General features: G+C 40.6%; 2 protein-coding genes and 1 long non-coding RNA gene across 9 annotated transcripts; 1 reads left to right on the top strand and 2 right to left on the bottom strand.

The window, feature by feature from the left end:
* Positions 1-23,631: 23,631 nt before the first annotated feature.
* On the top strand, positions 23,632-68,457 carry LOC122551254 (signal transducer and activator of transcription 1-alpha/beta-like). Of its 4 annotated transcripts, none has more exons than XM_043692866.2 (24): positions 23,632-23,787; positions 33,781-33,909; positions 34,238-34,382; positions 35,592-35,690; positions 41,317-41,406; positions 43,964-44,042; positions 44,198-44,289; positions 44,750-44,901; positions 46,423-46,581; positions 47,291-47,383; positions 51,136-51,195; positions 51,578-51,607; positions 51,707-51,800; positions 51,947-51,988; positions 52,242-52,325; positions 52,730-52,828; positions 53,847-53,982; positions 54,870-54,922; positions 55,012-55,106; positions 55,227-55,366; positions 56,135-56,323; positions 58,261-58,336; positions 67,176-67,278; positions 68,234-68,457. In XM_043692866.2, exons 2-24 carry the CDS (start codon positions 33,782-33,784, stop codon positions 68,255-68,257), a joined length of 2,262 nt encoding a protein of 753 aa, XP_043548801.1. In that variant the 5' UTR covers positions 23,632-23,787; position 33,781; the 3' UTR covers positions 68,258-68,457. The 4 variants fall into 4 exon arrangements, with proteins under 4 accessions (XP_043548801.1, XP_087844798.1, XP_087844799.1 ...); XM_087988672.1 differs by having other exon boundaries at positions 55,003-55,106; XM_087988673.1 differs by lacking the exon at positions 58,261-58,336 and having other exon boundaries at positions 55,003-55,106.
* Positions 58,839-77,447, bottom strand: LOC148149542 (uncharacterized). The gene is made up of 2 exons (XR_015757576.1): positions 74,407-77,447; positions 58,839-60,566 (listed from the first exon to the last, which is right to left on the bottom strand). It is a non-coding gene; the product is annotated as an uncharacterized LOC148149542 (long non-coding RNA).
* A 13-nt stretch (positions 77,448-77,460) lies between these two features.
* Positions 77,461-196,887, bottom strand: LOC122551255 (glutaminase kidney isoform, mitochondrial). Of its 4 annotated transcripts, none has more exons than XM_087988676.1 (19): positions 196,339-196,887; positions 185,921-186,020; positions 168,402-168,523; positions 164,345-164,474; positions 163,939-164,018; positions 141,974-142,137; positions 140,323-140,381; positions 137,835-137,864; positions 137,696-137,754; positions 134,857-134,923; positions 134,520-134,570; positions 132,927-133,103; positions 131,411-131,542; positions 126,334-126,426; positions 86,561-86,622; positions 82,239-82,315; positions 82,093-82,156; positions 78,902-79,049; positions 77,461-78,057 (listed from the first exon to the last, which is right to left on the bottom strand). In XM_087988676.1, the coding sequence occupies exons 1-19, from the start codon at positions 196,626-196,628 to the stop codon at positions 78,049-78,051; spliced, it is 1,914 nt and encodes a 637-aa protein (XP_087844802.1). In that variant the 5' UTR covers positions 196,629-196,887; the 3' UTR covers positions 77,461-78,048. The 4 variants fall into 4 exon arrangements, with proteins under 4 accessions (XP_087844802.1, XP_087844801.1, XP_043548805.2 ...); XM_087988675.1 differs by having other exon boundaries at positions 77,462-78,057; positions 137,835-137,867; positions 196,339-196,886; XM_043692870.2 differs by lacking the exon at positions 77,461-78,057 and having other exon boundaries at positions 78,827-79,049; positions 137,835-137,867; positions 196,339-196,886.
* Between the last annotated feature and the right edge of the window lie 62,272 nt (positions 196,888-259,159).

The raw sequence follows: 259,159 nt of genomic DNA, 5'->3' as shown, positions 1-259,159 counted from the left end.
TTGGAAAGGGTGCAGAGGAGATTTACTCGGATGTTGCCTGGTATGGAGGGAAGGTCTTACGTGGAAAGGCTGAGGGACTTGAGGCAGTTTTCATTGGAGAGAAGAAGATTGAGAGGCGACTTAATAGAAACATATAAGATAATCAGAGGGTTAGATAGGGTGGACGGGAAGACACCTTTTTCCAAGTATGGTGACGGCGAGGCCGAGGGGGCATAGCTTTAAATTGAGGGGTGATAGATATAGGACAGATGTCAGAGGTAGTTTCTTTACTCAGAGAGTAGTAAGGGTGTGGAATGCTTTGCCTGCAACTGTAGTAGATTCACCAACTTTAAGTGCATTTAAGTCGTCATTGGACAAGCATATTGACATACATGGAATAGTGTAGGTTAGATGGGTTTCAGATTGGTATGACTGGTCAGCGCAACATCAAGGGCCGATGAGCCTGTACTGTGCTGAAATGTTCTGTGTTATAAATCCACTAGGGAAGCAAATGTACCAAAACCTTGACTAGGCCAACATCCCCAGCATCAATGCACTGACCACCCTCGATTGGTGGCAATGGGCTGGGCACATTGTCTGCATGACAAGTTACAGTTGAGGTTCGTATTAGCTCTACATTCCTTAAACTGGACATGTTTGCTTGGTAGCCTCTCTTCTGGTTAACTTTCGCAGACCACGACAGATTTGGATACAAATAGTGCTACTGAATTTTTATATACAGGAAAAGTAAAAGCAGGAATGGGTTTAATGAGTCTGGTCTGTCATTCAATAAGGCCATATCTAAAGTGCTACATTCATCTTCTTTTACAATCCCCTTATCCTTTGATTCCCATAGCAACCAAAATGTATAGAACTCTGTCTTCTAATGACTAAATATTCGCTATCTTCTGTACAGAATTCCAATGACTCAACCTTTTAAGTGGAGAAGATTCTCCTTATTTTAGCCTTATATGGTCAATCTAAACAGTGAAAACCTTCTGCCAGCATCTATCATACCCAACCCATTTTATTTGTGAGATCACTGTTCATTTTCTGAACTATAGGGAAAGTAGGTCTGGTCCACTGAATTTTCTTGTATGATAATCTCATTTCAGATTAAAAGGATATTTCAACTAGAATATTCTAGGTTTTAGTTTTGTTAAGTATCTATCAAATGTAAGTTTCAAATCTATAATTTTAATTTCAGTTTTCTTAAACTCATTACATACCTCAAGTTGAACCTTTTAAACAATACTTATAAAAAGCTAAACAAAAAAAAAGTACTACAAATGCTGGAAATCAGAAGCAAACCAGAAACTGAAGTTCTGAAGAATGGTTTGTGGACCCAAAACATTAACTCTGCATTCTCTCCACAGATTCTGCCAGACCTGCTGAGTTTTCCAGCAATTTCTGTGGTTGTATGTAAACAGCTAACTTGAAATAAGAAGGTAGCTTTCGCTGTCAGATCAGATCCACTGAGATTCTAAAATAACACACTGTAAAATGTCTATGTGACTTTACTCAAAATAGCATCATTATTTCATATATACTGTTGTTAAATACTGTTTGAATGAATTATGTATAAGTGCATTTTATTATAAAACCATTTTTCACTAAATACCTGAAATCTTATGGCTAAGAAATTACGGAATATAATATAAGATGCACCAACATTAAAAACTTTACACACCTCCTCATTAACTCTGTTTGTATCTAGGTGTATGTACATAATGTCTTTTCTAAATACAAATAATGCAATTTAATTAAATTTGCACTTTTTAAAGTTTATTTTAAAATGCTTATAATTGAGTGATTACTCTATTCAGCAATGTCCTTTTATTTAATACTAAACAGACATGAATGGAGAACATAGGAAACAAACCTGCTTTAAATTTTACTGTAACATTTATGTTAAATTGTTGATGAATTGTGACCATTATAATCAGAAGTATTTGTTATTGTAAAATTAGAATCACTTTGTACTGCTTATTTGAATGTTACACTTAATAGTGTTATGCACTTCATAAATAAACTGATTACAGTAATTTAAATGATTGAAGTAAAGTTTCCCCTATTTACCGACTTTGGGCTCGACTTTAATTTCCGAGTGATTTTTCAATATTAGAAACATCGAGGACAAACGGGACTGAATAATCCCCTGTTGCACTTAGGGTAATCAAATCATCTGTTCAACATGTCTCAGTTGTATTGTACCTTTATTCAGCTGTTGTAAAATGGATACCTGCTGAAAGTGCCTCATGATAGGAGTCACATCTCTACAACAAGGCAGGAGGCACATTAGTGCAGTTATTTTATCAAACATGAAAAGTTTGTGTGCATTATCATTTATTCTGTGAGTTACCCAAGATTGTTGTGCATGCATCAGCAGTTTTGTTTTGAAAAATTCATTCATGGGATGAGGGTGTTGCTGGTTAGGCAGCATTTATTGCCCATCCCTAATTGCCCAGAGGGCAGTTAAGAGTCAACCACATTGCTATGGGGTCGGGAGTCACATGTAGGCCAGACCCGGTAAGGATGGCAGCAATTCATTATCTCACCAGTCCCTGCATATCCATCTTATTCTTTAAAGGCTGAAGTTGCTGAAACCAGCACATGTGCACCATGCACACTTTACTGTGCAAGTGGATTTGTGTAGTTTTGGAGGTTACAGCCAGGCACCCAGGAGAGGGTGGGAGAATGGGATGTGGGTGGGGAGACTCAACCCGGGGAAGGGGAGGAAGTTGTGGCCCAGGTGGGGAGGGTCACAGCCTTTGTGCAAAGGGGTGAAAAAACCTGGGATGTGGGGAAGGTATGCGACCCAGGATGAGGAGATGCAGCCTGGGAATGAGAAAGGATCCAGTCCCAGCCTAGGAGGGGGAGGGAGACAGGTCCTTCCTATCCAATGTCCCCTAGCCCCATTAACAGGAACAGGAGTGGGCCCCGGGTAGTCCCTTGAGCCTGCTCCATCATTCAATAATATCATGGCTGATCTGTCGCCTAACACCTTATGCCTGCCTTGGGTCCATACCCCTTGACACCCTTGCTTCATAAAATTTTGCCTATTTCTGATTTAAATTTAATATTGAATTAGCATTGACCACAGTTTGAGGAAGAGAATTCCAATCCTCCACTACTCTTTGTGCGTTGAAGTACTTTCTAACATGTCTCCAGAATATCCTGGCCCTAACATTCAGACTCGGCACCCTGATTCTAGAATCTTCAACCTGTGGAAATAGTTTATCTTTATCTACCTTCTCTTTCCCTGTTAATATCCTAAAAATGTTGATTAGATCAGACCATAACCTTCTAAATTCTAGAGAATAAAAGTCTAATTTGTTTAATCTCTTTTCATAAGTTAACCCTGAAGTCCATGTATCATCCTTGTACACCTGTGTTGAACTCCCTCCAGGGCCAAGACTTCCTTCCTAAAGTGTAGTGCCCAGATCTGCTCACAGAACTCAGTGGGCTCTAACTAGGGTTTTGCATAACTGCAGCATGATGGCTGTATCCCTATACCCTTTAGATGTGAAGGCCAGCATTTCATTAGCCTTCTTGACTATTTTCTGCACCTGTTCATTGCATTTTAAAGGGCTATACACCTGACCACCCAAAACTTGTTTTTAAACTTTGTGCCTTCTAAAAGAAAATGCCCCGGTCTATCCCTTTGCAGTCTGAAATGGATAACCTCACACTTGCTTATATTAAAATCCATCTGTCACAGCTTTGCCCAGTCACCTAATCTATCAACATCCTGTTGTTATGCTGTTGTCGACACTGTCTACAATGCTGCCCAATTTTGTGTCATCAGCAAATTTAGATATATAATTTTATATAATTTTCCATGTCATTAATGAATATTGTGAATAGTTGAGGCCCCAATACACATACCAATGGGACACCACTCATCACATCCTGCCTATTTGAGTACTTTCCCATTAACTCAATACTTTGTTTCCTACCATTCAACAAATTTCTTACCTATGTCAGTAATTCGTCCTCAATTCCATGGGCTTCGGCCGTACTTAACAGTGTCTTGTGTGGGATTTTATGAAGAGCCTTCTGGAAGTCCATATAAACAGTATCCATTGATTTACCTCTGATTACCACCTTTGTCACCTCTTCAAAAAAACTATGCGGTTTGTCAGGCATAACCCATCCTTTATGAATCCACGCTGACTCTCCCTGATTAACTGAATTTTTCAAAGTGATCAGTTACCTAATCCTTGATTATAGACTCCAACAATTTCTTCACCACAGATTTGGAGGTGCTGGTGTTGGACTGAGGTGTACAAAGTTAAAAATTACACAACACCAGGTTATAGTTCAACAGGTTTATTTGGAAGCATTAGCTTGTGGACCTTATACTCCATAACCACCTGATGAAAGAGCAATGCTCCAAAAGCTAGTGCTTCCAAATAAACCTGTTGAACTATAACCTGGTGCGGTGTGATTTTTAACTTTGTTCACCACAGATGTTAGTCTAGCTTGTCTGTAATTCTTTGGTTTCCCTCTGTCACAACAGAGTGAAATAAGCAAATAGGTACAATTCCTGATAGAGGGAGCTCTGAAAGATTAAGGTTAGGACATCGGCAAAGTGCTCCTTTACCTATTTTAACACGTGTAGATGGAACCCATCAGGTCCTGGAGATGTGTGACTCTTCACTTCTGTTAATTTCCCCCTTACTGATGATTTATTTAAGCTAATTTTATTAGATTGTGCCTCTGATCCTTTGTTAATTTCTTTGGGACTTGCAGCAAGCTATTCTTTTTTGTTGTGAATACTGGAGCAAAATAAATTTGCATGCCTGCCATTTCCTCATGGTCACTGACAATATCCCCTCTCTCAGCCTTCAGTGGACCAATAGTATTCTTAACCAGCTGCTTTGCCTTTATATAATGATCAAATCTCTTCATATTGTCTTATATGTCCATTGCAAATTTACTTTCGTAATCCCTTTTAGCAGCTCTTACAAGCTGTTTTGTGGCATTCTGTTGCTCTTTGTATTTATCCCATTCTCTGTTCTGTACTGTTCTTTGCATTTTTATAAGGCCTTTTAATTTTGATGTCCTTTTTTTGTGTTGGGGTTGAACTTTTTGTTCTTATAGGTACAAACTGCTTCTGAATACTCTTTTCCTACTACTGCCCCATCCCGACTCCCTTGTCCTGTGCTGGATTTTCCCTTCACTTCTTTGAGGTGGCAGTGAAAATTGTCCAAAAAAGTCGGTCTTGTCATTTGACTGCAATAGTGTGATGACATGTTGTGTTGAATTTTCCAATCCTTTTATGAAGGAGCTGAATTCTTCATTCATGAACCCATCACAATGTCTGGAATGCTGTAAAAACTAAACTGTGTGTAAAGCATTTTACAATGTCACTAAGTCATTGCAGTTAGCTAGTCTAATTCAGAGTAGTCAGAATAGTGGTCTATGAGAACAAGATATGTTCTCCTATGAGAGTAGAGAGGTCTACTCCCAACTTCACCCATGGTCCATCTGGACACCATATGTCATTTGACCCCAAGCCATAGGAGCAGAAGTAGGGCCTTCAAGCCAGCTCTGCCATTCAGTAAAATCAAGACTGATCTGATCATCCTTAACTCTGTTCGGGCCTTTTCGCCAAAACTTTTAATTCCTTTACTGTGTAAAAATCTGTCTGTCTCAGCCTTGAATATGTTAAGTGACAGCCTTTATAGCCTTCTCTGGATAATAATTCCACGATCCATCACCCTTAGAGAAAAGAAATTTCTCTTCATCACTGTTGTAAATGAGCAACTCCTTACTCTGAGAGAATCCCATACTCTCCCACAAACAGAAACAGCTGTCAGCATCTACTCTGTCAAGAGAATCTTGCTTGTCTCAATAATGTCCTCTCATTCTTCTACACTCTAATGAATACAGATGTAGCTACTCAACCTGCGGTAAGAATATCCCTCTGTACCCAGCAATAAAAACAGAAAGAGTTAGATAAGCTCAGCACATCTGGCAGCATCTATGGAGAGAAATGAGTTAACATTTTGGTCTAGTGACTCTCAGAACTCTTACCCAGGATTGACTGATTGAACATTCTCCAATGGGACAGTCTCCAATGCAAGATAAAGGTCCAAACGTTTTCTCAGTGCTCAAGGTGAGAGTTGGCAAGAATTAGCAAGATTTCCCTGTTTTTAACTCCATTCCATTTGAAGTCTGATTATTTTCCTAACAGAAGTAATCCATTACAAAATCATCTATTATCTTGTGCCATTTGCGAATATGACTCAAATAGTCTGCTAAGATATTTAATTATGAAATTCATTTCCCTTATGAAGTTTATGTCCTCTGCTGACTTATCTAGTGTTAGATTAAGTATCTCATTAATTTATAAGAATATGTATAAAGAAGATGTAACTAAAATTAAAATGCATACAATCAAAGGCAAATTGTTCACCTGGGTAGGAGTCTGCATGTGTGGTCAAAGACAGCAAATAGGAAATATAGACAAGCATAGCATTTGTTCATAGCAAACTCTCAGAATTAACAGATAAATGACAGATTTTGTCTTGGTGTTGCTGGTTGACAGATAAATATAACTCAGGGAAACTAGCTGTTCATATTCAGCCACAGAAATTTCGTGGGCATATGAGCAGCTATGTAGAGTTAGTCCCAGCCAATCACATCATTTGAAAAGCAGCTCCTTGAGTCATATCACACTCCTGTGGCATTACATTTATCTCATTCATTTGGCTGAATATTCCCATCTTTTTGACTTTTTGTACTTTTGATTGATATTCATGATGTCTGTTCTGCCATGGCACATAGAGTCATAGAGATGTACAGCACAGAAACAGACCCTTCGGTCCAACCCCAGGCTTCAATCCTGATGAAGGGCTTTTGCCCGAAACATCAAGTTTCCTGCTCCTCGGATGCTGCTTGAGTTGCTGTGCTTTTCCAGCACCACTCTAATCTGGTTTCCAGCATCTGCAGTCCTCACTTTTGCCTTCGGTCCAACCCATCCATGCCGACCAGATATCCCAACCCAATCTAGTCCCACCTGTCAACACTTGGTCCATATCCCTCCAAACCCTTCCTATTCATATACCCATCCAAATGCCTCTTAAATGTTGCAATTGTACCAGCCTCCACCACATCCTCTGGCAGCTCATTCCATACACGTACCACCCTCTGCATACAAAAGTTGCCCCTTAGGTCTCTTTTATATCTTTCCCCTTTCACCCTAAACCTATGCTCTCTAGTTCTGGACTCCCCCATCCAGGGAAAAGACTTTTTCTATTTAGCCTATCCATGCCCCTCATAATTTTGTAAACCTCTAAGGTCACCGCTCAGCCTCCGATGCTCCAGGGAAAACAGCCCCAGCCTGTTCAGCCTCTCCCTATACCTCAAATCCTCCAACCCCGGCAATGTCCTTGTAAATCTTCCACTCCATCTCATGAGTTATTCTACTGGCCTGTATGGCACCCATCCTATGGAAGGCAGCAGAGGCTCACTGTAGTGCTTGCTGCTGCTGAGGCTTTACAACGTTAATGCTTCTGATGTCATATTTTAAAACCAGCTTCATAGCAGGCCACAAAATGCCTTTCTGGTATCTAATAATGATTACCAAAGACGTGGCTCAGAAAGAGACGTGGACATCCTGCCGAGCCACCAAGAATTTTGAGGTACTGCAAAGTAGAGAAGAAGGCCAGCTTCCTGCTGACTGGTAAAGTATGCAATGGCACCAGACTCAGCCAGCCTGGGCTATGATAGCAGGTCTGTGAAGTGTCTCAGGTGAAATGGAATACCCAACAGTGCAGGACGAAGGTCCATGATCAAGTGCGTTCCACAAGGATAAGCACCACCATTCTTTCTCTGCTACCTCACACTCGAATGGTCACCCTTCACTCTAATTATACACTGTACATGCCACTCATCAAGGCTCGTGGACTATAAGTCTCACTATTCCATGCATCATGTCCACGTAGGCTCTCACCCAACTCATCCTCCCAAACTACTAATCCTTTCTGCTCTCAGTCCTTTGTATTCACTGACTGGAGATATCTCACCAGCTGTCCCGCTCCCGCATCACGATCAACAGCAATTCCATTCACTTCCATGAAACTTAGCCCTCCTTTATCTCTTTTCAGTAAAGAATTCACACAATAAGGACTAAATAGCTTGACCAGCAGTAGGGTGGAAGACATAAGTCTCCATATACCATGGAGTAATAGAGTCACCATAGAGTTATAGATTCACCACTGAGTCATACAGTATGGAAACAGACCCTTCGGTCCAACTCATCCATGCCAGCTATCCTAATCTGACCTAATGTCTTTTGCCAGCATTTGGCCCATGTCCCTCTAAATCCTTCCTTTTCGTATACCCATCCAGATGCCACCATCTCATCCGGCAGCTCATTTCATATGTGCACCACCCTCTGCATGAAAACTTATCCCTCAGGTCCTTTTTAAATATTTTCCCTCTCTCCTTAAACCTATGCCATCTACTTTTGGACTCCTCCACCCCAGGAAAAAAACCCTTGCCCTATGCATTTGAGGAGAAAATGCTTCATTTGCTTGGAGAAAACTATGACTATTCATGCCGGGACATGGAGACGTTCATGACATAAGACATAAGAGTCATACAGCATGGAAACAGGCCTTTCTGTCCAACAGGTCCACGCTGAACACAATCCCAGACTAAATAGTCCCACCTGTCTGCTCCTGGCCTATATGCCTCGAAACCTTTCCCAAACATGTACTTATCTAAGTGTCTGTTAAATGTTCTAACTGAGTCCACATCTGCCACTTCCTCAGGAAGTTCATTCTACACACAAACCACTCTCTGTGTAAAACATTAGTCACTCACATCTCTTTAAAATCCCTCTAATCTCACCTTACAAGTATTAAAAATTAAAAATAAGTTAGCCTCATTGCGCTGTACTTCACTGTTTTCCCATTAATGCCAATGCTATCTCAATCTTAACCTGCACAAGTTTTTATCCCTTTTAAACTTCCTGTCCTTGTGCAACACTCAGCAAACCTCTGCCAAGAAGAGGGCAGCAGCGGCGATCTTCAGCTCCATCTTCACCACTGAGGATAAAGTCACTCAATTCGCAGTCACAAAAACAACAGGGCAGAGACGGTCAGTAAACTGGATTGGAAAGTGTAAGAGTCAACCAACATCATGCTGGCGTGTTGTCTTGGCCTCTGGCAAGTGTGCACCTGGCAGTTTCCATGAACAGGCAAGTACTGCCCTGGAGACCCAGGTCCAGCATGCTTAGTGCCTGGCAGATATGCACACAAACGTACACTCCATCATTGTAGCCATCATTGTAGGTGCTTGGCCTCTAAGTCAAGACGAGGTGAGTCAGGGAACTCAACCTTACTTCAGGCACCCTTTCCTCTCAGGGAGACAGAATGGTGCCAGCAGGTACCCACAACTGGGCGGCACGGTGGCACAGAGTGGGCAGCATGGTGGCACAGTGGTTACCACTGCTGCCTCACAGCGCCAGAGACCCGGGTTCAATTCCCGCCTCAGGTGACTGTGAGGAGTTTGCACATTCTCCCTGTGTCTGCGTGGGTTTCCTCCGGGTGCTCCGGTTTCTTCCCACAGTCCAAAGATGTGCAGGTCAGGTGAATTGGCCATGCTAAATTGCCCGTAGTGTTAGGTGAAGGGGTAAATGTAGGGGTATGGGTGGGTTGCGCTTCGACGGGTCGGTATGGACTTGTTGGGCCAAAGGGCCTGTTTCCACACTGTAAGTAATCTAAGTATAAGTAGAAGGAAACACAGACATTACCATCTGAAGCTTCCTCCCAAAACGCTCCAGAGTCAACTGGCCCATCCACCACCAAACCGCCTGGGATACCGAAGCCTGCAGAAGACCAAGCCAATCAATGTTAGTCTTCATCTGGGCAGAATACTGGGCTTGTTTCTCTAGGCCTGAATGTATCTGGAGATCATCAGCCAACACCTCCAGGCAAACAGGACCAAACACAGAGGAGGATCCCTGCATTGTGGAATTTGGGACCACACTTCGACAAAATTGGAGGGAAAAGAAGAAAAAACTTACTGAGGGCACACATGTTGGATGGGTGACTCCTCATTGGCAATAATCCTGTACTTTTCTGAAGTTACATTCCTCTGCTGGTATATTTGCACTGTCAGCCCTGCTGAAGTCTAACCCATTTGAGAGATGAGCATCCTCTTCAGATTTCCCAAGGACGAAAGAAGTTAGTAATGGCTAGATATTGCTCACCTGTAACAAACAACTCCTTAAGTGCAAATAGCATCAGGTGTTGAACTGTAACGTCAACAACTGCACCCAAGTCCTTGCACATTACCGTGGACAACACTAGGATTAAAAACCAAATGCAGGGATTGTGATAGGGCCTGTCTTGTACAGAACATTCACACACCTTGTGAATGACAGTTCATAAATCCACTCTTATGTTCATTGGCCTGCCAAGAGAAGTTGATTCATGTTAAATGCTGTCATCTAGAATGTTCAGGCGATTCAGAGTTAAAAAACACACAACACCAGGTTATAGTCCAATAAGTTTATTTGGAAGCACTAACTTTCAGAGGGGCAGCCTGGTGTTGTGTGATTTTTAACTTTGTACAGCCCAGTCCTACACCGGCATCTCCAAATCAGGAAATTCAGGGCAGTTTAGCAGTTTATGTGAACTCTGAAGCATTGAAGGCTAATTGATGATAGAAGGCTGATTAGTGATTGCTCCCACCCCAGTGCATATTGTGTGCTGACTGAAGCTTAAGACATCTAATTTCAGTGTTGTACAATGTTAATCTCTTGTTTCACTGAATGCTGCTTTCTCCTTCAGCGCAAGGTGATCCTGACAAAAGAATGGAAGTTATAACTGAACTCTGAAGTTCTGAAGGGCTGAAGTGAGTTGGCCCAAAAGCAGCCATACTGATATAGTTAGGCTGGTGGTTTTGTAATGTCCTCTTGCGTAGGTCAATGATGGAAGAGGGTGATGTTAATGGAGCCTGCAAGGGATTGTGGTGAAGGTGGAACTGTCTGAAGACCTGGAGAAGTAAATGATGAGCTTTTGCTGCCAGCTAACTGGTCTGACATTTGTTTTGGGAATTGATGTTAATTTGTTTCTCGGGGAAGGTGGGGGCAATTGGGAGCTGCATAGAAATAAGGGGAGCTGAGCCAATAATAAGTTTTGTATACATGGAAATAATGTAGTCATTGCTCATTAGCAAGTTTCAGTACTTACCATTTAAACCCTGAGTTAAAACAGAACTTAACAACATTGAGAATGTGTTTTTTTTTCTTTTTTTTCCCACCTTTCTTACATTGTCCAAAATGCTTAAGGAGGTGGAAAAATCTGCCCATCATTCAAGCAGTAACATAATGACAAAAAAATGGGACTTGAACCTCTAAATTTTTAACATGAGTAGAAGCACTTGCTAAATAGTACCACAGAATAATGAAAACATTATAAGAAAAAGTGATAACTTGAAAACCACAGGAAATTGCTTTAACAGTTCATTTTAAGTACTGATTTGAGCTGCTAAATGAGTAACAGCATCATTAACTTTGTTTTGCCAATTGGTTTTAACAAAGAAAGTGAAACTATTGCTTTAAGTAAATAGCAGATAACAATTGAAACATAGATTCTAGCAGCAGAGGAAATGAAAGATAGAGGCATGAAAGAGAAGAAACAATACAAAAGGGAACTAATACCGTAGGAGCAAAGTAAATTCAGAGAAAAATGCAAAACAGAAAGGAATACATAAAAAATTAGGAGAAGCAAAAATTGAAATAGTCAGGGGGTGACAAAAACTAAACAGTTGAAAATAAAGAAGAAAATGCTTCCATAAAAATGAATAAAATATTACAGTCATAAATGGGGAAATTTGTATGGGGAACAAAGAAATAGCTGATAAACCAAATTCATACTTTGCTTTTGTCTTCTCAGAAGGATGACACAAATCACATACCAGAAATGATGGGGAATGCAATGTTTAGTGAGAGAGAGGAACTGAATGGAGAAATAGTACTACAGAAATTGATGGGATTGAAAGCAGATAAATCCCCAGGGCCTGATATTCTACAACCCACAGTATTTAAGGAAGTGGCCCCAGAAATAGTGGATGCATTGATGGTCACCTTCCAAGATTCTTTAGACTCTGGAATAGCTCCTACAGATTGAATGTTAGCTAATGTTACCCCAGAATTTAAAAAGGGAGGTAGAGAGAAAACAAATTCTTATGACAGCAGTGGGGAAATTGCTAGAGTCCAATATCAATGATTTTATATTAGAACACTCAGAAAACAGTGGTAGATTCATACCCACTCAGCGTGGATTTACAAAAGGGAAATCATGCTTGACAAATATACTGGAAATCTTTGAGGATGTAACGGTTAGAGTTGATCAGGTACTGCCAATGGATGTGGTTTATTTGGACTTTCAGTAGACTTCTGACAAAGTCTCCTATGAGATCAATATATAAAATTAAAGCACATGAGATTGGAGGTGGTGTATTGGAATGCATAGAAAATTGCTAAGCAGACAGGAAACAAAACATTAGAATAAATGAGTCTCATTCCAAGGACATTTCTGAGGCCACACCTGGAACACTGCGTGCAGGTTTGGTCTCCTTTGCTGAGGAAGGATGTTCTTGCTATAGAGGGAGTGCAGCAAAGATTTACCAAATTGATTTTTGGGATGGCAGGACTGACATATGAGGGCAGATTGAGTCAGTTAGGATTGTATTCAATTGGGGGTAATACCCAGTGGTATTACTGTAGACTATTAATCCAGAGACCCAGAGAATGTTCTGGGGACACAGGTTCGAATCTAGCCACAGCAGATGATGGAATTTGAATACAATAGAAAAGAATCTGGAATTAAGAGTGTAGCGATGACCATGAAACCATTGTCGATGTTGGGAAAAACCGGTCTGGTTCACTAATGTCCTTCAGGGAAGGAAACCTGCTGTCCTCACCTGGTCTGGCTTACATGTGACTCCAGACCCACAGCAATGCAGCTGACTCTCACTTTTGAAATGGCCTAGCAAACCATTCAGTTATACCAATCACTACAAAGTCTCAAAGGAAATGAAACTGGACAGGCATCGGAAAAGACAATGGCAGAAACAGCCCTGTCGCCCCTGCAAAGTCTGCCTCAATAACATCTGGGAATTCATGCCAAAACTGGGAGAGCTGTCTCACAGACTAGTCAAGCAAAAGCCTGACATAGTCATTCCCACGGATCATACCTTACAGACAATGTCCCAGACACTACCCGTCACTATCCCTAGATATGTCCTGTCTCCACCATCAGGACGGACCTAGCAGAGGTGATGGCACAGTTGTATACAACTGGGAGGGAGTTGGTCTCGGAGTCATCAACATTGTCTCCTGACATGATGTGGTCTTGTGGCTTCAGGATAAACATGGGCAAAGGAAACCTCCTGCTGATCACCACATACCGTCTTCCCTCAGCTGATGAATAGGTACTCCTCCATGTTGAAAAAACTTGGAGGAAGCACTGAATATGGCAATGGCACAAAATATACTCTGGTTGGGGGATTTCAATGTCCACCACCAAGAGTGGCTCTGTAGCAATGCTACTGATCGAGCTGGTCGGGTCTGAAAGAATGTAGCTGTTGGACTGGGTCAGCAGCAGGTGGTGAGGGAAACAACAAGAGGGAAAAACAAATCTGATCTCATTTTTACCAATCTGCCAGCTGCAAATGCATCTGTCCAAGACAGTATTAGCAGGAGCGGCCATCGCACAGTCCTTGTGGAGACAAAGTCTTGTCTTCACATTGAGAATACCTTCCACTGTGCTGTGTGGCACTATCACTGTGCTACATGGGGCAGACTTTGAACAGATCTAACAATTTAAGACTGGACATCCATAAGGCACTGTGGGCCAACAACAGCAACAGTATTGTTCTTCAACACAATCTTTAACCTCGTGGCCTGGCATATTCCCCAATCAGCCTGGTTCAATGGAGAGTTCAGGAGACCATGCCAGGAGCAGCACCAGGCATACCTGAAGATAAGGTGTCAACCTGGTGAAGCTACCAAACAGAACTACTTGCATGCCAAACAATATTAGCAGCAAGTGATAGACAGAGCTAAGTGATCCCACAACCAACAGATCAGATATAAGCTCTGCAGGCCTGCCTATCCAGTTTTGAATGGTGGTGGATGATTAAACAACTCAATGTAGGAGGAGGCTCCACAAATATCCCTATCCTCAATGATGGAAGAGCCCAGCACATCAGTGCAAGAGATAAGGCTGAAGCTTTCACAACAATCTTCAACAAGAAGATCCATCTCAGCTTCTCCAATGGTCCCCAGCATCACAGATACCAGTCTTCGGCCAATTTGATTCACTTCACAAGATATCAAGAAATGGTTGGAGCACCGAATACTGCAAAGGCTATGGGGCCTGACAACATTCCAGCAATAGTACAGGAGACTTATGCTTAGAACATGCCACTTCCCTAGCCAAGCTCTTCCAATACAGCAACAACACTGGCAGCTACCTGACAATGTTGAAAATTGCACAAGTATGTCCTGCACACAAAAAGCAGGACAAATCCAACCCAGCCAATTAGCACCCCATGAGTCCACTATCGATCGTCAGTAAAGTAATGGAAGGTGTTATCAGCAGTGCTATCAAGCAGCACCTGCTCAGCGACAAGCAGTTTGGGTTCCGCCAGGGCCACTCAGCTCCTGACCTCAATACAGCCTTGGTTCAAACATGGACAAAAGAGCTGAATTCCTGAGGGAAGGTGAGAGTGACAGCCCTTGACATCAAGGCTGCATTTGACCAAGTGTTGCCTCAAGGAGCCCTAGCAAAACTGGAATCAATGGATATCAGGGGAAAAGTCTCTGGTGGTTAGAGTCATACCTGACACATAGGAAGATGGTTTTGGTTATTGGAGGTCAGTCATCTCAGCTCCATGACATGTCTGCAGGTGTTCCTCAGGGTAGTGTCCTAGGCCCAACCATCTTCAGCTGCTTTATCAATGACCTTCCCTCCATCATAAGGTCAGAAGTTGGGATGTTCACTTACGATTCCACAATGTTCAGCACAATTCATGACTCCTCAGACACTGAAGCAGTCTGTGTCCAAATGCAGCGAGATCTGGACGATATCCATGCTTGAGCTGACAAGTCACAAATAATATTCACGCTACACAAATGTCAGGCTATGACCATCACTAACAAGAGAAAATCTAACCACTGCCCCTTGACATTCAATGATGATACCATCACCAAAACCCCCACTATTAACATCCCAAGAGTTATCAGAAACTCAACTGGACTCACCACATAAATGCAGCATCTACGAGTGCAGGTCAGAGGCTAGGAATACTGCGGTGAGTAACTCACGTCCTGACTCCCCAAAGCCTGTCCACTGTCTCAAAGGCACAAGTCAGGAATGTGAAGCAATATTCCCCACTGGATGAGTGCAGCCCAAATAATACTTAAAAAGCTTGATACAACCCAGGACAAAGCAGCCCACTTGATTGGCACTGTATTCATAAGCATCCACTCCCTCCACCATTCCTTCACTATCCTTCAAATCCTGGAATTCCCTCCCTAGTGGCATTGTGGGTCAACCCATAGCAAGTGGATTGTAGGGGTTCAAGAAGGCAGCTCACGATCACCTTCTTGAGGACAACTAGGTAGGCTGGCCAGCAAGTGACACCTACATCTCACAAAATGAAATTTTTTTAAATAAAAATTCACTGTAGTTCAGAAGAATAAGAGGAATCTCACAGGAACCTATAGAATTCTAACTGGACCAGACAGGGTAGATACAGGAAGGATGTTCCCGATGGTGATATTGTCAAGAACCATGTGTCATGGTTTAAACTGGGCAATAGGTAAGCCTGAAATAAAGAGGACTTTCTTCACCCAGGTGAGCCTGGATTCAGTGCCAAAGAAAGTGGTTGAGGCCAAAATATGTGTTTTCAAGAAAGATGTAGATATAGCACTTCTGGTTAAAGTAGGTTGGTGTGATTATACTGAATCATACTGTGATCATACTGAATGATGGAGTATGCTCGAGAAGTCGAATGCTGCTCCAATATCCAGTGTTAAAGACAAAATATCAGTAGTTCACTATCTACAGTCCCATTGCAGACTTCTGTTTTCAAGGAAAAATGAACTGGCAATGAAGGTCTACAATTGGACTCAGTTGCTTTAAGCTAAGAACAGGAAAAATTATAAGGGTTTCTGCTCCTCACTATTATCTAATTATTACTCTTGGAACATGTGTATATTTGATTGACATGACTGCACTGCACTGTTATGCCTGTTACTCATTTTATCTGATCCTTCATTCTAAATTTAATGTTATATTTTCAAGGGCAATTAGGAATGGACAAGTGACATTCCCACCACATGAACAATTAGAGGAAGTGTAATAATCTTCTGGACACTTTTATATAGAGTTCTGGAAAGTAATGTAACTGCGTATCTCTGCTTTGCTAAGCACTAAAAACAATATAATACTTACAATACAGCTCCGTCCTCCCAGCTCTAGACTCTAAATTTGTTCTAAAACAGAGAACTATTTTCAAATCTGAGCTTTTGAATTCTTACCTCCAGTGGGATTCATGAGTGCTGACATTATCAAATCCAAAACCCCACATCCTGGCTGGCACACTGTAGATTCTGTTTTCACAGAAGGCATAGGACATGACTACTGCTATTCTTGAATCCATTTAAATCAAGGTGATAGTAAAGACAAACAATAAAATGTTTTAGAAGTAAAGCGAAACAAAAAGTTGTGTAATTACTCAGCTGATGAGTCAATATTTTGTCTGATTGTTTCTAAGATTAAAACAGCATTAGTACAATTATAATTATGCATCAAAATGTTGAGCTGATATTAGAAAGTGTAATGGTATAAAACCACAAGTAACTGCTTTTATAGTTTGCTTTAACGCTTGATCCAATCTGCTCGATAGTGCAGGTTCGGCAGAATCTGTGGTGATTGAAACAAAGTTTATGTTATAAGTCCGGTATGACTGTTGTACAGAAGAATGTGAAACTCTGAAATCTCCCAGCAGAGGGATTGGAGTGTAAAAGGGATTACGAACAATACAAGAAGATGTTGAAACTTTGGACTAAAAGATAGAATAAGGGATAAGATACTGGAAGAGAACAATAAGTACAAGTAAGAATAGTGGAACCATAGTGGTTGGGATATTATTAAAAATTGAACCCCAAGTTTCAACTTTAAAATGAAGAATTCTGTCTGATTTTTATGGATACACATGAATACATGATGCCAAATGTAGATGACAAACAGCATGTACATCAAACAGCATATTTTGCTGTCACTAACAGGAGAAAGTGCAGATTGCAGATGCTAGAGATCAGAGTCGAAAAGTGTGACACTGGGAAAGCACTGCAGGTCAAACAGCATCCGAGGAGCAGGAGAGTCGATGTTTCAGGCATAAGCCCTTCATCAGGAATGTCACGAAGGGCTTATGTCACTAACAGTACCAATGCATTACACAAAATACTTGAGCTTAATCTTTGCAGTGTTATGCTGAAGTAACAAGCTGCAGGAATACTTGTTAAAAATAACGGTACAAATGAGTTGGAATTTTAAAATAAACTACAATGGCAGGTGTTTGAAAGAACTTAAAATATGTATGCTAATACCAGAAAACTTTTATCTTCTTTATGAAAAGAAGTATACTAATTTGTACTATACCAAGGGACACAAGGCCATCACAGTAGGTATTTTACTATGAAATTAATGCAGGTCAAATGTGATTCACCATTGTTTAATCCATCATGTTTGTGTTCTCTCTTTATTTCAAAATATAAAACGTAGTGTCTACATTGACAACTTACTTTAAATGGCCAAGTTATACATGGAAACAGTTTAAATTAGGTTTGGACTATTTTGCATTTTATACTTTGTATTCTACAACAAGTGTTTGTCAGAAAGTCCTCAATTATTATAATTTAGTTTTGAATTGAAGTTTAAGGCTGAAGCAGGATGATCTTCAAGCTACTAAATTGCTTCAGCAAAACCAAAATCATTTTTAAAATATCATTCATACTAGTCAATTCCCAAAGATTTTTCAGTGTTCAATAACTGAGCAAGTATTTCAGGGCTGTGCTTTATCTGTACCTTTATTTAGTCTTACACTTTTTTTTTTGTTGGGATGTTAAAATAATGAAATAAAGCTGCTTACTAAATTTCTTTGAAGATACCACATTGTTTGAGTTCTAATTCTTTTTCAGAGGCATTATTGGTATTAAGACTAAAGAAAAATGGAAATGTTACATTAGAATTAAAACTGTTTTGAATAATCCTGATACAAAGGGAGTGTTGTTTCATATCATGTCACGTCAATGCGAACATATAATACATTTATTTTTCATATTGTTTAACTTAGTTTGTATAAATCAAATTTTCAATTACTGAGGGAAAATAACCTGTAAAAATCTGACAATTGCTTTTGAACAATTATTTCTGTTTTTCATTGTTAACTTAAAAAGTTCATTTTGTGTACAATTAAGATTTACCAAAGAAGGAAACGCTGAAATCTTAACAATGCATACATCAGATTGTTTTTTGACCAAACATTATGCCTGATATTTTTTGCCTTTCTTGACCTTACCACAAAAACTGAAATGACAGACTACTTTAAGTTCTTCTACTTTAAGTTATTATTGAATAATATCTAAGAACATAAGAAGATAAGAAATAGAAGCAAGAGTGGACAATATGACGTGGCAATAAGAGTGGCAATAGTGGAACTTTTCAGGGAACACCTCTGGGATACCCGCACCAACCAACCCAACCGTCCCGTGGCTGAACACTTTAACTCCCCCTCCCACTCCACCAAGGGCATGCAGGTCCTTGGGCTCCTCCATCGCCAGACCCTGACCACATGATGCCTGGAGGAAGAGTGCCTCATCTTCCACCTAGGAACCCTCCAACCACACGGGATGAATGTAGATTTCTCCAGCTTCCTCATTTCCCCTCCCCCCACCTTACCTCAGTCCCAACCCCCAGATTCAGCACCACCCTCTTGACCTGCAATCTTCCTCCTGACCTCTCCGCCCCACCCCCTCTCCGGCCTATCACCCTCACCCTCACCTCCTTCCACCTATCGTATTCCCAGCACCCCTCCCCCAAATTCCCTCCCCCCTACCTTTTATCTCAGCCCGCTTGGCACACCAGCCTCATTCCTGAAGAAGGGCTTATGCCCGAAACGCCGATTCTCCTGCTCGTAGGATGCTGCCTGGCCTGCCAGCACCACATTTTTCAACTCTGGTCTCCAGCATCTGCAGTCCTCACTTTCTACTGGACAATATGACCTGTCAGGCCCACTCTGCCATTCAATAAACTCATGATAAATCATTGGTTTCAACTCCACTTTCCTTTGATTCCCAGATACACATTCAATCTATTCAATGATGGTGTGTCAACACCCTACAGGGCTTGGGATTTCCAAAGATTCACACCTGTTTAAATTAAGGAATTTCTCCTCATATCATTCATAAATGATCAGTGGGAATCAGTTAGCTCAGTTGGCTGGTTTATTAATTTACAGAGCAGCATGACGCCAAGAGCTTGGGTTGAATTCCCCTCACCAGTTTCTGGTTATTATGAAGGACTCTGTCTCAACCTCTTCTCTTGCCTGAGGTCTTGTGGCCCTCAGGTTAAATCACCACCAGTTGCTTCTCACAAAATGAGAGCAGCCCCTATGGTATGGTAAGACTAAGGCGACAAAACAAGTGATTAGTCCCTTATAAGATAGTGTCCCTTGCTCTAAATTCCTCACCCCAATCACTCAGAGTCTATAATGTCAAGCTCCTTCAGAATCTTCTATGTTTCAATTAGATCACCTCTCATTTTTTTTGGGACTGAGAAAACACATTGCAAAACAGAGACAAATACAAAGACAAATTGCTGTAAGTTCTTCACTTGTCATTAAATAAATCAGTAGCATATAGTTTAATAGGACTTGTTCTAGTTCAATAAATACAACTTGTCTTCAGGCAGCAATTCAAAATAATGAGCCAGCTATATCTCCCCATATTAGTGCATTGTCTTTCCTGATTTAAATAAATTTTTTCTGCAATCCAACAGCTTTAGAAAATAATACCTTGCAACCTTCCATTAAAAACATGTTTGTGGGTACTTTACTGTATTCTTTTAGCTTCTTATGCTGACAGCTGGAAAGAAGGATAAACACAAGAAATTGACCGCTAAGACCCTGTGACTGAATATCCCAAACATATTAAGCATAAAATATTTAATGATTATTGAGACAGTCAAAAAATTGTTTATTACCTGCTGTTTTGGAGGAGAGATAACTTCAATAACAGGCATTAACATTTTGACATTTTAACCAATCTTTCTCTCAGTGGCTTATCAGATTGTTATGCAATGCAGTATTTAAAACAATGTTTATTTTTATTCATTCGGGGGACATGGGCATTATTTGCTGGCCAGCATTTATTGCCTGTCCCTCGTTGTCCTTGAGAAGGGGTTAGTGAGCTGCATTCTTGAACTGCTGCAGTCCACATGATGTAGGTTGACCCATAATGCCCTGAGGGAGGGAATTCCTAGATTTTGACCCAGCAACAGTGAAGGAATGGCAATATATTTCCAAGTCAGGATGCTGAGTGGCTTAGAGAGGAACTTGCAGGTAGTGGTGTTCCCATGTATTTGCTGTCCTTTGCCTTCTAGATGGAAGTGGTCATGGTTTTGTGTGGGATATAGGTAAAGTAGTGTTACTTCTGCAATCATAATTACTTATGCAAGGTAAATGCACTCACACCAGTGTAAAATTGTTTCAACCAAGAGCTGAGTCAACAAGAATGAAAACTATGTGAAGGAAATATATAATTGTTTTTGTATTAGCTAAAATGTGCATACAAGAATGAAACATACCTGCAAACAATGGTAGATGTTACAGACAAATAGATAAGATGCTGTGAGGATGTAGGTTAAGCCAGATATGCTTGTACAAGCAGTAGTTATAAGCATCTGTTTCCCACTTCTGCAAAAACAAAAAAAAACAAACCCCAATTAAAAGGTCATAAGGATCAATATGGTTGGGGAAAGAGAGGAAATGTCACAAATGGGGGAAATAGATAGCAGTGAAGGAGAATATACCTAATAATGGACCACAGCAGGATTTGGTGAAATGGCCAAGTAAAACTTGTACTTTGTTATGCACAAGGCCAGATAAGACAAGAGATAAACACTAGTAATGGGCACCGGGTTTGGAGTAGTGAATCCTATATAAGATATGTACTTGCTAAACTCTGCATGTCTATTTCAGGCACCACGCTTGCAAGCGTTTAATAAACATACTGATTGCTTCAGATCTTGTCTCAGACTGAAATTATTGAAGTGAGTGAGTTTTGTTTCTCACATTTTGAAAGCTGCTGTCTAAAGCTCTTGAATGAATTTCTGCAGTGCAAATTGTAGATAGTGCTACTGAACATCGATGGTGGAGAGGTTGGATGATTGTGGATGTGGTGCTAATCCAGGAGGCTGTTTTGTTCTGGATGGTGTCAAGCTTCTTCACTGTTGTTGGAGCTGCACCCATCCAGGCAAGTGGGGAGCAGGGGTCTACTTTACCACGTGTTTTTTACAGACCAAAACCAAACATGGCAGTTACTCTCTACCAATATTTTCTACTGATAACGTAAATATGAAATCTACTGACTACCATGTATTCCTTCCTCCAATACTAAATCTACCACAATAAGCTAAGTGCTGCAGTTACTGGAAGAAACTCGGTTGATCTGGCAAAACATACAAACAAGAAAGTTAGTGTTTCGTTCCATCTGTCATACCTGATTGTGCTACCAGACTTGCTGAGTATCTTCAGCATTCTCTTGAGTTTATTTATACAATCTAACATACTAAGTTCAAATAATTTAAACTTACGCCATTATTTTGAAGACGATGTAATGGGAAATATCAATTGTTCTTTCTGGCAAATTATATCAACATAGTTTCAGGAATTGTTGTGTTGTTTTGGAATCTGAACAGATTCTAGGACATGGTTACTTCCAGCAGAAATTCTCCTCATCAGAGATGATGGACAATCTGAGGGAATAGCTGCTTCAGAACTCACATTTCCAGTTTTGGGGGTTTGGCATCAGGAAGGTTGCAGAGAGGAGGATTCAGTAATGTTAGTGGATAGCATATGTTCAATAGATTGAATATTATGAGTAGCATTAGATGCTTTTGGCATCTAGACTAAATGTGCACAAATACGTGGTCTTAAAAATACCTTTAATCCTAACTCTCTTCCATGAGGAACCTCGTGTGTAGAACAGTCTTATCTTCTCAGATGGATTTTTTCCATTAGTGAATGTCTCTGACAGCTCTGCTGGGAACATATAGGGCACAACTTAAGCACTCACTGCCATCTCATCCTATCTCATCTCCAATCCCTTAACTTCCATACAGCCACCTCTACATATTCTGCATTTGAGTTCTTTCATTCTACATCCGGATCTTTGCTCACACAGTAAGCGAGGATGTGTGTGAGTGCAGAGAACAAAGGTTGTGAGATTTTCTTCTGCATCTAGCTTTAGCCCTGTGAAAGATGATTATTGACATACTCAGGATGGGCAGAACCAAGGCAGAGAGTCACCTTAGCTGCCTGACTCTCTTCGCGATTGGATCCACCCCCAGGTGGATCTGGAAAGGGTGCACACAGTATCATTTGTACCTTAAGACGTCCATAATGCAGGGCAACTCAAGGAATATATTGAATCATTAACTTTTAAAGTTAAAAATCACACACCAGGTTATAGTCCAAAGGTTTAATTGGAAGCACTAGCTTTCGGAGCGCAGCCCACTTGATGAAGGAGCAGCGCACCAAAAGCTACTGCTTCCAATTAAACCTTTGGATGATGTACACCCCAGTCCAGCACAGTTGTACACCACACAGATGCTGCCCGCACCAACTGAGTCTTTTATGCTTTCTTGTTACATTAGTTGTACATTTGTTTTGCTGTTGCCAGACCCCGTGTCAACCTTATAGGTCAAATGAAAATATGCAGCACGTCGTTGTAATAGCACCATCCTAATTAGCCCTCCCTTCTCGCCTTATTACACCCTCCAGAGAGCAGACAGGTTAAATAAATAAAACCGGCCCAAGGGGAAGAAAAGTTCTATGGTAGGTAAGGGGCAATTTATTTTTAATGGCTTTTAACTCTCCGTGCTCCAGATCGCTGTGTAATGTGCAGCATGTGATTTGGTGCAGTGGCCACCTTCGCCTCCAGCAGCTTTGCCTTCCCTGCAGAGGCCCGTCAGTAACATGAGTTTCGATTCTCGCTTTCCTGCCACCGCTGCAGCGCTTCTCGCTCAGTCACTTCTTGGAAACCACGTGTCGCTCTTCCGTGCACCCTCCCTCCCCAAACACACACCGCCTGTCTCCGGAGGGAGGACAGCGCACCAGCCGGGCGGCCGGCCGGCCGGCCCCGCCCACCACAAAGCCCATTGGCCAGCCCCGCCCACCTGCCCACCCCCTATTAACCGACCCCACAACGGAGCGGCCTGCGGTTGGCGAATCGTCATGTCAATCGAGGAAATCGTCGCCCGGGGGGGGGGCGAGGGCGGCCTCCGTGCTCGTCCCACCCCACCGGCCCCCGCCCACTCGTTGTCGGTCCGCCTTCCCGGGTCTGCAGAGCCGTACGGCCCCGATGGGGAAGTGAGTAGTTAGTTTGGTGCCGGAGTCTGATCTGGTGTGTCGCAGGCGGACGGGCTGTTGGGGCCTCGCTGTTCGGATTCCCGTTTGCTGGTTTCGTGGCGTCGCCTCCCCGTTGTCGTGCAGGTGAGTGCAGGCCTCGGATGAGTTACCTGCGCGGCTCGCGCCACAGCCACGAGCCCCTTTTAAAAGATTCTCTCGAGCGGTTTCGGTTTCCGCTGCGGCGGCGGCGGCGGGCTGCTCGCGACAGTAAGTAAACCGCCTGTTTTGGGTTTGGAGATGCCGCCTGTTTTGGGTTTGGAGATGCCGCCTGTTTTGGGAGCTGCTTTTGCAAACCCACTTGCGGGGCGGCGGGGGGCGGAATCAAGCGACGGAGGTGGTCACAACTCCAAACGGCAGCAGGTTTATTTAGGATTTCGGAGCTCAGCTCCTCCCTCAGGCGTGCAATCCCAACTAAGCACTGCCCGATATATATATTATATATTGACCTTTAGTCCGCCCCAGTCCAACTCCGGCATTCTCCAAATCAACAGGTGGGTTCTGTCGAATCCGAGATCGAAGCGGAAAGGTTCGGGAATCCAAGTTGGGAGCTCTGCGTCCGCACAGCCTTGGGAAGCCAACACCGAGACTGTCCAATAAGCCCACCCGGTCAGGCGGCGTCTGCGGAAAGTGAAACCGAGTTAAGGTTTTCGTCTCCATTATCATTCTTCTCCAGAGCGGCTCTTTAAAGAGTCATGCTGGACTCGAAAGGTCGACTCTGTTTCTCTTTCCGCAGACGCTGCCAGACCTGCAGAGTTTCCCCGGCGCTTTTTGTATTTGTTTCAGATTTGCAGCATCGCCCATTTAGTCAGCCAAGTGGTTCAGCCGCTTGACTCGAACTGTTTGAGGAGACCATAAAAATAAAGGTACGTACGCCCCACACTGCACACGCGTTAAGTGGAGTACCGAGTTGCCTCTAGTGTGATGGGGTTCGTGGGCGTGAATTCAGCCAGTCAAGTATGTGCAGACTATCTGATTCCCAATTCCTGGATCTCAACCTTCTTCCGAAAGCTACAAATATGCCACCACCATCCTTTTGGGCAGTAGTATCCGGATCAGAGCTATTTGCCTTTATTTCTTTCTGTGATCTCTTTAAATGTATAACGTTTGCTGTTGGACTCTTCTGAAAATGTGATTCCTGAAGAAGGGCTTATGCCCGAAACGTCGATTCTCCTGCTCCTTGGATGCTGCCTGACGTGCTGCACTTTTCCAGCAACACATTTTTCAGCTCTGATCTCCAGCATCTGCAGTCCTTACTTTCTCCTGAAAATGTGAATAGTTCTTTTGTATTGAATATGTCCAGACACCATTGTTTTGAAGTTGAAAAATGTGGCGCTGACAGCAGGTCCGGCAGCATCCGAGGAGCAGGAGAATCGACTTCTCAGGGTATAAGCCCTTCATCAAGAATGTACTGTTGAAAGGCTTATGCCTGAAACATAGACTCTCCTGCTCCTTGGATGCTGCCTGACCTGCTGCATTTTTCCAACGCCACACTTTTTGACTCTGATCTCCAGGATATGCAGTCCTCACTTCCACCATTGTTTTGAGCACCTCTGACTTTCTCAAACTAGGTTGTATTTTAGAAAATTCTTGGACTGTAGGGACTTGGTTTTTTTAAACTTTTGTGGGATGTGGGCTTCATTGGTTGGGTCAACAATTATTGCTCATTCCTAATTGTCCAAGTGAAGATGGTGATGAACTGCCTTCTTGAGCCGCTGTAGCCCTTGGAATGCAGAGGTGCCAAGAGTTCTAATGTCAGGTTCTCTTCTCGAGATTCTTACATGCTTGATGCAAATTGCAATACATCAATGCCAAGTCACGATTTATTTCAGCAAGTACAAGCTTTTGGAGGATCACTTAACACTCTTCGCAATGCTTGCAGAGCATGTCAAGCAAGGCTTTCTCAACAAAGGAACCATCTTTTTATACAGGGTTTTACATCACAGTCAGTCATGCATACAAGGCACAACCCCCTGCCACTCACCCGTTGTTACATGCCACGCAAAAAGAATGTAAAGTGATTAAATTATTTCCAGAAAGTGAGAGACTAGGTTATTCCTAGAAATACAGCATTTACAGAGTATGATTAGATTGTCACATCCTATCTGCAAAACAGAAAAACACACACCCTGGGGCATCCAATTTCTTATGTCAGCAGAACAAATTAACCCTTAAACATCTCATTCCCTCCTTTATCATTCCATGATAAATTGGGCTGAAAAATGTGCTACCAGGTTATTCATGAGAATCTGACAACCAGTATTTAAGCAAGTTATTGACACACACCATGCAATGATTATAACGACAAGAATTACTAGTCTATGCAGTAGATAGAATCCCCAGGATTCTCCCACGTGGAAAAAGGTTTTCACCTATGAAGTTCTTAAATCCACAGTCCTTAGTGACCACTCCACCCCCTCCAAATTGAGTGGAAATGAGCCAGTTATCCAAAATCTCCTAAAGTAAGAGTTCAACCTGAAAACAAAATCCAGTCTGGAAGGGGTCATTTCTGTTGTGTACACTGGATCGTGAGCCCGGGCCTCTGGAGATGCGCAGATCAGTGCTGCTCCTGAAAGGTTGTAGGGGTCCTGTGCAATAAAATGTCCTACTAAGGCAGGGTGCATATTCGTGGAGTCAGGTGTAGCCATCAGTTTGCTTTTGGCCATCTTCATGTTCACCTTTGTAAATTCCAGCTGGACAGTGTGCGTTTAATTGAATCGAATGCCGTTTAATGCATTGTTTGCTGCTTCTGTTCCCGTTCTGCTGTCAAATGTAACAAAGCCAACTGGCTGTTGTGCTGTTAGCTTGATCAGTGAACCTCCATATCCCTTAAGTGGTCAGAAGAGAAGGTAAAGCTCTCGTGACTTAATATCCATAGGCAGGCCACTGACAAAAAGCATACAGACCTCCTCTTCATGGTTGTTAGCTTCATCACTTTGCATGCTAATACTGGGGAGCTGATTGAATTCGTCATGTCCCCCTACTCTGGGTAGGCGGTGCTGGTGCTGGGAGAGCAGGAGAGGTTGCCAGAATGGGTGTCGGACATTTCAGGGTCAATTGTAGAGTAGAAACCCTGAGCTGTTAAAGTATCTGTTCGAGACTGCTTAGGGAATCCCTGATGGATTCGACCTGTAGCCTCTCTTGGTTCGTCCCGGAGATCGTGCTCTGTGGTAGTCTGGAATATAAAACTCTTACAGACAGTTTAGTTTAAATTATTATCTTTGTTTACTAATGGCATCAGTGTTACACTATTACATAGCTCAAGCCTGGCTTGTAGGTATCTAAGGTTCTAAAACCATTAGTAGCGGTGCCAGCTCTTACCCCTAAAAGCTCTTTCAGGCTACTCCCCTTATTGCTGCAAACAAGCTGTCCTTGTACAGAATTTGGTATTAAATTTACAAAAAGCCACATGTCCTTAATCAGATGAGCAGCAATAACATGGCAAAAGTTTGCAGAGGAAGAGAAACTCACTGACCGGTCTGTTTACACTTGACTAATTAAGCTATATGCACATCAAAGTGGGAAACCTTGATTCAGCCAGGCCAAATGGTCAATTGCTTTAGCTAGCACATCATAAGAAGAGACTAGTGTAAACTGTGAAAATGGTCATTGGGGTCACCTCGCTCAGCTAACACATCTAGTATCATTGTCCTACAAAATGAGCATTTCTTTTAAAATAATCATCATAAATGCCCTCTGTCTCCCTCTGTCTCCCTCTGTCTCCCTCTGTCTCCCTCTGTCTCCCTCTGTCTCCCTCTGTCTCCCTCTGTCTCCCTCTGTCTCCCTCTGTCTCCCTCTGTCTCCCTCTGTCTCCCTCTGTCTCCCTCTGTCTCCCTCTGTCTCCCTCTGTCTCCCTCTGTCTCCCTCGTTCGATGTAATTTTTTTTCTCACATGAACATCTTCCAACTTTCATCCTTTTGTGTTTTTGTAATTTCCAAATGTGCTCAGTTCAGTGTGCTATACATGAAAATGTATCAGGATTGTTCTATTACATGTATATTCCACTCAACTTATTAACTCACAAGTTCTTTTCCTATTGAGTATGAGTTTTGTTAAGCATCTTTGATATAAACCAGCAGTTTAGTTATTTAACTATGCTTTAAGTGTGAATGGAGAAACTTTAGAGACTGTTAGCTACTGCCAGTATCTTTCCCTGCTTGCCAAGGTGGGTATCAGTATGAAGATAGTCAATAAGCATAGGTAACAAAGCATCAGGTATACACACTTGGCCAACTGGAATGATCCAGAGACCTTTTGATGCAGAATGCAAACACCCATGTGTGTTCTATACTGCTTTTTCTGTGTCGGGGCATGTATGCTGCATGTATGTTTTCAAGGCAGGTGGTCAATTTAGTGCCTGCCGGTTCATGGACACAATAGAATTGTGAGCTGTTGCTGCGTCTTTGGTTGCTCAATCGGCTCTGGCTTGCCATTGCTGATGTCTGTATTGTCTATTACATGTGCAGCATGTTTGATTATGGCCAATTGCTTGGGGAGGAGGTGGCTTTGAGGAGATTTTGGACATATAGTGAATTCTGAATAGATGTCCCTGAGGAGGTCCAAAATCCGCGTTGTGACCATAGCTGGTCATCTGGGTCATTATTTTGAAATATTATTGGCAGACCAGACATTTCAGGGAGTACCTGCATCATCTTCCCACTTGATGCTCTAGCTTGGCATTTCAACCCTGATTCCTTATTTTGCCTCTTGTTTCTCAATTTTTCCTGTTTTTCCTCTACTTATATCATAATCCTCACACTGACTCTTCAGCACCTCCCAAGACTTAGAGTTTCCCTCATGATCTCACAGACTCTGATCCCTCTGTGGTGTGCGTTATTCTCTCAGCTGGCCTGTTTCGATTTATTCATTATTTCTTCAGCAGTCTTTCTCCACACGGATATGAAAGTTTTCCATTTAGACCCCATATTGCGTTTCCAAATTACCGCCTCTGCTTTTAAACATTTATCTGTGTCCCCAAGTTCCTCTCTTTGGCCAAATTTCATGTCCCAATTTTTTATTTAAACATCCTGACAGGCACCTGAACCGTTCCTCATTTTGGGGGTCATCCCGGCATAACCGATACAAAGGGGTTCCAACACCTGACTTATCCAACGTCTGTTCCATTTTTAAAGTCTCAACTTCCTAACTTATTTCTATCTCCAGGGTCCTGACTTTTGCGTGTGGGATTTCCCCTCTTGACAACCGGTCTAAGGCAGGGTGATTGAGACAGACAGAGTCATCCTTTTATCTTATGTACTATGTTCTGGGCACTCAAATCCCACTATTGGAGGACTCTGACCTCTGAATTCCAGGGGACTGTAACCTTCCATCTGGTGATTTATAGTTCTGAGGACTCTAACCTCCCAATTCCAATGGGATTCTAATCTCCCTAGGACAAACTCATTGGCGTACAAGTGCGTAAGTTATCTTAGAGATTCCGTCACTATAGCGTCCTAGGGGACGAGGGGTTGACTGAGGTTAGTGAGAGAGATCAAGGTAAATCTTATCTAGTGGGCCTGTCCGTCTCATGTTACCATCACGCAGGCAATCACTTACTCCGTCGGCCTAGAAGCTCCACATAAGTCCAGAAGTGCCTAACCTGAAGATGAGATGATGTTCCTCCAGTTTGTACTGTTTCACTGGAACACTGCAGCATGCTGAGGATAGACAAATGAGCATGCGAACAGGATATTGTGTTGAAATGACCTATTAGAGGAAGGTCAGGGTCCTGCTTGTGCACAGATCGGAGGTGTTCTGCAAAGTGGTCACCCAGTCTGCATTTGGTTTCTCCAATACAGAGTAGACCATACTGGGTGCAGCAAATACAATGTACACGACTGCAGAGAGTGCAAGTGAAATACTACTTCACCTGGGAAGACTGTTTAGCCCCTTAGATGCTGAGCAGGGATGAGGTGAAGGAGTAGATGTTGCAGCTTCTGTAATTATTTGGGAAGGTGCCGTGTTGGTGTCGGTCCCAGATGGAACGATTCCTGTGAAATGTAAATGGGGAAAGTGAGGGGAAGATGTGTTTGGTGGTGGCGTTCTGCTGGAATTCTCTGAAATGGGAGAGAATGATCCTTTTGAATGTGGAGGCTGGTGGGATGAGAAGTGTGGACAAGTGGTTCACGTCTTGCTGCATATTGACATGGACTGCTTCAGTATTTGATAAGACAGAAATGGTGCTGAACATTTTGCATTTGTCAGTAAACACCCCCAAACCATCCTAAGATGAAAGGAAGGTCAGTGGTGAAGCAACTGAAGACGAATGGCTTGGGACACAACCATGAACATCTCTGTGCGTTTAGAGACTTGGGCACTGAACGGGTTTACAGTGCTTTATTTCTCCCTCTGATCCATTTTGATTTAGCCCCTTCCTGCTCTCCTTACCCCACTGCCCTTTCACGTTTGATGGTTTGCATTGCCATTAATTGACTTTGGTTATAAATCACCCATGTTGCCAATTGAATATTTACTGGTAGTGGCTGGTAGTTTAATTTTTTTAAAAATGAGCATCTCTGCAGTAACTTCTAACAAGCTCAAATATCTTCCTTTGTGCAAGTGTGACTCTAACTGGAGAGCGATCTCCCCCTCCGCCTTAGATTCCCATTGACTCCAGTTTTGTTAGCGCACTTGGTGCAACACTCAATTGAATGCCGGCTTGATGTCAAGGCTGGTCACATTACCTTTCAATTTTTGAGTTAATTTCTTGTCCATGTTTAGATATAGGTCGTAATTAGGCCTATTGCATTGCGTTGGCAGAATGCAAACGAAGTGTCACTGAGAAAAGTTATTGTCAAATGAGTGCAAATTGATAGCACTGCCAATGATACCTTCCATCACTTTGATTGGAAGTAGAGAGAGCTGGTAATTTGCTGGGTTGGATTTGTTCTGCTTTTTGTGAGCAGAATGTACCTGAGCAATTTTCCACATTGCTGGGTCGATGCCAGTGACATAACTATACAGGAATGCCAGTTTGGCCAGGGCTTTACTAATTCTGAAATGCCGGTCATCAGTTGAACATTTGTAAGGGCTGATTGCCTTTGTAGTATCCAGTGCTTTTAGGTATTCCTTGATATCACAATGGAATGACTTTAACTGATTGGAGTCAATAACATATTGCTGGAACTTGGTGGTCAAAAGTTGGTATCTGAGTTCCCTTTGCTACACAGGGACTACACTTCAAAAGTGCTTTATTGGCTGTGAAGCATTTGCATAATTCCAGTAATTGAAATGAAAAGCACTAATAAATACAAGTATTGCTTTCTATCACGCTAAGTCCAGTCTATGAACCATTACATCTGATGAAATAAGTGAATTTTTGCTGCCAATACAGTATAATCACATGAATCAGATCCCAGGGATTTACTCTTAAATTTTTCTAACATAGATTTTTGAGTTAGTTGAGTAGACCTGATTTCCACATGAACTGATCTCCTTATAACCTGAGCTGCCAACAAGTTTGGTCTGTCAAAACAACAGGCTGAAATGCCAGTTCAAAACACAATAAAACAGTAATTGTATGAAAGCTTTTATTCTATTTGTTCATGTTTTACAGTGTTTTTGCCTTGTGAAAGGATCGGAGTTTTGTTTAAAAATTCAGGCATTAGTTCTAGAAAAGCTCAGGAAAGCTTTTCTGCTTAGAGTGCTGTCTCTGGGCAGGCACAAAACAGTCTATCATGTGATCAGTGCAGTGAAAACTGTTTTTGTGCCACAGTGCAAAATTCCAGAGCACCTCTTAAGACCTTTTGCAGCATTGCCTTGAGAAATGGGTAGGAGAGCATTCATTGAGTGTTTGTCATTGTGCGTCTTTTGTTGAAGAATCAATTACATCTGTTTGCAACATCTGTCAGAAGAGGCATACAGCACCATTCAGCCATGTAAGTTTCTGCTGGCTCACCTGCAAGCAAATGAGAAGTGCCTCTTCATCAGGTTGGTTGGCCACCCCGTTCCTCCTCATTTTTGGCATTTTGTGCAATTTTAGCCTGTTTGAACATAGAATAGCAGGAGGAGTTGCTGCAACTGTGGCTTCCATCAATAACTCATACGCTTCTCCTTCATTATCAACATTGTCTCTAGAGCACAACAACAGTGAGACAACCCCTGCTGTGACTGGATCCATTGGTCATATCTCCAATGAGTTTGTGTGAGGAATTTAAGACATAGAATAGGTCCTTACTAATGTGAGACAGTTGGCATTTGCATTGCATAGAAATTACAGTTGGCATAATCCTTCATGGATATGGAGGATTCAACAAGGAAGAACATGGAATGTCTCAACATAGACCTTTCATATGGGAACCTTATTCTGATGAATGCAACAAATGTTATGCTGTGCAAATAAAGTAGGAGATTTTTAAGCTGTCTCTCTACCTCAGACTGTGTCTTGTTGCTGTCTATCTTGTGCTGGTTCCTGCACTACAGCAGTTCCCTTGTCTCCATGGACTACATGACGCACCAAGTAGACTTCCTGTACTTAAACCTTCTTACAATGAGGGCCAACATATCATTTGCCTTCCATATTACCTGCATACTTGCTTTTAGTGACCAATGTACATCCGGATCCCTTTGTAATTTCTAATAACTTCTAAATAGATTTGGAAAATATTGTCAAGGTTTTAAAAATTTTTTAAAGATTAAAGCAACAGACAACGAAACAAATGCACGAGTTTGAACCATAATTCTGTGAACATTGATGGAAATAAAACTGAATGAAAAGGCTGCTGGTGTAAACCAACAAATGGGTTGTTCTACTAAAAACCAAAAGAACAGTGGATATTGTCAGTTACAAACAAAAACAGAGGTTGCTAGAAAAGCTCAGCAGGGTTAGCAGCATCTATGAAGAGTATTCAGAGTTAACGTTTTGGGTGCAGTGACCCTTCCTCAGAAGAAAGAGTACCTTGAACAGGAGATAGGCAGAAGTGCCACATTTCTCTAATTAGTAGACAGTGATTTGTTGTTGAGCTGTCTGCTAGCTATGTAGATAGTGATATCCGAATTTCTTTCCAGTGCATTAATTTATTGTGGAGCAACTTCTGAGGTAAATTACTTTCCACTAATATGCCACAGGGTGGCACAGTAGTTAGCATTGTTGCCTTAGCACCAGGTACCCAGGTTTGATGCCAGCTTTGGGCAACTGTGGGGAGTTGGCATGTTCTCCCTTTAAAGGTTTCCTCTGGGTGCTCCAATTTCCTCCCACATTTAGAGATGAATGATTAAACGTTTAGGCCAAGAGAGGTTGTAGGAGCATTGTAAAGTGGGTGAGAGAAATAGAGAATTTAAGAGTATTTTAGAGCTTGGAACTAAGGGCACTAATTAGTAGACCTATAAGTGGTGAGTGGTTAAAGAGGGTGTTTAAGAAAGGCTAGAATTGGAGTAGCACAGAAATCTTCACAGCAGGGCTGTCAATGGTATAGGAAGTGTTGACATCACGCAAGGATATTTCTGCTAATGTTTTGCACTTTGCATTTCAAGTGTGGTTATTGTTACAAAATGTTTCAAATCTATATTGCATGTACATATTTTTAAGTACATAAGAGAAAGGAGCAGAATTAGGCCATTTAGCCCATTGAGTCTGCTCCACCATTGCATCATGACTGATGTACTCCTCATCTCCATATACTTTCAACCCATTATCAATTAAAAATCTGTCTAACTCCTCTTCAAATTTACTCACTGTCCCAGCATCCACTGCACTTTGGGGTAGCGAATTCAACCCATTCGCAACTGTTTGGGAGCAGTAGTTTCTCCTCAACTCTGTTTTAAATTTGCTACTCCTTAACCTAAGACTATGACCTTTTTGTCCTAGAATACCTGACAAGAGAAAGCATCTGCTCTGCATCTATTTTATCCATACCTTTTTATCATCTTGAATACCTTAATTTGATCCCCACTCATTCTTCTAAATTCCAGAGAGTAATAGCCCTAAACTGTTCAATCTCTCTTCATACGACAAACCCCTCATCTTTGGGATCCATCTAGTGATCCTCCTCTGAACTGACTCCAATGCCACTATATTTCTTGAATTTAATATAAATGTAAGTAACTTTGTTTGATTTAAAGATTTATGAAATTTATTTGCAGAATGTCACTGTGGTACGAGCTACAACAGTTAGATTCCAAGTTTCTGGAGCAAGTGGATCAGCTCTACGATGATAACTTTCCGATGGAAATCAGGCAGTATCTTGGACAATGGCTGGAGACTAAAGACTGGTAACAATTCCTTTAATTGCAATTCAGAAAGCTAATTAAAGATTATAACTAAGATTGGAGTTGGTGAATGAAGGTTATCTTTGATAACAGCTCAAAACCGAGGATTGCAAATTGACCCAATTTGTAATACTCACATTTTCTTTTGCAATGGATAATGGGCTACAGAGATCTTGTGTGACATTGTCTGTTTTGAGCTATTACTGAAAAGTAATTTCATTCACTCTGTTCTCCATTCCCCGACTCTGCAAATCTTTGTTGGCTGCACAAGTTGAGATGTTCGATTTTTCACTTATTGTTTGTGTTTTAACTTACTGTTTGTGTTGGTTAGGGACCATGCTGCCAGCAATGATTCACTGGCCATAATCTTGTTCCATGAACTGCTGGTGCAATTAGATGACCAATACAGTCGATTTTCTCTGGAAAACAACTTTCTGCTTCAGCATAACATCAGAAAAATCAAACGAAATCTTCAGGTATGGATAGGAGATTCCACATATGAGTGCATGTGGGATAGAATCAGACTCCTAACCCAGATGCTTAAGTACACTTCTTATCAGGGCTGAAGTAAAAGGCAGACTATCCAACTTAGTCAATCTGTTTGATTATAGTTTTCAACATTTGTGAATTATCCTCTACATCTTCAAGAATTGTATTTATATTGTAGTAAAAATAACAGTTAATGGAGGATATCAGTTGTATGGAGTAAGCTTTTTTAATACTAACCTCCACACTAACATTTACTGAAGAATAAATGGAATGTTCACCTGAGCAAATTCAGTAAATCCAGATGTAATGCAGTTTAGTAATTCAATTTGTTTCTATCACTTAAATGATAAGTTTGACATTTTAAAAATCTGCAACTTATTTTGAGTCTATAAGCCAATTCTAATATTTCACAAAGACTAATTTACATAGTAGAATGTACTCTAAGTTTAGGGTATTTTTATAAGTGAATATTTTATTGAAGTGATTGCCAAGCAACTTCAACATGTTAGATAATGCTTCCTTAATTCATGGGTGAAAGTACAGTTAGAGGGCTATTTTAGCAATAAGCGGAAATTATTATGGGAGACATTTCAAACCTGTAGATTTTAATGTGATAAGCTTTGATTTTATTAGATACACTGACTTAAAGCCAAACTGTACATGCAGATATTTGGGTTTCCATAATGAGTATACATTTCCATTTGTAAAGCATATAGTAACTGATTGTTCTGAAAACTTATCACATATACTTGTGTAAGAGTCAAATCTCTAAGACTACATTTTTTTTGGTTTGAAAAGTAAGATATTGACTTTTACATGAGTAACATTTTGGAGTGGTTTGAAATCCACCCTCTTCTATCATCACACCATCACAAAATTACTAGGATTGGGACTGTTCCCACCCCAGAAGTAGTTAAGTGGGCAAAAAAACACCTTTTATGGTTAGATTTAACAGCAGCCTGCAATGGTGTGAGATCTTATAATGAGTAGGTTTGAATCAGGTTGAGTTTATACTTGGCACCCATTTGCCACTAAAGTCAGAGTCCAGATCTCTTGGCTAAAAGTCAGGATGGGTTTACAGTGAGATTGACTACTGCTCTGGTATATCTTCTAGAATGTTTGGAAGAATTTACTTTTCAAATATAAGCATTTTAAAGTATTTTTATGCTATTTGTACCTACCCCTCATTTTTATAGGTTAACTTTCAGGAAGATCCTACTTTTATGGCACTTACAATATCTAAGTGCCTGAAGGAAGAAAAGAAAATCCTGGAAAATGCACTAAAAGCTGAACAGGTATTTTTTTCATTCAATGTGTTTCAATTCATTCTTAAACATTCTTTTCATAATTATGCCGTGAATATTCCTGTCTCTTCGGGTCTAAAGCTCGTAAAGAAACACACAGTTTTGATTGTTTATTATGTTCTTCTATCTCTTCAAAAAGAAAAGGAAACACTATTATATCAGGCTGATACGGAGCGGGGTGGCTGGAAAGCCATTCAAGTATGAATTTCAAAAGGAAATTTTTGTTTATTCAAGCTACTAGAAACAATAAATGAACATTTCTCCCAGCTCTGCTGAAAGAACAGAGAATAAGATTTTGTGAGGCCCAGCTCTTTGGAAATAAATCTGTCTGCTCCCTCCAAGTAGTGAAGTGATTGGGAAATCCTGACAGTTATCACAAGGAGTTATGTGACTGTCATTACGAGGTTACTTCTATTCAACTTTGCATATCTTCTGCATTCCACTGTCTTCCCTACTGATTGTGGTCCACTCAGAACCTTTGCATCTGAGCTCTCACAAAGGAAATTCAAAAAACTGACAAGTAGGCTTTGTGTTCCACAATTGAAAGATTAGTGGGAAGGACTAAAGTGGAGCTTTGAGAGAATCTGTTGTTTTCATGTACTTTTCATTGCAGATCAGTAGGAACACTATCCCAGTTCCCAAGAAGTGAGCAGCACATGATTGCCTCTTTTAGACATCAACTAATATCCATCATGGTGCAAGCTGAAGTCAGACAGTTCTGGCAGAAACCAAGATCCTGCAGCACAGCCTCCTGAGTGTAACTGCCCAGAAGTCACGGCTGGATCATCTCCAGTTTCCCCACATGAGAAGCAACAACCTTTAACCAATGTCCCTGAAGCTGCCAAGGAAGCAGTTGAGAAATAGTTGAGTTAGGCAGGAACATGTTGAAGAAAAGGTGAATTAGCAAGTTTGAGAAGATTTGTAGCTCAGGTTGAGGTTTTGGATTTAGGTTTGCTCACTGAGGTGGAAGGTTCATTTTCAGATGTTTCATCACCATATAGGTAACATCATCAGTGAGCCTCTGGATGAAGTACTGGTGGTATGGCTTGCTTTCTATTTGTGGTTAGGTTTCCTTGGGTTGGTGATGTCATTTCCTGTTGTTTTTCTCAGGGGGTGGTAAATGGATGGTAAAATACCTTGCAAGAACTGTAACAAACACTACATTGGACAAATCGGCAGAAAACTGGCCACCAGGATACATGAACATCAACTAGCCACAAAAAGACCTGATCCACTCTCACTAGTAATCCTTACATACAGATGAGGCAGGGTATCACTTTGACTGGGACAACACATCCATTCTAGGACAAGTCAAACAGAGACATGCATGAGAATTCCTAGAAGCATGGAATTCCAACCAGAACTTGGATCCCATTTACCACCCCTGAGAAAAAGAGCAGGAAATGACATCACCAACCCAAGGAAACCTAAACACACAAATAGAAAGTGGGCGATACCACCAGTGCTTCATCTGGAGGCTCACTGATGTTACCTAGTATGTTACGAAACATCTGAAAATGAACCTTCCGGCTCAGCAAGCAAACCTACATCCAAAAGGTTGATTATTTCGATGAAAAGTGATTGGTGGAAATATTGATTACTGTTAAGTCATTCCCCTTATTGCATTTTAATGTTTTTGTTAATGGTTAAACAGGAGCTTTGAATCTCCATTATTAATACATCATTGATATGAGAGCAAGCTTACAGGGAACATATAAACTGTAAAAGTTGCGGTAAGATAAAAACATTTGTTAAAACAAACTTAGATCCCTTAAAGTCTAGAAACGGGGAAGTTATGCTGGCCGATCAGTTAAATACATATTTTGATTCTGTCTTAACGAAGGAGGACAAGAATAATGCCTCAAATATGTTGGGGAACACAGATTCTACAAAGAGGGAGGAACTCCAGGAAATCAGTATTTAGCCGGGAAATGGTGTTGGGGAAATTCATGGGATTAAAGGTTGATAAATCCCTCGGGCCTTATATTCCATATCCCAGCAATGAACGAAGTGGCCCTGGACATAGCAGTTGGATTAGTGATCAACTTCCAAGATGCTGGAACAATTCCTAAGGGTTGGAGGGTAGTTAATGTAACCTCACTATTTTTTTTTAAAAAAGCAGGTAGAGTGAAAATATGAAACTGGATTTGACATCAATTGTGGAGAAAATGCTAGAGTCTGATGAAAAATTAGCAGAATACTTAAAACATTAACAGAACCACAGAGTCAGCATGGATTTACAAAAGGGGAAACACATTTGATAAATCATTGAAATATTTTGAAGATGTAACTAGTAGAGTTGATAAGGTGCAGTCAGTGGATGTGATTTATTTAGACTTTGAGAGGGCTGTCAGTAAGGTCCCACATAAGAGATTAACATGTAAAATTAAAATGCATGGGAGTAGGGTTATGTACTAACATGAATAGACAACCGGTTGGCTGACAGGAAACAAAGCATTGGAATAACTGGGTCTTTGTCTGAGGAACGGGTACTGACTAATGAGGTACTCCGCTTAGAACCCAGGTAATCACTATACATGTTAGTGAGTCAGATTAGGAAGCTAAATGTAATATCTCCAAAGTTTTAAGACAACACAAGGCCGGGTGGGAGAGTGAACTGTAAGAACAATGTAGAGATGTTTCAGTCTGATTTTGACAAGTTGAGTGGGCAAATGCTTAGCAAATGTGGATAAATGTGAAGTTCTCCACGCTAGCAAAAACAAGACATTGTTTTCTGAATGGTGGTAGATTAGGAAAGGGGGAGGTGCGATGACACCTTCTTGTCCTTGTACATCAGTTTTTTTAAAATGTGTTTGTGAGATGTGGACTTTGCTGGCTGGCCAGCATTTATTGCCTGTCCCTAGTTGCCCTTGAGAAGATAGTGGTAGAACTAGTTGCTGAAAGTAAGCGTGCAATTTTAGCAGGCAGTGAGAAAACAAATGGTATGTTGGCCTTCATAGTAAGAAAGTTTGAGAAGAGGAGCAGGGATGTCTAGCTGCAGGATCTGAGTGAGACCACATTTGGAATATTGTGCAGTTTTGGTGTTGTGACTATAGAGGAAGTGCAATAAAGATTACCAGATGTATTCCTGAGATGGTAGGACTGATGTGTGGGCAGATACTAGACTGCTTAGGACTATAACAACCCTCCAAAGGTCTCACCCAGACCCACCCCCCTACCCTTTCCCTGTAATCCTGCATTTCCCATGGCTAATCCACCTAACCTTCACGTCCATGGGTGCTATGCGGCAATTTAGCACAGTCAATCCACCTAACCTGCGCACAGCTTTGGACTGTGGAAGGAAACTGGAGTACCAGGAGGAAATCCAAGTGGATGGGGAGAATGTTTTATGTGGAATTTGCACAGTCGCCAGAGAGTGAAATTGAACCTGGATCCCTGGATGCTGTGACATTGCAATGCCAACCCCAGTCATTCAGTACGATGATGGCTGATCATCCAACTTAGTACCCTGCTCCTGCTTTCTGCACATTGCCTTTGATCCCTTTAGCCTCAGGAACTATATCTGAGTTTACTGGAGTTTAGAAAAATGAAGGGTGATTTCCTGAAAGCATATAAAATTGTAACAGAGACAGATGTGGTAAGGATGTTCCTGATGTTGGGGAGGGCTGAGATGAGGAGACATTTTTTTCACCCAGAGTAATGAGCCTGTGGAACTTTCTGCCACAGAAAGCAGTTGAGGCCAAAACATTGAATGTTTTTAAGATTGCATTAGTTATAGTTCTTGAGGCTAAATGTATTAAAGGCTATGTGGAGAAAGTAGGAGCAGGGTACTGAGTTGGATGATCAGCCATCATAATATTGAATGATTGGGGATTCCACAGTGACTTGATCGTTAGCACTGCTGCCTCCAAGTGCCAGGAACACTGGTTCAATTCCAACCTCCAGTGACTCTGCAAACTCCACACAATCATTCTCTCCCTGTCCGCATGGGTTCCCTCTGAGTAGGTTAATGGATTGGCTGTGCTAAATTGCCCCATGTTGACCAGGGATGTGACGGTTAGGTTGGTTAGCCATGGGAAAAGCAGGGTTAGGGTAGTGGGGGTGGGTCTTGGTGAGACCTTCAAAGTTGACATGGAATTCATGGGCTGAATATCCCTACACTGTCGGGACTCTATAGTTCTAAAAATGGCAGAACATACTTTAGGGGCAAATGGCCTATTCCTGAACACAGAATTTAGCTGGCTGTTTCAAAAATTAAAACTTCTGTTTGGGGGAAAAGCTACATCAGCATGATTTAAGGAGGTGGTTAAGCCTGGAACAAAGATCATTAAGTAGAGGGTGTCTAAATGTGTGCATAAGCAGTTTAGCAGAATAGTTAGAAGCTAGCCTTTAATCTCAACTGAACTTTTGAGAGCCCTCCTGCTTCTCCTCCATTACCTGGTCAGTCTTGTCCAAGGTGGAATATTGCTGCTGCTATTCCACTTTTAAGTTCACTTGCGATGTCATGCTTGTACAGTATGCACCACAACCATGAGAGAGACTGTGGAAAATTTGAAGAAACTTCCTCATACGGTTAAGTGAACTGACCCCTTTTTTGATGATATTGTTCTGGTGTGTTCTGGAATAATACTTGTCCCCTAACTTTGTTTATATCTGTGCTGTTCAAATGCAGTGGGTTTGTGCATGTATCATGAATGATGTAAATGACTCTGTCACTGAACAACAGCAGCCATCCTGTCCCTCCTTCATGAGGTTGAAATTTGGAGAGAGGATGTATTTAGTGAACCATCCGTTTATAATTGTATTGCAGCAGCATTCTGGTTTTCTGTTCTTGGCTGATTTCGTGATGACATTTGTCCTGAATTTAAAAACAATCAACTGAAAATTCAGGAATTGTTTAATACATAGGAAACAGTGAAGTCTGCAGATGCTGGAAATCAGAGTTGAGTGTGTTGCTGGAAAAGCACAGCAGGTCAGGCAGTATCTGGGGAGCAGGAAAATCAAGCCCTGCATCAGGGCTCTGGCCTGAAAAGTCAAATCTTTTTTTTAAAAAAAAAATTCCTGCTCCTTGTATGCTGCCTGAGCTGCTGTGCTTCTCCAGCACCACACACTCAACCATGGTTTGATATATACCTAGTCAAGGTCCTTATGCACTGTTTCTGCTGGTGGACTTCACTTAATTTGCACCTTGTGATTCAGTCTCTACTGCATGATCTGATGGGCTTTCAAAGAAACACAGTTCCTCCACAGAATAAATATGTAGGATTCATACACACCCTGCCCCTTTATCTTGTTTCTAGAGATGATTTTCCAACCCCAGCTGACATTTTCTTTGAGTTAGTGCTACAATTCCATTAGTGGAATTGTAATTTAGAAATTGAGTCAAAGAAACCACAGGAAGGAGAAGTTAAATCTGGTTTGTGGAGCTCCCTATTGTGCTGGTTATCTCAAATAAGTCACCATGAGTGCAGTAGCGTTTAACATTTTTGTTTATTTTCAAATTCACCAGATGACTACTTAATATTACTGTTATTTTGTGACTCTGAACTTCCACTGGCAGAACTGTAGCAAAGATTCAGAAACTTGACCTATCATCAGAATTGTTGAAATCACTCTAGTATTTCTGAGTTAATTGCACATTTATTTTAATTTGTAGAGTCATGTTGGTCCTGTCCAGAATACTGTAATTCAGGATAAGCAGAAGCAGCTGGATCAGAAAGTGAAGAACATAAAGAGCAATGTTCAAGTATGTATATGGTCACAACTGAATAGCTTTCTTACTTTCCTCTATCATTGCGATACATATGAATGCAAATTAACTAGAAATGTCATTCTTCCAAATCTGTTTTTTGAATTGCTTCTTAATTTTGTGCAGAAACAAACAAAATCTAGGTTGGCAGGTACTTGGAAATGAACGGGAACTCCTGGTTGAATTATTCGCAAGCATTCTTTATTGCAGCACTACCGGCTCCCAACATGGGGCCTCTGGCTCTGAACCATCAACCTGTGGCAGGGAAGTCCTTCATTGAGCTGTCAAGGGCTTATGCTCAATGTCGATTCTCCTGCTCCTCCGATTAGATTAGATTCCCTACAGTGTGGAAACAGGCCGTTGGGCCCAACAGATCCACACTGACCCTTCAAAGAGTAACCCACCCAGACCCATTCCCCTAACCTGTAATTACCCCTGACTAATACACCTAACACTATGGGCAATTTAGCATGGCCAATTCACCTAACCTGCACATCTTTGGACTGTGGAAGGAAACCCACGCAGACAATGGGAGAATGCAAACTCCACACAGGCAGTCACCCAAGACTGGAGTCAAACCTGGGTCCCTGGCAATGTGAGGCAGCAGTGCTAACCACTGAGCCACTGTGCCGTCCAAGGATGCTGCCTAACCCGCTGTGCTTTTCTAGCATGTGATCAGGGGATGTCTTCAATGATGGCAAAATGCCAGCATGGTCTCTCATCAAATCTACGTTATGCATTAAGAAACGTATCTGATCACCCACTTGCTTGGAGCAGACAACAGATCCAATTCCCAGACTGTTCCCTGGGAGATTTCCTTAAATGTTCATAATAGTTTGGGGAGTAGTCTTAGCCCTACCTCCAAGCCCACAATTAAGTGGTTGTGAAATTTCAGCCCATAATTATCTTTGGTTTGGCTGGAAATCTGACTGGAAGGAAATCAAATAGGCAAGATAGATAGAGGAACCAAAAAGGAGCCAGAATGCTAAGGCTATTAAGAGGTGAAGATTTAGGATCTTAATTATTTTCTACATTTAGATATAGAACTTTAATATGACGTTGCTTATTATCCAAATTTTTACAAAATAGTCGTATTGATTATTTTAGAATTGTTTGCTTGAAATATCAATACGTTACACTTCCAGGGTTTTCCTGAATCTCTAATTCAGTTCCTAATTGTGGTGAAGTTTGGAAGCTGCTTTGTGTGCAACATTCTTCCTTAGTTTTAAACAGAAACTGAAGGGATTAAAGGCATGTAAAACTTTAACACAAATCTTGGATGATTAGATTGAATGAGTAACCTGTGTTTAGCATTATTGGATGGAACTATGACCTACAACAGAATTTGATAAATAGTTAATTTGTAACATAAATGAATTTCACAATTTTTCAATCATCCTTTGATTCATGCCAAATGTTGGGTAGAATGAGTCACACTCAAGCTTGAACCTCAGATGGTCACTGCTTCAAGCTGTATTCCAAGACATGAGACACAATCTGGACTATTTTGAGGAAGAACTGCATGATTTGAAAATGACACCATTTGGTTAAGTTATTAAACTTTTTTTCCAAATGAATAAGAAATATCCTGTTTTTCGAATCATAGAGAAACTGACCCATTTTGGTCCAACTCACCTATGCCGAACAAATTTCCAAAACTGTAATAGTCCCATTTGCATGTACATGTTACATATCTCAAACCTTCCCTATTCATGAACCTGTCTAAATTTCTTTTAAATATTAATTTTTTTACGTATTATATTTAAAATATGTACCGGCCTCTACCACTTCCTCTAGCAGTTCATTCCATATACACCCCTCCCTTTCTGTGGAAAAAGTTGGGCTTCAGGTCACTTTTAATCTTTCTCTTCTCACCTTAAAATTACATCCTCTATTTTTGAACTTCTCCCACCCTAAGGAAAAGATCTCTCCTACTGATGCCCATCATGATTTTATAAACCTCTATAAGGTCACCCTTCAAACTTCGACACGCCTAGGGAAAAAAAAAGTCCTAGGTATTCAGCTTATTGTAATAAATCCAACCCTCCAGTCCAGGTAACATCCATGTAAGTCTTTTCTGTACCCTTTCCAATTTAATAATATCCTTCCTGTAGCACGGTCACCAAAACTGTATGCAGTATTCCAAAACTGGCCTCACCAGTGTCATATACAACTGCAACAGGGAATTCTCTTGCATAACATCATCCTCAACCAAAATCACTGAAACGAAACATCATTTTTTTTCTAGGGAAGTACTGTGTGCAAATTAACTACCTTTCCCCACCCTTTATAACTATCAGTCCACTTTAAAATGTAATTTGTTTGTTGTTGAAGTATTTTGGGATTTAAGGTCTTGAAATGTGCCATATGTAACAAAATAAAACAAAACTGTAGATGCTGGAGATCTGAAACAAAAACCAAAATTGCTGGCAAAACACAGCAGGTCTGGCAGCATAGGGGGACAAAGCAGAGTTAACGTTAACTTTGCTTTCTTCCCCACAGATACTGTATAATATACTTTTGCTCTACTTGTTGTTTGTTTTCCTGATGATAGGAGATCGAACAGGAAATCAAGTCTCTTGAAGATCTTCAAGATGAATTTGATTTCCGATCTAAAACTTTGCAAAGTCGAGGTAAGAAGTACATTTTATATTCTCGTGTACACAGGATGCTGGTGAAATAAATGGTGTAAATTGCTATTGTTTTCTGCTTTGCAGTCATATTAGGCACTTATGTTACAAATTAAATTTGTCTGGTGTTTTGTATTCCATTCTCATTTTGCATGTAGAGCATGAAGTAAATGGTTTGGCTCAAAATGAAATTAAACAAGAAAAAGTCCTTCTTCATAATATGATGCTCAAGTTGGATTTGAAACGAAAGGTAAACCATGATTAAGTGCTTGGCTATTGCCAATGTAATATTAATTGCTGTTATATTACGCTTTAGGTAGCCATCTGATTCACAGCTTTTAAATTTCCATATTCAGAATTTAAGATGAAACTGAAATTCTCCATAAGCAACAACATATTGAGCAGTGAGGGACAGAGTGGCCTACTCCTACTGGAGGATCACTCCAGAATTGTGACATTCTGATTTGAACCTTTTGAAATCTAGAAGTGGGGTTGTTTATTTTGATGAATGCTCAAACCTGATCGCATTCTAAAACCACCATATATTTAATTCATTGAAAATGTCTAATCCTCTAAATGAGCTTATATGTATTTTACATGAATTTTCTGGCACTGTTGTATGCATATGCTGTAGAATGAAGTATTTACATGACTGACTTGCACACGTTTTAAATGTAGAAAGCAGTAGCTCACTGATCTATTGGTTGTAGGACGTAATCAATAAAACTGCCTCCCTCCTGAATGAAACTGAGCAAATTGAGGGAATTTTGATCAATGAAGAGTTAGTGGAATGGAAACGGAGACAACAGATCGCATGCATTGGAGGACCACCAAATACCTGCCTTGATCAGCTGCAACAATGGTTAGTCGGCTTTTCTTTCCATAGTGTTGTAGCATTTTTCTCTGAGATTTGCTAATAGCGCACACAATTGATTTGAATTTTCCAGGGAATACCAGGAAGTCAGCTAAGTTACACAGCCATTTAGAAGCTGTGATTATATCAAACACTGATCATGGTAATCCAACAAAGAAATCTTAATTAAAGGTTAGCTAACAAATCCTAAACCCCTTGCCAACAAACCATTTGGAATCATCATACTTCTTTCTGTCCTCTCCATTCTGCCATCTTTCCATGCAGTACTAGGTGCTTGTAAATGGGTAACTTGGACCAGCTTCCACCCTGGCTTCAACAATATATTTATCTTGCAGTATCACCCAATCTGTTATTTGCATATAAAAGTAATCCCAGCACCTGTGAAAACTATAAATTGGGACACTGAAAGGACTTGCATTGTGTGTGCTGACTTTCAAAATGGTATTGTGGTTCTGTTCGCCGAGCTGGGAATTTGTGTTGCAGACGTTTCGCCCCCTGTCTAGGTGACATCTTCATTGCTTGGGAGGCTCCTGTGAAGCGCTTCTGTGATCTTTCCTCCGTCATTTGTAGTGGTTTGAATCTGTCGCTTCCGGTTGTCAGTTCCAGCTGTCCGTTGCAGTGGCCGTTATATTGGGTCCAGATCGATGTGCTGATTGATTAAATCTATGGATGAGTGCCATGCCTCTAGGAATTCCCTGGCTGTTCTGTTTGGCTTGTCCTATAATAGTAGTGTTGTCCCAAACAGAGAACAGCCAGGGAATTCCTAGAGGCATGGCACTCATCCACAGATTCAATCAATAAGCACATCGATCTGGACCCAATATACCGGCCACTGCAACGGACAGCTGGAACTGACAAACGGAAGCAGCAGATTCAAACCATTACAAATGCCGGAGGAAAGATCACAGAAGCACTTCACAGGAGGCTCCCAAGCACTGAGGATGTCACCTAGACAGGGAACGAAACGTCTGCAACACACATTCCCAGCTCACGAACAGAACCACAACAACGAGCACCCGAGCTACAAATCTTCTCTCAAACTTTCAAAAAGGTCTTTATTTGTATTGTAAATAAGATCAACCAAATATTTGGGAATTAGCTATATCTCCTCATGTGTTCCATGTCCTGACCTAGAATCATGCCTAATTCGGCAGCCTGTCAGAATGAGTTTTCAGTTCATTTTCTGTTTGCTGGGTCTACTATGGATTCTCACTCGAGTGTGGAACATATGCTGACTATGCCTGTGATACTCAGCTCCCATGAAAGAAAAAACACTTAAAGGCCCTCTGTAGCTCACACAATATCCATAGTTTAAAGGGGCAATTTGTATCTATTATAATGCAACTTGTGTCTGAAAAAGGTTTTATAGTTTGTACAAGTTTCATGGTTGTTTATTGGGAAAATAAGTTAATTGAAAATGTTAAATTTTAAGATTACATAGTTTTATGACAGAACGAAAAAATGTGAGATGTAATATGTGGATAGTTTCAGTGATGGTTGTACTTACAGGTTTACGTTGCTAGCTGAGAGTTTGCAACAGGTTCGGCAACAGTTAAAGAAATTAGAAGAACTTGAGCAGAAATATTCATATGAAGGAGACCCCATTACTCAGAACAAACAATTTCTCGAGGAAAGGAACAATAATTTGTTTTGCAATCTTATTAAAAGGTAATAATTTTTCAAAGAAAGCTTGAAGAAACATGACTTTAACAAAAATAATTAATACAAATTCCCTCTTGTTTTGTAAGAACCATTTCTCTTTGCTGATGTTCCACAGCACAAAACAAAACAGAAAATACGGCTTGGGTGACTGCTAATTTAGTGTGAGCCCATTTCACAGTAGGGGCGAAGATCAGTTTATGCTTATTGATCTTTCCTAGAGTTCTGTTGCATAAGTGTTGGCAGTAATCTTGTATCTTGGCCTTTATTCTGCTGTCACCTGAGATGGCGTGTTTTGCCAGGCTGTTTTAACCTAACCCAAAAAATTAACAAAATCAAGTTTATTCATTACTATTTGTCCCCAATAACTACTTTTCAACAATATAGACATTTTGCAGAAATAGTTATTTGTACACCGTATATTTCCATAGACATTCCCAGTATCCGACCTAAAAGAGCTCGGTTAAAGTGAAAATAATTTCTTTTTCTCTCTAACTTGAGGCACCTGAAACTCAACCAACACCTCCAGTGGTATTTGTGCACACTCTTTCTTTCACGTGAATCACTAAATTCTTTTCAGATCTTCTCATTAACCTTTGTTACTCTTTGTTGTGCCTGTTCTCTAGGTATATTGTAATGCCTTTCTTCTAAAAGAAATACTACTTTTGATGATTTACATGAAACTGAATGCATTTATGTTCCACTCTGTGTACTTCAGTTCCTTTGTGGTGGAGAGACAGCCTTGCATGCCAACTCATCCTCAGAGACCAATGGTCCTCAAAACTGGTGTGCAGTTTACTGTTAAGTTAAGGTTAGTGACTTTTTTTTAAAACCTTTTGAGCAGAAATAACTTTCTTGCTGAAAAATATCACGTTTTGGGGTTGGTGTGGTATAAGACCGAAGATTGTTTTCTCAAAAAAAAATCAAATCTAAAGCTAAATTAAATTGTCCCTGAACCTAAGTCTCATTTTCTCATCAAATTGATTTGAATGAGCTATTGGGAAGCTTCATGACGTTATTATTTTGATTGCTCTGAGTAGGCCCCAATATTTTATTATGAGCTTGAGACCATGCAGTCTACATTGAAAGCATTAAACATTGAAGTAACTGGAGACTGCAGCTGAAAAGTGTGATGTTTTAAAGGAATAATTTTTTTACCACAGCATTTAATGATTACTGTGCAGATGCTTTATATGTACTGTTGATGTGACAGTGTCTTAAAACATTCAAATAAAAATTTGACGCTAAGCTGCACAAAGGAAATGGTAATAGTTTTCATAATTTTTATAACTGAAAATTAATTTGTAGTTTTGCCTTCCCAATCATAATGCATTATATGATGAATATCAGACTTTAAATTGAAATTTCTGTTTCTTGGTATTGTGGTTTTAAGTCCATCTACTTCCCTTCACTATCAAAAAGACCATTTCTTGTCTGTGGAGAGATACCCGTTATGTATTGTAGCATGGCTGTGGAGACTGATTTGCCGACTGTGCATGTCTTCCACAATGCAGGCAAAGATGAATTATCTATCTTTTTGTTTTCCAGATTTGACAGTCGGTCATTCTAATTCTAGCTTTCTTCTTCCCTGTATACACTGCTATTTGAAAGAGGCAATACGACTACTGGAAATTGGTTCCTGAATTGTTCATTCTTGTCCACTTGCATCCCTATCTGCGCTGGGCATGCTTTCAAGGAATCCCTGAACTTTAATCTCAGTTTACCTCTCGGGTGGTGTCCAAGTTTCAGTCGTGATAATGTGACTCTCTTAATGATTTTATAATCAGTCAAACATCCACATCATCTGAGCTAAGTGTCAATTTCAGACTCTCTGAAGTACTTCTTCCTTGGGCAAAATTTTGGGAGGATAAATTGCCTATGATGGACCAATATGTATCTTACTTGGAACCTGTCCAATTGCTTAATATATCTGAATTGGTGGACTGTCTCTCGGAAGGAAATTGGGAACTACCACAAGTTTGAGCATGGATTTTTTTTTTTGTTTGCAAGTCTAATGTATCAACTCCAAGAGTCTCTGTAAATGTACAAATTTGCTCTGATATTTCTCTTCGCCACCTCTGTTAATGCAGATGTTTCTGACATTTGTGCTTCCAAAATCCGTGCCATTACCCATAACTTTCAGAGTTTTGTTATTGATCGTTTTAGTGGGTAGGTCATAGTCAGTAACTTTAGAAAATTATGTTACCACTTGTCATGTCAAAGATATCAGTGGGTTCAATCATTGCCAGCAACCCTGGCCATTATTTCATTGTGAAACTGCCATCTTAGGTTTATAGCTCTATCAGGAATACCAGGGTTTGGCTATGTTTTTCCACAAGCCCCATCTATTTACTGTCAAAGGATTTTGACAGGGTGGTAATGGTACAACGAGTTTCTGTAATGCAGTATTTCACTTTTGTATTTGCTGAAAGGGTTCCAAAAGTTTGTAAGTTTCTCTTGGGACCTTGTCTGAGCTTGGAGTCGCCCTTGAGACTGACTATCTGACAGCTTTGTCCATTTCCACATTGAAAAGCTTCCTGTCAAGATTTTCATTTTTGGGTCAGCCTTGAAACTTGTCCAAACTTGCCTAATTTACGGTTAAGGGTGTGCGTAAGGTGTTAATTTCACTGCTCTTTGATAATGTCCATCGGGGAGATTCCTTGCAAGCATAGAGAAAACTAAGTCACATGAGACAGAACCTTATTCTATCTTCATGGCTTTACAGAAATTCCTCATGCCATGCTAATCAGTCTAGCATGAAGCTTGTACCCTATCCACCATTTCTTGGTGGTTCCCTTTGCTGTCCTGGAGTGAAATCTTAGGTCACCTGTACATTCGTTTCCTAGTCATACTGCATTTTTCTCCTGTAACAGTGCCTTAATTTGATCATTTTCATTAAACCAATCTTGATGGACTTTTCACTGTTCTCAGGATAGCATTGGCAGCTTCCTGAAGTATCGATTTGAAGTTTGACTATGCTACTTCAGAGAAAACGCAAATGATGTTGGAGAACATGTCTAAGCCCAAGTCTGAGCTTGAATTGTTCACCGGACACTCCGAATGCCAGTTTCTACACATCTCACTTTCTTGGCATTTGGACTTTTTGGTGATGCTGAATTTCATCTTGAGTGGAATATCTGCTCCTCTCATAACTTTGGTGATCATACCATCTTTAGTGTTGTTCTGTTTTTGTATTTTGCCTGCTGCCTGAAAATGGTGTTACTGATTGACGTATTGATAGAGTCGTGGAGATGTACAGCATGGAAACAGACCCTTCAGTCCAACATATCCTTGCCAATCAGATATCCCAACCCAAACTAGTCTCACCTGCCAGCACCCACCCCATATCGCTCCAAACCCTTCCTATTCATATACCCATCCAGATGCCTTTTTAAATGTTGCAATTGTATGAGCCTCTACCACTTCCTCTGGCAGCCCATGCACACCATCCTCTGCGTGAAAAAGTTGCCCCTTAGGTCCCTTTTGTATCTTGCCCCTCTCACCCTAACCTATGCCCTCTAGTTCTGGACTCCCCCACCCCAGGGAAAAGACTTTATCTGTTTATCCTATCCGTGCTCCTCATGATTAATGTGACTGCAAATACCAGCAAGAGTGTGATTGCTGCTACATTTCCCCACACCTTGATTCTAAGACATTCTACTGTGACTGTAATAGTGAAGCCCTCTAATGCTGTGGCGTATTTGCAATAGCTTTATCCAACACATCCCCACCTACCTCAATGTAACTGAGGTTGAGAGGGTAGAGAACGTCAAATTCCTCAGTGATGATAACTGACAACCTATCCTGGACTTCCTATGTAGATTTGAGGGTCAAGAAGGCACAACAACGCTGCTTCTTCCTCAGGCAGCTCAGGAAATTTGGCTTGTCCATACTGTCTGGGTGCGTAAGGACCTGGTTTGGTAATAAATGTGCACAGTCCAGATCATCACAGAAGCCAGCCTTTCATCCATGGACTCCATTTACATGGCTCACTACTGTGGAAAGACTGCCACATCAAAGACCTATCGCACCCCAGTGATGATCTCCTACTACCTCTTCCATTAGGCAGAAGATACAGAAGCCTGAACACACTCTCCAGCAGGTACAGGAACAGCTTCTTTCCAGCTGTTATTAGACTGAATGGATGTCTAGCCTCAAATAATGCTGAACATCCTTGCTTACTCTAATATGCTCGTAAACAAACCTTATAACTGTACCTCTGTACAATCAATCGATCAAAGGTCATCATAGAGTTTATCCTTGATATCATTATTGGGACATTTGTATGGATGATTGTTGCAAACTTGTTGACAAGAGGTAGGTGTACCCAGAGAGTGTATCCAAGCTGCACAGTCAGACTTGATAGCCTCGCTCACATCTAGCTCTCATGCTTGGTTTTAAGTCTATGATGCACGAAAATAGGGATTTTAAGAATGTAAGTGGCAAATGGGAAGAATCAAAACCACTACTAATTAATAGCATAACAAAATATTGTAACTTGGACACAAGGCTGTGGTTTTCTGTTTAATCAGCTTTTAAGGTTCCTCTTTCTTTCTTTTACAGGCTGCTGGTAAGGCTACCAGAACTAAATTACCAATTGCGTGTAAAAGCATCCTTTGACAAGTACGTAACATTATATTACTTTCATGTGTGTTTTGCTGCAAATTGTAAGAGTCACCTGACGAGGCAAAATTAATAATTTAACATTAATTAAAGACTGGTTAATAGTCATTATATATGACCATGAGTCAACAAAAAATTAGTTCCAATCCATATTGGTTTCATAGTAGCATTAAACAATATACCAGAATATATCCTAATTTCTTAGAAAATGTCTTAAAAATCAATTTTGTCATTAAATCTGCTATTTTAAGAGTTTTGCCTTAAGAATATGATTTAATAGTGTGATATATTTTTAGGGGTGTAGCTGAAACAGGATGTAATAGTGTATTGTACTTTCAGGGATGTAGCTGAAACAGGATGTAATAGTGTAATGTATTTTCAGGGATGTCGCTGAAAAGTGTGCTATAAAGGGGTAAGTATAGAGTTATTTCTGTTGATTTTTTTTAAACTTTTTTTTAAGTTTTGCCTTTTCTCATGCATGCAATTTACTCTGTCCCTTATTTTCTCATAGATTTAGAAAATTTAACATACTAGGAACTAACACCAAAGTGATGAACATGGAGGAATCAACAAATGGAAGTTTAGCTGCTGAATTCAGACATCTGGTAGGCCAGTGAAAATCATTTTGGTTCAGTGCATTCACCAATTATTTCACTGAAATAGTTATAGTTCAGTTTAATAATGAAATTTACAAAGAAAAGTACACATTTTTCACCTTCGAATGTAATTGTGATTTGTTCCTGCATTGTAGCAACTGAAGGAACAGAAGAATGCAGGAAGCCGAACAACAGAAGTAAGTGTTATGATGTGATTACCTCCAAGCTCAACTTCTTCAACACCTCTTTAGCTTTCAAAGACACTCTAAAAATGCAGCTTCTTCAAAACACCAATTCCCGCTTGCCTAACATTTTAGTTATTGCTCACCACCTTATCTCTCTCCACCAATGCATTGAAAGCAAAATCTTTTTATGCAGTATTGCTTTTTTCAAAATACTTTCATATTGGGTTTTTAAAATCAAAATTAATTTTCTAATCTGCTGTTCCAGGGTCCTCTTATTGTAACTGAGGAACTTCACTCCATCAGCTTTGAAACCCAGTTCTGTCACCAAAATCTGATAATTGATCTAGAGGTGAGTTTTCAGGGCAAAACAATAAGCATTTCTATAAATTTAAGGAGCAATTTTAAGTCCAATTCCATGCTTTTGTCAGTTCAACATGTAAACCTTGATGTCAGTATCCCAGGCAAGTCTGGCATTAATTGTCAATTACTAGTTACTCTGAGATGGTTGTGATGGGATCACCTTCTTTAAACAAAGTAAGTGTAATATGGCTGAATATAAAACTAAATCTCATGGTTTGTTTTTAATGCCTATTTGTTTATTTTACAAAATTAGGAGAAATTAAGTAGATTATTAACCTCTTCAGTGGAACTTTCACTGCTTACATCAGATAGTATTAAGAGACTGTTTTGAATTCTTTGGAATGTTTAACTATTTAAAATGCTTCTGACTTAGTTTGTCCTCCATTTTTGCAGATTACATCTTTACCATTGGTAGTGATATCCAACGTTAGCCAGCTGCCCAGTGGTTGGGCTTCTATTTTGTGGTACAACATGCTTGTAAGCGAGACTAAGGTATATTCTGTCATATTTTAACTGGTATTGTTGGATAACTTTGCAAAGAGTCACGTTTTTATATATGTTCAGGCTATAATGTGTTTACATTATTGGGATACCTTTCCAATTTTCCAGTAAATATAGTCAGCCTTGCCAATTAAGTGTATATCAGAAGTTTAGATGTTGTGATACATTTTTAATGTGGGCAATGCTCCTTGCCAAGAGCAGTGTACAGAAAGTTTATCCATTAATCTTATGGATTCTTCCAGGAGCTTAATTATTAAATTATCTTAGCCACCACTTTTAAATATTAATTCCCTCCATCACTTAGCATAGATTGGTACCATTTATAAGACTCATTTCACAGTACCTTGCAAACCTACACCATCTGGAAGAATAAAGACGATAGCCAAATGGAAATATGACCACCTGTTAGTTCTCCTTCAAGTGACTCAACATTTCCGACATGTTCTTCACTGGCTGGAGGTATACATATGCCACACAGACTGCAGTAGTTCAGGATGGTGATTTCATCTCCACTTTTACAAAGGCATGAGAGATTAGCATTAAATTCTGACCTCACCAATAATACCCATATCCCTTGAACAAGTTTTTTTTTCTAATTATTCTTAAATTGCTGATATTTCTCTGCTCATTTATTTGCGAGGTTTGAACTATTAAAATGTGTAAAGTGGAGTTATTGGATACTTGAATAGTGACTGTTTTCATAGTTTTCTTAATAATGGTTTACATTTTAGTAACTATTGTGCAAAGTTTGGAATTTATTCCTGTTTCACCAACCATGAGTTGTTTCTCTAGTATATTGATGTGCAACTCTGCACCATGAAAAGATGATACCTCTTAGATAATCATCTTTGACTTAATTATATTTGTGAAATTTGGAAAAACATAACTTGAGGCAAGATTTGCAACATGAAATCATGTGTAGAATTTAATCAGCCCAGAATATTTGATCGGAGCAATCCTAAAGTATGTTATTTACTTTATACATGGTTTTGTTTTCCCCTTTCTTCAGACCTTGGCTTTTTTCTCCAACCCTCCAGCTGCCAAGTGGTGTCAGCTATCTGAGGTACTGAGTTGGCAATTTTCCTCCATCACCAAACGAGGCCTGAATGCTGAACAGCTCAGCATGCTGGGAGAGAAGTTACTAGGTAGGATCGTGGAAGAATCAAAAACCTAATTAGTTGAAATGGAAAAGTACTGCAGTTTGTACTCTTGACAGAACAGACTGATGCATAACTCCTGTTATTGTGTGTTATTCTTGGAGTAAGTCCCAGGAAACAAAGCACCCTAGTTGTCCTTGAAAGCTTTGAAGGGCACACTATTTAATTGGAGAGTTGTTCTTGTATATTGAATGTAATGTATTTTGCTCAAGTCAATTTCCTTTGAATGAGTCAGCCAGAACATGGGTTGCTCTCAGCACTTGTATGTGATCCATGGAGTCCAATCATTTCAATACAAGTGTTTGGCATTTGCACCTCCTGCCAGTGAGTGCATGGTTGAAGCACCTTTTAATGACATTTTGTCTAATAAATGTATTGTAATATTTAATTTTCTTGTTGACACTCAATATCATAGGTATTGTTATGCTTGATCATTGTATGTATTGACTGCATGTCCATACATAAACTTGCAAATGTATGTCTTTTTCCATTTTAAAATCTGCAAAACTATTTGAACATAATGGTCATCAAGAAACATGTATGCAGCTGAGAAAGTTGTTCATCTGTTTTTCTGCCATTATATCAGGTGGTGATGGTTCTTAATGTTGTGGGATTATAACTGTTTTAAAAGAAAGCAATTTCCCTGAAAAAGCTCTGTTGTAACTTTGAAGAATGCATGTTTAGGAGAGCTAAATAAATAAGTCACTGCATCTTCAAAAGTAACACTGAATACTACACAAAAAAAATAGCAGAAGTAGGAGAATTGGAACTTTGCAAACATACCTGCTTCTGAAAATGCATTTTTTGTTGGTTAGAAGCATTTGGTAAAATGTGAAAATTGTTTAACTTACAAAATTTGAACTTTCTTTATGTAGGTACAAATAATTGCTTCAATGACAGTACCATTCCATGGACACGATTCTGCAAGGTAACTAGTTAATTCTAAATCAATGTTTTTGCTATAAATTTAATTTTGAAATTTCATGTTTTGTTTGATTACTGTTAACGATCATGCAGGAGAACCTGAATGAAAAGCCTTTCTCATTCTGGCTGTGGATTGAAGGGATTTTGGAGTTGATCAAAAAGCATCTCCTGCCTCTCTGGAATGATGGGTAGGTAACATTATGCTGAGCATAATAACCATGTAAGTTAATACATTAGATTTTCATCTGTATCATCTGACTTTAACAGCACAAACATGGGAAAACTAACACAGGTTTTGATCATTTCAGGTGGATCATGGGTTTTGTGAGTAAGGAAAAAGAACGTGCTTTACTGAAGGGTAGGCAACCTGGTACATTTTTGCTGAGGTTCAGCGAGAGCAGTAGAGAAGGTGCCATTACTTTTACCTGGGTGGAAATATCACCAAGTGGTAAGTGGCTTGAATTCTTTGCTGTATAAGTCTCTTGGTTGGTTAGCAATATAAATTCATCAGAATTTTAGATCTTGAAATGTTTTTTTTTTGAAAAAAAAAGGAAGTTGTGCTTTTGTGTTGGGATCAAGATTTATGGTACATTATTAATGAGTCATGCCAACAAAACAAGAATAAATTCTCTTGCTAAACAAAGCTTCCTAAATTTCCACTTATTTTTGAAGATTGAGGTGAAAACTGCATATTCAGGTTTGTTAAAAATATATAAATAGCATATTGTAAATCTTCAATTGTGCCATAAACTGAGTGGTAATGTAATTAATGGGCTGCATGTCATGTTGGGACTCAGTTTCAAGATATCAATCTTTCTTTTGGGACAGCCCTCATTCACCTTGCCTGATAAGAGGAACCCCTTCCCTCTCCCAGATAGGGGTAACCTCCTTCCTTCTGAACAGCACCCTGGGTTGCTAGGCTGACCGTACTTACAAATACAGTCCCATATAGGTGTGTAATTTTAAACATCTATTCTGTACTTATGTTTTATATTGTCCTGTGTTGTGCTTTGACTAGCATACAAATTGACTTTTGCAAATCCAGGGACTGCCTGTATTTTTTTTGATGGGACATTTTTAAAAATGCTAGTTTTTTAAAGAAACTTCACCTGTGTGTCACAATCCACTGGGTTGAGAATGTCCCTTAAGTAGCATATCATTTGCTAGCACCATCATCTAGGCTGCAAATATGTGTAACTTTTTTTTCCCCTCCCAGATGAATCTCAATTTCACTCAGTGGAGCCATACACAAAGCATCAACTGTCAGCAGTAACCTTCCCAGACATCATTCGTAATTACAAAGTTATGGCAGCTGAAAATATTCCAGAAAATCCATTAAAGTATTTGTATCCTGAGGTCCCAAAAGATCAAGCATTTGGAAAATATTACTCCAGGCCAAAAGATCGTAAGTATAGTTGGTCGTGAAGTAAGATTGTCTGTTTTTAAGTTGGAATAATAATTGGTGCAATAGAATTAAACATCTTGGTTGAAATGATTGAGAAGATTAAAGCACATGGAATTGAGGGAAACTTTGTGAGACTGCTAAGAAACTGGCTAAGTAAGTGAACACAAAGGGTAGTGGGGGGGGGGGGGGAAGGGAAATGTTAAGCAAAGTTGTAGACAACACCCAAGACTGTTAGTGGTTAATAGTGAAGACTATGGTTATAGGTTACAGGAAGGTATAGTCTGTCGGATGGACAGACCAGTGGCAGATTAGTATTTAATCCTGATAAGTGTGACATGGTGCACTTTGGAAGAAGAAACAAAATGAGGGAGTATTTATTGAATGGCAGGACACTGGGTAGCTTGGAGAAAAGAGGGAACTCGAGGTAATTTTTCATGGCTCCCTGAAGTTGGCAGAGCACGTGAATAGGTTAGGGTTAAGAAGACGTATGGGATGCCTGCTTTCATCAGTCGTGGCATAGAGAATTAGAACAAGGAGGTAATATTGGAGTTGTACAGAGCATTGGTCAGACCGCAACTGGTTTAGTGTGTAGAGTTCGGGTTGCCTCACTATAGGGAGGAAGTGATGACACTGGAGGGGGTACAGAAAAGATACATCAGGATGTTGCCTGGGATGGAGAAATTGAGCTATAAGAAAGGATTAGAAAGGCTTGGATTGTTTTCTTTAAAGCAGAAAAGACCTGAGGGGGGATGTGATTGAGGTGTATAAGATTTGAGGGGTATGGACAGGATGAAGAGAGAGCAGCTGTTCCCCTTGATTGACCCTCAATCATGAGAGGGCATAGTTCTGGGGTAAAGGGCAGGAGATTCAGAGGAGATTTGGGAAAATGATTTCTCACTCATTGGGTGGTGGGAATCTGGAATGTACTGCTGGGAAAGATAGTGGAGATAGGAAACCATACAAAGTTTTTAAAAAAAAATGTGGATGAGTACTTCAATTATCACAAAATTCAAGGATATGGGACAAGTGCAAGAAATGAGGATTAGTGTACTTTTAGTGGTAGTTGTCAGTGCAGACTCGATGGGCCAAAAGGGCCTTATCTATGCTGAATGGATTATCCACATTGATTTGATTTATTATTGTCACATGTACTTAGGTGCAGTGAAAAGCTTTGTTTTGCATTCAATACAGGCAGATCATGTTTTCCAATTGCATAGGGAAATAGAGCAGAGCGAACAATACAATAAATTACAGCTGCAGAGAAGATGCACACAGAGTGAGGTAAACATTAAATGTAAAATTTTGAGGTCTAATCAGAAAGTGAAGGCCAATATCATTTACCTTTCTTCCTAACTACTTGCACCTGCATGCTTGTTTTTAGTGACAATTGCACAAGGACATACAAGTCCTTTGTAACTCAGCAGTTCCCAAACGATCATAATTTAAATAATAATTTACCACTATTTTCTAACTGAAATGGATAACTTCACATTTGTTCACGTCTTGCTGCATTTGCAATACATTTTCTGCTATCTCAACTTGTCTAAATTGCTCTAAAGGCACCCTCTATAGCACTCCCACCTAGTTTTGTGTTAGAAAATACAATATTTCCATATCATTTGATTTCCTCATCTTCAGTTCAAAGCTCCACAACCACCTATCAGTTATTCTGCTGCATCTCTGATATTTAATACTAAACAGCCAATTTCTCCTTGGCTTTTGGAACTGCTGTTTGTCACTCAGATGCTGTTCATTCAGGGACCACATTCTGTTCTTGGGTCATTTAGAACAGTTTGATTCCTATGACGTGCTGTCCCGATGTTTGTTAAATGGGTATAGTTTGAGTGGTCCACATGACTTGGCCTGACAATGTAGTTTGACAGTCTGCCATCACCAGTAGGTATAAACTAAAGATCATTGATTCTCCTCTCCTTTAGCTTCAGAGCCTATGGATGTAGATGACTCCAAGACCAGTGGTTATATAAAGACTGAACTGATCTCTGTATCTGAAGTGTAAGTAACCTCTAATAAGTCATCTTTTCCTCCAAACTATTTTAATATATGCATAATCTTGTTTATTGCCTTTCCTATACAAAACCATAAGACAGGAGCATAATTAGGGCTTTTGAACATGGTTGATATGTTTCTCAACCCCATTCTCCTGCCTTCTCCCCAATTCTCTTACCAATCAAGATAGATTAACCTCTGCCTTAAATAGACTCAATGACTTGGCCCTCAGACTTCTGAGGCAATGGGTTTCACAGATTCGCCAACTTATGGCTGAAGAAATTCCCTCTCATCTCGGTTTTAAACTTCCCTTCACTCTGAGGTAGTCCTGTCAACTCCTAGTCTGACTTACTGGTCGAAGCCTCCTCTTCTTGTCCGCTCTATCCAGGCCTTTCGGTACACAGAGGAACTTTGATTATTCAAAATTGATGGGTAGGCAGGTTTTCGTTCAGATAATTGATTATTGGGTTAATTGATTTGACCTTTAAGGAAGCTGCACTGCACGCAATTGCATTAAAAAGCAAGTTTACAGTTTTTATTTCATTCAGTTGCTAAAATTTGTACAAACACTGGATATCAGTTAAACATTCATGACATTTTGCACATCAGTTTGTGTACCTGTACAGTAAATAAAATTCATTGAAGTGGAGGTTGGTTATTATTTGAAGAAAATATCCAACTGCTGTCTCTTTTTATGCCAGTGATAACATTTGGCGAAGTTGCAGCAACTTAACGGCATCGACTTCGCCTTGTGCTTCGTACTACTCCATGAAAAGTTGCAAACTGTCAATAGCTTCATTAACTGGGTCTGGAGAAGGTGAGGGTATCAGATTTTCCTTACCATCCACACTTTCCTGGTGTTCTTCTGTGACTATATTGACTATCTGATCAGCACAGTGTGTCTCTGTTCTGTTGGCGTTGTCACAGTTCACCCAAGCATCAATCTCAGTCTCTACAAAGTCTCCTAAACTCAGTTGTCTGCAGTTTTCGGTGATGTCAGTGCTTAGTCTTTGTTCTGGACAGGTGTCCTGTTCACTGGCACGGCTCCCAGCACACAAGCCATTGTACCAACACTCCGCGGTTGTCAATGGCTTGATGCAGTCCTAAGGTTCAGCAAGCGTGAACAGAGTGTCCTTGACTGTGAATGTCTTCATAATTTCCTGTCGTTCTTTCTCTGTATTATCTTTACCCAGGACAGCATGTTACAATGATATTTTTTCATAATTGCGATGATTCCCTGATCAAGCGGCTGTAACATTGAAGTGGTGTTGGCTGGTTTAAAAAAACTCTTGATAGCTCTGTCTGCTGATTCTAACTGGCTGCCTTTGAGTGTGACCCTGAGTTGTCAACAAACAGAAGGGCACATTGCTGGAGTCCAGCGCTTGCCAAATGTGATCTGACAGCAGGGACAAAATCTTAATGGAACCAGGATGAGAAAAGTGGATATGTCATCCACGCCTTATTTTACACTTGGTACTTCACAGCAAATGAGGTCTTGTCACAGTTCTTGAAGCAACAGGGATTAGCTATCACCTGATGCAGTTAAGTGGAAATTAGAGTGCTGGTGGTGCTCACCCAAGAAAAAAATCTTGATGCGATCCGTCTGCACTTTGTCCTGACACCTGCTTTTCCACAGTAGATTCAAGTTTTTTTTTAATCTGGCAGTGCACGTCAAAACAATCCAATTTCATCAGCATTGTACAACTGCTCAGGTTCATACTTTCCTTCATGAATGGTGGATTGCAGTTTCTACCTGTAGCCTTCCACTCTCCAAGAATGCTGAGTTGCCTAGTGCCGTGACAATGTTTGAAGCACTGTAACCAGCCCAATGATACTGTGACCAGATTCACCAGTGTGGAATCGTTCATGGAAACTGGCAACGTTTTCTAGTATCTGGCCAGATACGGGAATTCCCTTTACACACTGCTGTGCAAATGACAAAAACACAGTTTGGTCGAGTTGTTTTATCCTTTGCTGACCTCATGGATTTTCTTTTTAGAGCATTTGCAGTGTCACTTTGGCTGATGAATTTCTCAATCGCCATCTTTGCTTTCCTGATGTCTGATACTATCCCTATTCCATCGTTGTACTCCTGTGCAATCTTTGATACCTTTTCACCACGATCCAGAATGCTGTGAAATCTCGTTTTTCTATTCAATTGTCACTGTGGTCCGCTTTCTCTTCAGACATGGTAAGTACGTACAACAAACCCGATTGGTTAGACCAGATATGAACTCTGAAACGTCAGAGGGAATGATGACTCTACTGATTTTGTTCATTTTAACTTTTTTTTTAATGTATTAAAATTCTTTCAACACTGCAACAATTTACTGACTCAGATTGTTGCACCAGTGTCATTAACACCTCTTTGCAACATTTGCACATCATCTTCAGTGCAGGTAACCCTCATTTACCCTGTACAGTTAACAAAAGACGTGATGGTGGCACCATTGTCAGCAACATCATTGTTGTAGTGGTTTCACGGGACCTTCAGATCCTGTTCGGATAATCCGATTTTTGAATAATTGATGTTCAGATAATAGAGACTCCTCTGTACTGTAAGTTTCAATCAGCTTCTCCCTCGTTCTTCTAAACTCCATCGAGTACAGACCCAGAGTCCTCAACCACTCTTATGACAAGCCCTTCATCCCTGGAATCTTTGTGAACCTCCCTCTGGACCCCCTCCAAAACCAGCACATCCATCCTTAGATATAGGGCCCAAAGTATTCCAAATGTGGTCTGACTTGAGCCTTATACAGCCGCAGCAGTACATTTCTACTTCTGTATTCTAGCCGCCTTGAAATGAATGCTAACATTGCATTTGCCTTCCTAACTGCCAACTGAACTTGCATGTTAATCTTAAGAGAGTCCCTTTGTGCTTAAGACTTAAGTCAGGAAAATAAAGTTGGCAATGCAAAACAATTCTCTCCACAAATGTTAACCGACTGAGCACTTTTTTTGTTTTCAACTAACTTTACTCATGACATGGGTAATAAGGTAACAGGTTGAATACAAAACACCAAGTGCGACAAAATAGCCCTGTATAAATAGTATAAAATATGCTGTTTATTTTTAATTTGTGTATTTGAAATCATTCTATACTGGCAGCTCAATTAGTGATAGCAAGTGACTCATTAGATATTAATGTAATTGTTATTGGAAAATCTAAGCATTTAATTATATCAGGAAAATAGTCTACTTGTCTAATTCTTCCTACCAAAGTGCATAACCTCAAACTTTCCCACGTATTCCATCTGCCATCCTTTGCTCACTCTCCTAGCCTATCCAAGTCCATCTACAGCCTCCCCACTTGTTTAGCACTACCTCCAATAATCTTTGTCATCTGCAAACATGGCAACAGTGCTCTCAGTTCCTTTGTCCAATGTATAACATGAATAGTTGTGGTCCCAGCAATGAACCCTGCAGAACTCCACTAGTCACTAGCTGCCATTCGGAAAAAGATCCCTTTATCACTATTATCTACTTTCTGCCAGTTAGCCAGTGTGCTGTCTATGCCAGTATCTTGCCCCGAACATACTGACTTTTATTTAGCAGCCTCCTAGAATCCAATTAGATCACGTCCACTGGCTCGCATTTGTCTAACTTGTTGCCTCCTCTCAGAATTTTAACATTTGTCAGGGATAACCTCCCCTTGACAAACCTGTGCTGACGGAAATGCATAGTAAAATATGCCTCAAAGTACTCTGCAATCTCATCCTTCATTACAGGCTAAAATTTTACCAAGGACTGAGTCAGGCTAACTGGCATATAGTCTCCTTCTGCCTCCTTGCCATTAACAGGGGTGTTACATTCTCCATTTTCCAGTCCTGTGGGACCATAATTCCAGTGATTCCTGCCTCTACAATATCCTCAGCTATGTCCTTCAGACCCAGGGATTTAGTCCATCTGGTTCGGAGGATTTATCCTTCAGATGTTTTGGCTTCCCCAGCATCATTATCTTAGCCACCATATTCATCTCTGACCCCTGCCCTTGAAGTTTTGATATGCTGCTGGTGTCTTCCACTATGATAAATGATGCAAAGTACCTTTTCAGTTCCTCTGCATTTGTTTCCCATTACTATTACTACTACTCCAGCCTCATTTTCCAGCAGTCCAATATCCATTCTTTTTTCTCTCTCTCTCTCTCTCTCTCTCTCCTTTTAGATACCATTATTTATTGCTAGCTTACCCCTGCCACATCGTTTTTCTAGTTATTCTCTGCTCAAGTTTAAAGGCTATCCACACTCTATGCTTGTTTGCTTTTATGCAATCTCTGACTTGTCAGCCATGGTTGCCTCATCATCCCCATACAGTATGTTTCTTCTTTCACTGTGCCTTCCAAATTCTCCTTGAAACTTCTGCCATTGCTGCTGCACTGTCTTCCCTGCTAGACTCCCTATCCAATCAACTCTGGCCAGTTCCTCCCTCATGTCTCAGTATTGCAACGGAGTAAAGGTAACTACAGTTGTATCTAATTCCAGCTTCTCCCTCTCAACTGCAGGGTGAATTCTAATATATATGGTAACTGCCCCCTCCGGGTTCTGTCACCTTTAAGCTTCCTAATCAAGTTGCAAATATAAAATTTATAATTTATAATTCTAAAGTGCAAGTTCTTAGAGTAAAATAAACTAAAAATAGGTGTTTTAGAAAAATCAGATGGTCGTTGTTCAATTTTTAATCTTGGTCTTTGAGAGTCATTTAGAACAAAGTAGTTCATGATGAAGGAAGTGAAATTTTTATTTGAATGGGTGCCTTAATCTTTTCCAATTACATGTACAAAGATTCTCATACATAAGGATGAATTTTCTTTTTGTTCTGTTCTACCAAGTTTCATGGTCTATGTACAAAATAAAGTGTAATTTTTCTGACGTAACCAACCATGTTGGACATTTCATTACTACTTAGTGGATATAATTAAATGCTTAGATTTTCCAATAACAATTGCATTAATATCTAATGAGTCACTTGCTATCACTAGTTGAGCTGCCAGTATAGAATGATTTCAAATACACAAATTAAAAATAAACAGCATATTTTATACTATTTATACAGGCCTATTTTGTCACACTTGGTGTTTTGTATTCAACCTGTTTACTCATGACATGGGTAATAAGGTAAGTTAGTTGAAAACAAAAACAAAAGTGCTCAGTCGGTTAACATCTGTGGAGAGAATTGTTTTGCATTGCCAACTTTATTTTACAAGTCCGAACTAGAAGTTAGAGATGAAAGAGTATTCTAAACCAATCCAGAGGCGAGGAAAGACCAAAATAAAAGTCCGTAATGGGACCAAAAAAGTCCAAAAATTTTGTAATTTGTTTTCTTAGTACTTTCTTTGGATTTGGGCATGAGATCTTACAACAAATGAAATGGAACCCATGATTTGATCTGAAGTTCTTGAAATTAAAATGTAACATGACTATTTTAAAAGATGAATAGCATTTCCTGAACTTCATTAGAATAGTGTGAGATGCTGAGGACAGAAGGGCTTCAGAAAGTATTCAGAAGCTCAGGGTCCATTTGCAGACTGAATGGAATTGTTTAGCGAAACATTGGTTATACTGATGTAGAGGAGACCATATTGTGAGCAGAATACAGCATATTAAATTGAAAGCAGTAAAAGTAAATTACTTGTTTAAGTTTGCAGTTCTGGACAGTGAAATACAGGGGGAAAGGAGGTGATAGCAGCTCATGTTCTGTGCTTGCTTTAGAAGGCCCTGTAGAAACCTGAAAAGGATGTTATTGAGGAAGCTGTCCCTTTCGAATGCTAAGACAGGAAAGGATGGTGCATTTACACTGGAGGCAGTTGATGTGGAAAGTGACAACGAGGTACAATCTTGTATGGAGATAGAAATAGTGTGGGTGTGGTTGGGGCCCTGTTGATTACAGTGAAAAGGAATCCTTGACTGAGGAAAAAGGAAGATGTAGGAGAACAATATTACTTTTAGACATGCTGCACGATCCTGCATTATTTAAATTATTGCATTTCCTATTACAATTGAAATCAAGTAACCAAACTTTGACCTTGCCTCTCTTCACTGTAGGTGGTGCTGTTGTTCAAATGGTTGAAACATTCAGTATTAACTACACGCAGAACTTTATCTGCCTTGGCTACAACAAAAAGTCAGACTTTTAGCTTCTGTACCTGGATTGGAATATTAAGGTTGAGCAATAGTGATAGTTTAGTATAAAAAGATTTGGCATTTTTCTTCTATGGATTGGAATTCAAGAAGGGTTATGTTAATAATTATTGGAATTTCAAATAACTCACTGGTTATATCTCAACACCTATTTGTATAAATTTTTAAAGCAATAAAATTGTTACTTTTTTACAAAACAGTATGTCTTTGCATATTAGGGCAACTGGGTAGGTTTAGGAAAAAAGCAAAAGGATTTTAGGAAGAAATTCCAGAGCTGAGGGCCCAGCCTGCTGAAGGTATGGCAACAAAGGAAAGAACAGTTGCAATCATAGATGCTTAAGTGGCCAGAATTAGAAAAGCACAAATGCCTTCAGGATGGAGATACAAAAAGTACTGGAAAAACTCAGCAGGGCTGGCAGCATCTGCAGTATTTAATTTGGATGTCTGAAGGTTGTTGAACTGGAGGAGATTAGAGATGGTGGAAGGGTGAGTATATGGATGGATATGAAAATAATATGGGAATTTTATAATCAACCTTGTTTTATACTCAACAGGGGATGATGGTTGAATTGGATTTTGGTTTGAATTAGGACATTAAACTGGAGAACATCCAAAACTCTGTCAGAGGGTAGAGTATAGGATATTGCCAGGAGCGCATGAGCTTTGTCAAATCTGAAGATTTCAAAAGTACGGATAAGAGCTTGAGCAGCAGATGAAATAAGACCAGGACAGAGTTGATCGAAGTTAAAATGATTAAAAGTGTGTGGTCTTTTAACAACAAACAGTACAGCATAGGATCAGGTCCTTGGGGCCCACCAATACTGCACCAAACAAATGCTTTTCTAAACAAAAAAAAATTCTTCTCTATCCATATTTCCCTATTAAGATGCTTTTTAAACATTATTAAAGTATCTGCCTCCACCATGTACTCTGACAGTGCATTCCATGCACTTAACATGCTGTGTGTGGGGGGGGGGATAACTTGCCTCATGTCCTTTTTAAATTTATCCCCTTTTTCTTTAAACATATCCCCTAGTAATTGACATTTCTACTTTTGGGGGGGAGGGGAGGAGAAGACTCCAACTATGTATTCTATCCATACCTCTCAATTTTGTAAGTTTCTATCAAGAGCCTATGAAAGGGTTATAAACATAGATTTACTTATGTACAGATGCCTGCTTGATAAAAGACTGGTCAGTATTTTTTAAATCCCAGGAATTTTACAAAAGAACTGTTGCTTTTGTATATACTATGCTTTGCTGTTCAATTTTTTATTTTAAATGTGATTTTTTAAAAATGCTTGACTTAAGTCTACTGCTGATCCTGAATTTAATGCATTGGCATTTTGCTTCTTACATTTAAATTGATCAATCTTACAACTGTACCTGAGAGAGAAGGTAGAGGGCCAAGGTGGATATAACAGTAGCAAAGATTTTTGTTTTTGCAATGAACATATTGGATTCTGTGCCAGGAGAGCAGGTGCTATAGTAAGAAAATTGGTTAGAGACAAAAAACCTGCAGATGCTGAAATCCAAAGTAGACAGGCAGTATGCTGGAAGAACACAGCAAGCCAGGCAGCAACAAGAGGTGGAGAAGTCAACATATCAGATTGCATTCACAGATATTGTTTGTACTCTTTCAAATTGTTTACATCATGAAGTTATTTTCTTTCTTCATTTGTAACCAGTCACTGATTGTATTGTGCTGACAAACTGGCTTTTCAAAAAAATAGGAATAGGGATTTGGGATTCTGGATTAGTGGTGCTAGAAAAGCAGAGCAGTTCAGGCAGCATCTGAGGAGTAGTAAAATCAACATTTCAGGCAAAAGCCCTTTATCAGGAATACAGCTTAGGACAATAGAGCAGGGGAAACTATTAACTACACAGTCGTAAGTGGAATATTGTTTTTCAGAGATTACTTCGACACTTTAAATTTCCTTTAAACTTGTTCAGTTTTTTAAAATGAAAAAGATTTTATAAAGTCTGAAATTGAGTATAACTTTTTTCACTGTTTGAAACTGTCCATTACTGCACATGGATCTGTTCACAATAGTATTAGTCCAGTCTTCACAGTGACAATACTCTTCTTTGTATCGTATGGCACAAGCACGGTGTTAAATGGGACAGACTTTAAATAGATCTAGCAATTGAAGACTGGGCAGCAGCAGAAATGTATTCCAGCACTACCTACAACCTCATGGCCCAGCATATCCTCCACTCAAATATTACCATCAAGTCAGGAGATCAACCCTGGTTCAGTGTACAGTGCAGGAGGGCATGGCAGGAGCAGCATCAGACATACCTAAAAATGTCAACCTAGTGAAGCTACTAAACAGGATTACTTGCATGCCAACAGCATAAGCAGTAAGTGATCCCACAAATGCAACAGATCAGATCTAAATTCTGCGGTCCTGCCCCATCCAGTTGTGAATAGAGGGTGACGCTCCACCAATAGCCCCATCCTCAGTGATGGAAGACATGTTGTCAGTGCAAAACATGATGCTGGAGCATTCACAGCAATCTTCAGCCAGAAGTACCAAGTGGATGATCCATCTCCACCTCCTTCAGTGGCCTTTGCCATCACAGGTACCAGTCTTCAGCCAATTCGATCCACTCAACATGATAAACTGTTGGAGGCAAATACCTCCTGGATATTGCATTAATTTCTTTTTCCTTCCCTCTTAATCATTTATCTATATTTGTTTACAGTCATCCCTCAAGACTGCAGTCAACGGAAAATCTTCTGCCTATGTCTGTGGAGGATTTTGGCGAATTGGAGCGCCACTTAAGTCCTTCAGACATTGACACAGTGGTAAGTTTTTAATAAGAATGGCTAGATTTATTTGTTGCATTCAATAATATGCATCGTTTACTATACATCAATTATTTGTTCTTAACAATAGTGATTATGTAGTAAATTCAAGCAGAACTTGTCACCTAATTTTCTATAGATGAAACTTATATTTTTATGCTAATAATTTTAAAGTGGGTGGAACTAATATAGAAACGTAAACTAACTTAATATGGGACTAGTGGCAAGTTGCATTTATCTAAACTCTAATTTATACATTTCTTTCTCTCACCCCACCATCACTGTTGCCCAGAACAATTCTGAAATTAGCCTTTGTCTCAATGTTCTGCTCTTGAAGGGTGAAGAAATTCCAGTTTCCATTTTTTTGTCCTCAATCTTGCATGCTTCAAAAATATAATTTCTCAACAAGCTATCTCCCTCCAATGACTTGCATCCTAGGATTTTTAAAGTTGCAGCTGCAGTGAATGCATTGTGAATTCTATGATTCTAGAACAGTTCAAGAGTTGAAAGGAAGAGCTCCCTGCTCTTCTTATACTACTCCCCCCCCCCCCCCCCCCCCCCCTCCTCTTCCTGGGGTAATTTTTACTTAACCCAGCGATCTTGCTCCTATTTTGAAGTCTCCAGACCAGTTCCCTAATCTGGGGCTGTGTGTACAACCAGTGGCCACAGCTCCTAATAGTACAGTTTGTATTGAAGAGCAGGCCACCTCTAATTAGCCAGATGACATCCCTGCAGAAACAGCTGATCAGCCACATGGTTCTTAAGTGCCTGATCTGACTTTAAACCATGCTCAGGCTCTTAAGATTAATTAGTTTGAAACAACGACTACTTCTGATGAAGGACAATAAGTATTATAAATAATTTTAAATATTGCTCCATAAAAACAAATGCCTTTTTAATTGTCAGTGAACTAATTCTGTCTTTCAATACTAATTTTGTTTTTTTTTAAAAAAAGATGTGTTCAGCCTATCCAAATTAACCAAGAGTGGTCTTCATAGCTGTGGATCCGCAAGTTGTGACGTTGTTGTTTGGAAGCTTCATTGTAAATAATGACATTTTGTTAAACATTTTAAAAGTTAAGTAGCTACTGCATGTAATGTTTTAGTTACATTGAGTATTTGTATCACTTTCATTTTCTTGAACTCATTTCCATACAAATAAATTTTGGCTGTTCAATTACCAAGATGTTTGGGTTTTTTCCTTAAAGTAAACCTACCCAATTCCCCTTGTTTTTCAAGACTTGAAAGATGGCTCTTGAGTTTGCAGTTCTCATCAATCTCTCCTCCTGCTCAACTTTACCCTCAGTTGCCCATTAGGACCTTTGTGCTTTCTCCTCTGTTTTATTGTTCATGCCAACTTTGGTTCTAATAAGTACACTTTAGATTAAATTCAGAACTTGAGTAGTTACTTGGTTGCTTGTAAAAGGGCCCACTGGCAATTTGCGAGTCTGTCTGTCCCATCCCATCCCATCAAAATTAACTGTCAAACATTGTTTACCATCCTTAAGACTGCTTATCATCTCACTCATTGTCATCTGCTTATTTGTTAGTGAAAGCTTCGTTGGAACCTTCAGCCTTGATTATTCCAGTATTCCATGTCAGCTTCCCTGTTCCAATCCTCCCCCAAAAGAATTACTTGTATTGCAGCTCACATCAAGTTGTCCTGCCATCATTCTTGTTCACTGATCTAACTCCTTATCCTAATGAGCTCCTGGTCTTCCAATACCAAATTAAAAATTGAGCTCCTATTCTGATCTTTCATTCTGTGTAACCAGCTTCAGTCCATTAAGAATACTAGCTTCCTCCAACTCGTGTGCGTTTTCCACTTCAACTAGTGGCAGCTGTACCCTTCAAGTCCTTAGTTTTAAATCTGACATGCATCTGTTTATCATTGATCTTTAGGGCACTTAAATTTATCTTTCTGCCCAGTTTTCAGGTCATATGTCTGAATACCTCCTTAATCCAACATCAATTTTGACTCAAAATGCTGTTAGGTGTCTTAAGATGTTTCCCTATGCTAAAAATGCTACATAATGCAACAATGCCCTTTATGTAGATACAGTCTAATGACAAAAATACTACTTCCTATAATTTTGTCTGATTTGAAACAGCACCAGAATACTCTTATGGAACAGGTTCAGTTTTGATGTAAATGGATAGTTACATTAATTGTCCTATTGTGTTTCTACAACACAACTTGGAAATGTTCAAGCAAGTGATATTGTCACGTTTTACTGATATTGAACAATTCTTTGAGGATTTGTGGCACTGACAGAACATTTAACATCGTGACTATTTCAAAAAAGTCTGGGATTACCACACTAAGTGACAACAGATTCAAAGTAATAAGCAGTGAAACCATGGCCTTTCAATATGCCAACCACAGCACACTATGTCATGTCCATGTTGCATCTCAAACAAGTCAGCACAAAGTAAAACAACTGTCACCATTACTTGCTTGAATGTGAAAAAAATTTTCATCCTGTTTTTTAAGACCTATTTGGTTTACCGCACTTCACTGTTCATACCTTAAATCTATTAATAGTGGGGGTTCATTTTCAATTTGATATCCGAATGATAGTTTTGTATTAAATAGAAAAATCAACCAGTAGGACAGAAGCAATCCAAATGTGAATTGCACTGCAGCAGACAGAGAACATTAATGTGATCAGCTTTGTGTTCTACCACAGTCCTTGTGTTTGTAATATTAGTACTTAGAACATATTGTAACAATAACAGAAACAAAAATAGCCCCTCAAGCCTGCTACCACCATTCAATTTAATCATGGCTGCTTATCCCATTCCCACTTCCTCTCCATATCCTTTGATCCCTTTAGCTTCAAGGGCCACATCTCGCTCCCTCTTGAATATATCTTAACAAACTGGTCCCAATATGTTCCTGTAGGAGAGACTTCCACATGTTCATAACTCTCTGGGTAAAGAAATGCTTCCTCATCTCAGTCGAATACCTTACCCCTTATTCTTAGACTGTGACCTCTCATTCCAGACTATCCCAACATCAGGAACATTCTTGCTGCAACTAATGCATCCAGTCCCATCAGGATTTTACATTAGATGCCCTCCTCATTCTAGTAAATTCTGGCGAGTACAAGCCCAGTTGTCCAGTTTTTCTTCTGGTTAGTCCTGCCATCCTAGGAATCAGTATAGCAAACCTTCACTGGACTCCCTCAATAGTAAGAATCTCCTTCCTCAATAGGAGACCAAAACAACACACAATTCTCAAGGTGTGGCCTCATCAAGGCCCTGTATAACTGCAAGACATCCTTAATCCAATACTGAAATACTCTCCCTATGACAGCCAGCATGCTGTTAGCTTTCCTTTCCATCTGCTGCACCTGCATGGAAACCTTCAGCGACTGTTCCACCATGACACCCAGGTCTTTCTAAAGCTGCCACCATTCAGATAATAATCTGCCTTCCTGTTTTTTTTTTTGCGACCAAAGTGGATGAACTCACATTATTCCACATTATATTGTATTTGCCCACTCAGCCAGTCTGTCCAAGTCTTGCAGCCTCTTAGGATCCTCCTTACAGCACACACTGCCACCCAGCTTAGTGTCATCTGCAAATTTGGAGATATTGCATTCAATTCCTTCATTCAAATTGTTAGTTTATATTGTGAACAGCTAGGGTCCCAGCACTGAACCCTGCAGTACCCCACTTGTCACCACCTGCCACTCGGAAAAAGACATTATCTCTGATAACATAAGCTTTAGTTTTGCTCACTAATTTGTTGTGGAACTTTTATCAAAAGCCTTTTGAAAGTCCAGATACATAACATCTACTCAAAGTTTGGGTGAAGATTTGTAGCTCGGGTGCTCGTTGTTGTGGTTCTGTTCGCCGAGCTGAAAATCTGTTACAAACGTTTCGTCCCCTGTCTAGGTGACATCCTCAGTGCTTGGGAGCCTCCTGTGAAGCGCTTCTGTGGTGTTTCCTCCGGCATTTATAGTGGCCTGTCCCTGCCGCTTCCAGTTGTCAGTTTCAGCTGTCCGCTGTAGTGGCCGGTATATTGGGTCCAGGTCGATGGAGTTTGTGGATGAGTGCTATGCTTCTAGGAATTCTCTGGCTGTTCTTTGTTTGGCTTGCCCTATAATGGTAGTGTTGTCCCAGTCGAATTCATGTTGCTTGTCGTCTGCGTGTGTGGCTACTAAGGATAGCTGGTCGTGGTGTTTCGTGGCTAGTTGATGTTCATGGATGCGGATCGTTAGCTGTCTTCCTGTTTGTCCTATGTAGTGTTTTGTGCAGTCCTTGCATGGGATTTTGTACACTACATTAGTTTTGCTCATGCTGGGTATCGGGTCCTTCGTTCTGGTGAGTTGTTGTCGGAGGGTGGCTGTTGGTTTGTGTGCTATTATAAGTCCTAGTGGTCGTAGTAGTCTGGCTGTCAGTTCTGAAATGCTCCTGATGTATGGTAGTGCGGCTAGTCCTTTGGGTTGCGGCATGTCCTCGTTCCATTGTCTTTCTCTTAGGCATCTGTTGATGAAATTGCGCGGGTATCCGTTTTTGGCGAATACCTTGTACAGGTGTTCCTCTTCCTCTTTTTGCAGTTCTGGTGTACTGCAGTGTGTTGTGGCCCTTTTGAATAGTGTCTTGATGCAACTTCGTTTGTGTGTTGGGGTGGTTGCTTTCATAGTTCAGGACTTGGTCTGTGTTTGTATACCTTTGTGGTGAATTCTCCGTTCGGTGTTCTCTGTACCAACACACACAAACGAAGTTGCGTCAAGAAACTATTCAAAAGGGCCACAACACACTGCAGTACACCAGAACTGCAAAAAGAGGAGGAACACCTGTACAAGGTATTCGCCAAAAACGGATACCCGCGCAATTTCATCAACAGATGCCTAAGAGAAAGACAATGGAACGAGGACATGCCGCAACCCAAAGGACTAGCCACACTACCTTACATCAGGAGCATTTCAGAACTGACAGCCAGACTACTACGACCACTAGGACTTATAATAGCACACAAACCAACAGCCACCCTCAGACAACAACTCACCAGAACGAAGGACCCGATACCCAGCATGAGCAAAACTAATGTAGTGTACAAAATACCATGCAAGGACTGCACAAAACACTATATAGGACAAACAGGAAGACAGCTAACGATCCACAGCCATGAACATCAGCTAGCCACGAAACGACACGACCAGCTATCCTTAGTAGCCACACACGCAGACGACAAGCAACATGAATTCGACTGGGACAACACTACCATTATAGGGCAAGCCAAACAAAGAACAGCCAGGGAATTCCTAGAAGCATGGCACTCATCCACAAACACATCGACCGGGACCCAATATACCAGCCACTACAGCGGACAGCTGAAACTGACAACTGGAAGCGGCAGGGACAGGCCACTATAAATGCCGGTGGAAACACCACAGAAGCGCTTCACAGGAGGCTCCCAAGCACTGAGGATGTCACCTAGACAGGGGACGAAATGTTTGCAACAATTTCCAGCTCAGTGAACAGAACCACGACATAACATCTACTGATTCACCTTTGTCCACTCTACTGGTCACATCCTCAAAAGAATTCCAGATAACTTGTCAAAACATGATTTCCCTTTAGTGAATCCATGCTGACTAGGACCAATTCTGTCACCTCTTTCCAAATGCATCCTTAATCATTCATACCAGCATTTTCCCCACCACTGATGTTGACCTAACTGGTCGATGGTTCTCCATTTGCTCTCCCTCTTTCTTTTTAAAAAAAAAATGGGGTTACATTAGCTATTCTCCAGTTCACTGGAACTTTTTCATAGTCTACAAAATGCTGGAAAATGTTCAATGTGTCTGCTCTTTCTAGGGGCACTTCCTTAAGTACTCAGGGATGCAGAGCATCAAGCCCTGGAGATTTAGCAGTTAATACCATCAACATCCCCTAGCATTTCCTGAAGGTTATTTGTTTAAAAATATTATTTGTTTTTGCCCAACTCAGCTAACAATCTCAAGCTCAGCTGTATCTGAAGACTTCAGTTTTAGAATTCAGCACTAGAAAAGCAAGCTCCTTACTGAAAATCTTGCTTGCATAAAAAGGCGAGGATTATTGGTCAAATTGACTGAAGTTTTTAAAACTTATACCTGCAAGGGAACAGCAGTGAAAACAAAATTGTTTTTCTCATCAGGCCTAGAAGAGCAAAAGTTAGTGTTTAGGGGAAAAGCACATTAAAAATACTAATATACATAAAATTTTCACAGGAAGCTCCACAATCACCATTGCTTCAAAATTTCAAGGCAATAAAACACCAGTATTTTTAAACAAATGCTACTATGGAATAAAAACAATCATAGTGAAGGAACAGAGAAGCCATGCAGTTTTACAGTCAAACATTACTAGAAGTCATCCTACCTGTGGCTTACTTCACATCCAATTGGATAGCCTGTGATATGCAGAGTAAAACAAAGGCCCAAACCTTTGTATGTGGGTTGGTAACTCTCTCAGGTTATGACAAAGTTGTAATTACTTACGTCCACTCTTTTGAACCAGATGGAGAAACTGATAGCATGCTTACAAATCTAGGAATCCTTATAGGGAGCAGCACAGAGAATCTTCATAGAAGTTACACTCCCCTTTTCTGGCACTACCTGCTATTTAAATAGTTCAAATTTGCAAAACTATTGGTGGGAAGGAAAGTATGTAAGTTGGTGAGGGGTAGCTGGTGGGTGGGGAATGGAGTAACTGGGTTGGGGGAGAATCACAGGAAAGGGTCAGTTGTATAGGTATCCCAAAGTTATAATTAGCATTTATCCACCCAAATTACCAGAGTGATTATCTAAGTAAGTCTGAACCCTCAGATTCAACTCTCAATCTGATTCGGAGATTAAGGAAGCAAGAGATTGGATAACTGCCAATTAGAACTTGATGAGTCTCAATACATGAGGTATGTCCAGTTGATGAATAAATTAAAAAATCAAGCCAAAATGTTTGTTTGTCTATTCCATGTTCAGGATGCTTCATTTGTACAATTGAAAAGCTGACTCAGAAATGAAGCTTCTCAAAGTTTACAATCTAGCAGTGGAAAAGCACAGGACAAGATTTTTGCAGTGATATCTGGAAATGAGAAAAATCAAAGGCTTAATAGGTTGGTTAGTAAAAATATCACCTGTTGTAGATCATGAAATCCCCAGACTCAGTTTTACTTCAGTAAATTAGCTGAAGTCTGCCAGAGTTCTAGAAAAGTAATTTCAGTTCAACTTAATGGCCAGCTGGGAGGAAAAAGAAAAAAAAAAAATCAGTGTTCCTAGTTGAAATCATTGTCCACAGCGGAATAACTTAAAATGATATGGATTTAAAAATGTGAAAATTCATTACTTTTGCATAACTACATCACAAGTGAAAGCATCTTCCATAGATATATTAAGAAGAAAATGAGGACGTGAGCTTTTTTAATAAACAAATCTCTACTACAGATGCACTCCAGATTGTTACTGACAAATGCTAGCCAATAAAAAAATCAATAATAACGATGCATAAAATTATTATGCAAAGTTGTGTTACAAATCTAGGAATCCTTATAGGGAGCAGCACAGAGAATCTTCATAGAAGTTACACTCCCCTTTTCTGGCACTACCTGCTATTTAAATAGTTCAAATTTGCAAAACTATTGGTGGGAAGGAAAGTATGTAAGTTGGTGAGGGGTAGCTGGTGGGTGGGGAATGGAGTAACTGGGTTGGGGGAGAGTCACAGGAAAGGGTCAGTTGTATAGGTATCCCAAAGTTATAATTAGCATTTATCATTTTGTATGTGACCACTACACTTGGTGCATATGAAAAAATGTAATACAAAACTTTTGAGTTTTTATTTGTGTATTTAACACACTTGATTTGCCTCTTTTAGATAATACCCTGCATTGCCAGCAATACTTCAAAAATAAAATTTCAGATTGAAATATGGAACAATGCACTGAAAATAGATTGCAAGTTAGCAAGTACATTAAACATCATCAATCTTCCATGCTTGAAAAGGCAGTCATGTCACAATGTGGAAAAATACAATTACAGTCACAGTCTCAATAGCAGTTTAAACATAAGCAGAGACTAGTCCTGCCCTATAATGCGTAAGACAGAAGCATGAGCAGGCTGTTTGACTGTTACATCAATGACATATACAATTATTAAAAAGATCCATTTTACAGTGCAGCAATACACACTGCAATTACAGCAATGGATAGAAATATATATTTTAAAATTCAAACTAACAAAAGTATGCTGAAATGCTATCCATCTAATAAGATTCTAAGCATTTACATACATGGACACAGACAATTGCATCAAACAAGCTTCGGCAGTTCACGTCTTTTCAGCACAACACTAAGCATCAAATGCTAGTATTAAATTGGAATCCTACACAAATACAAATGATTCACACAAAACATGGCACCAGAAAACTCTCGAATGCTGCAACTGGGTTAGCAATTAAGAAATATATATGGAACTATATGGAAATTAAATGCAAATTTACTTTTGTAAATTTCAAGGTTAACTACATGGTTCCACAGTACTTGGATGTAGTCTGTATGCTTCAAGCTTCTTAATAGGAGAAAAGAAAATCAAGTCAAATTCCCCAATAGAAACTGGAACAGAAAACATTATAATTTTGTTCAATCATTAGGTGTGAAGGTGTAACTTCAAATGATTAAATAGGCTGGTCAATTCAAGTACATTGCATATGGTCTCTGGAAGAAGCAGACTGAGGGCTCAAACGTCTTTTCCTGTTTTGTCTGACAGATTTTCAAGTACTCTATAATAAATCCTATTACAAAGAAAATTAATTGTATTTCCAGGTAATCATTACAATGTGAACTAACTCAACTTATAAAGACAAATTGCTGAAAAAGCTCAGCAGGTCTGACAGCATCTGTGCAGAGAAATCAGAGTTAACATTTCAGGTTCTATGACTCTTAAGTCCGATTTCTCTTCACAGATGCTGCCAGCCCTGCTGAGCTTTTCCAGCAATTTGTTTCTGCTTCTAATTTACAGCATTCACAGTTCTTTTGATTCAACTCAGTTTATGCCTGTATCGTATGTGTGGGAGATTTGTTATCACCCAAGCAGCAATTTTGTCACATATTAAAGCCTGGAATCCCTTTTAAATTTTCATATTTGCTGTATGTTCCCAGGCTCAGCGAGATGGCTGACCATGTAGCTGTACTAGCACCTGATAGTGAACTCTTTCCCAGCATGGGAATGTTCTTTACAAGAATTGATTGTTATACCAACATTGCTTATCAAATACTAACTAGCACTGTCTACCTACGCGACTGGGCCAATAGCCAACTTACTCATTTAGGTTCAATTAACAGTTCGATAATTGTTAAATGATTGTAACCTATATAATCACACAACTCTCTGTATCCCATTGGAGTGACTTGTGACCATCGTGGTCGACTTGTTTGTCCCCGTGAGCTCATGAAATAAAGAGTCAATAACTCAAGGTTTGTGTGGTGCGAGTCATTCTCTTTAATTCGGATCGATACGTGCTGAATATTTTCGTCCCAATCCCCAACAGTTTGGCATGGCCGGCAGGATCTCCATTGTAGGAGGTTACTGAACCTTTCGCTTTTTTCTTTTTGACTTATTTTTCAGCCTCCCTGAGTCGTTGAGTTTTATTTGCAAAGTAGTCGGTGGGTAGACTATCGTGAGGATAAGCTTTGTCCACCGCAGGTGTTTTCTTCCTCTCTTCTGCCACTAGCTGAAATAAAGTACATTTGGGCTGTGTAGAGGTTAGTGTTTTAGTTCTGATAGCTTTGTATGAGTTTTAAAACACTAGCCTATACACAGCCCAAATGTACTAATTTCAGCTAGTAGCAGAAGAGAAAAGAAAACCGCCCGCGGTGGACAGCTTATCCTGTTTTGTTGCAATAGTAAACCCGCCGAGTAATCGCAAAATCATCCTGCTGACTATTCGCAAATAAACCCGCCAACTCCTCGCAAATAAAACCCGCTGACTCGGAGGCTGAATAAAAAGTCAAAAAGGGAAAGGTCCGGTAACCTCTTACAATAGAGGTCCAGCCGAAGACTCACTTGCATCGATGCAAACTAAAGAAAATGACTTGCACCACACAAGCCTCGAGTTACTGACTGTTTATTTTGTGAGCTCACAGGGAGAGTCATGTCGACCACGATGGTCACAAGTCACTCCCGTAAGCTCACGAAATAAACAGTCAATGACTCAAGGCTTATGTGGTGCAAGTCATTTTCTTTAATTCGGATCGATACGAGCGAATCTTAGGCTGAATATTTTCGTCCCAATCCCCAACAGGAAGTAAAACAGCGTACCGTATGTATACCAGTCTGAAATTGGTTCCTTTTGTAAAGTTCAGAGACTATTAATATGACCCAATGGAATTAAGTTGTATTAAATAGTCAAATCTTAATACAAATAACAATCTAATTACCCTGAAAAGCAGTAATGACATCTTTTTTTCTGAAGTACAGCATTCCTAAGTTTTCAAATACATTACTATATTTGACAAGTTCCAACACAAGAAAAATAAAAATCTTGCATTATTACTTTTAAAAAATGTTCAAAATGCCAGTAACTATTTACATATGTCAAAATTAAATTTTCAAGAATATTTATTCCAAAATTGCTGATAATTTAGGAAAATCTTTGGAAGTATTCCTATTTCTGAGAAAAAATTGTGAATTTGATAGTACAATGTTTTTGACACTGAATCATTTGCATTTGTTTGAAACCTTTACTTACAAACATTTACAGTAATGAAACATGAAACCTCTTCCATTTAGTGGACCTTATAAGAGGCAGGGGAAAAGTAAATTAGTGAATGAAACAGTATTTTGACAGGAAATCAAAAATAAATTAATAAAATTATACTAAATGGATAATGTCAAAGCAATAATCTACTGAAAGGCAACATAACAGTTACATAACCCACACTTAGAATCTGGACTTTTATACTTCTTAGCCATGATACTAATATTGAATGTATTTTTAATAAATGTAAACAAATTTTAGTAAACAAATATGTACTGTTACTGCTGACTGCACTGTTGATTCACTGCTACACTTTTACACGATTGGAACAATACACATTTCAAAATAAGTAAAATAGGCTCTACTTGTAAAACATCTGGACAAAATCCTAATACTGAATACTAATATTCACATTTTACAGGGATGCTTCCAACGGGTTACTTACAGAATACACCAGCTATAATTTTCTTACATGTTTACTAAAGCTGGATATTTCCCAGTATTAATGGCCCAAGTGTCTGACTGATTTAAACTGATTACCACTATTAATAATCGTTCAGGACTTCATGGCAATTTTATAATTGATTAGAAGCCATATGAAATCTTAAATTCACACGGAGATTGTTCTACTTTTCTTTGTAACTAACATAACATGATAAAATGAACTCAATGTAAGAGTCAGACCTCAGGCCCCGAATTGAATACTGGCAATCCTTTCTATTTTACCTACAATTTTCTAAGACTACATCAAAAAAGTTCCAAGCCTAAAACACCAGAATATAATTGCTTGAAAAAAAATACAACACTTTTACAAATTTCAAACTTCAGTTTAGTTTTGATAATTCAGAACAAAATTACAGTTTGATAATATTGAACTATACCATGCTATCTAAGTTCTCTTTGGAGGGTTTTTCTTTTCCATTGTTCGAGTCCTCTGTGGGCATGTACTTGCTCTGGTATTCCTGAAGGATTGTTACAATGTCATGGTGGCCAAAGTGAATTGCCTCATCTACTGGTGTGTTGCCCCATCTAAAATATTTTAAAAAGCACACAAGTTAGAGAACCCGATGGAATGCATCATAGGATACTAAACGAAGGAGCAGAGATAGAACAAACACTGGTAATAATCTTTCAAGAATCCTTAGATTTTGGAAAAATCCCAGAGGATTGGAAAACTGCTAACATGACACTTTTATTGAATAAGGGAAGGAGTTTAAAAAAATACTGGTAACTATAAGCCAGTTAACTGAAAATCTGCTATTGGATAAGTGTTTATTATATTCTAATGTATTACAATAACAGCAATAGCTCAGCATTTATAAATACATAACATGATCAAGCAGGGTCAGTATGCCTTCATGAAGAGAAGATCCATGCCTGTCAAATTTACTTGATTTTTTAAAAATTTTAAATCATTCATGGGATGTGGGCATCAGTGGCTGGCCAGCATTTATTACCTGTCCCTAGTTGACCTTGAGGTGGTCGTTGTTAGCTGCCTTCTTGAACTGTTGTCTGGATACTGTCCAGATCTTGTTGCATTTAAACACAGGCTGCTTTAGTGTTTAAGGAGTGCGAATGGTGCTGAATATTTTGCAATCATTGGCAAACATCCCCACTTCTGAATTTATGATGGAGGGAAGGTTATTGATGTAGCAGCTAAAAGGTTGTTGGGCCTAGGATACTACCCTGAAGAACTCCTGCAGAGATGTCCTGGAGCTGAGATGACTGACTTCCAACAATGACAACCATCTTCCTATGTGCCAGGTATGACTCCAAGCAGAGAGTTTGCCCCCGATACCCATTAATTCCAGTTTTGCCAGGGCTCCTTGATGCCCCACTTGGTCAAATAGAACATAGAAAAGTACAGCACAGAACATGCCCTTTGGCCCACAATGTTGTGCCGTGGTTTAATCCTAATATAAAATATAATAACTTATCCTAGACACCCCTCAACTCACTGCTATCCATGTGCATGTCAAGCAGTCGCTTGAATGTCCATAATGACGTTGCTTCCACCACCACAGCTGGCAACGCATTCCATGCATTCACAACTCTGCATAAAGAACCTACCTCTGACGACTCCTCTATACCTTTCTCTTAATATCTTCAAACTATAGCCCCTCATACCAGTCAACCATGCCCATTGGGAAAAGTCTCTGGCTATTGACTCTATCTATTCCACTCATTATCTTGTATATCTCGATCAGGTCTCCTCTCTTCCTCCTCCTCTCCAGAGAGAAAGGTCCACACTGATTCAATCTTTTTTCATAAGGCAAGCCCTCAGTCCAGGCAGTATCCTTGTAAACCTTCTTTGAACCCTCTCCAAAGCCTCTGTATCTTTCCTATCGTAGGGTGACCAGATCTGGACACAATATTCCAAGTATGGTCTCACCAGGGACTTGTAGAGCTGCAGCAGCCTTGATGTCAAGAGTTGTCACTCTCACCTCACCTGTGAAATTCAGCTCTTTTATCCAATATTTGAACCAAGGCTGTAATGAGGTCAGGAGCTGGGAGGCCCTAGCGGAACCTAAATTGGATGTCACTGAGCAGATGCTATTTGATAACACTGTTTATGATTCTTCCATCACTTTGCTGATGATCAAAACCTATGAAGCCATGATTAGGTGGGTTGGATTTGTCCTGCTTTTTGTGTACAGGACATACCTGGGTAACTGTAGTGGAACAGCTTGGCTAGGGGAGCAGCAAGCTCTGGAATACAAGTCTTCAGTACTGCTGTCAAGGTCCAAAGCCTTTGCAGGGTGGAGGAGCACTGATTCATCAGTTGAAGAGGGAATGATATGTGGTAATTAGCAGGAGGTTTCCTTGACCACGTTTAACTCAAAGCCATGATACTTCCTGGGGTCTGGAGTCAATATTGAGGACTTCCAGGGCAACTCCCACCTGAGTGTAAACCACTGTGCTGCCAGTGGGATAGGATGTATCCAGGGATGATGATGGGGTTGTCTGTTAAGACGACATAATCCGGTATGCCTGATTTAAATCAAGGATTCCCCTTCACTGTAGTTGACAGGGTCTTCAACAATGTCTGACCCATTTCCAACATTTCTGCCATCACCACTTTTTCTACCAATGAGAACCACAGTGGAGTTTCCCAGTCCTCACTTTCCCACACCATCCAACACCATTTCCATTATTCCACCAAACATTTTCACACCTCCTTCCCAGTCAGCATTCTGAAGGGATTGTTCTCTGTGAGCCCTGTCCACTCCTCTATCAGCTCATTTGTCTCCTACAGCACCTTCCTGTGCAATAGCAGGTGGTGCAACACTCGCCCTTTTACCTCCTCCTGCCCCAAAAAATCCTTTACAATGAAGCAGTAATTGACTTGTACTTCTTTCAATCTAGTCTCCTGTAAACCACCGCTCATAGTGCTGTCTTTTCTACATGGGGGAGACAAAAAACACAGATTGGGTGACTGCTCTGTCAAACATCTTTGCTCTGTCTCTAAGCATGACCTTGGTTTTCCAGGTACCTACCATTTCAATACACCCTATCACATTCACATTTTTGTCCTAGGCCTGCTGTGGTGTCCCACTGAAGACCAGTGTAAACTAGAGGAATAGCACCTCATTTTTCATTTAGGCACTTTACAGCCTTCTTGAGTCAATGGTGATTCAACAACTTTGGGCCAGGAATACCATCCTCCATTTTGATTGCACACCCCACCAATACCTCGTTTACACGGTTTTGCTTGCTTATAGCAGAGCCAGCCAATATTCTGCTATTGTCCTTTGCTTTGCAACACCTTTTCCTGTCCTAACCTGACCTTCTGTTCTACTGGCTCCTCCTCACTTCTATCTACAGAAAAAACTTATCACTTTCACATTTTCCCCAACCCTCCCTTCCAGTCTGAAGAAAAGAGGTATTGGACTTGAAAACATTCACCTTTGTTCCTCTCCACAGAATCCTCCTTTGTTGCTAAGCTTCTCCAGCAGTTTCCATTTTTTTTCAATATCAAGTTAGTGAAACCTAATTTAAAGGGCAGGTTTTGCACAATTTATTGCTTTTATGCAACTTGAAATTAAATAGTGTCAGGTTAAGACCAACTCACCTGTCTTTAGGAAATGGGTTTACTTTGCATGCTTCTAACAAAAAGTGAACCACCTCCACGTGACCTACAAATCAAAATACACAATTAAACTCTAAGCTACATCAGGTGGCTCTTCAGGGCTTGTTATTTCTGCAACTGAAATTTACCTTCTGCAGCTGCTACATGCAGTGCTGTTCGTGAATCATAGTCCCTCTGCTCCATGTCCATAGCAGACAAAGCAAATCTGGAAAAAAAATAACCGTTTTTGACAGTTTTTTCCTGGTCTAAGACAAAAACATTAAAATGACTTTTTTTTCATTTATAGAAAATGAAAATAATCCACAATAGTTTAAATGCAAACTATTAATATATGTGGAACCTAAATCCTTTCTAGTTTCTCCAGTTCTAGTCACTTTTTCATGTGACCATCGATTCCAATAATTATTGGAAAGAGCTAATAAAGTTAATGCTCGAGGCCTTGTGAGACAATTTTGTTTTGGCTCAAGGTTATTTTAGCAGTCTCATCTACCTTAAAACAACTCAACGAACCAAAGGTTTGTTCTTACAAAAACACACCACCTAGAACTGTAAGTCTATTAAGTCAAGCCCACAATAAACCATAAGTGCCCTTTCAGTCATCACTGATTTGAGACAAATTCTGGACTAATTGGAAGGTATTACATGCATCCTCCATATCTGGAATATTGAAATATAAGGAAAGTTCAAACTGAACAGCTACATTAGACAGATGTTTAACCAAGTAACTGCGAAATGTTTAAAATACAACCATATGTTTTGGAGAGCAAAGACTATTTTAAAGTGAGATTTCGAATTTGTACTGAAGTTTTCTTTCAACTATACATGAGCTTGATTACACAGCAGCTGGAGTACTATGTGCAGTTTATCTCTCCATATCTCAGGGAAGATATTATTGCCACAAAGACTGTGCAACAAAGGCTCACCAGATGCATTTCCAAAGTGGCAAGACTGTCCTAAGAGGAGAGATTGGGCAAACTAAGCAGTGGACCTACTGGTCAGTCTGAAAAACAACACTCCATCACCACCCTCTGTCCAGTTCTGTATCCAAATGGCTAATTCTCCATGTATTCCATGTGATCTAACCTTGCTAACCAGTCTACCATGAGGAACCTTGTCAAATGCCATACAGAAGTCCATACAGATCATGTCTGCTGCTTTGCCAGCATTAATCCTGTTTGTTACTTCTTCAAAAAACTTAAATCAAGTTAGTAAAATACTGTTTCCCATGCACAATGCCATGTTGACTGTCCCTAATCAGTCCTTGCCTAATACATGTAAATCCTGTCCCTCAGGATCCCCTCCAACAACTTGCCCACCACTGTTGTCAGGCTCACCAATCTATAGTTCCATGGCTTTCCCTTATGACCAACTGCTTTTCGTCATTTTCCACTTTCAAGGAAATATCAACCTGCACTCCAAGGTCTCTTTGTTCAGCAATACTTCCCAGGACCTTATCATGAAGTGTACAAGTCCTGCCCGGACTTGCCTTTCCAAAAATGCAGCACCTCACTTATTGAAATTATACTCCATGTGCCACTCCTTGGCCCACTGGCCAAACTGATCAAGATCCCATTGTACTCTGAGGTAACCTTCTTCGCTGCCCACTACACTTCCCATTTTGGTGTCATCTGCAAACTTACTGACTATACCTCGTATGTTTACATCCAATCATTTATATAAATGACGAAATGCAGTGAACCCAGCACTGATCCTTGCACTACACCACTGATCACAGGCCTCTGGTCGGAAAGACAACCATTCACCATCACCCTCTGTCTCCTATCTTTGAGCCAGTTCTGTATCCAAACGGCTTGTGCTCCCGGTATTCCATGTGAACTAACCTTGCTAACCAGTTTGCCATGAGGAACCTTGTTGAACACCTTACTAAAGTCCATATAGATCACATCTACTGCTCTGCCAGCATCAATCCTATTTGTTACTTTTTCAAGAAACGTAATCAAATTGCAGCTGTACATAACATGGATTGGGCCACTTTTGGAATATTGTGCGCAGTTCTGGTCTCCTTGCCATAGGAAGGTTGTTGTGAAACTTCAAAGTGTTCAGAAAAGATTTACAAGAATATTGCCCAGGTTGGAGGGTTTGAACTATAATGAGAGGCTGAATAGCCTGGGCTGTTTTCCCTGGAGCGTCGGAGGCTGAGGGGTGACCTTATAGAGTCTATAAAATCATGAGGGGCATGACCAAGGTCTTTTCCCTGGGGTGGGGAAGTCCAAAACTAGAGGGCATAGGATTAAGACGAGAGGGGCAACACTTAAAGGGGACCTAAGGGGCAACATTTTCATGCAGAGTGTGGTGCATGTATAGAATGAGCTGCTACAGGAAGTGGAGGAGGCTGGTACAATTACAATATTTAAAAGGCACCTGGATATGAATAGGAAAGGTTTATAAAGATATAGGCCAAATGTTGGCAAATGGGATTAGATTCATGTATGATATCTGGTCAGCATGGATGAGTTGGACCAAAAGGTCTGTTTTCATGCTGTACACCTCTATCATTCTATGCTTATATTCTCTGGTGATTTGAAAGATGATTTCATTGAAACCTACAAAGTAGGATAGAGAGTGGTTTCTCCTGGTCAGAGTCTAAAACCTGGGGACACAATTTAAGAATAAAAGGAATAGCTTGAAGGTCCAAGATGACATTATTTTACTGAGAGTTATGAACCGTTACAATTCTGTACCATGGTCGAGTATGGAAGCTTAATCTTTGAATGGGATTAAGGTAAAGATCAATAGATTTCTGATGACCTGTGGCATATAGGGTTGTATGGATTGGGTGAGTAAAAGACAGTGAAGTCTTTGATTAGTCATGATCGTAGTCAATGGTGGGACAGGCTTGATGGATTGAATAGTCTACTAGGATGTGGGATTTCAAGACTGGGGCCCATTTTTAAGCTAAGAGGAGAAAGATTAAAAAAGAAGACATGGGGGCAATTTTGTTTTAAACACAGTGTGGTTCGCGTGCGGAATGAACCTCCTGAGGAAGTGGAGGGTGTGCTTACAAGTACAACATTTAAAAGACATTTGGATAAGTATATGAAGTGAAAAGGTTTGGAGGGATACATGCCTGGAGCAGACAGGTGGGACTAGTTTAATTTGGGATTATGATCGGCATGGACTGGTTGGACTGAAGGATCTGTTTCTGTGCTGTATGACTATGCTCCTTTGTATACATGTCTACTTCCTCCTACAACGTTATATGGCAGCATTTGATAAAGACTGCTTATTTTATCACAGGAAGAAAACAGCCTACATCAGAAATTAGCAATGTAAACAGCAAAGGATATCACTAGTCCTCTGAATTTTAATAAGATTTATATAGAGTTATTTGCAATGCTTAAATTTATTTTATACTAAGTTTGGTCTGATGATATATTATCCTTCCCAGATATGCATTTAACTGCTTTGCCAATTGTCTTCTCAATTTCTGTGTTTTGAGTTTCCAAATCCTCCATTAATTTGAAAATGAGTACATTCCATTCCAACCTTGAGCTTAAACAAAGCTCAAAGCAACTAAATCACCTATTTACAAAATAGACAGCAAATAAAAAAAAAGAGATGCATCCCCTTCCATTGCTGTTAGAATCTTTTGTAAATATAGCACGATAATCCAGCATTAAGCGATTAAAGCTGCCATACAGAAAGTGGTAGCTTTCAAATTAGGATATTTACAACTCACTGTGAGCATTTTATTTTCTCAGTTATGATAGGTTTGTTAAAAAATGAATAGAGCCAAAAACAATAGATACAGCAACGCATAAAAGCTTTCAACAAGTGAGAAAGTAGAAAAATACTGGACTCGACAAGGTTTACAATTATTTCAGTACACTCACAGCTCATTACATTCAAACATATGCTTTTATAGTGCTTAAGAAAACAATCTTTTTCAAATGCAGTAACTAAAATAGCACCCAAATATATAGCTTACATTTGCACTGAATGTGTGACCTCAACAGATAGGAACTACAGCTATTTCGAGATAGCATTTATTGCTATGGCAAACAAAACTCAATGTCTCCTATAATTCTTTTTAATCTACTGTACTCAGTGGGCCAAAATAGTTAATACAGTTGCAGCTCTATAGCTTAGCTGTTCCATCAATTTGTGACCAATAGGCTGGATAAGAGACTAGATTTTTGTCATAGCTCTTTGGTAACAATAACAACTGTGATTTATTAAATCCTTTTTTTGTTCTTCAACTGCTAACTGAGAATGGTTATTCACCCAGTGAAGGCTGAACATGCGTAGAATTCACCAAATCTAAATGGAACTGGTGGGTTTCCTGTCTTCTGTTATAATTGAAAACTTACATGAAGATGACTTTATAGGAGCATTTACAAACACAAATCCAGGCACCATTTCTAATTAGCTAAACAACATGTAGCCTTCACATATGAAGCAATCTTTGAAGTTCAACTTTAAATATTACCTTCTAAGTGCAGACACATCTCCAGTATATGCAGCAAAGAGAAGGTTGATCACTGACTTCACCTAAAAGATAGAAAACCACAAAAAAGCATATTTGGTTTTTATTCATATTTGTTTCCACTACTGACTCATGCTTTTAAATATGTCACATATATTAAAATACTATGGGGGAAAAGAAACCATAAATACCTTTGCTTTTTGCCACTATAATTTTGAAAACTTGAGTATCTAGGTACTCAGGATAAGTTACAATTAGGATAGATCATTCAACGCCTCAAGAGAGAGTTTTACCATTGAGTTCACAGTTGATTTGTATCTCAAAATCATTTACTGCTGTCAATTTATTTCTCAATTCTAAAAAGTTTTCCTTACTTAAGTCTGAAACCTGGATTTGAGATTCTCTTTTTCAAACATAATTATTGAGTTTTGAAAAAACTATCACTAATTATGTGATTGTCTCTCATCAGATTATTAAATAATACTGGTTGAGTATTCAGCACCAAGTCCAACATGATATATTCCTTTGACACCTTTAAAAGATGCAGAAGTTAATCATCTTTACCACTTCAGCTTTTCCAGCCTATTTGTACATTTAAAATTTCCCATGATAACCACCTTTTTTGCTATTTGCTTCCCTGATCTCTGTATTAATACACCCTCATTATTTCTATCTGAAGATTTGTAGACAATTCATACTAGAGTCTGGTGTGTCCCTTGCTGATCCTTAACTCTACCCATACTGTTTCCATTACCTGAGTCAAGAGTGTGGTGCTGGAAAAGCACAGCCGGTCAGGCAGCATCCAAGCATCCAAGTAGAATCGATGTTTTGGGCATAAACCTTTCATCAGGAAGGAGGCTTGTGGGTCAGGGCTGAGAGATAAATGTGAGGAGGGTGGGGTTCGGGGGAAGTACCTAGGAAAGCGATAGGTGGATGAAGGGGAGGGAGAAGGTGATAGGTCAGATGGATGGGACTGGAGGGCGGTGCCGAATTGGAGGCTTGGGACTTGGATAATGTGGGGAGAGGGGTCATGAGGAAGCTGTTGAGATCCATATTTATCCCTTGTGGTTGAAGGGTCCCAAGGAGGAATATGAGGCATTCCTCCTCCAGGCATCAGATGGTAACTGTTTGGCAGTGGAGGTGGCCCAGGACTTGCAAGTCCTTGACTGAGTGGGTGGGGGAGTTTAAGTGTTCAGCCATGGGCAGTGGGTTTGATGGGTGCAGGTGTGCCAGAGATGTTAGTTGAAACGATCCGCAAGGCGGCGTCCGGTCTCCCCGAAATGGACGCAGATTATTTTCTCCTAGTTGTTTCCATAATCTACTCATTCTGCTGAAATCACATCTTTCTATTATGTCTTTTATCAATGTTGTTACAGCCTTTTCTTTCACAATGTAATACTGTATATATTCATGTGTTAGTAAATCCTGTGCACAAGTCAACTCCTGACTTTCAGCCAAAGAATTCAAGCTCTATGTACTCACCACCCATTCACCCTGTGAATCTGCTCATTGATAGAATCATAGAATAGAACACAACTGAAGGTGGCTGTTTAAGCTCCTTGTGTCTGTGTGCATCAACATGTGATGTCAAGTCTACTACCCCACTGGAGCCACCACATTTTAGTCAATTCCACTCACTAATACAGCAATATGGCATCAGGAAGGAACAGCAGTTACAACATACTTTTTGATTTATTTTGCACTTTTAGGAGCAATTTTAGTGGGGAGAGTGTCTGGTCTGGCAATTGTACAATAGTGAGATGATGGTAGAGGTTAGATTCCAACCCATATAAAAGCGTGTAAAAATCAACAGTCTACTTTTTGACTAAAAGTTTAGTTTTAGAACTTTTTACACAGGTATAAACGACAGATAGTACATTATCTTTAAGTTATATTTGTCTATCCAATTTGCTTGTTTTATTTATTATGTAGATATGTAACTAGAAGTCTTTCATCTGTAACTGTTCCCATCCTGCCCACGTCACACTGTTCTTTTCCCCTCACTTTCTGACTTGGCGTTGATTTACCTCTTCCTAATTAATTTAATGACTTATCAGCTATTTTTGGTCAAATACTGTTGTATTACAACAAAACTAATAACCATAAGAACCAAAATAATTGTCCAGCTTTAATAAGATCAATCAGCACTATGAAATATTAATGCTCCATGATAGAAGCTAAAATCATTGATCTCCTAGATCAGAGAAATGAGCAAATGGAACAGCAAGTAGTTTATAGAATCCCTCCGTAATAGCATTGACAGATATAAACAGATTAGGATACTCTGACAGCAAAAGCTGCAGCTTTAAGTTTAATGCAAAACAATGCTGTAAAAATCAACCAAACTGACTTGTGATTGTCCGGTGTTCACATTATGAAGGTCTGTTACACAAGAAATACCTTAGAAAAAGCAAATGGCCCCTCAAGCCTGTTCCATCATTCAATATTATTAATCCTACTATTATGCCTCACCTCCACTTTGCTGCCCATTCCCCGCATCCTTTGATTCCATCACAAAAAAAAATGTCTGATTCATGTACTTAACAATGGACTACTACAATCCTGAATGAAGAAATTTCTCTTTATCTCAGTCCTAAGTGGTCAACACTGTGTTTGCTCCCTCCAAAGCAGTTTTCTCTACAATGGGAAAACAAATGCAGATTGGGTGATTACTTTGCAAGTCACCTCCATTCAGTCTGCAAACATGACCCTCACCTTCCAGTTTCTAGCTTAAAGTTACTATTTGTTGTCAGGCTCACATTTCTGTCCTTGACCTACCATAGTTTTATAATGAAGATGAATGCAACCTCAAGAAACAGTATCTCATCTTCCGTTAAGATGCTCCACAGCCTTCTGGACTCAAAATATTGAGTTCAACAATGTCAGACCATGAATGTTGTCTGCATATAGAAACAGAGTGCTAGACAAACTCAGCAGGCTGGCAGCATTGGAAAGAGAAAGAGAGTTAAGATTTTGAGTTCTATGACTAGGGATTTGAAGCTTAAACTGCTTCCCTTTCCAGTGATGCTGACAGACTTGCTGAGATTCTCCAGAACACACTTTTGAATTCAGATCTCCAGCATTCACAGTATTTTGCCTCTATGTAGTATACATCTCAATTCTATTTATTGTGCCACATGCCGGTCTTAGTTTTGTTTTACCCATTTTTGGTTTTGGACACAGCTATTCAATATTGTGCCACATACTTGGAAAAAAGTTTTGTTTTCTTACCACAACTATTAACTCCTTGTTTCTTAATGTGCAAAACATTTATACACTCTTAGTGAAGGTAATAGGAAAGTAGATAGAATGTACAGGGTTGGGTAGGAGAAGAACACTTTGAACAAAATGAAAGCTCAGAACTGGCTGGGAATTGTGCTATTCACAAACAATTCTAAAAAAACCCAACTATCTGTACTCAGTGCCACTTTAAATTCAGCATCCAGTCGTCAGTTTGTGAAAGCAATGGTGTTGAATTTTACTCTATCGATCTGGTGCCAGGGGAAATCAGTGAAGGGGATGAGAATTTTCTCTGCACCTCAAGTTAAATAGAAAACATTCTTTAAAAATGGATAAGAAAATGCTCAACTGTTTATGCCCCATCTTTATTCACTCCAGATGTCTCCATAATTCATAGTAACACTTTGCCATGAGACAACTTTCCAGAATAGGCCAAAAATAGAGAGCTGCATCACAGAGTGACAGAGATGTACAGCACAGAAACAGACCCTTAAGTCTAATTCACCCATGCCGACCAGATATCCTAACTTAATCTAGTCTAATTTGCCAGCACCTGGCCCAGATCCCTCTAAACCCTTCCTATTCATACACTCATCCAGATGCTTTTTAAATGTTGCAATTGTACCAGCCTCCACAACTTCCTCTGGCAGCTCATTCCATACACATACCACCCTATGTGTGAAAAAGTTGCTCCTTAGGTCCTTTTTATATCTTTCCTCTCTCACCCTAAACCTATGCCCTCTAATTCTGGACTCCCCCATCCCAGGGAAAAGACTTTGTCTATTTATCCTTTCCATGCCCCTCATGATTTTATAAACCTCTACAAGGTCACCCCTCAGCCTCTGACGCTCCAGGGAAAACAGCCACAGCCTATTCACCCTCTTCCTATAGATCAAATCATCCAACCCTGGCAACATCCTTGTAAATCTTTTCTGAGCCCTTTCAAGTTTCACAACATCCTTCCAATAGGAAGGAGACCGGAATTGAATGCAATATTCCAAAATAACCTAACCAATCTCCTGTACAGGTGCAACATGACCTCCCAACTGCTATACTCAATGCTCTGACCAATAAAGGAAAGCATACCAAACAACTTCTTCACTATCTTATGTACCTGCAACTCCATTTTCAAGGAGCTATGAACCTGCACTCCAAGGTCTCTTTGTTCAGCCACACTTCCTAGGATCTTACCATTAAGTGCATACGTCTTGCTCTGATTTGCTTTCCCAAAATGCAGCACCTTGCATTTATCTAAATTAGACTTCGAGTGCCACTCCTCAGCCCACTGGCCGATCTGATCAAGATCCCATTGTAATCTGAGGTAACCTTCTTCGCTGTCCACTACAACTCCAATTTTGGTGTCATCTACAAAATTACTAACTATACCTCCTATGTTCACATCCAAATCATTTATATAAATTACGAAAAGTAGAGGACCCAGCACCGATCCTTGTGGCACTCCACTGGTCACAGGCCTCCAGTCTGAAAAACAACCCTCCACCACCCCCTCTGTCTTCTACCTTCGAGCCAGTTCTGTATCCAAATGGCTAGTTCTCCCTGTATTCCATGTGATCAAACTTTGCTCACCAATCTCCCATGGGGAACCTTTTCGAATGCCTTACTGAAGTCCATATAGATCACATCCACCGTTCTGCCCTCATCAATCCTCTTTGTTATTTCTTCAACAAACTCAATTAAGTTTGTGAGACATGATTTCCCACCCTCAAAGCCATGTTGCCTAACCCTAGTCAGTTCTTGCCTTTCCAAATACATGTAAATCCTGTCTGTCAGAATTCCAACAACTTGCCCACCACAGATGTCAGTCTCACTGGTCTATAGTTCCCCGACTTGTCCTTAACACTTTTTAAGTATATATTTATTGAAAAAAGTTTTACTCTTTAACAAAAAGAAATTATAAAAGTACAAAAATACAGAAAAAATAGAAATAATACATTATATTAATGTTAACAATAAACTACCTACCACTCTACGAGATACAATCATCTCATATTTACTTTGTTCAAGTTAAAATGAACTCAAATGAAAAGAAATAAAATAAAATAACAACCAAATTAAATTAAATCATATTGTGTTACTTCACTCGCTGCACCTCCACCAAAGCTCCTGTCCACGGGAGCAACAAGTATTATACCCATATTTACTGCCCCACCCCCACGCCAGATCCCGGACCACCATGAACAGCCCTCACGGCTGTATAAAGGCCCTGATCTGTATCACCAATAGGTCTGTGTTTTTGTAATTTAGAAAGGGCTGCCATGTCTTATAAAATCGCTCTGTTCCATGGTGCACCATAGTTGTCAGATAGTCTTGGGGGACGTACTCCATCACAAGCCTGCACCATCCCGCAAGATCTGGAGGTTTTTCTAATATACAATTCATTAGAATGTTCTTTCTTGCATAGTGTGTAAGAATGTTAAATTACTTTTGCCCATGCTCACTCACCCAGAGGGGGCAGATTCAGCAGTCCCAAAAGAAGGGATACCAGATCCGTCTGAACTTCAATTCCCAGGATCTTCTCCAGCTTAGTCACTATGGCACCCCTGTATCTGCGAATCTTGTAGCAGGACCAAAAGCAATGTGTGAGAGTGCCTATGCTAATTTTACATTTGGGACATCATGGAAATCCTTTCTTAAACTTTGCTAAACTCTCTGGTGCCATACGGGCCCTGTGAAGAATCTTCAATTGCATAGTTTGTTGCATACTGAGATTTTCTTTATGATTCTGATTAAATTTCTTCTCGTAGTTCCTGATTACAGATCCCATGGAGTATCTCCATATCCCCCAAGGTGCTCCCTCTCTGCAAATGGTATATGATATAGTCCGAGAGAGCGTCCCCAAATCGGAGCACTCCTCTCTATATCCGACTTGTAGGACTGAACCAAGAACATTGTCTTCTTCTGTATATAATCCCTAATCTGAAAGTATCGGAAAAGGTCCCTATTAGGAATCCCATATTTCTGACTGCATTGGATAGAAGACATCAAGACTTCTCCTTCGAATGAATCTCCCAAACAGGAGTTTCCCTTACCCTCCCATGCTTTGAAGACGGATTCCATTGACCCTGGCCTAAATCCTGGGGGCTCCCACTAATGGGGTGACCGGCGAGGTCTTGAGCAAATTGCCCTCACCCTGCTGCATTATCCTCCATGCGTTTACCATATTTAAGATAATTGGGCTCTCTCAATGCTCAACCACTGATCTCACCCTATCCATAAACAATAAATTGGGAAGGGATATCTTGCCTGCGAGGCCTCAACATCAAGCCATATTGACCTCAAGTCCTTACGCACCCAGTCACCCACATATGACAACAGGGCGCCTATTGGTATCTCCAGATTGCAGGTGTGTATCCGACAGATCCCTGAGCATCCTGTCTACCCCAGGGTCCATGAGATGATTAAAGTTTCCTCCTATAATCATATAGTGCACCTCAAGAGCTATTAATTTAGAGATTGCGTCAACTAAAAATTTGAGATGATGCGCCAGGGGACGTTAAATGTTCAGGATGCCATACTCTTCTGTGTACCGGAGCCTGGAGAGTGATGAACTGTCCATGTTCATCCTTGATTGGATCTATCACCTGAAATGGGAGGTTCTTTCATACAGTCTGGCCACTCCTCTGCTTTTGGAGTTGAAGGAGGAGAAAAATACCCGATCATATCGCTCCTGCTGTAACATCAGACATTCCCAATCAGTTAAACGTGTCTCTTACAGCAGAGCAATGTCAACCCTTTCCTCCTTAGGTTTTGACAGCACCTTTTTCCTTTTAATGGGGGAATAGCTCCCCTTTATATTCCAGGTATACCATCTGAAGAGATCGCTAGCCATGACAACAGGGCGGCACTGCTACCTCACAGCTTCAGGGATTTGGGTTCGATTCCAGCCTCTGGTGACATATATATATATATGTCACCAGAGGCTGGAATCGAACCCAAGTCCCTGAAGCTGTGAGGTAGCAGTGCCGCCCTGTTGTCATGGCTAGCGATCTCTTCAGATGGTATACCTGGAATATATAGTTTTAAGATTTGATAAAGTCTGTGTTTTTTCCCACTGGCTGCACATTGAATGGGCTTCTTCCTCTCAGGGGACCGCAGGCTGTAGTGGGCAGTCATGATTAGATAGATAAGATACTCTACAGTATGGAAACAGGCCCTTTGGCCCAACAAGTCCACACCGACTCTCCGAAGAATAACCCACCCAGACCCATTCCATATACTATCCCTACAAAAACTACTAAAACAAAAAAAAACTATCCAGTACTCCTAACTTAAACAAATAAACACAAGGCAAAAATCACTAGAGATCTCCCCCCTCACCATGGGGGCATTCACTCCCAACTTCACAATCATCCTGCCATCTTTCAGTTGAGGCTGTGCCCCAAACCCAGGCAAGGTTATTTACACTCATGAAAGTTAACAATGGATGCCCTCCCGTCCCCCTCCATACCTCAATCCCATACATCTTTACACCAAAGTAGTAACCACCCCTCACCCAGGAAAAAAATGAAATAACAGGTAATTACCAAATGGATATACTATTAAACAAACCAAATATTTTACTCCAAAGCAATACCAAGCTTATAACCAGAAATCACAAAAAGGGAGAAGAACAAAGAAAGTGGAGAAGGAAAAAAAAATTATGCCATTGTCCGTAATCATCGTTTCCTCTTTTCCCCTCAGTCCAAGTCAATTATTTCAAGAGAGTTCACAAATTCTTTTGCTTTTTCCACCAAGTTGAGATTCCCCATAATTAAAATGCTGTACTGCCGGGTACATTGAATATTTAAGTCTCTTATTTTTTTTTATCAAAAGACTTCCATTTCTTAATTATGGCCCCAGAAAAGTCGTGAAAAGAAAACATTATTCTCGAACCTTTATATACCAGAGCCTGTGGCTCTCTTCCCAGTCTTCTGAATGTTTCTATTATTAACTGCTTTTCTTTATAGTGCTAGAGTCGGGCAGGGGTATTGATCAGACCTGTGCATCGCGATCTGGTGGGTACACTCCACACTCACCCGGCCCGACTAGATCTTCAACCCCGGCAACTCTGGGAACCACTTCTCCAGGAACTCTACCAGACTCCCGCCTTTTTCATGCTTTGGAAGACCCACTACACGCAAGCTTTTCCTCTGACCTAGACTTTCGAAGTCTTCAACCTGTTTCAGCAGGACCCGAACATGGTCTTCAAAGGTTCAGATCTGCCCCTCGGAGTTCTCAGTCACAGTCTCTGATACCTCGGTCCCTTACTCGATCGCTTCCACACATTGATCCAATGACTGAGTCTCCTGCTCATGCTTTTTCAGCATGGCAGAAATTGGCTACAGCGCTGTTTCAATGTTTTCATGAAGTTTTGCAAATTCCATGAGTAGATTAGATTAGATTACATTTTAGATTAGATTACATTGCAGTGTGGAAACAGGCCCTTCGGCCCAACAAGTCCACACCGACCCACCGAAGCGCAATCCACCCATACCCCTACACTTACCCCTTCACCTAACACTACGGGCAATTTAGCATGGCCAATTCACCTAACCTGCACATCTTTGGACTGTGGGAGGAAACCGGAGCACCCGGAGGAAACCCACGCAGACACGGGGAGAACGTGCAAACTCCACACAGTCAGTCGCCTGAGGCGGGAATTGAACCCAGGTCTCTGGCGCTGTGAGGCAGCAGTGCTAACCACTGTGCCACCGTGCCGCCCACAGTGTTGCTGCTTCACCAAGCTCAAAGGCGCCATCATGGGAGTCGAAGCAGTGGCTGCGGGTGTGCCCAACACAGTAGGGGAATGCCCTACCTGCTTTACACCTTTTGCTCCTTTTCCTTTATTCATCTTCATCTCAACACCAAAGCCTCCAAATCCAAATTTAGAAGATTCTAGGTATTTTGCCTGCTTTATTCTAACAATTTTTCTCAGGGATGGCTAGTGAGAGGGGGGTAGAAGTCCACCGTACCTGGTATATGGTACAGAGAGGAAGTGAGGACTGCAGATGCTGGAGATCAGAGCTGAAAAATGTGTTGCTGGAAAAGCGCAGCAGGTCAGGCAGCATCCAAGGAGCAGGAGAATTGACGTTTCCGGCATAAGCCCTACAGAGCCCAACACAGTAGACTTTTCAGACTGCCATCAGCTTGAATTCCCCCCCCCTTACCAACTTTCTTAAACAGTGGCACTACATTAGCCAACCTCCAGTCTTCCGACACCTCACCTGTGACTATCGATTATACAAATATCACAGTTAGGGCCCAGCAATCACTTCCCTAGCTTCCCACAGAGTTCTAGAGTATACTTGATCATGTCCTGGGGATTTATCCACCTTTATGTGTTTCAAGACATACTGCACTTCCTTCTTTGTAATGTGGATATTTTTCAAGATGTCACCATCCCTACACTCTAAATCTTTCATGTCCTTCTCCTCAGTAAATACTGATGCAAAATACTTGTTTAGTATCTCCCCTATCCCCTGGAGCTCCACACAAAGGCTGCCTTGCTGATCAGAGGGGCCGTATTCCCTCCCTAGTTACCCTTTTGTTCTTAATGTATTTGTAAAAACCCTTAACCCTATTTGCCAAAGCTATCTCATGTCTCCTTTTTGCCCTCCTGATTTCCCTCTTAATTCTACCCCTACTGACTTCATACTCTAAAGATTCACTCGATCTCTCTTGTCTATACCTTACATATGCTTCCTTCTTTTTCTTAACCAAACCCTCAATTTCTCTAGTCATCCAGCATTCCCTACACCTACCAGCCTTTCCTTTCACCCTAACAGGAATATACTGTCTCTGGACTCTTTTTAGTATAATATAAAATTGTACACAGTTCACATCAAATGCAAATTAATTCATCATGTAATTATCTGTGCTCGTATTTATTTTCTGCCCTAACACAAGTCTGTAAAGAAACAATTATTTTATTCCATGATCTGCACAAGTGTAATATTGAAAATAAATGATCACAAATTCCAGTTTAGTGTACACTCTGTTTAATAACCATTAGGTCCAAAATTTATGCTGAGAACAACTCAAATATTAAACCAACATTTCCAAAAAGATAATGCTTGATTCATCGCTCATGCACATTTGTAACTGGAGCAATTACACATTAAACTTTTTTAAAAATTGCTGCAACTGTCATCTGCTTCACCCTAACATTTAGTGTCAAGTATGCTTACCCATTAGCAAAACAAATCAGAACAAATCATTAAGACTTAATTTGCTAGGCCAGTCAGAACCATACTCGTCTACCCTTCAAGTTAAAATGGTTTTTATTTTCCTGCACTGGATATTTGCAAAGCACAAAATTTTCATTTGATTTTTCAACTATTTATACTCTGATAAAGCAACTAAAATCAGTAAAACAATAAGAGTCACATACACGAAGAAGTTGATCCACTAGAAGGATCAGATGTGATGGTTGTGGATCCAGTGATTTTATGACATAGGTTGACAGGCAAAATTGAATGTCCTCGATCTGTGGGGTAATACTTCTGTGATTGCGAAGAACTCTGGATAACTCCCTCTACCATTTTAATTTTCCCTGCCATACACGGGGCTACTAAAACAAGTCCTAGTAATAAAACAACGACAAAACTAATCAGTCTGTCCAGTAGGTGTGTGACTATTAACACTCAACCAGAAGGTAAATATTTTAATCTTCCCATTTTTCACAATTATCTTTCTAGTATTAACCTGTTTTGATTTTTATTATGAATTCATTATTCTATTCTTATTTTATACAAAATATATATACACACACACGACCAAGACACCTGTGACAGTGGGGTGAGGAGAAAGGGTACAGAAGGAGAGGAGAGTTCTTTCTCACTTGGTGGTGATGGAGGATGGTGAAGAAAGAGAAGTGCGAGCAGTGGTGGCGGGGGGAGCTATTAATGTAGATTGTTTCAAAAGGAAAAGGAACCTACCTTTCCTTTGGATTTTCACGCTTTCAGGATTGGACAGTGTGGCCGTTCCCACTATTAAAACCTACTGCAATGATTTAAAGGGCCTCTCATCTGCAGCAGCCCCTGGTGAACTTGTAGAGGGTCACAATCCATAAATTGGGAAGCCTTGAACTCTCTTTCATATGCTCTATATGGCAAAGAATTCAAGGTGCGTAGCTCTCTCTGTAAAGAAATTCCTTCTAAATACTTTGATCTAGTGACTGCTGTTATATATTAATTTTCCAGTTTGGACCCGAGAAAGTAGACAGTTTCTCAAAATCCACTCAATAAAACATTTTCATGATGAATACAAAATTATGTGCCTGCAGAAAATCTGAAGTAAAAAGAGAATGCTGGAAACGTTCAGCAGATCTGATATCACCTATTGAAACAAATAGCTAGTTCAGCTCCAAGGTGAAGATCCATTTCATACCTCTGATGAGGGACAAGAAGAAATGTAACAGTACCACCAACAGTTCCTTTTCCTCAGCTGCATGCCACTACATAGGGCAATTAGGAAGGACATAGATTCAGCTGGAAGGAGATTAGGACCCCAAAAAGCAACGGTCAGGTCTCTTGACACGTCAGAGCGCCTTTCAGGGCGAATCACTGCTGACATCTGCTGCATCGTGGAAAGAGACTGCCTACAGTTGAGTGTATGTTATGCAATGAAATCCAGTTTACAAGCTATTGTCTGGAGTAATTGTAGTTTCAAACTCTGATTTTTTTTCCCCAAAAACACCCAACTGAAAAGAGCAATTAAAACACCAGATTGCAGGGAAATGCATAAATGTAATCCTGGAGGGAGGAATGGCAGATCAGTAATGTCACTGGACTAATAATCCAGAAACCAGGCTAATATTCAGAGGACATGAGTTTGAATCAGAATTAGATAGAAATCTGTAGTAAGAAATTGGTCTAATGGTAACCACTTTGATTGTCATCGAAAAGATCTGGTTCCCTTATAACTTCATGCTGAATGACCTGTCATTCTTACTTGGACTGGCCGACATGCCATTCCAGACATACAGCAATGTGATTAATGCTTAACTGCCCTCTTAGCCATTAGAGGTGGGCAAGAAATAATGGCCTAAAATAATTTTAAAAGCTAGCTGTAAAATTTTCCTTAGAAGAAACCAGACTGTTGCTCCTTTGTTAGGCAAAGGAACACTTGACAGGGGCTAGAAAGCTGAGGGTGAAAGAGGCAAAAGCTGAAATTGCTGGAAAAGCTCAGCTGGTCTGGCAGCATCTGTGGACAGAAATCAGTTAATGTTTAGGATCGGGTCACTCTTCCTCAGAAGAGAGAGAGTGGATATCAGGTAGTGAGAGATTTTTTAAAAAGCTTATTTGTGGAATGTGAATGTTGCTGGCTTGGACATTGACCATCCATAATTGCCCCATGATCTGAGTGGCTTAGTAGGGCCATTTCAGAGGGCAGTTGAGTCAATATAATTGTTTGGGTCTGGATTCACACATCAGAACAGGTAAGGATTCCAGATTTCCCTCACAAATAATTTTCAAAAAGAACTAAAAGGAAAATAACATTTTTGCTGAATGAGAATGCTGATTAGTTGGTAAGTGAACTCAGAGTGGGGGCATTTCCATGGAGAATGTACATGTTAAATGATGACTGACATTTCACTGCAAAACTTTCCTTACATTTTAAACCAAACACTGACTTCCAGTACAACATAAGCATGCCACACTGTGAGCCCAACTGAATCTCGAACCTTTTGAAAGTGTAATACTTCACAAACCTAAGATGATTTTGCAAATGCTGTCCAACAACATTGGTTCTTTGGTATCTCGTGAACTGTCCTGATGCTTGCAAGATCATCAGCTTTATTAAAATAGATTTTTCTTCAGCAATACTCAAGTTTAGTTCTCATAGATTTTGGCATCCACAGAGATTATAATTGTCACTGACAAAGGTCATGCTGGTCACCGTTATTTAGCTTTTCTTTCTCCTCTACAGAAAAATCTGTGGAGAGTGACCATCTGTTTAGATGAGATACGAGATGCCTGGAGGGTAATAATTGGAGTGGCAAGGTGTGTTGTTTGTAGGAGTGCTGAACAGAAGAACAACAGGAACCTTAAAAGATTATGCCACTTATCTCTTCTGTCCTGCTGAGGTCCTCTATCCTCATCTTCAGTATGTTACAAGCACATCCTTGTTACTAACCTTCCCAGCTATTTGTATCTATGCTGTTTCCTCTTATTGTTATCAATGCTGCACCCTCAAGTAGTTAACTGCAGGTGAGCCACTCCAACCAATGCCAGGGTCCATTTATAGAGTCATAGAGATGTACAGCATGGAAACAGATCCTTCGGTCCCACCCGTCCATGCCGACCAGATATCCTAACCCAATCTAGTCCCACCTGCCAGCACCCGACCCATATCCCTCCAAACCCTGTGACCTAACCAATGTCTTGTACAGCCGCAACATGATCGCCCAACTCCTGTACTCAGTACTCAGTTCACCTCCCCTCTCTGGCTGGGACCCAGAGACATGACGCTAACAGAGTCTTTGCAAAGCCCACTCATTTACTTTGTGGGTGCCCACCACTGGTTGTTTCAATTAGCTAAGATTTTAGTTAGTAAACTCCCTTTAATGGGTAAAAACAAAATTTGCACAAAATGTAAAATAAAAAGCATGCCTTTTCATTTGCTTTCTGTGCCAAATTATTTTAGATAGTTGCAACTTTCCATTATTTTGATGATAATTTTTACTCTAAGTTACTCATATATTCTATAAGTATATCCAATGCTTCCTTTCCAAAGTTTCATGGACTGTAGTGTATCCTTAACTGATCCTTCCCTGTCCAGTTATTTTATGTAAAAGTAATTATCTAAGACACTTACAAATATCATTAGCACAATTTAATTATTCTGGACTATTTATTACAATCTTTAACATAAAACACAAAACATGATCAAATCAAGATTTACCTTGTCAAGATTTTATTCATTTGTAGTTTCCTGATAATGGATGTAAATGTACTTCAAGTTAAATTTAAAATATGGTAATAAAATACCTGGTTTAACATGACAAAGTAGTTTCAAGAATCTTTCAAAATATCTCATTTTCTCTTATCTATTACTTTCGCTCAATGTGAGCAGGTCAACTACTTTTGCCATTTTGCCATCAAGTGATACCTAAACAATGGTGATTTGTTGAACTACCCTTGCTTAGAAGGTTTCTTGCCTCCCCTTAATACATCTTAAAATAGCTTTAGCTTAATTGGCAAGTCACCCAAGCAATATTGCTTTTGACATGAATCACCAGTGGAAGAGTGCTCAAGCTTACCACAGAGCAAATATTATATGAACATCGACTCAAATTCTGTAATAAATATTAATTTTCCCATTTGCATTCAAAAGTCTAACTACAGGCCAAATGAGATGCCACAATTTAATTAAAAAACAAACTAACCACTTACCTAATTTCTTCTCTCCCACTACACTTCACAGATCTTTACACTGCACAAAGTTTTTAAAGATTTGGAAAATAATTTATCCCTCAGTTTTTGTCAATATTACTTGAGTTAGTTAACAATAGTGAAGTGGAGCATGAAGTAATTCATTCCTTATCGGTTTCCAGTATTTGTTCTTTCATGTCTATTGCTCCTCCAGGATCTCTCCAAGTGGAGAACAATTTCCATAATCTGGCCTTCAAAGTAACAACCCACTACATTTCCCGAGATAACTGCTATTGTTTGTAAGCAAAGCTTGAAAGGCATCCCATTGTAGTGCAGTAACAATTATACTGATGCAATTTACTGACCCAGCATAACAAGGTGTTCTTAGAGTCGACATCAGCCTCACAGACTCCTTATACAGCAAAAAACTAATTAACAAAAGGATACCTATTTGATGAGTATATTTAAAAAAGGAAGATTTATTTGCATTCAAACTGAAAAACTGCTAGACAACAGTTATGGTTTAAACGTAGGCTGAGGCACAATTCTGACACAATAACAACAGAAATCCATTAAATGCATTTGATGGTTTAAGTATTTTAAACAAATGTATAGAGGTGGGCTAGTTTGTCTCACTTAATGCAAAACTGTCATTAAGGGTTACTAAATTACTTCACTACTTAAGCACTTAGACATATTGATCCAAATGTGTCAAACACATTGTGTTTGCTTAACAAAAATGCCTGGATGAAAAACAACTTGCTTCCAACTGAAAGATCTCCATTACAAAATGGATCTAGAATCAACATTTGCATCTTTGAATTACATGTGGAAAAAGCCTAACTAAGCCATAACAAGAAATTTATATAGCTGATAGATTTTAAACTTGACTGACCAACAAACGTTAAAATGTTGCACAATGAGTGCCTCATTTACCATTTTATAGACTGAGAAACACAAGTACCAATCAATTAATCTCTTCCTCCAGTATAGTCCAGATTGTGCTACATTATCATGGTGTACTGTGCTCTGCACAATGAAATAGGCAAAGAAGGGATGCGATAAATGCTGATAAGCAGCAGTTATATGAACAGCCTTCTTTTGAGGACAATGACATTGCTAAGGTATACAAGGCTACAGGCCATGTGCTGGAAGATGGGATTAGAATTGTTAGATGCTTGTTTTTGACCAGTGCACTCGTTTATGACTCTTGAATAACAGTTCCATTACCAGGTTGCTTCAGAAGGCTGGGCAGAGTAGCAACAATAAATCTATTATGTACTGAGATAATAATACAGCTTGGCTCAGTTGATAGAATAGTTGCCTTGATTATTTCTAGTCACAAAAAAAGAAGACAATACGGATATTTAATTAGTACTAAATATAATGAAAAATTTACTTAATTGGTGGCGATGACAGGATACATGACTGATGGCAAAGTCACATCTGTATATTAAAATGGGCAAGGATCATCTGGTGCTACTCAAAAGCGCCCTAAACATCTTTCTTCCATTTCCTCCAATTCCCCAACATTAATATTAGATTAAGCGGCTATTCATCTGACTTGCTGGATTTCATTTGTTACAGACAGTTCATCATAATCCTGAGTTAGTTGGAAGATGATGATTCTCCCTAAAAATTGGAAAATTACCATCCAAACCCATCACTGAGCTATACACACACAGAAGAAAGAAGCCTTTGACTTTAGTCCCTGAACCTTGCTGAATGTTAGCTACTAACATTCCCAAGACTTAAATGCTAGGGTGGAGGAAAATGAAGGCAAAAAAACCCACGATTCTCACTCATGCAAGAAAGGGTGAGAAAAATTCCAGTTTAGTGAAGAATAAGTCATATAGACTGAAAAATGTCTTGGTAAAATAGAAGTGGGGCTGTTTGTGGAGCCCAAGTATCAAAAGTACATCTTTCTGACAGACTCAAAGAAACAATTGAAATTTCGACAGAACCTCAGCTAAACATGGACTACAGAGAAACTGCCCAAATGTTTAAAAAACCTAAACAAATTCTACATCATATTTATCAACCATTATATTGTATTTTTCTAAACAATTTCCACAAGCACAGTAATACCGTACAAAGGAAGATCCTGAAGTTGTGAGGTACAATTATATTCTAAGTATCAATTACTAACTTAGTACTGGACGTTTGCAAGATCATAAGCAGTTGCAGCATGTGACTCTTAATGTTATGATCCCAGTTGATGTTATTACCAGCCAAGTCAGAATCCAGATTAAAACCTGGCTTGATAGATATTTTAAAAATTTAAATGACATGATCTTTCACTAACACAAAAAGGCTGCAGATTGGAATTTAACAATAAACTAAGTTTATTATGCAACAGATTATGATAAAATAGAATAAACCAAACTATTTAGATATAACATAAATTTAAAGATTTCAAGATGGCAAAATACAAACCCATTAATCCCAGAACTCTCCTGTATGGCACTCGCATGAGCAAGAATACCTTTCTATTTCACATCTAAAACTTGTTTTAACTGCCACTTCTATGCTCCTTTCGATAATCTCAGTCTCTTCCTACAGGCTTCATAGAATTGAACTTAGATATCCTCAGCTTCAGATAAAACACTGAAGGGATTAATAAAACACTTTTGCTCTGGAATTTTTAAACTAAACTCCTTGCACTGGGGTAACCTCCTTCTCAAAAGTTCTAAACTACTCTTCCTTTCTCAAAAGTAATTGTTTTACATATCCAGTCTTGACAAGGACTTCTGCCAACAAATCCAAAGGAGAGGTGATCTCCCCAAAACCAAAACAACATATAATTGCAACCATTAAACCAAAAGCCTAATGCACTACAATATTTATTTTGTTTTCTTGTACATTTTCCCAATGCAAAGAAAACCTCATTATTGTCCACAAAATCTCTAATACTGTTTCTGAAAAAAATCGATTACAAAATCACTAAAATTAATCATGAAACTCCTTCAGACGTACAAACCAGAGCCATATGCCACTAATTCAACCTCTAAAAATCAAAAACAAATGATACTAAAATATATATAAATCTTCCATAAATACATGTAGACCTGCCATCACAATATTCATTCTCACCTGCAAAGAGATATGTGACCCCAATACCATTCTCCAACTCTACTAATGGAGCCTTGCAGGTAATGCCACGTAGAGGATCTTGACAGTGTTTCTGCCTCCAGAACTCTTTCAGGCAATGAGTTCCAGAACCCGATCACCTTTACGTTAAAAGATTGCAATACAAATCCCCTCTTATCTCAACCTAATGTCTGCTGAACCAAGAGGATTATGCTATGTTCCAAAGAAAACCCCTGCAAATTCCAGATCAACTGTAATGTGGGAAATGGGAGACTGATAAATTTGGCAGGAAGAATAGAAAAAGCACAGTAACTCAAACAGAGAGTGACTTCTTTATTATTGAGCACAAACAGTAAGAATACTATGCTTCAGTTATACAGACCATTGATGAGATCATATCTCAAATACTATGTGTGGTTTTGATTGCCTTATTTAAGGAAGGATAAAAATGCAGTGGTAGCATTTCAGGGAAGTTTACTATAATGATTACTGGAATGGGAGAAAGTGAGGACTGCAGATGCTGGAGATCAGAGCTGAAAATGTGTTGCTGGAAAAGCACAGCAGGTCAGGCAGCATCCAAGGAGCAGGAGAATCGACATTTCGGGCATGTGCCCGTTTAGGTCCTGAAGGGCTCATGCCCGAAACGTCGATTCTCCTGTTCCTTGGATGCTGCCTGACCTGCTGTGCTTTTCCAGCAACACATTTTCAGCACTGATTACTGGAATGATTGGGTTGTTTTATAAGAGTTAGCTGTGCAGTTTAGGCTGGTTTCCATTGGAGTTTAAAAGACTAAATGATTACTTGAATGAAGTGTGTACAATCCTGAAGGGCCTTGATATGATGTTTGTGGACAGCATGTGTCAATCCAGAACTAGCACTTATCCTTTCAGGACAGAAATTAGGAGAATGCTTTTTTCTCAGGTGAGTTGTGAGACTTAAGAATTTGGAGCCTCAGAGGGTAGTGGAGGCAAGGTCATTAAAAGCCAAAAAGCTTCTGCTCCTATCTTATTCTCTAGCTAAGAGCACCTAAAATTATCCTATGTTATGGTTACACATACGAACAACTACCTTGCACAACCCCAAAATCTTCCCTCACTTTAATATCCTCACTTACGCTTACTTTATTTAGCTCTTGCCACTACCATATAACCAGTTGCCAGTCATGGCCTCAATTACCTGCATCTTTACAACAGACCTGGCTTCCATAACTGATAAGCTACCAGAAGATGCTTCCATAAGATTAATTCAGTTATCCACTTCAAAGACAGGGCTATGGAACTCATGGCTAATACAAATTATTTCAGTATCTTGCCAGTTCCAGTCAGTGAATAGTAACTGCAGTCACATTGCAAAGCACCACAGACTGAAGCTTCTAGACTTTGCAGCCTTCTTAAAGAATATGCTGTGATGTTGTCCTGTTCTCAGCAATAACTGCCTTCCAATTAGTGTACATCCACTAAAAGAATGTGGCCAGTGAAGAGCTGCTCCCTTCCTCATAGCAGTATGGATTCTTCTAGTTCCCACTTGCACCCATGACGTTTTCCCCCCAATAAAATGCCATGTTCAACTAATAACCGGTTTGAATTGGATCATAATTTCACTCAAAGACTTAGTTGACAATGGATAACAACACTGTCAATTAAATCATCCTCAACTTAAGAATTTTGTGCTGCAAAGACTGGCAATGCCACACTGTTCAGGCAATTGAATCAAGTATTAATTATTGGCCTCTCTCACTATATGATTGACAAACGGTTTCTCATAACCTAGAATAGAATTATATAAAGCAAGGCACTATTCTGAAGCATGAAACACGTCTGGCTGTAACAAAACGGTATAGAGTACACATAGGATCAAACACTGTCTGTAAAATACCTTTTATTTAAATTAATTGAACTTCATCATCCTCAATTTTAATCATCTTGCAAGACAAATCAAAACGGGGCTCTGGAAATGCATTGGTGGAAGTCACCCAAATTTTGTTCTTTTCCACAGCAAATTTAAATTTAATTTTTTAAAAAAAGGACAGACACAATCATCCCATAATTGTCAGTTATGGAAAAATGCACCCAATATTTTGAATGGGTCAGGTGGATTTTGGAAGGCTTTTGCCCAAGACCTCAGGAATACTGGGGGAAGCCTACTGAGTCTGGAATAGTTTGACAGGTAGGTATTAAATATCTTGATAACTACAAGTGTCATTATTAGTTGCTGAATTACAAGTCAGTTTGTTTCTACTGCAGTGATCGATCATGTGTTTCTGTGCTGAAAAGTTACTCACAATGGTTGTCATCATGGAGGGATTTAACATTCAAGTTACTTGAAATCAGAAAAAAAAACTGATCTACAATTTTGATTTAAATAAAATTGAAACTTCTCTACTACAGAGGGCAATGGAGGTTCAATCTTCAAGTGAAAGGCAATGAAATATTCAAACAGTTCTGAGCATATTGACTGACAGGGCAACCTCAATGGGCTGAATGGCCTACGTGTTGCGAAAAATCAGCCACTTTGAATCACAAGTTTTCTGGCATAGTTCAGGAAAAAACAGTAATCAGTTTTTCTAGTTTCAACAGGCTCCATCGTTTGCAAAGTGTTCCTTTAGCAGAAATTCAAAAGTTATTTTTCTTAGTGTCAAGTTGTTTGCAGTTTGATTGACAGTTTTAAGAGGTTATTACAGGATCTGTCTTAAATGTTGTCACGGAGTCCTTACAAGTGAATGAGCGCTTGAGAGGATTTAACTTCTTAAAAATTGGGTCGATAATTTTTCAGTATGAACAAAATGATAGGTCTATTAGATTGTTAGCGCTGTACTTTCATGCCCATTTCAAAGATCATTACTTTGAAATGGTCCAAATGAAGGCACAAAATACTAATGCATAAGGGGCTTTTATGAGGGGAGTGGAAGAGAGGAAAGAGATCTCCTGTGGGAAATGGGAAGAGAACAGGAAGTGCACATGGAATATGGGTAAAGGTTAAGGGGCAAAAGAATAATGTTGGAGAGTTAGGCTGACTTTCCATAAAATCAAGGCAGGCCTTGTTAGCAGCCTAACTCATCACTTGTACTAATGTTATCTCAGTTCAGGGAATCTGAATCATACCCACCCGTTTCCATAAGACAAAAATATCAGAGCATGGGAAGAGGTGTTTCTGAAGTCAGGAATTGGCCCTTCTTAGGTTTCCTGAGTCCAGCACAAAATCTAGCCGTATACATCCTTTACTAGTCCACTTATTTCAATTTACCTTCAGTAGCAGAGCCCTTGGCTCATGGCTTCACAGCATTTTCCTTGCTCTTGTTACTGTCTTGCCTCTCCTCCTTGAAAAGCTTCAATCATTTGTCAACTCCATTTCAACTTACCTGTTAAACAATATCTATTTTCTTCTCAAGCATATGCCTGAGGATAATTTTACTATATTAAAAATATAAATGAAAACAATTCCAATAACATTGCTTTTTAGCTATAATTGACATTCATTACTATGATAGCAAAATATATACAATGCTTCATGTGGAATATAACAACTTTATTAAACAAAAAAATGCAAGAGGTTCCAGAAATAAGCAAATAAAAGCTAAACGTTGACCATTGCCAAGAAATATAAAGCAAATGCAATGAAATACAAAAATGCAAACAAATATACTTAAAATGAAACTTAACATTAAACAAACACTATTTACAAATTTATAATATTTAAGATTTGACAACCTTCAACATACTTTATCTATTGTGCAATTGTACTTCCCATTCGACCTACAGATAATCCACTTATTGAGAGATGTATTAAGTAAATCTTAGAGTAACATTACTTTAGCTGCTTTAAAATACAACAACAGCAGGTCAATTTGAAGTAACAAATGTAAATACTGGAGTTATTCTGAAATGATAAAAGTGCATACTTTCAGGTAACAATACAGATTAATGAAACAAACTTCAAATGCAGCATTGGAAGTTTTTAAACTATCATTGGTGGCATTGCTGCCTCACAGCACCAGGGACCCTGGTTCAATTCCATCCTCAGGTGACTGTGTGGAGTTTGCACACACTCTCCTTGTGCTTGTGTGGGTTTCTGCCAGGGACTCCAGTTTCCTCCCACAGTCTGAAGGTGGATTGGCCATATTAAATTGCCCAGGGATATACAGGCTAGGTGGGTTAGCCATGGGAAATGCAGGGTTATAGGGATAGGACAGAGGGATGGGACTGGCTGAGATGCTCTTCAGAGGGTCAGTGTGGACCCGTTGGGCCAAATGGTCTGTTTCCCTACTGTAGTGATTCTATGATTCCTCTATCAACATTGATGCAAAATAGAAACATTGGGGTTATTAACTAAGGGACTTGCATAAGTTTTGAGCCAGAATGAAAAACACAATTAAACTTGTAGCATAATTGGGATTTCAGCATAATTATGAAAAAGGCATAAGTACACAAATATGGATTTATTGTATTGCAAAACACAATTTTGAAGAAAATTGACTAATTACATACTTAAATCCATCCTGCCTGATACCTTGAAAGAATATCTGCTGGGCAATGTAAGTGCATTGTAATTTTGATGGGCTGAATAATATTCCAATTTTCTCCTTTTTCTCCAATAGACTAAAACAATGCTGATTTCCCATATCAATTAGTGAGCTTTAGTTTCCAAAAGTGTTTAGCAAGATTTACGTAACAATAATTAATGCTGACATTTGGTCAAAATGTGAAAGGAGGTATATCATCTTTGGTATTCTAAAATTAGAATATATTGCAACATAAAATAGCTATTTACATCAATCTCTTCAACTCTAGAAATAGAGTATAATCAAGTCTGAAAGCAAATGTGTTAACTTTCCCTAGTCCAATTTCTTTTTAAAGAAAACAAATCATGTATTGAAACAAAATTCTACCCTAGCCATAATGGGGCTTGATGCTCAAATATTTATCCATTTTTATATTAGGTTTTCATTAATACAAGAGAATTGGAAAAAAAAATTCTGTTTTTGAAATTAGAAGCAAGCTAAGTTAGGCACAATCCATAAAGTGTCGATATTGCCTGTCATGTCTCAATCGCGATTTACATGCAAACCAAAACAAATAGTCCTAATGATTCTTTTAAAATAAATCGGTTCACCATCTCCTTAGCTCTATAATAAACCAAGACCAAATTTTACACTACAACTTTCCACTTAAGACTAAATGAGTCTACCACAATCCAAATCAGCATAAGATGAGCTGCATCTAGAAGCATCAGAGAAGTCAAACTCATCAAGCCAGTTTTCATACTTTTAATGGATCATAGCTGATCTGTACCTCAGCTCTATCTAATCAATCCAGCTTATCCATGTGTAAAACTTTAGGTGCAGTCCATTGCCATAATTCCAAATGAGCTGCCTATCTTCATTTACAATATTCCATTTATAAAACAGCTCTCAGCATTCTGATACTTAGAATGAACATTAGAATTAGTGAAATCAATGGTTTCAAATAACAGCTGCAACATTCTAGACTAATTCTGTAATGAGAGTACAGCAGTTGAATTAACAACTATTACAACTATCAATAATAAATAATTTTATGGAAATCAAATGTCTGTAAGATGGAAATAGATCTTCATCGATCTATTTTTTTTTACTTGAATGTATATACACTTAATACATGGATTAGAGTTGTCCACACACATCTAGCAATTTATGACTAATACAACATCATAAAATACAACTAATCTACTCCACATCATGGGTCAGCCACAGAAGTTAAAAACTCAAAAGCAAGATGTGCTACACTGGTACGGGCATGTTAATGTAATTATTTTTATGGTCCTCGATTCTACAAAATACTTTGTTTGCATGAAATATGATTCATTGCTTAATTCCACCATAATTAGTGATTTGGTACCAAACTGCTTATAATAAACTCTGGGTTTTAATAGTAAGCTGGGCCCATTTTCAATGCAATCATTTCCCTCATACATAGCACATCTCCCTAAATAATAGAAATATTTTACACTAAATATATCATCAATGTCAGCTTTACACTGCATGTATTCAAATTCTGTCTTGCCTTGATAGGCAACAGAAATACTTTAAGCACACTCTCCAACTGGATACAAAATTGGCTTGATGGTCGGAGACAGAAGATGGTGGCGGAGGGTTGTTCTTCGGACTGTGACCAGTGGTGTTCCGCAGGAATAAGTGCTAGGTCCACTGTGTTTGTCATCTATATAAATTTTTGAATGAGAATTTAGGAGCACCAGTAATCTAGTTTGCAGATGACACCAAAATTGGTGGTATAGTCAACAGTGAACAAGGTTATCTAATATCACAAAAGAATCTTGATTAATTGGGCCAGTGGGCTGAGAAGTGGCAGATGGAATTTAATTTGGATAAATATGATGCAATACATTTTGGTAAAAGGAATATAGGCTGGGACTTTTTTCATTGGAGTGTAGGTGGTTGAGGGTGACCTTATGGAGGTCTAGAGAACCATGAGGGGCATAGACAAGATGAGTAGCAAAAGGTCTTTTCCCTAGGATGGAGGACATTCAAAATTAGGAGGCATGTTTCTAAAATGAGAGAAGGAAGATTTAAAAGGGACAGGGGGTTGTTTGTTTGTGAAACGAACTCCCAAAGGAAGTGATAGGTGCAGGTACAGGTACAGTTACAATATTTCAAAGACATTTTGGACAGGTATGAGTAGGAAAGGTTTAGTGTGATGTTGGCCAAACACAGACAAGTGGGACTAGTTTAAGCTTTGGAAACTTGGTCAGCGTGGACGAGTTAGACAGGTTTCTTGTGCTGGATGACTATGAACATGATAGAATATTCAGTTCAAAGCAATGCAACTTGGATTCTCCTAAACCCCATTCAGCTAACCCCCAACTCCATGTGTGCTGTTACGGAATGCTGCTCTGTCCAGGATTCAATTTTAACTCTTGCACTAGATTGATCTTCTCATTTTCAAAATGGAGGCCATGATAACTACAAACTGGAAGAGGTATTCACTTTTCAGCTACATGAAGGCAACAGCCACAAGTAACATCGAGTGAAGGAAGGACAACTGAAGCAGTAAAAGATGCCACATAAAAATATCAAAACAAAACTCTTAGGAAGGAACGATAATTGTATGCTCCCTCCAGGTATCTCTGCATTTCCTTTCTAGCAGTCAATAATGTTCAGTCTGCAAGAGTTAACATCAGCATCTTGCATATACACATCTTTAATAAAAGAAAACATCCCAAAATGCAATATAGCAGCATAATCAAAGAAGTAAATGACAATAACTCAGATATTAGGATAGGCACTAAACCATTAGACAATGAGACTAAGATTAAGAAGCATTTTCATGGAAAGCAAAAGCATGAGGAAGATTGAAGGCAATACCTTCAGAACAAAATAGCAAAGATTATAGACTAGACAGCAGAATGTATGACGACCAATGGAAGTGCACAAGAGTCCCATATTGGGGGCATGGAGGATTCTTGGAAGATTGGTCCAGGTGAGAAATATGGAGATACAAGGCTATGAGAGGATTTGAACACAAGGTTGCGAATTTTAACAGCCAAAGTGTAGGTGGAATGGAAGCCAATATAGGACAGAGAGTATAAGATTAATGGTGCAGAATGTAAAACATTTGTAGAGTTTTGAATTAACTCAAAGTTAGAGGCCTTGATTTGGGAGGTCAGTCAAGACAAAGCTGAAATCGTAAAGTCCAGAAAAAACCAAGCTGAGGACGTCAGCACCACATAAGCAACAGATGGAATACAGACATAAATATCCCAGAAGGTGGAGGTACAGATCAGAAACAAAACATGGGGTCACATAAAGCACCAGAATTTGAAGAGTTTGATTCAACTTGCAAAGGTCTTTAAGAAAGATGGAATGAGTAGCAGGAAAGCAGAGTTTGCAGTGAGGTCTGAAGAAATGCTTTGTTCATTCCAATGTTTCATTTATGTAAATTTTGGCTGATCCAAGGGTGTATGCTAAGCAACCAATCTGACATTGTCTTTTGTTTTGATTTATGGCTGGATGTGAACATCAACAAGGCAAACACTTGTTGTCCATCCCCAAAGTAGTGAAGAACCACCTTCTTTAACTGCTTCCCATGAGGCATGTGTACACCTGGAATGTTATTAGGAAGGAATTTCCAGATTTTTGAACTGGTAACAGCAAGTACAAATACATTTCAAGTAAGTTTGTCTGCAGGGGAAACTTAAAGGCGAGGGTGTTTCAACACATCTGCAATGATGATGTTGTGGTTTGGAAAGCATTATTGAAGAGATCTTACTGAGTTTCTGCAGTGCATCTTGAAGATAATACACAATGTTGGCAACATGTGCCAATGGTGTATGTGAATTTTAAGGTGCTGGATTGGATGATAATCAAGCAGCTTGCTTTATCCCAGATGGTGTAGAGTTTCTTGAGCACTTCATGGAGGCAAGTGGAAAGTATTTTTTTCACACTCCTAAACTGTGCTTTGTAGATGGTGAACCAGTTTGGGGAAATCAGGTGAGATACTTACCACAGAATTCTCAGAATCTGACTTGCTCTTGAAGCCATTTTATAATTGGTCTAGTTCAATTTCTGGTCAGTTGCAGCCTACTGGATTGGTGGAGCATTTTAATAATGGCAATATTGTTAAATGCCAGAGGATGATGGTGAGATTCGCTTTTGTTGAGAACATTCATAGCCTGGTATTTACATGACACTTGCATCACACTGGCCAGTTATCGGCCCAAGACGGAATGTTGTCTGGATCTTTACTGCATTGTGCACTCTTCCAATATTTGGCAACATTAGTTGGTGTTTTGTACTGTCATTAATACACATTTGTATTTCTAATATGATGGCAGAGGAAAGGTTATTGATTAAGCAGCTGAAAATGGTTGGGCGCAAAACATACCCCAAGGACACCTGCTATGATTTCTTTGGACTGAGACAGCTGACCTCAACAAGAACAAAAATATCTTTGTGCCGAGCATGACTCCATTTTCTTTCCCCTCCAATTCCCAGTGATTTCAATTTTGCCAGAGTTAGTTGAATCCCCACGGAGTCAAATATGGCTTTGATATCAAGCGCAGTCACAGTTATATCACCTTTTAAATTTGGCTATTATGCAGAAATTTGGAGCAAGGCAATAATGAGGACTGGAGTAGAATAGATGTTGTGGAACTTTAACTGAACAGATTACTGGTGAGTAAGTGCCAATTGAGAGCACCACTGATGACAACACACATCATTATGCTGGTGACAAAGTAGACTGACAGCAATTTGCAATTTTTATTTGGACAGAACACCCCTAAAGTAACTTTGTCAGATACATTGCAATATTGTAAATGACCAGAACAGTTTAATTGTGGGGGATGGGCATATTTGAGCAACAGGCCTTACACCCAGGCATTACTACTGTCCTTAGCCTTTCGTTATATTCAGTGTCTTCAACAGTTTCTTGAATTGACTAAAGGATGGTACTTGTATTATTGAGGGCCTTAATACAAGCTATTGGAAGGCTGAGGTGTGACAAACCTAGATTGTTGCAAGCACATGTACAAATCAATTACATGATTTCCTGATGATGATGTAATCAAACAGCAGTAGGTAAAAAGGAGATGACCTAAAATAGATTCTCGAAAAACTTCAGTGGTCATAGTGCTTAGGAGAGGTGAGAAGCCACTAAGGAGCTTTTCTTGCTACAACAAATGGCTAGAGCACTCCCACTATTCACAAACAAGCAAGGTGAAGGAAAATGATATGTCAAACATTAAACAAATGCCCCTCCACACAACAGACTGCTCAGGAATGATGCATTAATAATGTTCATGGTTGCTAGCGGAACTGTCATATTACATTATGCAAGCAAAATCAGAAGTAAATACAAAATCAGCTCAAAATGTTAACATGATTAAAAAGTGACTCCACAAAAAAAATCTTCAAAGTAGTTTCAGAACTACAGTCCTTCCACAGTCGAAAGATCACAAATTAATCCAACTGCAATTGTTTTGTACACCAAAGCTTTACGTTCTATACACTACAGTAGTGGAAGAGTCCTCCTCATTTGATTCAGGTGATACTTTTTTCCACAGAGTCCCATTAAGTGCAAGCTCTTTCTGTAGGTTTTCATAATCCATTGATCCGAAGACAGGCTGGTATTTTAAGCAACATGAATAATTAGATTTTTGACTTTTTCTCCTGCTTGTCATAAACAGCTAATTATCCCCACCACTTCAAATACTACAGAACAATGATCCAACTAAGATCAGTTTTCTAGCCAATACCATTCCTAGGTTTCCAAAATCAAAAGCTTGAAAATATATTTGAACTAATAAACCTTCCATTTTTATTTTAGTTCAATGCACTTATTGCAAAAACACCTTCATTCAACTGCCATGAAATTATGCTAAGTTTGCTTAGCATTTAAGCATGGTAACAACAATGAACAAATACAATAAGTAATAGCATTAACTGATCAAACAAGCAATTATTTCTGATCTATTCTGTTTACCTTGTTTAATAAAAACTGATTTGTCTACAGTAAGGGAGAATCTGAGTAACAATTTTATTTTAGCAGCATTAGCAAGCAGTAGATATGGCAGAAAATGCAGTAAATAGGTGATGACCTGACAAGATCTAGCTTATATCTTCTCTTCTACATACAGTGAAACATATACCAGTACACAACACACAGCTTTAAATGAAAATCTTGAGAGATAAGGCTGAATAGTTCAACATCTTCAATTCTCATAACTCCAATAGTAATTTGACCTTCCCTTTATAAAAAAAACATACCATTCTTGTGATACAAATCAACATTCTCACTCTTATCCTTTCCCTCCTTTATTTCATTTTTTTTTAAGGATTTCATCAAAACATTCTTAGATCCTCAAACAACCCATATTAGTTCCAATTTGTTTTTATCTATTTAATTAAGAAATACTCCTGTAGGATATTGTTTGTTAACCTATTCTACCTTAATTTAATTGCGTACATAGCTTTTTCTAAACTTGATAAGATTAAAAACTAACCCTATTCAAAGGACTATACAGCAAAAACTGCAGACCTCTTTTCCAAAAATCTAGAAGCAACAGAAGTGCCAGACAGGCTCAGTGGTGGCAGTTAGCACTACTATCTCACAGCATTAGGGACCTGGGTTCAATTCCAGCCTCAGGAGTTTGCACAGGTTTCTGACGTGAGCCCTGGTTTCCTCCCACAGTTCAAAGATGTGCAGGTTAGGTGGAATTGCCATGGGAAATGCAGGATTACAGGAATAGCGTAAGGGGGCATGGGGCTGGGTGAGATGCTCTTCAGAGGGTATACCCAATGGGCCAAATGGCCTGCTTCCACACTGTACGGATTCTATGATTCAATGAATAAAAGTTGGCAGGCTAGAAGAAAGGTAAGGTTCTACGGAAAGCAGCAACAATCAAAAGGGATCACAGAACTACACAAATGCAGATTAAAAAAAAATCTTATGCACAGTTTAACTGCAGTTTATTACAGATTCAGTGAGCACAAGTTTTTTTTTTTACTATAAATATAGCGTCAACAGATCATGAGTTCATCTTTCCCTGACCTGCTACTGCAAGCAGAAATACTGAGTTTTAAATTTAGCCAATATTAGGAATAAAAACAGGAGTAAATCATAAAGCTATTGAGTGGAGCAGGGACCAGATAATTTATTTGGGTACAGTGCATTTTAGGGTTTTAATATCTATACAAATTAAATTAAAAGCAAATGACAAATTAAACAGTATGGTATATACCCAGCTAAACACCAAAAACTTATCAACAATTCAAAACACTAACAGGCCAATGATTAGCAACTGTGGCTCGAACCTCATCACAAATCCATGATAGTCAACAGACGTGAGCACATCTACATGCATATAGAATTGTCTCAACAATTCGGATCAGTTGCACTGAAATATCTCAAATAAATGAAATGTAGATGGACAAGTTTTCATAAATCACATTAAGGTAAGAACATAATAGTAAAATCTGAACTACACATTAATGCAATATTTCACAAACTTCGTCCCCACCTGGAGCCAGATGAAAGGGATCAGAGTTGCTGTGGTGGTGGTGGGTAGGGGAAGCTGTAAGAAAATGGCAAGGGAGGGTGTTGATGGAAGTCTTTTCACTGGCTTTCTTTGAGCAAGTATCAGGCCACAAAGATTAGTTAAACCACGCCTATTAGAAAATTTAAAGAAGGCTTCCAGCTGTAACACACACAGAAGTCCACTGCAGCAATTGCTGCCTCAAAATCTTGTTAATGCAGACCACAGATTGTGAAGCCTTGCAACAGTTAATGGACAGCAGATCTGGCAGGATCTGTTTTTTTCAGAGAAACAGAGATAAAACTTCAGATTAATGATGTTTCATCAGAAGCTGGTCATCAGACATGTCACTGAACTGAAACATTAAATTCCAATCTGAATAGATATTTCCAGCATATTTTCAGCACTTTTTGGCTTTATTCCACATGTCCAGAATCTGCAGTATTTTGCTCTTGCACAGATTATTGAATATTGGAATAGGTACTAGATAGGTGGGGAGTACTGAGCCCACTTATGAGAGATATCAAAAGACATGACTGCTGAGAATGGATCATTTGGGCATGTTTGGAAGTTGCTTGATGGTGACTATCTCTAGCCAAAGTTTATTAGCTTAAAAGGGCTAGCCCTTTTTATATTGGCAGACTAGGTAATTAGAAGCGTAAACTCACATTAGTCATTTACACAACAGAGTCAAAAATAAATAAATTATAGAAACATATTGAGTAAAATGAGGCACTGTACATCACAAAACCTCTGTAATGATTGCCAGCCAGTTGACCTTAGACAAGCTCCCTAATTAGGGCTGTTAACCTGATTCAATTAGGGAGCCCTGACTAACAAAAATAAACAGGAGTGTCGCGGCCCCCTGCAACCACAGATTGCAGTGGTTCACGGACTCCCAGCTTGTTCTATGGCGCTGTGGAGTCCGTGGACCATGTGTATATTGGGTGTGGGCGTTTGCACTCCCTTTTTGATTTCCTGAAAAACCTTCTCCTCTGTTTTTGGCTGCACTTCAGTCCCACGCTCCTGATCTTTGGGCACCCGGTACGGAGGAGGGAGGGCAGGTCTGAAGACCTCCTCGTGGGTCTGCTCCTGGGCCTGGCCAAACTGGCCATTAACAGGTCCAGGCAGCGGGCAGTGGAGGGGGTCGTTAGGGCCGACTGCCTGTCCCTCTTCCGCGGTTACGTTAGGGCCCGGGTGTCCTTGGAGAAGGAGCACGCGGTGTCGACCAACACCCTGGAGTTGTTCAGGGAGAGGTGGGCGCCGCAGGGAGTGGAGTGCATCATTTCTCCCTCCAATTCTATTTTGATTTAGTCCCCACCCTCCCCTTCACTGTTTTGATCACACAGCATTGCCCTCTGATGTGAAGGGCAGTGTTTGTCACTGGCCACCCGGGTGTTTTCCTGTCTTCCTGGTGGTGGAAATTGAATAAAGATTCGTGCACTTTGTGTCTTTCACTGTGTCTCACACCTGCACACAAACAAACAAAAAAAGGAAAAAAAAATAAATAAACAGGGACCCGGTCTGCTCCTGGGCCTGGGAGAAAGAAAGAAAAAAAAACAGGAGATTCACTTTGTGTCTTTCACTGTGTCTCACACCTGCACACACACACCATGGGTGCTGGGGGAAAAAAAAATAAGCACTACCGCACTTAGGTGGTAGTGTGGGGTTAAAATAAAAGAAATTTTAAAAAAATAAACAGGAGTGCACCAATACCCTGGAAAAAAAAAATAAACAGGAGTGTCGCGGCCCCCTGCAACCGCAGATTGCGGTGGTTCACAGACTCCCAGCTTGTTCTGTGGCGCTGTGGAGTCCGTGGACCATGTGTATATTGGGTGTGGGCGTTTGCAATCCCTTTTTGATTTTCTTAAAAACCTTCTCCTCTGTTTTTGGCTGCACTTCAGTCCCACGCTCCTGATCTTTGGGCACCCGGTACGGAGGAGGGAGGGCAGGTCTGAAGACCTCCTCGTGGGTCTGCTCCTGGGCATGACCAAACTGACCAGCAACAGGTCCAGGCAGCGGGCCGTTAGGGCCGACTGCCTGCCCCTCTTCCGCGGTTACGTTAGAGCCCAGGTGTCCTCGGAGAAGGAGCACGCGGTCTCCACCAACACCCTGGAGTTGTTCAGGGAGAGGTGGGCGCCGCAGGGAGTGGAGTGCATTATTTCCCCCTCCAATTCTATTTTGATTTAGTCCCTGCCCTCCCCTTCACTGTCTAATCACACAGCATTGCCCTTTGATGTGTGGGGCACTGCTTGTCACTGGTCACTCGGGTGTTTCCTTTCTTCCTGGTGGTGGAAATTGAATAAAGATTCGTACACCTTGTGTCTCTCACTGTGTCTCACACCTGCACACACACAACATGGGTGCTGGGGAAAAAATAAGCACTATCGCAGTTAGGTGGTAGTGTGGGTTTTTTTTTAAATAAAACATAGGAGTGTCCAACATCCTGACACTAAAAAAAACAGGGGTGTCAGAAGTTCTACTCACTGAGAGCTAACTCTTAGGAAGCCAGACTAGTGTCAAGTACCATGCATGTGGAAATAAAGGGTCATTTGATGATGGGATACCAGCCTTTGTGGAGTTATTTCTGTAGCAACTAGAGTGGGTTTATTGATATAACCAAGCAAGAGCACCTACTAACTGAAACCTCACCAGACTTCAACAGGCACCACAATTGGCTTTGTCATTAGAAAATGCTGCAAGTGGAGCCTATGGTATATAGGGTAGTCCACAGAAGTGGACACCCCCACCAGGCCCACTGAACTTGAGGGACACCACTCAAGTGAAGGCAATTGCATAGCTTCACGCTGGACATATCTGAAACAGAGGGACTCTAGGTCAGCATAAAGCAAAACCCCAAAACAAAGCCAAAAGGTTAACATGTTCTTCAGGATTTGGTCTTGCAAGCCATTGTAGTTGCTGCCAGTATGTCGACTTGAGACAGGAGAAGTCCCACTGAGCCTGAATTGAGTAAGAGAACACATAAGCCAACATCCAGGGGAGTGTACATGCTGAAAATCCCAACTGCATCCGATTTGGAACAGTTAAATCAGGACGAATAAAAATATCTGGTTAAATGGTCACCTAGTTCTAATAGAGGTTGATCTACTACAGCCGGTGATTGCTGAACCAGTCTTGATTCCAACCCTTCAGTTTGACAACCTATAGGGAAACTTTGTCAATTAAGAAAGCAACTTCGGTTCCAGGCTATTATGAGGAGCAGCCGGTTCAGTTACTACTAATTGGAGTAAAAGGCTTGGGCCCATGTCTGACAAGGTGAAATTGATTGAGAAAGATTCATCTTGATTGGCTCAATAGTTTTCAATTAGAAAATGGCTGCCTAACCAAAGTCCTAATGATATACCTGAACGTTTTTCAGGAAGGTCGCGGAACTATCAAAGGAGCAAAGGTCACCTTGCACGTTGACTGGGAAGTAATTCCACGATTCTGCAAGGCTTGCCCATTTGCCTTGCGTGCAATAATTGAGGCAGAAATAAAGAAAGTGAAAGAATTATATCAAATCAATACAGTTTGCAGAATGGGCAGCACTGGTCATATAGGTTATGAAGGCTAATAGTGTGATTCACACTTTGTGGGGATTTCAAACAAATGGTAAACGGTTTCTCGCAGCTGGATAAAGTCCTCCCATGGAGGACTTGCATGCAAACCTGGTGGGGGGGCCTGACCTTCACAATTATACCACAATTAATACCAATCAAAGTTTGTACCAATATACAAGATTGCCAGAGAAAAAAATATAAACAGGAGAGCAGAGCCTGGGTGTCCTTGGAGAAGGAGCACGCAGTGTTCACCAACACACTCGAGATTTTCAGAGAAACGTGGGCACCGCAGGGTGTTAAAAAATACACAAGACTGCCTCCCCCTTTCGTACAGGGATCTAGGGATGGAGGGTGCTGCACGCAGCAGTCCCCTGCAACTGCAGATTGTGGTGGTTCATGAACTCCCAGCCCAAATGCTTGTTCTGTGGTGCTGTAGAATCTGCGGACCATGTATATATATGAGTGTGGGCATCTGCACTCCCTTTGTTTTTCTCAAGAACTTTTAAAAAATGTTTTTGGCTGCACTTCTGCCCTATGCTCCTGATCTTTTGCACACCCGGTGCAAAGGGAGGAGGACAGGTTAGAGGATCTCCTTGTGGGTCTGCTCCTGGGCCTGGCCAGACTGGCCATAAACATGTCCAGGCAGCAGGGCATGGAGGAGATCATTAAGGTCGATTGCCTGACCCTCTTCCGCAGTTATGTTAGGGTCCAAGTGTGCCTGGAAAGGGAGCACACGTTTCTACCAATACTCTCAAGGTTTTCAGGGAGAGATGGGTATCATGGGATATGGAGTGACTTATTTTCCCCTCCGATTCTATTTTGATTTGATCCCTGCCCTCCATTTCACCTTTTTGATCACTTAGGCATCGTCCTTTATTGAGAAGGACACTGCTTGTCACTGGCCACTTGGTGTTGCCTTTCTTCCTGGTGATGGAAAATGAAGAAAGTTTTCTGCACTCATTTTTTCCACTGTGCCCTATACCTGCACACACAACATGGAGTGCTGGGAAAAAATTAAAAATGTGGGTGTTTATACAAAAGAAACAAGACTGCCATCTAGGGAATCATCATCCTGTGCTATTTTTCAACAGATGGAGAATATTTTAAAGATCTACCCCAGGTTGCCATTTAGCTGGAATAACGTGCTAATATAAGGGAAGACCAATAAAGAACATTTAGAGAACTTAGACGTTTCTCTAAGGCGGCCGTATACAGAAGGTAAAAATGTATGTTCCTGGCACCCCAAATCACCTACTTGGTTCACAGGGTAAACAAGACTGGGTTACACCCATTGAAAGAAGAAGTTAGGTGTCCTGGCCCCCATGTCTGTACCAGAGCTTAAGTCTTCCTTTGATTGGGGAATATTTACAGAAACTTCATACATAATTTGCCCTCCATCCTGGCATCCTTACATCTGCTATTGAAAAGGGATAGCCTTGGAAATGGTCTCGTTGCTAAGACATAGCCCATAGGGAAATGGAGAAATGGCCATCATCCCCCAAGGTATTGGCACACTGATTCCGAGCAAAATCAGGTACTGACACGTGATGCCTCCCTGTTCAGTATCGGGGGAAGTGTTGGCTCACAGGCAGCCCAAAGTACAGGAATGGAAAATAGCCTACACTTCCCGGATTTTGGCTGATGCAGAATGCAAATACACACAGATAGAGAAGGAAGATTTGGCGATCATCTTTGGTGTGAGAAAGTTCCACCAATACCCATCTGGACATAAATTTGGACTAGGGCTATCTAAAGAGGACGAGGACATGTTGCCCATAGCTCCAGGTCGAATTCAGCAGTGGGCTCTCATTCTAAGTTGGAACACCATCCAGGAAGCCAAGTAACAAATGTGTATGCCTTGAGCCACCATTGGAAAGGACCATTCTAGTTTTAAACTTTCTGGACACCCTTCTGGTCACCGCTGACAATATCAGACTGAGGATGTAAAAAGATTTGGGCCTAGCAAAATTATAACTGATGGTAGTGATGAAGGAAACCAAAGGGCCTGATGAGACCAAATCAACATAGAGGACGACATTTCACTTTGGGGATCAAGAGTGATTGTCCCGAGCAAAGGTCGCTGTCAGATCCTGGCCAAACTCCACCAGTATCATCCAGGGGTGTCCAAAATGAAGACTTTGACAAGACGTCTGGTGGCCAGGACTGGTTGCAGACAGAGTTAATGAGGCAGGGCCCAGAATGTCAACAAGGACAAACATTATTGCCAGCAACAAACCCACATTCATGGAGTTGCTGGTAAACTCTGGACTCAGTTACATGTTGACCCGTTCATTGGCTTAACATTCTTAGTCATTGTGGATGCCCACTCCAAGTGATTGGATGTTAAAAAGGTCTACAGCTTCACTTGATACCAAACTGTTTCAGTTCTTATTTAAGTATTGGACCACCTCTCATGTAACTCATGCAACTCCAGCTGAGTTGCTCATGGGGAGGAGTCTGGACCAGCTTAATTCTGATCCTCCAGGACCTATGGAGGGGGGGGGGGTGGGGGCGGGGGGCCTGAAATGGCATTCAAAACGCCAATGCCAGATGCAAGAATCCTCTAAATGAGACAGTTTACTTCAGAGGGCAAAGTTTGGTGCCAAAACCATGGAAATGGTCCTGCATGTATAAGAGGCATGGTTGACACGAGGTCAGATCTTAAAGTTCGGGTAAGTGAGGGGGTCCAGTTCATGCACATGGGACATGAAAGCTGCAAACTCTTAAATGGAGTAGCAATAGAACACACCCAGCCCTTCAGAATGGCTGCAAAGGGCAGCAGAACGGGTGGGTTCTCCCCCTTCGTCTAGAGTCATACAGTCCATGCTCCATGCTCCCCTCCGACCTATAACCATCACTCTCCACCAGCATCTATCTATTGCTTTCCCAGCTATCCCCCCAAAATTCAGATGAAGGGCTTAGAGTCAGTGATGCACAGCATTGAAACAGACTCTTCAGTCCAACCTGTCCATGCCGACCAGCTATCCCAACCCAATCTAGTCCCACCTGCCAGCACCCGGCCCATATTCCTCCAAACCCTTCCTATTCATATACCCATCCAAGTGCCTCTTAAATGTTGCAATTGTACGAGCCTCCACTACTTCCTCTGGCAGCTCAATCCATACATGCACCACCCTCTGCGTGGAAGAGTTGCCCCTTAGGTCTCTTTCATATCTTTCGCCTCTCACCCTAAACCTATGCCCTCTAGTTCTGGACTCCCTGACCCCAGGGTAAAGACTTTGCCATTTACTCTATCTATGACCCTCATAATTTTGTAAACCTCTATAAGGTCACCCCTCAGCCTCTGATGCTCCAGGGAAAACAGCCCCAGCCTGTTCAGCCTCTCCCTATAGCTCAAATCCTCCAACCCTGGCAACATTCTTATAAATCTTTCCTGAACCCTTTCAAGTTTCACAACATCTTTCCGATAGGAAGGAGACCAGAATTGCACGCAATATTCCAACAGTGGCCTAACCAATGTCCTGTACAGCCGCTACATGACCTCCCAACTCCTGTACTTAATACTCTGACCAATAAATAAGAGAATATCAAACGCCGCCTTCACTATCCTACCTCCCTGCGACTCCACTTTCAAGGAGCTATGAACCTGCACTCCAACATCTTTGTTCAGCAGCACTCCTGAGGACCTTACCATTAAGTGTATAAGTCCTGCTAAGATTTGCTTTCCCAAAATGCAGCACCTCGCAGTTATCTGAATTAAACTCCATCTGCCACTTCTCAGCCGATTGGCCCATCTGGTTCAGTTCCTGTTGTAATCTGAGGTAACCTTCTTCGCTGTCCACTACACCTCCAATTTTGGTGTCATCTGCAAACTTACTAACTGTACCTCTTATGCTCACATCCAAATCATTTATGTAAATGACAAAAAGTAGAGGACCCAGCACCGATCCTTGGGGCACTCCACTGGTCACAGGCCTCCAGTCTGAAAAACAACCCTCCACCACCACCCTCTGTTTTCTACCTTTGAGCCAGTAGAAAACTCAGAATCTGAGATGGATACGGTGGATGTCACCACCTCAACGCCTTTATTGCCTGAAGAGGATAAATTTATTCAGAGTTGCTCTGAGCACAAGAGGCGGTCTGGTACACACCACCTGTATCCGAAGCAGAGTTGGAGGAACCAAAACCTGTGAGAGAATTCCCCACAAGAGACAAGAAAAAGAATAGGCCACTTCGATGGGGAGGGCTATAGGGATTGTAACAAGGTTGCCAGGTGGATCTCAATGAGTTCCCTGACTGGAGCAGATTAACAGTCCAATCAGGGAGCTTGGGCTGAGAGATATAAACAGGAGTGTCCCTGGAGTTGTTCAGGGAGAGGTGGGCGCCGCAGGGAGTGGAGTGCATCATTTCTCCCTCCAACTCTATTTTGATTTAGTCCCTACCCACCCCTTCACTGTTTTGATCACACAGCACTGCCCTTTGATGCGAAGGGCAGTGTTTGTCACTGGCCACCCGGGTGTTTTCCTATCTTCCTGGTGGTGGAAATTGAATAAAAGATTGGTGCACTTTGTGTCTTTCACTGTGTCTCACACCTGCACACACACACCATGGGTGCTGGGGATAAAATAAGCACTACCGCACTTAGGTGGTAGTGTGGGGGTTAAAAAAAAAATAAACACAGGATAAGGGCAGTGTTTGTCACTGGAAGAAGAAAAAGAAAAAAAAGAAAAAAAAAAAAAAGAAAAATAAACAGGAGTGTCCCTGGAGTTGTTCAGGGAGAGGTGGGCGCCGCAGGGAGTGGAGTGCATCATTTCTCCCTCCAATTCTATTTTGATTTAGTCCCTACCCTCCCCTTCACTGTTTTGATCACACAGCACTGGCCTTTGATGTGAAGGGCAGTGTTTGTCACTGGCCACCCGGGTGTTTTCCTATCTTCCTGGTGGTGGAAATTGAATAAAGATTTGTGCACTTTGTCTTCCACTGTGTCTCACACCTGCACACACACACCATGGGTGCTGGGGATAAAATAAGCACTACCGCACTTAGGTGGTAGTGTGGGGGTCAAAATAAAAAAAAAAGAGAAAAAGAAAAAAAAAAAACAGGTGTGCTTGCCCTTTGAGGTGAAGGGCAGAAAAAAAATAAAAAATATAAACAGGAGTGTCAGGGGTCCTCAGAGCTGGCTCTCAGGAAGCCAGAATCATATCAAGTGCTATGTACTTTGAAATAAAGGGTGACTTAGTGACAAGATACCAGTCTGCGTGGAGTTATTTCAGTCTGCACCATGAATACAAATAAAAATTTCTTGTCACTTTGTTCATTCTTTTGCCAGCTACTTTAAATTTATGTTCCTCTGGCAGTCAAACAGCCTCTTAGTGCACGATGTTTATCCTAATAACTACTGAAATCATTCCTTATTTAAGGTATTTCTTTTATAGACAATCCAAATCTTTTCAGGTTCCTTATATTTGAAGCTTTTATCCCCATTTAATGATTTTATTAATTCCCCTCCGAAACATTTCCAGAACCTTTAAATCCTTCATCAGGTGAGGTGCCCAAAATTAAACAAGACTCCAAATCAGTCCTCAGCAGAGGCCTCACCTTTATCCCCCTATGCTCAAACACCCCTGCCCCAAGTCCCTCCTCCCTACCTTTTATCTTAGCCTGCTTGGCACACCCTCCTCCTTCCTGAGGAAGGGCTTATGCTCGAAACGTCGATTCTCCTGCTCCATTGATGCTGCCTGACCTGCTGCGCTTTTCCAGCAACACATTTTTCAGCTCCAAATCGAAGTCTAGCAAGCAATTTATACAAGTGTTGCTTTACTCCCTTGCTTTTGTATTTTATATTTCTATCTATAAAATAAAGGTTCCAGTCTGCTCTTCATGACCATATCATCTTGTCTTGTCAACTTCAAAGATTGTTTTGCATATACATCTAGTTCTCTTACATTTCTGCATCGTCATTACAATTGTTCATTTATAAATATATAAAAATAACTGGTATATGGTTTATTGCAAGGCTAAATTTTGAAGAACGGTTAGGAACTAGAATACCAGCAATTCCTAAAAGGAATGGAACACATCAAAAAGCAAAGTAATTTCTGTAAAAATTATTTGTTTTGTATTTATTCTTAATATTCTTTGTACATGAAATGCTATTCAACATACTTTCTTCCCAGTGGTACAGGGAGTAGATGTAATAATGGCTCTGAGCAAATTACATGTCCTGAAGAGGCAACTACAAATCATAATTTGATTTCTACTCCTGAAAGATTATCCATACATGAAGCTCAGCATTTGATAGTTTTTTTTAACTAAACCTGTTCTGCTCCTATTTTCAGTGGAAAACACAAAGCAATTGCTGTTTCATTTCAAAGTAATTGCAACAGATTTGATTCTTTCTGATAATGCATCTAACAAATCACCAATCCTCATCAACTGAGCATTTTGGCAGCTTGAGATTATTCATTTTTTTCAAGAATAGATAAAAATTTATTTTCAATCTGGTTTTAAAAGTTAAACTTACCCGTACTTCACCACCTTCCCTACGAGGATCATGTTTCTTCGCAAAGTGTCTCAGGTTGTCATAATTATGGAAGTTAAACAGCGAAACAAGATCCTAAAATTAAATTTAGGACAAGAATCCTCAGTTAACAAGACCAACAAACATTGTAAACATTTTTTAAAACAGTAAACCAGAGCTTGGATTGTTCAGGTAAATTCTTCTTTGTAGCATTTTCAGTTTTAAACCCTCACAGGGTATGGACAGGTTTTAGTATTTTACAACACAAACAGTTATAGTCTTAAATAATTTGCATTTAACTCAAGCAATACAAAAGTGTATCTGTATTTAACATCCACATTTAATATGATTTCAATTAAAACATAAAACAGTACAGTCCAGGAACAGATGCTTCAGTTCACCATGTCTGTGCCAATCAAAACGCAATTTTAAACTAATCCCATCTGCCTGCACATGATCCTCACCTCTCTGCTCAGTGCTTATTCATGTCTCTATTTTGGCACTAATTCTTTTTGACCCCTGGAGCCTACTGCAATCACAACAGTATCTACCCTCAGATTCCAGACCCAAATGCCTACCCTCAGATTCAAGACCCAAATGCCAAACCTCAGGCTAATTACAGAAAATGGGCATGTACAGTCATTCTCCATATCCACAAGGATTCTGTTCCTGAGAACACTGTGAATGAAATTTGCGAGTATGGAGCTTCCTTAAAAATAGGTTTTAAACAAAAAAAATCACTGATTAACATTTTTTGCCCCCCAATGTTAATTTTTGTTGTTACTTTTTTTTGGTGTGAATTGGCAAATTTGCGATTTTGCAAATACTGAGGATTTAGTGCATGAACATAAGAAACAGGAGGTCTAATGATAATGTCACGGAAATGACAATCCAGAGGCCCCAGGCTAATATGCTAGGATATATATGGCAACTATTGGAATTTACACTGGAATTAATTAAAATCTGGAATTGAAAGCTAGTCTCAGCAATGGGTGACAATGCAACCATTGTTGATTGTCATAAAAAAACATCTGATTCAATTCTATCCTGTAGGACAGGAAATCTGTCAGTCATTCTTGCATGATATGGCCTATACCTGATAGCAACGTGGCTTACTTCCAAATACCCTCTGAAATGGCCTAGTATGCCACTCAGCTGCACCAAACTGCTATAAAATTTAAAAAGAGTTAATTGATAGTTATACTATCTGGTATCAACCTAGAAATGACAGCAGCAAACACAGGTCTGTCAACCCAGCAGAGTCCTCCTTACTAACACCTGTGGGCTTGTGCCTATCTAGAAGAGCAGTCCCATAGACTAGTCAGTCAACATCTTAACATTATTATACTCATCAAATTCTATATTACAGGAAATGACACCATCATCATCAATCATTGTGTGCTGTTCCAACCATAGCCCAGTCCCAGAGATGGAGGCCTGGAGGGGAACTTGCAGGTGGTAGCGTTCCGTCAAGATGGTAATAGCCCTAGTAAATTCCTGCAGTGCATTTTGTAGATGGTGCACACTACTTCATTGACTATCAGTGGTGGAGGGAGTGAATGTTAGTAGATGTGAAGGAGGTCAGATAAGGAGCAGCCCCAACATATCAAAATGTGTGATATCAACAACCTGAAGCTTCAACACAAGACTACTTAGAAACCGAAGCAGCACGGAACAGTGCTAAACAATTCCACAATCAATGGGTCACATCTAATCTTTACAATCCTGTCACATCCAGACATGAATGGAGGTGGACAATTAAACTAACAGAAAGTGGCTCCTTCAAATAAAACCTGATCCTCAATGATGTGGGAGCCGTGCACATCAGTCCAAAAACAAGGCTTAAGTATTGCAACCACTTTCAGACAGGAGCCCTGAGTGGATGATCTGTCTATGCCTTGGATGTCAGACTTCAGTCAATTCAATTCACTCCACATGATGTCCAGAAATGGCTAAAGGCTCCGGATACTGTAAAGGCTATGAACTTGCACAATAGCACTGGTATCTATCTGGCAAAGTGGAAAACTGTTCAAATTATATCTCATTAATAAAAAGTAAACCAAAAGTAACCAGGCTAATTACCACCTCATCAGACTAAACTAACAGTTAATTGCTGGAAAGGATTGTTGGCAGTATTATCCAGTGGCAATTTCTCAGCAATAACTGGATCACTAATGCTCAGTTTGGGTTCTTCCAAGGTCACTCAGCTTCTGACCTAATTACAGCCTTAGACCAAATGCAGGAGAAAAATAGCTAAACTCTAGATGTGAGGTGAAAGTCTCTGCCCTTGACATTAAAGTAGCATTTGACTATGGCATTAGGAGCCCTAGCAAAGCTGAAATCAACAGGAATCAGGGAAAACGCTTCACTGTTCATTCACCACCTTCCACATTCACTCCCTCCACCAATGCATAATGGCAACCATTTACAAAATGCATTGCAGCAACTAACCACAACTCATTCACCAACACTTTCCATACCTGCTACCACTGCTATCTGAAGGACAAGGGCAGCAAATGCATGAGAATACCACAAGCTACAAACTCTCCTCAAAAACAAACCTCATCTAATTATGGAACATTCCACTGCTCTTTCAGTTTCAGAGTACTACATTGGAGGAGTTCCAAGATTTTGACTGTGACTTTACCTACCCTAAGTACTGCAGAGATTCATAAGACACTTAGGGTTGAGAAATATATGCAGGCCTAGCCAGTAACATGGGCAAGATAATTTGGCCCCTTGAACCTGCTCAGTCATTAAGATCCTGGCAGATGTGATTGTGACTTTGAATCCATTTTTGTGGCTAACAAAACCCCACTCACCAAAATAAAATCTTCATTCCCACATCTTTAAACTATGCCACAATCTAGAATCAGGGAAGTGTAGTTATACCCTACTGAAGATCAATGGCACAGTCAATTGCGTTAAAGACTGCAGACAGGCTGAGATAAACATAAGCATTAGGAGCAGGAGTAGGCCATTCAGCCCTTCAAGCCAGTCCGCCACTCTAAGATCATGGCCAGTCTTTTCGCGGACTCAGCTCCACTTAACCACATTTTCACCATATCCCTTAACTTCTTTATTTTTCAGAAAAGTATGTACCTCAGCTTTAAAAGCGGCTACTGAAGTAGCGTCAACTACTTTCCTGGACAAGGAATTCCACAGACTAACAACCCTCTGGTGAAGAAGTTCCTTCTCAGTTCAGTTCTAAACCTGCTTCTTCTAATCTTGAGGCTATGCCTTCTTGTTCTACTCTCACCCACCAGTGAAAACATTCTATTTCTATTTTATCGATTCCCTTTATAATTTTATGTTTCTATAAGAACCCCCCTCATTCTTCTGAATTCCAATGAATATAATCCCAATCTACTCAGCCTCTCCTCATAAGCCAACTCCCTCAACTCCAGAATCAACCTAGTGAACCTCCTCTGCACCCCCTCCAGTGCCAGTACATCCTTTCTTAAGGAGACCAAATCTGCATGCCGTACTCCAGGTGGGACTCACCAGCACCTTGTACAGCTGTAACATTGCCTCTGTTTTTAAACTCAACCCCTTTAGCAATGATGGACAAAATTCCATTTACCTTCCTAATTACTTATTGTACCTGCAGACCAACCTTCTGCGATTCATACACAAGGACACCCAGGTCCCTCTGAAAATCAGCATGCTGCAACTTTTTACCATTCAAGTAATAATCTATTTTGCTATTATTCCTACCAAAATGTATGGCTTCACATTTACTAACATTGTATTCCATCTGCCAGACCTTTGCCCACTCACTCAATATATTTATGTTTGTCTGCAAAGTTTCACAGTCCTCTGCACACTTTGCTCTGCCACTCATCTTAGTATCATTGGCAAATTTTAACACTGTACATGTGATCCCCAACTTCAATCATCTACATAAATTGTAAATAATTGTGGTACCAACACCGACTCCTGAGGCACACCACTAGTCACTGATTGCCAGCTAGAATAGCACTCATTTATCCCCACTCTTTGCTTCCTGTCAGACAACCAATTCTCTAACCCTGCTAACACTCTACCCCTAACACCGTGCATCCCTCATCTTATGCTGCAGCCTCATGTGCGGCAACCTGTTAAAGACCTTTTGAAAATCTAGGTACACCACATCCACTATGTCCCCATTGTCCACCTTGCTTGAAATATCTCCATAGAATTCCAAAAGATTTGTGAAGCATGACCTGCTCTTCATGAACCCATACAGTGTTTGTACAATGGGACAATTTCTTTCGCGATGCCCCATTTCTTCCTTGATGATAGACACCAGCAGCTTCCCCATGTTAGAGGTTAAGCTCACTGGTGTATAATTTTCCATCTTTTTCCCTTTTTAAACACTAGTGTCCTATTTTCTATTATCCAATTTGCTGAGAATGCCACAGAGTCCAGCAAATTTTGGAAAATTACCACCAGTCCACCTGCTATTTCTCCCACCATCTCTTTTAGTACCCTGGGATGCATTCCATCGGGGTCAGTAGACTTATCGATCCTTAGCTCCATTAGCTTACCCAACGCTAACTCTTCTGTAATAATAATTGTTTCCAGATCCTCACCTACCTTCGTCTCTTATTGGCATGTTATTAGTATCCTCCACTGTGAAGATCAATGCAAATTACCTGTTCAATGCCTCAGCCATTTCATCATATCCCATAACTAACTGCCCCTTCTCATCCTCTAAAGGACCAACATTTACTTTAGCCATTCTTTCTAGTTTCATATATTTATAGAAACTTTTGTTATCTGTCTTTATATTCTGTGCTAGATTTTTCTCATACTCTATCTTACTTTTCTTTATCGTTCTTTTTGTGGCTAAAGCAAGGACAAATGCATACCCTGCAAGCGTGAACCTGCGAATCGCAAATCTCGATGATGTACTTGATTAGTATGTGGACTGAACCAACGACCTTGGCATTATTAGCACCACACTCTAACCATCTGAGCTAAACGACCTAAGATAGGATAGGTTACATGTATTACACAATCACAAAAGATGGTGTGCAGAACAAGAAACCATGAATACTTTTGCATGTCTCATCAACTTGAATATCATTGCACTTACTTGGCAGAACTGAATACCCCTTACACTGTTGCCAAGTTTGTCCAAAGGTGGAGACCAACACATAATGCCCATCACATTGGGCACAACTAACAAAATACCACCAGAAACTCCAGATTTTGCTGGAAGACCCACCTACAAAAAAAAATATGAATTATTGTACTTACATGCAAATACACTATTGGCACAAAATAATATTTTTGATAATTATTTTATTTAATGTACTGAAACAGAACCCCTAAAAGTTCACATGACAAATGCACTATGTGGTACTGACCAAGCAGGACAGACCTAGGGAGGTTTGAAAATTAATTCAGTTTGTGTGCCAACAAATGTGATTAGTATTGGTGATCTAATACAAGGCAATAGTAGCTAGCATTCCTGTCCAGTCATTGAATGGCACCTGCCATCTAAGAATACAATCCCACTTCAGCAATGAAATTCCCAAATACCTTTTCAGTCCTGCCTATCTAAACACAAAGCTTCTTGGATGAACAACTCAAAAGACACCCACTAACAGAGGGACCAGCACATTGGTTTCATCACATAATTCTGGAATCATAATATGCTTCAACATAACTCTGGGAAAAAAATGTGCCAACACACCCACTTTTAGCCTACAGAATGCTCCAATACACTCCTGGAATCTACAAATGAAAAAAAACAAATTGTCGTCCACTGCTTTACTTCTGAGAGATAGTAATGGTTTAGGACTGGCCAAGGAAACAAAGGAAATCAAAAGAACTTCAATGTTTATTCTGAAAATTTATCCATTGGCATTTCTGAATTTCCCCAAACGTTGTACAAAGATTTACTCCATTCAAAACAGAAGGGTGCTTCTACTAGATCGACAAAACCATCTAAAAGGTCTAAAATCTGATGACAAGGGATCATAGCTTGAAGCTTTTTATCTACAACCAAAGTTACACAGATATTTATAATCACAATACTGAAAGTTTATGACACTTAATACTTTATAACAAATTGTATTTGTTTCAGCACTAATTATCTGGTTTCACTTATGTATATAACCCAAGGAAAGTTCAGGCATAAAATATTCTTAGTTATTATTCCATGACTATTGATTAGATAATAACTTTGTTGTTTCTTAACAAAACAATACTTAAAATGTTTGAAAAGCTGTTAAGTTCAAACCATAAAGTTTCAAAACTAAGATGGACAGATGTTTTGCTACACCAGAACATTAAGGGATATGGATCTATGATGTGTAAATTGACATGAGTTACAGATTAACCATAATTGAAAGGGCAGAGTGGAATTATGTTGCTCCTTAACTTGATAACAAAGTTACTTAAATTTTTTCTCTTCTTCATGTTTAACAAAATATATTCCTTCATATTTGCATGTCTTAACTAAATTGCATCACAGGAGTCCATTATCGTGGATTAGTCCTCCTCAAATAGTATGGGATTTTCTCTGACAAAATTACAATGTGATAAATGCTCCAAGTGGAGTGAATTTGTTCCATTTATACATAACAATTAATATTGATACTTACATGAAAGGCAAACTGTCCTGAGAAGTCATACATGCCACAAGAGTGCATCAAACTTAATGTGTTCCTAACAGCTTCAGGGCTCAGAACTCTCTCGCCTGTGATTGGACAGATACCACCATTGGCGAGTGTTGCTGCCATTACACTAGCTGATTCACATGTTACTTCAATGGAACACAACTTTAAATGGAAAGAAAAAAAAAGGCAATCATTTAAATGCATCAGTGGTATGAAAGCAAGAAATGCACATATGAAAATTAACGTAAACAGCTTTAGTATAAAATATAGATGTAGAGTATGATTTCTTATAGTCTTTTTATTTTACATGATTTTCTCCTTTCCATTGCAGGCGTTATTAAAATGGGCAGCTTCCAAGTTCACTTGCACCCAGCAACTTTTCTGACAATAAAACTATTGCAAATGCCTCACATAATCTGGACATCACCACTTGGCTTCAAAAGCAAAACACAATATAAACTGGAAACCTGATACAAACAGAAACTGCTATGAACACTCAGCAGTTCACAACGCACCTTTCGAGAGAAAAGCAGAGTTGGACTGTAAGACATATGGAAGTAGAAGTCAGCCAATGAGAACATGGCTGATCTGATAATGCTCAAATCCCACTTTTCTGCTTTAGCATCACAACCAATGATTCTCTTACATATTAAAAATCTGCCCAAACCTAGGATATACTTAACAACCCAGCCTCATGAGCCCTCTGGTAAAGAATTCCACAACTTCACAACATTCAGAAGTCTTCCTCATTGTTTTCTTAAATGTACAACCTCTGATTATGAGATTATGCCCCATAGTCTTAGACTTTCCTACAAGGGGAGACAAGATTTTTAGGAGATCTGGCAGGGTAGATACAAAAAGATAGTCTCCCCTTATGAGAGGACCTAAGACTTTCCATTCAATATATTCAGCTCATCTATTCATCCTTTATAGCAACTTCACAAATGTCCTATTATAGTGTCCGTTCAAATCTGTTTCAGATACAGGTTCAAGTGGATGAGTAGTACCATGGTCAATACCAGACCTCAAGCAACATCAGTAACAAAAATGGTCATTATTGCACTGCTCTTTGTGGGCTTTACAGTGTTTCCTCTGTTGCGACAGTGACTATACTTCAATAGCTATAAAGCACTGTGGGATGGCCCAAGGTTGAGAATGGTTGTATATAAATGTAAGCTTTTTTCGCAGAATGTTGATCACATTACGATGCCAATACTGCTTTTAGATAATGTTGGCCAGTACTTCATACAAATATTCACAACCAAAACTACACAGATGCAGGAACAGAATCCTTATGTTCAAAATCTTCTCCAATAATTTTATTCATACTGGTTTTGGCACATGAAGGGTCACATTTTTGGTACTTCCAAACACTTGCCTTGATTTTTGATACCTGACACCAATTGCATATTTTGTTTTGAACAGAAGGGGACATTTTAGTATGTAATAGGCTTGCATATATCAATCCAAGTAAAAAAGCAAACATTTACTTCTTTGGAAAGTACTCAACTCTACTGTATATATTTGAATGCTAATCAACATATTTTGATATACTTGTTTTAGAACAAAGTCACTCACTTGGAAATAGAAATCTAGAACACCAGTCATGTCACTTCCTTCTGGAAAACACTAAAATATTTATAGAAGAGTTAGATTTTCGCCATTCAAGAAGGTTTGCCCTTTTGTGGAAATGAATGCAGGATAGTAGGATTTGCTAGTTTGTGAACAAAAACTCCCATAATCACTGCTAAATTGCACCACTTATTTCAGTAACCAGAAACTTAGAAAAATGAACTTCTACTGAAATGACAAGCACATGTAGCATTAAAGCAGTATAGCACCATTCAAGAGAATGAATTTATGTAACTATATACACACACTTAAGTACTTAAAATATCCAAGTGACTCTACAAACCTTCTTCTCCTTCAGGTAGTATCCTATAGCAAAATTTCTGTCTCCTGATTCTCTTTCAGACTGAAATCTAAAAACAGTAATATTGTGTCAGATATAGTTAATTAAAAGCTTAAAAGGTAATGTACCTGATTAATCTGGAGCATACTTATCCCTTCAGCACACTTCAAAGCTGCCAAGGCTTTACATTAAAAAAAAAGCTGGATTTCATGGGGCATAAAAATAGGGCAACTTTTCTTTAAGTTAATCAGCTGATGAGACCATTATTGAATGCAACAGGATAAAATCAATAATATTTTGTGGAGTTCAGAAACTCAAAAGCTATGCCTCATTGCCATGCGAGGAATGATAGTGAAAGGGAAATGGGGAAATGTAATTGCTTCTCACCTGCTGACCCACAACCATACATTTCCTACAAAGTGCCTTATGTTCAAATGACCAAGTCTACCTCTTACCTGGAAGAGCTGTTCCAACAATGTTCACAATGCTGACTCTTATCTCATTTAGTTATGACCAGCATTAACATGGTCCCCATAATCAGAGACCGGCCCAGCAAGACATCCCTCTTCCCTGAGGAAGGAGGCACACATACCTCACAGAATGCATTGGCAAAGTTGCTTTTGGCACTGCTACCAGCTCATCTACTAACACCTTAGCAGGAAAAGTAGCTAATTTAGAATTAACAGCAAGTGCTGGTAAGCAATCTCCATTTCTTGGAAGAATGCCTGGATTGGTGGCACTTTGAAGACTGCCAGAGATCAGATACCTGATGAGCCCCAGCAGGAGAGGACCCTTATGGTGTCAGCAATTCAAGACTACATTGACATGCTCAAGCAAACAGGCTTGTCAGGGCAATGGACAACACGATACAAAGGTTAGCACTGAAGCAATACTATTGGGATCCCACTACTTGATTGGACAGATTGGTAGCTGCCATGGAGAGCCAGGTACAACAGTCTTAAATATCTGTTGGCAGCACAGAGGCCAAGCAGGGATTAGCAATGTGGGGAAATTCAGTAGGTAAAAATGAGAGGGGAGTGATGCTGCATGCAATAGTGAGAGTTGTTGAGTCTTAAGAATCTACTGGCATACAGAACAACCTTGGTTATTCAAACGTCAATTATCCGAATTTCAGATTATCCAAACAAGATCTCAAAATCTTGTAAAAACTTTCAGTTATCCGAACAATGAGTTATCTAAAATAAGTACTCCCTGCGCGTCTCGTTTGGATAATTGAGGTTGTTCTGTATATGCAAAGACCTGTACTCCATTACTTGATCTACTAGGGCTCAGCACCAAGCATGGCGGAAAGGGGAATCTTAATCTCAATTCAGAAGCCCTTTCCTCACGAGAAAAAAGTTTAATAAGAGTGGGCACCCAGACGGAGGAACTGCCACATAAAGAACCCCTAGAGACCTATTTGCAGGACATTCCTGAGTTGACCAGGTTTTCACTTCTACTTTGTCTGCCACCTTTAGTACTGTGGGAGGTCAAACTGAGAAGGGTGCACCTGTCTCCAGAGAAGAAACACTTTGTATGCCTTGGTCCTCTAGACCAATGTCCCCAGGGTTGCCTAACCAAAACTCTAAAGCCAGCAGCTCAAAAGTATTGCAGGTTCCCTCCATCCTGGCTGCAGCTCCCAGGACTACATTGAGATCTGATGGGAGAGAAAGGAAGATGACGACTTTGTAAGGGTTCATTGGTGGCGGGGGTGACACATTATGTTACCACATTTGTAAATTTTGCTAATTTTTCAATATCAGCTGTCTAACTGCAACCACACACAAAGTACAGAGCCAAACCATCCTTAGCACTATCTGATGTTTTATAGTCCAAGATGTGAAGTGACCAGCTCCTACACCAACTGCAAGCTACAAAAACTTGGAACTCAACCCCCACCTCATGCATTGCAGATAAAATATGCCAAATATAGTAGAGCACTGCTTACCCCACCCTCCATCATGGAAGCCAAGGTATTGTTGACTATCCAGAACCCACCTCTTCCACATCTACAATCCCCACAGCATTCCACAACGCTGCCTCTTGTTTCCACAATAACATCCCAGCAGCACTGGCCCCTGATGAACATTTAGAGGAGCATGCAGGATATCATCAAGTAACCACTGAGTTTCATGGTGGGAATTCTTGGTGTTGAATTTCTATCTGGTAGGTGGGAGAATGGGAAACTATATATTATTGATGTAAGGTTAACTAATAATGAAATGTTAATATATTCCAAATAGACGCCTCACCACTCACTAGCAAGAACCCAGACTCTTCCTTTAACACGTGTTTGGAGAATGATCTTTTCCTACCAACGAAGAGAAGCTTCTTGTTCGATGTCTCACCCAACTTTTCTGGCTTTCTCACCACAGCCCACAACATTCAGAGATTGGGAAGATTCCACCAATATCAATTGACCACATAGCATACACATAGCTTAAATAGACAGCAATGAAATGCACAAGTCAGTTGTTGGAGCACTGGATTCTCAGCATGCTGCCAATTTCTCAAGTTTTAAAGACAATTCTTTCCCAAACACAAGTAACCCTGCTTGTTTAATAGGAGTCCACAGCATCATTTGTTTAGATACAGGTTTTAATCAGTCTGCTTTAAGACAGGAAGGGGTTTTATTTGCTTATATCATTCCTCTTGACAGAATGCGAACTTAAGCATTTGTATTTTTATAAACAATATATTTGAATATTTTGGGCAATTTTTTAACCATGTTATTCTGGGGAAGGACGCCAAGCAACTATATGTATTTATTTGAAGAGGTGAGTGGAAAAGGAGAGAGAAAAGACTGAATAGGAGGAGAAAAGAAACTAAAAATGTTACTCACGTTGCATTATTAAAGCCAACATATTCATTGCCAGCCATACGATTCAAAAACTGTGTGACCTGTGAAATAACACTATTTTCAGAAAACATTCACTTTTAGAACCTTCCTTAAGAAAATTTGAGATAAGCACTGTACTTACATAATCAAATTTCTCAGCATTGCTTACTCCCTGCTACAAGGAAAAACAGAGATATTACTTAAATAATCTTCAAATCTGAGAATTAGCTACAAATGTGCTAAGCTTTTTCTATAAAAAGCTTCATACAATTAGGTCTATGTATTTCAGTCAAAAGCAAACCTCTGAATCTAGTTAATAATAATTAGTAGCATTTATTGCTTTTAGCATACTGTCATGCCCAAAGGCATGGAGAGATTCTCTTCTTAAAAACTATATTATCTTGTTTTAAAAAAAATGACCTGTTAGATTTTAAAACAGCTGGGCAAGTTGGGTTAGAAATATCCAGAACAAAACTCATATCATCTCTCTATGTCACATCGCCCACTTGTATCAACATTCCAGTTAAGCCATAAAAGGAACCCCAAATAATGTGTCTTCATAGCTGGGTTATGCTAGATTTGATGATAATAGCCTTTAAGTTATCCACAAAGGATTTGGAGGAGGGATCAACTAAGCGATTCAGTTAAAGGAGGTAAATCAACACAAAAGCCTACTCAAATGACTGAAACTATTGGGTTTGGAACACCTTTAATTATACAGATTTGACATCTATCATTAGTCTGATTGTAACACTAGAGAAAGTGAGGGCTGCAGATGCTGGAGATCAGAGCTGAAAATGTGTTGCTGGAAAAGCGCAGCAGGTCAGGCAGCATCCAAGGAACAGGAGAATCGACGTTTCGGGCATAAGCCTGAAGAAGGGCTTATGCCCGAAACGTCGATTCTCCTGTTCCTTGGATGCTGCCTGACCTGCTGCGCTTTTCCAGCAACACATTTTCAGCTCTGATTGTAACACTAGAAGTTGCAACAAACAGCTTGACGCTTCGGCAACACCTGCCTCAGATTTAACGAAAACTAAAAATATTAGACAGAAGCTGAGGCATCTTACGTATGATTTGGAGTCAAAAACAGATTTAGTCAGATAACATCCACCTAAGAATACTCAAAAATAATCAAGGAAGTCATTTGCAAGTGCTTTGCCCATCTTTATATGGCTTGCTCAAGTTAGATTGTCTCCTTGGACTGAAAAGAGGTCATTTGGTTCTGATTTTCAAATAAGGTGAGTCAGAACCAGGAAACAATTGGCCCATTGGTTTGACATCAATTAAACACAAAAATTGATAGAGATCATAAGATGGGTTGCCCATGATTACCTGGATAGAGAATGGAGTCATCACATACAGAAAAATTAGCTTCTAGGGAGAAAAAAGTTCATGACTCACTAATCAGACAGTTTGGAAGAATTTACTAGATTGGTAGTTGAGGCTAGCTCAGTACAAACTTTATTTGGACTATTAGAAAGCCTTTGATAAATGTACCTCATAATAGGGTAAGTCACGATACAGAACTCTGAAACTGGGATGCTCTTGTAATAAAATAGGGCATTCTACAAGGTATAAAAATATTACAGGCTGTGAATATAACTGAAGACAAATTGTATTCTGCAGGGGTCAGTGTAGGTATGCAGCAACTGCCTCAACTTAATTAACAGGCTGGATATAGGTGTTTTGGAAATGGTCTGCAAATTTGTTAAAGTTACAAGCTCTATGTATGGGAAGGATCACAAGTGAGAATAAGCTAATTGAGAATTATGATGGAGAATAGGAGCTATTTATTTAGCAAATACAATTCATTTTAATTAAACTCATTATTTTATACACAAATTAATGTCAGTATTATAATAGTAATGAAAAGGAACCATCAACTTTAATCATTTGACTTTCATCAGCCAAATATCTCTCTTAAAGGAAACACACTGCTGAATTAAATTAGCTGTTTGTAATCACCCGACAAGCCTAGACAATCCACAGGGAGAATACAAAATCAGCAGCCTCAGAATTGCCATTTTAATCAAGAGGACCTGAAACTCAGTAAGACATCAAAATGTGCATCTCTGGTTTTATTCACACTTGCACGATAACTGCACATATTGAGAGATGAAAAATCACCTACAACTATCCAGCTTGAAATGGAAAAAAAGAATAACACCATAATCTACAAAGGAATGGAATATCAACAGCAGCTTTTGAGCAAAAAAAAAAAGAAAGCCACAAACTGATTACAAGAATAAGAAGCTCCTCTCTCTCTCTCTATCACAGAAACCTGCTTTAGTCAACCATTGTTCATTGAGAACTCAAGATCAGCAAACCACTGCTTAAAATAATAGGGCAACAATTAAATGATTGGACTCAGGTCTTTTCATTCTTGTAACTTAAGGGTTACGAACAAAAGGCAGATATAAGAAGTTAGGACACAGATCAGCCATTATCTCAATGAATGTTGAAACAAGCATGAGGGGCTAAAAGGCCTACTCCTGTTTCCAAATCTTTATATTCATAAAGAAGCAAGTAACTCCACCTGTGTGATAAGTTTCTAATGAAATGTACCAATTATATATTGCATATTTGAATACAAATAATGTATTCAAAAGGAATAATGACACACATCATACCTTAATAAGGGATGTTACCACAATAGCCCCAGCATTTACCATAGGATTATGAGGTTTATCTGAAACAAAAAAAAATATTCGGTGAAAGAACAATTTCTGTTACAACAGTTAGGAGAACACAATAGCTGAACTAATAAATTTAGAAAACATTACTTTGTTGTCTACTACCGAATTTAAACATCTTAATTTCGTTACATTTTATTTCATGCACCTTTATGGTGTTGAACAAGGTGGCAAACGGAGATATCAAAATGGAGGAAGTGAAAAGAGACAGAATACAATGCTACAAAAACCTGTAGATTCTAATTCATAACTTTGTTTGAGAAAAACTAATTAAATTAAAAGTTTGCAATCAAAAGCAACAAAGGCCAAAATAATTTATTTACAAAAATTGAATTATTTATTTATGCTGTACATAAAACAATCGGTTACCAAACTTCCATGAATTTTGGCAGCACAGTGGCTAGCTCTGCTGTCTATCAGTGTCACAAAACCAGGTTCAATTCTAGCCTCAGGCAACTGCCTGCATGGAGTTTGCACACTCTCCCCTTGTCTGCATGGGCTTCCTCCGCATGCTCTGCTTTCCTCCCACAATCCAAAGATTTGCAGGTTAGGTGAACTGGCTATGCTGAATTCCCTTATTGTTCAGGGATGTGTAGGTTAGATACATTAGTCAGGGGTAAATGTAGTGTATTAGAAATGGGTCTGGATGAGTTACTCTTCGGAGGGTTGACGTGGACTTGTTGGGCCAAATGGCCTGTTTCCACACTGTAGGGATTCTATGATATTATTAGAGCAACAATATTTGAAAAGCCTAAAAAAAATTCTCATGGGTCACTGCATTCTAAAATTTCTTGGGAATATTTGACTTTGTGATAGAAACACAAACTCCTAACAGTTATACGGCAGCTTACAAATTGCCATTTATTCAAACCATGAAGAGACTGGCATTACTTTTTCCCTTTCAAAATACTTGGATGCAAAATAGAGGCTATCATTCAAATTCAATCATTTGATACATTAATGAAATATACACCAGTGCATCAAACTAGAAGTGCAAATAGCTAGAAATGTTAATGACATTAACAATTTAATTTTAATAATTCCTAGGAAGATCCAAATCTATGGGCAGCACAGTGGTTATTACTGCTGCCTCACAGCGCCAGAGACCCAGGTTCAGTTCCCGCCTCAGGTGACTGTGTGGAGTTTGCACATTCTCCGTCTGCGTGGGTTTCCTTCGGGTGCTCCGGTTTCCTCCCACAATCCAAAAGTGTGCAGGTTAGGTGAATTGGCCATGTTAAATTGCCCGTAGTGTTAGGTGAAGGGGTAAATGTAGGGGAATGGATCTGGGTGGGTTGCGCTTTGGTGGGTCGGTGTGGACTTGTTGGGCTGAAGGGCCTGTTTCCACACGAAGTGATCTGATCTAATCTAATCTAAAAAATACTGCTGAATACGTGCTACATATGAAGTATGTCACAACTCCATAGGTTTGAATCAATACAGCAGAGACTGACAAGTATTACATCAATTTTAATTCTGACTGTCTAGACTTAATCAGTTAAAACATCTACCAGAGATTTTCATGATGTTTATGTTTCAACTTCATTCTATCAAAAAGATTTACGTTTTGCCAAAAAAAAATAAATTCTACCTTCTTCATTTAGGAACAGTTTGTTGAACCGTAATCCACTGGGTTCTTTACCAACATATTTGTGAACGTAATCTGTCCCAAGGTCATGAACAGAAACTGCATATTTTAATGGTTTCACACAGGACTGAAGACAAAAAGGAACTTTGGTGTCTCCAACCGAGTGCCTAGAATAATAAGGTTTTACATAATTACACAACAATTCAATGCCACAAAACAAGAGAACAAATATGATCAAGAAGCATTTCCGACGACTAATCTGTTTGCTCCATATCAATAAACTATTCCCAATCAAATTCTCACTGATCAATATAAATGTTATAACAACCAATATGAATATAGCATAAATATATAAAGCGCTCCAAACAAATATATGAATTACAATCATTACAATATTTTGGAAGTAAACTCTTTGGAATGTTGATGACTTAATTACAACCCATTTTTGCTTTTGTTGCCCATAAGACCATAACACCATAACACACACAAAAATAGAAGCTGCCCAACCAGAGCATTGAACCTTTTCCATTATTCAATTAGATCAAGCCCCACTTTTCTGCCTTTTCCCCGAATCTCAATGCCCTTTCGGATTTAAAATCTGTCTGCATCTCTCAACCTTGAATACAATGAACAACCCAGCCTCGACAACCCATTGTGATAAAAGATTACACAGACTCATTATTCTCAACTTTAGTCTTAAATGTGCCCTAAAACCAATTCTAGGAATATGCCCTCTGAGCTTCAATTACACCACAAGAAGAATAACCTATGTCTAATCTACCAAAAGACAAAGAATCTTGTATGCTTCAGTAAGGTCACTGCTCATTCTTCAAAATTGTAATGTGCACTAGTCAACTTACACAATCTTTCCTCCTAAGATAGTATTCTATAATTGGGAACTGCCTTGTGAACCTTCTCTGTACTACCTACAAAGCTAGAATTCTTCCTTAGATAAGCGCCCAAAAACTGTTCACAGTATTCCAGCTGTGGTATGACTAGTGCTCCCTATTTTTACATTCCATTCCCTATGAAATAAAGGCAAACATTCTATTTGCCTTCCATATTGCACACGGAGCCAGGTTATTAGTTCTTTGGAGTTTTATATGGGAGAATTCCCAATTCCCTGTGGTCTATAGCTTTCTGCAGTGTTTATCCATTTAAGTAATATTCAGCTCCCTTATTTTTCTGGTCAGTGAATAACATCACGTTTTCCCACATTATATTCCAACTGTCAAGTTTTTGTCTACAAAATTAACCAGTCTATATACTTCTGCCGACTCTTCACGTCATCCTCACCACGTATCATTACATCTAATTTTGTGTCACCCGCAGACTTGGTACAGTATATACATATTCCTCATCTTAAGTCATTAATATTTACATTTTATATATAATAATTATATACATCCACTACTACAGACTGCCATCCTTAAAGTGACCTGTCTCTTCGCATAGTTAACCAACCTATAGCCATGTTAATATACCACTTCTAACACATGTGCTTTTATCTTATTAAAGAGTCTAATGTGTGGCATCTTATTAAACACTTTCCTGAAAATACAAATTTATTGCATCTGCTGCTTCCCCTTTATCTATCCTGCTCATTAGCTCCGCAAAGAACTCTGGCAAAGTTTTCAGGCTTGATTTCCCTTCATGAAGCCATGCTGACTTTGATTGATCATATAGATTTCTGAAGGCTCTGCTATTACATCCTTTACAATAGACTTAATTTCCCAATAACAGGTTTTAAAGGTAACAGGCCTACAGTTACTTTTTTTTGGTCTCCTTTCTTTTTCCAAATACAAAAGACTTTCAAATTCTCTTGGAGTTTTCCAGAACCTAAGGATTTCTGGAAGATTACTTTCAGTGTATTCATTGACCCCATTAATTCCCCTAACACTTCTTCACCACTGATAACAACTGACATATACAGATCATACACATGTAATCAAGAGTCTAATGAGGACCACGAAGCCATTGTCAATTGTCAGGAAAACTTATTTGGTTCACTAACATACTTTAGGGAGGACCTTACCTAGTCTGGTCTACATGACTCCAGATCCACAGCAATGTAATCTAAACTGCCCTCTGGGATGGGCAATAAATGCTGGCCCAGTCAACACCCTCATTCCGTGAATGAATAGAAGTAACTGTTTTTTTGCTCTCCTTTTTTCCCCCTGATTATTTTGGAATTGTGCAATTCTATTAATGTTTTCTGCTGTGAAGACTGATGCAAAATGGTTATTCAACTCCTCTTCCATTTTCTGGTTTCCTATTATTTCACTGGCCTTGTTCTTTCAGAGGCCTATGTTCACTCGGACTTCTAACTTTCTTTACATATGTTTAAATAAATTCTCCCTGTACATCTTGAAATTACTTGCAAGCATAGACTCAAAAGTTTATTTCCTGTCATTTTGGTCTTTTTTTTTGTTTTATAAAACTTTCCCAATCCTCTGGCTTAGCACTAACCTTTGCCACATTGTCTGTGTTCTCTTTTTATTTGATGCTATCCTTAACTTCCATGATTATTACCTTTATTTAAGCTTAGTACAGATACAATTGTTTATGACCCAAGTTCCTCCCTCTTAAACCAAATGTTAAATTTCTATACTGTTATGGTCCCTGTTTGCTAGGGAATCTTTTACACCAACATCATTTATTAAACTACCTGACCATACATGATTAGATTCAAAATAACCTGACCCTTGGTGGGGTATATTGTTCTAGGAATATAGTCACAAATACACTCTATTGATTCTAGTTGATAGCTACCTCTTCCAGTCTAACCCATCCCACTCTACAAGATTAAAATTGCTCATGATTAATATGCTGCTTTTTTGCATGCCCATGTTATTTCCTGTTAGGGATACTAATTTATCCTGTCATCAGTTACATTAAATTCTACTTTATCACCCTTGACCCAACAATCGTTGCTGTCTACTGAACTTGTCGCAAAGAAATTAGTATTTTCCCCAGTTCAACACCGGCAAGACTTGGCATCTACCAAAAATCAGAAGTCACTGGCACTCATTTCATTCATTTTTCTTATCTTGAACGAAGCCCAGTAATACATAATTGTGTCCTCGTTAATCCAGAGCATTCAGTGATAAACTATTTCCATTTTATCCAGCACCATGAGACATATGCTATTACTGCTGCTAAACCTCACTTGACCCTTTCACTCCCTTGACTTGATTCATCTAACACACATCCAACTTCCTGGCCACTACACAAATTTCAGGGCGCACAAGCACACCTTTGTTATATCCATTACTCTCCACCCTCCAACGTATTTTCAAAATACTGATCTATATTGGTCTATATCCCAGAAAATCTGCTTTAATAGCCACTGTGCTGAAGGATTCCACAAATTCACCATCTTTGTCTTTAATGTGTCCTCTTGAAATGTAGTCATTGCATAACCTCCACTCAGACCAATTATAGGTATTTTAATGCCCCACAGCTATGTTGAAATTCATTGCAATTACTTCGAAATCCACTCAATCACACTCGCTTCGCTACCTGTTCAGGGCCAGTTAATACATTTTGAAACTTAAAAGATGTTTTAAACGTATAAAATATTGCAGGCCAAGTTGCATCTTTATTTCATGGAAGTGAGACTTCTAAAATCGGTACTTTTGAGAGCAAGCACACAAATCCTACTCATTAGTCCACTGAAAATTACTTTAAGCAAAGGTAAATCTATTGCAAAGCAGTTATAAAAGCCCTTGGTACACTACAAATGAACACTAAACTCATGCAATGGAACATAACATTTTGACATGACAATGAAGAAAACACATTTAACCAATGTAGTATCTAAAAATACTTTAAGGAATGCACTGATTTGAAAAACAAGGAGATCACATGCAAAGACAAATTTAAGTAGAATAGATGCTAAAATCAAGCACATGGAATACAAACGCATGGTTAACCTAGGTCTATTGACTGAAATGCAAGCAATGTTGCCTGTCCACTAGAACGATTGCTATGTGTAGCAATAGTAACATTGTCATGATCAAAGCTAGGGCATGAAATCACACCTTCTCAGAATCCCTTAAAGTCACATTCTTAAACAAGAGGAACACTTTAAGAATCAGACAGGAACACTTCAAGTGCCTAAAATTGTTAATAGTGACAAATCTAACTTAGGATGAAATGAAGAGTAATAACAACTTAAAACAAGTGAACTCTTAAGATTTTCAGATGCTACACTGGAAACTTTGATGATTTATGTGAAAAATAGGAGGAATCTCCTGTATCCATAGGCACCTCTCCAGGCAGATGCACAAAAGTTAGTGAAAGCAGACATTCCTGGAAGTCAAGAGCAAAAGTTGAACACAGATTGTGGATACAATACCATACGTTTAATGTCCCCATGAGTGAAGATGGTCAGTAAATGCCATATCTTACAAACTGGCCCAGTGACTTAGCTATGCTTAATTCACCACATAGCCAGCAACAATTTAGACACATGCCAAAAATTCATATGATCTATCACACCCTTACATAAACCCTTCCAATGCTGGAAGCTGCTCCAGAATACCTGCCAGCTGTGTACACAATACCAGCCACATCACAACTCACTGGTAGAGATCTCTCTTCCTCTCATTGACCAAAAGCAGTGTATTACCAGAGACAGCAGAGCTTCCTGTTAAAGAACCTATTCGAGACAGCTCAGGGAATCCCTGATGGACTCTACCTGTAGCCTCTCTTGGTTGGTCCTGGAGATTGTACTCTGTGGCAGTCTGGAATAGGAAACTCTTACAGACAGTTTAGTTTAAATTATTATATTTATCTATGGCATTAATGTTACACTATAACAGATACCTACAAGCCAGGCTTGAGCTAACATTCTAAAACCATTAGCAGAGTAGCGGCATACCAGCTCTTACCCCTAAAAGCTTTCTCAGGCTACTCCCCTTGTTGCTGCAAACAAGCTGTCCTTGTACAGAATTTGGTATTAAAATTACAAAAACAGCACATGTCTTTAATCAGATGAGCAGCAATAAAATGGCAAAAGTTTGCAGAGGAAGAGAAACTCACTGACAGGTCTGTGTACATTTGACTAATTAAGTTATATGCACATCAAAGTGGGAAACCTTGATCCAGCCAGGCCAAATGGTCAATTTGTTTTGGCTAGTACATCATTACGAGAGACTGGTGAAAAGGTCATGAGGTAACCTTGCTCAGCTAACATGTTCAGTATCATTGTCCTACAAAATGGCTGTTTCGTTTAAAAACATCTTAGATTCCCAGAATGCAAATTAAATTCATAACATTTCCGGATCTTGAGCTCCCAGGTACAGCACACAAACATAAAATCCATGAGAAGCCAGTGTTCACTCAAATCAGACCATTAAGGTTAATTTTCCCAACAGCTTCTGTCCTCTTTCTCTCTGTCCCTTGAACCCTTCAGTCAGTGAATGTAATTGATAGAAGAATGTTTTCTCTCTCTCTCTCACACAAACATCTTCCAATTTCCTTACTATGCCATTTTTTCCCTAGCCCTTGATGGCAGTAACAGTGAGATGGGTTGCAGACAGTTGGTGAATGGAGATCTGCAATTGTAAATACTTGTATCTCACTAAAAGAAACTTTTCCTTGCATAATTGAGATGGAAAAGAGTAAGGGTAATGAGACATTCACATTCCAGCATAATCAAGATGAGAGACCTGAGCTTCATGAATTCAAATCTGTTCAGTGTGGTATACAAGAAAATGTATCAGGATTATTCTATTCTGTGCATATTCTACTCAGTTTATTAAATTACAAGTTATTTTCCTATTAAGTATGAGTTTTGTTAACAGTCTTTGATATAATCCAGAAGTTATTCTGCATCCTATTGTGAAATGTGCACCTCCCACGTGAGAAGGAAGTACTGCCACACATTCCAAAAGTAAACAAATGTTATCACTTTATTTACACCAATTCATTGACACTAAGAACAGATGTCCTCAATTCCTCTGAACAGGCACTTTCTCGCATTCTCTGTAGCAAATGAGAGAAAGGATGATTCTAGGTAGGAGGTTAGCCAACCATGGTTAATCAGGGAAGCTAAGAATAGCATCAAATTCTAAAGACAAAAACACTGCAAAGAATAGTGGTAAGTAGAGGACTGGGAAAGGTTTTCTTAAATTCACTCATTGGATGAGAGAGTCACTGGCTAGGCCAGCATTTATTGCCCATCCCTAATTGCCCAAAGGGCAGTTAAGAGTCAATTGCTATGGTCTTGAGTCACATGTAGGCCAGACCAAGTAAGGCAGTTTCCTTCCCTGCAGGACATTAGTGAACCAGATCGGTTTTCCAACAATCAACAATGGATTCATGGTCACCATTAGACTTTTCATTCCAGATGCTTACTGAATTCAAATTCCACCACCTGCCATGGTGGGAAGTGAACCAGGGTCCTCAGAACATTACCTGGATCTCTGGGTTAACAATCCAATGATAATACCACGAAATCATCATCTCCTTCAAAAACAAATGAAAGACACCAAAAAAAAAATTAAAGGAGAAGATAACATTTGGGGGTAAACTTGCAGGTAATATCAAGGCTAACAGCTTCTTAAAGTACATAAGAAGGAAGAGAGTAGCCAATATGATCATAGGCCTCTTAGAGAATGATACTGGGGAAACAGTAATGGGGAATCAGAAAACAGCAGATGCGTTAAAAAAAATTGACATCAGTCTTCACAGAAGACGACACTAATAGCATTCCAAAAAACAATTGCCAATTTAACACCTTTAATTGAAAAGAAAAGGATATAAAAAACAGGTCAGCTTGTTTAACGTCTGTAATTTGGAAAATGTTAGAAGTCTATATTAGAAAGGAAATTGCAGAACACTCAGAAATACCAATGATCAAGCACAGCAGGAATGACTTCAAGAGGAAATTGTTCCTAACACATTTACTAGAATTCCATGAGAAGGTAACAAGTAGGATAAAGAGGAAGCAGTGGATGTGATACATTTGTATTTTTAGAAGGCTTTTGATGAAATGCCACACATCAGGCGACTGAGATAAGAGTCGTTTGTGTTGGAGGTAGTAAAGTTAGAATGGATTAAGCATCAGGTTTCTAATAGAAGACAAAGTATTGGGATAAAGGGGGTATTTTGTAATAGTCTGTAACTAGTGGAGTGCCACAAGGATCAGTGCTGGGAGCACAATTATTTACAATATATATTAATGGCTTGGATGAGGAAAATAAGTGGTCTATCGTCATGTTTGCAGATGACAAAAATAGATAGGAAGATAAGTGGCGAAGAGGACAGTCTGTAGAGAGATAAAGAAAGGTTACATGCGTGGGTAAAAACTTGACAGATTGTTAGCATGTTGGAAAATGTAAGGTTATCCACTTTGGCAGGAATAAAGGAAATGAATATTACTTAAATAGAGAAAGACTGCAGAAAGCAACAGCACAAAGTGATTTGGGAGTCCTCACACAAAATGCAAAAATGCTAGCATTCCAGTTCAGTGGGCAACACAGAAGGCAAACAGAATATAAAAATAGAAATAGAGTATTTGCCTTTATTTCAAAAGGGTATAGAGTATAAAAATAGGGAGGTCATACTAAAACTGTACAAGGCACTAATCACATCACAGCCGGAATATTAAGAACAGTTTTACAGCCCTTACCTAAGGAAACATATACTAACATTGGAGGCACTCCAGAGAAGATCCACTACTAGGCTGTTCCCAAGTTTAGAAAGACTGCCTCATTAGGCGAGATTAAGTAGGTTGGCTGGTACACATTGACGTGTACAAGAATGAGGGATAACCTAATTGAAACATACAAGATTCTTAGGGGATTTGACAGGGCAGATGTAAGGTTGTATCGCCTTGTAGCAAAATCTAGCATCAGAGTGCAAACACTGTAAAGTAAAAACAAAAGCTGCTGGAAGTACTTAGCAAATGAGGCAGCAGTGGAAAAAAAAAGTTCTGTTTCAGGCTTATGACCCAACAACCTTTCAACCCAACAACCTTTCATAATAACTTAATTAGTCCACAATACTGCATGAGGGGATGGAACACTGAGACCAGGCCTGTTAAGCCATCCTCCATGCCATCTGCAGTCCTTCACTAAAATGTAACAACCTCTACCAAGCAAGCTGAAGCTTCTGCAAAACGAACAAGACCAGACAAAACACACAAAACAGTTACCAAAGGAAAGCATGAGGGAATTAGTTTGCACTTGTTTGTAATACAGCAGGTTTTAATGTTAACTTTTGTTTAGAATGTTTGATATGAGGCAGCTTGATGGTGGTAACAATGAGATGGGTTGCAGACTGTTGGTGAAAATGGAAGACTGCAATTGTAACTACTTGCATCTCACTAAAAGTAACTTTTCCTTGCATAGTTGAGCTGGAAAAGGCTGATCAGTTCTCACAGTTGTGCTGTATTCTAAATAGGGAAGCATATTTGTGCATATTTTGGAGCAACAACTTGTGTAGAAGCCTTGAAGCCAAAAGCTCCATCAATATTTGACACACCACTGCCTATGGACTTCTGCAAAGGGAAATCACAATAGAAAGAACCAAATAGTTGTAGAGTCATATCAATAGACAGAAGTAGTCAACTAGCAACTGGCCCGCAAATAGTTGATGATCTCTTTCTAGAGCATCAGTGGGAGAATCCTTCCTGATTTTTAAACCATGTTCAGGTGTATGAGGTTAAGAGGGCATCATAAGGCTTCAAGATGGCAGTGTCAGTATCAAATTAAAGTTGCACACCATCAATTGCACAAAATATGCTGCAATAGAACGTGTGCGTATGCACAGAATTTATGATATTTTGCTCACAACCAACAGCCACAGCAGTCAATCAGGTGTCACTGAGACCTCTGCATTCATATACTCAGCACCGAATTTATTCAATTAGATTCTTGCAACATAATAAATATTAACAATATTCTGAATGACAAAAGGTTCCAATGTATAAAATATGCATCGTCACGAAACACATTACCAAGAAGAAAAAAAAGTAAACCAGACTATTTCAATTCCTTGGTGTAATTTCAAACTTGTCTGATCTGCAAAATCCATGTTTATTGCATCTTGTATCAACTGTCTGATCTATTAGTGCCATAAGGTTATTACGAGTGCACAGATTTTGGAGGGTTTAAATCAACACCTGCTTCTGACTACTTACAGCTTGTTCAATTTCTCTGAAGATGTATCAACTTTAACAGAAAACAATATAGACAAGCACACCTGATGGCATGTTCCAGTCTTGATCAGTTGCTACATAAAATTAAACACAAATATTTAAGAAATACTGACAATCCAGAAGTTTAAAAATTGATGGATTGATTTTTCTCAACATGTGCGATATACACAAACATTTTTGAACAAAACAAAATCAAGTATACCATTGATAGAGTCTCTGCAATTTTTGCTGTCCATCATTTAAAAGGAACAATGTTAAAAATCACACAATACCAGGTTATAGTCCAACAGGTTTATTTGGAAGTACAAGCTTTCGGAACACTGCTCCTTCGTCAGGTAGTTAGTGGAATAGGATCATAGGACACAGAATTTATAGCAAAAGATCATAGCGTCATACACTAATGCGATATATTGAACAAACTTAGATTTATTGCTATTACGTCTTTCATCTTTTAGAATGGATTGCAGATTTCGATTCATTAATATGCCAATCTCAGAATTTCTTTCAAGTCACATTCCAGAGATAACTTAAAGGTTTTCTAAAACAAAAGTGGTGACATCTCAGCTCAGACAATGCATTAAAAGGAGAGAGACTAGAGTCTACATGTATGCCTATCTTGAGTCAGACTGGTTCTATTTCCAAAGTAGAAATTTATAAAATGTCACATGGATTATAAAAAGTACCGACTGCCTACAGATTGTGTGTTTTTGAGCAAAATAGAATGTATCTGCAAATGCAAATTCACCCCATTGACGTGTGGATGCACGTGAGGGGGAGGGTGGGGGCAAGAGAGAGAGCGCGCACTAGAAGAAAGCGAGAGAGAGCGCACACACGTGCGTGCGTGAGAGACAATACATGCGTGCGTGTGTCGGACAGCAGATATATACTCTCCCAAACTATCGAACACACACACACATTCTCTCACTCCCTCACATGCATGCACACACGTAAAGGTCAATGGGATTTGCATTTGCAGAATTGTATCTGCAAATACATTCAAATTCAGTCAAAAAGCACACAATCTGTAGGCAGTCAATATTTTTTATAATCCATCTGACATTTCATAAATTCCTACTTTGGAAATAGAACCAGTCTGACTCAAGATTAGAATACATATAGACTCTAACTTCACACCTTTAATGCATTGTCTGAGCTGAGATGTCACCATTTTTAAATAAAGCCATAAGCTATCTCAGGAATGTGTCTTGAAAGAAGTTCTGAGTTTTAAATATTAATAAAGTGAAACCTGCAACCCATTCTAAGAAATCTAAGACTGTTCAAAATATCGCCTCAGTGTATGACACTATGATTCTCTGCTATAAATTCTGTCCTAAAATCCTACTCCACGAGCTACCTGATGAAGAAGCAGCACTCTGAAAGCTAGCACTTCCATTTGCAGCACAGTGGCTAGCACTGCTGCCTCACAGTGCCAGAGACCCGGGTTCAATTCCCGCCTCCAGCGACTGACTGTGTGGAGCTTGCACATTCTCCCTGTGTCTACGTGGGTTTCTTCCGGGTGATCAGATTTCCTCCCACAGTCCAAAAATGTGCAGGTTAGGTGAATTGGCCATGCTAAATTGCCCGTAGTGTTAGGGGCAGGGGTAAACGTAATGGAATGGGTCTGGGTGAGTGGCGGGTCGGTGTGGACCTGTTGGGCTGAAGGGCCTGTTTCCACACTAAGTAATCTAATAAACCTTTGAACGATAACCTGGTGTTGTGTGATTTTTATCTTTGTTCACCCCATTCCAACACCGACACCTCCACATCAAAGGAACAAGTAATTGCACAAGTTCATTTGTGCAATGGCATTCTCCCTATTAAATCTTTTTGTCTACAATTTATCACCAAGCACAAAACAAAATCACTATACCTTTATTAAGTTTTCCAAAATAAAACACATCTATAGATATTATGCTAGTTATTAAAAACCACAACAAAAACAGAAATTGCTCGAAAATCTCAGCAAAACTGCAGTTCTGAAGAAAGGTTCCTGGACTATAAACATTAATTCTGCTTTCTGTCCAGATGCTGCCCAACCTCCTGACATTTCCCAAAAATTTCCGTTTTTGTTTCAGATTTCCAGTATCCGCAATTCTTTTAGTTTTTTTGCCTAGTATTAAAAACCATAGTTCATAGTACATTTTACAATACATATACACGTTTGTGCAATATAATGGTTCCATTAAACTTTAGAAAAACATGTTTGCAGTGCAATGCACTATTTTTCATGAAAATAAATAAGAAAAAAAACATGGTTTTCCCTCATCCAGGGATTTAAATATTTTGCAACCTAAAAACTGTAGCAGATTTTACTAGCTACAGTAGAGACTAATGTTGTATCTCTAAAGCAACAAATGCTATATCATCCTAAACTAGGCTTGAAGCATTCTAATGAACTCATAAGAATGCAACAGGTTCAATGGACACTATGTCTCAACAGTGAAGATCACTTCAGGCTACTGTTATAATCCATCAACTGCTGCAGTGGCTGCTTTATTTAAAAGCAGGGCAAGCCAAAAGTCAAATGTTGCGTTGGAGAGTAAAAAACCTGCAGATTCTGGAATCCAAGGTAGACAAGCAGGAAGCTGGAAAGAGACAGCAAGCCACACAGCATCATGAGGTGAAGTCAACATTTTGGGTGTGACCCTTCTTCAGGGCTAGGGGTGGGTGTAAGGGGAGCTGCAGATAAGGGAGGGAGAAGGTTTGGATGGGAAGGAGGGGTGGGAAGGAGGTGAGATAGGAATAGGTGAACACAGGTAGAGGGTACAACCTGATTGGTCTTTGGGAGGAATGAATCCAGTTGGTAGCTGGAAGGAAGGGGCTGGAAAGGGAGGTTGTTTGAAATTGCTTGGCATAGAGAAAGGCATCTTTTAGTATATTCATTTCATAAATGCACAGAGTGTTGTGCCATCCACCTCAGAAACCCAGTGAACATTTATAGAGAATGAAAAAAAGAGTTCAAAGAATGTACTTTTTTTTAAGTGATACAGAGCACTTGTGGTAGAGGACTGTTTTTTTTCAGATAAGTAATGCCATACTGCATAATGAAGAAAGGGAATTCAAGCTTGCATCGCTATAGTGCGAAAGGTGGCTTCACAGTAACTGAAGTTTTACAGTGCAACTGGGGCAGTAGATGCAAAAGTGGAGATGAACAATGAATGGAATTCAGCCATATACCTGAGCAGACTGAAATGGAAATTCCACACCACTTCAACTGCTGAAAGGCAAAGTAGATATCAAAGTTCAAACAGATCATGCTCACTGCACATATGCAGTAACCAGCAGCACAAGGTTTTCAGAAATTCCTTAAGATGTGTAAAAGGAAGCTGCAGACCAGTGACTTCTGAGTTACTGATCTCACACCATTAATTGGAAGTCTTATCAAATGAGCTATGTTGGTTTTCAGATGTCTCTTTCAAGATATCCCATGAAAGCAAAAAACAAACATTGGGAATTGGTCTGTGTATACACACACCTCCTTTATGGCCATTTATAGAAGTCTGGCATAGTGAAGTTGTGAAGGAGTATGCAGTTCCACCCACTTGCTCTCCTGGCTGAAGTTCATTTCCACCGAGGTGAAAGACTATAAAAAATAAAGACGACTTTAAAACAGGTAAAAGAATAGAAGTCTCAAAAAAGTGCAAAAACAACTTTTTTCCTTACATCATTTTTCCACCATTCTCTCAGATGGCTTTCTAAAATAGAGATCCACAGGTAAAGGTCACCCTCCAGTACCTTACCAAGTGGCCATTAGACACATGCAATATTTGACAGTAAAGTAAGTAGACTGCTTACTTTAGAAGAGATCCAAATTCTGCTGTCACTTGATGTCCCCACACACATACCTTTAATGCAAATCAATGGCGATCCAGTATGAACACTCCCCTCCCCATTCTAGTGTAACTGTGGCGTTCTTACTGTCTTCTGATCTCATTCAACAATTCAGCTGAACCTAAAGTCTGCTAGTTGATACAGTTCAGTTACTTGATAGATTCATTCTCAGCCATTAGATAAAATAACTTGTCTATTGTAGGTTCGCATGTGGTTCTGGCTACTCTTTGTTTACTAGAGCCGGATGGAACCAGTCTAAATAATGTCAAAGAAATAACCAAAAAATTGATTTATTTAATGTGGAGCAAAGTTATCCACAGCAGAAACAGTTCATAATTTAGGTCTTTTTTTTTAAAAAAGTCTAGCTTTTTAAGAAGGACTAATATTAATAACAAAAGCTGTGAACAGTAGCACTTTCTTCGACTAAAATTGTTAACATTAACATACAGTTAAATTTAAATGGAACCTTGCTGTCCATGGTAATACATTTATAATTAAGTAAATATGCACTTGAATACTCTAAATTTATTTTTATAGAGAGTGTAATTTGTTCTGTTTTGCCCCCCCCCCCCCCCCATGGAACAATTTAAATTGAAATTCAAAAGCAGCATCTCAAGTTATTTTGTTAGGAAATCAAGAGTACAAATTTGCATTTTAGATACTAATTTATCGCTATACAATTTTATCCTTCAGAAAACATTTAAAATAATTCACTTTTGCTGGTTGGTTGTAGAATAAAAGGACTTTTTTTAAAAAACGTATATTCACAACATCAAAGTCTCATCTCTTCTCTCTTCCTCCCTTTCCACCCTACCCTAACTGCAAAAGAAAAATTGTGCGCAGACTCTAACCATTTTGAATCATAAAGAAAAATTAATTACAAAATCAGTACTAAGTAAAGAACTTTACTGTTCATCTAGGACATGACAAACGATTCAGGAAAAATATCACTAAAATGATTAACTCTTTTTGGTCACTTCAGTAATGCAAGCATAAATAATTGCATAAAATATTGTATCTTCCAACCTGCAGCCTCCTGCTGGTTCCCAAATAGAGACTTTGTTCTAAAATTCTTTCCGAAAAAGAAATAGCTTGATAAAACAAAATCAATTTTAGGAAGCACAAGAGATTAATGAGCAACATTTCTTTTTTAAAAAAGAAAACAAATCTGTTCCTAATCAAAGTTTGTGAAAAATCAAAAAAAAAATCCATTACATTACAGGATTCATGCAGAATTTGATTTTCAGAAGTCATTGGATGACAGCCTGTCTCAAACATAGACTAGGAATTTAAATCATATGTACATGATCACCAGAGTTTTGGACATTTTTACTGCATAATTCTACTCCATTAAAGAAGCAAGAAGCCTTACTTTGAAGATTACATAATTTTATATTTGCCCTATTCTTCAAGCACTTCTACTATTGAAGTAATTAGCTAATAATTTAAACATCAATATTCCAAACATGCTTGGCTGAGGTCCAAACCCAACAGAATGTCAAATCAAATGTAGGTTACGCTTTAAAAAGACAATTATATTAAACTGATTCAAAGGCAAATTCAAGGATAACTTGATTCAAAGTTCTTACATTACAAAGAATACCATCACATGAGGCCCAGGAGTGGTCAGAAAGGAGGCTCATTTCAAATTCATTTGATATCAAAGAACAGCAAAGTGAAGGCTTGCCATTTCAGTGTCCTGAGCCAAAAAAATTGGAGGTAAATATAGAAGGTTTTATCTATCATTACAAGCAAACAGCACTTGCATACCTTTGACAATGAATGATCACAAATTAAGAATCAATCTCATACTTTAAACAACCATTGACAAGCAAGGGCTTCAAACCAGCTCCCAATTAATTCCAAAGGCATGCAATATTTCAACAAAATGGGTCTTCCCTGGATCAGAGACCTCGGATGGGATGCCTTCACAGTGCTTCTAAGCGGGTACAACAATTTATAATTTACTTCTGGCACATATTTTTAAATTATTTCCCTTCACTCTTAAGTAGGAACTGGTATTGCAGTAAAAAGCATCTACTCCTTGTATTCCCACACACCTGAATATATACTTGTAAATCAGCACAAAGATCCAAAATTAAATTGAATCTATGCTTAATTGCTGGACCTGGCTAAAGTTTTAACAGTGCAATTCACAAATATATAATCATTATCCTCAGCAGTGTAATGGTACTTTACATTGTAAGTTGTCCAATGATACACTAATGAAGAAGTTTGCTCTAAAATGCGCAATGTGGCAATTTTATAGTGGTTCTCACTCTTGCCATTATGAAGAATTTGTAGAAATATTCACGGCATTTTTGAAAATAAAAGCTTCTGTGAACAAAAGCCTGGTAACATATGACAATCAAAATTAATCAGTGGATGCCGTTTATCCTCAGCCATGCATGATGGGATTACAACCTGTTATTCACTAGTTTCCAAGTTAGTTATTGCTTTACTTTAGGATGACCTTCAGTTTTCATATAAGTGAAGGCAAAGAAAAGACATGGGGGAGCCATCTGATTACCATTTATACTCCTGGATAAATGAGATGATCCATAAACATACTGTAGTTTCCAGACATGTGAATTTTTACACTTGAGATATTCTGTTCAGAATGGCTGGATCCTGTTTTGGGTACTGTAAACCCTGTTGACGACATTCTTAGGTGGTTAGAAAATGCAATTGTGTCTGCAGCCTCTTAAAAGTTGGGTGTATTTCTCTTTCAGCTCATTCCAACTAGATTTACTTATTACTCCACTGTGGAAATCACATTAATTTTGAATTCAATAATATTTAAAATTACATTTACAAAAGAATTGTACAACAGTCATTCAAATGCTTGTGTGTCTAGAACATGTGTGGCATGATGAACAAAAGATTATCATGGGGCTGTGAATAATATAACAGAATCCACTTGCAGGAAAGTCCACTGTAAAAACAGGATATGTATAAAGATAAAATTTGGTTATTAGTACCACCACCCACCCCTAGTGTTGAAAGATTGCTGGCTTTCTCTGCATGGCCTCACACATGACGAATGTTGATAAATGTATCTGACAGCTGATGGCAATCATAAAACTACGTTCTGGAGAAGTCCAATTCTGATAAAAGGCTTGCATTTGTAAGGCAAAATTACCTGCTCTTAAATGCTGCTTGACCTGCTGTGCTTTTTTCAGCATTCTGAAATGCTGTTCTTTGTTTCATTTCCAGAATCTTCAATTTTTCTCTGCATTCTATTTACAAAAAATTGTGTCTGTGTAGTTATAACTCCATTGTTCATATACTTAATAAAGCAGGTACTTACCGACCACCAAGCATCTTGCAAAAATGCTTAGATAAGAGCTTTACAAATAATATAATGATGGAGACAGGGTTGTGAAACAGATTTTCGATAAGAAATCTTACTGCCTGAGCGCTGGTAGAGTATTGAGGAATGTGTGTGTGTGCGTGTGTGTGTCAGCAGCCCTGAAAGGCCATAAGAGCCATCTCAGGGTCCCTCAACTAATTAAAGAGCAGGTGACATGATGAGGCCATTTTGTCGGAGGGGAAAGTGAGGACTGCAGATGCTGGAGATCAGAGTCAAGAGTGTGGTGCTGGAAAAGCACAGCAATTCAGGCAGGGGCATCTGAGGAGCAGGAGAATCAACATTTCCAACATAAGCCCTTCATCAGGAATGAAGGGGTTATGCCCGAAATGTCGAATTTCTTGCTCCTCAGATGTGGCCTGACCTGCTGTGCGTTTCCAGCACCACACTCCTGACTCATTTTGTGGGAGGCATGATTTCCATTTGAGGCGGCGCAGCACCCACAGGAATGGAGACACCTCAGAGGCAGAGCTGAGATGAACTATACCAAGGGTGGAAATAGGACAGCCTTCCCAGAAGAGCAGGCATGGAAAGAAATGTCCAAAAAAACAATGAAATATCAATGTATTCCCTTCAACCTGAGACCATGCACCAATAAAATTTAGGTCATTAGGACAGTACAACTAGTGAATACCAAATCTCACTCTGAAATACAAGCCCCAAGTGAACACATCTTAATAGTTCCACTCATTCATCTCCCTGTAGTCACCTTACATCCCTATCTAAAGAGCTAACACACACCCATTCTCATGTATGGTCAATTTCATATCTCTGCACACAAACCAACAATGGCCACATATACTTGTCTTTCTTTTCTTGCAGAACAAATCTCTCAAATTGGTCATGGGAGAGGAGATCTTATTGATCAATGGCAAAGTTGCATCAACATAGTCCACTGGAAAGGCAAATCAAACACTGAGGACATCAACGGTTATTAGCCATGAAAACCAGAGATTCCCAAGATGGCTGGTGATTGTGTATATCAGGATATCTGGTCCTCTTCCTGCAGATATTCAGTTGGGGATCAGTTTTCTGACCAGATGCATCAGTGGCCATTCTCTCTTCCTTGTGGAAGGTTGTATGGAGATGATGCTTGTGCTGGAGTCACTCCCAGCAACATTTAGCAGTGCTAAGTACCTTGCCTAGTCTCAGAAGAGGTAGAGATCAAGTTACATAAGCTACCACCCTAAAAGCTGGTGTGAGAGAAGTGTATCTTAAGTTGGATGAAATGCTAGTCAGAAGGACCTTCCAAGGAGCTGGCAATCTGACAGCACGAAGTTCTTTGTAAAGCAGTCTCCTACTGGCCATGTCTGAAACTCTTCAGTGACAACTGATCAATAGTTTGAGAATCTTTCAGTTACGCTAACAAGATACCTCCCACATGCTCTACTTTTTCTAACCTACCTGGCTTGAGACAGGAGGAGGTTAATCTCTTTGTCGATAAAGAAGGAAACCGAATGTAAAATCCCTCTCAATTATCGACCTCACACCTCTACCACAGGAGTTCCTAACATTGTTTCCTACCACACTTACAAAAGATGGAAGGCGGCAAAAGCACATCATGATAACAACCCAAATGCATTTTTAAAAAATTCTCAGCCATCCTGCCTCCAAACCCAACTCTTATGATGCTGGGAAAACTCTCTCTCTTGAAATAAATGAGTTTGACTAGTTGCAGCAAACACACTGGATCCTCAATTATTCTGTAGTGAACATTTGTTATCCAAAGCCAATCTAGAAAAGGTAAATAGAAAATCAGAGACTAACTGCAAAAGTTTAATATATTTCAGTAAATTTGTCATTGTATTTACTTCATGCATTCAAATGCCTGAAGTGTTTTGTAATTTTGTAATTTTTAAAAAATAAAACAAGTGTAAAGGCTCAAACATGCAGATCTGAAGTCCATAAGATTGATGGTTTACCTGCAACTCCAAGTGATCACTTTAAAAATATTCTTGTGCTCCAATTATGTGGAGCCAATCCAAATGAGAAATGGTAATTGAATGTCTTCCAAATGTTGTAAATGGAATCAGGTAATTCAGTTAGTTAAAGCAGCTCTTGGACACCAGTTGTTTGGTTACTTGTATGCTATTGAAGTGGGATGTTTTTTGGATTTGCGAAAGAAATTCTGTTGTATTTTTACAAAAGCATAACCAATTTATTGCATCAACATGAAGCACTTGGTATGACATTGCAATATCACAGAAATCAAGAAAGGTGGGCTATGTTTCATGGCAACTGAGAACTTAAACACAGACCTGCCTGTGAAACATATCCCAGATGGACAAGAACAGGACACTCAGGGATGGTCACAATTGAATTCTCCAAGCTAAAGACATGGGAAAATGAAGATAAAATCAATTCCAATAAAATGCGAAGTTAAACACTTATACACATGGAATGCAGTGATTTAAGAAAGCAGATCACTGCTGTCTTCTCAACGATGGTGAAGATTGGACAATAAATATTCAATTTGTCAGTGATAAATAATACCTTGTATCTCATGAACTGAAAGTCATTTTGAGGACGGAAGATGGGGAGAAAGAGAAAGAAATTGAATAAAGGTTGATGAGGAAAATGCAAATGCTGTTGAATCTCAAGACTTTTAAACAAAAAAAAAGTATGGGCTATGTGTTCTCATTTAAGAATTAATCCTGAGGAGAGAGGAAGGAAAAACTGTTCATGCAATTGAAATCACTGTTCAGTAATTTTAGAAGATGGGAATTTTCAAATGTAATGACAATAAATCAATCTCCTTCCTTAAAGTAACTGTTGACAAGCTTAAGCTCTGGAACAAAGACTTTCTAAGTGCTAGGTGCAAATATGTTCTTTGTAAATATATTAAAAAAATTCTTGTGTGAAGTGAATTTTTTAAAAAGTTTTTTCTTCAGTCTGTAAGAATCAATGTGAAGAGAATCTAGATAGCCCCAGTCCATTTCTTGGGAAAGAAGAGTCTAAAACATAAAACTGACCCTAATTTGAGATAAGATCATCTTTCAGTGACCAAAACTTTAGATGGTGCAATAGATGATGCTCACACTGGGAACTGAGCAGAGGGAGGCAAAAGGAGGATTAAAAAGGATTAAATAATGGATTTAAAAGGGCTTAGAAATGTTAGGAACACCAGAACAGGTAGTGGTGATTCAACCCTTCACACCTGCCCTACCATTCTAGATAAAAGCTGATTGTCGACATCAATCCCATATTTACACACTATATCCATATCCTTCTCAAATTTGAGTCATGAACTCAAGTAGAGAGGAGGAATCAACAGCTTCAGTATGGATCTGTTAAATGGTCCGAATGGCTCTTAGAAAACAAAGCGCAGCATGTGGAACTGAAGTACACTGAAGCAGAACACAGTGGATCAGAACATGTTTAAAGTGGAAATACAATAATTGCCAAATTTTGTGGAAGTAAACTTGTGTTGCAGCACTCCATTTTGAACCAACCTATCCTTTGTAAGCAAAGTAAGATCAAACAGATGAAATGAATAGTTAGAGGGAAATAAAGTGAGGTAATCGTCATGTAAAAGAGGAGTACTTTTCATCCAGAACCTATAGACAGTAGAAAGAGAAACCATGACACCAAAGAAAAAAGCGAAAGGCTCACTAGGTACTATGGCTTTCAGATACTCAGAAGATGAACACAAGCCTTGGGAGAGAGAGAGAGAGAGAGAGAGAGAGAGAAAAAAAAAGAGTACTTCAATATGTGGTTGAAATAAAATAGACATTGTGGCATACATGGAAAGCCACTAATGTCAGATAAACTATTTATTCATGGCTGGGTTCTAGCATCCATCATCTGCAAATATTACAAGATTACAATGTAATCAAACATGAAGGATAAATATTCATCCTTTTTGATCGTTACAATCGTTGAGTAAAGCAGCATAATACATTTATTCGAGAAATAGGGAAAAAGACTAAAACATGAGTGACTTATTAATTCAATAGGGGCAAACTTATTTAAAATAGGGGCTATCAATTTAGAAATTCCCAAGACTAAAACTTAAGACTTTACTAGATTTAACACAAGTTTAAATAAAAGAATATGGAAAATGCGACTGACAATTTTTTTTTAAACTCTAAAATGAATTCCATCTCAATTTGTTAGATTAGATGGAAATAAAATGTGGATTCTTTAGTCATTATTTACAAAACAAACAATTTTCTGATTCAGGAATTTTTCCTTTGTATTAGAAAATGACTAATGCTACTCCATTATTTAAGAAAGGTGGGAGAGAAACCAGGAGACAGCTAATATCTACAGTGGAAATATTATCAAAATCTGTTATGAGGGACAGTGTGACTGAGTACATTGAAAAATGTAAACAAATTAGACAGAAAGCAGATTATCTGTCAACATGTTGAATTTTTGAGAATTTTCATGGTAAACAAAGGAATATTTGTATGAATATTATTTATTTGGACTTCTAAAATGTATTGGAAAAAGTGCTGCATTAGAGATAGTGGGGAAAAGTGAAAGCACACAGAATTAAAGAAAATTGTCAAGTGATGGGGGGGCGTGAGTGCAGAACAACAACAACAGTGGGTATATACTCCAAATCAATGTGGTGTAACTAGTGGCATCCCTGGGAATTTGAACTGTAGCCTCAAATTTTTATTATGTTCATGAATAGTAGAAAAGAATATTGTACATCCAAGTCTGCTGACACCACTAATTGAGTTAATTTCTCAAGTGGTGTAGATCTAAATTGCAAAGGTGCATGATGGGCACAATGAGTGAGCAAAACTGTGACAGATAGAGTTGTGTATGTGTAACGTCATTCAATTATGATCCAAGAAAGATACATATTATTTTCTAAATTGTTAGCAAGTTCTAGATTCAGTGCCCAAATTTACAAGTACAAAGACTCAAAAAAATGTGGTTTTCAACTCAAGGTGGCTAGAAGCCAAATGAATGGATTTTATAAACATAAAAGCATTGATCAAACAATATTTGGAATTATGCACTCAGTCTCCACATCAATGGAAGCTAAACTGGTATTGGAGAGGGCTGCGATGCAGATTCAGAAAAAACCCAGATTTAAAAGATTAAAACGAGGACAGGTTACACAAATTAAACTTCAAGTAAAATAGAGACTGATAGTTATTTTTGTGGTTAAGGAACATGGAACAAAAGTAGGTAAATAGAGCTAAGAAACAGATAAGCCATGGTCAAACCGAACAATGGAACGACCTCAAGAGGTTCTTGATCTTATAACTCTAATCGGAAGCTAACAGGTTCTCATTTAAAAATAAAATCAATTAAAGGGAGAGTCCATTTTAAAAAAAGTTGAACACAAACTTGTTCAGAGAATAATTCAGTTATTTGAGACATGACTTATTTTGATAGCTGTGAATATCTGTTGTTGGAACAACTTACCACAGAAACTTAAAATTGGGCTCTTTCATTTAAAAAAAAAAGCACAAACGAACTGCTCACAAGTAAATCTTGGTGATTAATGTTATCAGAGATGGTATCAAAAGGAAAATAAATAAACATGAATAAGATATATTCCGTAGTCACGAAAGCTTTACAGCCAACACTTCCAAGACTCTGCTAAATTTCTAAAATAAAGTTTCTGTTTCTTACCTTTGCCCATCTACTGTGCACAATGACACGCCCCACAAATCTGGACTAAATTTAGCCAGTTGTGGAATATAGTCAGCAACCTTTTGAGAAAAAAAAAGAAATATCTAAGTGAAGTGTTTTTGCATAATAGCCCTGCTTGCAAGTTTCCCCAACAAGTTTAGTTTTAAAAATTACAGTATTTGAAACTAGAACACCACTGCATATACAAAAAAAAATGCATTACTTTTATGGCCGCCCTACATTCCTTCCAAGTCTACAACTATTCACTGTTTTTCTAATATACAGCATTATTAACATAAAAGGAAAATAAAAACTTAGTTCCGGTGGGTAAATGCATTTTTGAATTTATATTTAGCAGTTTAGAATTCAATTTCTTACTGTACTAAAAATCAATTTCAAATCATACCTTTCCTCCAGACATTTTTTTGGCATTCTCATAAAGACCATCGATATGGGATGCAAATATTTCAAAATCTGGGATGACAAATTTCCTCCTAAATGCTTGTGTGAGCAGTACAATATTGCTTCCAACACATCTAAAATAAAATAGACACACAAAAGACCCAAAGTTACTGTAAATTAATGCCAGAACTCAAGATTCCATATACGTGTCACAGAATGAGTTTATGCCAATCATACAAATTTGTCCTAAACTATAAAAGTTCTACTAACCTAATTAAATTAGAGTTTCAAATATCAAACCAAACTTTTTTCATTATTCACTGCTGGGATGAGCATTGCTGGCTAGTTCAGTATTTATTGCCCATTCCTAGCTGTCCTGGAGAACCTCTGTAATCGGTATGATGCAGATAAACCAGTGTTGTGAGGGAAGAAATTCCAAGATGTTTACTTTTTGACAATGAAGCAGCAGCAGTATAGTTTCAAGTCAAGATGGTCTCAGACTTGGAGGAGAACTTGCAAGTAACAATATTCTCATGCACTCACTGTCCTTTTTCTTCCAGAAGATAAATTACTGCTTCGGAAGGCACTTGTGAAGAAATTTTGGTAAGTTGTTAAAATGCACCTTGATGGATGGAATGATTGCTTAAAATGATAGATGGCTAGAAATCAAAAGAACTGCTTTGTCCTGGATGGTATCGAGCTTTTGAGTATTGTTGCAGGTGCACTCACACTGACAGCTTTAACTTGCAGTTGGTGGACAAGCACAAAATGGAGGCGGCGGCAAGTTTTGCCATTTGAACTGATGTACAATTTTGATGTAATAGTACTGTCAGGGATATGCTGGACCATGAGTGATCAGGATTCACTACAATTTTATTTCTAATATTTCGAAAAACATGCTGGAGGATGACGTCAATATGAAGAAAGGTCTATGCCTTTGTACAAGTGGGGTCATAGAGAAATGCACATGGAGCAGAGACACTGGTGAGCTCCAAGTCAAGTCGGTTTTATCTCACTGGTTACTTCTCTCACTCCCTGAAGGCCAAAATCCATACAGAAAACTTTCAGGATTAAACTAGCTCAGCTGAGAGTAGTGGTACTGAGCCACTCAATCAAAAAACAAAATAAAGCCAAAACAAATCAAAACAAAATCCAGAAATACTCAGCATGTCGGACAGCCATTTTATCAAAATGGCAATTAAAACAAAAAGTAGTACCTTTTAAGCAGGTGAAATAGGATAAAAAGGGGCAAAAAAAGGTTAGATCTGGAAAGGGACAGGAGACCAGTACTGACACAAAGGTTAGTTGGCAAAACCAAAGGGAGCAGTAATTGGACAAGTAAAAGGTGCCAAAAGAGGTAGTCCAGATGAGGCATGAATGGCAAAGTAATGAATAATAGCCACTCTAAAGCAAAAAATGAAAACAAATAGGATTAAAACCAAAACACGAGAAAAACAAACAAAATAGGAGAACAGAGATAATAGCTTGAAGTTGTTGAATGCAAACGTTGAGTCTAGATGGCTTTGAAACGCCTAATCAAAACATGAGGTGCTTTTTCTCAAGTTTGCACTAAGTTTCATTGGAACAGTACACCAAGATTAGAGGTATCAGCAGAAAATCAGGTAAAGAATTAAAAGGCATACCACTGGAAGCTCTGCATCATACTTGCAGACTAAAGAGGTGCCCTGAAACAGTTAAGAATGTGGTGCTGGAAAAGTACAGCAGGTCAGGCAGCATCCAAGGAGCAGGAGAATACATGTTTTGGGCAAAAGTCCTTCGTCAAGAATGAGGCTGTGAGCCGAGTGGGTGATGAGATAAATGAGAGGGAGGTAGGGCTGTGGGGGGAAGGTAGCTAGAGTACAATAGGTAGATGATTGGTAGTGCTACACCCCCTCCTCGTTTTCTCCCCCTCCCTATTCTTTTTAAATGCTCTACACCCTGGAACATCCAGCAACCATTCCTGCCCCTGAGAAACCCATGTCTCTGTTATGGCCACAACATCATAGCACCAGGTACTGATCCATGCTCTAAGTTGGTCACTTTTATTCCTGATATTCCTTGCGTTAAAGCAAACACACTTTAACTGATACCTTGGTAATATAAAACTGTTATTGGATTTATGCTGCACGAGTGACTTCCAGACTATAATGTCACAATGGGAACCTGAGAGAACTCAAATTGCTTATTGTGTGGAATTTTTTCATTGACATCAGATTGAACACCTGAATTATGTATTCAAGGGCTTAGTTGAAACAATTTCAATGCATTAGATTTGTACGCAATTAGTCTTTTACAAGAGCGACAGCTCAGTAGACAAGTAACTTTATTTTTTGTCAAAATGCTTTCTGATTAATGCTTATGGTGGATAATAAGTGACTAGGCATGAAGAGAAAAGCATAAAAGTGAGTTGGCACATATGCTAAGAAAATGTGGGTACATGGACATTGCCCATCCATTCCAACCAAAGGAGCCAGGGGTGAGAACAGGAGAGTTTTTCCATTTTAATCTTTACATATAATCACATTGCTGAATCCAAGGCAGGTTTTCCACTCAGACTTCCGAAAGAACTGGTATCCTCCTAGAATCTTCCCAGCTCACCTAGCCTAACTCCCAATTCAACTTCTACACTCCTCCTACATCCCAGCAAATGAAAATGGGAAATAGGTGGCAATTTTTAAGAAGTGGGATTTGCAGAGCCAAGATTTCTCCAGATTGTACAGCCAGGAATAGAAACCTGGGATCCCAAGAATCTGAAACCTCTGATTAAAAACTCTCTCTCTAACACTGAGCATCAGGATTCTGAGGATGGTATTTACTATCTGTCTTATGATTGCTCAATATAACTCATGTTCTAGTGTGTAATGTCTGTTTGGCAAAGTGACGTGACTTAGACACAATGTGTTTTAGATCTTGCTGCCAGTCAGAACAAGCTTTTCAGTACCCAACTTTCCTGTTGCTTCAGTAGAAGAGACTTATGCCATCAGGTTCGAGCAACGTCCCATTCTTTTTCACCTTCAATACAAGCTCCAATTCTCTCGCAAAATTCATGGGCCTGTCTTCTTTTAGTCAGAAGGTTAACTTTCTAATTTCTGTCAAGACTTGTTGAACATGTTAAACTTCTCTTCCACATTCATTATTGGCCAACCCTACAGTATAGCATAATAGTTCAAGATAGCTTCTGTAATTACAGGGTATTACAGTCAGTTGTTCAAGATTCAGTGTTCCTGGCTCTCTTTTTATTTTTAGAAATTTTCAGCTTGATATTCACTGTGACAACTACTGCTATTTAATTACAGTCAGTCAGCTCCAGGATATGATTCTGTTTTAATAGTTATTTCAAAACCTCCTTATTGTAATAAAGTTGATTTGCCTTCATGTTCAGCCATCTGAATTTTTGCATGTCCAGCTTTGCCTGGAGTGATGCTTAAAAATTTGTATTTGTAATATCTTAATTTGATAATTGTGACAACATTAATTCATTTGTATGTCACCTTTGTTGTTAGACCATGTGGGCCAATACACTATTCACAAAAACAGCCTACCTTGGCATTAACAGTTACCAATATGATACTATATTGAACCGCATTATCTTGTAACTTGATCCTGCTAGTCATGAAAAATTTCAAGAGCCTCTTCTTTCATACTTTGGGTCAGGACATAAACTTGTCAAAACCAAGTTGAAAGGCTTACTTGCTATTCTGCAGGAGAATTTTTTACACAATAGTCTAAAACTTAATGTTCTGGCAAAATCTTCCTCAAGGTCCACAGCAACTTATTTTACGTAGCCTCTAAATTTGAATAGTTAATTACACCATAAAAATATTTTCACTCAACAATTCTTTTCTCCAAAACTATGTTTTTGGAAGATTTTATGCAAGATTTGGAAAAAACAAATTAAATCCTCAATCTTGCTCACTCGTTGCCACCTTTTTCATACCCTTTCCAGTGGAAGGAACAAACAAACAAGTTCATGAAAATAGAAACCAAGTGGATTGTCTGACAAAGCACAATACTCATCAGCATTTCAGATCAGAGAATTTAACAATTGTGCAAAGCTTTACTTTTTAAAAAGTTCTTTGTCCAGCATTACACCATCAGACGCTGCCTGCACATTTGTTCTAAGCATATCCATGCATTCTTTCAGTCGAGGATCTGATGTACGCAATCCTGTGGATTTCAGAACCTATTTGAAAAAAAAAAGGTAGTATTCAAATACATTTTCAATCTTATGCCCAACAAGTTCTTTTTTTAAATTGAGGCAAGATATGAGAAGTCGAGATGGCACATCACGATACCAAATTGTCTTGTCACTTGAAATTTGGGTTCAAAACCACAGACTGGCAAGAAGTCTACTTCTCTCTGCCCTACAAGAAATTCATCTGGGTAATTTCAATCCTGTTTCTATTAGACATAAATTTACAAAATACTTAACATTCTATCGTATTAGCAAAATTACTTAGAAGGTAAATTGGTCTGGGAAATACATTATAAGGTAAGCAGCAAGACGACATTTAAGGAGACATTTCATGACTAACTATTGCTTTCTTCATGGAACAGATCTTTAAGGAACTGAAAGTTAAACTGAGACATTTACCATAACCCTAGAGGACATTTCCAGCTCTCACATTAGAGACTCACAACTGGTGGTGTTTTATCTGGAGAGTCACTATGCCTCAGTTCAGGGTGAGATTGAAGAAGCAGTGTCTTCATGGTGACTTCAGTCAGTATTGGAATTGTATTGGCATTGATGAAATCACTCTACACTGCTAACCAACCATCCAGCCAGCTGAGCTAATTGTCTATGGCGAAAAAAGTAAGAATGCTATTAAATTTTTTAAAAAAACTTATAATGCTGTGAAGATTTGCACTGGACTAGAGGAAGAAGAATGAAGGAAAAGAAGAAATATTTTTTAAAAAAGTAAAAGCTTCCACAAAAGTAAGCTGAGGTCCCTTTGAGAATAAGAATGGACAATCAATCAATAATGGGAAACAAATAAATGAGAGCATAAATACAATATGCTTTCTCAGTCTTCACAATAAAATATAAAAATAGAAGAAAATCAGTAAGTCAACAAAACAGGGAGAAAGGAACTTGAAACAGTCCCAAGAGAAAAGAACACGGAAAACGAACAGGATTAGTCCGAATGGTCCCCTGAACCCGATTGTTTGTAAAATAAATGGCTGCAGAGGTTGACTAATCTTACAAAATTACTTATTATAGAAAGCTCAAAGTGGGTGGGAAGACTGGAAAGGTGACATCTAGACCATTACAGCACAGTACAGGCACTTCAGCCCTCGATGTTGCACCAACCTGTGGAACCAATCTGAAGCCTATCTATCCTACACTATTCCATTTTCATCCACATGTTTATCCAATGACCATTTAAATGCTCAAAGTCGACGAGTAGACAACTGTTGCTGGCAGTGCATTCCACGCCCCTACTACTCTCAGAGTAAAGAAAGTACCTCTGATATCTGTCCTATATCTATTACCCCTCAATTTAAAGCTATGTCCCCTCATGCTAGTCATCACCATCCAAGAAAAAAGGCGCTCACTGTCCACCCAATCTAACCCTCTGATTATCTTATAAGACGCAATTAAGTCACCTCTCAACCTCCTTCTCTCTAATGAAAACAGACTCAAGTCCCTCAGTCTTTCCTCAAGACCTTCCCTCCATACCAGACAACATCCTAGTAAATCTCTTCCGCACCCTTTCCAAAGCTTCCACATCCTTCCTATAGTGCGGTGACCAGAACTGTACATAATACTCCAACGTTATGCACTAGGCCAGACCACTCAAAACATTCTAAAGCAGGCAGCCCAGACCATAACTTTGCAATTTGTTTCAGCAAGTGTACAATGAAAATTACCCAAAGTTAGCTAGGTTGACTACCAGGTTTTAAAATAGAAAACTTTATTCACAAAGTTACAGAATGAAACACAAAGAACAGAATATAGAATACTCACAAAACTCAGATTATCCCAAACTAGAGACTTAATTATGCTGTTCCAAATATGCACAATAGTCCCAATGAACAAACTGCTTAAACACAGAGCAAAAAAAATGAAACAAAGGCTTACAAGTTGAAGTGAGAAGAGCAGGAGAGAATCTAGCAGCCTGTTCCCCCACAGCTCCACAGGTGAACTCCTAACTAGTTCTGAACGGAACAACTCAGCTAGAGAGCTGGCCACACCCCCTTGACTTATACAGTGACTTCTAAAAAGCAAAATCTTTGACCTAAAGTCTCATCAGTTTATGTATAAAACAAAAATCCCTCCAATACCCTTTTATCTCTGTACCAAACTCAGCCATTTTGGAGCCCAGTGTGTTTTATGACCCCTCGGAAAAAAAATCAAAGACACAATGTCCTTGAGAAAAGGAACAGCTTTTAGAAAAACGGACCAGCTTTGTGACACCAAGTGCGGCCACACCAGAGTTTTGTACAGCTGCAGCATGACCTCCTGGCTCCAAAACTCAATCCCTCTACCAATAAAAACGAACACACCATATGCCTTCTTAACAACCCTATCAAGGGTTGGCAAGGTTTGATGTACATGGACACAGAGATCTCTGCACATCCTCACTGCCAAGAATCTTACCACGAGTCCAGTACTCTTTATTCCTATTGCTCCTTCCAAACTGAATCACCTCTCACTTTTCCACATTAAACTCCATTTGCAACCTCTCAACCCAACTCTGCAACTTATTTATGTCCCTCTATAACCTATAACATCCTTCAGCACTGTCCACAACTCTACTGACCTTAGTGTCATTTGCAAATTTACTAACCCATCCTTCTATACCCTCATCCACGTCACTTATAAAAATGACAAACAGCAGTGGACCCAAAACAGATTCTTGTGATACACTGCTAGTAACTGAAATCCGGGATGAACATTTCCCATCAACCACCACCTTCTGTCTTCTTTCAGCTAGCCAATTTCTGATCCAAACTGCTAAATCACCTTCAATCCCATGCTTCCGTATTTTGTGCAATAGTTTACCACGGGGAACCTTGTCAAAACGCTTTACTGATATCCATATACATCACAATCAAGCATTTTACCCTCATCCACCTGTTTGGTCACCATTTCAAAGAACTCAATAAGGCTTGTGACGCATGACCTAACCTTCACAAAACTGTATTGACTATCCCTAATCAACTTATTCCTCTCTAGATGCTGATAAATCCACTCTCTCATAACCTTTTCCAACACTTTACCCACAACCGAAGTAAGGCTCACAGGCCTATAATTACCAGGGTTGTCTCTACTCCCTTTCTTGTGCAAGGGGACAACTTGTTTTGCTATCCTCCAGTCCTCTGGCACTATTCCTATAGACAATGACAAAGATCAAAGCTAAAGGCTCTGCAATCTCCTCCCAGGCTTCTCAGAGAATCCTAGAATAAATCCCATCTGGCCCAGGAGATTTATCTATTTTCACACTTTGCAGAATTATTAACACCTCCTCCTGTGATCCTCAGTAGCCTGTATTTCAGCATTCTCCTCGACAACATTGTCTTTTTCTAGTGTGAATACTGACCAAAAAAATTTAGTGCCTCTGCTTTCTCCTCTGACTCCACGCAAAACTTCCCCTCATGTCCTATGAAGGGCTTTTGCCCGAAACATCAATTTTCCTGCTCCTCGAATGCTGCCTGACCTGCGGCGATTTTCCAGCACGGCACTTTCGACCCTAATCTTTCTCCAATCATTCTTTTATTCCTGACATACCTATAAAAAGCTTTAGTGTTTTCCTTGATCCTATCTGCCAACGACTTGTCATGACCCCTCCTGTCTCTTCTTAGCTCTCTCTTCTGGTCTTTCCTGGCTAACCTGTAACTTTCAAGTGCCTTAACTGAGCCTTCACGTCTCATCCTGACATAAGCCTTCTTCCTCTTGACAAGAGATTCAACTTCTTTAGAAAACCACGGCTCTCTCACTCAACCACTTCCTCTCTGCCTGACGGGTACAGATTTATCAAGGATATGCAGTAGCTGTTCCTTGAGTAAGCTTCACATTTCAATCGCGCCCGTCCCCTGTAGTTTCCTTCCCTAGCCTATGCATCCTAAATCTTGCATAATCGCACCTGGATTGCCTTTCCACCAGCATTAACTCTTGCCCTATCCCTTTCCATTGCTAAAGTAAACATAACTGAGATATGGTCACTATCAGTAAAGTGCTCACTTACCTCCAGGTTCATTACCCAGTATGAAATCCAATGGGGCCTCACCCCTTGTTGGCCTATCGACATACTGAGTCGAACGTTCTCGGTCAGATCCACCGACGTCAAGCCAGTGTTCTTCTCTGACCACTGCCTCCTGCTGGCCGACTGTCGCCTACAGGACGAGCAGCGGGCTAGTAAGGGAACGTGGAAGCTGAACACAAAGCTATTGACCCTGGGAAACACATTGAGGAGCTCAAGAGGGACTACGCAGGTTGGAGAACCGTGAAGCCCCTCTTTGAATCCCCAGCAGACTGGTGGGAAACAGTAAAAGGGAACATCAAGACATTCTGCATCCTCAAAAGGTATTCAGGAGGCGAGAGAGAGGTAGGGAAAACTGTCCCAGCTCCAGGAAAGTATGCAGAACCTGCTTCTGTTGCAGACGATGGGCGTTGATGTCACGGAAGGCCTCAAGGAGGTGAACGGCCAGCAAGCCTCGCTCTTTGCCTCGGAGGCCTCAAAGATAATCTTCCGGTCCAGGGTCCGGTCCGTGGAGCAGGACGAGACATGCTCACGTTTCTTCCAGCAGATGCACAAAGAGAGCTCCGTGCTCAGCAGCCTGAAGGAAGAAGTTGGCTCGATAACGTCATCTCAGGCTGACGTCATGAGGATCAGCAAATCCTTCTATGCCAATCTGTATGACGCGAAGCCAACCGACAGCGTGGCCTCCCAGTCATTCCTGTCCTCTATGACGGAGGTCTTAGACGGCAGGACATGGGAGAGGCTGGACCAGCCGCTTTCTCTGACGAGCTGACCAAAGCCCTCGAGTCCTTCGAAAAGAATAAAACTCCCGGAAGCGACGGCTTATTGGGTCGAGCTCTATTCTGCTCTGTGGGACTTGATTGGCCGGGACTTGATTGGCCAGGACCTGCTGGAGGTGTATGTCAGTTAGCTTCTGACAGGTACCATGAGTGAATCCATGAGGAAAAGCACCATCATCCTCATCTACAAGTGGAAGGGGGAGAGGGAGGAAATCAGAAATTGGAGACCAATCTCACTAGGCAGAATGCAGATTACAAACTTTTGTCAAAGGTTATCGCCAAGCAGGTCAGGTCTGCTCCGGGGTCGGTGATTCACCCTGACCAAACCTGTGTACCGAGCAGGAAGATCGCCAAGAGTCTCACACTCCTGAAGGATATGATCGCCTACATGCAAGACAGAGGGTTGGACACCTACCTCATCAGCCTGGACCAGGAGAAAGCCTTTGACAGGATATCACACTCCTATATGAGAGATGTTCTCATATGGCTTTGGGGAGGGAATCTGCAATTGGATCAGACTGCTCTACACCAACATGGTCAGTGCAGTCTCAATCAATGGGTGGGAATCAGATAGCTTCCCAGTCAGATCTGGAGTCAGGCAGGGCTGCCCTCTCTCTCCTGCCTTGTTTGTGTGCTGCATAGAGCCATTTGCCAAGTCCATCAGGAAGGATGCGAGCCTGAGAGGGGTGACAATTCCTGGCAGCCGGGGCCTACAGGTTAAGGCCTCCCTGTACATGGATGACATCGTCGTTTTCTACTCGGATCCGCTGTCCGTGCACAGACTCACGTGCATATGTGACCAGTTCGAACGGGACTCGGGGGCTGGGTAAACCGAGGCAAGAGCAAGGCCATGCTCTTCGGGAACTGGGCCGACAAATCCTCGATCCCCTTCACCGTCAGGACCGACCACCTGAAGATGCTGGGTATTTGGTACGGGGGGAGCTGGGGCGTGCACCAAGTCTTGGGAGAAGCGTATCAGCAAAGTGAGGCAGACACTGGGCAGATGGAAGCTATGGTCACTCTCTATCGCAGGAAAAAACCTGGTCATCAGGTGTGAGGCACAGTCATTGCTGTTATACATGGCACAGGTCTGGCCTATTCCCAGAACCTGTGCCACTGCAGTCACCCGGGCCATCTTCCATTTTATACGGAGATCAAAGATGGACCGGGTCCAAAGGGACTCGATGTATAAAGATCTGGGTAACGGGGGAAAAAAAAACATACCCAATGCCACCCTCACCTTGATGGCCACCTGTGTGTGTGGCTGCATCAAGCTGTGCATGGATCCCCGGTACGCAAACACCAAGTATCACTACATACTGAGGTTCTACCTGTCCCCGGTATTGCGAAGGATGGGCTTGGCCTCACTGCCACGGAACGCTCCGAGTAGTTGGACCATTCCGTATCACCTGCCCTTCGTGGAGAAGTTTATGAAGAAAAACACCTTTGACCACAAGTCCATCAGGAAGTGGTCAGCAGTGTCCTTGAGACCCTTCGGGAAAAGGAGAGGGCGGATCCTATCAAGCGGCTCCCTGAGCAGACTGTCAAAGTCATTTGGCAGAATGCCTCATTGCCAGAACTTTCCAACAAGCACAAAGACATGGTTTGGCTGGTGGTGAGAAGGGCTCTGCCTGCGAGATCCTTTATGCACGCCCGGACTCTCAGCCGCACCGCACGCTGACCTCGAAGCGGCTGTAGGGGAGACAAGACTGTCACACACCTCCTTCTGGAATGTGCCTACGCAGAAGTCTGGACAGGAATGCAGTGGTGTTTGTCGAGATTCGTCCCGAGCAGCGCCGTGACGCGGGACTCCGTGCTCTACGGTCTGTTCCCCGGGACGCACATCAAATCGGTGAAAGACACATTTTGGGCGGTCCGAAACGTGTTGATCACCCAGCTGAAGGAGTTGACCCCGACTGAGTGCTGCAGACTGGCACATTCCAAGGTCCAGCACTACATGTTGAGGGACGCGCTGAAGCTTGGGGCAGCTGCCGCCAAGGCGCGATGGGGAAAGACCACTGTGTAACATCTGCCTGCCTAAGAAGAACAGGGGGCCCACCCAGTCATTTGGGCTCCGCTGACGCCTCAGCAGAAGAGCTGGATAGTAAATGTACAGACTTGTATATATGAAAAATAAATGTCGCTGTCTGTATATAAAACAATGTAATATGTGCACAAGAATGGCATAACCAATTGTATAGAGATCCAAATAATTTTATGAATAAAGTTTATTTTTGAAATAAAAAAACATCTGTGTCAAGAAACCATTCTGCGCCCACTGGATAAAAACTGACCCATCTAAATTACTTGAACTATAGTATTTCCAGTCAATATGTGGAAAGTTAAAAACCTCGTAACAACTACCCTGTTACTCTCGCTCCTGTCTAAAATTATCTTTGCTTTCCTTTCCTCTACATCTCCAACTATTTGGAAGCCAATAGAAAGCTCCTAACAGGATGACCTCTCCTTTCCTGTTTCTAATCTCAACCCACATTACTTCAGGAGACGAGTCCTCAAACACCCTTTCTGCAACCTTAATACTGTCCTTGACTAACAATGCCACTTCCACCTCTTTTACCATCTTCTCTAACTCAAACTTGAAAGGGTTTAGAAAAGATTTACATGGATGTTGCCAGGGTTGGAGGATTTGAGCTATACGGAGACGGTGAACAGGCTGAGGCTATTTTCCCTGCAGCTTCAGAGTCTGAGGGGTGCCCTTATGCAGGTTTATAAAATCATGAGGGGCATGGATAGGGTAAATACACAAGGTCTTTTTTCCTAGGATGGGGGAGTCCAGAACTAGAGGGCATAGGTTTAGGGTGAGAGGGGAAAGATTTAAAAGACACCTAAGGGGCAACGTTTTCACAAAGAGGGTGGTACTTGTATGGAATGAGCTGCCAGATGAAGTGGTGGAGGCTGGTACAATTGTAACATTTAAAAGGCACCTGGATGGGGAAATGGATAGGAAGGGTTGGAGGGATATGGGCCAGGTGCTGCCAGTTGGGACTGGATGGGTTGGGATATCTGATCAGCAAGGACAAGTTGAACCGAAGGGTCTGTTTCCATGCTGTACATCGCTAGGACTCTATGACTCTGTCCCTACTGAAACATTTAAATCCTGGAACCTGCAACAACCATTCCTAACCCTGTTCTATCCATGTCTCCGAAAAGGCCACAACATCGAAGCCCCAAGTACCAACCCATACTGCAAGTTCACCCACCTTATTCCGGATGCTCCTGGATTTGAAGTAGACACACTGCAAACCATCTTCCTGCATGTTGGAGAACTCTTGTAAGCTTGAAACTTCATTTTTGAACTCACTATTGTCAACCTCTTGGACACTGGAACTACAATATAGGATCCCACCTCCCTGTTGAATAAGTTTAAACTCTCCCGAAGAAAAATGGCAAATCTGCCTCCAGGCTATTGGTAACCCTCTGGTTCAGGTGTAGATCATTCCAAGTAAGGAGAGAGGCAGAAGCAGGAACTATAAGCCGGTTCGTCAAACATGTCATTGGGAAATGCCGGAATGGTGTGTGTGTCTGTGTGTGTGTCTGTGTAAGACACAAGGCGTACAAGTCTTTATTCAATTTCCACCACCAGGAAGAAAACAAAGCTCTCAAGTGGCCAGTGACAAGCAGTGCCCTTCACACCAAAGGGCTGTTTGATCAAACGGTGAAGGGGAGGGCAGGGATTAAATTAAAATAGAGTTGGAGGGGGAAATAATGCACTCCACTCCCTACGGTGCCCACCTCTCCCTGAACAGCTCAAGGGTGTTGGTGGACACAGTGTGTTCCCTCTCCAGAGAGGCCCAGGCTCTAAACATAACCACGGGTGAGGGGCAGGTTGTTGGCCCTAACTGCCCACTGCCTGGACCTGTTTTTGGCCAGTTTAGCCAGGCCCAGGAGCAGACCCACTAGGAGTTCCTCAGACCTACCCACCCCCTCCATACCGGTTGCCCAAAGATCAGAAGCGTGCGACTGAAATGCAACCAAAAACAGAAGGTTTTTTAGAAAATCAAAAAGGGAATGCAAGTGCCCACACCCAATATATACATGTCCACGGACTCCACAGCACCACAGAACAAGCAGTTGGGCTGTGAGTCTGTGAACCACTGCAGTCTGCGGTTGCAGGGGACTGCTGCATGCAGCACCCTCCACTCCAGATCCAAGCGAAAAGGGAGGAATCAATGTGTTTATTGATTAAGTTCTAGTTAGAATGCCATGTCTGAGAATTCTCATGTCTGTTTCTCCTGTCCTAGGATGTATATGTTGCCCCAGTCAAAGTGGTGTCTTTTTTTTGTCTGGATGTATGGAAACTAGTGATAGTGGGTCATGTCTTTTGGTGGCTAGTTGATGTTTGTGTATCCTGATGGCAAGTTTCCTGCTGGTTTGTCCAATGCAGTTTTAGTTTTTGCATGGTATCTTGTAAATGACATGAGATTTGCTGGTAGTAGCTAATGGATCCTTTAGTTTTATTCATCGCTGGATAGATGAGAGCAGTTTGTTCATGTCGCTGCATTACTGTTTGTGCTAGGAGATCTAATATGGTGATCCTACAAGTGTTCCGTTGACTTGTTTGCAGGTTTTGTTATTGAATGTAAAGTGGGTGGTGAGGCACAGTTCCACTAGCTTGAAGATGTTGTTTTTGCTGAAGTTGACGATGCTGTCTAGTGCTTGTGGTCCTAGTTTTCCTCGTAGTAATGCCAGGTCGATGTTAATTGATGTGAAAAGGGCTGTAATGTCAAAGGAGACCATTATTTCGTCCTCTTCTATTTTGGTGTCTTCGGTATTCAGGAATTCATAGGTGGAGAGAATGGTATGGATTTTCAATTAGGTATTTGTTTTTGGAAGAGTTTCTTGACTAATCTGTTGGTGTACCAGGTAGGGAGGGACCTACCTGCTACACCAACTGTACCTGTGCTTCACCATCCATTTCACATTCAATAACACAACCTACAAATAAAATCAATGGAACACCCATGGGATCACCAATATCAGGTCTCATAGCACAAGCAGTAATGCAGAGACTTAACAAGCTGCCCTCCCATCTATCCAACCCAAACTCTGGGTCTGCTATGTGGATGACACCTTTTGTCATCACAAAAACAGAACAGATTAGAGGAAACATACGACAATATCCTGACAGGCATAAAATTCACAAGCGGAGGAGAACGACAGACTCCCATTCCAAGACATGACAATTGAGTGGAAAGTTAATGGAGAGCTTCAAACCAGTGTCTCCAGAAAAACAACAAACACAGACAAAATACTTAGCTTCTAAAGTTATCATCCCAACACCCACAAATGGAGCTGCTTCAAGACATTATTCTAACAAGCTACATCACACTATAGCCCCAAAGAACTACAAAAAAAGCAGAAAATTATCTATACAATGTTTAAGAAAAACTGATATTCAATAAACACAATCCGCCAATTCCTCGAAAACAAACACAAACAATCAGACAACGCAACCAAAAACTATAGCCACATTACCTTACATCTAAGACATATCAGAAATGACTTTCAGACTACTCAGACCCCTTGGCACTGAGCCCATTAGATACTACCAGCAAACCTCATCACAAGATATCATGCAAAAACTAAAACACTACATTGGATAAACTAGCAATACACTTACCACCAGGATATGCACAAACATCAACTAGCCACCAAAGGATACCACCCACTATCATCAGTTTCCATACATACAGACAAAAAAGGACATCACTTTGACTGGGACAACACACACACATCCTAGGACAGGCGAAACAAGACACACATAAGAATTCTTAGACATGAATTCCATCAATAAACATATCGATTTAGATCCTATCTACCTTTCCTTAAAGAACCAGAAATGACATCACCCATCTTAAGAAACCAAGGCCTATAAATAGAGGCAGGACATACCACCAGCACTTCACTGGAGACTCTCACAGATGATGGCCTCTAGTATCGTGAAAGAACATCAGAAAACAAATCTTCCAGCTCAGCAAGCAAAGTTACATACATATCAACCTGAACTACATAACTTCTCAAATTGTTAAGATCTTCAAGACTATTCAGGATTGATGCTCCAATTAAAAATCGCCTAAATCTAAAATCTAATGAAGACAAGCTCAGTCTTTCCAATGTTTCCTCCTTCCAGATATCAATCTAGTAAATCCTCTGATCAGCCTCCAATGCATTTATTTAATGATCAATTCCTCCGAGAGGCAATTAGCCTTCCTGATTAGATGTTGATACACCATATAATCTTTTGTGACTTGTGCACCATAAATCCTAGATCCTGCTGCACTTTGGAATTCTGTGGTCATTCTCCATTTAAATAATATGCTGCTTTATTTTTGGTCAACTTGATGTTTTCCAATATTGTACTCCATCTACCATGTGGGAAAATGTGCAATATCCACTTTTACAGGAAAAAAAAGCACAGTTTATTCTGTAAATTGAGAAAGACTTCACACTTCTGTAGTACAGAGGCATCTGAATGTTCTTGCACAAGTCACAAACAGCAAGTCAAAGGCATAGGGCACAAAACTAAGGGAGATTTGCTACAACTGAGAAAGGTATTGGTTAGTCAACACCTAGTGTACTATATACCATTTTGGCCTCCTTATTAAAGGACAGAATATGCTTACATTGCTCATCCAGTTAGTGAAATGGTTAGAACTCAGGAATAAGGTAGGTGCAATCACTATTATGAAGTTATACTATAGGTCTCCCAGTAGTTGGGGGAGAAAAAAAACAATGTCAGCAAATCACAAAGATGCACAAACAGGGTTGTCGTAGTGGATGATTTTTAACTTCCCTAATATTGACTGGGACCGACCCCCTTAGAGCCAGGAGTTTAGATGAGGCAGAATTTCTAAGGTGCATCCATGAGGGTTCCTTGAAACAATTTAGATAATCCAACTAAGGAAAGGGCTATGCTAGATCTTGTATTGGGAAATGAGTCTGACCAGATGATGTAAGACTGAGTGGAGGAACATTTTGGTAACAGCGATCATAATTCCCTAAGTTTTAAGATAGATATCAATAAGGATGACACTGGTTCTTGGGTGAAAGTGCTAAATTGGGGTCAGGCTAACCACGGTGGCACAGTGGTTAGCACTGCTGCCTCACAGCGCCAGAGACCCGGGTTCAATTCCCGCCTCAGGCAACTGACTGTGTGGAGTTTGCACGTTCTCCCCGTGTCTGCATGGGTTTCCTCCGGGTGCTCCGGTTTCCTCCCACAGTCCAAAGATGTGCAGGTCAGGTGAATTGGCCATGCTAAATTGTCCGTAGTGTTAGGTAAGGGGTAAATATAGGGGTATGGGTGGGTTGCGCTTCGGCGGGGGGGGGGGGGGGGGGGGGGGGGGGGGGGGTGTGGACTTGTTGGGCCGAAAGGCCTGTTTCCACACTGTAAGTAATCTAATCTAATCTAAATGCTGTGGCAAACAGTATTAGGCTGGAACTGATGAAATTAGATTGGGACAGCTGTGTGAGGGTGAATCTACATCTGATAAATGGGAGTCTTTTAAAGGCCAGTTGATGGAAGTTCAGAACCAGTATGTTCATGTGAGGTTGAAAAATAAGGATGGCAAGATTCAAGAATCCTGGATTAAAGGATTTTGAAAGTTTAGTCAAAAATAAAAAAAGTATAAGATAGATTTAGGAAACTTGAGGAATAGAAAGGAGACAGGGAAGAATATGAGGCCTGTCACCAGTGGTGCACCACAAGGATCGGTGCTGGTCCATTGTTTTTCGTCATTTATACAAATGATTTGGATGGGAACAGAGGAGGTATAGCTAGTAAGTTTGCAGATGACAACAAAATTGAAGGTGTAGTGGACAGCGGAGAAGATTACCTCAGAGTACGACAGGACCTTAATCAGATGGGCCAGTGAGTGGCAAGGAGTTTAATATAGATAAATGTAAGGTGCTGCATTTTGGAAAGGCAAATTAAGACAGGACGTATACACTTAATGGTAAAGTCCTGCAGGGTGTTGCTAAACAAAGAGACCTTGGACTTCAAGTTCATAGTTCCTTGAAAGTGAAGTCACAGGCAGAGGGGCAGCATTTGGTATGCTTGTCCTTAATGTTCAGTACATGGACTATAGGAGTTGGAGGTCATGTTGCGTCTGTACAGGACATTGGTTAGGCCACTTTTGGAACAGTGTGCGCAATTCTGGTCTCCCTCTGATAAGAAGGTTTTTGTGAAACTTGAAAGAGTTCAGAAAAAGATTTACAAGAAATTTGTCAGGATTGGAAGATTTGAGCTATAGGGAGAGCTGAAGAGGCTGGGGCTATTTTCTCTGGACCATCAGAGGCTGAGGGTGACCTTATAAAAGTCTATACAATCATGAAGGACAATGTCTATTTACTACAGAACATTTGTTTAAGGTGAGAGGGAAAAGATTTTAAAAGGGACCCAAGGGGCAACTTCATGCAGAGGGTGGTGCGTGAATGAACTCAGCTGCCAGTGTAACTGGTGGAGGCTGGTACAATTACAACATTTTAAAAGGCATCTGGATGGGTATTTGAATAGGAAGGGTTTAGAGGGATATGGGCCAAATGGGATTAGATTTATTTAGGATACCTGGTCAGCATGGACAAAAGAGTCTGTTTCCATTATGTACATCTCCTATAACTAAGAAATTAGGAGGGCTAAAAGGGATCATGGCGTGTCCTCGGTAATTATGATTAAGCAGAATTCATTTTGATACACATTAGGAACAAGGTAGCTAGGAAAAATGGTAAGTCCATTCAAGGGCAAAGAAGGGAATTTATGCATGGAGACAGGAAAAATGGTTAAGGGCCTTAACAAGTACTTTGCACTGCATTCACCAAGGCGAAGGGCATGGATTATGATAAGATTAGAAAGGGGGTATGTTGGTATTATAGGGCATGATGATATTAAGGTGGTGGTGGTGGTGTTGGGTGTCTTGAAAAATTTTAAGGTTGGTAAGTCCCCAAGGCCTGATAGGATCTATCACAGGATACTGAGGAAGTGAGACAGGAAATTACTGGAGACTTGACAAGAGATCTTTGTATCCTGTTTAGCTACGGGAAGTTCCCAGAAGATCCGAGAATAGTCAATGTTGTTCTTTTATTGAAAAAGGCCAACATGGATAATCCAGGAAATTATAGATTAGTGAGCCTTTCATCAACTGTAGGGAAATTATTGGAGAAGATTCTTAAGAGACAGAATTTACTTGCATTTGGAAAAGAATGGCTTTTTGCAGGGTAACATCCTATCTCTCAAATTTAATTGAGTTTCTTTGAGGAAGTGACAATGATGACTAATGAGGGTAAGGCAGTGAATGTTGTTCACATGGATCTTACTAAAGCACTTGACAAATTCATTCATGTTAAGCTTGTCTGGAAGATTAAATCACATTTAATCCATGATGAATTGGTAAGTTGGATACAAAATTTTGGCTTGGTCATAGAGAGGATAGTAGTGGAGGGTTGTTTTACTAACTGGAGTAGTATGGCCAATGTTGTTCATCAAGGATAGTGCTGGGACTTCCATTGTATGTAATGAGTTGGATGAAAATTGGTGGTCTGATTAGTAAGTCTGCAGAAAGGAAGGGTAGTTTTTATGAGGAAAGGTTTAGAAGGTTCAGTCTATACTCATTAAAGAATGAGAGATGATCTTGTTGAAGCACGGAATTTCTGAGATTTCAGCCGCTCTGAATTTCTGAGAGCACTTTAAGTAAATGCTGAACTCTAACTCAAAATGAGGGATTTCCCATTAAAAGACCAAGATAAGAATTTCTCCTCAAAGGTCACAGGTCTTTGGAATTCATCTTCCCAAAGGACAATGGAGTTGAGGTTACTGAACCTATTCAAGGCCAGGTTACAATCGATTTGTGACCTACCCCGGAATCAAAGATAAAGATACAGACAGGAATACAGAGTTAAAGCCACAATCCAATCTGCCATGATCTTGAATAGTGGAGTATGGTCAATGGGCCATAAAGTCTATTCTTATTTCTTCCTCTATACTGTCCAGGCAAAGGGGAGAAAAAGAAAACTGCATGGTGACTGATGCAAAATTTCCATCTATGGCTCAGAGATAGAACAGGAGAAAGTGAGGTCTGCAGATGCTGGAGATCAGAGCTGGAAATGTGTTGCTAGAAAAGCGCAGGTCAGACAGCATCCAGGGAACAGGAGAATCGACGTTTCGGGCATAAGCCCTTCTTCAGGAATTCCTGAAGGGCTTATGCCCGAAACGTCGATTCTCCTGTTCCCTGGATGCTGTCTGACCTGCTGCGCTTTTCCAGCAACACATTTCCAGCTCAGAGATAGAACACTCTGAGCCAGAAGATGGGGGAGGGGTTTAGGTTCTAAGCCAGACACTTACCACCAAATCTGGATTGAGACTGAACACATATGGGTGAATGTTTCTGAATCTTTCTCAATTCTATATTGAAATCATTATGTTTCCTCACCTTAAAAACACAAGTATATCCTTCTCTAGAGTAGTAGTAGTAAAATTTACTTCAGCATGTACTGAGGTAGCAAAGCATAACAGTTTGGCAGTAGGAATTATAATACAGGCCTAAGTGTTTACAGATTTTTAACAGGATAAGTGATGATTTATGGGATACCACATTCAAATTCACACCCTTTAAAACCATTTGATATACTGTAACAACTACAATATAATATATATTTATATGAAAGGATATATGTGAACTCTGACAAGTCCACAGCAAAGAAAAGTTAGAGATTAAATTTCAGGTAGTTGGAATGGTTTAGCCATTGACACAGAGTTGAAGGGCAGGGAGAAGTACAAGAGTCCATTCAAAAACTTAGTTTGGTCAGTGCAGGGAGGGGTTTGCAAGGCTTAAGGTGGTTACAGGAATATCCAGGGACAAAACACATAGATCAATTTACAATGGAAGAATTTTTCATTTCAGCTAATGTAGGTTAAGTAGGACAAGAGAGATGGGTGATTAGAATTTGGTGCAAAATAGGACACAGCAGAGCTATGTCAAGTTTACAGAGTGAAGGACAGGTGGAAGGCTGACTGGAAAGCACTACAAGTTGAAATTTACTGAAAGAATAAAATCAAGATTGCATTGTTCTACTGTTTTCTGTCAGTTAGCCAATCTTCTACTCCTGCTAATATATTACATATATACTTGCGGAGCGTTTCAGAGAACACCTCTGGGACACCCGGACCAACCAACCCAACCACCCTGTGGCTCAACACTTCAACTCCCCCTCCCACTCCACCAAGGATATGCAGGTCTTTGGACTCCTCCATCGCCAGACCACAACAACACGACGGTTGGAGGAAGAGCGCCTCATCTTCCGCCTGGGAACCCTCCAATCACAAGGGATGAACCCTGACTTCACCAGTTTCCTCATTTCCCCTCCTCCCACCTTGTCTCAGTTAAATCCATCGAATTCAGCACCGCCTTCCTAACCTGCAATCTTCTTCCTGACCTCTCCGCCCCCACCCCAGTCTGACCTATCACCCTCACCTTGACCTCTTTCCACCTATCACATTTCTGACACCCCTCCCCCAGGTCCCTCCTCCCTACCTTTTATCTTAGCCTGCTGGACAAACTTTCCTCATTCCTGAAGAAGGGCTTATGCCCGAAACGTCGATTCTCCTGTTCCCTGGATGTTGCCTGACCTGCTGCGCTTTTCCAGCAACACATTTTCAGCATATTACATATATACAATGAGCCCTTATCTCAACAAGTTTTTAATTTGGCATCTTATTGAATATCTTTTGAAAATTCAAACATACAACATCTAAATGATTTCTTGGTGCAGAATGTAAACAGTTCTAAAAGGTGACAAGACATTGAAGCTTTTTGACTTTCTCTCATCAGAACTAGGATGCAAGAAACAGAGTTGAACAAAGGGACATCATTTTCTACAACACGAGAGTGTGTCGATTGCTTGGGCCATCAGTGACTTTGTCATATCTCCATGCCAACATTAATTCTCAGATCAGGTATGTCGATTCTAAGTGGTCGAGTTGCTGGTCATACAGATGTAGCAGAAATTGGCAGTCTCCACAACCCCTTTTTTGAAAAAGGTAGCATGTAAATATTGGGTACAAATTTCTTTTCCCTACATAAAATAAGCTCCTGTGCATTTATCTAACTACTGCTTCCCTTTGAAAACCGAACAAGCAAATTAAACAAAGGACTAGTGTAGAAATGAGGGTAGTCAAGTTAAAAAGTAGGCATGTGATTTTCATAAACATACAGAACATAGGATTAGAGATTCAGCTTGAGGTTATAAAGACACTAAAAGAAGCTAGGCAACCACCAGGACCTCAGATGGCTCTTCCGCATGACACACAGGCTTGGATGACCAATGGGCAACAATGCAACATTTTGAACTTTCACTGAAAAGAGAACATCTTAGATTCCCTGTTTAGAGTGTGGAAGAAAAAAAAACACATTCACTTACTCCTTATTCCCAAGCATTCCTTTGAAATGAGAGTTATTAATTGTTTATTAAGCATCATTTAATATAACTCATTACAACAACATTACTTTTCTCAACATATGATTTTTACTTCATGTGTCTAACCATCTGATAAACCAAACATTATTTCAAATCAGTAAAAAAACTTACAGTGATGAATTTATGTATTGGAATCTTCTCCTGTCCTTCAGCAATAGTGTAAAAAAGTAGATCTTCCAGACTGGGCAGAAGACCTGCTTTTTGTCTTTTTCTAGAGGAAAAAAAAGGGACACATTGAGACATTGCAAAAAAGTTTCAGGTAAATTAAACTTGTAACAATATGCACTTTTAAAGAACAACCTGTCATAACTTAGTTCTGACACTGAGTTACAATTTGGAACATACAAGTCAGAGGCAACATTTCCAGAACAAATGAGCTATATTTTAACAAACTCAAACATTTCAGTGATTAAAATGATGATGTGTGAATGACCCAGGATTTGTAGTCAGCCGTAAAATGGTGCCATCTGTCAGTGACTTATGATAAAATGCTGTCCACAAAGATCCAGCATTTCTAACATCCTGATGTCAACTATAGGGGATCTCTATCTGTCTGATGTGATCAAGCCAGTTAAGCAGTACACCACGCTGAAGATTTTTCACTAATAAGTAAAAAGCAGTGAATATCTTTCACTTGTTAAATCATATTGCAGAAAACAAAATAAGATAGGAATATTCCTATGAGTTAACAGTAGAAGCTGCAACGGTTAAAAACTTAATTTGCAAAAATCAATGAAAATCTACTGAATGATTATTATTGTACAGGCAATGCTCCACAATAAAAATAAAATTCAAGCTCAAAGAAACTACTCAATAATAATATAATACTGTGTTATCTAATTTCAGAAGGTGAGATTTTTTTGACTGGTTTATGTAGCAAGACCAATAAAGTGAAAATGAAGTAGTACAAAAGATTTCCACCTGCCAAAACTTCAACGCCACACATGGAAATGCAAAAACCATGACAGATTATGAATTTCCATCTTTAACTGCACATGTTCAAATTAACAGTGCTGAAGACTAACCATTTAGCTGTCAGTATAACTGCAAAACTTGGGTCTACATTGCCATTCTCCTGATATGTACTGAAGCAAATATCGAAATACCTTACTTTTCAAGCTAAGATTTACCAGAAATATAAACAGGAACAAACTTTATTATGAGAAATTTGAAATTATGAAACTATTTTTGTATGAGCAGTAAGAGTCAGTGCTACAGTAGGGAAACAGACCCTTCCATCCACACGGTCTATGCTGAACATAATGCCAAAATAAACTCATCCCACCTGCCTGCTCCTGGCCCAAAACCTCCAACCCTTTCCTATTTCTGTGTATATACACACACACAAATGGATAGAGTTTTAAAAAAACTTTCTAAAGTTAGAAGGTAGCATAAGTTGGAAAAGACAACCTCGTCTAGAGAGACAGGTTGGGGTCAAAGTGAGAAGAATGCGACAATGCTCCTGCGGACAGCTGTTAAGAGGAAGCTTTACCATAGGCAGAGATCATTGCAAACATTCAAAAATGATATGCCAGCTGAGATGGCAAAAGTTATTTTGGATTGCTTATGAAAAGAGCTAGAATAAACAAAGTGCAGAATGGCTTCTGTTTATGCAGTAAAGTTCTATAGCTTATATATTTTAAGTGAAGACTATTTTGAAAACCCTAACATATGAAGAACATCTGCAGTGTCAATTGTACCTGATTTAATTTCATGCATCTATGGTCTTACAGAAATTACTCAAATAAACATGACCAATCTGGAAATCCAATGTTTAATTAGTAGTGGCCACTTAGAAATCGCTGAACTTTAAGGAACATTCCTAGCTTTAACTGTTTCAGCTTTCCTATTTCATAAATTGCACAAATAGTGCTACTTGATTAGAAATTATGGCCTGAATTTTCAGTATAAAAACTGAGTAAACTGAACAGGAATTTGTAGACAAGTAGACAGTTAAATGCTTTAAGATAGAAGCTAATGCAAGAGACAACCCTGCTTCTTCAAATGGTGTCGAAAGGTGTGGCACTGGAAAAGCACAGCATCCGAGGAGCAGGAGAACAGATGTTTCAGACAGGCATAAGATTGGCTAATGTGGTGCCACTGTTTAAGAAGGATGGCAAGGACAAGCCAGGGAACTATAGACCAGAGAGCCCGACACCAGTGGTGGGCAGGTTGTTGGAAGGAATCCTGAAGGACAGGATGTATATGTATTTGGAAAGGCAAGGACTGATTAGGGATAGTCAACATGGCTTTGTATGGTGGAAAGCGTGTCTCACAAACTTGATTGAGTTTTTTGAAGAAGTAACAAATAGCATTGATGAGGGTGGAGCAGTAGATGTGATCTATATGGACTTCAGTAAGGCGTTGGACAAGATTCCCCATGGGAGACTGATTAGCAAGGTTAGATCTCACTGACTACAGGGTGAACTAGCCATTTAGATACAGAACTGGCTCAAAGGGAGAAGACAGAGGGTGCTGGTGGAGGGTTGTTTATCAAACTGGAGGCCTGTGACCAGTGGTGTGCCACAAGGATCGGTGCTGAGTCCTCTACTTTTTGTCATTTACATAAATGATTTGGATGTGAGCATAAGAGGTACAGTTAGTAAGTTTGCAGATGACACCAAAATTGGAGGTGTAGTGGACAGCGAAGAGGGTTAATCCAGATTACAACAGGACCTTGACCAGATGGGCCAATGGGCATAAGAAGTGGCAGATGGACTTTAATTCAGATAAATGCGAGGTGCTGCATTTTGGGAAAGCAAATCTTAGCAGGACTTATACACTTAATAGCAAGGTCCTCAGGAGTGCTGCTGAACAAAGAGACCTTGGAGTGCAGTCACAGGTAGATAGGATAGTGAAGAAGGCATTTGGTATGCTTTCCTTTATTGGTCAGAATATTGAGTACAGAAGTCGGAAAATCATGTTGCGGCTGTACAGGACATTGGTTAGGCCACTGTTGGAATATTGTGTGCAATTCTGGTCTCCTTCCTATCGAAAAGATGTTGTGAAACTTGAAAGGGTTCAGAAAAAGGTTTACAAGGATGTTGCCAGGGTTGGAGGATTTAAGCTATTAGGGGGAAACTGAACACGCTGGGGCTATTTTCCCTGGAGCGTCTGAGGCTGAGGGGTGACCTTATAGAGGTTTACAAAATTATGAGGGGCATGAATAGGGTAAATAGACAAAGTCTTTTCCCTGGGTTTGGGGAGTCCAGAACACAGGACAAAGGTTTCAAGCGAGAGGGGAAAGATATAAAAGAGACCTAAGGGCCAGAGGGTGGCATGGGTATGGAATGAGCTACCAGAGGAAGTGGTGGGGGCTGGTACAATTGCAACACTTAAGAAGGATTTGGATGGGTATATGAATAGCAAGGGTTTGGAGGAATATGGGCCAGGTGCTGGCAGGTGGGACTAGATTGGATTGGGATATCTGGTCGGCATGGACGGGTTGGACCGAAGGGTCTGTTTCCATGCTGTGCATCTCTGACTGTAAGCCCTTCATCTGAATTTTGGGGGGATAGCTCGGAAAGCAATAGATAGATGCTGGTGGAGAGTGATGGTGATAGGTCAGAGGGGAGCATGGAGCAAATAGGTGGAAGGAAGTGGACAGAGCCGTTTCAGTTCTTGTCAACAGACCCAGTACTGAACGACAGATCAACATTGTCACGAACAGGCTTCAAATCAAGGTTCCCCAATTTGTTGTACAGTAATTCCTAACAGGTACCTCAAACCATTTAGCTCTGCAGTAAGTAGGGATGAAATGGCTCCCCTTCTTTATTCACTCGACTCCTTGATTGATCACAGCAAAGTTAATTTGAAAATGGATTCTTTCGTTTGTCAAACTTTTCTCCCCGAGCCAAATGTACTCGTGTTTAAAAGTAGCCAAGGCCTTCTTGAGTTAACAGAGAGAAAGTCAATTAATTACTAAACCCAAAAAGAATTAGTAAGGTAACACACAGTAGAAATCAGAAGCAAGTCCAAAAGATTAAGAGCAAAAAAAACCAGACAGATCAGTCTCGAAATTGTTTGTGAAGAACAAATAGTTGAACATTACAATAGAGGATATCAGAGGCGCTGATGTTGACACGTAAAGAGCCTATTTCATGGTCCTTAAATTTTGCACTTCAGTTGACATTCTTTAGTTCTGATTCCTTTCAACTGTGATAAAACTACAATGTTCAGGACAAGAGTGTGTCCTTTTGTTGCTGTTTCTCTTTTGTCCAGATGCTAGCTGACTTCTGCAAAGCCATGTTGGTTTAGCTGTTCAATATAATCTGAGCTGCATTAGTGCTGAAACTTTGACTATTAATCAAAGGCTTTTTAATCAAACTCATTTGAAGAATCCTGAGGAAAGTAAAATTCTGGAAATATAAATTGGATTTGAATTTTGCTCCAGCACAGACATAATATAATTCAAATAGGTAATGAATCATACATAATGTTTGCTTTCCTCTGGAAAAATATACTGTAGCAAGTCTCAACTGTTCTTCTACATATTGTTACTTTAAAACAACAGGACATGGCAACAATAAAATACATCTTCTGAGCATCCCTGTACAGACTATCACTTCCTAATTTGCAATAAATATGAACTTTTCACATATTAAGAGCAAACCATTTTCTTTTTGAAGAACCATTTTTACTCACCAACCTACACACCATGCCCACATCCATTCCAACACCAAAAGAATCCCTCCCCAGGCACTATCCTGGATATCAAGGAACTTTTAAATATTTCACGTACGGAGTAAGTGATGCATGCACACTAACCAGAATTGTAACTTAAGAAAATGTCTTCTCTAATATACACTTTTGTGCTCAATTAAAAATGAAAGTTACGTAAATAACATTTCAATATTAAATTAAACTTTGTTCTAGGTGACTTATCTCCTCCTTTGCAGGATGAAATCACCATTGAACTATTCATCTCCATCCGGTGCTTGCTGTCCACTGTTGATGCCGAGACAATATAGGCCCCCTCAAATATACAGCTTTTTTGTTCATCCAAAGCACATTTATTTGGAAGATAAATATTTTAATCATGGAGTTTGGATTGCAAAAGGTACTACACAACATTTGATTAGTGGAATCAATAATTTACTGAAAGCTAGCGTCACAATTTCTTAACACTGAAATTAAGATGTGAATCAGTTTGCAATATGACACAACATGGAACATTTCGCAACTGCTTACTACACTTCTGATTCATGGATCCAGAATCCTACTTTAAAAAGGTCACAAGTACCCATCATGCCTCATTCTTGGGTAAGGTTTTCTTCATGTAAATGCCACTAAGTTCTTTTATGCTGCTTCAGGTGCAAAGATTAGTGTTTATAATTACATTACTCATGTGTGTTTAATTCTGTATTAAAGCAAAATGCAAAACATTTCAGTTGAGGACTTCTACTAAGGACCTTCAAACTAGAAAGGCATATTCTTTCCAGAGAACTTTATTAGTCACCAGCCTGTAAAACAATCTTTATCCCCAGTCACTGTTTCATGCCCAATAGGTAATTCTCTATTCATGCTAAAAATATTGCCTCCAACACCCTGTGCTCTTACCTTATGACTTAACCTTTAGAGAGACACCTTGTCAATCAACTTCTACAAGTATAAATACAACACATCTACTGGTTCCCCTCTCATTGAGACTTCCTCAAACAACACTAATAAATTAGTCAGAAAGCAATTGGTCATGTTAGCTTAGTGCAAAAGCCCCATCTTCTCAAATGCATTAATAATTTCAATTTATTGGCTCTAAATAATCTGCACTCTATTTTGCATAGCTTTTGTACCAAACTGGTGGCACAAAATGGCATATACTATTTGAAATGGAGCTGAATTTGGCCAGATTGCATAGTATACAGTATGCTTTGGTCAGCAAGACACAGGAACTTTCAAGTACGAAGGAAATCAAACACATGCATCTACATTGTACCTTCTGCAACCTCATGATGCCCCAAAGTGCTCTTTCTTCAATTAATTGTTTTTGAAGTGTGATCAGATTTTATTGCAGAAATTATGACAGCTAGTTTGCACATAGCAAGGTTCCAATGGAAGAGCTGAAACTTGCAGACTGCAAATCTTGGCAGATATTTACTTCTCAAAAATTTCCAAGCGTTTATATACCAGGTGCGCATTCTAAGAAATAACTCCCTTTTCCAAGTGGGCTATAACAAAAGCAATCTCATGGCACTCTTTCAACAAACAGCAGGTGAGTTTGCGCCAATATCCTGACCAATACTCAACATCCTTAAAATTATCCAATCATTATCACAACTTGTCAGACCCTACTATTTACGACTGAGGGGGCAAAAAAGTGAATATAAGGAATATCAGATCAGCCATGATCCTATTGAATGGTGGAGCAGACTCAAGGGATCGACTGGTCTAATCCTGTTCCCACTTCTAATGGTCTTACTTCAGGATGTACATGTATTTGGAAAGGCAAGGACTGATTAGGGATAGTCAATGTGGCTTTGTGCGTGGGAAAACATGTTTTTGAAGTAACAAAGAGGATTGATGAGGGCAGAGTAGTGGACATGATCTATATGGACTGATGGTAAGGTCCTAGGGAGTGTTGCTGAACAAAGAGACCTGGAGTGCAGGTTCATAGCTCCTTGAAAGTGGAGTCGAAGTAGGAGTGAAGGTGGTGTTTGGTGTGCTCTTTCCTTTATTGGTCAGAGTAAAAGAGTCGGGAGGTCATGTTCCGGCTGTACAGAATATTGGTTAGGCCACTTTCGAATACTGCATGCAATTCTGGACTCCTTCCTATCAGAAGGATGTTGCGAAAATTGCAAGGGTTCAGAAAAGATTTACAAGGATGGGCTATAGGGAGAGGTTAAATAGGCTGAGGCTGTTTTCCCTGCAGCATCAGAGACTGAGGGGTGACCTTATAGAGGTTTATATGAGGGGCATGGATAGGATAAATATACAAAGCCTTTCCCCTGAGGTCGGGGAGTCCAGAACTAGAGGGTATAGGTTTAGGGTGAGAAGTGAAAGATATCAAAGAGACCTAAGGGGCAATATTTTCATGAAAAGGCTAGTACAATTGCAACATTTAAAAGGCATCTGGATGGGAATGAATAGAAAGGGTTTGGGGGGATATGGGCCAGGTGCTGGCAGGTGGGACTAGATTGGTTTGGGATATCTAGTCAGCATGGACAAGTTGGACCGAAGGGTCTGCTTCCATGCTGTACATCTGACTCTAAGTTCACCCTTAGCTATTTTGAAATTTATATAACCCATATGGCCAATTATATTTAATGATATTAAAATACATGAACTGTATTTAGTTCTATTTACCAATGCAAATCCTTGATAAACCACCCCTTTCACTTTAAAAGACATTTGACCAGTATACATTGAGTTTTTCACAAGTCAATGACGTTTAATTTTGCTTGGATTTTAACGCTGATTTAATGCTTTCATACACTAAATTACCTGTTCCTTTATTAAATCACTTCAGTAGTAGTTTGCTACTGTATTCTAAATGTGTGGTCAGAGATGCAGCTCCAGGTTCTGGCTCATCAACTACACCTGAACTTTCAAAACCTACGATTACTGACATGGAACCACCTTGGCACAAAATTCATAAGTAATCAAGTAAATGGGACTAAGAACTGCTGGTTGAAAACACGTCAAGTCATTCTCAAGATGGTGACTGGCATGATGTGTGATGTCATCAGTATAAGGCAGCTTCTCAAATTAAATATTTGTACTTCATAATTTTTTTTCCCACTATGATAAAGTGGCCCTTTCTAGTAAAAGGTCAATGAGCTGAGATATTTGCTGTTTATTTCTCTATTGATGCTGTCTGGTGTGCTGAATGTTTTAATATTTTCTGTTTTTATATTAGATTACCTACTGTACTTTTACTCAAGTAATTCTTAGATTGCAATCTTTAAGCAAAGTAAGACAAACAGAATTATGGCATAGAAAGTTTTTAAATAATTTAAAACCCTTCAAAAAATGGAACTGATAAGGAGAATTACAACAAACAGTTGCAGATGTGAAATAAATCCTTAATGTTAAAACAGAAGAGGAGAAATGAGAGAGAAAAATTCAGGAGAAGGTATGCTGTTATAAATATGTGAACAACAGAAAAAACAAACAGAGGAGCACAATGTACAGAATACCCAAGAAGCCATTATGAAATCCATAGCATGCAATCAAAAAAGATTATGAAAACTTAGGGTTAGTGTTAGGATGGGAGAAAATGAACCAAGCTTTTTTGTTTTGTTAGATAGTTAACAGCAAAACAGTTTGAAACTATCGCAAAAACATGGAAACCTGGAGTCTAGAGACAATAAATATGAGTAGCGTTCATAATCACAGATTGTAACCACCCAGTCAACTGCTTGTTACATCCTTCCTTTACCCCAACCCATTAGGCCAGACTTCCTCCTAGGATTCCCTTGCTCAAGCTCTGGACTTATTGTTTCCCCCAGTTTTTCTCCCATCTTCCCTCTTGCCCTCACCAAGCTTATGCAGTACATAAGACACATCTCATGTTCTCCTGACCCCTTTCCCACTAAACTGCTCATCAGCAATTTTCTATTTTTGATTCCAAAGTATGACTCTAACTGTTGTCATTGTCAAGAGTTCTACAATATGGAGACAGGCCCTTTGACCCAAACTGGTCCATGCCAACCAAAATATCATCCACACCAACCCCACATCCTCTGCCATCCATGTATTTGTCCAAACGCCTTTTAAATATTGTTAATATACCCACCTCAACCACTTTCACTGTCTGCTCATTCCATATGCATACCAGGTGCTGTGTAAACTCTCTTCCATGCCTTCACTGCCTCTAGACTTTACTGGTCTGACCAACTTCCAACTTTCTACCTCCTCCCTTAAAATTCAGGTCGTAGAATCAGATGTACAGCACAGAACCAGACCCTTTGGTCCATTTCATCAAAGCTGACCAGATACAGTATCCTAACCTCATCTAGGCCCATTTGCCAGCACTTGGCCCATATCCCTCTAAACCCTTCCTATTCATATACCGATCCATACACCCTGAGTGAAAAGGTTGCCCGTTAGATCCCTTTTAAATTTTTCACCACTCACCTTAAATCTATGCCCTCTAGTTCTAGGCTCCCCCACCCTAGGGAAAAGACCTTATCTGCATACCCTTTCCTTGCCCCTTATGATTTTAGAAACCTTGATAAGGTCAACCCTCAGCCTCTGACACTCCAGGGAAGACTGCCCAGACTATTCAGCCTCACCCTGTAGCTCAAATCCCCCAATCCTGGCAACATGATTTTTGAACCCTTTCAAGTTTCACAACATCTGCCATCTAAGATTATATTTGCTTTCCAATTCAACAATGGCCTGGCACATTCCCATTTCTGAAACTGCCTCCGCCTACACATTTGTCAGATGACTGTGCTCCTCTCATTTCTGGTAGTCACCAGGCTTTGCTTTCAGCTGCAACATCTGGGATCCCCTGCCGAAATTATTATACCATAGTTTCCTCCTTTGAAATATTCCTTATTGGCCTGTTTGGTCAATGTTTGGTCATTTGCCCTGATTTTTTTAGCTGGCTCAGTATAATTTTTAAAAAATATCTGAGACATACCTTGGCATGTTTTATTACATCAATGGTGCTACATAAATACAAGCTTATTGTCATAACAGTCTGCAGTCTTGAAACAGTTCACTAACAGAGTGATATACCGTAGAAAATCATTTGGTCTTTTGTCTTTGAAAGGTTGATACTACTCTCCTGCTCTTTCTTCTGCTAAGCCTCCTCCACCTCTTCCCCCCCCCCTTGGGTATTTATGCAATTGCCTTTTGAAAGTTACAATCAGACGTGCAGCCACCAACCGGTCAGTTGAGATTCCAGATCACAACTTGTCAGAAAATTAAATGACCTCACACCTTTTCTGGCGCTTTCATTCACTACCTTAAATTGGTATGATCTATTTCTCAAACATTCTCGCATATGAAATAGTCCCTACTGGGTTACTGCTCATGACTTTGAACTCAAATTAAAGCTCTTAGCGTTCTATGATCCAAAAATCCAGTTCTTCGTCTCTTATCTTATCTCATAACTGAAGTTCCTCAATCTGGCAGCCGGAAGGGAGGAGGTATGGCTACAAATGAACTGCAGGTCTGAGGCTCCCAAATACATACTAAAGAAAGCACAGGAAGTAACGTCAATAAAGATGCATAATTCGGCGATAAACATATCAATGTGTGAGATGTTCAAGCTTTTAAAAATACACGTACGTTAAACAACAGAAAAAAGCTACAGGCATTCCAGGAAATACTTATTACCCGTATTGCCTACTTCAAAATTAACATTTCATGACATCCACACAAAAATGAGGTAAAGCACTTGATACGTAATCGCTGCCTTCAACGTGATATCAGGATTATAGAATTTTATCTACAAGAGATTACTGAAATGCGCTACTGCTCTACTTTATATCGTAATGAATTATTCTTTCTAACACCCCCGCCCCGGTTAGATCCTCACTTGACATTTATGTGAGGTTTCTTATTTCTGCATTACTTACTTCTCTTGAGCCAAGTTACTGGTCGAGGCCAGTGTTTTGGCTGCGCCTTCCTCAGTCAGCGCTCCCTCGGATTTGCTACTCCGGCAGTAGGCGGCTCGAAGCTGCTGCCGGTGACCTTGGTGCTGATGGCGGTGGAGCAGAAGCTGCTGGAGGGACAGCGACAGTCGCGATGTCCACATGCCGCCGGTGACGCCGCTCGCCAGGGCGCCGTGGTTGCGCCTACCCGCTGGTCTCAGACTGGTCTCCAGCAGCTCCCGCAGGATGAGAGCGGGAGTCACCGCCCGTAACATAGCGATGGCGGGTTTTTAAAAAAAGAGGAAAAAGCTTTCCCCGCGACTCAAAATAAGCGAAACGGGAGTGAGCAACGCCGGTCGGTAACCGGGAGAGGAGACGGCGGTGGGAAAAGAGACTGACCCTGACTGGTGGTCGCGAGGAGGAAAGGTAATGCCAGGTGGTGGTCGCGAGGAGGACAGGTAATGCCAGGTGGTGGTCGCGAGGAGGACAGGTAATGCCAGGTGGTGGTCGCGAGGAGGAAAGGCTGACACCGACCAGTAGTCGCGCGCTCACAACCTAACGTCCCTCACACGCGGCCACTGCAAAATGCACCAGGACCAGCAATGAGCTGACGTCTTCAACCGACAAACGGAAGAACCCGCCTTCTCCTCCGTCAGGCACCCACCAATTGGTCGCAGCGCCGTGTCAATCAGATATCCCCAGACTTGGCAACTGCAGCTGGTGAGTCATCCATCCCCTCACATCACAGTGAAAATGAAACTGGTACAGAGGCTTCTTCATGGAACTGGCTCTCAGCTGTCGCCACGTGGATTCTTTTTGCCTCGGTGGGAGGGGGCGGGCAGAGAGTTAGCCTTTCTGTCAAACCTGACGGGTGTCTCCAGCAATTTCTCTTTCCAGAACTTTAGCCAGTTGCGGTTGTTCTGTAACGTTCACGAGCGTTTGTTTTCAAATAAACCACCAAGTGTCCCCGTTTGACCTAAACCAGCAATGCTGGAAATCACGGAGCTGCTTAGACAGCATCTCTGGCATAGCAAGGATTTGGAGATGCCCATGCTGGACTGGGCTGTGCAAAGCTAACCATCACACAACACCAGGTTATAGTCCAACAGGTTTATTTGGAAGCGCTGCTTCTTCATCAGGTGGTTACAGTGTGATGTCACTGAAATTATATATTGAAAAAGACCTGGATTGTTTGTTAAGTCTCTCATCTTTTAGAATGACCATGTTGGTTTCAGTTCTTTCATATGTAAATCGTAGACATTTTTTAAAGTTACATTTTCAAGTGAACTTTAACAATCATTGCCATTGTTGGCTGAGATTAAGGTGTGAGCTGCCCTCTGTGATGTTGAATGTGCCACAATGTTCGGACTGATTCTAATCTAAAAAACAGATTTACTGAACCTTATGTGGATTCATGCCATTTTTGAGCAAAATAAAATGTAATTCTGCAAGTACAAATTCACCCCAGAAACTTGTATGTGGGTGTGAGTGTGTGTGTGGTGGGGTGGGGGGGGGGGGGGGGGTGATTATGAGTGCCTGTGAGAGTGTGTGTGTGTGTGAGTGTAAAGGGGTTAGCGAGTTTTGAGAAGAATTGTAGCTCAGGTTGAGGTTCTGGATGAAGGTTTGCTCGTTGAGCTGGAAGGTTTGTTTTCAGACGTTTCATCACTATACTAGGTAACATCATCAGTGAGCCTCCGGATGAAGAACTGGTGGCATGCCCCACTTTGTATTTGTGTGTTTAGATTTCCTTGGGTTGGTGGTGTCATTCCCCATGGTGATGAAATTTCCTGTTCTTTTTCTCAGAGGATGGTAGATGGGATCCAAATCAAAGCGTTTGTTGATAGAGTTCCGGTTGGAATGCCATGCTTCTAGGAATTATCGTGCGTGTCTCTGTTTGGCTTGTCCTAGGCTGGATATGTTGTCCCGGTCGAAGTGGTGTCCTTCCTCATCTGTATGTAAGGACACTAATGAGAGTGGGGGGGTCACGTGTTTTTGTGGTTAGTTGGTGTTCATGTATCCTGGTGGCTAGTTTTCTGCCTGTTCAATGTAGTGTTTGTTATAGTTCTTGCAAGAATTTTTTTTGTAAATGACATTAGTTTTGCTTGTCTGTATAGGGTCTTTCAAGTTCATGAGCTTCCGTTTTAGTGTGTTGGTGGATTTGTGGACTACCATGATGCCAAGAGGTCTCAGTAGTCTGGCAGTCATTTCCGAGATGTCTTTGATGTAGGGGAGAGTGACTAGAGTTTCTGGACATGTTTTGTCTGCGCACAACAGTCAAGAGATAGGAATATTCCCTCCCAGTCGGAGAACATAGAACATAGAAGAATACAGCGCAGTACAGGCCATTCGGCCGTCGATGTTGCGCCGATCCAAGCCCACCTAACCTACACTAGCCCACTATCCTCCATATGCCTATCCAATGCCCACTTAAATGCCCATAATGAGGGAGAGTCCACCACTGCTACTGGCAGGGCATTCCATGAACTCACGGCTCGCTGAGTAAAGAACCTACCCCTAACATCTGTCCTATACCTACCCCCCCTTAATTTAAAGCTATGCCCCCTTGTAATAGCTGACTCCATACGTGGAAAAAGATTCTCACTGTCGACCATATCTAAACCCCTAATCATCTTATACACCTCTATCAAGTCACCCCTAAACCTTCTTTTCTCCAATGAAAACAACCCCAAGTGCCTCAGCCTTTCCTCATACGATCTTTCTACCATACCAGGCAACATCCTGGTAAACCTCCTCTGCACCCGTTCCAGTGCCTCCACATCCTTCCTACAGTATGGCGACCAAAACTGCACACAATACTCCAGATGCGGCCGCACCAGAGTCTTATACAACTGCAACATGACCTCAGTACTCCGGAACTCAATTCCTCTACCAATAAAAGCCAGTACGCCATATGCCTTCTTCACCGCACTATTTACCTGGGTGGCAACTTTCAAAGATTTGTGTACATGGACACCAAGATCCCTCTGCTCATCCACACTACCAAGTATCCGACCGTTAGCCCAGTACCCCATCTTTTTATTACTCTTACCAAAGTGAATCACCTCACACTTAGCTACATTGAACTCCATTTGCCACCTTTCTGCCCAGTTCTGCAGCTTATCTATATCCCGCTGTAACCTGCCACATCCTTCCTCACTGTCTACAACTCCTCCGACTTTCGTATCATCCGCAAACTTGCTCACCCAACCTTCTAACCCCTCCTCCAGGTCATTTATAAAAATGACAAACAGCAATGGTCCCAAAACAGATCCTTGCGGAACACCGCTAGTGACGGCACTCCAAGATGAACCTTTGCCATCAACTACTACCCTCTGTCTTCTTCCAGCCAGCCAACTCCTAATCCAAACCTCCAACTCACCCTCAATGCCATACCTCCGTATTTTTTGCAGTAGTCTACCATGGGGAACCTTATCAAACGCCTTACTAAAATCCATATACACCACATCTACTGCTTTCCCCTCGTCCACCTCCTTAGTCACCTTCTCAAAGAATTCAATAAGGTTTGTGAGGCACGACCTGCCCTTCACAAAACCATGCTGACTATCCTTGATCACATTATTCCTATCCAGATGTTCAAAAATCCTATCCCTTACAATTCTCTCTAAGATTTTGCCCACAACAGAAGTGAGACTCACCGGCCTATAGTTACTAGGGTTATCCCTACTCCCCTTCTTGAACAAGGGAACCACATTTGCTAGCCTCCAATCTTCTGGCACTACTCCTGTAGACAACGAGGACATAAAAATCAAGGCCAATGGCTCTGCAATCTCCTCCCTTGCTTCCCAGAGAATCCTAGGATAAATGCCATCAGGCCCAGGGGACTTATCTATTTTCACCCTTTCCAGAATTTCCAACACCTCTTCTCTACATACCTCAAAGCCATCCATTCTACTTAATTGTGACTCAGTACTCACATCGACAACAATGTCCTGTTCCTGATTGAATACTGACGAAAAGTATTCATTCAGTGTCTCCCCAATCTCTTCAGCCTCCACACGCAACTTCCCACTACTATCCTTGACTGGACCTATTCCTACCCTAGTCATTCTTTTATTCCTGACATACCTATAGAAAGCCTTAGGGTTTTCCCTAATCCTACCAACTAAGGACCTTTCATGTCCCCTCCTTGCTGCTCTTAGCTCTCTCTTCAGGTCCTTCCTGGCTACCTTATAACTCTCAATCGCCCCAATTGAACCTTCACGCCTCATCTTTACATAGGCCGCCCTCTTCCATTTAACAAGGGATTCCAATTCCTTATTAAACCACGGCTCCCTCACACGACCCTTTCCTCCCTGCCTGACGGGCACATACTTATCAAGGACACTCAATAGTTGCTCCTTGAACAAGCTCCACATATCAATTACACCCTTGCCTTGAAGCTTACTTTTCCAGGCCACACATCCTAAGTCATGCCTCACAGCATCATAATTTCCCTGCCCCCATCTATAACTCTTGCCCTGTAGTGCACACTTATCCCTCTCCATCACTAGAGTAAAAGTCACCGAATTGTGGTCACTGTCCCCAAAGTGCTCACCTACCTCTAATTCTAACACCTGGCCTGGTTCATTACCCAGAACCAAATCCAGTATGGCCTCACCTCTTGTTGGCCTATCTACATATTGTGTCAGGAAACCCTCCTGCACACATTGGACAAACACTGACCCATCTAACGAACTTGAGCTATAGCTTTCCCAATCAATATCAGGAAAGTTAAAGTCCCCCATAACAACCATCCTATTACTTTCACTCTTCTCTTGAATCATCCTCGCAATCCTTTCTTCTACGTTTCTAGGACTATTAGGAGGCCTGTAAAAAACTCCTAACAGGGTGAGCTCACCTTTCCTATTCCTAACCTCAGCCCAAACTACCTCAGATGGCGAGTCTTCATCCATCGTCCTTTCCACAGCTGTAATACTATCTTTGACAAGCAATGCAACACCTCCCCCTCTTTTACCCCCACCTCTGACCCTACTAAAACATTTAAACCCTGGAACCTGCAACAGCCAATCCTGTCCCTGTTCTACCCATGTCTCCGTAATAGCCACAACATCGAAGTCCCAGGTACCAACCCACGCTGCAAGTTCACCTACCTTATTTCGTATACTTCTTGCATTGAAGTATACACACTTCAAACCACTTTCCTGTTTACAGGCACCCTCCTTTGAAATTGATGCCATGTTCCTAACCTCCCTACACTCCAGGTCCTGCACCCTAAAGCTACAGTCTGGGTTCCCATGCCCCTGCAGAGTTAGTTTAAACCCCCCCCAAGAGCACTAGCAAACCTCCCACCAAGGATACTGGTGCCCCTCAGGTTCAGGTGTAGACCATCCTGTTTATAGAGGTCCCACCTTCCCCAGAAAGAACCCCAGTTATCCAAATACCGGAATCCCTCCCTCCTGCACCATCCCTGTAGCCACGCATTTAACTGTTCTCTCTCCCTATTCCTCGACTGTCTATCACGTGGCACGGGTAACAAACCAGAGACAACAACTCTGTTCGTTCTAACTCTGAGCTTCCAACCTAGCTCCCTGAAAGCCTGCCTAACATCCTCAGCGCTCCTCCTGCCTATGTCATTGGTGCCAATGTGGACCACGACTTCGGGCTGCTCCCCCTCCCCCTTAAGGACCCGGAAAACACGATCAGAGACATCACGTACCCTTGCACCTGGGAGGCAACATACCAAACGTGAGTCTCTCTCGTTCCCACAAAACCTCCTATCTGTGCCCCGAACTATCGAGTCCCCAATTACTATTGCTCTGCTCTTCTCCACCCTTCCCTTCTGAGTAACGGGGACAGGCTGCGTGCCAGAGGCCTGAGCCCCGTTACTTGCCCCTGGTAAGTCCCCCCCCCACAAGTATCCAAACCGGTATACTTGTTCTTGAGGGGAACGGCCGCAGGGGGTCCCTGCACTGGCTGCTTCCTCCCAGTCCCCCTCACTGTCACCCATCTATCTGCCATCTTTGGAGTTACTACTTCCCTAAAGCTCCGATCTATGACCCCCTCTGCCTCCCGAATGATCCTAAGTTCATCCAACTCCAGCTCCAGTTCCCTAACACGGTCTTGGAGGAGCTGGAGATGGGTGCACTTCCTGCAAGTGTTATCAGCAGGGACGTCCATGGCATCCCTCACCTCAAACATGTTGCAAGAAGAACATTGCACTGCCTTCACTGCCATCCCTCTGAAAGTAACCTTTTATATAAAAAAAACTGGGTCTAAAGAATACAACAAGCAAAATGCAGCACTTACCTACTTACCACAACGGGTCTTATTATTTAGGTTAGAGGAGGAGGGCGGGTGGGAGACACTACCTCTGTAGTGCCTCGGGTTCTTCTCCTGCGCGCTTTTAAAGGGAAAAAACCTACCCGGCTGCCCCTCCGGTCTTCGTCACTTCCTCCTGCTGCTCCCGCTCTTTCTGTAAAGAGAGAAAAAAACACCGCTGTCCGCTACCGGTAAGTAATTTTAAAACAAACTGTCTTACCTTAGCTGCTGCTCGCACTCAAAGTGACCGTTGGCATCGAAGGGTGAGTATTTATACTCACTGCTTTCCTTCCCGGCTGCCCCTCCGGTCTTCGTCACTTCCCCCTGCTGCTCCCGCTCTTTCTGTAAAGAGAGAAAAAAAAACACCGCTGCCCGCTACCGGTAAGTAATTTTAAAACAAACTGTCTTACCTTAGCTGCTGCTCGCACCCAAAGTGTCAGTGGTCCGAGACATTCAACCTCAGACCTTCGGGTGACCATCCTCCAAGGCGGACTTCTGGACAGGCAACAATGCAAAGTGGCCGAGCAGAGGCTTATAGCCAAGTTTGGTACCCATAGGGATGGCCTCAACCTGGACCTTGGGTTCATGTCACATTACAGGTCACCCAACTGCACTACAAACACTCACAGACAGCCGCACACTCACAGACAGACGCGCACACACACTCCTGCAGACCCATACACTGACGCAAACCCTCTCTCATACGCTCACACATACACTCCCATCTCACATGCACTGTCTCACAGACTTATACCCCTTTACACTCACACCTTAAATGCATTATCTGGGCCAACATGACACCAGTTGTTAAAGTTCACTTGACAATGTAACTTTAAAAAAGTTCTGCGATTTGCATATGAAAGAACCAAATCCAGCATGTTCATTCTAAGAGAGACTTAACAAACAATCCAGGTCTTTTTCAATATATAATTTCAGTTACTTCAAACTGTAAACGTTTTTGCTATAAATTCTGTGTCTTACGATCTTATACTCCACGACCACCTGATGAAGAAACAGTGCTCTGAAAGCTAGTGCTTCCAAATAAACCTGTTGGACTATAACCTGGTGTGTGATTTTTAACTTAGTACAGGAAGGTTAAGCTTAATTTCTCAGGTCAATGTCCATTCAGCAACCCTGTAACGACAAGTAGAATAAAGAAGTGAAATAAATTAGCAAAAAGAAAATAAAGTAACAAATGTGATATTATAGAGCCATAGAATCCTTACAGGGTTGAAACCGGCCCTTTGGCCCAACAAGTTCACACTGACCCTCTGAAGAGGAACCCACCTAGATGCAGACCGCCCACCCTATATTTACCTCAGACTAATGCACCTAACCTACATATTCCTGAACAACTGCTGTGTTCTTCCAGCACCACTAATCCAGAATCTGGTTTCCAGCATCTGCAGTCCTTGTTTTTACCTACTTCACCTAACCTGTACATCTTTGGACTGTGGGAGAATGTGCAAACTCCACACACAGTCGCCCAGGGGTAGAATCAAACCCAGCTCCCTGGTGCTGTGAGGTAGCAGTGCTAACCCGTGCCAAGTCACAGAGGTCTAGAGCACAGAAAAGGGGCCTTTGGCCCATTGAGTCTGCACAGTCAAAATCATCTTATTCGTCTAATCGCATTTTCCAACAATTGGCCAAGAGCCTTGTATGCACTAGCATACAAGTGTACAGTTAAACATTTATTAAAAGTTATGAAGGTTTCTGCTTCTACCACCTCTACAGGCAGAGTTCCAGATTCTCACCACCCACAGTAAAAAGAATCCTCACATCCGTTATAAACCACCTACTTTTACGTTATATATGCTGTAATGAAAATAATCCCAGTCTATTTAATCTCTTTCCATAACCAAAACTCCCAGCAAAACTCCCAGCAACATCCTGATAAATCTCCTCTATTCCTTCTCAGTGCAATCATATCCTTCCTATAATGTGGATTCCAGACCTCTACTTAATACTTTAGTTGTGACCTAGCCACCGTTTTAGTTCCAGCATAATCTCTCTGCTTTACTAATAAAGGCAAGGATCCTACATGACTTCTTAACCATTTTATCTAACTCACCCCTCACCTTGATGGATTAGTGGACACACACACCAAAAGTTTTTCTGATCTGTCATGCATCCCAGTGTTCTACTGTTCATGTATTAGCTTGATTTGTTTCCTGTCCAAGTGCGTTACCTTATCTGGATTGAATTTAACCGATCTGAGCAGCCCATGTATATCTTCCTGTAATCTAAAGCTATTCTCCTTGCTATTTACTGCTCCACCAAATTTTGTATCGTCCGCAAATGTACTAATGAAGCCACCTATAATCAAGTCTATGTCATTTATATGTACCACAAACAATAAGGACCCCTGCAGAACTCCACTGAACACAGACGCTGGTCACAAAAGTGCCCCTTAACCATCATCCTCTGCTTTCTGCTGCTTAGTTAATTTTGGATCTAATTAGATGCATTTCTTTGGATAGTATGGATTCTTAGCTTTGCTATAAGTTTCCTGTACAGAAGCTTATTAAAAGCCTTGCTGAGGTCCAAGTAGACTACTAATCCAGTCCAATGAAAATTCATTCCTCCTGAAGTATTAAATCTTTCAATCTCCAGAGATACACCTGGCATCCTGGATATGGTTGAGCTGGAAGAGGTGAGGACAGTCAGATGAGGTTAAAGAAAAGCACCCTCAAAGGCAATATCAGTGTTGGCCAAAATCATACTATCACAGGGTGTTGATTAGCAGAGTACTTACTGTGCTTTGAGTTCACCACAATACTTCAATTACCTCTGCTGAGATTTCTTTCAATGTGCTTGCATAGAAGGGAGGGACAGCTGAGCCTGAAGTTCAACCATGTCTCACATCGTGGTGCGTACAGCACCGGGCATTAATATGAACATTCACTAAAAAGTGAAGTCAAAAGCACCACATTTTTCATCATCCACAATAGAGAAAATTCCCCTATCTTTCTTGTAACTATCAATATATTATAATGATGATACGTACCATTACTTTTAACACTCTGAGCAAACTAGTCTCAACAAATAATGATGACATGCAGATGAATAAAGTCACATTAATGTATTTCAAAATATTTACAAGTGAAGTGTAATTTTGAAAACAAAAAGGGAAAATAGTATAGATTTAATACTTCAGGAGGAATGAATTTTCATTGGACTGGATTAGTAGTCTACTTGGACTTCAGCAAGGCTTTTAATAAGCTTCCGTATAGGAAACTTATAGCAAAGCTAAGAATCCATACTATCCAAAGAGGGAGTGATAGGAGGTTTTTGAAAACCGAAAAACTGCAAATGCTGTAAATCAGAAACAAGAACAGAAATTGCTGAAAAAGCTCAGCATCTGTGGGGACAAATTAGAGTTAATGTTCAGGTCAAGTGACTCTTCCTCAGAGGTGTAGGCTTCATGTAACAACAAGTACATGTTCACAGTTTGAGGTGTGGAAGTGTAATGGCATGATTTGATAATATAATCATGTATGTTAATTTGAATAGGATTGGTTTATAAAGTCATATTATAGTCATAGGTATTCGTCTGAACATAATTGGATAAGGTGTGCTAATTTGGAATGTCAAATACATTACCAGGGCTGGGAGAGATCGGAGTGACTAATTGTGTAACTTTTTAATTGGAAATTTTTACTTTTAGGAATAGTTGTTTGGAAATTTGTTATCTGTAAGAATAGCATAACATTTTTGTTATGGTAACAAGCTGTGTGCCAACAATGGATATGTACATCCACCATGCATGCATGAATAAATATTTAAACAAAGAAATCTAAGTCTAAAGGGATGTGGATGTGCTGGTGTTGGACTGGGGTGGACAAAGTCAGAAGTCACATGACACAAGATTATATTCCAACAGGTTTATTTGAAATCACAAGCTTTTGGGGTGCTGCCTCTTCGTCAGGTGAAATGAGGAGAAGACTTACAGGTACAGAATTTATAATCAGAGAGATCGAAAGATCACACAAATAGTGTGAGTGGACAGACCAAATAATAAGTTTCTGAAGGTAATCAAGAATGTCAGAGAATGTGAGTAAAGTGTTAACAGCTGAATAACAAGTGAAGGGATGACCTATAAATAGATTAATTAAGGCAGAGAGATAGTTACAAAAAATTAGAAGTAAGGTGGTGCTGGAGACAAATCACATGACTGGAAATAACATGACAGATATAAAAGATGCATGCCAAGGATCTAATTAAAGTAACAAGTAATCAAAACTGTACAAACTAATTAAGATAGAGAGATCATAACAAGTTATCAAAGTGATAGTGTCAAAACAGGACAGTAAGGAAGATTTTACAAATACAGAACAGTATGGTGGGATTACATGTAGCTCAACATGAATCCAAGATCATGGTTGAGACTGTCTTCATGGGTAAGGAACTTGGCTATCAGTTTCTGCTCAGCAATTCTGTACTGTTGTATATTTCGAAGGCCACCTTGGAGGATGCTTACCCGAAGATCAGAGGCTGAGTGTCCTTGTGCGCTGAAGTGTTCTCCAACTGGGAGGGAACACTCCTGTCTGGTGATTGTTGTGCAATATCCATTCATCTGTTATCATAGCGTCTGCATAGACTCACCAATATACCATCCCTCAGGGCATCCTTGACTGCAGTGTATAAAGTAGAGAACATTGGCCAAGTCACATGAGTATCTGCCATGTATGTGGGTGGTGTTCCCACATGTGATGGGTGGGTGGGTGAGTTTAAAAATAAAGAAGTGTATTACAACTGCATAGGGTGTCAGTGAGGCCGCACCTGGAGTACTGTGTACAGTTTTGTTCCCTGCATTTGAAAAAAAAATAATGGTATTGCCACTGTACAAAAAAGGTTCACTGAGCTGATTTCTGAGATGAAACGGTTGACTTAACAAGAATGGCTAAACAGATTAGGCCGTTATTCATTGGAGCTGGAAGAATGGGGCTGTTCTTTTTGAAACAAGATACTGAGAGGTGTTAACAGAGTACCTATTCAGACAATGTTTCCATGAGGTAATCTCAAATTAAGAGACATAATTACAGATTAAGAGGCCCTCAGAGAGAATTTTTTCTCCCTGAAAGTAGTATTTGCCTGAGATTCTCTACCTCAGGGAGATGTGGAGGTTAAAACACTGAAGCATTTAAAATGGAAGTAGATAGTTTTTTTGAATTAACAGGGAATTGCAACACTGACATAAGAGCTGAGGGTGATCAGGCATGAACCTGTTTTAGAGTCCAAATGGCCTACTCCTGCTCACATTTCTTATGTTCTTATACATTTCTAATTTCTTGTTCTAAAATAGAGAGACCAGAACCGCACACAGTACAATAGATGTGGTCTCCTAATGCCCTTTACAACATATAGCAAAACCTCCCTATATTTATATTTCATTCCCCTTGCAATAAACAACCAGATTTGCCTTCCTAAACACTTGCCTGTGTGTGCATCTTAACCTTTTGTGATTCACCATTAGCTCTTTGAACTTGAATTATAATTTCATGGACAAAAACAAATAAAGGGAATATAAAAGTGGAACACAATATCTGTTGCAATGATAGCAATAACCGACAGTTGACAAAGTCCAGCCAAAGATTACTGATGAAATGTCACTGATTTCCCAAAAGGCATTGAACATAAAGTAGATGTTGGTAAAGGAATTAAAATGTGATAACTGAGAACACAAAATAAAAAAATAAAAAGCTGTGAATTAATATTGCAAGTTGTTAAGATTATTTTTATTGAACAAGCACCATTGAAGAAAGTTACTACAGAAAAATTAATCTCCAGTACAGTACTTTATATTTTCTATTTTGCATACAGGTTATCATTGAATCTGAGAACCTGAATACCATGAGCTTCTTAGCACCCGATAAGAAAATAAAAGAGCTTTAATGCACTGAATAAAATAAAATTTAATTTTTCAGGTAGAAGACTTTTTATGATTGGTCAGTAAAGTAAATGTAATAACATTTAAAAAAAAAATACCCCATTGTAACTATTTCATTTTGCATGTTCAACATGAATTTACTGCTTTCTGACACTGAACTCTTTGAGTTTACTTCACCTACATTTGGCTAACCACACAGTAGAGAGCCAGGATCTATTATACAATGATGTGGTGTTTAAAATTGGCCCTATTCATTTACCACATGTTAGTTCAACCCATTCATTTCACTACCAAATTGCCATTTAATGGCCGACGGGACTCGTATGATTATATTTTCACCTTAAGTTCAACATTGGAAAATACATATAATTTTAGAATATACGGTGAGATAGTTTACACAAGCACCACAAAATTACTATTTGTTTCCAGCATGTTTTGATCTGTCCCAAAAATTGTGAAGCTGTTTTGTATTTTCCATTTGCCTTAAATACCATTTACTTGTTAGGTTAAAAACTGTTCCATGATTAGTTGGTACCCTTGGTAAGACCAGCTGTTATTACTTATCCACAGTAGCCTTTGAGAAGGTAAGGTGAGACAGCTTGTTAAACAACTGTCAACATGTACTAGTTCTGTTAGTGTTCCAGGATTTTTTTCAATGCACTTTTATGTCAACATGTGTGATTGGAGAGTAACTTACAGTTTCATGGAGTACCCATGTGACTGCTACCCTTCTAGGTAGCAGGGTTGTTGATTTGGGAAGTGCTGTGGAAGAATCCTTGGAGAATGCAGCAGGTATCTTGAAAATGGTGATCACTACAATTATGGAGTCCAAGAGACAGAGGGAATGAATACTTAAGGTGGAGAATTTAGTGATTGTAATAAAGTCAAGTAGGTGGATCTCAGAACAGAAGTTTGCTGATTGAGGCCATTAATCTGGCTCAATCAGGGAACCCTGGTTGACGGATAAGAACAGGACTGTCTGAGCCCGGGTGTCCCTGGAGAAGCAGCACATGGTGTCCACCAACACCCTTGAGCTGTTCAGGGAGAGGTGGGTGCCGCAGGGAGTGGAGTGCATTATTTCCCCCTCCAACTCTATTTTGATTTAATCCCTGCCCTCCCCTTCACTGTTTGATCACACAGCATTGCCCTTTGTGAAGGGCATTGCTTGTCACTGGCCACTCGGGTGATTCCTTTCTTCCGGTGGTGGAAACTGAATAAAGATTCATGCACCTTGTGTCTTTCACTGTGTCTTACACCTGCACACACACAACATGGGTGCTGTGGAAAAAATAAGCACTGACACAGTTATGCGGTAATGTGGGGGTTAAAAAAAAGAAATAGAAAAAAATTAACAGGAGTGTCAGACATCTTGATATTCTGAGAGCTGGTTCTGAGGGAGCTGGATCAGTGCCAAGAACATTCTAGTGTAAATAAAAGTAACTTGGTGATGGGATACCAGGCTCTGTGAAAAAAAAATTAAAAAAAGAACAGGACTGTCTGAGCCCGGGTGTCACTGGAGAAGGAGCACATGGTGTCCACCAACACCCTTGACATGATCATGGAGAGGTGGGTGCCGCAGGGAGTGGAGTGCATTATTTCCCCCTCCAACTCTATTTTGATTTAATCCTTGCCCTCCCCTTAACTGTTTGGTCACGCAGCATTGCCCTTTGGTGTGAAGGGCACTGCTTGTCACTGGCCACTTGGGTGTTTCTTTTCTTCCTGGTGGTGGAAACTGAATAAAGATTTGTACACCTTGTGTCTTTCACTGTGTCTTACACCTGCGCACACACAACATGGGTGCGGGGAAAAATAAGCATGACTGCCGTTAGGCGGTAGTGTGGGGGAAAAATAAAAAAGAAAAAAAAAACAGGAGTATCAGGGGAAAAAAGAACAGGACTGTCTGAGCTTGGTGTCCCTGGAGAAGGAGCACATTGTGTCCACCAACACCCTTGAGCTGTTCAGGGAGAGGTGGGCACCACGGGGAGTGGAATGTTGTATTTCCCCCATCAACTCTATTTTGATTTAATTCCTGACCTCTCCTTCACATTTTTAGATCACACAGCATTGCCCTTTGTTGAGAAGGACACTGCTTGTCACTGACCACTCTAGTGTATCCTTTCTTTCCTGGTGGTGGAATATAAATAAAGGTTTATGCACACAACATGAGCACTGGGGAAAAATAAACACCACTACTGTTAGGCAGTAGTGTGGGGGAGAGATTTTAAAAAAAGAAAAAAAAAAGAATAGGTGTGTCAGACATTGTGTTCACTCTGAGAGCTGGCTCAAAGGGAGCTGGATCTGTGTCCAGGGGTCTCCACGTGAAAGTTGTTAAAAAGTTATTTTTATTCACTCATGGAATAAGGGCCAGCAATTATTGCCCATCCCTAATTGTCTAGAGGGCAGTTAAGGGTCAACCACATTGCTGTGTGTCTGGAGCCTCATGTAGGCTAGACCAAGTTTCATTCTGTAAAAGACATTAGAGAACCAAATAGGTTTTTCTGACAATCCACAATGGATTATGGTCATCAGTGATCTTGATTACAGATTTTTTTTATTGAATACAATTCCACAATCCAGAACCCAGAACATTACCTGATTCTCTGGATTAACAGTTCAGCGCTAATAGCAGTAGACCATCAGCTCCTCAAATAAATAAAAGGTGACTTGGTGATTGGTTACCAGCCTTTGTGGAGTTACTTCAGTGGCAATGAGAGTGGGATACTGAGAGACCATTTGGTACATGGGATTAATGATGGAATCATGCAAAAGCGCCCTTAGCTGAAGCCCAGCTGGATTTCAAACAGACACAACAACTGGTTTTATCATTGGAAAATGCAGCAAGTGGGGCATATGAATAACAGGGTATTTCAATGGAAGTGTATACCCTTGCCAGTCTGACTGAGCTTGGGAAACATGACTTGAGTGAAGGCAATTGCATAGCTTCACTCAGAACATATTCTGAACAGAGGGACTTTAGATCAGGTCACAGCAAAGCCCCAAAACACAGCCATGCCTTGGCCAAACAGTTAGAATTTACCTCAAGATCTGGGCCAGCAAGACATTGTAGTTGCTGCGAGTATGCAAGACAGCAAAAAAGTCCCACTAGACCTAAAGTGAGTAAATGAACTCATAGGCTAGTATCCAGGAGTGTGCACACCCTGGAAAATCCACCTACATCTGCTTTGGGACAGTTAAATTGCTTAGCAACATCTAAATCAGAAACAATCAAAATAAACAGCTGGTTAAAAGGCCACCCAATTCTAATGGAGGTCAATAACAGCATGGTCATATCAGTGATCGCAGAAACATTCTACAAGAAAATTTGTTCTGGAATTCCAATCCTTATGTTTGCACAAGACCTTGGCTGGACTAACAACCTATACTGGGGAGCCTTTACAGAAACAGAGTGCACCTTTGGTTCCGGACTCTTATGAGATGCAGCTGGTTCAGTTTCTACTGATTGCAGTAAAAGGCTGGGGCCCAAGCTTGATGGGACAAAATTAGTTGAGAAAGGTTCACCTAGTTTGGTTCACCATGTTTCAATTAGAAAATGACGGCCTGAGTGAAGTCCTAACTTAAATATCCACAAGCTTTTCAGGAAATTCTAGGGATGATCAAAGGTACCACCTTGAATGTTGACCAGGAAGCAATTCCACAATTCTGCAATTCCCATTTGCAATAGTAGAGACAGAAATCAGAATGCTGGAAGCGAAGGAATCAAGTCCAGTTTGCAGAATGGGCCGCACTGGTTGGACCGATTGTGAAGCCTGACAGGTCAGTTCTCCTTTGTGGGGACTTTAAATAAATGGTAAACAACCTTTTGCAGTTGGGTGAGTACCCAATCCCTTGCCTCGAGGATTTATACACAAAGGTGGCAGGAAGGATGTCCTACACAAAGCTGGACATGAGGCGTGCATACTTGCAACTGAGTTAGTTGAGTATTCCCAGAAGTATGCTACAATTAATACCCATAAGGATTTGTATCAATAAATGAAACTGCCATCTGGGGTATCATCAGCCTGTGCACTTTCTCAATGTAGAATGGAGAACATTTTACAAGGTCTACTTCAGGTCTCCATTGATCTCGATGACATGATAACAATAGAGAAAACCGAGAAGGAGCACTTAGAGAACTTGGACATAGTGCTTAGACATTTCTCCCAGGCATGCATATATCTAAGAAGAGAAAAATGTGTGTTCCAAGCACCCCAAGTAACTTACTTGGGCTACAGAATCAACAAGGTCGGGTTACAAATGTTGGAAGATAAAGTGAGGGCGATCAAAGGTGCCCTGACTCCCATGTCTGTATCAGAGGTCTTTCCTTGGACTGGTGAATTATTTCAGAAAGTGTATACATAACCTAGCCCCCATCCTGGTACCTTTGCATCTACTCTTAACAGGATATAGTCACATTGCCAAACCATAGCTTTCAGGGAAGAAAAGAAACAGCTGTCATCTTCCAATGGCACAGTAGATCGCAAGTGAGATCTGGTATTGACATGCAATGCATCCCCAAACAAGATTGGGGTAGTATGAGCTTATTGGTGGCCCAATAGAGATGAACGCCCAATAGTGTATTCAACCAGGATTTTGGCTGAGTGTATATACACCCAGTTTGGCAGTCAGATTTGGAGTCAGGAAGTTCCCCCAATACCCTTCTGGATAAAAATTTGTAATAATGACAGACCACAAACCCCTGCTTGGTCTACTTAAAGAGAACAAAGCAGTGCTGCCATAGCTTCAGGCCAAATTCAGCAGTGGGCTCTAACACTAAGTGCATATAATTACAAGTTGGAACACCGTTCCGGAGGCCAAGTAGCAAATGCAAATACATTGAGCCACCTCCCACTGGCAGGTACACCACTGGTAGTACTACTACTGGAAGAGTCCATAATGGTATTAAATTTTCTGTACACCCTTCCAGTCACAGCTGACTTTGGATGCAGAAAGATGCGGTCCTAGCAAAACTGAAACAGTTGGTGGTGATAGTGAAAACCAAAAGACCTTCACAACCAGAGCTGAAACCTTTTTGGATCCAGAGAGATAAAATAATAAGAGAGGAAAGTATCTATTTATGGTGGGGGTGGGGAGGTTTAAGAGTAAATGTCCCAAGCAAAGTTCGCCACCAGATATTGGCTGAACACTACCAGTGGTCATCCAGGGGTTTCCAAAAACAAAGAGGTTGGTCAAATATTTATGTCTGGTAGCCAGGATTGGATGCAGATATAGCCATGTTGGTGAGGCAGTGCCCAAAGTGCCAACAAAAACAAGGATATCCGTGGGAATAGTGAAGGAAAACCCTGGACTCAGTTACACATTGACTATGCAGGTCCTTTCATGGGTCAATGTTCTTAGTCATTGTAGGTGCCCACTAAAAGTGACTGGACATGCATAGAGTTCATTCATCAAATACAGGGATGACCATAGAAAAATTGCGCATATCTTTTGCAACACACAGACCCCCAGAAGTGTTGGTCACAGATAAAGGGACATCGTTTACCAACAGGGAATTTGAGTATTTCCTTAAGTTGAATAGTATTTGACATATAAAGACAGGTCCATATCATCCATTATCCAATGGTCTGGCAAAAAAAGCAATTCAAACGTTAAAGGCAGTTTAATGAACAGCATATAGCTTTATTCGATACAAACTGTACCAGTTCCTATTTGAGTGTAGGACTATTCTTCATACATCTATAAGGATAGCTTCAGCAGAGTGGCAACTGGGAAGAAGACTCTGCATCAGGTTAAATTTAATCTTCCTGGACCTTTGTGGGGCAAGGGTGAAATGGCATCAGGAACGTCAATGTCAAACACAAGCCCCCGCTAAACTAGGGAGACAGTTTACTTCAGGAGACAAAGTTTTGTGTAGGAACTACAGGAAGGGTAAGAAGCATGGTCGATGCAAGGTCAGGTCCAATGAGATATAATGTTTGGGTAGGTCAATGGTCCTGAACTAAGCACATGAACCATATGAAAGCTGCAAATTCGCAAAGAGCTGCAAAGAGCACCTGGCTCCTTGGAATAGTTGGAAAACCTGATGGAACATGTGGGTTCTCTCTCTATATCAAGTGCTAAAGAGACCTCAGAATCTGAGATGAACACGGTGGCTGTTGCTGCCTAGATGTCTTTGTTGCTAAAGAAGAGAATGAAGTTCTTCTGATAGCCGAGATACTGTGCAGTACATGCTGCCCGTATCTGAGGCAGAGTCAGAGGAACCTAACCCAGTCCTAAAATGCCCCAGGAGGAGCTATAAAAAGAAAAGATCTGGCTTGAATCCTTGGACTCAGCATAGGAGGAATGTAATGAATGTAATGATGTTAACTAGGTGGACCTCATAGACTATGGGTTCCCTGATTGTGGCTGTTAAGCTGGTCTGATCAGGGAGCTCTGGCTGACAGATAAAACCATGGAATATCAGACATCCTGACACTCAGAGCTGGCACTGAGAGAGCTGCATCAATGTCAAGAACTTTTTACATGTAAATAAATGGTGACTTGGTGACAAGATACTGGCTTCTGTAGAGTTATTTCAGTGAATAGAGTGCCAGTTAATTGGTCTGTTTTGAACTGAATCCTGTCAAGCTTTCTGAGGAATGCGGGAGTTACATTCATCCAGCAAGTAAAAAATATTTAATCACACTTCTGATTTGTGCCTTGAAAAGATTTTAAGGTGTCAGGAGATCCAAAATTTGTCACAGAATACTCAGATTCTAATCTACTGTCTTACGCTTAGCCTCAATATTCATGAGTCAATGGTGTTTCTTAGACAGTTGATTCAGAAATCATATATAAGAAAATAATGGTCCTTCAAGTTGACTTCAGCATTTATTATCAGTCGCTTTTCTGTTTCAACTCCATTCTCCCGTATCCCTGAGAGATTGAAAATCATCTATCCCAGCCTTGAATATGCTCAAGCAGCATGCGTCCACTTCTATATTGACTAAAGAACTCCAAGTTCACAACCCTCTGAGTGAAGAAATCTATCCATATTTCAGTTCTCTGTGTTCTGGCCTCTTATCTTGATGCTTTGACCCATGTTCTAATTTCTGAACCTGGGAAACAACCTCAATGTCTACCCTATTAAACACTTCAAGAATTTAGTATGTATTAGCAGTATCATTTCTCATTCTTCTAAACTCCAAAGGCCAAGAAGCCTGTATGAACTTTGACTTAAGATGCACAATCTACAGATATGATTCTGTGTACCAACAATACTGCAGTTTTTGAACATCATGCAAGGTGTTTGCCATTGCTTCAACTATCTTCCAGGTTAAAACAATGACTGCAGATGCTGGAAATCAGATTCTGGATCAGTGATGCTGGAAGAGCACAGCAATTCAGGCAGCATCCGAGGACAGGCAAAATCGACGTTTCGGGCAAAAGCCCTTCATCAGGAATAAAAGGGCTTTTGCCCGAAACGTCGATTTTGCCTGTCCTCGGATGCTGCCTGAATTGCTGTGCTCTATCTTCCAGGTTATCCATTCACCACCAGTTCTCAGTGACAGCAATGTTTGACACCTATGTTATGTAATTCTACCAAGCACCTCAGTTCTCTGTGAAAACTTAGCCACTACTACGAAGTAGACAAAAGTTTCAGTTGCAGGGGAAGTACCACAAAAACATGATTCCCTGGAACATACACAGCATATTCACATTCGGGAATCCATGTTATTTAACTGTGTAACAATCACTTACAGATGACACCCTTCAACACAGCAGTGATTCTTCAGTTGCTCCAGATAAATTGGATTTGATCCTTCATCCTCCTTCAAAAGCAATAACTGAAGAACAACTAGCATTACAAGGAGTCTTTTGATCTACAATTCTTGGCATACCGCTACTTTATTTGAAGGTTTTGATAAGAAACAAACCTTCCATTGCCAGACATGAATTACATATCCCTGCAACTATCACATAATAAGAGGTGGATTTTAGGATACAGTCTCCAGTCCCAAAGATTAGACCCTGATACTTCCTGTTAAGCTTCTAATTTAGGTTATTAGTATACATAAAGCAGACCAAAATAGTCCTTGTACTAAATATACATATTTGTAAAGTAATTAATTGAGATTTTAACAAAAGTGCGATTAAACAAGCCCACAGTAAAGCTATCAGTGCCAGCACTCTCAAACATTCTTACCAAGAGAAGTTGGAAGGCAGGTTACTCACCTTCAGGAGCATGGAGGCTGCCAGCATCATTCATGTTGAGAGTGTGGTGCTAGAAAAGCACACAGGTCAGGCAGCATTCGAGGAGCAGGAGAATCGATGAAACGTCGATTCTGTTGCTCCTCGGATGCTGTCTGACCTGCTGTGCTTTTCCAGCACCACACTCTTGACTCTCATCTCCAGCATCTGCCGTCCTCACTTTTGCGAGCATAATTCATGTGTCCAGTGGGGCCTATCACGGACTGTAGGCCCTGTATTTCTGCAGATTAGTCATTAACAATTAGAAATGTAGTAGACAAGGACTGTGGTGGAGGGGTTAGGCATTTAGAAAAAGATGAGAGTGCTGAGATCTACTTTCGCTGTCACAGCTCGAGGTTGGCCTTCAAGTGGGTTGGCTGGGGTATAGCATTTATCAATTCTAACAAACAGTGTGCAACATTGCAAATGTCCATTTACAGGAATTCAACTCCTTGTGTATTTCATGGATATCAATGTTCATACTCTTGAATGAACTGCTCTGTGCTACTGAGTGAGCCTTGTACCCTTTCAGGGAGTCATGTTGCTCTTGCGTGCTTTCCAACTGATGCTGTATGTGCCTTTCCATGAGATTGGCCATTTCCTCATGGGCTCATGCATTGAAACCTATGAGACATGATTATGCTCATTAATGCCAAAGACATTTCCACTCAAAGTGCATAAGTTTGCATTATCTCAAGGAACTCTCACAGATGGACATGCATCTGCTGCTGATGCTCCAACAATTTGCCCACAAGGTGATTCTTGAGGCTTTGCTTCAATGCCTAGTAGAATATCATCATGACAGTTCTCACTTCTCAAAAAGAGAATTTATACAAATATTTCTGAGTCTGTCAACTCCTGCCAAACTTTGGTTGAATGTCCTTCACCATGATGCTAAACACACCTTATATTCCTTCAAAGGTATTATAATCTATGTTAGCAGAGTATAGATTGGTCCGATAAGACACTGGCTCCTCAGACATCTCTTTCTCCTCCTAATGCCTGAGGGATGAAGCTGCCCACAATGGGGCATCAGGACAAGGTGAGCAAGCAGTGATGGGACATGTGTGAAACCCAAAAGAAGATAACTATAGTTAGCTGTAGACATTTTGAAAGTATGCTTGGATCTGTGTCACTGCCTTTGTGGCACCATTGTCATGCAATCCAAATTTTGCATCCCACCTCTATATCAATATTAATATTAATATCAATATCAATATTCCTTTTTTTTTAATGAACTAACAGGGTCAATTCCCTCATTTGCTCGAAGTACCAAAGTGCCAATGACACAAACCTTAGCCCCTATTTCTGGCAATTCTCCACCCCTGAAAATGAGTTGGGAGGGCACCTTCATAACCTTCATTGCTGTCTCCTCAACATTTCAAATTGCCAATATACTCAAGAGCCCACCTTTACATCATCTCTCCAATCATTGTGGGTCCTCTGATCCTGCAAATGCTAAATACAGTGATGTTAGACTAGAAAGGACTTTTGAATATACCAGTGTGTTGTGGATGTTCGCATTTCAAACCATAAATGTGTGTCAAGAGTGTGGTGCTGGAAAAGCACAGCAGGTCAGGCAGCATCCAAGGAGCAGGAGAATCGGTATTTCAGGCATAAGCCCTTCATCAGGAATGAGCTCATTCTGATGAAGGGCTTATGCCCGAAACATCTATTCTCCTGCTCCTTGGATTCTGCCTGACCTGCTGTGCTTTTCCAGCATCACAATTTTGACTCTGATTCTCAACTCTGATCTCCAGCATTTGCTGTCCTCATTTTCTCCCATGAATGTGTGTATCTACATTAGAGGCTTAGACATCCAGTTGCCAAGCAATGGAAGAGGAATGTGCCAACTCTGTCAACCTTGGTGCAGAAGTCAAATGTCAAGGATTTCAAGGACCTCTACGTGTTTCTGCCAAATAATTCACTTGCTGATGGTTGACCAGCCTGTTCTGGGGGGTGCAGTGAGAGAGGGACTCACTGAAACCTTTGTAGAGGGAGAAAGAGAGCTTCTTCAAGGAAGGCATCCTTGTAAGAGGATTTGCAGTAGGTTGAAATCTTTGAGGAGAAAGTGAGGTCTGCAGATGCTGGAGATCAGAGATGGAAATGTGTTGCTGGAAAAGCGCAGCAGGTCAGGCAGCATCTAGGGAACAGGAGAATCGACGTTTCGGGCATTAGCCCTTCTTCTATATGGTATCCAAGAAATGGCATGACTGTCTGCTGCACAGACAATGGAAGTTATTCATCCCATGCTTGCTATAAGTAGGTTGAATCAGTCATTGGATAAATAACTTGGCAGCATTTCTGTAACTCCTTGAACAGGATCTGCAGGTACTAGTCACAGATGCAGGTGTTGTCAAATATCTAACTTCTCCTTACTATATTTTGCCAATTTGCTTCTCTGTAACATTCTTGCATAAAAAGCAGGTAAATATATGTACAGGTAAGATTTGAGTATTGCTGTCTCACAGAATCCATGTCAGTTTACATACAGGAATTGTAGCTCCTAGCTCCACAATGTGGGGAGTTGATGGGTGAGGGCAGCATGAATACAAGGTGGCCTGGCCTTTGTTCCTGTTATACAACTATTTCCATAACTGTGTTTTGCAAAGCTTTGCCAGCCTTAATTTGTTAAAGCATGCTCCTTCATTACAAGGAGCAATAAACTATGTTTTTCTTTGGGTGTTCCTGTTATACAACTATTTCCATAACTATGCTTTGCATAGCTTTGCCAGCCTTAACTTGCTAAAGCATGTTCCTCATTACAAGGAGCAATAAAGTATATTTTTCTTTGGAAGGCACATACTGATACACCTTTTCCAGTGTCAGCAACCATTTTGACAAGTAATATATTTAGTGCTGATAGACACCCCAAGACCAGCAGCTCCTGTATCATAGAGTCATAGAGATGTACAGCATGTAAACAGACCTTTGGTCCAACCTGTCCATGCCGACCAGATATCCCAACCCAATCTAGTACCACCTGCCAGCACCCGGCACATATCCCTCCAAACCCTTCCTATTCATATACCCATCCAAATGCCTCTTATTTGTTTCAATTGTACCAGCCTCCACCACATCCTCTGGCAGCTCATTCCATACATGCACCACTCTCTGTGTGAAAAAGTTGCCCCTTAGGTCTCTTTTATATCTTTCCCCTCTCACCCTAAACATATGCCCTCTAGTTCTGGACTCACTGACACCAGGGAAAAGACTTTGTCTATTTATCCTATCCATGCCCCTCATAATTTTGTAAACCTCTATAAGGTCACCCCTCAGCCTCCAACGCTCCAGGGAAAAACAGCCCCAGCCTGTTCAGCCTCTCTCTTTAGCTCAAATCCTCCAACCCTGGCAACATCCTTGTAAATCTTTTCTGAACCCTTTCAACTTTCACAACATCTTTCCAATAGGAAGGAGACCAGAATTGCACACAATATTCCAACAGTGGCCTAATCAATGTCCTGTACAGCCGCAACATGACCTCCCAACTCCTGTACTCAATACTCTGACCAATAAAGGAAAGCATACCAAACGCTTTCTTCACTATTCTATCTACCTGCGACTCCACTTTCCAGGAGCTATAAACCTGCACTCCAAGGTCTCTTTGTTCAGCAACACTCCCTAGGACCTTACCATTAAGTGTATAAGTCCTGCTAAGATTTGCTTTTCCAAAATGCAGCACCTCACAGTTATCTGAATTAAACTCCATCTGCCACTTCTCAGCCCATTGGCCCATCTGGTCCAGATCCTGTTGTAATCTGAGGAAACCCTCTTCGCTGTCCACTACACCTCCAATTTTGGTGTCATCTGCAAACTTACTAACTGTACCTCTTATGCTCGCATCCAAATCATTTATGTAAATGACAAAAGTAGAGGACCCACAGCACCGATCCTTGTGGCACTCCATTGGTCAAAGGCCTCCAGTCTAAAAAACAACCCTCCACCACCACCCTCTGTCTTCTACCTTTGAGCCAGTTCTGTATCCAAATGGCTAGTTCTCCCTGTATTCCATGAGATCTAACCTTGCTAATCAGTCTCTCATGGGAAACTTTGTCGAACGCCTTACTGATGTCCATATAGATCACATCTACTGCTCTGCCCTCATCAATCTTCTTTGTTACTTCTTCAAAAAACTCAATCAAGTTTGTGAGACATGATTTCCCACGCACAAAGCCATGTTGACGATCCCAAATCAGTCCTTGCCTTTCCAAATACATGTACATCCTGTCCCTCAATTTCCTGTATCAATTTCCTGGATCACAGCACATTCTCTCCACAGGCTGCCCTTTTAGACTGTGCTCATGTTGTGTTTCCCAAAGTAGGTCTGCTGCTATATCCCTCCTGCTTCCATGGTCAGTTTCAATTTCAAACTGCATCCAGATCCTAAAGGCAAAATTGAACGATTCAATAGAGTTATTGCCAAGGTGAGTGTAGTGAGCTACAAAATTTTACATGTCTGTAAACCCACTCACAAGTGAAAATCTAGATGTTTGTCCTCTGTAGTGTTGATGAGATCAACCCAATTATCATTACTTGAGTTTCTAGTTAATCTATTTAGCCATAAATATTTAGTTTTTTAAATTAATTCATGGGATGCGGTGCAAGCATTTATTGCTCATCCTTAATTACCATGAGAAGGTGCTGGTGAACTGCCTTTTTGAACCACTGCAGTCCATTTGCTGTAGGTAGACCCACAAGGCTGTTAAGGAGGGAATTCCAGGATTTTGACTCACTCTGCTTAATGGGATATATTTCAAACAGATTTAGGATGAAAACTGAGCGTCCATGAGATGACATGGCCTAGTGGTAACGTAGATGGCCTCATAATTCTGTGGAGAAAGTGAGGACTGCAGATGCTGGAAATCAGAGCTGAAAAATGTGTTGCTGGAAAAGCACAGCAGGTCAGGCAGCATCCAAGGAGCAGGAAGAAGGGCTTATGCCCGAAACGTCGATTCTCCTGCTCCTTGGATGCTTCCTGACCTGCTGTGCTTTTCCAGCAACACATTTTTCAGCTCATAATTCTGTGGTCTAGGCTAATGTTTTGGAGGCATGGTTTCAAACTCTATCACATCAGCTGGTAGAATTTCAAATACATTTGGAACTGAAAGCTATTCAGTGACTATGAAGCAATAATCAGTTGTTGTAAAACCCAACTGGTTCACTAACATCCTTTAGGAAAGGATATTTGCCAACTTTTCTGAGTCTGGCCCTCATGTGACCCCAATCCACAGCAATATGATTGACTCTTAGTTTGTCACTGTATGAGTTTTGAATTGCATTTAGTTGTACCAAACAGCTGATTCATCTCGCAATGTTTTAAAAATATGACAAGATAAGAAATCCATTTTATTTTTATGAACTACACTGAGTGACCATCAAAGAGTCATTAGTGAGCAAATGTATCTTGAGAAACTGTCATGAACATATTTGCATTCAGAAAAGTCTAAAAATTCCTTTTTCTTTAATGTTGAGATTTTAAAAAAAATTTCATCTATAAACTTAAAATATGAGGCTGATACAATGCTGCTTATCATCTTGTGTTGACAATATTCATTTATGTTTAAGATTGTAGCAACTATCATTAAAATGATTATTATATTTCACACTTCATTCTGTCAGGGTATAATTTACTAAATTTTATTAATGTATGTTAGCTTAGTAGTGCCATCAGTGGGTTGTTTTGAGTACTACAATTTTGATTATTTTGAGATAGAGTCATAGAGTTATCAAGATGTACAACATGTATACAAACCCTTCGGTCCAACTCATTCACACCGTACAGATATCCTAAATCAATCTAGTCCCATTTGCCAGCACTTGGCACATATCCATATAAACCCTTCCTATTCACGTACCCATCCAGCTGCCTCTTAAATGTTGTAATTGTACCAGCCTCCACCACTTCCTCTGGTAACTCATTCCATACACAAATTACCTTCTGCATGAAAAAGTTGAACGAGGTTTCTTTTAAATTTTTCCCCTCTCACCCTAAACCTATGCCCATTAATTCTGGATTCCCCCACCCTAGGAAAAAGACCTTGTCTGTTTAGCCTATCCGTGCTCCCTCTGAATTTATCAATCTCTATAAGGTCACCCCTCAGCCTTCGACGCTCCAAGGAAAACAGCCCCAGCCATTCAGCTCTCCCTATAGCTCAATCCCTCCAACCCTGGCAACAGCCTTGTAAATCTTTCGGAACCCTTTTCAAGTTTCACAACATCCTTCCTATAGAAGAGAGATCAGAATGGCACACAATATTCTAAAAGTGGTCTAACCAATATCCTGTACAGTTGCAACATGACCCATCATCTCCTATACTCAACACACTGACCATCTACCTGCGACTCCACTTTCAACCTGCACTCTTTGTTCAGCAACACTCCCCAGGACCTTACTATTAAGTATATAAGTCCTGTCCTGATTTGCCTTTTCCAAATGCAGCGTGTCACATTTGTCTAAATTAAACTCCAACTGCCTTTCCTCAGCCCATTGCCCCATTTGATCAAGATCCTGTTGTACTCTGGGGTAACCTTCTTCACTGTCCACTACGCCTCCAATTTTGGTGTCATCTGTAAAATTACTAACCATACCTCCTATGTTCACATACAAATCATTTATTTGAATGACAAAAAGCAGTGGACCCAGCACCGCTCCTTGTGGCACACCGCTGTTCACAAGTCTCTAGTCTGAAAGGCAACCCTCCACCACCACCCTCTGTCTTCTAGCTTTGAGCCAGTTCTGTATCCAAATGGCTAGTTCTCCCTGTATTCCATGTGATCTAACCTTGCTAACCAGTCTACCGTGAGGAACCTTGTTGAATGCCTGACTGAAGTCCATATAGATCAAGTCCACCACTCTACCCTCATCAATAATCTTTGTTATTTCTTCTAAAAACTCAATCAAGTTAGTGAGTCATGATTTCCCATGAACATAGACATGTTGATTATTCCTAATCAGTCCTTGTCTATCCAAATACATGTAAATCTTGTCCCTCAGGATTCCTCCAACAACTTGCCTACCACTGACGTCTGGTTCACCAGTCTATTGTTCCCTAGCTTTTCCTTATCACCTTTCTTAAATAGTGGCACCAACCTCCAGTCTTCCGCCACCTCACCAGTGACTATAGATGAATCAAATATCTCAACTAAGTGCCCAGCAATCATTTCCCTAGCTTCCCACAGAGTTCCAGGCTACACCTGATCAGGTCCTAGGAATTTATGTGGTTTAAGACATCCAGCACCTCCTACTCTGTAGTATGGACATTTTCAACATGTCACCATTATTTTCCCACATTCTACATCTTCTATGTCCTTGTCCACAATAAACACTGATGCAAAATACTCATTTAGTATCTGGCCCTTCTTCTGCAGTTCCAGACATGGGCTGCCTTGCTGATTTCTGACGGGCCCTATTCTCTCCCTAGTCACCCTTTTGTCCTTAATTTATTTGTAAAATCAGTTTGGATTCTCCTAAACCTTATTTGCTAAAGCTAAAGTCCTCTTTTTGCCTTCCTGATTTCCCTCTTACGTATACTCCTACTGCCTTTATACTCTTCTAAGGATTCATTCGATCTCTGCTGTCTGTGCCTGACATATGCTTCCTTCTTTTTCCTGACCAAAACCTCAATTTCTCTAGTCATCCAGCATTCCCTACAGCTACCTGCCTTGCCTTTCACACTAACAGGAACATACTGTCTCTGGACTCTTGTTATCTCATTTTTGAAGGCTTCCCAATTTCCAACCATCCATTTATCTTCGAACATCAACTTTTGAAAGTTCTTGCCTAATAACGTCAAAATTGGCCTTCCTCCAATTTAGAACTTTAACTTTTGGATCCAGTCTATCCTTTTCCATCACTATTTTAAAACTTATAGAATAATGGTCACAGGCCCCAAAGTACTCCCCTACTGACACCTCAGTCACTTGTCCTGCCTTAGTTCTCAAGAATAGGTCAAATTTTGCACCTTTTCTGGTAGATACTGAATCAGAAAATTTTCTTGTACACACCAACAAACTCCTCTCTGGCGCTAGACCCGACCCCACAACTGGGAAACAAAATTACATACCTCCGGAGAAAATTATACAATTCCAGACAATTAAACAAGACGGAATTCCAGAAAATGAAACCCGACGGGACCAACACCCCATGATTCTACGGACTACCAAAAATCCATAAACCAGGAGCCCCCCTCAGACCTATAGTCTCACTACCCGGAACACCAACTTACAGACTGGCCAAAGAACTACACGCAAGACTGAAATACCTAGTAGAAGAGTCACAGCACTCCATCCACTCCACCCAGGAATTCCTAAAAATCATCAAAAACACCAAAATAGAGGAAGAAGAAGCAATGATCTCATTCGACATAACAGCACTGTTCACCTCCATCAACATGGCAGAGGAAACACTTACCGCACTTTTAGAAGAGACCATCACACACACACCAACCACCATCAATCCCATTACCAATGAAAACATCATGAAGCTAGTGGACCTGTGCCTCACCACCCACTTCACTTTCAACAACATAATGTACAAACAACCAACGGCACACCCATGGGATCTCCGCTATCAGGATTCATAGCAGAAGCGGTAATGCAAAGACTAGAACAAACATCTCTACCAACCATCAAACCAAAAATCTGGGTCTGCTACGTAGATGACACCTTTGTCATCACAAAACAAAACAAGATAGAAGAGACATTTAACATCATCAACAACACCCTCACAGGCATAAAGTTCACAAAGGAGGAAGAAACCGACAACAAACTCACATTCCTGGACGTCACAGTCGAAAGAAAGGACAACGGAGAACTACAAACCTGCGTATACAGAAAACCGACAAACACTGACCAAATACTTAACTACACCAGCAGCCATCCCAACACACACAAACAAAGCTGTATCAGAACACTATTCCAATGAGCCACCACACACTGCAGCACAGACGAACTTCGGAAAACAGAGGAGAACCACCTATACAACGTATTCATGAAGAACAGATACTCAAAAAATACAGTGCGCAGATTTCTCAAGAACAAACCATGACAAGCAGACCAAACACAGCCAGAAACCCTAACCACCTTACCATACATCAAAGAAGTTTCAGAAATGACAGCCAGACAACTAAGACCCCTCGGATTCCTAGTAGCACACAAACCCACCAACACTCTCAAACAAAAACTAACAAACTTAAAAGACCCAGTACAACCCATGGGCAAAACAACGTCATCTACAAAATTCTATGCAAGGACTGCCACAAACACTACGTAGGACAAACAGGAAGAAAGTTAGCCACCAGGATACACGAACACCAGCTAGCCACAAAAAGACACGACCCTCTCTCCCTTGTAGCTCTACACATGGATGAAAAAAACCACCATTTCGGCTGGGACAACACATCTATCCTGGGACAGGCTAAGCAAAGACATGCCAGAGAATTCCTAGAGGCCTGGCACTCCAACCACAATGCCATAAACAAACACATAGATCTAGATGCCATCTATCAACCCCTCAGAAAACGAACAGGAAATGACATCACCACAAACCCCAGGAACCCCATTCAGGAGAAAGATATAAATAGAAAGCAGGAGAGAACAGCTTCACTTCACTTGGAGGTCGCCACTGATGATGTTACCTAGCCAGGTAATGAAACGTCTGGATATCAAACCTACAGCTCAGCGAGCATACCTACACCCTAAATTCCTCTCCATCTAAACCCTTAACACCGTAGCGGTCCCAGTCTATGTTTGGAAAGTTAATATCCCAACCATTACCACACTATTATTCTTACAGATAACTGAGATCTCCTTACAAATTTGTTGCTCAATTCCCTGCTGACCATTGAGGCGGTTATAGTACAATCCCAATCAGATGATCATCCCTTTCTTATTTCTCAGTTCCACTCAAATAACTTCCCTGGACATATTCCCAGGAATGTCCTCCCTAAATACAGCTGTAATGTTATCCTTGATCAAAAATGCCAGTCCCCCTCCTGTCTTGCCCCTCCCCATCCCTCCTATAGCACTGATATCCTGGAACATTAAGCTGCCAGTCCTGTCCATCCCCAATCCACGTCACTGTAATTGAAATGATATCCCAGTCCCATGTTCATAACTATGCCCTGAGTTCATCTGCCTTCCCTGTTAGGTCTCTTGTATTGAAATAAATGCAGTTTCATTTACCTCATTGTCTACTTTGTTCCTGCCATGTAGCATGAATAGCCAAATTTCTGGTACTAAGACTGGTTCTAATGTAACAGGGGATTACAAGAAAAGATTTACAAGGATGTTGCCAAGGTTGGAGGATTTGAGCTACAGGGAGAAACTGAATAGGCTGGGGCTGTTTCCCTGGAGCATTGGAGGCTGAGGGGTGACCTTACAGAGATTTATAAAATCATAAGGGAGCATGGATAGGCTAAATAGACAATATCTTTTCCATGGGGTGGGGGAGACCCGAGAGAGGAAATATTTAAAAGGGACCTAATGGGCAACTTTTTCATGCAGAGGGTGGTATGTATGGAATGAGCTGCCAGAGGAAGTGGTGGACGCTGTTATAATTACAACATTTAAAAGGCGTCTGGATGGTATATGAATAGGAACGGTTTAGATGGATATGGGCCAAGTGCTGGCAAGTGGGACTAGATTAATTTAGGCTGTCTGGTTGGCATGGCTGAGTTGGACTGAAGGGTCTGTTTCCATGCTTTACATCTCTATGATCCTATTCCCCTGAGAGTCCATCACTTAGAGTCATAGAGTCATAGAGATGTACAGCATGGAAACAGACTCTTCGGTCCAACCCACCCTTTCAAGTTTCACAACATCTTTCCGATAGGAAGGAGACCAGAATTGCACGCAATATTCCAACAGTGGCCTAACCAATGTCCTATATAGCCGCAACATGACCTCCCAACTCCTGCACTTCCTACATTTTACAAAACCTGTTTGAGATGGGGATAGCTACAGAAAATCCTGCATTACCTTCCTACCTCTCTTACCTTTCTTGGAGGTTACGCACCTGTGAAGTAAAATGTGAAAATACTTGGTAGCAAACATTTATAGAATATGTGGAAAAGCGTGTGATAATGTTAACGCTAGTGACCGAACCAGATTCCATTTTTTTGTTATTGATTCCAAAAGCCAGGATTTGATGGATTTCTAAAGTTTGCAGTAGCTCAGTTGAAAACTAAGTATGACATTTCTGCTACTGTTTTGTATTATATGTCATCATGCTATTATAAAAAGGAAATTTTTGCAAAACATAAGCCCATACTGCAAGAGATCTGCTAATAATATAACGTAAACAGTTAGTCTTGCAGATGTCCACCATGCAAAACTGTTTGAAAATGTTGCATTTTGTAACCAGAAACTGACAAAACCATTCCCTGATAAATAAAAATGAAACTGAATGACTTCTGGTGTTGCTTATTCCCAGGAACAGACTTTGATTTGAAAATGACTGTCCATCTTAAAAAACAGCAGCATTATAGCAGCCAAACAATATATTATTTACTACATGCATATCAACTGTGGTCACCATAGAACAGCAAATTGTTAAATTTGTTATGAACTATGTCAGGCGAGGTGTATTATCGTGTCTGAGATATTAGCCTGGGTTTTCCAATTGTCACTATCTTCGTGTTTAGTGGGAACACATTTCACATAAGTAAACACATAATAGCTACTCTTCTTGATCTCATGGGCAATTCAGAGTTCACAAGTTGAGCATATGTTGAATAACTTGTAGAATCCACTCCTGTTTTTACATGAATGGCTACTTGAAAAAGTGGCAAAGGGCAGCCGCAACTAATGCTCCTGTATAACTTGTTGCCTTTTCCTTATCAAACAAAGAAAAAAACACTATTTTAGTGTTTAAATAGTATTGCAATTGCACCAACTAGAAAATAATCTTTTTTTTCTCATTTTGGTGCCAAGTATTATTGAAATAATTAGTGTATGCTGGATTTGCAGAAGATATTGATTGAACAATTTTGTAGAATGCACTTGCTTTAAGAAGTAAAGGTTGTGTTAGTGGAAGATTTAATAATTTTAATTGCTTTGTTACCAATATGACCGACAATTATGCTTAGTCAAATGAAGAATATGCAATAAAAGAAAGTTATCACTTGCTATATTTGGAGTAATCTGAGAAAAGACAAATTAGTAGCACAGAGCCCAGCTCACAGTATTGCTTGAACATATTATTTAACCCAGAGAACTTGTGGAATGAGGGAATTTGGTTAGCGAAGGAAAGCTGTTCTCAGCTTTCATGAAGCAAGAAGCAGTCTATGTGAGTGAGCAGAAGACAGCGAGACCTGGTCATTAATTACATTGTTTCTGGCTAAGAGTCTAGAAAGTAAATACATTGCAAGGAAACACCGTGCTATTGAGTAAACATGCTGTGCCATGTGGGAAATCCTGCATTGCGTATCCTGAAGGACCACTTGTGCATCAACTATCAAGTCTAATTAAGTAGAGCTGCAGCAGCACTGGGTTTGAAGTGTGACTCCAGCATTTTGATTGTTGGCAATTCACAATGATAATACTATGCAACATAATTGGGAAGTTGTTGGGCTTACTTTTTTGGATATGATCATTGGTCAGTACTTGTTTGATACAAATGTTACTCATTATTTACCAACCTAAAGTTATATGCTGTCTAGCAAGACAATATCAAACCATCTCCCCATGATATTCAAAGACATTACCACTAATTGTCCATCACCATCAACATACTTGGAGTTAGCAGTGATTGGAAACATAACAGGAACAATGACATAAATACAGCAGCTACAAGAGCTAACATTTCTGTAATATAAATGAGAGTTCAATTAGTCTGTTGACGCATGACTCTCAAGGTTTCTCCAAGTAGTAATTAAGTCCTCTTTGCTACTTTGCAAGTGGCCGTGCTAAGTGAAGCCAAAATGCTGCTTTGGGAGTTTTCTTTCGCGTAAGAATGACATTTGAGTTAATATTAGATGTGGACTATAATCCTCACGGAGGAAATATCAAAAATTATGGGATCAGCAAGTAGATTTAGAGGAATATGAGCCAAATGCTGGCAAATGGGACCAGGTCATTTTGAGATGACTGGTCTGCAGGGATGAGTTGGACCAAAAGGTCAGTTTCTGTGCTGTATGACTCTATGACCTCAGTCAAATTCAGAAAAGTTCTGTACTTTAGCAGAGTGGGAATACACCTTGAGTGTCAAGTAGGAAATTGGGTAATAATGTAACAGGATTGTGAACATAAACATTTTCCAAACTCCACATGGCTCTTTCTCTTGGACAGAAAGGAAGTTTTCTTTTTATCTAGTGGGCTGAATTTTTCACTAGGTTTCCAGCTGTTGGGATGAGCTTGCCTCCACTTGGCCTGTTCATCCCAGAGCTGTTGAATGGCCAATGGGTCTTTAATTGGCTTGAAGTGAGACTTCCATCCCCATCGGGGATGATTTGTTGGTCAATCAAATGACAGTGCCATCAGGACCAGGGGACCATGTGGGTAGTACAAACAGTCCTGTAAAAAAAAGCATCATGGAGTTTGAATGAAGATAAGTCTGACGTCTCATCAGGACCAGGCTGGCAGACTCTGGTTAGGTCAGTGAAGGTAGGTGGAGGCAGAGCAGTGGGAATAGAGGAAGTACAGGGAAGGAGGAATACCTGAAGGGTGAGGACCTCCAATGCACAAAGAGGACTAAAACGAAAGCACCACAATCTTGTCTGGCCACTATTCCTCCAGCTTTCATAGAATCCCTACCATGTGGAAAGAAGTCATTCTGCCCATTAAGTCTGCACCAACCCTCTGAAGAGCTTCTCACCCTTTTACAGTAACCTCACATGGACCATGTCAATCTACCTAACCTGCACATCTTATGACAGTAGGAGGAAGCACCCAGAAGAAACCCATGTAGACATTGGGAAAACATGCAAACTCCACACAGTGGGCCACCCAGCGCAGGAATTGAACCCAGATCCTTGACACTGTGAGGAATTATGCTGCCCTTTCACCTGGTGGATTGTATATGGAACAGGTACTCCTGCCATGGTGCCCAATATCATGGTTGCTACTCCTTCCCAATCCTATCCTGCCATCCAGGGTCCTGAAAGCCATAAAACTCCACCAGGTACTATTCCACCAGCAGCAAATTAGGCATTGATAAAGGACTACACAATAAACAGTTGGAAGTATTTGAAAATAACTTGAATAAACTCAAAGGCTCCTGTGATAATAAATTATTTTCTTTTGATTTGTATTTTGAAGGTATTTCTGGGAATGCTTCTTATCTTTTGGCATCCAAGCCAAGAGGATATCCACGCAAAAGCATAGGCCAGAGGTAGAGTTGCAGGTATAATATAACCAAGTGATTATCTTAGAAATATGGAAACTTTCATTCTTATTGTATCTTTTAAAAATATTTTTAATACTCTGTGTGTGTTATGAATTCCTTTTTATTAACGTTTGTATTTTTTAATCAGTTCTTGGTTGATACAGGGTTAATTGTAGTTGTGCGAGTTCTGCCTGAATGGTCTGATGTAATTGCAACCATATGTCTGATGGCTTGTTTATGATTGGATCGTGATCCACAACCTGGATTCTAGGCTGTGATTAAAAATGTTAATGTAATCATTAGCAGACAGTTAAGAAGGTCAGATCATGACAACACAAGAAGAGTTTCTGGTTACAGGGGAGATTTTGAAGACAACAGAGGGAGATGTCTGTAGCCTCTTGAGTCAGTGGGAAAGCAATGACGACCCAATCGAGGATACCAAATGCCTTTGTTTGTTACATTTTCTGATTCAGTATGTGGATGTACCTACTAGAGAAGTGCAAAACTTGACCTACTCTTGGGACATAAGGCAGGGCAGGTGACTGAGGTGTCAGTGGGGGAGCACTTTGGGGCCAGCGACCGTAATTCTATTTGTTTTAAAATAGTGATGAAAAGGATAAACCAGATCTAAAAGTTGAAGTTCTAAATTGGAGAAAGGCCAATTTTGACGGTATTAGGCAAGAACTTTCGAAAGCTGATTGGAGGCAGAAATTTGCAGGTAAAGGGACAGCTGGAAAATGGGAAGCCTTCAGAAATGAGATAACAAGAATCCAGAGAAAGTATATTCCTGTCAGGGTGAAAGGGAAGGCTGGTAGGTATAGGGAATGCTGGATGACTAAAGAAATTGAGGGTTTGGTTAAGAAAAAGAAGGAAGCATATGTCAGGTATAGACAGGATAGATCGAGTGAATCCTGAGAAGAGTATAAAGGAAGTAAGAGTATACTTAAGAAGGAAATCAGGAGGGCAAAAATGGGACATGGGATAGCGTTAGCAAATAGAATTAAGGAGAATCCAAAGTGATTTTAAAAATATATTAAGGACAAAAGGGTAACGAGGGAGAGAATAGGGCCCCTCAAAGATCAGCAAGGCGGCCTTTGTGTGGAGCCACAGAAAATGGGGGAGATACTAAATGAGTATTTTGCATCAGTATTTACTGTGGAAAAGGATATGGAAGATATAGACCGTAGGGAAATAGATGGTGACATCTTGCAAAATGTCCAGATTACAGAGGAGGAAGTGCTGAATGTCTTGAAACAGGTAAAGGTGGATAAATCGGAGGTTTAGAAATACGGAGGTATGGCATTGAGGGTGAGTTGGAGGTTTGGATTAGGAGTTGGCTGGCTGGAAGAAGACAGAGGGTAGTAGTTGATGGCAAAGGTTCATCTTGGAGTGCCGTCACTAGCGGTGTTCCGCAAGGATCTGTTTTGGGACCATTGCTGTTTGTCATTTTTATAAATGACCTGGAGGAGGGGTTAGAAGGTTGGGTGAGCAAGTTTGCGGATGATACGAAAGTCGGAGGAGTTGTAGACAGTGAGGAAGGATGTGGCAGGTTACAGCGGGATATAGATAAGCTGCAGAACTGGGCAGAAAGGTGGCAAATGGAGTTCAATGTAGCTAAGTGTGAGGTGATTCACTTTGGTAAGAGTAATAAAAAGATGGGGTACTGGGCTAACGGTCGGATACTTGGTAGTGTGGATGAGCAGAGGGATCTTGGTGTCCATGTACACAGATCTTTGAAAGTTGCCACCCAGGTAAATAGTGCGGTGAAGAAGGCATATGGCGTACTGGCTTTTATTGGTAGAGGAATTGAGTTCCGGAGTACTGAGGTCATGTTGCAGTTGTATAAGACTCTGGTGCGGCCGCATCTGGAGTATTGTGTGCAGTTTTGGTCGCCATACTATAGGAAGGATGTGGAGGCACTGGAACGGGTGCAGAGGAGGTTTACCAGGATGTTGCCTGGTATGGTAGAAAGATCGTATGAGGAAAGGCTGAGGCACTTGGGGTTGTTTTCATTGGAGAAAAGAAGGTTTAGGGGTGACTTGATAGAGGTGTACAAGATGATTAGGGTTTTAGATAGGGTCGACAGTGAGAATCTTTTTCCACGTATGGAGTCAGCTATTACAAGGGGGCATAGCTTTAAATAAAGGGGGGGTAGGTATAGGACAGATGTTAGGGGTAGGTTCTTTACTCAGCGAGTCGTGAGTTCATGGAATGCCCTGCCAGTAGCAGTGGTGGGCTCTCCCTCATTATGGGCATTTAAGCGGGCATTGGATAGGCATATGGAGGATAGTGGGCTAGTGTAGGTTAGGTGGGCTTGTATCGGTGCAATATCGAGGGCCGAAGGGCCTGTACTGCGCTGTATTCTTCTATGTTCTATGTTCTATGTTCTATAAATCCCCAGTACCTGATCAGGTGTGCCCGAGAACTCTGTGGGAAGCTAGTGAAGTGATTGCTAGGCCTCTTGCTGAGATATTTGTATCATCGATAGTCACAGGTGAGGTGCTGGAAGACTGGAGGTTGGCAAACATGGTGCCACTGTTTAAGAAGGGCGGTAAAGACAAGCCAGGGAGCTATAGACCGGTGAGCCTGACCTCAGTGGTGGGCAAGTTGTTGGAGGGAATCCTGAGTGACAGGATGTACATGTATTTGGAAAAGCAAGGATTGATTTGGGATCGTCAACATGGCTTTGTGCGTGGGAAATCATGTCTCACAAACTTGATTGAGTTTTTTGAAGAAGTAACAAAGAAGATGGATGAGGGCAGAGCAGTAGATGTGATCTATATGGACATCAGTAAGGCGTTCGACAAGGTTCCCCATGGGAGACTGATTAGCAAGGTTAGATCTCATGGAATACGGGGAGAACTAGCCATTTGGATACAGAACTGGCTCAAAGGTGGAAGACAGAGGGTGATGGTGGAGGGTTGTTTTTCAGACTGGAGGCCTGTGACCAATGGAGTGCCACAAGGATCGGTGCTGTGGGTCGTCTACTTTTGTCATTTACACAAATGATTTGGATGCGAGCATAAGAGGTACAGTTAGTAAGTTTGCAGATGACACCAAAATTGGAGTTGTAATGGACAGCGAAGAGGGTTACCTCAGATTACAACAGGATCTGGACTAGATGGGCCAATGGGCTGAGAAGTGGCAGATGGAGTTTAATTCAGATAGCTGCGAGGTGCTGCATTTTGGAAAAGCAAATCTTAGCAGGACTTATACACTTAATGGTAAGGTCCTCGGGAGTGTTGCTGAACAAAGAGACCTTGGAATGCAGGTTCATAGCTCCTGGAAAGTGGTGTCGCAGGTAGATAGGATAGTGAAGAAGGCGTTTGGTATGCTTTCCTTTATTGGTCAGAGTATTGAGTACAGGAGTTGGGAGGTCATGTTGCGGCTGTACAGGACATTGGTTAGGCCACTGTTGGAATATTGCATGCAATTCTGGTCTCCTTCCTATCGGAAAGGTGTTGTGAAAGTTGAAAGGGTTCAGAAAAGATTTACAAGGATTTTGCCAGGGTTGGAGGATTTGAGCTATAGGGAGAGGTTGAACAGGCTGGGGCTGTTTTCCCTGGAGCATCGGAGGCTGAGGGGTGACCTTATAGAGGTTTACAAAATTATGAGGGGCATGGATAGGATAAATAAACAAAGTCTTTTCCCTGGTGTCGGGGAGTCCAGAGCTAGAGGGCATAGGTTTAGGGTGAGAGGCAAAAGATATAAAACAGACCTAAGGGGTGACTTTTTCACGCAGAGGGTGGTACGTGTATGGAATGAGCTGCCAGAGGATGTGGTGGAGGCTGGTATAATTGCAACATTTAAGAGGCATTTGGATGAGTATATGAATAGGAAGGGTTTGGAGGGATATGGGCCGGGTGCTGGCAGGTGGGACTAGATTGGGTTGGGATATCTGGTCGGCATGGACGGGTTGGACCGAAGGGTCTGTTTCCATGCTGTGCATTTCTATGACTCTATGACTCTAATTATAATTAGTTGTGTTGGCTGTGAGCCCTTTTACAGTTGAATTTCCAATAGGTTAGTTCCCAAGCATACTTAAGCTGGAACAAGTTATAAAACACCAGAATAAGAGTTCCAAAGCTGCCTATCTAATATTTGTATTAGTTTCTGACAGCTTCATCCTTTCTGGATTAAGCAATCAAATAGCTGATTGCTGCTATCCACCTGTTTCAATTTGGAGATTTCTCCATTTTCCAGCATTTGTTTTAAAACTACAAAATAGACCTGCAGTCTTTTTCTATTTACGCATTTTGTTGAACACATAGACTCATAGAGTCATACAGCACAGAAACAGACCTTCGGCCCGACTCATCCATGCTGACTGGGTTTTCTAAATCAAACTTGTCCCATTTGCTGGCATTTGACCCATATCTCTTTGAATCTTTCCTGTCCATAGACCTGTTCAAATGTCTTTTAAATGTTGTATTTGTACCCGCGTCTACCACTTCCTTTGGCACCTTGTTTCGTTTTATGCACCTCCCCCTGTGTGAAAATGTGGCTCTCAGGTCCTTTTTAAATCTTTCTCCTCTCATCTTAAACCTATGCCCTCTAGATTTGGACTCCCCAACCCTGGGAATAAGACCTTGGCTATTCACCACATCTATATCTTTCATGTTTGTATAAACCTCTGTAACGTCATCCCTCAGCCTCCTATGCTCCAGTCTCTCCCTATAACTCAAACCTTTCAGTCTCAGTAATATGCTTGTAAATATTGTTGTATCCTTTCCAGTTTAATAACATCCTTCCTATAGCAGGAACATCCCAACTGCTATACTCAGTGCTGTGACGATGAAGGTAAGCATGCCAACCGCGGCCATCACCATGCAGTCTACCTGTGATGCCACTTTTAAGAAACAATGTACCTGCACCTCTCCATCTCTCTGCTCAACACCCCCATAGGGCCCAACCATCAATTATAGTCATAGAGATGTACAGCACAGTTTGTGTAAGCCATGCCCTGGTTTGTCTTACCAAAATACAACACCTCGCATTTATCTGAATTAAATACACCTGACGTTCATTGGTGCCTTGGTCAAGATCATTGTACTCTTAGATAACCTTCTTCACCTCCCAATATACCACCAATTTTTGAATCCTCTACAATTTACTAACTATGCCTCCTATATTTTCATCCAAATCGTTTATATAAATGATGAACAACAGTGGACCCAGTACGAATCAATGCAGTACACCACTGGTCACGAGCCTCCAGTCTGAGCAACAACCCTGTACTACCACCTGCTACTGTCAAGATAATTTTGTATCCAATTGGCTAGCTGTCTCTGGATCCCATGTCATCTAACCTTACTAACCAGTCTACCATGCACTAAAGTCCACGTAGATAATGTCTACTGCTCTGCCTTCATCTATCTTCTCGGTCACCTCTTCAAAAAATTCAATCAAATTTGAGAGGCACAATTTCCCACACACAAAACCATGTTCTATCCCTAATCAGTCCTTTCCGTTTCAAATGCATGTCGATCTATCTCTCAGAATCACTTCCAACAACTTACCACCACTGACATTATGCTCACCGGCTTTTGCCCAAAACGTCAATTTTCCTGCTCCTCGGATGCTGCCTGACCTGCTGTGCTTTTCCAGCACCACTCTAATCTAGAATCTGGTTTTCAGCATCTGCAGTCCTTGTTTTTACCTATTATGCTCACTGGTCTGTAGTTCCCTAGCTTTTCCTTGCAGCATTTCTGAAGTAATGGCAGACTATAAGCTACTCTCCAGTCTTTCAACACCTCATCCATGGCATCTCCTCACCTGTGTTATCCTGCAGTGACTTATTGATAAAACAGGAAGAAAGGATCGCAGATGCTGGAGATCAGAGTCAAGAGTGTGGTGCTAGAAAAGCACAACAGGTCAGCAGCCTCTGAGGAGCAAGAGAATCGACATTTTGGGCATAAGCCTTCATCAGGGCTGAGGCTTGTGGGGCTTCTCAGTAGGGTTAAAATTAAATAGGAGAAAGTGAGGACTGCAGCCCCTGGCTCACAAGCCTCTTGCGAAGCCTCTTCCTAGAATGCCTACCTTGAAGGAGTTCTCCTCCTCTCTATCTCTCAGGCCCCGACTCACAAGTCTCATTCCTTATTGATTTAACACTCAAGGGGTATTTCTGCTAAATCCCCTTTTAGAATCTCTTCCTTTGTATGTTTGCTCCTTGAAACTCTGTCCAAGCTTATACTGTTTCTCTTACCTTTTATGTTTTTTACTTTGTGTTTCTATCCATGGGCCTTATTTCTTTCACCTCATCCTGAACTCTCAGCCAGTTGTTATGTTTTCCAGTGGCTTTCCTTGCTCTATTTAGAATAGATACACTTCTCAAATACGAGGGCTTCTTTTGGTTAATATTTTGAGTTTAGTGTCCGATTTTGGTAGTTCTGAAGTCCAATTTGCAAAGAAGAGTCAGACTGGAATTGAAATATTAACTCTGTTTCTCTCTCTACAGATACTGCCAGACCTGTTGAGTTTCTCCAGCACTTTCAGTTTTTAATTCAGGTTTCCAGCAATGTCAGTGTTTTGCTTTAATTTGGTAGTTGTTTTTTGGGACAAATGGCCTCATTTTTCTCATCAGAACTAATCTGTCCATCAGACAAACTGTCAATTCTGACAGAATAATCCTCACAGCTGTGTTACACATGGTTATGTGAAGATCCTGGTTCCTCATTATTTACAATAAATCCTTGAAACTGCAACTTTGAAATCCATATGAAGCAACCTTGAAGAGTGTACCCAAAGAGTCTGGTTCCCTTGCTGTACAATTATTATCTTTCTGCCTTTACCAGTCTCTAATTTTGTGATCAGTGTATTCCACCACCACAATTATCAATGAGAAGATTTGACTGTGGTTCAAGTCTGGTCCTCATACACCTTTCCATTAACTTATCCATAATAGCTTTTTTTTTATCTTTGCTATGTATTATCATCAGAGAAAATCTGGCTGCTGAATCTACAAAATGTCAAATGATTTCTTTTTTCTCCTTATCCACACCTCTAAATCCATAGCCATTACCTCACTGAAATCCCTCACTCAAGAAGGCTGTGATGGTGTCCTTCTGTATTTCTCACAAATCTGACATTTATCATTTCTCTTCTAACAGATGTTCATATTTTTCATTGCATATTCTTACATCCTTCAGAATAAGTTTTGGAGGATGGATGGGCAAAAGTCTCTATGTAGTTTTAACACAATTAAGTTTTTGGGTTCTAATATCTCCACCCATCTACCCCCACCACCCCACCCCATTTTCACAAGACTCCTTTAATTTGTTTAATGAAGAGATTATTTCACCCTGGGGGAAAACAATTGTGTCCCAGTTGTGTAAATTGCAAATTTACAGATTTTCCAAATACGAAGCTTAATTCTTTTCCATATTTAGTCTAATCTGCACATTTTCATTGATGGCTCACTTAGTAACCATGGTATTTAACTGGATACTACATCTTCTGATAAATTTATTGATTCTGGCTTTCTTCACAAGGTCAATATGCATATTAAAAATCGCATTGTGTTATTATCCCCAAATCTGAACTGTCAAATTCCTTAACTTTGTTCTGATCCTTACTACTCAGAGAGTCCATGTAGAATTTCAACCAGCTTATTCCATGCAGTGTAGGTGTCCATGCATCATTCAATACTGCAAAATTGAAGGATTCTGCCACCAATGCATCCATTATTTGGCTGAAATCTTCTGTGACTAATATATAGCCCTCTGTTTGATCATTATCTTCATCTTCTTCCTCTTAGTCTTCCATTTTAAATATAGCTTGAAAATATTCTGTTGAACAGTTTGGGACAGTTCTGGTATAATAGTACACTGAATCATATCTAAAACATCAATTGACTATACCCAGGGTATTTTGGTTTTTTTTTAAGTCCCAAATTCTTTTCGCTTCTCAAAATTATCAAAAGCATTTCACCCTTCTTTTCTCTAAGTTAAAATGCCTCTTTCATACTGTTGCCTGTGATCTAAATCAAGACAGTCTAGCCAGCCCATTAATATTATGTTTTCCATTTTCCATCATATGTCCATTTACACCATTTACATCACAAATTCTACTAGAAAGAAATACTTTCCAAACAATGCTTGTTCTAACAATGTGTTTATTTGTAGATTTAACTCTTGTCAAAACCAAAAGTTTGTCTAAATGTGATATTTTGGCACAGTCTAATAACCTAAATGTCAGCACAGATTGGGGGATTTCAATATGGAATTCTGCATTCTTCCATACAGTCTACTGAATTCCATCGTATCCTTTTCAATGGGACCATTTTCACTCCTTCAGAATTTGTCCAAATCTGACTACATCTCATAAGCGGTGAGTAAATGATCTTTTTCATGTATTTTATCCACAAAAGTTAATAATTTGTCCAAACCTTCATCCACTTCAAATCATCAGTTTTCAATTATGAAAATTGCTTCTTATCCTATTTCAGTATGACAGCAAAAACGTCAAGGTCATAACTTGTTTACTTTTTGGCAAAGAAGTCACATAATTCCACATGATTACTAATTTTTCTTTTGGTCATAAGGTTCACATTCAGGAAACAGGGATGGATTATCATAATCCATTTTTTAACTTTTGACTGGGCCATCGCTCTGGAGTTTTCTCAAAATCATTCTTTGATTACAAAAATTCTTAATTTTAATATTTGCCTTACAAACAGCTAAATTATGTTCTCTATCGCTGATAGACACCGGAGTTTAAATGTTGTGTAGAGTTCAGGAATATGTTTTTCCAATCAATTTTATTCCAAACCACATATCATCAATTCTAAACCCCGCTGATTATTTGTTCCACTTATATATGCCCCCAGACAAGTTCTCACCCAATTATCCCTAAATGAACATAGATCTATTACTTATTTCTTGTGGGCAGCAGGGTGGCACAGTGGTTAGCACTGCTGCCTCACAGCGCCAGAGACCCAGGTTCAATTCCCGCCTCAGGCGACTCTCTGTGTGGAGTTTGCACATTCTCCCCGTGTCTGCGTGGGTTTCCTCCGGGTGCTCCGGTTTCCTCCCACAGTCCAAAAAAAAATGTGCAGGTTAGGTGAATTGGCCATGCTAAATTGCCCGTAGTGTTAGATGAAGGGGTAAATATAGGGGAATGGGTCTGGGTGGGTTACGCTTCGGCAGGTCGGTGTGGACTTGTTGGGCCGAAGGGCCTGTTTCCTCACTGTAAGTAATCTAATCTAATCTAATCTAATTTCCTAGTTTTATTTGGCCTTAAGCATCTTTACCAGACCCTACTTGAGCAAGTCCCTCTCCCACTTTCAAACTATTACTGTTTATGGCTGCTAAGATGACTTGCAAATATTTTAAAGTCTTCTTGCAGAACAGTTTCTTGCTAGTGAGGGTAGGAATAGGAGGATAGAGCAGATGGCTGAGGACCTGGTGTATTGGAGAAGGACTTACATTTTTGGATCATTGGAATCTCTTCTGGGGTAGAAATGACCTGTACAAGAAGGATGGACTGCACCTGAATTGGAAGAGAACTAGTATACTGGCAGTGAGATTTGCTAGAGCTGCTCAGGAGGATTTAAATTATTAAGATGGTGACGTGGGGTGGGACCCAGGGAGATAGTGAGGAAAGAGATCAATCTGAGACTTGTACAGTTGATAAAAGAAGCGAGACAAACAGTCAGGGCAGGCAAAGCAGAGAACAAGGTAGAACTGATAAATTAAACTGCATTTATTTCAATGCAACAGGCCGAACAGGAAAGGCAGATGAACTCAGGACATGGTTAGGAACATGGGACTGGGATGTCATAGCAATTACAGAAACATGGCTCAGGGATGGGCAGGACTGCAGCTTAATGATCCAGGATACAAATGCTACAGGAAGGACAGAAAGGGAGGCAAGAGAGGGGGGGGGAGTGGCGTTTTTGATAAGTGATAGCATTACAGCTGTACTGAGGGAGGATATTCCGGAAGTACATCCAGGGAAGTTATTTGGGTGGAACTGAGAAATAGAAAGGGATGATCACCTTTTTGGGATTGTATTATAGACCCCCGACTAGTCAGAGGGAAATTGAGATCTCAGTTACCTGTAAGAATAATAGGGTGATTAGGGTAGGGGATTTTAACTTTCCAAACATAGACTGGGATTGCCATAGTGTTAAGGGTTTAGGTGGAGAGGAATTTCTTAAGTGTGTTCAAGAAAACTTTCTGATTCAGTACGAGGATGTACCAAGTACAGAAAGTGCAAAACTTGACCTACTCTTGGGAAATAAGGCAGGACAAGTGAATGAGATGTTAGTGGAGGAACGCGTTGGGGCCAGTGACCATAATTCTTCTAGGTTAGATTACCTACAGTGTGGAAACAGGCCATTCAGCCCACATCAACCCTCCAAAGAGTAACCCACCCCCCTCTGACTAATGCCCCTAGCACCTGACTTGCACATCTTTGGACTGTGGGAGGAAACCAGAGCACCCGGAGGAAGCCACGCAGACACGGGGAGAATGTGCAAACTCCACACAGACAGTTGCCCAAGGCTGGAATCAAACCTGGGACCCTGATGCTGTGAGACAGCAGTGCTAACCACTGAGCCACCGTGCCACCCCAATGATGGAAATAGTGATGGAAAAGGATAGACCAGATCTAAGGTTTGAAATTCTAAATTGGAGGAAGGCTAATTTTGACAGTATTAGGCAAGAACTTTCAAAAGCTGATTGAGGGCAGGTATATGCAGGTAAAGGGATGGCTGGAAAATGGGAGGCCTTCAGAAATTAGATAACAAGAGTCCAGAGACAGTATGTTTGGGTGAAAGGAAAGGCTGTGGGTGTAGGGAATGCTGGATGACGAAAGAAGTTGAGGTTTTAGTTAACAAAAAGAAGGAAGCTTATGTCAGGTATAGACAAGATAGATTGAATGAATCCTTAGAAGAGTATAAAGGCAGTAGAAATATACTTAAGAGGGAAATCAGAAGACCAAAAGAGATCATGAGATAGCTTTGACAAATAGTGTTAAGGAGCATCCAAAGGGTTTTTGCAAATACATTAAAGACAAACGGGTAACTTGGGAGAGAATAGGGCCCCCGAGACTCCCAGCCACATTCCTGGGGAAGAACTCCGGCCCCAAACGTCGATTTTCCTGCTCCTCGTATGCTACCTGACCTGCTGTGCTTTTCGAGCAACACACTCTCAACCCCTGAAAGATCAGCAAGGCAGCCTTTGTGTGGAACCACAGGATGGGTCAGATACTAAACAAATATTTTGCATCAGTATTTATTGTGGGAAAGGACATGGATGATATGGAATGTAGGGAAATAGATGGTGACATCTTGAAAAATGTCCATATTACAGAGGAGGAAGTGCTGGATGTCTTGAAACACATTAAAGTGGATAAATCCCCAGGACCTGATCAGGTGTATCCCAGAACTCTAGGAAGCGAGGGAAGTGATTGCTGGGTCTCTTGATGAGATATTTGTATAATCAATAGTCACAGGTGAGGTGCCAGAACACTGGAGTATGGCTAACGTGGTGCCACTGTTTAAGAAGGGTGGTAAGGACAAGCCAGGGAACTATAGACCAGTGAGACCGACGTCGGTGGTGAGCAAGTTGTTGGAGGGAATCCTGAGGAACGGAATGTACATGCAATTGGGAAGGCAAGGATTGACTGGGGATAACTGTTTTAAAAAATTCTCAAGGTCAGGTTCGTAGGAGAGTAGTCTGACACAGAACAAACGACCAAGAGGCGAGTCTGCTAGAATATGGGCATTTTATTCCCCGCAGCGTCGCCAGAACGGGTCTGGCTTATACTCACTCTACATGTTACCAAAACTGGGAGCCGTCAGTTCTCGTAGAGCGGTTGCCAACAACCCACGCTCGGCGGTTAAACGTAACCCCGGAGCAGACTCACCGAACTGGAGACTTTTCCAGCTGATATACTCTTTTCCAGATATAAACATTCATGTGAACAGCAGAGCAAGGCTAAAAAACACATTCCATTCTGGTTACATACAGATAAGAAGATTCACACGGGACTAAGCAACACCTCCATTCCGGTTAGATTCACACATGTATTGGGACATAATTTTTAACCGTTTCACCACATTCCACTGCTTGGAATTTTACACCACATTCCACTGCTTGGCCCAATACATGTGTTACATTATGATTCACACATGTATTGGGACATAATTTTACACCACATTCCACTGCTTGGCCCAATACATGTGTTACATTATGCTTAATTCAGTTCAATTCGTTTCAGTTAATTTCAGTTCAGTCAATTCAGTGTAATTCAATTCAGCTCAGTTCAGGTCTGTTCAGTTCAATTCAATTGTGTTCAATTCAGTTCCGTCCATTTCAATTCAATTTAGCTCAGTTCCATTTTGTTCCGTTCAATTTGATTCACTTCAGTTCCACTCAGTTCAGTTCAGTTCAATCCCATTCAATTCTGTTAACTCCGCTTCAGCTTTTTGGACATGCCCACATCCTCCGCTGTACCCCAGGCAAGGGGTTCTTCGGCAGGACTGGGATCCTTTCTCAAACAAACTGCCACGTACATGCCCACATCCATGCCATCCCGGGACGGTCGGGACCTCCACAGTTTGTTCTTCTGGTTTCTTAGTCTTTTTCCAAAACATTGTTCTGTATCAAAATCTCTCCTCAATTGCGATTGACCCTGCTCGACTACGCCAAATGTTTTAAAAAATTCTCAAGGTCAGGTTCGTAGGAGAGTAGTCTGACACAGAACAAACGACCAAGAGGCGAGTCTGCTAGAATATGGGCATTTTATTCCCCGCAGCGTCGCCAGAACGGGTCTGGCTTATACTCACTCTACATGTTACCAAAACTGGGAGCCGTCAGTTCTCGTAGAGCGGTTGCCAACAACCCACGCTCGGCGGTTAAACGTAACCCCGGAGCAGACTCACCGAACTGGAGACTTTTCCAGCTGATATACTCTTTTCCAGATATAAACATTCATGTGAACAGCAGAGCAAGGCTAAAAACCACATTCCATTCTGGTTACATACAGATAAGAAGATTCACACGGGACTAAGCAACACCTCCATTCCGGTTAGATTCACACATGTATTGGGACATAATTTTTAACCGTTTCACCACATTCCACTGCTTGGAATTTTACACCACAATAACCAACATGGCTTTGGGCATGGTAAATCATGTCTCACAAATGCGATTGAGTTTTTTGAAGAAGTAGCAAAGAGGATGCAGGCAGAGCAGTGGACGTGATCCATATGGACTTCAGTAAGGTGTTCGATAAGGTTTCCCCGGGGAGAATGGTTAGCAAGGCTAGGTCTCATGGAACACAGTGAGAACTAGCCAGTTGGATACAGAACTGGCTTAAAGGTAGAAGACAGAGGGTGGTGGTGGAGGGTTGTTTTTCAGACTGGAGGCCTGTGACCAGTGAAGCAGCACAAGTATTGGTGCTGGGTCCACTACTTTTCGTCATTTATATGAATGATTTGGATGTGAGCAGAAGAGGTATTGTTAGTAAGTTTGCAGACACCAAAATTGGAAGTGTAGTAGACAGCGAAGAAGTTTATTTCAGATTACCATGGGATCTTGATCAGATGGGCCAATGGGCTGAGAAGTGGCAGATGGAGTTTAATTTAGATAAGTGCAAGGTGGTGCATTTTGAGAAAGTACATCTCAGCAGGAATTATACACTTAATGGTAAGGTCCTAGGGAGTGTTGCTGAACAAAGAGACCTGGAGTGCAGGTTCATAGCTCCTGGAAAGTGGAGTCGCAGGTAGATAGGATAGTGAAGAAGGTGTTTGGAATGCTTTCTTTTATTGGTCAGAGTATTGAGTACAGGAGCTGGGAGGTCATGTTGTGGCTGTACAGTACATTGGTTAGGCCACTTTTGGTCTGGTCTCCTTCCTATTGGAAGGACGTTGTGAAATGTGAAAGGGTTCAGAAAAGATTTACAAGGATGTTGCCAAGGTTGGAGGGTTTGAGCTATAGGGAGAGGGTGAATAGGCTGGGGCTGTTTTCCCTGGAGCATCGGAGGCTGAGGGGTGACCTTACAGAGGTTTATAAAATCATGAGGGGCATGGATACAATAAATAGACAAAGTCTCTTACCTGGGGTTGGGGAGTCCAGAACTAGAGGGCATAGGTTTAGGGTGAGAGGGGAATGATATAAAAATGACCTAAGGAGCAACTGTTTTATGCAGAGGGTGGTATGTGTATAGAATGAGCTGCCAGAGAAGTGGTGGAGGCACATACAATTGTAACATTTAAAAGGCATGTGCTTGGGTATATGAGTAGGAAAGGTTTGGAGCAATATGGGGCGGGTGCTGGCAGGTGGGACTAGATATGATTGGGATATCTGGTTGGCATGGACGGGTTGGACCGAAAGGTCTTTTTCCGTGCTGTACTTCCCTATGACTCTCTGACTAAGGGAAATGCCTGACTTGTCATATGTCATGTTACAATGTACAAGGCTTTTTCTGAAATACATCGGTGGTTAGATCGATCATTCAGTCATCGGTTGATATCTATTGTGATCAATGAAAGGAAAGGTGAAATCTTATCAGCTGAGGAAGAGAATTATAGGCGGTAACTAGCAAGGGGTTTCCTTATCCATCTTTGATCACACCTCCTGAGAATTCATGGAGTCCAGATATCTGTAGACATTTGTAAGGGGAAATAAATGATGGAAGTGGACACCCTCCAGTCTGCCTGAGCTTGGAGAACACCACTTGAGTGAAGGCAATTGCCGGGCCTCACTCAGAAAATGTACTGAACAGAGGGACTCTAGGTCAGCCCACAGCAAAACCCGAAAACAAAGCCAAGCCTCAGCCAAATGGTGAAACTTTTCTTCAGGATCTGGGCCAGCAAGCCATTGTAGTTGCTACCGGTATGCAAAAGAGCAAAAGAATCCCACTAGGACCTAAAGTGAGTAAACAAACTCATAGGCCAGTATCCAGGAGAGTGCACACCTTGGAAAGTCCAACTATAACAGTTTAATTAGAACCAAACAAAATAAATGTCTGGTTAAATGGTCACCATTTCTAATGGAGGTCGAAACCAGTGCGGATGTTTCAGTGATAGCAGAACCAGTCTTTAATAAAATTCGCTTTGGACTCCAAATCTTAGATTTGCACAAGACCTCACTGAACCGAAGGTCTATACCGGGAACCTTCAGATTAAGGGTACAACTTTGGTTCCAATCTCTTATGAGAACCAGCTTGTTCGGTTACCACTGATTACAGTAAAAGGCTGGGGCCCAAACTTGATGAGGTGAAATAGTTTGAGAAATATTCACATAGCTTGGCTCAACATTTTTCGATCAGCCTTGGAAACGGTCATGTAGCCAAGTTATAGCTTTGAGGGAAGTGAGGAAGCAACTATCATCCTCTCAGGTGTTGGCATTCTATGATCCCAAGTGAGATCTGGTATTGACATGTGACACCTCCCTATAAGGCATCAAGGTAGTATTTACTCATAGGTAGTCCAATGGAGATGAAAGCCCAAAAGCATATGCATTCAGGACTTTGGCTAATGCAAAGCATAAATACACCCAGATAGAGAAGGAAGCTTGGTGGTCATATTTGGAATCAGGAAGTAAATTTGTAAATTTACATCAGAACTAAATTTGTAACTTTGGTCAGTCTACCTAAATAAGTCATGGCAGAGATGTGCATAGCTTCAACTCAGTGGTGGGCTCAAAAGTGCATATAATTACAAGTTAGAACATTGTCACGGAGGCCAAGTAGTGAATGCAGGTGCATTGAGCTGCCTCCCGCAGATACGCTACTGATAGTGCCTTACTAGAAGCACTTCCAGTCACAGATGACAATATCAGATGTTGAATGTAGAAAGATCCAATTCTGGCAAAATTGATACAATTCTGGCAGTGATGGGGTAAATCAAATGGCTGTCACAACCAGAATTGAAACTTTCTTGGACTTGGAGAGACCAGATTGCAGTAGAGGATGGCATTGGAAAAGCAGTGCCTACAGTGCCAACAAGGACAGAAATTACTGCCTGCAGCTCTCCCACATTTGTGGAAATGGATGGATAAACCCTGGACTTGGTTAAACGTCAACCATGCAGGTCCTTTCACGGACTCAATGTTCTGTTACTGCAGACAGCCACCTGAAGTGGCTGGACTTGTGCAGAAGTTCATTTATCAAACACAGAGACAATGATAGAAAAGCTGCTCACATCTTTTGAAATACAGACTCCTGGAAGTGATTGTCACAGAAAAAGGACCTACAGCTTCATTAGATACCAAACTGTCCCAGTTCCTATTTGACGATAGGATCACCCCTCGTGCAATCAAAGGGATAACTCCAGCAGAGTTGCTGATGGAGTGAAGACTCCACATCAGGTTAAACCTGATCTTCCTGGACTTAGGTGGGAGATGAAACTGCAGCTGGAACGCCAATGCCAGACAAGTGCCTCCACTAAGCAAAAGAGACAGTTCACTTCAGAGTTGAAGTTTGGTGTAGAAACCACAGGAGTAGCCCTGGATGGGTAGGAGGCATGCTCGATGTGTGGTCAGAGCCAGTGGTGTATAAAATTCAAGTAAGTGTAACGGTCCTGAACAAGCACTTGTACCATGTGAAAGCTGTAAACCCGTAAATCACGCAGGAATAAAACATGCCAAGCTCCTTCACTGCCTTTCCGACTGTTCCAGAACCCAAGGGTTCTCCCTCTCCATCAAGCTTTGAAGATACCTTGGAATCTGAGATGAGCATGGTGGATGTTATGCCTTGACATCTTGCCACCTGTAAAAGAGAATTAATTTCTTCTGAAATGCTCCAGGCACAAGAGGTGAGCTATTATACATTAGGCGCCACTTGTATCAAAGGTTGCCATGACTTGGACGTGCCAGTGTTGGACTGGGGTGGACAAAGTTAATAATCTCACAATACCAGGTTATAGTCCAACAGGTTTATTTGGAAGCACTAACTTTCGGAGCACTACTCCTTCACCAGGTGGTTGTGGAGGTGAACATAATCTTAACCTCCACAACCACCTGATGAAGGGGCGGCACTCTGAAAGCTAGTGCTTCCAAATAAACCTGTTGGACGATAACCTGGTGTAGTGTGATTTTTAACCTGTATCAAAGGCAGACTTGGAGGGCTCTCCTCCATGTGGAAATAAAGGGTGACTTGGTGACTGGATATTAGCCTCTGTGGAGTTATTTCAACATGTTGTTTGTTAAGTCACCTGTCAAGCATCTTAGGATGTTTTAAAGGATTAAGTGTGATATGTAAATACAAATCTGTTCTTAATTTGGAGAAGCAGCTCAGATGTGAAAACTCCAGTTTGCGAAGGCAGAATAGGAAGTAATCTGTTTTTTTTTAACTTGTGTACCATCTAGTGGCGTGTTTAGAAACTAGATTTATACAGTCAAATAAGTAAGGCAATTGCTGGAGCAAATTAACGTTAATGTCTTAGTTATGACATTAATAGCCTTTTATATGGCTTTATTTGTAGATTAGAAATAGAAGGAAAAGATAAAACAAAGCCAAAAGGACATGATCTCAGTTTACAGTTATAACAACAAATTGATATTCAGCTGAATAGAAATCCATTTAAAACTGTTTAACAGTTGGAAATGTATTTAAAATCAAGAAAGTCAAGAAATTAAGATTTTGAAGTTGTAATTAGTCAAACATCATTTGACTTCAACAAATCCAAGGTGACTGTAATTTATTAACCCATATTTGTTCCAAGTGACCATTAATTTTGTCTCTGATGATTGCATCATATCATTTACGCTAGATAAATGCACAATGCCATGTCAGTGATGCAGAGGTTAGTAGCAATAACTTCAAAGTTGGCCAAAAGCACCCCATCACTTCTGCATTTTCCAAGGATGCTGTTGGACAAAGGGTCATTGCTCCATCATATGTCAGGTAAATATGACAATTAATCACAATGATTGAAATGAAAAGTAGAATGGTTGATGTGGATCTAGGATGGCAGGGTATGGGAGTGCAGCTGACACTCCCTTTTGGTGCACATGCTGTCACCAGGCTATGATGGAGCAGATGATGGAGCTGCTGAAGGTACAGTTCTGCAGCTTGGAGCAATCAGGAGGGGCCCTCGAGTACAGTCTGGACATAGTTTGCCACATAATTCTGACAACGCAATGCTCTGCACAATTGGAGCAGGCAACAAGGTGACGATAGATGTCAAGGAGCTAGGGGAATGGGAGCGGTCATCACAGAAGAAGAATGAGGACATTGAGCTGGAGGAAGCTCTCCTTATACAGGACAGAATTCAGTGCATAAAGCAGACAGCACCTGATTAATATCTGGTTCCAGTAAATGCAGAAAATCATCATGGGTGTCAAGGTCAATATACCAGCATTTAGTTTGCATTGTGAGGGTGAACTCTAGCTTCTATTCATTTCATTCCTTTCCCTTTTGCTGGCTACCAGTAAAATCTCATGTTTGGACTTGTCTGAATGCTTGCCTGTATGTGATATTTCCATACTGGACTATCACAATATGATGGTATCCATATACACTAGACACTGACCTAGCGTGGATGCTTACAAGGGATGGAACTAAAGTAAATAAAATTGAGTGGAGTAGTGGTTACACAGAAACTAGAGTGTGAGAATAGGGTTGTAGATGCAAGGCTATGTCAGATTTGACAGCTATGTGCTGTGAGCAGTGTGGCTTTGAGATTGTTGTGCTATTAAGTTGCTGGCAAGGTGCAAAGAATGATTGACAATGCACAGCAGTCTTTCAAAGGCGGCATGGTGCAAGGGATGCCAGTTTTCTGACAAATATCCACCGTGTGGTGAGTTGTTCTGGGAATGGTGCATGTAAGAATTGGCTAGAATCAGAAATGATAGGCGCCACCACAGTAGTTTAGGTAGTTAATGAGGCACATTTGTTAAATATGGTGAGAGATCTGGATGTAGGTTTGCTCACTGAGCTGGAAGGTTCATTTTCAGACGTTTCGTCACCACACTCGGTAACATCTTCAGTGAGCCCCCAAACAAAGCACTGCTGATGATTCCTGCTTTCTACTTATATGTTTGGGTTTCTGGGTCGGTGATGTCATTTCCTGTGGTGACGTCATTTCCTGTTCTTTTTCTCAGGAGGTGGTAAATCGGGGCCAAGTCAATGTGTTTGTTGATAGAGTTCCGGTTCTAGGAATTCTCATGCGTGTCTCTGGTTGGCTTGTCCTAGGGTGGCTGTGTTGTCCCAGTCGAAGTGGTATCCTTCCTCATCTGTATGTAAGGATACTAGCAAGAGAGGGTCACGTTGTTTTGTGTCTTGTTGATGTTCACGTATCCTGGTGGCTAGTTTTCTGCCTGTTTGTCCAATGTAGTGTTTGTTACAGTCCTTTCACGGTATTTTATAAATGACATTAGTTTTTTTGCTTGTTGTCTGTATGGGGTGTTTCAAGCTCATTAGCTGCAGTTGTAATGTGTTGGTAGGTTTGTGGGCCACCATCATGGTAAGGGGTCTGGGTAGTCTGGCAGTCATTTCCGTGATGTCTTTAAGTAGGGGAGAATGGCTAGGTCTTTCTGGATCTTTTGGTGAGAAACTCTCCAAAAATCCCCAAGCAACATGCACTCAGGCAAAAATATCTAAGGTTCGGACCCTTCTTTTTGACTAGGTGATGTTGATGTTGTTGTTCCTTCTTGAATTCCATTGAATGATTTGAACAATCATCAGGGGAATCTTCATTGACTAGTCAGCCATTGAGTGGCAATGTCTGCCCATTGTAAGAGGGCATAAACACACACTACTCCACTTTAGCAATATTAAGTGTCCAGTATCTTCCAGTTCATTTATTTGGAAGGGAAATTGCGGTCTCTAAAGAAGGAGGCCATCTGGTGTGTTCTGTGGTGGAACTGGTCCTCCTGGGAGCAGATATGGCAGAGGCGGAGGAATTGGGAATACGGGATGGCATTTTTACAAGAGATAGGGTGGGAAGAGGTGTAATCCAGGTAGCTGTAGGAGTCGGTGGGTTTGTAAAAAATGTCAGTGTCAAGTCAGTTGTCATTAATGGAGATGGAGAGGTCCAGGAAGGGGAGGGAGGTGTCAGAGATGGTTCAGGTAAATTTAAGGTCAGGGTGGAATGTGTTGGTGAAGTTGATGGATTGCTCAACCTCCTCGCAGGAACACGAGGTGACGCCAATGCAGTCATCAATGTAGCGGAGGAAGAGGTGGGGAGTGGTGCCGGTGTAATTACAGAAGATCGACTGTTCTACGTAGCCAACAAAGAGACAGGCATAGCTGGGGCCAATACGTGTGCCCGTGGCTACCCCTTTGGTCTGGAGGAAGTGGGAGGATTCGAAGGAGAAATTGTTAAAGGTGAGGACCAGTTCGGCCAAACGAATGAGAGTGTCGGTGGAAGGGTACTGTTGGGGACGTCGGGAGAGGAAAAAACGGAGGGCTTGGAGGCCCTGGTCATGGCGGATGGAGGTGTAGAGGAATTGGATATCCATGGTGAAGATGAGGCGTTGGGGGCCGGGGAAACGGAAGTCTTGGAGGAGGTGGAGGGCGTGGGTGGTGTCTCGAACGGTATGTGGGGGGTTCCTGGACTAGGGGGGAAAGGACAGTGTCGAGGTAGGTAGAGATGAGTTCAGTGGGGCAGGAGCATGCTGAGACAATGGGTCGGCCAGGATGGTCAGGCTTGTGGATCTTGGGAAGGAGGTAGAACCGGGCAGTGTGGGGTTCCCGGATATGAGGTTGGAAGCTGTGGGTGGGAGATCTCCTGAGGTGATGAGGTTCTGTATGGTCTGGGAGATGATGGTTTGGTGATGGGGGGGTGGAGTCATGGTCGAGGGGGCGGTAGGAAGAGGTGTCCGCAAGTTGGCGTTTGGCTTCAGCGGTGTAGAGGTCAGTGCGCCAGACTACCACTGCGCCCCCTTTATCTGCTGGCTTGATGGAGAGGTTGGGATTGGAGCAGAGGGATTGAAGGGCTGCACGTTGAGAGGGTGAGAGGTTGGAGTGGGGGAGGGGGGTAGACAGATTGAGGCGGTTAATGTCCCTGCGGCAGTTGGAAATGAAGAGGTCGAGGGCAGGTAATAGGCCAGCCCAGGGTGTCCAGGTGGATGCAGTGTGTTGGAGGTGGGCGAAGGCGTGTATAAATCTAGTTTCTAAACACGCCACTAGATGGTGCACAAGTTAAAAAAAAAAACAGATTACTTCCTATTCTGCCTTCACAAACTGGAGTTTTCACATCTGAGCTGCTTCTCCAAATTAAGAACAGATTTGTATTTACATATCACACTTAATTCTTTAAAACATCCTAAGATGCTTGACAGGTGACTTAACAAACAACATGTTGAAATAACTCCACAGAGGCTAATATCCAGTCACCAAGTCACCCTTTATTTCCACATGAAGGAGAGCCCTCCAAGTCTGCCTTTGATACAGGTTAAAAATCACACTACACCAGGTTATCGTCCAACAGGTTTATTTGGAAGCACTAGCTTTCAGAGTGCCGCCCCTTCATCAGGTGGTTGTGGAGGTTAAGATTATGTTCACCTCCACAACCACCTGGTGAAGGAGTAGTGCTCCGAAAGTTAGTGCTTCCAAATAAACCTGTTGGACTATAACCTGGTATTGTGAGATTATTAACTTTGTCCACCCCAGTCCAACACTGGCACGTCCAAGTCATGGCAACCTTTGATACAAGTGGCGCCTAATGTACAATAGCTCACCTCTTGTGCCTGGAGCATTTCAGAAGAAATTAATTCTCTTTTACAGGTGGCAAGATGTCAAGGCATAACATCCACCATGCTCATCTCAGATTCCAAGGTATCTTCAAAGCTTGATGGAGAGGGAGAACCCTTGGGTTCTGGAACAGTCGGAAAGGCAGTGAAGGAGCTTGGCATGTTTTATTCCTGCGTGATTTACGGGTTTACAGCTTTCACATGGTACAAGTGCTTGTTCAGGACCGTTACACTTACTTGAATTTTATACACCACTGGCTCTGACCACACATCGAGCATGCCTCCTACCCATCCAGGGCTACTCCTGTGGTTTCTACACCAAACTTCAACTCTGAAGTGAACTGTCTCTTTTGCTTAGTGGAGGCACTTGTCTGGCATTGGCGTTCCAGCTGCAGTTTCATCTCCCACCTAAGTCCAGGAAGATCAGGTTTAACCTGATGTGGAGTCTTCACTCCATCAGCAACTCTGCTGGAGTTATCCCTATGAGGATGAGGAGTGATCCTATTGTCAAATAGGAACTGGGACAGTTTGGTATCTAATGAAGCTGTAGGTCCTTTATCTGTGACAATCACTTCCAGGAGTCTGTATTTCAAAAGATGTGAGCAGCTTTTCTATCATTGTCTCTGTGTTTGATAAATGAACTTCTGCACAAGTCCAGCCACTTCAGGTGGCTGTCTGCAGTAACAGAACATTGAGTCCGTGAAAGGACCTGCATGGTTGACGTTTAACCAAGTCCAGGGTTTATCCATCCATTTCCACAAATGTGGGAGAGCTGCAGGCAGTAATTTCTGTCCTTGTTGGCACTGTAGGCACTGCTTTTCCAATGCCATCCTCTACTGCAATCTTGTCTCTCCAAGTCCAAGAAAGTTTCAATTCTGGTTGTGACAGCCATTTAATTTACCCCATCACTGCCAGAATTGTATCAATTTTGCCAGAATTGGATCTTTCTACATTCAACATCTGATATTGTCATCTGTGACTGGAAATGCTTCTAGTAAGGCACTATCAGTAGCGTGATGGAAATGTGTTGCTGGAGAAGCGCAGCAGGCCAGGCAGCATCCAGGGAACAGGAGAATCGACGTTTCGGGCATTAGCCCTTCTTCAGGAATGAGGAAGGTTTGTTCAGCAGGCTAAGATAAAAGGTAGGGAGGAGGGACTTGGGGGAGGGGCGTCGGAAATGTGATAGGTGGAAAAAGGTCAAGGTGAGGGTGATAGGACAGATTGGGGTGGGGGTGGAGAGGTCGGGAAGAAGATTGCAGGTTAGGGAGGCGGTGCTGAATTTGATGGATTTGACTGAGACAGGGTGGGGGGAGGGGAAATGAGGAAACTGGTGAAATCCGAGTTCATCCCTTGTGGTTGGAGGGTTCCTAGCCGGAAGATGAGGCGTTCTTCCTCCAACCGTCGTTTCGCTGTGGTCTGACGATGGAGGAGTCCAAAGACCTGCATATCGTTGGTGGAGTGGGAGGGGGAATTGAAATGTTGAGCTACAGGGTGGTTGGGTTGGTTGGTCCGGGTGTCCCAGAGGTGTTCTCTGAAACGCTCCGCAAGTAGGCGGCCTGTCTCCCCAATATGGAGGAGGCCACATCGGGTACAGAGGATGCAATAGATGATATGTGTGGAGGTACAGGTGAGTCTGTGGCGGATATGGAAGTTTCCTTTGGGGCCTTGGAGGGAGGTGAGAGGGGAGGTGTGGGCGCAAGTCTTGCACCTCCTGCGGTTGCAGGGGAAGGTGCCGGGAGTGGAGGTTGGGTTGGTGGGGGGTGTGGATCTGACGAGGGAGTCACGGAGGGAGTGGTCTTTACGGAATGCTGATAGGGGAGGGGAGGGAAATATATCCTTGGTGGTGGGGTCCGTTTGGAGGTGGCGGAAATGACGGCGGATGATGCGCTGTACATGGAGGTTAGTGGGGTGGTAGGTGAGGACCAGTGGGGTTCTGTCCTGGTGGCGGTTGGAGGGGCGGGGTTCAAGGGCGGAGGATCGGGAAGTGGAAGAGATGCGGTGGAGGGCATCGTCGATCACGTCGGGGGGGAAATTGCGGTCCTTGAAGAAGGAGGCCATCTGGGATGTGCGTTTTTGGAACTGGTCCTCCTGGGAGCAGATGCGGCGGAGTCGAAGGAATTGGGAGAATGGGATGGCGTTTTTGCAGGGGGCAGGATGGGAGGAGGTGTAGTCCAGGTAGCTGTGGGAGTCGGTCGGTTTGTAGTAGATGTCCGTGTTGATTCGGTCGCCTGAGATGGAAATAGAAAGGTCGAGGAAGGGGAGGGAGGAATCTGAGACTGTCCAGGTGAATTTGAGGTCGGGGTGGAAGGTGTTGGTGAAGTGGATGAACTGTTCAACCTCCTCGGCGCCGATACAGTCATCGATGTAGCGGAGGAAAAGGTGGGGGGTGGGGCCAGTGTAGTTGCGGAAGATGGATTGTTCCACATATCCTACGAAGAGGCAGGCATAGCTGGGGCCCATGCGGGTGCCCATGGCTACTCCTTTCGTTTGGAGGAAGTGGGAGGATTGGAAAGAGAAGTTGTTCAGGGTGAGGACCAGTTCAGTCAGTCGAAGGAGGGTGTCAGTGGAAGGATACTGGTCGGTACGGCGGGAAAGGAAGAAGCGGAGGGCTTTGAGTCCTTCGTGATGGGGGATGGAGGTGTACAGGGACTGGATGTCCATGGTGAAAATAAGGCGTTGGGGACCAGGGAAGCGAAAATCATGGAGCAGGTGGAGGGCGTGGGTGGTGTCCCGAACGTAGGTGGGGAGTTCTTGGACTAAGGGGGACAGGACGGTGTCAAGGTAGGCGGAGATGAGTTCGGTGGGGCAGGAGCAGGCGGAGACAATGGGTCGGCCGGGGCAGTCAGGTTTGTGGATTTTAGGCAGCTCAATGCACCTGCATTCACTACTTGGCCTCCGTGACAATGTTCTAACTTGTAATTATATGCACTTTTGAGCCCACCACTGAGTTGAAGCTATGCACATCTCTGCCATGACTTATTTAGGTAGACTGACCAAATTTACAAATTTAGATCTGATGTAAATTTACAAATTTACTTCCTGATTCCAAATATGACCACCAAGCTTCCTTCTCTATCTGGGTGTATTTATGCTTTGCATTAGCCAAAGTCCTGAATGCATATGCTTTTGGGCTTTCATCTCCATTGGACTACCTATGAGCAAATACTACCTTGATGCCTTATAGGGAGGTGTCACATGTCAATACCAGATCTCACTTGGGATCATAGAATGCCAACACCTGAGAGGATGATAGTTGCTTCCTCACTTCCCTCAAAACTATAACTTGGCTACACGACCGTTTCCAAGGCTGTTCGAAAAATGTTGAGCCAAACTAGGTGAATATTTCTCAAACTATTTCACCTCATCAAGTTTGGGCCCCAGCCTTTTACTGTAATCAGTGGTAACCGAACAAGCTGGTTCTCATAAGAGATTGGAACCAAAGTTGTACCCTTAATCTGAAGGTTCCCGGTATAGACTTTCGGTTCAGTGAGGTCTTGTGCAAATCTAAGGTTTGGAGTCCAAAGTGAATTTTATTAAAGACTGGTTCTGCTATCACTGAAACATCCGCACTGGTTTCGACCTCCATTAGAAATGGTGACCATTTAACCAGACATTTATTTTGATTGGTTCTGATTAAACTGTTTCAAACTAAATATAGATGGACTTTCCAAGGTGTGCACCCTCCTGGATACTGGCCTATGAGTTTGTTTACTCACTTTAGGTCCTAGTGGGATTCTTTTGCTCTTTTGCATACCGGTAGCAACTACAATGGCTTGCTGGCCCAGATCCTGAAGAAAAGTTTCACCATTTGGCTGAGGCTTGGCTTTGTTTTCGGGTTTTGCTGTGAGCTGACCTAGAGTCCCTCTGTTCAGTACATTTTCTGAGTGAGGCCCGGCAATTGCCTTCACTCAAGTGGTGTTCTCCAAGCTTAGGCAGACTGGAGGGTGTCCACTTCCATCGAAATCCCCTGCAACTCATATGTTTTACTTGCTGCATTTTCCAAAGATAAAGCCAGTTGTTGTGCCTGTTTGAAGTCCAGTTGGGCTTAAGCTAGTAAGCACTTTTGCATGTTTACATCATTAATTCCACATACCAAACAGTCTCTTAGTACCTCATTGAGGATTAAACCAAACCCACATGCTTTTCCCAGTCATTTTACGCTAGTCAAAAATCCCAACACAAATTCCCCAGGTTCTTGAATTGCCAAGTGAAACCCATAGCATTTCAGAATTAGAGGATGCTTGAGGTTAGAATATTCCTTAATTAAATCCATTAACTCTTGAAAGTATTTGGTGCCTCAGGGAAAATTAGGCTCGTAATAACTGAAAAAAACTGTGGGTCCACAAGCTGCCAGGATAATTACTCATTGCTTTTCATCCGCCCCAATGTCATTTGCCCAGAAAAAATTGGATTCTTTCCACATACTGGGCCCAGTCTTTGATGACAGGATCGAATAGGTCAAGCTTCCCAAATAAAGGCATGATGCCAGAAATGCTTAACCCAACTCAAAGACAAGCAAATTTCTTCAGAAGCATTTTTTTTCTCTCATCGCCACTGAAATAACTCCACAGAGGCTGATACCCTGTTACCAAGCCACCCTTTACTCACACACGGAGAGTCCTTGACATTGAACCAGCTCTCAGAATTAACAGGATGTCTGAAATACATATTTTTATCTGTCAGACAGGGTCCCTTTTGGGATCTGATTAACAGCCCCAATCCCGGAACTCATATTCTGAGGTCCACCTTGTTGACCTCATTACAATCACTACACATCTGTCACTGATCCACACTGGTGCAGATGATCCAAAGGTTAATCAAGTAGCTATATATTTGATATGCAATTTAAACAATTACATAAATGAAGGATAGGAATAACTCCTTCAAACCTTTGAATGTGTTCCAGCATTCAAATAGCTCAAGTTGACCCATACCTTAACTTCATCTGTCTTAATTGAATTTTCACCCTCAAACCTTTTTCAACAAAATCCTACCCTTTAGTTATAACATTTTCAACTAGCCTATCTTCATCATTTTTTGAGATAATACATTTTTATTGTGCTTAAGTAAAGAGGCCCTTTTTGATATTATCTCTGAAAGTATTGGCTCTTATTTTAAGGTTACATTCTTCATTCTGGACTTTACCATAAGAGGAAAGAGCTTTCTCTATAACCGTTCTTTAAACATCTCAAACACCTCATTCTGAGTGCCACTTAATCATTTCTATCCAAGGGAATACAAATCTAGACTATGCCACCTGCCTTCCTAATTTATTGTGCCTGCCTGGAAGTTGAATGAAGAAAGCGTTGTATTCATCTGTAATATTCTCATATTCTGTCAGTTCTTAAGAAGGTTTACAGAAATAACCGAGATTTAGATTATGAAGACAGAGCGACAACGTGTTCTGGAAGCATACATCAGTTTGGGGAGCAATCTTGCTCCGTGAAGCAAAATTTGGATATGTGTGAGAAAGAAAACACATGAATGAGCACCATTAAAGCAGAATTAGTACCAAAACAATCAAAGAATTGCATGAACAGAATTTAATGTTTGATTTTTTTCCTTTCCTTTCCTTCAGTTATTTTTTTCTGCAGTATGTATAAGGCATTTGTCAACTGGCTGTTAATTCAGTTGAGTTCTATATATTAAATAACCCCAGGATGCTTTACTTTGTGATTTTCTTGACTAGTCTTTGAAGTAGCTTCAAACTCCCTGCACAACATTCTTAATGAAGAGATTGATATCATAGAGTGGTTCCCTTTCCATGGCACAGCACTGTAGATCACTGAGCTCTTTGTCTTGACAGGTGAATATTCTTTCCTTGCAGTTATCCCAGAAAAATGTGGTATATTTAACTCCATGAAACATTGGGAGAATCTTTACCGGGAGAAAGTGAGGACTGCAGATGCTGGAGATCAGAGCTGAAAATGTGTTGCTGGAAAAGCGCAGCAGGTCAGGCAGCATCCAAGGAGCAGGAGAATCGACGTTTCGGGCATAAGCCCTTCTTCAGGAATCTAAAATGTGTCCAGCAGGCTAAGATAAAAGGTAGGGAGGAGGGACTTGGGGGAGGGGCGTTGGAAATGCAATATGTGGAAGGAGGTCAAGGTGAGGGTGATAGGCCGGAGTGGGGTGGGGGTGGAGAGGTCAGGAAGAAGATTGCAGGTTAGGATGGTGGTGCTGAGTTCGAGGGATTTGACTGAGACAAGGTGGGGGGAGGGGAAATGAGGAAACTGGAGAAATCTGAGTTCATCCCTTGTGGTTGGAGGGTTCCTTGGCGGAAGATGAGGCGCTCTTCCTCCAACCGTCGTGTTGCTATGGTCTGGCGATGGAGGAGTCCAAGGACCTGCATGTCCTTGGTGGAGTGGGAGGGGGAGTTGAAGTGTTGAAGTCCTGAAGAAGGACTTATGCCTGAAACGTCGATTCTCCTGTTCCTTGGATGCTGCCTGACCTACTGCACTTTTCCAGCAACACACTTTCAGC

The sequence above is a fragment of the Chiloscyllium plagiosum genome, unplaced genomic scaffold (genome assembly GCF_037043375.1).
Source record: "Chiloscyllium plagiosum isolate Xiang-an unplaced genomic scaffold, Cpla_swu_hap1 HiC_scaffold_7, whole genome shotgun sequence".
NCBI classification, from domain to species: domain Eukaryota; kingdom Metazoa; phylum Chordata; class Chondrichthyes; order Orectolobiformes; family Hemiscylliidae; genus Chiloscyllium; species Chiloscyllium plagiosum.
The sequence above is the reverse complement of the archived record's forward strand: the minus strand, read 5'-3'. Positions and strand labels throughout refer to the sequence as shown.

Coding starts and splice junctions, on each gene's coding strand:
- LOC122551254 (XM_087988672.1), top strand. CDS start 33,782: ATGTCACTGTGGTACGAGCTACAACAGTTAGATTCCAAGTTTCTGGAG. Junction 52,829..53,846: donor TGCTTGTAAGCGAGACTAAG/GTATATTCTGTC, acceptor CCCTTTCTTCAG/ACCTTGGCTTTTTTCTCCAA. Junction 55,107..55,226: donor CTGCCTCTCTGGAATGATGG/GTAGGTAACATT, acceptor TGATCATTTCAG/GTGGATCATGGGTTTTGTGA.
- LOC122551255 (XM_087988675.1), bottom strand. CDS start 196,628: ATGTTACGGGCGGTGACTCCCGCTCTCATCCTGCGGGAGCTGCTGGAG. Junction 164,019..164,344: donor AAAAAATGTCTGGAGGAAAG/GTATGATTTGAA, acceptor TTTTCTCAAAAG/GTTGCTGACTATATTCCACA. Junction 134,924..137,695: donor GTTGGCTTTAATAATGCAAC/GTGAGTAACATT, acceptor TACTGTTTTTAG/ATTTCAGTCTGAAAGAGAAT.